We start from the raw sequence: 288,358 nt of genomic DNA, 5'->3' as shown, positions 1-288,358 counted from the left end.
ACGATTTTAGAGACTTTGGACATGCATTTGGCCAGGTGTTCCTTGAACATTAAAGGTTCACTTGGAATTGGCCAAGAGGGTATTTGGAAAACAGTAAGTGCTCACTAAGCCTTGCCCAAAGCAGGATGCTGAGAGCTGGGGAGGAAACGGGAACTGGGTGTGGCCCTTCCAGGAGCTTCCAGTCTAGGTAGCCAGGGAGTTGAGGGACCACATGTGGTCTCCTGGGAAATAGGAGACCAAAGACAGGCAGACAGTGCCAGATAAGCATATGATATGATAAGACAGTGCAGGTGGTGCCAGCTGGTGCATTCCAGAAGGCATCAGCTGCTGTTATCTTTGGACTTCGGCCTGGATGGAACTCTGGCAGCCAGACAGAAGAGGAGACCAGGGATTCAGCTGCAGAAGGGGGAACATCTGCCCATGGCCATGAGGTTCCTCGGGCCGCTTGGGCTGGAGCTTAATGAGGAGCCCCTTCTTTTGTTGAACCCCTGCACTGACACCCCTCTCTGCCCCCTCCCCGAGACTGAGGAAGGGACCCCAAATCAATGCGTGCATATTTCCTGAGGCACGGAGTTAGCACTGATGAGCCGGACCTTCAGCTGCAAAGCATCATGAAGCCATAGTGTCCTACAGCTGGGTGACCCACTCTCCATCCTCAACAGGGACAGTGACTCAGTAAAGTCGGTCCTGCTAGTTTCATTCTTTTTAAAGAAACACACAGAGAGAGACAGAGACACAGGCAGAAGGAGAAGCAGGCGCCCTGCAGGGAGCCTGATACGGGACTCGATCTCAGGACCCCGGGATCACACCCTGGGCCAAAGGCAGAGGCTCAACCACTGAGCCATCCAGGCGCCCCGCTCCCTCTAGTTCTTAATACTTATCAGCTGAATTGGCTTAGCTGCTCAGAAGCCGATTACTGAAACCTGCAGCATCAGCCCCTTTCCCCCCAGGCTGAGGACATCACACACGTTAGCGTCCGATGCTCCGGGGGCACGAGGTGAGGTGGCCGGCTGGAGGCAAGTAGAGAAGGAAGGGGGTTGGTCCGTGCCCGTGTGTCCACCCCAGGCAGGTGGCGATCCACCCAGATGAACACTGTTTACGCTGCGTGGACATGGAATTCCTTGTGTCACTGCTTTTATGAGAAGGATGGGCCAGGATCTTTCTGGGGAATGGCTGGGAGACTCCCGTGGGCTCCAAAGGTGGGTCCTTGTGGTTCTGCAACTTGGTGAGGGCAGAGGACGGAGAGAGTCTTTCCTGAGCCCTGGCATTTCTAGATGTGCTTCGGGGAAGGAAAGCAAGGAGGGTGGCAGTCCTGAGGAGAGCCAGTCCGCTTCCCCCAGGAGGCCGAATGTTGGTGCACAGAGGGGAGGACCAAGGGGTTGGCAGAAAGGACTTAGTGTGGCATTTGCCGAAGCAACTCTCGACTTCCTTCAGCAAGAAAGCCCCCATGTTATAATCTTGTGACTTCCGTCCCTTCCCCCCCACAACTTTGCACAAAGTACCCCCCGAAAATATGCTCACGGAAGCTTGTTCGCTTAGTCACGTCTTCCTTATGGGTGATGGCCTCCCTACTTCGTTTCACTCCCTTTGCTGACTCACAGGTTGCCTTGAAAGTTGCACTTTTGCACCTTGGAAGATAATTTTATAACACCACAGCTGCTCCCTGGCCTGTGTGCTGTGTGACTTAGTGTGTTATAAGTGTGATAACAATGTCTGAAACCAAAGTTCATGGCCCAGATTAGTGGATATTTAGGACGAAGTTCCTGGTTCCATTTCCATATCTCCCTCTCCCTCAACTGGGTATTTAGAAAATGTCTAAATAGCAATGCAATAATAATAATAGTAATAATAGGGATGCCTGGGTGGCTCAGTGGTTGAGGGTCTGCCTTCGGCCCAGGGCATGATCCTGGAGTCCTGGGATCAAGTCCCATATATGGCCCCCGGCATGGAGCCTGCTTCTCCCTCTACCTGTGTCTCTGCCTCTGTCTCTGTCTCTCATGAATAAATAAATAAAATCTTAAAAAAAATTAATAATAATAATAAGACTAACTTGATTTACTTCTGTTTCTACTACTTAAAAAAAAAAAAAAGAGAGAGAGAGAGAGATTTTCCAGGTTCCACATTTCAATAGCAATAAAGTAACACAATGAGTCCTGGAAGCAAGGGAGAGAGAGGGGGTAAGTGTTTCTAATATTTAATGACTATCTGTGATGTGTCAGGCACCATGAAGGCTTTGCATACATTTTAACCCTCACAGGAATGGGGTGTTAAAAAGTGTGATGGGTCCCATTTCACAGTTGAAGAAAGTAGGGCTCAGAAAGATTAAATGCTATGTACAAGTTCTCATGGCCAACAGAAGACGCAGCCAAGACCATGGTCTGCATCTGCATGGCCAGGCTCCTTCCCAGCACAACAGACTGTCCACAAAACCCAGCATGCCTTCCTCTGCCACTTGAGTCTCCCTTGACCATCTAGCTGTACGGGCAATGGCCACTGCCTTTCTTGTAGTGTCGATGTAACCTATCTCTATTCTTGTCTGTGGAAAGCAGAATTATCTACTTAATGATAAAAAACTTTTTAGATATAATGGTTCTATGATTTATAGACTTCTTGAATCCATGTGACTTACTTTTTAACCACAACCCTGTATGATAGGTATCATCGTTTGGGATTATGGTAAACACCTGTGGTATTTGACGGCTGGTGTCCTTTTTTTTTTTTTTCCTGGCATCACTCTTCTTTCACCAAAGTCCATGTGTTTTGTCTGAGGCTGCACCACCCACTGGTCTAGACCCCAACCTAGCCAGTGAGGGCACATCATCTCTGGTTGAGAGGTGAGCACATCAGATGAGCACACTGGGCCAATCAGAGCAAATGGGAGTCAGCTCTAGAACTTTGGTGAGGCCCATGCTCAAGTGGCACTCTTTTTGTGGTGGTGCCGCTGATTGTCTTTGCCTGATTTGGGAAAGCCTGGGCTGAGAATGGAACTGAGACAGGGGAAAATAGAGCTGAAGAAGAGGCAGGGAACAGGTTTTGATGACAGTATTTGGGCCCCCAGGTCCAGTGGTGCTCTAAGTCCCAGGAACCTGGACTTTTCAATGTATTATGCTGAGAAATTTGCTTTTGCTTAATCTACTTTGGATTGGATTGGTTTTCTTTTTTAAGATTTTATATATTTATTCATGAAAGACACACAGAGAGAGGCAGAGACACAGGCAGAGGGAGAAGCGGGCTCCCTTCAGGGAGCCCGATGTGGGACTCGATCACACACTGAAGGATCACACCCTGAGCTGAAGGCAGACACATAACTGCTGAGCCACCCACCCAGGTATCCCTGGATTGGGTTTTTATCATTTTATTATATATTATTCAAGCTCTTGTTCCCCATCATCAAAGGAGATTTGATTGAGGTCATTGTCTTCATCATCGTCAACCTTATTGACTGCTTGTTAATTGTGGAATCTGGGAACAAAAGCATCTAGCCTCAGAAATTTCATATCTGTTATGGGGTGACAGGGTGTGGAGAGGGAGTGGGTGCTGATAATAGCATAAGGTATTACGGACTACAGATTGCATTTAAATCCACCCTCCCATTATGCTGAGTGAAGTAAGTCAATTGGAGAAGGACAAACATTATATGGTCTCATTCACTCGGGGAATATAAAAAATAGTGAAAGGGATTAAAGGGGAAAGGAGAGAAAATGAGTGGGAAATATCAGAGAGGGTGACAGAACATGAGAGACTTCTAACTCTGGGAAATGAATAAAGGGTAGTGGAAGGGGAGGTGGGCCAGGGGATGGGGTGACTGGGTGACGGGCACTGAGGGGGGCATTTGATGGGATGAGCACTGGATGATATGCTATCTGTTGGCAAATTGAACTCCAATAAAAAAATATACCCCCGCCCCCCAAAAAAAGGAAGGGAGAAAAAAATAAATCCACCCTCCCTCTTTGCCTTCCTTCTCCTTGATCTCTCCCTCATTGGAAAGGATAAGAAGGAGCCCAGAGAACTGACAGAACAGGAGAAGTAGAAGGGAGAAGTGGTGTTTGGGGACATTGTTGAAAAGGAAATAGGACCTCCATGTGAAATGCACATTAGGCAATATCAGATGTAACACAAGATAGTCGGTGAGAGATCAGATATGAAAACACACCTTTCGGTGGCATGCACAGAGGTGAAAGATGTCCAAAGCCTATGCAAGGAAGGGAACGCAGGGCACTAGCACTGAGCCATAGAAAACACAATGAGTTAGCACCAGGGTCATTCAAGGGAAAGCTCCCATAGACAAGTTTACTTTAGAACACAGAGTAGGTGTGTCTTCAAATACATATATCGATTTTCAGAAAATGCAGACTCTTGCTAAGGTCATAAAATGTAGTATTTCCTGCATCACTCATTAATTTCTTTGGCAGCTGAAGAAAATGTGAGTATTTAGGACAAAATGCCTTCAGCAATTTTGAAAATAATTTCAGAATGTCAGAGAATTACTCTACTTTTCATATGTAATTTTGTATGGACTAAATTTGGAATGAAAACAAAACAAAATGCCCACTCAAGTGATAAGACTGTGGTATTATTGTAGAGCAGAGCCTCGTGTAAATCAAGAGTCTTTTAATTATTACTTAATTAGTTGATTATTTTGAGAAGTCTGTAGCCTTGAAAGTATTATCACATGAGAAGATAGTACACTGACTAGAACTGTTACTGGAAATTTGTATGTATGGATTTTGTTTTTTCCTGGTTTCATGGAGCCAACCCTTATTTATCTAGAAAAAGAGAAGAAACATGGGGGCATATCACATTCCTAAATTTATAAATTAATTTATTTAATTTATAAATTAAATGCTGGTCTCCTGGACAATTGTAGACCAAGAGTCATGTTTTCAAGGCCACTTGATTTTCACTGCATTTCCCTACTTTCCCCTGGGTAAGCGCCCTGCCTCTGCGTCACAGGCTCTCTGTACACATTTATTGAGGATGAGGCTGATGATGGCATTAGTCCTTTTCCAACAAAGTCCCCTGAAGATAAAACTCAGGTTGGCTGTGCAGAGTTCCAGCCCGGATCCGGAGCGGAGCACAACTCTGAGGGCTGGGACCCACACAGGAGTGCACTTGACATCTGAGATGCTACTTTTCTCATAGTGCAGAGCTGTCCCTTCACTGCAGGATGTTTAGCATCCCTGGCCCATTCACTAAATGCTGGCAATACTCCCCCACCCCCATCACTGTGACAACCCTATCACCACCCGCATTTCCAAGGGCCCTCCAAGAAGTACTATTCCTCTTTCTTAGTTGATAACTGCCAGGGGATCGCCTCTTTGGATCTGAAGATGTTAGTTCTGGGGAACTCAGAGGGTTAAGTGTTAAAAGATAAACTGAGGCATAGATCAAACATTTAAAGAGTTTACTTGAGCAAAAATTGATTTCGAAGAGGCAGCGCCAAACCAGAAGTTGTCAAAAGTGCTTCGAGGACAGGAACGGAGGGTATATGTACTTGGGGAGACTTATATAAAAAAGTAGAGGAGCAAAGATAGGAAATTACGTGATTGGCTGTAGCTTAAAGTCTAGTTGGCTGTTTGTGGTTGGTTGTCCTTAGGGTTTGATTTCATAACCTTGAGGCACTTTCAGGCTTAGATTTGGGTAGCTTTCCATAGGCTGTCATGGCATTAGAGCCTCCCCCCAGTCTAACGGCCTCCTCCTTTAATTAACCTCAGAGACCTATGTGCCTAACCCAACCTTAGGCCACCATCCATTTCTGCTATGGACATGTTCCTTTCATCTCTTTGGTTGTCAGGCAGAAATAGCAGGTACATTAGGATCTCATTCAAGACCACTGTCCATCTGACTTTCCTTCTACATTATATACAAATACTGTAGACCTTCTGCATTAGAATTAAGACTTTGGAGTTATTCCCCGAGATGGAAAAGTTCCAGAAATACAGAAGCCTAGGAAGTGGTATGGAGCTAAAAAGATATAGGGAGCAGCAGCCCTTTCTTGGAGCAACACACAGCTTATGAAACCCTTCTTGCAGTGGAGGTGTGCTGAGACGCACCCACTTTGCACTTGCCCTGACTCTGCACCTTTCCAGGCATGCTGCTTTATTTCCTGGTGATCCTGAGGTCTGGGGCCCGTAAAGTGCAGAAACTGTCATTAGCTATGCTATTGTATTACTGAGAAAAGACATTTGAAGGATTTTGGAGGGGCGGGTAACAGAACTTGGCTTTAGTGGTGGGATACATGGGATGTCCAGGTCTGCTATCCTAAGAGTATGAAGCTGTGGTTTCCACAATCTTTGCAAGGCCACATGGCTGGCCATCCCACTGTCAAGTATACTGGATCAAAATGCCAATCTGGGCAGTTGCTTTAAGGTGCCTTATAACTGTTTCCTTAGATATAATAATTTATCTTAAAAGATATAATAACTTATTTAGAATGGAGCAACCACTTGGCCCTCAGGAATATAATTATTTGGACCACCAAAAGCAACGTAGAGGATTGTTGATGGTCTCTAGAAACTTGGAGAATGTAATGCAATGATAAAGAGGAGAACAGTCATTGGCATTCTGGATTCAAGTTGTAGGTTTACCCTCCCGGCTGTGTGACCTTGGGAAAGTTATTTAACCTCTCCTATCCTACCATTCTCAGGTGTAAAATAGGAACGGTAATAATATAACGAGGATTAGGACAGGGCGTTGTTGAGAGGATTATGTGAAATAAAGTACATGAAGAATTTTGTCCATTCCTGGCATGTATTTATTACTCAGTACTTTGCAGTTATTATGATATTCCCTACAGAAAGAAGAATGGGCACTTGAGAAAGTAAAGCTTTTGTGGGAGAGAGAAAGTAAGGGGAAAAGGGAGGTGAGGCCAAAGAAGTAAAAACCCTTTCTTCATTACATTACATTACAAATGTATTTTATTAATGTTAACAAAATATTGTTACATTTTGTCATACAGTTTCAGAGAAAAATAGGAGCATAGGAAAAAAGTAAAAACTTGTGGTGACGTGTATGGAGTTATTCGAAGAACTAGCTTTAAGAAGCAAGAATTTGAAAGCCTTTGAGTTAAGATGCTAGTATTTATAGCAGGTCGCCTTGCCCACCAAGAAGCCCCATTAATCCAGATTCTTTAGAGATCTGAGGGATTTCTTACATTCCTCCAGGGGCGGCTGCATGAGCCCCACTTAAGGGCAGAGACTCCAAGGCCCCAGACTGCATCGAGGATAACAAAGCCACCTTCTGGACAACCACAAGGAGATCAGAGATTGTGTCTCTCAAAAAGTGGGAGATGGCTGCTCACGGGGCAGCGCTGTGTAGGGTTAATACCCAAAGAAATATATGTGGGCTGAACTTGATTTTAACTTGAAAAAAAGAAAAACCTGCTGACAGTTGTATTTCCGATTAGAAAGCCCTGTGGGAGGGTGGGTCTAAGGAGTTTCTAGGAATGAATGACAGACAGGAGATATGCCACATGTCTGGCAGTAAGGAGGGAAGGTCTCAGATTGCCACTTACCTACCATCCACTGAGACCCATTTCTCCTTCAGGGCCCTTGCCAGTCTCCTCTCTTCCGAGAAGCATTTATTAATGCTGCCCATACTGGAAATGATGATGAGAGCATATTAATAGTAACTAGTCATTACCATTCATTTCAAACCCACCAGGTGCTAGGCACCATGCTAGGAGCTTACCACATAATATCTATTTCTTAACAATCCAATCCTAGAAACAGTCTAACATGCTTTACACGTATCCTCTCTAATTCTTACAACAAGCAAAATAAGTTTATCATCTTTTGCAGACGAAGAGGTGTACGTAGAGAGGCTGTAGTATGCCTAGGGCCCCATGGCCTGCTGGAGCTGGAGCTGGCATGTGGACCCTGGCCTTCCCGAGGGCGAGGGTGTATTGTATCCACACAACATGACCCCATAGCCCATTGTTCTGCAGGAGATCCTCCGCAAATGTTGATTTATTAAATGATTCAAATTAATATTTGCCATCTATACCCAGGGATAGTACTCTATGACGTGCCTTTGTGTGTACATCCTGGGAGTGGCAAAAAGAAAGAATGTGGACGTGGTCTTTGAGAGTGCTCTGGGCACCAGCACCCATCTGCCCTGTGCTGCCAGCAGCCGACCCTCTCTCACATCTCAGAGGATGCCAGGATTTAGAGCTGGAACTCTCCTCACAGACTGTCTGGCCCTACTCTCTTCATTTTATAGATGTTGCCATCCATTAATCTATAGGTCTATGGCCTTTATGAGTGAGGCCCAGAGAGGCTGAGTGAGTCGACTAAGGTCACACAGCTAGTGAGTGGCCAGGAGGGACCATGAATGTAGGTCACCTCCCAGACCCACATCTAGGCCCTTTTCCATTATACAACAGCAAGATAGGGTGTGAGGGAACGTTAGAGCAGAAGGGGTCAGGTCTTTCTTAGCTGATGACAGTGAAGCTGTGTGGCCTGCCATGGAGCTGAGCTAGAGTAACACAGAGCACTTGCTTGCCCACCACGGTCTGCCCAGGAAGCACTTAGCAGCAGCCCAAGGTGCATCTTTGGGGCAAGGGGATGCCTGTCTGGACCATTTTGTCTGCCAAGAGTCAGGCCTCAGGCAAAGGTTTATTTTCTGAAAGTATAATTGTGCATGCTTTCCTAAAGACCCGTTGTGATGTTCACCCAAACAGGCTAGATTATTTCTGGCTTGCTTTGCTTATTTCAGCTTTCAACTATTATCCTCGTTTAAACGTTCCAGGACAAATCATAGCTGTGGACATCTAGGTTAATTATTTTATTTTTCAAATTAAAAAAAATTTTTATTGGAGTTTTATTTGCCAACATATAGCATAACACCCAGTGCTCATCCCGCCAAGTGCCCCCCTCAGTGCCTGTCACCCAATTACCCCTCCCCTTCCATTACCCCTTGTTTTGTTTCCCAGAGTTAAGTGTCCCTCATGTCCTGTCACCCTCTCTGATATTTCCCATTCATTTTCTCTCCTTTCCCCTTTAATCCCTTTCACTATTTTTTATATTCCCCCGAATGAATGAGACCATATAATGTTTGTCCTTCTCCGATTGAGTTGCTTCACTCAGCATAATACCCTCCAGTTCTATCCATGTCGAAGCAAATGGTGGGTATTTGTCTTTTCTAATGGCTGAGGAATATTCCATTGTGTATATAGACCACATCTTCTTTATATTCATTCATCTGTCGATGGACACCGAGGCTCCTTTCACAGTTTGGCTATTGTGGACATTGCTGCTATAAACACTGGGGTGCAGATGCTGTTTCACTGCATCTGTATCTTTGGGGTAAATCCCCAGCAGTGCAATTGCTGGGTCGTAGGGCAGATCTATTTTTAACTCTTTGAAGAACCTCCACACAGTTTTCCAGAGTGGCTGCACCAGTTCACATTCCCACCAACAGTGCAAGAGGGTTCCCCTTTCTCCACATCCTCTCCAACATTTGTTGTTTCCTGCCTTGTTAATGTTCCCCATTCTCACTGGTGTGAGGTGGTATCTCATTGTGGTTTTGATTTCTATTTCCCTGATGGCCAGTGATGCAGAGCATTTTCTCATGTGCTTGTTGGCCATGTCTAGGTCTTCCTCTGTGAAATTTCTGTTCATGTCTTCTGCCCATTTCATGTTGGATTGTTTGTTTCTTTGCTGTTAAGTTTAGTAAGTTCTTCACAGATCTTGGATACTAGCCCTTTATCTGCTACGTCATTTGCAAATATCTTCTCCCATTCTGTATGTTGCCTTTCACTTTTGTTGATGGTTTCTTTTGCTGTGCAGGAGCTTTTTATCTTGATTAAGTCCCAATAGTTAATTTTTGCTTTTGTTTCTCTTGCCTTCATAGATGTATCTTGCAAGAAGTTGCTGTGGCCCAGTTCCCAAAAAGGGTGTTGCCTGTGTTCTCCTCTAGGATTTTGATGGATTCTTGTCTCACAGTTAGATCTTTCATCCATTTTGATGAAAAGTTTATCTTTGAGTTTATCTTTGTGTATGCTGTAAGAGAATGGTCCAGTTTCATTCTTCTGCACCTGGCTGTCCAATTTTCCCAGCACCATATATTGAGGAGACTGTCCTTTTTCCAGTGGATAGGTTAATTATTTTAAAATATGAAACTGAAAATCATTTTATTGGACAAAGCGTCTTTTTCACAACCTGTACCAAGTTTCATGGCTTTTTCTTTCCAGAAGGAAATGGTCCTATACAATAGAAGATCAAAGATCAACACATTCGTGGCTGTGTGTTATTTGCAAGGCGTGTGGAAAACAGCTAAGGCTGTGAGAATGAGCTTCTGCCCTCAAGGGATGTACAGTTTAGTTGGGGAAAAATAACAGTGGCTGGCTGTATTGAATACTTCACAGGGGCCAAGTCCAGTGGGGACTGGGTCCCTCCTGGGGCAAATCATCTGTGACATTTAAAGCCATTTCCTAGCAAACTTTTTGTGTCTGGGCAGAGGGGCCTGATTAGCCTCCTCCCCTCTCCCCTTCCATTTGGTGCTTCCTTTTCCAAAAACACAAGGGTGCTACCTGTGTGAGTTGTCCAGGCTGCTCTGGGGAGAGAATCTGGCCAGAAAATCTGGAGCCTGGCTAGATCCCAACAACACCACACCCAGGTCTGGGCACCTTCCCCATTTCTCTGCATTGCTCGGGGAGGAGAGGTGAGCTTGCTTGATGTGACTCAGGCCAAGGAAGTGAAAGGCCCAGACACAGTGCTTCATCAGTTTCTCCCAGGTCTTAACCCATGCTTACTAACCTGGGAGCATGGACAGACTCTGAGACCTCGAGGCAGTGACTGGGAGTCTCTGGGGACCAGGAGCCTGAGACCCGTGGGTGACAAATATCACTTGATTTCATTTCAAGTGCCAGTACCTTTTTTTCTCTTCTTTTTCCTTCTTTTACTATTTAGGGAATTATGCAGTTAGGGTTATAAGAAACAGCACTCCTCGAGCTTATTCCCAAGCTTAGCTCTACCCAGGATGTTTCAACATCTTCCTGGTTCCCTGCCCTCTAATTATGTGCGATAAATAAATGCCATGGCCAAATATTATCACATTGTGGGAGCCGTGCCCCGGGTGGGCTCTGTAGAAACAGCATGTGAAGAGCCCCGTCCATCCTGTTCGGTTAGAGGGTCAGGGCAATGTGCAGTCTACCGCCCTGCCTTCTGCCCTGGAGCGCAGGCCCAGCTCCCCGCTTCTCCCCTGGAGATTGCCTCACCATTCTTACATAAGGGAGGAGTCCTGTGTCAGCTCGGGAGCCCCGCAGTGAAAGTTGACTCCTCCAGTGCCAGAGAAAAATGGGATGGCGCGACGCCCAACTGTTGCTCCTTAGTGGCTTCAGAAGGATAGAAAGTCAAAGAGATGTTCTCTTTCATGGGGTGGGGGAGTCTTTGAAGAGCCCCTTTCCACTGAGCTTCCCTGGGGTGATCTCTGCCTTGTTCAGCGTTTACTGAGAACCTATAAGTGTCATACCTGTGCCAGGCACCACAGAAAGAAGGATGAGGGTGCCACAGTTGTGTCCCCAGTGGCCCCAAGCCCTGTGGTTGCTGAGACTGATGTAATTACTAACCCAAGATGGTGGTAAGAGCCCACTTCGTCAGGGACTGCTTTTCTCCTGGATTTAGCCTTGATGGAATCCTAAAGGAGGCACTGTCTCTTGGATGTTCCCTCTTTCTAATGCTGCTCAGCCACCGTGGTTTAAGGGCGCTGATAAGCGTAGGAAGGAAGGAAGGAAGGAAGGAAGGAAGGAGAAAGGAAGGAGAAAGGAAGAAGGAAGGAAGGAAGGAAGGAAGGAAGGAAGGAAGGAAGGAAGGAAGGGAAGGAAGCACATTCAAAATGCATTGAGCGAGTAGGTTAATCTCCCCAGGCTGGGGATGTCCGGGACATGGTGTGGAGGTTGCCTGGCTTTGCCCCCCTCCCCCCCCCCCCCCCCGCATCCACAGGGCCAGGAGGCTGGGGAGGTGTGCCTGCCAATTCCCTCCATCACTGGTGGAGGGCACGAACTCCCAGCAAGTGTGGGCTGGCCTGCTGGGGGCCGAGCACCTCGCTGCAGACAGAGAATTCCCCGGGCAGAGTCACAGAGCACGCAGGCCCGAGGAAGGGGGGATGCAGCCGGGGGGGGGGGGGGGGGGCATCGCCATGGCCACCTCCTCCACCCAGGCCTGGGCCTGGGGACACTGCACAGAGACAAGGCGGAGGCAGAGAGGGAGGCCCGACATTCCAAGAACCAGAGGAATCCCAGCAGGTTGCGTGGGAATGGGACAGTGAATTCCCAGCCCCAGGAAGAGGAACGCGGCCCCCTGGTGTTGGCCTCTGGGCCTCTTCCCAGCAGGGGCAGGGGGTGCGGGCAGGGCTGCTGCTTCCTACAGCTCTCTCTCTCCATGAACGGGGAAGTGCTCAGGCAAATGGGCTCCAAGGAGCCTCACACATCCCTGGTGGTTTTCTCCGGGCACCAGTGGCCTGAGTACGAGCTCAGAGTGTCACCTGTGCACACCTTCTGCCAACTTAGCGCCCGGCTCTGGGGGCGCGGGTGCAGGGCTGGGCAGGAATGTGGGCGTGCTGCCTGCCTTTCATCATCGCGTAAGTGTTCTCGGAGACTGGGGCTGATCTTGGACCTTCTGGAAGCTGTCCCATATCTGAGTGTCAGGGAGGGCGCCTTGCTCATGCCCGTCTGTCAGGGGGAAGTGTCTGTGACTGAGGTATATGACTGCGGGGTGGCCCCGTGGCCCCCCTGAGCCAGCCGTCTGGGAGGAGCGGCCAGCCTTCCTGCCCTCTCAGGCCACCGCACTCCACGGGTGGCACCACCCTGACTCGGCCGGGGCCTGGCCTTGGCCCACAATCACTCCCGAAGTCACTCTGCCCGCCTCCAGGTGCCACGGAGCCTATTTGTGTTTAGGAGCTGCTCATTAGCGTTGAAGGCAAGAGCCCAAACCCTGGCGGGAAGGGAGGCCTGGGAGGGTGGCCGTCCCCTCCCAGGGCACCAGCTCTTGTTTGTCTCCAAGGCTGGGTCCGGGCCAGCCTCCTCCCAGGGCTGGGGTGCCCAGGCGGTGCCCCCACCCAGGTTCAGAATGCGGGAGAGGGAACCTGCAGGGCTGGGCCCCCTTCATCCTCACACTGAGGGTACATTGAAACCACCTGGTGTCTTTTCAACTCTTGTCTTCAATTGCATCACACCTGAGTTTTTTATTTTTTATTTTTATTTTATTATTATTTTTTTTTACACCTGAGTTTTTTAATCTGGTGCACTTACTGGGCAAAGGCAAGGTGGGTCTTCCCTGCGGAGCACGCCGTCCCCTGTGGCTGGGCCACCATTCCCGGGGCAGGTGGAGGAGCCCAGGGTCCTCTCTCGGCTCAGAGATCACTAGCGGTTACTTCCAGCCCGGCCTGCAGAGCCTGTGATGCTCCTACTTGCTCTTCATCAGGCCATCAGAGCCTCTTGGGTTGAGAAGGGAGTAGCCGCTGGCCGGGAGAAATGGTCCCTCTCTAAAGATCCTGGCTCAGGGGTGCCTGGGTGGCTCAGTCCGTTAAGCATCTACCTTGGGCCCAGGTCATAATCCTAGAGTCCTGGGATGGAGCCCTGCACCAGGCTCCCTGCTCAGTGGGGAGTCTGTCCCTCCCGCCGTTTGTGGGCTCTCTCTCTCAAATAAATAAAATCTTTTAAAAAAATTAAAAGATCCTGCCTGAGAGGAAAGCAGTCAGAGCTAGACCCTAAATTCTGTATCAGATCAAGGAGACCACTCCCAGCAGAGTCAAAGCTTTCTCCTCCTCTGCTGGGAATTCGGGCCCCTCTGGTGCTGTCTGGGCTGCCGGATAGTGGTCTATCTTTAAGGGGGCATAGGGGCCTTCTGACGAACTCATTCCAGGGAGACAGCCGGGCACAGTGAGCCACGCTGAGCAGAGCATCAGGTGTTCAGGGCCAGGCACACTTCTGACTTCAGCCTGCATCTGTCCTCAGCCTGACTCCTCAGTCACGTCACTGGGCCACAGGGAGAAGAAGAGCTTGGGAGTAAAACATACGTCTAAAATCACATTAAAAAAAAAAAAAATTCCAGCTCTGTCCCACCACTCACTGAGTGACTTTGGGTGGCTTTCAAGGCTGTTCCCCCTATCAAGTAGCCATCCATGTGTGGTTCCTAGCTCAGAGGGTTGCTATGAGGTCATGTGGGTTAATGTTTGGAAACCACTTAGAATATTAGAAGTGCAAAGCGTTGGTTAAATGAAACCCAGAGCACCTATAAGACTTAAGGACACAAGTGCATGACTCTGAGACCCTTTATGGGTGCTCCCCTTTCCGCAGACCACTCCCATCTCCAGGGCGTTAGAGAGCCGCACTTGTAACAGTAACTGCACATCCAGGCATACCCTCCCAGGGGAGCACCCTCAGCTACTTGGGACTCAGAGGTGGTTACTGGGAGAAAGCCCAGTAGGAGCAGGTGAGAGGGTACAAGTGGGTACACATTGGCCTCAGTTGGCCAATTGGCTCATTGGCCTCAACTACAACGGGTACGCAGGGAGGCTTGAGGAGCTGGGTCACAGGCAGAGGCCCTAGTGTGGCTCTGCCCAGAGCCAAAGTCAGTCCCTTAGCAGCTGGAGGATCAGAGAATGGGAAGGGCTGTTTCCTGAGAAGTGCCTCAGGCTCATAGGCTTTGCTTCTGTCCACCCAGATACTAATTTACTGTATTTAGTAAAACTCTTGGATTCTTTTCTATTTCTACTTCTGCAGGGCTGAAATCTAACTCTTAGAGTCCTCACTCAGAGAGCTGTGTTTCAGGTCCTCCGCCTTAATAGGGTAGTGGTTGTTAAAACCGACCAAGAAGATTTCTAGAGAAGGAAGGCATCATCAAAGGACGGGATGTTTGGAAGGCAGCTGGAATGGGAAGTTACATGGACAAGTGGAGGCCCCTGAGCGTTAGGAGCCCCTCATTCTATAGAAGGGCCAGACCACGACTGCCTGCAGCCTTCCCCCCACTCTGTTCTGCAATAGCAGCAGAGCCCCGGGAAGGGGGGGGGAAGAGGATGAATTCTGACCAGGTCAGTGGTCACAGGGGCAGGTGACTTCCTCCCCAGAGTGAGGTGGAGAGCTGGCTGTGCCCTACGATGGAGGGGGCCAGCTGAATGGAGCAGAATGTGGCAGGACTGGGAAAGTTCTTGGGGGGCACAAGTTATGTTCGTGTCGTTCGGAGGCACCCATGAAACTTTGAGGCCCAAACCCAGAGATGTCTGAAGGCAGGAGGCCTGTGGGAACTGCCTGGGCTGAGTGCTGAGAGGCTGCTCCGTAGTTGCTGGCAACAAGCCAACTGGCCAGGTGAGGCAAGACCCACCCAGGGGAGAGGTTAAGGGCGCAGGCTAATGCTGACCAGAGGAGCTACGACTGCCTCAGCCCCCCGACCCCTTCAGGGATTTCTCAGGGACAGAGGGAAGGTGAGATTTAAACTGGACCTGAGATTGGAATTTGACCCAGACTGGGCTGGATGGGCAAAGGTGGGGACTGGGGAAAGTGCACTTTATTATACCCGTTGCCCGCATAGTTGAGACTCCTCAAACTGGTTTTGCAGCCATGAGTTCTAGGAGCTTTATTTTTCCCCTTGAGATGCAAGATCTGGAGAAACCAGAAAATGAAGCAAGAGTCATTGTCTTTTTGAAGCAGAGTTTGAAGACTCTGGAACATTCCGTCAATACCCAGAGGGCTGTTTCTTGAATGGTTAATACGTAATTCGTTCCTTAGGGCCGCCGTAACGAATTACCACAGACTCGGCTTCTATGACGCCGCTTCATCATGTTACAGAGCCAGAGGCCGCAAGCCCAACATGGGTCTCGTGGGGCGAAAATCAGGATGTCCACAGGGTTACGCTGGGTCTTCCCAGTGCATCACTTCAACCTCCGGCCTTGCCTCCCTCTTCCCTGTTAAGCGCCCTTGGTATTTATGAGGCTCACCTGGAGAATCCAGGCTAAACTCCCAGTCTTAAGGCCAGTTGGTCGGCAACTTAATTTCATCTGGAATCTTGATTCCCCTTTGCCATGCAACCTAACATAGTCGCAGTTTAGGGGATGAGGACATGGACACCTTGGGGGTGGTGGGGGGTGGTGGAGGGATGATTCCCCTAACACACGTGGCTTGTATGTCATCAAATTCAATTTAATTAAACAAAAATGCATGTGATCCTCAGGATGCCCAAGCCAAGGTTCAGACTTGCCTCCCGGGGGTAGTGGGAGGCTTGCTGTGATTGGAGAGACGGTAGCCAAGAGACTGTTGGACTTGCATCATGTCTGGGAGGTCACATACAAGCCATCTGATCCCACTTAGGCCCCAAGCAGGGGCGACTGGAGGAACATGTGTCCCGCACTCACCCCCAGCGGTGAGGGGGTCCTGAATTCCCGAGCTGCCACTCGTGGGCACTCACTGCTCTGCTGACACCAGGACTTATTCTTTCCACTCATAGGCATCTTCTGCTGCAAAGGCCCAAATTTCAAAATCCCAGGCAGCTTTTCATGGTGCCTGAGATGCTGCTGACTTTGGGGACAAGGAAGGTGGTGAATGCTGTCACCAGCGTTCCTGAGCGCTGAGGCCCACCGTTCTCAGAGGGTGGAATTTTCTGGTTAAAAGTTTTCTTGTTAAAAGCTGCATTTGTACAGCTGCCACAGCCTGCGGACGGGGAGAGAGAGCTGGAGCCAACCCCTCCAGATCTGGAAGGGCTCCACAGAGATTGGGGTGCTTGTGGGGACGGGGAAGCATGCAGGATTTGCATAACATTTCTGTGTACCGTGACACTGGTGTCTCGTTCATCCTCCACCTCTCAGCTTGGGAGGCACCAGCAGTTCTTGTCCAGTCACTAGATACAGAAACAGGAATCGGCCCTGGGCTAGGACTAGGCTCCCGGGGCCCTGCAGTTGTCCTGGGGGTACAGAGAAGTGCGAGAAGGAAGGTGCAGCTTCACTTCCTCGCACTTGCCGGGTCCCTCGGGTACCTGCCCTCTCTAGGGGCCCCCACAGCTTAGGTGGGCCCTGGGGCAGGGGGGCAGGCGCAGGTCCAGCCATGCCCCTCGGACAGCAGAACATTTCCACCAGTGCTCTCTCCCCAGCCCTGTCCCATCCCATCTCTCGGCACTTTGAGGCCAGCAAACCTCCCTTCAGATCACCTCGGTGTCAGGGTGTCAGGGTCGGGTGAGCCCCTCTGCCTGGAGCGCTGCCCCCACCCCAGCTCTTGGGTACAATGACTCTTATTGTCTTCCGTCTCTTATGCAATAAGGCTTAACAGCTTGTTGGAAAGGACAGGATGGCCTGTTAAACTGAAAAATCAAGCGCTTAGGAACATAAAAACTTATTTACTCTGCTGGAGAGTGAAAAGAGCCCCGTCCTCTCTTAGAAACATAAAACCGCTGGGACCTTGACACACAGCTCTTTTCCAGGAGCGTTCATTCCTTTAAGATGAGGTCACTCTTTCTCAAGAAAGGACCAAAGCCTTTTCTTCACAAACACAAAAATCCACGAATTGACTCTCAAAACACATTTTCTGAGATGAGCATTATTACTCTCCTAATGGAAAAAATAATCACTCGTATTTCTGAATGTTTGAGTAGCAAGGCCTTGCAGATCGAAGCCACGGGCGACCACGTTTCCAGGTTGGTAGGAGCAGGTTCTCGTGTTTGGATGTGAAGCCCTAGCCTGACACAATGATTCTATCACAATTGTTTGCAGGATGAAAAAATAGGATATTTCTTACCCCGGAAAGAGCTCTGGGCGGAGTCCGAAGACCTGGTTGATGATTCCGGCTCTTTTGCTGACTTGAACTTGAGCCTCTATTTCTTTTGTCAGGAAAGGAAACCTGCCTGCCTGCCTGCCTGCCTGCCTGCGAGGAGCCAGGGCGATGGGCCGGCCAGGCCCGGCGGAGGTTCCACCTGCCAGGCATCAGCGCTAGGTGGCCTTGGAGAGGAAGTGGTGGCCAGTCCCTGCGATTTTGGTGATTCTATAGGCAAGGGTAGCAGAACGAGTCCTGCTTGAAACTCCTGCCATCCCCCAGCCCAGCGTGGGAAGGGCGCCTTCCGAAGGGAGTAAGACCGCAGCCACAGGGTGCCCGGGCGGCTCAGTGGCTGAGCACTTGCCTTGGGCCCAGGGCTTGATCCTGGGGTCCCAGGATCAAGTCCCGCATTGGGCTCCCTGCAGAGAACCTGCTTTTCCCTCTGCCCGTGTTGCCTCTCTCTCTGTGTCTCTCATGAATAAATAAATAAAATCTTAAAGGGGTGGGGGGCAGCAGCCAGTATGAGCCCTGAAGAAGCAGGGGCCAGGAGTGGGGACTGGCGGAGGTCAGATTTCCTGTAACTTCCTTTGTGGCATCCGTGGGAGAGCTGCCCACCTGGCAGTGAGGCCAGGAGGAGTGATTTAAGAAACCTCACTGCTTGAATTCTCCCCCTTCTCAGCATGTCCCCAGGCCCGTGGGAGACATGTTCCACTGCCAGCCACAGAAGCTGTCATACCCCTGCATTCTAGGACTTCCCCTCTAATCCTGCTCCTTAAATTAAAAAAAAAATTTTTTTTATTTTTTAGGTAATCTCTATAGCCAACTTGGGGCTTGAACTTACAACCCAAGATCAAGAGTCACATGCTCTACCAACTGAGCCAGCAGGTGCTCCCTAAGGCTGCTCCTTAAAGATGGGAAGTGTCTGTCTTTCCCCCTCTTCAGTAAGGTTTACTGGGGTCTGGGTGGCAGATTGTTGCTGTCCTAAAGAGCTGCTTTCTCTGGATTCTGTCTTAGTGTGTGACGTCGTAGGCTCCTGTGGAAAGTGCCAGGAGAAACCATTTGTGCCCACACACCTTTCTGCAACATAAGCACTTTCCTATATCAGAAAACATTTATCGAGAAGATAAAGTTGCAAATAACTGCTCACCACAGGAACTTCCTCCTCAAAACCATTTAAACATTTAAACAAATACTTGATGGTTCAATCGGTCAATAATTAACACCAAACAATTGTTTACTTCCCATGACTCCCTGCAACCTTCACCTCAGTGACAGCCCTCTCCTGTGTTCACCAGTCTTTATTATACTGTACGCCTTACTCAATTCTAATCAAGGGCCTGCAGAGAAAATCTTGCCTTATACTGGACCTCAAAACCCCCAAACCCCTCACCTACTGAGACTCTGTCAAGTTTGTGACCTCATTTATCATGATAAAGCTGGCAACTCAGTTTTCCCTTTCCAAAAAATAGTTTTGGAGGTATTTTTGGAGATCTAGTGTTTGACAAAGGATATGGTGAGACAAAGCATCCGTTGTCTGCATTGATTAGAAGGATATTCTTCGCCTTAGCAGAAAGACTTCTATTCGTTTACCTTGACCTAATTCATGGCATTATTATACGTTTTGTACACCATCTCCAGTGTGTGGAAGGAGGAAGGTATTTTTTTTAATTTTTTTTTTTTTTTCCTGAGAGAGAGAGGGATAGAGAGAGCATGGAGGTGGTAAGTGCTTGCACTTCCTGAAAAAAATGTTTCCACTGAATCTTTGTCTCAGTATCTGTTTCTGGGAGAGCCCAAACTAAAAGAGGTACAAGCAAACAAAAATGAATAGAAACCAATAAAGTGCCTGACATATTATAAATATTCAAATACATGTTGGTTATATTACAGAGACAACCACGGCACAAAGTATATTCTCAATGTCTAGCCCAGTAGACACATAGTAGATATTCAGCAAATGCTTGGAGAGGGAGAAAACAGCCTAGTCAAGCACAGGTTGGGTAATCACCTAGTGGGGATACCACTGAGGGGTTGAAGAATCATCAGGTAAAATAGCCTTTGAATATCCACAGATTCAGAGTTCTATGGGTGTGACTGTTGCCACAGTTATGGGGAGCCTTCTAGGTGCTAAGAGTGGGGGTTAGCCTGGGATTTTCACTTAACCTCTCATTTTCCATTGAATTTCCCACAAGATTTATCTTAAACAGCTTTGTTAAGGTGTAATTTATATATCATAATTTTTACCACCATCAGAGTTGTAGGACTATTACTACTACTCAGTTCCAGAATATTTTCATCACTAACCATTTCCTCAAAAACTTGTAGCATGAATCAGCACTTCATTCTTTTTGATTGCCAAATAGTATTCCATTGCGTGGATATACCATATTTTGTTATCCATTCCTTAGTTGATGAGTATTGGGCTATTTCCACTTCCTGGCTATTATGAATAATACTGCTAACAACAGTCATGTACATGTTTTTGTGCATTCAAATGTTTTCATACATGTATGTACACACACACACCCTAGGAGTAGAAATGCTAGATCATGTGGTAACTCTGTGTTGAACTTTTTGAACACTATTTTGCAATTTTGCATACCTACCAGTAAGGAAGGAGGGTTCCAATTTCTCCTTATCCTCACTATTCTTGTTATTACCTCTTTTTTTTTAAGACTTTATTTATTTATTCATGAGAGACACAGAGTGAGAGTGAGAGAGGCAGAGACACAGGCAGAGGGAGAAGCAGGCTCCATGCCGGGATCCTGATGTGGGACTAGATCTTGGTACTCCAGGATCATGCTGAGCTGAAGGTGAACATGCTTAACCACTGAGCCAACCCGGTATCCCCCCCCCCCTTTTTTTATAGCCATCCTAGTGAGTATAAAGTGGCATCTTATACTTTTGATTTATAATTTCGTAATGACCAATGATGTTGAACATATTTTCATGTGCTTATTAAACATTTGTATATCTTATTATGAGAAATGTTGATTCAAATCCTTTACCATTTTTAAATTGTGTTTTTTGGTCTTTATTTGGTATAGTTTAATATATTTTAATAGCAAACTTACAGTAACAGCACAGAAGACAGACAACATTAAAAACATGTACTTGCATGTAGGACAACTCAGAAAAGTATAAAGAATGTGTTGTCTCTTTATTCTTGGCTTGTTAAGTGATCTTTATATATTCTGGATATTGAACATGTATCAGATACATAATTTGCAAATGTTTTCTCCCATTCTGTGGCTTGTCTTTTTACTTTCTTCATAGAGTCTTTGAAGCACAAAAGTTTTCAATTTTGATGAAATCCAACCTGTATTTTGCCTTTGGTCACCTGTGCTTTTGGTGGCACAGGTAAGAAACTGTTGCCCGTCTAAAGGTCATGAAGATTAACACCTCTATTTTCTTCTAAGAGTTTTATAGTGTTAGTTCTTATATTTAGGTCTTTGGTCCATTTGAGTTAATTTTGGTACATGGTATGAGCTAATAGTCCAACTTCATTTTTTTGTTTCGTTTTGTTTTAAAGGTTTTATATATTTATTCATGAGAGAGAGAGAGACAGAGAGAGAGAGACAGAGAGAGAGGCAGAGACACAGGCAGAGGGAGAAGCAGGCTCCATGCAGGGAGCCTGACTTGGGACTCCATCCTGGAACTCCAGGATCTCACCCTGAGCTAAAGGCAGGCACTAAACTGCTGAGACACCCAGGGATCCCCCCACTTCATCCTTTTGTATGTGGATATCCACTTGTCCCAGAACCCTCTGTTACAAAGACTACTCTTTCCCTCATCAGATTGTCTGAATACCCTTGTCAAAATCAATTGACCATAAATGTAAGACTTTCTTTCTGCACTCTCAATTCTACTCTGCTTATCTATATATCTATCATTATCTCAGTGTTACAATGTTTTGATTACTACACTTTGCAATTTTGAAATCAGGGTGTATACGTCTTCTAACTTTATTCTTTTTCAATGTCGTTTTAGCTATTCTGGGTCCCTTGCATTTCTACATACATTTTAATATCAGTTGGTCAATTTCTGTAGAAAAAAACAGCCAGGATGTTGATAGGGATTGTGTGTGATCTGTGAACCAATTTAGGGAGTGTGGCTATCTTAAGAATATTAAGTCCTTCAGTCTACAAAAATGGGCTATCTCTCCATGTATTTTTTTTTCTTCGGTTGTCTACAATAATGTTTTTTAATTTTCAGTGTACCAGTATTGCACTTCTTTTGTTAAATTTGTTCTGAAATATTTTCTTCCTTTTGATGCTATTGCAAATGAAATTCTTAATTTCATTTTTGATTTTTCATGGGTAGTATATAAAAATGCAGTTTTATGATCCCACAAAATTGTAAAAATCTGTATCTTTCCTTTTAAAATCGAGAGTTGTCATTTCCAAGGAATATTTTGTCCATCTTAAGGCATGGGATTCTTTGAAGCCTGCCACGGAGCACCAAAAGCTGGCTGCTGTCCTTGAGAAATTCTTGGCATGGGGAAGTAAAGTGTGTGATTTATATAGTCCAGATAAGGCAGGTTTACACAGCCATGCACTTTAAGAAATGAGAAGTCCCTGAGCAAAGAACACAGATCTAGGGGTACTACAAACAGCTTACACAATGAATATTAAACTCAAAGAGCTGAAGTATGATGGGAATAGGAGAAGTGTCTCTTAAGAAAAAAACTCATGAGAACCCACCCAGGGAAAATAGGGTATGCATGCTAGTACCAACTTTGGACATTGGCTACAAAATTTAGAGCTTTAAGGGATCACGGGATCATCCAGGCTGCTCCCCTGAATTTACAGATGAGAACACTAGGTCTAGAAAGGGAAGTGGTAGGATGTGCTACACAGGAGAAAAAGCAAAGGATTTAAAAACAAATGCCTGGGTCATCACTACCAGGAGACTTTGGGAGAGGGTCCTTAGCTGCTGGCAGCCTCAGTTCTTTCTCTGTAAAAGGAGAAAAATGTTGTGTGCCTTGTAGGGTGGTCATTAAGGAATCAGTGATTCAATGAGTCACCAGTCTTTCCTGGCACCATGTGCCAGGCACTGTGCTCGGTCCTGGGGACAGAGTGGGGAACAAAAGAGACACAGTGCATGACCACAGAAGAGTGGATTTAGGGCGAAGCTTAAATGACACAGGCTCAACTCTGTGTTTCTCGGGCTCAATTTAAGTTTCAGTTAAATTTCCTGTGGGCAGGGACCTATTGCATTTACTTCTAAGCCTTGAGTGCCTGGCACATGCCTGGCACCTTTTAGATACTCAAAATAAGTCCATTGAACTAAACAAATGTTCTTTTCTTACCCCAAGACAAAGGAGCACTTTAGACCCTGAAGGGGAGAACAGGGTTTGTCCTGCAAGAATAGAACATTTCAGGAGGAGGTGATGACCAGCGTGGGACCTGGCAGGAGACCAGGTGTTGGGCCAAAGGAAAAGGCACATCATCAGTTGAGCTAGGATTTATTTTATTTTATTTTATTTTTAAAAGAAAGATGTCCTATGATAAATTTAAAACAAACAAACCTTTCTGGTCCCTTTTCCCTTCCAGTGACATCTACATATGAATGTATTTTCTCATTAAAGGAGTCAGTTATTCATAGCCATGTAAGCTATGTTTTAAAAGAAGTAAATGTAATGTGTGTCAGCATCACTCTGAGAAAAACGTAAAAGCAGATCTGTGCATATTCTCACAAGCTTGAGCCCATCCAAACTGGGATAATAAGAATTCTGAAGGTAACATGACTATGGCAAAAAGGGAATAACATCTGGGTCAGGGGTCCAGGCCTCTGTGAATCACTGTAGATTTCTTCATGGGCAGGACCCTCACCCTCCTTACTGGGTTCACAATAGCTTGAGGCAAGCAGTCCTGTTGGGAGGGTACAGAGGGAGCAAGAGCCAGGCTGGGAGCCCTGGACAGCAGATTACCAGGGGCCACATGGCAGGCATTACACAGCGCCAGCCAGGTTCCCTGGCCCTCCTGGCCTCATGAAATCAGCCCTCTGTAGACGTTATGAATGAGAGCAAAAAAGAGTGGATTTCGACAGCAATTCTCAGGTGAGAATCTAGATGCTTGGGTTCGAGGTCTGGCTGTTTCTCAGTGGCAGTGTGACCTTGATGGAGTCACTCCAATTCCCTGAGTATCAGCTCCCTCACTTGTAAGATGAGAAGCTGGAACTGGGTCAGACATAACAAACATCCAAGGGGCATGCCTGGCTCCTGTGTCTCGTCCACGGTGGACATCAGTAGTCTGTCATCCTTTGCTTCCATCCCACTTGGCTGCCCGAGGGACCCCTTTACACACTGGAGCCACATGGAGCCAGCACCAGGCACATGGGACAGGAGCCCAAGATACAACCTACCTGCCACCCTTTGCCAGTTTTCTAAAGCCTTTTTACCCTTACACGATGTGATTCTCAATCTGTTTCCGTATAGACTTGTCCGGGCTTCCTACAAAAGTTGTCATGAGGCAGAAAATGGATGATTCCATAGTCAAGAAATAGCCTGAGGTGGCTCAGTGTAAATAAATGCAAGCTGTATGATTATTAAGCAGAGGGTTCTCAGCACTGCTGTCACACAGTTAGGGCTTGCCCGGTGCTACAGGGAGAGAACCACCTGTTGGACTTGGTCAAAGATGGTGCATGGAGGTGGAGATTGAGTAGTCGGGCAGACATGGAGGAAGAATTTTGAAAGGTTTTTTGTTTTTCCTGCAGTATAAACTTCCAGTTCTGTGCTAGAATTAATTCCATTCCATGCCAGAACTGTTAGGGCAGGGTTGCTAGGAAATTAGTGGCTGTTAGTCTGGGTGAGTTTAGATAGGAATGTGTCATTCATACAATGCAGACAGGGAAGGGCTTTGAAGTGTATGAAACTGGTCTCTGTCCGGTGCTATTTAAGGAAGCACAGTGCAGGCCTTTTTTACTCAGAGCCAAGGTGGAGAGTCTTTCCCAAGGTGTTCTAATTCTCAGGGTTGGGTGGCGTGCAGCGCTGGCCAGTCTTGCATTTGTCTGGCCTGACATTGCCCTCGGCTGAGCCCAGCTGCTGCACGCTTGGGAGCAGAGTGTCGGCTGCCCTGGAAGGAAGGTGAGGTCTCTTTAGAAATGAGCCCCAGAAACCTAATTCACCTCCAAAGAATTCACCCCTTAGAACTGCGAATCGGCATCCTTAGGAACAGGCACCCATCTCCAGCCTCATCTTCCCCGCCTCATTTCTCTCCAGAGCACTCCCCACCAGTTCACCCCCAGCGCACCCCCCACCAGTTCACCCCCAGCGCACCCTGGTGATCGATCTGTTCGGAGTCTTTCTAGTCTCTCTAGCTAGTGTGGAAGCTCCACGAGGGCATGGGTTTTTGTCTGTCTTGTTCACAGCTGTTTCTCTGGTACCTAACACAGTCTCTGGAGCATAAGAGGCACCAACAAGTATTTGTTAAATGACCAAATCCATTTATCTCTTTGATATTCTGTTCCTCTGGACACCTGGGTTTGTCTCCTCTAAGACAACTTCTGCTGAGTAACTTCTGAAGGTCTGGCATTATTCCTGGGGTTGGGGTTTGGCACCTAGGAGGGAGGTTGAAAAGGAAAGGAAAGAGAGTTCCTACTGAGGGTTGAGGGGAAAGATGACATACCAGTAGTGTCCTTCATGTAGCACTTCTTAGCAGGCTGGGTGGGTGCTCCCTCCCTCACTGTTGATTTGTGCCCCAAATCAGCCTTTTTAAGTAAGTAAACTGAGCTGCGTTTTTCAGAGGAAGAGATGGAGGTTTATGGAAAGTCAGTAATTTGCCTGGAACCACATGGCTGGGAAGTGGTAGGCCTGGGCCTTTATGAGATACCAGTGCTGCCTTCAGCAGCCGGCTGCCCACCTTCTGTTTCCTCTTTCACCCTCTGTCGGACTAGCTGCTTTCCAGAAGATCAAAACTGTTTGACCCATCAGCATCTCACGGAAGTCCCATCAGAGAATAGGATAGCGTGCGGATGATGGCGAACTTGTGTGTTTGTTTAATCGGCCTTGGTTTGAGGTTGCTACCATTATGAGCTCTAAAAAGCAGAGTGATTTCATCATGACACTTACTCGTAGGATGAAAGCGTACGTATGGAAGAAGATTCAAGTTTGGAATCAGATTAAATAATAAAATTTTCTTCTAATCGAGTTTCTCTTCTATCTTATTCATCGTAGTTTTTCCCCCCTTTGCTCGTTAAGTTTGTGAAATAATTTTAAAACTTACAACGTTAATGTCCTTTGCCGGGCTCTCAGGCAAAAAACCACATCTGTTTTTAGAAAAGGCCTCGATGTTTGCTCACACTCTGATGAAACATGCTCCTCCTTAGATCTGATGGGAAGGTCAACAGCATGTTCTAAATACAGCCATGCCCCGGCATCCCGGCCTGGGACCCAAAACCCTGCAGGCCAGAAACTGACAGATGAAAAGATATCCCACGTCATCAGATTAGGAAAATGTGAATCAAGGCCGCAGCGAGGTATCATCTCACACACACTCAGATGGCTAAAACAAAAAAGATAACAGAATAACAAGTGCTGGTGAGGATGTGGAGAAATTGAAACTCTGAAACATGCCTGGTGGGAGTGTGACGTCGAATGAACAATGAATGTAGGACTTTGTCGATAACACAAAGAATTGCAAAATGACCAGCATGCATCTCAGTGCAATTTTAGCACAGCTGGACAGGAGCTCTTTATTTCTCGGGGAAACCCGCCCCTCTTCCTGTTTGCCAGGTCTCTTGTCCACGGAATGACATCCATCTAGTTGCTCAAGCCGAAACCCAGGGTCATCAAAGACTTCTCTCTGCCTTCATTCCATCCATGGGCAAGGCCTCGCACTCTCCCCCACTTGCACTGCGCCTGTCCTAGTCCAGCCCCCGGTGGCTGGGCCCTCATCCACCGTGACACCCTCCATGCCAGTCTCTCTGCTCCTTACAGCCCATGCTACACTCACTCCACAGCTAGGGTAAGTCCCATCCCATCGCTGCCCCGGCTGAGAATCTGCAGTGGCTTCCCAGTGCACTTAAAATGAATCCCAAAGTTTCATTGAATGAAACCCATGCTGGCAAGACTCAGCACAAGCGGCCCCTGCCCCCTCTCTGGCTCTGCCTCCTACACCGCTCTCCCTTTCACCGTGTCCCAGCCGCACCAGCCAGCCTACTTTCTGTCACCCGACAAGCCAAGCTCCTTCTATTTCGGGCCTTTGCACTGGCTGCTCCCTCTGCCTGGAATGCTCTTCCTCCAGAACATTGCATGGCTCCTCCTCTTCACTCTGGTTCAGTTCAGATAAAATGTCCTCAGTGAAGCCACAGCTCCTGTCCTGAGTTACCCTCTATTTATCTGTTCTACTTCCTTTATAGAACCTGCTACGATCTGAAACTGTCTTGTGTGTTTATTTACATGTCAAGTACTGTCCTTGTCCTCAGCTGGAACACAAGCTTCAGGAGGCCAGAGACTTTGGCTGGTCATCCACAGCTACTAATGCCTGACATGTCATTGGCTCGGAGTAAACATTTCTTACGTGAATGACACGATGTCAGTGCTCCAGCCCTGGTTTCCACTATGTTTGCCTTGTTCTAAGCACAATATAAGGAGGTTTATGAAACTGAAAATAATACAATTTATTGAATACCAGCCTTTAAAAAATGAGAATAGGATGCTTAGGTGAGTTCTTAGCTTTGCAGTACCCCAGAGCCCTGTTCTTGGGATACCTACCTCCTCTCCATCCACACTCACCCTGTGATCTTCCCTCCAGTGTCATGGTGCCAAGCACCCCCGGTTTGTTACGCCCAGCCCAGATATCTGCTTGAAAATCCAACTCGCTCATCCTCACTTGGTGTCTAGCCAGCCCCTCATCCTTAGTACGTCCGAATCTGCTATGCCCCTATTCTGCTACTGCATTCGAGGGTCGACTGTACACCCAAAATATAACCCATTCTTACCTGCCCCTGCTACTCAGGCCCCATCACCTCTGAACTCCTATAACTGTCTCCTAACTGGTCTCCAGGGTGTGCCTTTGTCTCCTCTGACCTCAGTTCATTAGCTAGAGTCACCCTTGAGAATCATGTTACTCCTCCACTCAGAACCCTCAGATGCTTTTCATCTTAGGCAGCACAGGATCTAAGCACACCAGAGCCCTCCCAGGCCTTCTTCTGGCTACTGTCCTCGTTCCTCCCTCACCACTCTGCGGCCATGCCGGCCCCCTTGCTGTTTCTTCAACGTGCCCAGTACACTTCTGCCTCAGGAATTTTGAATTAGCTGGTCCCTCTGTCTGGAATGTTCTTCCCCAGGGAGCCACATAGTCCACTCCCTCACCTCCTCAGGCTTTGCTCAAATGGCATCTTCTCAGAACGTTTTTCCCAGATGTCCACTCTATTTAAAATTCACCTCTCTCACCATCTTCCCCGTCCTTGATTTATTTTCTACTTTATTTTTTTCTAAAGATTTTGATTAGTCATTCATGATAGACCCAGAGAGAGAGGCAGAGACACAGGCAGAGGGAGAAGCAGGCTCCCTGTGGGGAGCCCAATATGGAACTCGATTCCAGGGCCCCAGGATCATATCCTGAGCCAAAGGCAGATGCTCAACCACTGAGCCACCCAGGCATCCCTATTTTCTACTTCTAATATAATATTACACATACGCATATATAATATTTATAATATTACATATATGTGTATGTATAGATAACTCTTTATAATACATATATAACATTGCTTATGCACATATGTAGTATTACATATACACATAGGCATGTGTAGGTAATTATATATATAATACATAGACAATATTACCAATATGCCTATGTCATTTGTTTACCAGGTACCCCCCACTAGAATATATGCTTCTTCATGGGAACGTCTGTCTAAGCTCAGGGTAGGATCTAGAAGAGCACTTGGCACGTAGTGGGCACTCAATAGCTTCCATTAAATTTATTAAAGTTGATGAAGCTAGGAATGAGGCAAGAACATGAAACACATGCTATGAGGTCTTTATAAGAGTTAGTACGGGGATCCCTGGGTGGCGCAGAGGTTTGGCGCCTGCCTTTGGCCCAGGGCGCGATCCTGGAGACCCGGGATCGAATCCCACATCAGGCTCCCGGTGCATGGAGCCTGCTTCTCCCTCTGCCTATGTCTCTGCTTCTCTCTCTCTCTCTCTCTCTCTCTCTCTGTATGACTATCATAAATAAATAATAAAAAAAAAATTAAAAAAAAAAAGAGTTAGTACAGGCCACCAACTTGCCTCTCAGCTTTCCAACAGTCAATACCACACATGGAAAAAAATGGTCTAGTTACATGTGGACCATTACAGTTGGAATGCTTGTCTCTCAGATCAAACTCTTCAGAAAAATCATCTTCCTGATACTAGGACCAGAGAGAAATTTCTCCCATGAGCCCTTCTGAAGAGGTTGTATATCGTGAGCAAGCTCCTCCACCAGAACGTTTAGAGAACTATGGTAAGGCTCATAATGTTTCTTATTACATTCTCCAGTGTGGTCGATGCCTTATGCCAGAGTGTAATTAAGTAAAAGCAAGTGCATGCAGAGTCAGAACAATGTGGTCCACAGTCACAGCTTTTTATTTACCTGGGTTGTTCCAGGAACAAACCTTCAGTGCCCAGGAGCAGACATACTTCATGGCTCTTGGGGTTGCTTATCTCAATCAAGCTTTAGTTGAACACCAAATAGCAGAGAGTTCAAGCACACATCTGCGGAGAAATTTGCAGGTAATCTATGAGACAAGGCTTTCCTGGAAAATTATGGAGGTTTACACCAAGATAGCTTTGGAGGTGCCATCATGGTCCACGTAAATAGCACATCTTGGAGCCTTGCAGTGCACAACCTGCACGACTGTATAAGGCATTCCTATTTATGAGGCTGGATAAGCGTAAAGACATAGGCTTTAACCAGTAACCAAAGCAGATATATTTATAAAGGTATAAAAAGTACACGTATTTATAAAAGTTCCAGTGCCAAAAAAGAACACATAATATTCACTTACTAGAGAAATGGGCTAAAAGGGGCAGCAGTGGGCAGGACCAAGATGCTCCATTAGAAATAACTTGAAGTCGTATCCAACACAGAGAATGGCCACAAGAATGGTTGTCTGAAGATTTTCAAAGCCGGTAAAACAAACTGTGTCCTTCCCCATATGCTAGCTATAAAATACCTCAGTGGAACTCCCATTGGTTCCCGTCGGGAGTGTGGTTTGCCTTTAAGTGCACAACTGTGAAGTAAACATTGAGGTAGATGACTGAGTTACAGTGGTCTTTGGGATGGCTAGCTATAAGCTGCTCAGATCGGGGCAGTTACCAAATCTAACAACTATGGTAAGTTTATCCACTAAAAAATTCAATTATATAAGATTTACAGTTAGTAGTATAGACATTCACCCCACTGGGCATCCGTCACCTCTTCCACCCAGAGGTTCTTATCTTGCATATTACAGGAAAATTGATACTTCCCTGTGTCTGTATGCGAGAAGCACATTTCTTGAATTTTTGTGATGAATCAAGGAATTAATTTTACACATCCTCCCTCCCCCAAAGATATGCAATTTTTGCCTTTCATCTATGGGAGGATATGAGGAAATTGCACTGTAATTAAGCTAAAAAATATGTAAGATGGTGATGACTAAGCAAACACCTCAGCTTTCATAATTGTGGCTAGCTCAAGTCTCCAGGAATGCATTCACAGGGGTAGGGGCAGGGAGTTCTCAAACCCTCCTGGAGAGCCTGCCGTGAGCCAAGCACTAAGCTAAGCACTAAGTTAAACACTTTGCTGAAGTTGAATTGAGATGGGGGTGGGGGTGGGGGTGGCGGGCTTGACCCTGGACAGCAAGGAGCTCCCAGCCTGGTGGTGCAAAGTTATCTGGCACTGTGAGGCAGTGCACGCTGAGCCCACTGGGAGGAGCTGACCACGTGTGATCCCTGTGGATGAGAGGGCTCCAGGGGCTCCAAGGGGGGTGGGCTCTGAGTTAGTTGATCTTGAAGAAGAACAGGATGTGGCAAGTTGAGGTCCCATAGAGGAGAGGGGCTCACCAACCTCCTACCTCTGACTATCTTATGACCTCCATTCGTAAGAGGGAAGTTAGACACGTTAAGGCCACTGTATCTGTGGGTCTCTTTGCTCTGGCAGCTTCACCTCTAGCCTAACTGATACACCTGTGGGGTTGTTCTTTGGCTTCTTTCTTCCTGACCCATCCAGCCTCGTATGACTCAGCAAGAAGGAAGGAAGGGAGCGGATGACAAGAGGATCCTTGTGATGAGCCAGGCATTATCCTAAACAAACAAACAGATAAACAACTGTAACTTCCCCCTGACTCTGCCAGGCAGGATGTATCATTCACATCTAGAGATAAAGATCCAGAGGTGCAAAGATTTTCCAGGATCACTCACAGCTAGTAAGCAGGAAAGACCAAGAACCCACATAGATCTGACTCTTCCTGTGACTTGTGTAATTGAGTGGAGACAGGTAGAGTGTCAGAGCACTATGTCAGGTGTCCCCTGGGTCTGTCTTCACTCCAGGAGGGCAAGAGGGAAAATCCTTGATGTTCTACTGAATTCACACAGGAGCAGGTGACCTGGGGAACATAGGGGCAGGCAGCATTCTTTTAGGACTAGATAGGCACTTGGAAATTTCTAGTTGAACCACTTCATCTTATGGATGAGAAAACTGATGATTGGAAAGGTGAAGCGGTTTGTCCAAAGCTCAATGGTGCCTAGATAGCTCATGGCTCTCTTCCGCGCAGCACGCTATGGACCTTATCTCCATGGCCATCATGGACAAAAGCAAATGAGACTGCGTGTTTCCTTGTAGACCTTTCTCCTGTGTCTCTGGGTTCAAGAAGCAGGTAATGAAGGAGGGTGCTGTATGTTGATGGAGAAGCCAAGGACAGAAATGTGCTTCAATTACTGACCATTGACCACGTATATTTATTTAGGCTGTCTCTCTGACTAACAATGGGAAACTTTGTCCTCATCAAAGAGACTCCAGGCCCAGGCAGTAAGTAGAGAGGGATTTGAGGGAAGGGGCAGGGGTTTGGGTGAGGATGGGAGGGAGGAGGGCCACCGGGACAATCTGAGATACGTAATAGGGAGGCCATCACCACAAGTTGTCTGGGATCCTGAGGATTACAACCAAGCTGGTTTGCATGTTGGAGCTCAGCACTGCCTTCCAGAAAAGATATTTCAGTGATGAAATAAGAGCTTTTGTATCTGTTTAGGGAGCTCACTACATTCCCTCAAGGCTCCTGACATGAGAAAGCTGAATCAGGAGCTGGCCCATTTGTTAAATAGATGCAGAGATTTATTGGTTTCTCAAGGCTTCATTAACCGATTCTGTATGGGCGTATTTCCCTTCCTTAAATGGATCATTAGGAAATATTGGACACAAATCAGGAATTCAATTTCTAAATAAACACATTTCCACCCACACAGATAACTTGACTCATTCTAATACAGGCAACTTCTAATAAATAAAAGATTTTTTTCACCTCAGAGGCTGACTTCTCACCGGAACCTAGGTGAGGATCTAGAGGGGTCTTTCCAGAGTCTGCATGGGCTATTGTAACCCGACATGTTAGAGATAAAAAGCACCATAGACCTGAAAGTTTTAAATCTTATATGTTTTCATTTGCTGGTCACTTGGGATGATATCTGTGGATCATATTATTCTTCCCACTTGATAGATAGGCAAACTGAGGCTTCAAGTGACCAAGGACTGGCCCAAATCCACACAGTGAGAAACCATCCCTTTTCAGTGCCTTTTCCCACTTTCCCACAGCACCTGCTTTCTTGGCAGGTAAGTGAAATACCACAAAATAAAAGACTGGATGAGGGATCCCTGGGTGGCTCGGCGGTTTGGCGCCTGCCTTCGGTCCAGAGCATGATCCTGGAGTCCCAGGATCGAGTCCCACGTCAGGCTCCCTGCATGGAGCCTGTTTCTCCCTCTGCCTGTGTCTCTGCCTTTCTCTCTGTGTCTCTCATGAATAAATAAATAAAATCTTAAAAAAAAAAAAAGACTGGATGATCCACCAAGGACACTTTATTCATTCATTTAAACAATTTTTACTGAGTGCCAACTGTGTGTCCGGTACCATTTGAGGTGGCAGGAATTCAGCAGTAAATAAAGCAGAGAAGAAACCCATGGCTGGCTATTCTGGTCCTTTGATTCCTGTCCCTTTCTAGCTGGTCACACCTGATGTTCATGTAGAGCTTACTGGTTGACAATATGCTTTCCTGTGTGTTGTCTCCTGGACCCCATGTCGCTGTCCTCAGAAAGGCTGGGTGTGTTGCCCACAGGCACATAGAGCTGTAGGCACATTCCTACTGAGCTTTCCTGACAGCGTCCTCTCTCGTGGCCCTGAGGCTCATTGGCACTTTCTCCACAACCAGCCAAAGGTCAGAGCTACTTGTGGGAGCACCCAAGAAGGAGCCCTTGGGGCTGTTCCACCACCACTCCCAGCCCCCCTGGCCCACACAGTTTGATGGTTTTCCTGAGAGCTGAGTGGTAGGGAAGAGGGTCCCCCCAGCAATGGTAAGTTCAAAACCATCAAAGCCAAAGGATGTGACCACAGGCAGAGAAAAGACACAGGTGGTGGTGCCCTTCTCTTGTGACCTGTGTGTCACTTGGAGAGAGATCAGGTTGGGCCAAGAGTACACAGGAGCTAGAGATACAGGCTATGCAGCGTTAGACTAGGGCCTGGGCACACCTGAGATTCATATGTATTTGTTCTAAAGGCAGCTTTGGCCTTCCCGCTGGCAGTGAGCTTCTGGGGTGGCAGGGTCCCTCTGAGACCAGGGTGGGTTCAGCCTGTAGGAGGCAGGGAGTGGGGAGTGAGCACCCCTGATGAGACAGGTACACTGGTAGATCCTGGGTCACCCATGAGAGCTGTGGGACCTTGGACAAGATACGTAACCCCCTGAGCCTTGGAATCTTCTAGATCTAGAAAACAGGGACACTAACACCCACCCTGGCCCCGTTGTAAGCACACACACGATACTTGAGATGCATATAAGGCAACTGCACACAGTAAGCCCTCTGTTTTGTGCTTTTAATTGTTATATGAGGGGCTTTTCCAAGTATGCTTTTCTCTTTTTCAATAAAGTTGTTTCCTGATCATGTAGAAAATTATGGCAATAGCTATTTTGGAAAACACAGAAAAACAAAAAGAAAAAAATTGCCTAAGTTTCCAGCACTCAGAAAGAACTACTGTTAACATGTTAACATCTTGGTACACTTTAGTATAACACATAGTGACACACACAGACATACATACATATGTCATATAATTTTGTGAGTGGGAAGGTATTCATTTTTTTCTTTCATTTTTACTTAACATATATTTTTTAAAGATTTTATTTTTTTATTCATGAGAGAGACAGAGAGGCAGAGACACAAGCAGAGAGAGAGAGAGGCAGAGAGAGGGAGAAGCAGGCTCCATGTGGAAACCTGACGTGGGACTTGATCCAGAATCTCCAGGATCATGCCCTGGGCTGAAGGCAGGCGCCAAACCGCTGAGCCACCCAGGTGTCCCTCACTTAACATATTTTGGGCATTTTTTCACATCATTAAAAATTCCTAGAAACATCATTTTCAAAAGTTTCAAAGTAATAGGTTTTTTCAATCATTAATATTGTACATAAATCTTTGTTTTTGATTATTTCATATTTTTCTGTTCATCTCCAATTTTGCAGATGGATTGATCAAAACACATGAACTTTTTTTTTAAAGAAAAGCTTAGTAAATTTGCTCAAAGGAAGCTTAAATGATACAGAACGGAAAATATTAGAAATCCATATACAATAAAAATTGAATATAGATTAACAGACCTCGCATTTCCAGTGAAGCATCATCATCATACAAATATATTCATTTTTTTTCTTTTCTATAGGGACCACACATACATACATGACCTCATGATTCTTGCAAAACAAAACAAACGACACTAAAAATATCCTCAACTTTTAAAAATTGTGTGAAATAAATTACAGCAACAGCATTATACCTGAATGTAAACCCCTGGTTTAATTTCATGATTTATCATGCCAGCAACATGGCTGGTTTTAATTTTATAAAACAGATATTGGTGTCATAATACATTGGCTTCCTAATAACGAAAGCATTTTGCATTCACGGTATCATGTAGACAAAAAAAATTTAATATTATTTGCTATGACATTTTTAAACTTTCAAAACCGTCTCAACATGAGAAAATCTCTGCACATGTTTCAGTGACTTCTGAAGCACAATCTTGAATCAGTCTTTGTGGTTCCTAGTAACACCCCGTCTTACTCTTTTTCAGACAGTTTAACTTACATTCTTATGCAATATGCAGTATGGTATTAAGACCCAGTGGTTCTTAAAACAACATTACCAAATAACCAAATGAATCAACCTCAAATGCCATAAAAGTAACCATCTTCATAGGGCACTTTCCCTTCATGGAATTTGAAGCTATCCCTTTTGGAAGTTTCTACTTCGATGTGAAATAGGCTGTTAAGATTTCATTAGTGACTTCTCTATGTAGCTTTTTTATACAAGAAAAAAAGATGGTTTTGATTTCTTCCATAGTTCAAAATTTTCAGTTAAGACATGTTTTTGGAAGTCATAGGATCCTGGGATGTTTCAAATAACAAAAATGAAGTCTCTGAGTGCAGCTGTAATACATCCTTAGCCATATGACCAGTATATCTTGAAACCAAAAGTAAAATGATTGTCTAGTTCCCATAATCTACTTAATTCTTGTTTAAAAATCTAAATATTTCTACCATTTATAATTTCTGGTTTGGATGATTATTCTGGCCACTACCTTTATGATGTTTGAAGCCAGGTTAAACCAATCATCACATATTTTTCTAATTTGCCTCTAAGTCGTGACTCTCCGAGAGGCAACAAGTCTACCCAGTAGTCCGGTGAGATGCTTTTTCTTTCCCATAAATTCTCAGTGAGTACAGGAAGGCTCCTATCCTCACCAAGCAAGCTGCAAGTTCACCTGTACTTCTCACTCTTTGGAAAGTTAAAGCTATATTCAATCCCAAATTCCTGCTGAGCTAAATTTGTTTCATTGTCTCACAGTTCTGAGGAACCTCAGGGGAAATCACTCACTATATTTTGATATTGAGCTTCCTGTCCCTGAAGAATCACTGGAATCAACGAAATCTGTTGGACTCTCATAGGGTAACTGTACAGGCAGGTGGCTGGCACAAGCCAGTTCCTCTTCTCGGCCTTGTCACAGCCCCCACATCTAGGAGACTGTTTTCCAGGACAAGGATTTGGAAAAGGATGAACTTTTTTTTTTTTTTCCTGCCGTAGATGACCTTATGTAGTTTATCTGGGCATTTTGTAGCTTGTCCTAACTGTTCTGTTTAGGTAAGCAGCTAACCATTTTGGAGATCTCTTAACTTTCATCATGTTCCTATTGGAGAGATTAGACATTGTTTTTTTGTTTCTGTTTCTGTTTTATTTTTTTTCGTAACATCAATGAAGCAATCCTCAGTATTACTGCAAAAATTTCAGTTTTTAACATTTTGGGTTCAGATGCCATAATTTCTTAAGTACTGGTGGTGCCTCGACCCAGTCCTGGAGCTGATGAACTCAGGAGCAATCCTTTGCTCCCAGTCAGGTCCCACTTCGGGGCAGCTAGCTGCAGGCAGGGACAGCCACTGGCTGGTAGAGGCCCCTCGGCTGGCCCTGCCCGTCTCAGGTAAAGGGGAAAAGCTAAAGCAGATGAATTTCTCTATGACTGTTTCCTTTGCTGTGCAGAAGTTTTTATCTTGATGACGTCCCAATAGTTCATTTTTGCCTTTGTCTCCCTGGCCTTTGGAGTAGTGTCTAGCAAGAAGTTGCTGTGGCTGAGGTCACAGAGGTTGCTGCCGGTGTTCTCCTCTAGGATTTTGATGGATTCCTTTATCACATTTAGGTCTTCATCCATTTTGAGTTTATCCCTGTATACAGTGTAAGAGAATGGCCTATTTCATTCTTCTGCATGTGGTTGTCCAATTTTCCCAACACTATTTATTGAAGAGATTGTTCTTTTTTCTTTCCTGCTTTGTTGAAGATTAGTTGACCATAGAGTTCTTGGTTCTCTATATTTTTTTAAAGATTTTATTTATTTATTCATGAGAGACACAGAGCGAGAGAGAGGCAGAGACACAAGCAGAGGGAGAAGCAGGCTCCAGCCTGATGTGGGACTCAATCCCAGGTCTCCAGGATCACAACCTGGGCCAAAGGCGGCGCTAAACTGTTGAGCCACCCAGGCTGCCCCTTGGTTCTCTATTCTGTTTCATTCATCTGTGTATCCGTTATTGTGCCAGTACCACATTGTCTTATGATCACAGCTTTGTAATACAGCTTGAAGTCAGACATTGTGATGTCCCCAGCTTTGGTTTTCTTTTTCAACATTCCTTTGGCTATTCTGGGGTCTTTTCTGGTTCCATACAAATTTTAGGATTATTTGTTCCAGCTCTGTGAAAAATATTGGTTGTATTTTGATAGGGATTGTATTGAATGTGTAGGTTGCTCTGGATAGCATAGATATTTTTACAATATTTATTCTTCCAGTCTATGAGCATAGAAGGTTTTTCCATTTCTTTGTGTCTTTCTCAATTTCCTAATACATATTCTGTAGTTTTTAGAGTAGATCCTTTACCTCTTTGGTTAGGTTTATTCCTAGGTATCTTACAGTTTTGGATGCAATTAAAAATGGTGTCAAATCCTTAATTCCTTTTTCTTCTGTCTCATTGTTAGTATACAGAAATGCAACTGATTTCCGTGCATTGATTTTATATCCTGCCACTTTGCTGAATTCCTGTATGAGTTCTAGCAATTTTGTGGTGGAGTTTTTTGGGTTTTCACATAAAGTATCATGTCCTCTGCAAAGAGTGAGAGTTTGACTTCTCCGTTGCCAACTTGAATGCCTTTTATTTCTTTTTGTTGTCAAAAATAAAAGACAACCTATGGAATGGGAGAAGGCATTGCAAATGACATATCAGATAAAAGGCTAGTATCCAATATCTATTAAGAACTTATCAAATTCAAAAAAAAGAACTTATCAAATTCAATAACCCAAAACAAGAAATCCAATCAAGAAATGGGCAGAAGATATGAACAGACATTTCTCCAAAGAAGACATACAAATGGCCAACAGACACATGAAAAAATGCTCCATATCCACTGGCATCAGGGAAATAGAAATCAAAACCACAATGAGATACTACCTCACACCTGTTAGAATGGCTTAAATTAACATGTCAGGAAATGACAAATGGCAAGAATGAGAAGAAAGGGGAGCCCTCTTACACTGCTGGTGGGAATGCAAGCTGGTGCAGCCACTCTGGAAAACAGTATGAAGTTTCCTCAAAAAGTTAAAAATGGAGCGACCCTACGACCCAGCAATTGCACTACTGGGTATTTACCTAGTGACTTTCTCATGCCTCTTATAGCGATTAACAGTATAGCCCATAAAAGACAAGAAGGTCTTTAAACGAGGTCAGAGAACCATGAAGGGGACATTGAGAAGTTGGTCTGAGTTTCAGGCTCTGGATAGTGACAGGAGGAAATTGATAAGTTAAAAGCTTTAAAAAAAATCTCAAGGGATAGAAGAAAGGTCGATGCGGGAAGGGCACCGATGGAGGTACTCCCGGTGTGGGTTTTCACTCCTGAACTACACAGAAGGCTCCCGGGGGCAGGGGGCAGCTCTGCGTCCCTTGCACCGATGTCTGAGTACAGCACTGGGCACACAGCAGGGCTCGCTCACAGGGACTGGGGGAGAATCTGAAAGTGGATTGAAATGTGGCCACTCGCCAGAGGAAGGGACAGGGGAATGCTGGGCCCCGGTCAGCTCCAGGCATAACTAGGAGCAAGGGTCAGGTGGGAAAGACCTAAATGCCTTCAGATAACCAGCTCTCAGCAACCTCGGACTCATTCTCCCAGAAAGGAGGGGATCATCCAGGCCTTTTGGGCCATGTGGCCTAATCAACTTTCCATCGAGCCATCAACAAGCTTTCCCCCAGCACCCATTTTAGGCCTAGCTCCTGGGCTGGGCCCTGCAGGGTGACAGATGAGGTGCAAGCTGTACATCTGCTTAGGAAGAACCTGTGGTGTTGGCAGGGAGGCCAGACCAGTGTGCCCAGGAGAGCACCACGGTCCACACCAGACTGTGGGATGTCAGACTATGCCCTGGGTGTGAGTTGGTGCAGTGCAACCCCAAAACAGGAGTCAGATGGATGGGTCGGGGGATGCAGCAGGAGAAGTGAGGCTCAGGCCTTGGAGATTTCAGGGTGGCCACCCCAGGTCCTCACTTCTGAGAGGGGTGAAGAACTGACCCTCTGAGAGGTGGGAAAGCCTCACCTGCCATATTCTGGGCTCCCTCTCCTCCCAATAGCCACCAGCTTCACACATCAGTGTTCCAGGGCTACTGGTGATGGGAAAAGGCAGACAGGAGTGAAGGGCATAGACACAGCTCCAGATCCAGCTCCTCAACCAGGCCAACTTTTGCCGTTGGCTCTCTGGCTGCAAAAGTGGATCTTCAGGCTCATTTGCCCCCGGCAGGGAGGGGCTGGGGACGCATCCAAGGATGTCTTCTGAGACTCCCCGAATCAGACAAAAACTCAAACAGCCGGCTCTGCTGCAAGGGTCTGTCAACATCCTCATAACTGGTTACACGAAGTGCAGCATATTTATCCTGCTTAATCACCGCCTCACCCCTCTGAGGAAAACTGATTTCAGGCACTTGAGGAGAGAGAAATAGCATTGACCTTTCTGTGGGCCTGATTATAACTGGTTCCTTATAAGGAGCAGACAAGAGCCTCATGCTCATGACCCAGGAATGTGTGTCTCTGTGTGTTCTTTCTAACATCACCTAGTGTTGGGCCTCCACACCTGAGCCCAGCATTTCCAGGGCGGCGGAATGAAGTGGCCTTTCCTTCTCCCCAAGCCAAGAGAGAATTGATCGCTGCTGGTAATCCTAACTGTAAAGTTTCCCAAACAGCACTGTAATTGGATTACATGTGAACAATGAGCTGTTAAAAGAGGGAAAAATGTTTCCTCTTATTTGAAAAACAAACTCACTGCACTATACACTCCTGCTTTACAGTGGATCGTTATATAACCCCTAAAAAAAAAAAAAAAAAAAAAAGAAGGGTCAAAATTCACAGTGGGATCAAAGCTGAACATCCCTCCAGGAGCTAACAGTGATAAGCCATCAGCGATCGCAGCTCTTCTTTACTTACAGTGCCTCCCCTGCATCTGACTCTGCACTTAGCGATCTGTTCAGTCCTGCAGTTACACAGTAATTATGCCCATTTGACAGATAAGGCTATTGAAGTTCAAGGAGAGGTGTAGTCCCTTGCCTGAGTTCACATAGCTAGCAAGCGGAAACAGAGATCTGAACCCAAGTATTTCTGACTCCAAAGCCCCAGAGTTCTTTCCGTGGGAGCCACAATCACCTGCATGACTTTCCTACTCCCACAGACGACCCGGATCGCTTCTGGGCCACTCAGGGTGACAAATAAATACAGCCGCTCAAACTTGTGCTATTCTTCATGAAGACTTTCAGACTTTCAAGAATAAAAGAATGTCGTGTTTCCTCCTAAACTGTTTTTCCTTCCACTCTCGTGCTGCTCGGAAAAACTTGGAACCAGAGAGACAAATGTCTGAGTGTCCTCCCTGCTCAACAGTGGAGGAGCTCAGCCAGCAGGGAAGCCTGAGGTCTTCTTACGAAATACTTCATGGCTGAGCTGCCCTGTGCCTGTCCCCTGGCTGCCTCTGCCACCCACCCAGGCTGTGTGCCTCTGGCTCCTGGAGCTAGTCATGTGGGTCAAACACTCCCCTGTACTCTGCGGCTGCCCAGTCTGATACCTCGATCCATTATTCATTCAAACAGATATTCATTCAAACAAATATTTTGTACTTATTATATGTGCAAGGCACAGTCCTAAGGTCTTGGGGATAAGACAGACAAGCCCTCTGGGAGCTGATATCCTGGACTGTGAAATAACTAACCAATCAATTAATTGCTTGACTGCATTAATGTAAGTCCTGCAAGGGTTGCTGAGTTGTTACGAGAGCGCAGAATTGGGGCAGGGATAGAGGTCCTGCTAGGATTGAAGGATCTTGCGAAATCTCCCCAGGAAGAAAACAAGATGGTTGGATGCACAGAAAGTGGGGTCAGTGGTACAGTGTGAGGCCATAGGGGTAAGCAAGGTCCCCTAATAGATCTGGACTTGATCTTTGAAACAGTGAGACTCCTTTGTAGGGTTTAGGTGGTGACTTATATGCATGTATAAATCAGGGAAGAAAAGAATGATGTCTATACCAACAAATTCTAGATCATGCTGAGAATTAACAACTGCCTTTTGGCTTTGGTCCTTCTGAATCAGCAAATTTGTAGTGACTTAAAGGCTGTCACTCAGAGGGTGTCAGAATAAAATGTTTGTTCTCGACAGTGGTGATTTAAGCTCAGGAAGTGAAGTGTTTCCCCCACCCCTGCCAGCAGTCTGAACCTGGAATGGTCTTCCCATGTAAGCCACACTCAGAGGTAGGCCCCTTGAGGCCCATTCACAGAGGTGGTTTTGGGGACAGAGAGTTGAGGCAAGGGGTAAGGCAAAGAGTAGAGTGGTGCTGGGACCTGGTCCCTTTTGTCAGGATGGTCTTGTCCCAGGCCCTGGGAAAGCATCAAGGGAACTCCAAACAGCATTCTCACGGTCTACCCTGACACATCTCCACCGAAGACTGAGACCTTTGGTTCTTGAGCCTTTTCCCATGGTGGCAATGAAGGCCCTGCCCCAGGGGATCCACTGAGTCCCCCTCTCACCTACTCTCCTGGGACCCAAGTGCTGAGAAGGAGGCATGCCTTCCCAACTGATTTCCTAGGAAGAATATTTATGGGGAACCTCAGAGCTAGCTGGGGCTTCACAAGGGGATGGAAAGGAAAAGCTGGGATATCAAAAAGGACATTTTGATCAATCACAGTGGGAAGGCAGTGGGAAGGCAGCAAGGTAAAAAAAACCTCTTATGAGTGCAGCATGGCCCCACCAAGGGACAGTCCTGTCCCTTTGAAAGCTTGGCTTGTCCAGAACTGAGGAGGAATGAAACGCACAGACACACTCTCCATACGCTTCTGACTTAGGAGAATGTTAATGTTTCTGTAAAGTGCTGTTCTTACGATCATATTGGGAGACCACAGTTCTTTTTTTAACTTGTGAGAATATGTCTCCACATCTTAATAAAATATGATTAAAAGAAAAAACTTCCTCCAAACATGACTAAATTCAGTGTCAGTGACCAAAACACATGCCAACTTGAAGCATTAGCAACCTAGCTGCAATGCGTGTTCCACCAAGCCCTTTTCCTAGTATTTTGTACATTATTGCACATCTGATAATTTTCCATGGAACTTATTGCCTCCAAAAAAGTGCTGGGAGTGAGTTCCCAGGCAGTGCTGCTCACATGAGAACACAGGCAGCATGCAGCACTGCTATCACGCGATGAAAAGAATGTGACAGAAAAGAGATAATGTCCGAAATGGCAAAAAAAAAAAAAAAAAAAAAAAAGTGGGAATCTAAATCAAATGTTGTCAGTTTTGCTTCGCAACATTCATGAATTGGTAACCAATTAGCAAAAGGCCAAATAGATGTGTGTGGCATTGCCTGGGCAGTGGCCAGATCCAAGAGTATCATGTCTCCAGACGGCCTCCTGCTCTGTGGCAAACAGGCCAAGCCATTGTAGTCTTTGCCCAGGGCTGGGGCTCCAATCCCAGCGGAGGAGGAAATGTTTCCATGCTCTCCAGCTTGATATACTGGCTTGTGCCTTGGCTAGAGTGTCAGGAAACTGTTCTAGAAGCAGCCAACTCTGCCTGTTATCTGTTGTGTGCTTTGGCCCAGTCTTCTATCCCTCGGAGTTTTGATTTCTGTATCTCCAAAATGACAGCGGCAGCTCAACAATGTTTGACTGAGGACAGACTGTGTTTTGGGCTAAAATGCATATGAGTTAGGGTCTTGCCATCCCTTCAATGACAGTGAGGTTATGGATAGAAGACATTGAGTAAGTACTGCATGTGAGGCGACCTGAATATGAGAGCAGCCCCATTTACCCAATGAGAGTTTAAGAGAGGATTTTGCTGGGGGTGCCTGGGTGGCTCAGTCAGTTAAGCATCTGCCATCAGCTCAGGTCATGATCCTGGGGTCCTGGGATGAAGCTCTGCTGAAGGATGGGGTCCTGAAGGATGAAGCCTTCAGCAGGGCTTCCTGCTCAGTGGAGAGTCAGCTCCTCCCTCTCTCTGCCTCTCCCCTCTGCTTGTGCACTCTCTCTCTCTCTCTCTCAAATAAATAAGTAAAATCTTAAAAAAAAAAAAAAAAAGGATTTGATTTGTTGATGTGAATATAAAAATGTATCAGGATAGAAATGAAAGAGACAAATATCTGCATATAATAATTAATATCTTTTAATTATTTATACATACTTAAAATCACATACACTGTTAATCTATAAACACTGATTAATACGTTAATAGTTCAAGGGATATATTTAAAAATCACATCATGTTTATAATGCAGACATACGGCTTTACCCATTCACAATGCAAAGCTTTTAATGGAATCTTTCCAATGTGCCTTATGCTTTTCAGAGCATCTCATCTGCAAATCCATCCAGGTTGCCTTCGACATTCAGCACTTTTTAAAACCTAGGTGTGATATTGTTGGAAAATTTACCCTAAGTTCAATAATCCTTTCTTTATTTGTGACTTCATAAGACAACCACTTATTTTTAAAAGACAGTGTGCAGTAGTATTGATTTTTAACATGATCTTTATATGATTTGTTCATGTGGCCTCCAACAGTTGAGGAGTCAGATTCCCAGAAGTAAGTACCAAATGTGTGTCAGATTTTTCTTACCCCTACATCCCTGTATTGCCAGAAATCTTCCATAGGATCCTACGTCAGCATTGCTTTAGATGGCTTAAGACTAATAGGTACTCATTTTGTTGTTCCAGATAAATTGATTGAAGAAGTACCCTGTAAAGTTCCCAACGTCGGATGACTCCGAGGTATAATTTCAGAGGGAAAAGTCATGATCACATCTGACAATTGCAACTAAAGTTAGAAGGTAATCAAAGTCCCAGCTGCAATCATCCTGACAAGACAATCACAAAATATCCTTGCCTTTCGTTCAGTTGAGACAGATTAGAGTCTTCCCAAGAACCAAAAGAAATGTAAGAACTAACTAAAGACACAGACTGTGGTTGCACAGCACCGCTGGGGTCTCAGTGTTACTGCTCCTTTCTGCATTCTGCAGACTGCAGGCATTTCCCTGTGCTTTTTGTAGCTTTGCTCCCCTCTACATCACCGTGGGATGAGGGTGGGTGGGGATGATAGTAGAAAGCCACCGCAATTTGGAGGAAGGCGAATGGAATGCAAACCCACATCTACCTCTCGCTGGCTTTAAGACTTAGGGTACATCGCTTCACCTGTCCGAGTGATGGTTTCCTCATCCATATAATGGACATAAATCTCTTAGAGAATCTCTGAAGATTCTCTCTGGAGATTAACTGGGATTACATATCCAAGATACCCAACCTGGGACCAGTCTGTGCTGAGGCAAGGGTTGTTGGACCTGTCGACAACTATCAAGTCCCTTCTGTTCCCTGTGTATTTCCCCGGGTGGACAGTGAATGCACAGGGGAGAGATGGCTCATTTCCCCTTTTCTAGGGACAGCATAGCAAGACAGTGCTCACAGGAACTACTCGGAACCACTCCATTACCTTTTTTCCAGTGAGGTTAAAGTTTTGTTCGATTTTTACTAAAAGAAATAGCTTCGTCATCAGTGACCTCAGGTTAGCTTCTTTGATGAGCATCTGATCTGGAAAGAGCACCCGCCACCACAGTCCAAAGTTATTCCTTGATCTTTGGAGATGAAGCAAGCATGTGATTCTTCCCACCTGCACAGAGAATGTTTTTCCCAGGCAGAGGAACGAGGAGGGCCTTGTCGGGCTACCTCTGCGTCCTGAGCCAGCCGCACACATTTCACAGGGCCTAACAAGGCTTAGTTTTTCCAGGGCCTAAAGAGAAGCAACATCCCTCCCCTTCTGTGGTCTACCTTCAGTCAGGCTCAGCAAAGCACAACAAAAAATCAGTTTAACTCTCTCCTAGAGGGGCCTCTCCCTTTTGAAGAACAGACCTTGATAAAAATCTAGAGATAGAAGGTGAGATCCTGAATCATGCCTTAGCTGAAGACAAGTACATCAAAAATTAAATTGATTTAATTAATAATTGAATCTTTCTGAATTAGTGTATAACAGAAACTTGGGGGGTGGGTGGAGGAGAGCAGAAAATGATGAGTTGCGGAGGGGTTGGCAAGAAAAGATGACAAGGCACACGGTTGGGAGGACAACAAACTGCCAAGAACAAGGCGGTCAGCTTGACCATCTACAATCATTTGCTCTGCGGTGATGTGACCCTGTCACAGCCTCCTCACTCCTCCAGGGAAACCTGTTTCACAGGCATTCACACAGATTTGGTGGAAATCCAAGGAAAGGGCCGAGCTCCATAAACGGGTTTCCCTGGCATGAAACTAGGCCAGCATCTACAGAACAGGAAGCAGAATTAGAAACTGAATTCAGGGGCCCCTGGGTGGCTCAGTGGTTGGGTGTCTGCCTGTGGCTGGGAGCATGATCCCAGGATCCGGGATTGAGTCTCACATCGGGCTCCTTGCAGGGAGCCTGCTTCTCACTGCCTGTGTCTCTGCCTCTCTCTCTCTGTGTCTCCCATGAATAAATAAATAAAAATCTTAAAAAAAAAAAAAAAAAGGAAAGAAACTGAATTCAGTAGAAATAGTAATTTAGAGCCAAGACTGACCACAAACAAGCCTCCTTAGTTTTGCAGATATCTGGAGGGGTGATTCGTATTCTTATGAGTCTGTGAATGGCCTTTGAGCCCAGCCTGGTGTGTCTCAAGGGACAAGGTGGGATTCTCTGGGTGTCATGTCCATGGCACATCCTGGACCAGCGCAGCCAGTTTGTCTCAGCGTCTTTGGAGCAGCCTTGCCAGGATCTCAGGGGTGTGTGCCCCTAAAGCAGTGGGCTCTGTATTGCATAATCTTGGACTTAACCACCATCTTCCTAGCCAGTCTCCTAGAGTAGATTCAGGATCAGCAGGCAGGATTCTTCAGGAATCCCTCCTTCCTTTGTTCTGGGTCCTCAGCCTTCATCAGGCTTACATCTATCCTGTCCCTCTGATAAGGAGGTGGGCAGGTGGTGGCCCTCACTGCCATCTGCAAGGGGTGCCCAGACACCTCCCTTCCCCTTCAAGATATATAGAAGGAGTCCCAGAGAGTTTAATTGTAGGACACAGCATTAGGAGGAGGCTCTTCCCATGAATCACAGCATCCTCCCCATCCCAACCCTGACTCCTGTGTTCCTGAGACAAACTAGCCAAAAGAAGCCTGTGGGACATCTTTTGGGTGTTTACTTCTCTCCTCTGCCAGGCTCAGCATTATCTGGTCTCTCTGTATCACCCAGATGTTTGATTCCTAGCCAGGGTCTCTCCCTTTCCCAGGCATTCTAGATGGGTTTGTAGAAGCTGCCATGTTGACCATGAACCCCTCAGCCTTAGACCTGACATTTCTTTCCCCTCCAACTTCTCATCCTTATCAACTGCTTCCTTGTGTAACATTTAATAGTGAAAATCCAGGGCCCCACAGGCCCACATTTCTCTTGTCTCCCCAAGCCTCAGCAGACTCCCTGGCTGATGGTTTGCCCTTATCAGGATCCTGCAAGATCTCTGCCACCTACATCTTCTGACCTGCCCGCCCTGTTCTTTCTGGGAACATTTCCCCATTTCCTGGCTCTCCCTGCCAGGATGCTTTGTGGCAGAACCAATGGCTTGAAGTGTTGCTGGACCTCTGGGAACATAAAGACAAACATATTGAGAAAACCCTACATTTTAACTTACCACTCTCCCCACCAACCAACCTGCTCCTTACTTGCCCAGGGCATTTGTAAAGTGTCCCCAGAGCTTGGTCATGGCCTCTGGTACATCTTTCTGCCCCTTAGGAAACTCCACCTTCCCATTACCTTTTAGACTCTGCAGAATTCACTGTGGTCTTCCTGTTTTGAATAATACGAGCTAAAATTTATTAAGCACTTTATATATGCTTATGTGCACTGTACTTATATGTGCACTGTACTAACAACCACTTTACATTAATTGTCCCATTCAGTTCTTACAGCAAGCTGTAGGATAAGAGCTATTATGACTCCCTCATCCTACAGAAGAGGGAATTGAGGCACTGAAAGGCTAGGTAACTTTCCCACATGCCCAGAAAGGGCCAGAATCATGGGTAACACACAGCTAACTCTACAGTCTGTGCTCTTTATGTCTATGTTATACAGCATCTTACTGGGCCTTATAATGTCTGTCAGTTATTTCCTTAAAGAGAAGAACTACCGACTTCCTGCCCACCCGGTGAGTATATGAGTATATGTGGCCAATTGTCCTTAGCCTGGCTCATGTAATGGGTATCAAGTAATGTTTGGTGGATGGGTGGATGGATGGATGGATGGGTTAGTTGATGATGGCTAGATGGTTGGATGGATGAGTGGGTGGATGATGGATAGATAGACAGGTGCATGGATGGGAAGACTGCCACGTGATCTAAGATCTTTTGGGCAGAAGAACATTTTGGAACACAAGAAATGCGGATAACCCAGAGCTGCACCTTCTCGGGGTGTTTTGTTGCTTTTTTTCTCCAAATCCTACATGCTGTTCTCTTTGCAGGAGGAAGGCTTTCTCCAGGTACCTAACCCCACAGAACAAATAGAGCAGCTGTATTCCTCCTAACAGTTATTTCCGCCTTGTATTTATTTTCTTAGATGCTTCATGCTAGCTTTGGAATTCAAAACAGATTTGCTCAAGGAGGCTCAGCTTTTAGTAGGGCTAGCTGTTCTCTGATCCTAGTGGGGGCCCGTGGCCCACGCCTGACTCAGGAGCTTCAGGCTGTGGGATATTTGTTTATGTCTGGAAGTCTAAGGCACCCCTGTTGTGCCGAAACTGGGAAATACACGTGTCCCGACACAGTGCTACAAAACAGAGGCTAGCACCGGGTATGGCCCTTCCTTTTAACCCAGAACAAGCCCATGGAAAAGGTGAGCCTGCAGGATGAGAACAACTTGCCTTCAGGCCCTCTTCCTCCTTCGCTTCCAGGTTCCCACCTATCTTCATTCCAATCTTCCTACAACATTCAGACCTCTCTTCTTGTTCTGTTGGTTCCACATGACAAACTCACTCTTGCTAATATATTAGTCAGTTACTACTTTCCTTTCCTGTTAGAAAGAAGCGCCTCAGTAAAAGCCAAGTTAAACTCAAAGGAACCATTGCTCACATTACCCCAAGAAGTGCTATCCACTGAGCTTGTCATTCAGGCTAGCCTATTCTTTTGAGATTTCGTTTTGTGTCTTCCCTTATTAACATGAAGTCAAATGGGTCTGGAGAACAACTCAAGACCATATCTTTCTTTCATTGATTCTGATTATCTCTAGAGAGGCTCCCCCTCCTACTCAGAACCAGGATTTGGGGCACAAATATGCTGATTGCTCTCACCAACCAGGACCCGCAGCCCATGTCTCACTGCCAGGTCTGTAGCTTCCCAGAATTGGGCTGCCCTGCCCCTTACCTGGGGCCTGTCTGCCCCTTCAGAGTGACCAACAGGCCCTGGCCATGAGGTCTGGGCTGCCAGGTGTCTCTGGCAGGACCTGATATTCATCTTCATATACTTGTGGTACAGAAAGGTAGAGTTACCTCCACAGGAAAGTTTTCAAGATATTGATATTACCTGCATTTTGGCCTGGGCATTAAAAAAAAAAAAAAAAAGGAAGATTGTATTTGCTCATCTTTCGTCTCACTCTAAAGCTTTTCAAAAAACCCGACGTGCCCAGCTCTAATCTTTTTGTCTGATTATGAGCTAAGATTATAAGTAAACCCTGTGAAGTCTCTGCAGGAAAAGTTTTATTTCTGAAAGAATAAATAAAGCAAGTTCTTTCCCAATGCTCCAAATTGTTTTTGTCATTGAAATGACAATGAGGGATTTAGCTGTCATATCCAATGTGAAATTTAATGTGAAAAGTGAGTTAAGTCTTTATGCCCCATGAGCTGTGAACAAACCTGCCCAGTATAGGTGTGTCCCAGTTCCTGGCAATCTTTCATGCTGGGGCCCCAAGCCTCTTTTTAATTGAGGTGGGAAAATGATTAGGAGGGAAGATGTACTCCTGGCAGGGAGAAACTCCTAAGTGCAGTGCCTATGTGAAGACTGGACAAAGGCATCCTGTCTTCTGGGAGGATACAGTGTCTCCTGGTCCCAGGGCTCAGCAAAGTAGAGGACAGGCTGGTATCAGCCTTGGACCATGGTGTGTGAAGCAGCCCCAGCCCTCGGCTGCTCAGTTTTGTGAGAGGGTTTCTGTCTTGCTCCAGAGAAGGTTATTAGTGTCTTAGCCCTTGAAATGCCTGATTTAGATTTGCCCACCAGAGACTGGAGGACACGAATGAGTCAGTGATGGAGCAATGAAGCGACTGGGTTCCCAGGCTGGCTGAAGGCTGCATCAACCCTGCTCATCCAGAGGCATTCATTGTCCATGTCCGTTCAGCAAAAAAGGGCATTGAATCTCAACCCATGCAAACTGAAGATCTCTCTGAAATCATCTACCAAGACAGCTCTTGGATATGTAAGGCATAATTGAAAGAATTTCAAAGCTGGACACATCTGTAAGAGGCTATCTGGGCACTCCTAGCCTTTAGGCAAAACCACCTCTATGTTACGCTAGCATTCCTGGTAGCTGATGGAAAGGTTGCTGGTTTGAGGCTTCCTTGGAAAAAGGTTTTGGCGATTCTCAGGACTTCCCGAATGCTTGTATTTATAATTTATAATTATACTTTGTAATAGAAGAAAAATTCTCCATAAAATCAAATATCCCCACTTCATCCTCATCCTCCTCTTCTTCCTCTCTGGTCTGTTTCCTGGGAGACCACTCTGAGAAAGTGGTCAACAAACAGCAAGATATTCGAGTGAGTGCTCAGCACCACATCTGTGAGGGAGTAAAGGAAGCATGACTGGGTAGGGGTAGAGGCTGCACTGCAGTGCCATTGTCACAGTGGCCACCATGGCCCCAGCTCAACCCAGCAGAACATGCTCCTTACTCCCAGCATCAAAGGAATCTGTCCCAGGAAAGGACGGATTGGAGCAGGTGCCTATGCCCACTCCTTGGTTCATTAAGTTTTGGCTGGAGGGGATGAGCAAATATGATTGGGCCAGCCCCTGGTCATATGGCCACCAATACCAGAGTGATGGGAAAGCTTGACAACAAAAATACCCACCACATGCCTCTAAGGCTATCTACCTCTGCAAATATGAGTGCCTAATAGAGTACCTAAAGGAGACACTCAATTGATGGTCATTATTTCCTCCATTGGCAACATCAGAACTAATACAAACTACCTTTTCCCTAAAGTCTTGGGGCAAATGGGTGCTGATAAAATCAACATCGGCTCAAACCTCAGCCCCAAATTTGAACTGAGCCTGAACTTCTCTGAAAAACTGAGAATGTTTAGCAAACATGTTCCTCCAACAAATTTGATCTTTGAGTGTCCTTATACTTTCTGAGCCAGAATGGGCCTGGATCCTGGGAAGCATCATGAGGATGCTTATCTCCCTAACAGCTTCAGTGATCTGAAATATTTCCCAAAAACAGACAGTCATCAATGTTTTTCTGACCTTTTCATAGAGCCAAAGCACTTGGATGAAGTGTAGAAAATTCCTGTCTCTGAACTGAGTATCAGCTTCTTGTAGGGTCTCATTCCTAAGAATGAGTCTTATATGTCTTTCCCCACCTCAAAACCTGATGCCTCTTCAGAACCTCATAAAAGAATTAGGGACAGAGAATTCTTGGCCCTCAGTGACAATCCTACCACTCTTATTTCCCTGCCCCAGCACTACCCTGTGGCCAACTGGGTGTCCAGATTTCCCTAAACTCCAGGCCCTCTGCCCTCTGCATCTATAACATGCTATCTGCTCTGCGGAGAACATTCTCTTTGTACTTCCCACCCACCCATCAAAAGTCCCATTCATTTTCAAGGTCTTCCTCAAAGCTCTCTCCTCCTGGAAGCTTTTCCTACCCTTTTAACCAGCTGTGGTCTTAGAATACCTTTTAATTTTTGTATGGAATATACATTGTGCCTTATGCCATGTTAGCTTGAATGATAAGCTTTATAATTCAACTCAAGGACATTTATCGAGAGCTTACTACGTGTTGGAGATAGAGATGCATGAGATAAAATTAACCCAAGCAACAGGGGGGCTGTTAGTAGATCTTACATATTTCAGTTGATAGATTTCCATTATTTAAAAAAATATTTACTTCTTCTAGCCCAGATAATTCTTTTGCTACCTGCTCAGAGCCTTGCTGTCCTCAACTACAAAATAAAAGCTTTGGGCTACATGGTCACTGATGATCCTTTCTCACTCAGCAGTGGGTCTTTCTTACATTCTATAGTCACCTTGTCAGTACTTCCAATGATCACTCTGTTCCTCTATCATCCAGTGATACAGTGTCCCTCTGAGCTTCAGAGAATTTGGGGCAGAAGTTTGAAATTAGTATGTAATCAGCATATCTATGTTTGCTGAACATGGTCTGCCTGGTGGTCAAGGCAGTGATAAGCCACTACCTCTATCTAGACCTCCATCACCTCATCTGTAAAATGGGATATTTGCAGTGGAGGCCACTATGGCCCCTTCCAACTCTGATGTTCCTTGATTGATTATAATTCTTTCTCTGTTCCCACAAAGAGCTCATTGTGTTCTATAAGGACATGTCTGCCAAGCATGGAAACATATACTGAACGACTCCCAACCTCACCGAGGGAGATGAGTTGACCTTTAAAGTGTCTGCAACTTGCTCTAGAAAACTTGAAATTTAGTCACGAGCCCCCATTCTCAGTACTTTGCTGTGGGAATGAGTGGATCAAATTTAACCTCTGGAGAGGAAAGAGCAGTAGCCAACACTACTGGATTGAAAATTTACCTTCTTTACTTCCTCTCCCACCTCCCTTTGTCCTGTTTGCTGCCTTTAGTCGTGGCCCTGTTTCTAAATGGGAATGAAGCACTGCCTGTGGCACCATGTTGACTCCTTACCAGACTCAGCAAGCTTGTTGGCCAGCTATCCATCACTCAAAAAACATGATGTTCAATGAAAAATTTGGTCAATTAATTCAAATTTTTCTGAGTAGAAAAGAATATTTTTTTAAAAAGTTTAAACTGACTTCCTTTTAGCCTACCATATTAACCATGTATTCCATCTTCCCGTAAACCATGCTTGTGGATGCCCCACACTAGAAGGCTGCACCATGCCCTTGGCTCCCACCAGCTGAGCTCTGTGCTTACTGAGAGTCAGGTGAGCTTGTCTCCCAACCTACTTAGAGTAGTCCTTGTCATGGTGGTAATGTAATTTACCTGAATGTTATATAAGTCAATTAAGTATGAGTGCAAAGAAGAGAGTTGTTTGTTATATAAAAACCAATGTAAAAAAAAAAAAAAAAAAGAGAGAGAAAAAAAAAAACAATGTAAATGCTCAGTAAGGACCAAAACTAAATTCCTAAAAAGATTTGCATTTGATTTTGCTGTATGGAATAAATGCTGGTGTTTGGTAACAAATAATAAAAATATAGAAACATTCTATACTCAGATTGTTGTGTACTGTCTATATCTTCTTGTTCCACTTTGAAGAAGCCATAATTAAAAATTATAGATGACATATTCTGACTCTAGTCTATATAAAAGAAACAGCACAATTGCCAATCAAAAGGACCCATACTCAAAAAAAAGAAAAGCCTTAGCCTGATATCAAACCTTTGGCTAACATAGTAGGTTTTAAAATACAATACATAAGATATGTTTGAATCAATTGTTGCTTTTCATGTATTAGATCTAAGAAGATTTCTTTTTTCTTTTTTAAGATTTTATTTATTTATTCGTGAGAGACAGAAAGAGGCAGAGCCCTAGGCCGAGGGGGAAGCAGGCTCCCTGTAGGACTTGATCCCAGGATCTTGGGATCACACCCTGAGCCAAAGGCAGACACTCAACCACTGAACCACCCAGGCATCCTTGATCTAAGAAGATTTCAACTGGTCATAGATTGACAGTGTTCTACAGCCTAGGACCCAAGTATTTTATGGAGTTTTTCTGTTCACAGTTTACATTAAGATCTTGGAGTGCCTCCATAATTTTTAGTATTATTATAAAAATTTCAAGCACATATAAAAGTCAAGAGAAAAGTAGAATGGGCATCCATATCTCATCATCTAAAATTGCCATCCATGTTTCATTTGTTTCTTTTTTTTCCTTTTTGATATATTTTAAAGCAAATTTCAGATACTATATCATTTTTATCCATACTTACTTTAGTAGATACCTCTAAAAACTATAAAAATAAACATTTTCTTATTTAACTGCAGCACATCATCATGCCTGACATAATTAGCAACAATCCCATGGTGTCAAAATATATGTTGTGCACACTCAGTTTCCTCCAAATGTCCCCCAAAATGTCTTTTTATTGTTGGTTGGTTCAAATCATGATACAAATACAATGTACACATTAGATTTGGTTATGTCTCTTTTGTATTTTTATTTTTTATTTTTATTTTGTTTTGAGAGAGAGAGTACATGCACACAAGTGGTGAGAAGGGGCAGAAGGAGAGAGAGAGAGAATCTTAAGCAGCTCCACCGTCAGCATAGAGCCCAACTCAGAACAATATTCCCTCATTTTTTTCTTTTTGCTATAGACTGTTGAAGAATTCTTACTTTTCTAAAGAGAGATATGAGTAGTTCCAAAGAATAGTAATTGACAAGGGGTTAATGGTAAGGAATCTCAGAAAATGTTGGAATGAACTCAAATTTTTTCAAGGTGGTCAGTGAGCTGATGTTCTCATGGCCCAGAGAAAAGTTTCTACTCTCTAAATGACAGAATTAGCAGGGATCTGGAGTCTGGATTGAAAGACGAAAGGTTTAAAGTTCTGAAATAGGTTTATTTTATCAAGAACAAAGGTTCAAGCCATCAAGGAAATGCAAATCAAGACCACAGTGAGATATAACTTCACACCCACTAGACTGGCGATAACACATATATAATATATAATAATATATAACCCACTAGATATGCAAACTGGTGCACTGAAATGGTGCATTGGAAAACGTTCTGGCAATTTCTCAAAAGGTTAAACACAGAGCTTACCACATGACCTAGCAGTTCCACTCCAAGTTTATACCCAACAGAACATATCCACACAAAAACTTGCACATAAATGTTCATAACAGATTATTTGTAATAGCTTAAAAGTGGAAACAACTCCAGCTCCCAGATGAATGGCTAAATTAACGTGTGACAACCATACGACGGAATATTACTCAACCTAAGGAGGAATGCAGTATGATAGATGCTACAACTTGGATGAACCCTAAAAGTAGACTAAGTGAAAGAAGACAGTCCCAAAGACACACATATGAGTCCATTCATGTGAAATGTTTAGAACTGCCAAGTCTGAGGGATCCCTGGGTGGCGCAGCGGTTTGGCGCCTGCCTTTGGCCCAGGGCGCGATCCTGGAGACCTGGGATCGAATCCCACATCGGGCTCCTGGTGCATGGAGCCTGCTTCTCCCTCTGCCTGTGTCTCTGCCTCTCTCTCTCTCTCTCTCTCTCTGTTACTCTCGTAAATAAAAAAAAAAAAAAAAAAAAAAAGAACTGCCAAGTCTGAGAGGCAGAAAGAAGACACGAGGTTGCCTAGAACAGGGAGACGGGGGAGTATTAGAAGCCGCGGTGGCTGAGGGGTGTGGGGTTTCTTCTAGGGGTGACGAAAATGTTTGGAATGGGTGGTGATAGTCGGATCCCCCTGTGACTATACCACAAGTCCTGGACTTACATACTATAAAGGGCGAAGCGTGTGGTATGACGTCTATCTCAGCAACTCGTTAGAGCATCTGCACACACACAAAGGTTCAGGAGTCCGTTTTCATTTTTTTTTTTTAATTTTTATTTATTTATGATAGTCACACAGAGAGAGAGAGAGAGAGAGGCAGAGACACAGGCAGAGGGAGAAGCAGGCTCCATGCACCGGGAGCCCGATGTGGGATTCGATCCTGGGTCTCCAGGATCGCGCCCTGGGCCAAAGGCAGGCGCCAAACCGCTGCGCCCCCCAGGGATCCCAGGAGTCCGTTTTCAGCCGTCTTTGAGCACGCAGAGGGACCCTGCCCAGGAGGGTCCACCTCCCCACGAGGCCTGCCTTGCTGTGTCTGGAAAGGATGAGTCAGCACCAGTGCGGGCCTCCAAGGCAGAGCACGTGGGCTCCTGCTCCCTCCAGCCTTCTGGAGCGGGTGGGTCCTGGGTTATGACCTATCCAACCTCTTGACCCAGGTTTCAGTACCGTGAAAGGAAACCCAACAGGGTCATAAAGGAAAATTCATTTTCGTTTTCGCCCACCTGATTCCCTGCCGGGCTGACCACACTTCCCCTCGGGCCCGCGCTAACCCTTGTTTCCTGCCTGCTTTTCTGGAAGCCGGTGCAGTGGAGGGCCAGAGGCCTCACTGTTAGGGAAGTGGGGGAGGCGGGCTGTTGGTCAGCCTCCTCGCCCCCTGAGCATGTGGGAAGCACCCAGAAGGGAGGCCGGAGGCGGGTTTTCGCAAGCAGAGGGTTAAGGTAAGACTGTTCCCACTTGGGTTCAGGCCGGGCTCTGCATGTCTGGTGGGCTTGTTGGGCAATTCTCAGCAGGAGATGCCAGCCGAGGAAGAGGGAGATGCTGGGGCAGACGCTGCCTTGCCTGATTTTGAAATCTTCTTCAGGCTGTTCAAACCGCTGCTCTTGTCAGAAATGGAATCTGCCCGGCCCACGCATCTCCAATTATCCCTCCGGCCGCAGGATCCTGTGTCCATTTGGCAGAGGCACAGGCCTCAGGAGAAGCATGTGGACCTGCTGAAGTGGCACAGCAAGTGGGTCTGCAAAGAGCCTCTGGGTCTGCTGTTATAGGGAAGGCTCCATTTACGGGAGGGTGCCTGTGGGTGGGCCAGGCTCCCATGAGGCTTTGAGGGCTCCCCTGGGAGGGCAGCAGGCCTTACAAGCTCCCTCCCTCCTTGCTCCCATTGCTCCCCTTCCTTGTCTCACTCAGAGGAAAAGTAGCCACAGGCCACAGCCCTTCCTCGTGGCTCCAAGGAAACAGGTAAATAAACAGAAGACAAACATCAGGAAGGAACAGGCCAACTTACAAAACACATGCATCCAGAGAGGAGAATGTGACGTGGTTGTTTGGAGCCCCCACTCTAGATGCTAAAGAAGTGCGCTCTCTAACCCCAGAGGAACTGCCACCCCATCCCCCTATTCTTGTCCCCTGCCCTGACCCCCATCCTGGGCACCTCGCCTTCTACATGTCCTCAGTCCCCTAACCTCACGTCTGTCCTTCCCACCAGCACCCAGGCCCTGCGGTCGGGCAGGTGGGAGTTAGAATCCTCGCTGGGTGACTGTGGGTGGGTCTCTTAGCCACATGCTTCCCATTTAGGCCCTGCCGGTCCCGGGAGTCCTAACAGGGCTCACCTCAAGGTGCTGTGGTGAGGGATAAATGAGAAGTGCGTGCGCCATGCCCATAGTTAAGTGCAGAAGGTTGTTGTTTTTTTTAACTCTCTTTTCTCTCTCGTTTTCCACTCTTTTCACCCTTTCCACAGTTTTTCCTTCCTTCTCCCAAAGTTAAACTTTGTCAGGCCCAAGCCTCCACCTCAGCTTCAGCTGTGAGCTGGGGGTGCCTCATTCCCAGCTGGCTTCCAGGGTGCTCTGTGACATCCCTCTGCCCCCCTCTGCCCAGCTCTGGAGTGCCCTCCACTGCTCCCTGGGCCCTGCCTCACACACGGGAAAGGGGTCCCAGCAAGGGTCGGCACATCGTCGATGGCAGCCCCACGCTGTGACTTGCAGTAATTCTGTGTACGATGACCTTCAACCCCAGGTCAGATGTGGAAACCAGGGGCTCTTAACTGTGGCCTTTGGAGGACCTGAGCATGGTCCTCCAGAGGCGGCAGGCTCCTTGGGGGAGCGCAGCTCCAGTTCGCTTCTTTTTTTGACTTTGTCAGCCCCTTGGTGCAAAAACACTGCACATGTGCTGTCACTGCTATCTGGACCCATTTCAGCCCCTCGGAAGCACCCAAGCAAGCAGGAAGGGGCTGAGGCTAGGGGGGTCTTTGGTCAGTTCTAGAACTCCATGAATAAGAATCCAACCTTTCACTCTGGGGCCCACATATCACACTGTCACATCCAAGCCTTGTAACTCCCTCCCTTCCAGTGGGAGCACAGTCCCTTGGGGCGGGGTTGATCAACCCCTCCCAGGTACCTAGAGAAACCTTAGGCTCTGGAAGGCAGCACTCACCAGGAAGGTTTTATGCCCTGAGACTCCTGTCTGTCACTGTGAGGTCTCCTGACTATATGGCAATATCTGTCCAGCTGCTGGGAGGCAGCCTGCCCTGCCCTGGCCTCACTCTTATAGCAAGTGCCTCTGTGGTTGACGGAGGTCACCAGTATTAGGGTTCTCCAGAGAAACAGAACCAACAGGATGGATAGAAAGGTGACAGAGACATAGATGAGGGAGAAGAACTTTCCTTCTACCCTTCTAAATTCTCAGCTGAGGTCTATATAACAAGACAGATTAACAAGAGAAAAATAAACAGCTTATTAACATGTACATTTCATGTATACATGGGAGAAATTTGGCGATGAGTAATTCAGAGACATGGCTAGAATTCAGGCTTAAATACCATCTTCAGCTAACCCAGAGGAAGAAGGGTGTGGGGAGGCCAGCTATGGGATGGCCAGGAAAAGGACAATGAACAAATGTAATTTGTTAGGCAGATTTAAGTTGGTGCTTTAACCTCTCTTTAGTCTCTACTGACTTAGTCACATTTCTCTTTCTGGTACAGAGAAGAGAACGAGACACTCTTAGAAATGAAGATCTCCATATTAAAAGGGTGACTTCTGTTTTCAGAGCTTCTCCTCTGTGCATTGTTTTTGAAAATTCCTAACCTCAAAAAATTCCTAACCTCAAAAAGGCATATTTTGGGGTGGCATATTCTGATCTCCAAAATATATCGAAAGAGATTTATTATAAGGAACTGGCTCATGAGATTATGAAGGCTGATAAATCCCAAGATCTGTAGAATGAGTTGACAAACTTGAGACCCAAGAGAACCAATGGTGTAGTTCCAGTCTGAAGGCCAACAGGCTCAGGACCTGAGAAGAGCTGATATTTCGATTCAAGTCTGAAGGCAAAGAGAAAGGCTGGTGGCCCAGTTTGAAGGCAGTGGCCCAGAAGGGAGCTGGGGGGATTAAAAACCCCACCTTGTCTTCCAGCCTTCCAGTCTCTTGTTAGAGCCTCTTTGGCAAACCCAACCAGAGGTCAGAGGACAAAGGAGCCTGTTGATATAAATCTTCAGCCTCCTGGGGCACAGAACATGGTGGGAAGAGAGGAAAATCCATTTGAAGGGGCAAGTGAAGAATATCCAGTGCACCAGCCCTTGGTTAAAAGTAAAAATCGTATTCTTTTATTTTTTTGAAGATTTCATTTAATTAATTAATTAATTAATTAATTTAGAGAACGAGAGTGGGGGGAGGGGGTGGGAAGGAGGGAGAAAGACCCTCAAGCTGACTCCACATTGAGTGTGGAACCTGATGTGGAACTTCATCTCATGATCCTGAAATCATGACTTGAGCCAAAATCAAGTTGGACACTTAACCAGCCAAGCCACCCAGGCATCCCCAGAATCACATTCTTTTATTTAATGTCTAAGTCACAGCAATTCTGAGCCCCTACCTCCCCAAACTTTGATCTGTTCTCCTCAACCTCTAAAGAGCGTATGTGCACCCAAGTTTTCCTGACAATAGTACAGTAACATGCCTGCTACTGGCTTTGGCATGATCCATGTTATTTTATTCTATTTGCTCTTTTTAAGTGCTAAGTCACATGGGCTAAGAGAGGTTAATTTAGAGATTCTAGAAACTTCCTGGGCACTTGACCTACAAAAGTCACAGATCTGGCTGTCTTCTAAAATAAAACTACCTCTAGGTCATGAGTATAATATACTAGATTTCTGGAGTTCTCTAGAAGAAAGAGCTGTTTCTGGGTCATTTTATTGGATATTAAATTAGGAAATATGTCTTTATCTTCTAGCCAGGGGGTGATGATGTATCAGATATCTACATTCTACATCAATTAAATATAAGGAAGATAAAAATTTTTGAAAGTTAGCAAAAAGTTTGATTCTAAGTCATGGGGAAAATTCTTTGCTTTCAAAATTTCATGATCATTTTGCAACATATCTTAATGCGAATGGTAATTGTCTATCCTTAAATGGAACTGATTTTGTGATTTTTGTGAGCTTTAGAGTCAGATTATTCACTTACATCTATTATTACTAATCTTGTTTTGAATTGGAATACATGCTATTGCAATGAACTTGTGAAATTCCCTGGCAACTTCCAGGCATCTCCAGACTGCAATAGATTGGTGCCTGGAAACATTTGGTATGCCAAAAATTATCATTCTTAAAGGCTTACTACCAACATTTCAAGTCTAGAGTCCCAAATCCTTCTTATAAGAATTCTAGTTATATAGACACTGGTGACAGTTCTTAGAACTACTTTGATAGTTTGCGAGTGTGTATCAATCAACTTCCACTTCTTTCACCTTCAATAGGGAGTAATGAAATTCTGTCTAATTTTTATTGTTACCCAGGATGCCTTTTTTTGAAGTTTTTTTTAAAAAAAATTAAATCCAGTTGATTTTTTTTTTAAAATAAGCTCTATGCTTAATGTGGGGCTTGAACTCACAACACCAAGATCAGCAGTCCCATGCTCTGCCAACTGAGCTAGGCAGGTGCCCTGCCAGCATGCCTTTTAGAATGTTTTCCCTGGAAGAGGAGATGCTAAATGTTTCCCACATCATCTAGTGTTGGTCAGAAACTTTTGGGGTGTGAAAACATTGGGGAATTGTATTAGGGTACTTTTGACTGCAAGGAACTGAAAGTCTCAGCTCAAAAAGCCTTATACAACAAGGAACACTTCTTATTTTACAAAACAAAAAACTCTCTGATAGAATAGAAATTAGTGACATCATCAAGAACCCAGCTTCTCTCCACTTTTCTGCAAATCTACTGGCTTGTCCTCAGGTTATCAATTTGTGGTTATAAAATGGCAGCCACGGCTGCAAGTATCACATTAAAACACAAAAATGTTAAATAAATATAAGAAATATCCCTTTGCCTCTTTTTCAGAAGGAATTAATCTTTCTCGGAACTCTCCAGCAGGATCCTCTCGTTTCTTATTGGTCAGAATTTAGTCACATGTTCAGGCTTTATTACTAGCAAAAGGATTGGGGTCACCTGGATTGGCTTAACCACATCAAGATCCACCCTCTGGAAGCTGGGGGTAGTCCTGGAAGCACAAAGGAGGGGATACTCAATTGAGTGTGGTATAGTTAAGAAGGAGAGTGGGCACCAGGTCCATGTCAGGAAACAACCTAACAGTGCCCACTGCAAAGAAAGCCACATGCCTGAGAAGGTGTTGAGGTTTGAAGGCCCAGGTAGGATGGAAGGTGATGGACAAGCCAGTAAACTCAGGGCACAATGTTTTCTCAAGGGAACTGCCCTCTGGTACTCATTCTGTACACAGGTAAGGAGAGCTCTGTTCTAGGAAATTGGGTGGAAAACAAAGACAAACCTAGTGGATGTCCTTTCACTGGATGCTTGCAAATGTAATTTTATATTTTTAACTGTATAAGTACCTTAAGGTACAGATCTAAAATGGATTAAAAAGATGGCGGGCGATGGGGGGTGAGAATTCTCAGTGTCAAACACTAGGGTACTCTCTAACTGTACTAATTTCCCCAGAAATAGTCGTCTAGTTACTCTGACTCATTAGACAACTATATGTCAGATCACGTATACCAATTCTTCACTGGGAACATATGGTTCTTGCACCTAAGACGAAACTAAAAGTTTTCAGGTAAAGTTTTCACATTGTCATAAACTGTCTACAGATGAGAGGAAATGTTTGCTTTTCTGGGGCACACCTAGTCTTTCATCTGCTGACGACTGGAGGACTGTTATTTCATAAAGTCTAGACTTGTTATCCTGCCCCAATCACGCACCTGTCTACGTGTGACTCAGCCACCAGAGAGCCAGCTGACAGCCACCTGGCCTCCCCTACAGCCTGCTCTTTGGAAGCCACTCACGGTCCCCTTTTTCTGATTCCTGTCCCTTCTACCACCTGAGGTAAAACTTATAAACCTTATGTTGAAAATTTGAGTGGGTTTTTATAGTATTTAGGTATAGCCTAGTAATTTTCCAGAAACATGTGGTTACTAAGACAAATGAGTCATTTCTCCAGCCAAGTTGCCAATTTTTTCATGAGTAAAGGCAACATTTTCTCAACCAAGGAGCTTTGGTTGGGCTCCAGAGGGCAGCAAGAAAATTCTACCCTGAAAGGGACAAAAATGAAATGTCTTCACTGCATCTAAAGTCACCAGTGGGGACATTATTGTTCATTGGCGGTCCTCATGACATCATTGTCAAATAAATGAATGTGTCCACCAAGAGCAAGTGTTCTGTCCACTGGTTGAGCACCTGGCCTATTGGGTTAAAGTCCTGCTTTAGGCAGTCTGTCCTTCCTTCTTTTTTTTTTTTTTAATTGAAATTCGATTTGCCAACATATAGCATAACACCCAGTGCTCATCCCATCAAGTGCCCCCCTCAGTGCCCGTACCCAGTCACTCCATCCCCTTGCCCGCCTCTTCTCCCACTACCCTTTGTTCATTTCCCAGAGTTAGAAGTCTCTCATGGTTTGTTTCCCTCTCTAATTTTTCCTACTCACTTTCCCTCCTTTCCCTTATAATCCTTTTCAGTATTTCTTATATTCCCCATATGAGTGAAACCATATGATGTTTGTCCTTCTCTGATTGACTTATTTCACTCAGCATAATACCCTCCAGTTCCATCCACATCGAAGCAAATGGTGAGTGTTGGTCCTTTCTAATGGCTGAGTAACATTCCATTGTATATGTATGTCCTTCCTTCAAGACCCTAACAGTTTCTATTCTTTTATAAACATTTCTTCCTACTGTCTCAGGAAGGCAGGACTGTGTAGAAGTTAAAGACTCCAAGCTAGAGTTCCTGTGTTCAAATTCTGGTTCTGCCACTTACCTTCTGTGGGATCTTAGGCAAGTTATCTCATGACTGCATGCATGTTTCCTCACCTGCCTGGTGGTATAAGGGTGCCTACTTCACATGTGTGTTGTGACTCTTACGTGTAAAGTAATTGGTATATAGCAAGTACTCAAGAAATGTTAACTATTATTATTTTTAAAAAATGTATGCCCTCGGGATCCCTGGGTGGCGCAGCGGTTTGGCGCCTGCCTTTGGCCCAGGGCGCGATCCTGGAGACCCGGGATCGAGTCCCACATCGGGCTCCCGGTGCATGGAGCCTGCTTCTCCCTCTGCCTGTGTCTCTGCCTCTCTCTCTCTCTCTCTCTGTGACTATCATAAATAAAGAAAAATAAAAAAAATAAAAAAAAAATGTATGCCCTCTAATCCAGACATTCTACTTCTAAGAATTCATTCTAGGAAAATTATCATGGGTATCAGGCTCCATGTTGGGCTCTGTGCTGAGCGTGGGGCCTCCTTGGGATTCTCTTTCCCTCTCCCTCTGCCCCCCCATGCTTGTGCTCTCTCTCTCTCTATGCTGCCAAAAAAAAAAAAAAAAAACAAAAACTAACTAACTAAAAGAAACAACAACAACAAAACCAAAAACCCAAAAACCTATTCCTTCAGCATTTTTCATAACACCAAAAACTGGGTATAGTCTGAGTGACCAAGAATAGGGAATTTGTGGAATAAATTATAATATACCCTCAAAATGAAACACTACTCAATAATTAAATACCAGTGTATCTCTAGATAAGACATGGAATGATATTAGTGAGTTAAGGTTAATAAGTGATCAAAACAAAAATGTAAAATAATATACAGAATGGATATAGTGTTTTATTTTTTATTATTTTTTTGGATATAGTGTTTTATAAGAAGGATAAGAATATGTATGTGCAAAGAAAAGGGTACACCCGATGTTAATAGTATCTAGGATTTTAGATTATTTTTCTTATCTATACTTTAAATTTTTCTGTCATTATAAATAATCCATGTAAAAATTCAGTGAATTCCAAACTGTCTTTTACTATTCATTTCCTGTAGTTGGCTCAGTGACTGACCCTGGGCCCTTCTCAAGGAACCAGAATAATATTGTTCTAAAAGTGGGTACCTGGTCAAGGACAGCTCACCCTTGGGTGGGCCCAATGGCCCATGAGATGTGGGGGGCTCTACCCTACAGGGGGATAGTGAACAGCAGGCTGAACAACTCTTTTGGAACCTGGACAAGGGAGTCGGGAATGGGGTGCACAACCGGCAGGTGAGGAGAACAAACCAGGTACCTTGGAGATGGGCCAGAAACTACCATAGACGGAAACGGTGGTGGCACTTTTCCCTGTGCTGCTTTCAGCTCCTGATGGCTTGCTCCTTTCTTGGGCCAGGTTTAACACGAGATATCCATAAAATCAATTTCTTTTCTATTTTTAAAAATGTATTTATTCATGAGAGACACAGAGAGAGGCAGAGACACAGGCAGAGAGACAAGCAGGCTCCCTGTGGGGAGCCCAATGCAGGATTCAATCCAAGGACCCCAGGATCATGCCCTGAGCTGAAGCAAGGAGCCACCCAGGCGTCCCTCAACTTCAATTTTTGAGAGCATTTTTGAGTGAGTCTTTGTGTCTTACAGCAAAAACAGCTGAACTACCAGTTGTCTTAGCACTATCAAATGGATTATGAATTTCTTCAGGGCAGGCAGATGCCTGCTTTACCCTGCACATGCAGCTCAAGGCTTGGCTTGAGCTGCATTTAATGCTTCACTCATTTATGCTTTCATTCAGCAAATATGTAATATGCATTTAGTGTGTACCAAGTATGCTTTTTAAGCACTGGGGCTACAACCATGAGAAAAAATAGACCAAAAAATCCTGACCCTATGGATTTGTAAAACATAATAAATAAAATGTATGGTATGTTAGCTCATGACAAATGCTAGTGAGAAAAATATATCAAGAAAGAGAGTACTGGGATGCCTGGGTGGCTCAGTGGTTAAGCATCTGCCTTTGGCTCAGGGCGTGATCCTGGAGTCCCAGGATTGAGTCCTGCCTCAGGCTCCCTGCATGGAACCTGCTTCTCCCTCTGCCTATGTCTCTGCCTCTCTCTCTCTCTGTCTCTCTTATGAATAAATAAAATCTTAAAAAGAGAGAGAGAGAGAACTAAGAGTTGGAGGGAGGGAAGGCAGAAGGAATTCAACTGTAGAGAGCATAGCCAGGGAAGACCTTGTAAGGAAGAAGTATTTGAGCAGAATCCTAAAGGAGATGAGGGGGCATGTTGTGCAATTATTTGGGGGAAGAGCATTCCAGGCAGAGAAAACAGCAAGTGCAAATGGCCTGGGGCATGGAGAGCAGAATGGGTTAGAGAAAGAGCAATGGCACCAAGATGACTGGAGGAGAGTGAGTGAAGGGGGAGAGCAAGGCTTGTGGAAAGTGGGGATATCAGGAAGCAGGCTTTTGCAATAACCAAGGAAAAGGTGATGGTTATGCTGCTGAATATGATAATGATAGCAGCGGGCAGAAGAGGCAAGAACGTATTCTAGATGTGATTTATTTATTTAGTTTTTAAAAGATTTTATTTATTTATTCATGATAGACAGAGAGAGAGAGAGAAGCAGAGACACAGGCAGAGGGAGAAGCAGGCTCCATGCAGGGAGCCTGATACGGGATTTGATCCTGGGACTCCAGGATCATGCCCTGGGCCAAAGGCAGGCACTAAACCACTGAGCCACCCAGGATCCCCTCTAGATGTGATTTAAAGGTGGAACACTGCAGCAGACATGATATCCTAGACAGATATGACCTCAAACATAGGCTCTGGCTTCACTTTCCAGTTTTATATTAAAGGCCAAGGCTACCCCTCAACATGCCCCTGCCCGGAGCAACCGTTGACCTTTCTTGTATAACATGACTCATGTTGGTTTTAAACAATAGGGAATTTCCCTGGGCCTCTGCCTGGATGAATATTCTTTCTCAAATTACTCCCACCTTTCCTCTTTTCTGACTGTTTACCAACTGCCTAAAATAATTGAATTGTCCTTTTTGTTATCTCCTTATCAAGTCTTTGGTAAGCTCAGATGAAATAGCAAAATTCCCTCTTAAAATTAATCCACATATTTTCTTTGACAACGAAAAAACAGACTCCCCACAGCCTTGGAAGGGAGTAGAATGAGGTGGAAGGGAAGGGAGACACTCAGGAATGCTCAAGTCCAGTGCTCTTGGAGTAAAGTTGCCCTTGGGTTGAAAGTTGGAAAAGTGATTAAGGTCCTTTTCTATGCCATGAATCACCGTTGAGGGCCATCAGCGGCATCATGTGACCTCCAAGACATAACGCTTCCAAATATAGCTAATAAGTTACTAGGGAGAAGCTTAGCCCCTTGGGAAACATCTCACTGAGGCGGAACAATGTGACTTCTGTGAAATCAATAACTAGCCCTCCTCCCCAACCTCCATCCCCAACCAACTGAACACTGTAAATCAAAGGATAACCAGACAGCTCTGAAAACATACATTGTCCCCATATTTCCAGCTATTATCAAAGCATTGAGATAAATTAATAATAGGGAAAAAATTATGCTCAAAAGCATGCCAGGAATGGGGCTGTCGAATTTCTGAGTCAACTAGAACTAGGGCTAATATCTGGCAAAATGTGTGGTTTAATTGCTCAAGGTCACTTTCAAGGAGCTGTGCAAGAGGCTGACAAACTTTGTTGGAATTATCGGAATTTTTGCAAGATTGGTCATGTTGGCCTACCTTATGTAGGAGTCAGATAAACCGTCAGATGTCTGACTACCCCAACTCCACGTCACATATTTTCTTCCTTGCCTGTGCTCGCTGGTTTTTCCTAAAGTCCACTGGTTCTGGGGTCAGATGATCTGGTTTTGAAATTTAACTTCACCACCAACTGGTTATATAATCTTTAACAAGAAGCTTAATATCATTCAACAAATCTTTGCTGAATGCCCGCTGTGTTCGGGTACTGTAAGCATTGATGAGTATACAGTTCTTAGAGCCTTGGTTTTCTCATAAACTGATTGATGAATATCCCTTGCCTTGACTGTTAACTTAGTGGGAAACAGGATTAGTGGGAGAATTGAGATGCCTCCTGAGCAACCAGCACATAATAAGTGCATAGTAAATGATATCCGTTATTGTAATTTTAAGAAAATATTTAGATTCTAAGAGGGGGTATGGAACATTTTCTCAATCTACCATCCTTTGAACTGGCAGGAAAGAAAACCTGGTTCTCTTCAAGAAGGTAAACCAAAGCTGACTCTAGAACTCTACAGTCTTTTGAGATGGTCTCTCACTGGTTCACACCTATGTGTCTGTGATGATTAATTTTATGTGTCAATTTGTGCCATAAAGTGCCCAGATACTTGGTCAAACATTATTCTGGGTGTTTCTCTGAGGGTGTTTTTCAATGAGGTTAACATTTAAATTGTTAAAGTGAGTAAAACAGATTGCCCTCCCTAGTGTGAGTGGGCCTCATCAATCAGTTGAAGCCCTGAATAGAACAAAAAGGCTAATCTTCTCCCAGGTAAGAGAGAATTCTTTCCTGCCTGAGTGCTTTTAGAATAGGACATCAGCTTTTATTCTTGCCTTCAATCGTGAACTGAAATATCAGCTCTTTCTGGGAACAGCCTTTGGATACAGACTACGCCACTAGTTCTCCTGGCTCTCCAGCCTTTGAACGCCGACTGAAAGTAAACTATTTACTCTACTGGGTCTTGCCAGCTCACTCAACACGTCTTGAGACTTGCTAGCCTCAAAATCACATGAGCCATTTCATATCCTAAATCTCTTTATATATATGTATATACATATATGTGTGTATGTATATCTCCAACCAAATATATACATATATACCCGCGGAGAGATAAACACATAAACCCTTACATCTTTATATATACAGATAGTGTATATATATCTATCCTATTTGTCTTTTTCTCTGGAAACAGGTTTCTAATACACTTCCTCAACTGATTTTCTACACTCCTGTAATCTATCCTGTACTCCAGCTGGGCTAAACCTATAAAGCTCCTTAGCCTACCATGCTCTCATATGTCTTTGTGCCTTTGCACAAATTTTTCCTTTGCCTTAAAGCTCTCCTCCACCTTAATCTTCAGGGCCAATTCCTACTTACTTGTCAAAACTCAATTTTAGTACTATTTAGCCTAGAATTAATCCTTTTGAATTGGGGCTTTCTCCCATAGCACCCACTACTTACTTCCCTCTGGCACCTGTAACCTGTCACATTTTGGTTGAGACACTAGGCACAAGGTAAAACCTGTGCCATTACCTGGCTCCAAAAATAGAAGGTGAACCTCTTGATGGCTGGGGTAGTGATCTATTATTCATAGTACCTAGCACTATTTTAGTTGCACAGGAGAAAGCCAATAAATGTTTGTTGCACAACTAAAGGAATAAATGAGCATGTAAATAAGAGCATCTCTTTCTTCTCTCTTTCTTCAATGAGATATAAAACGCAAAGGTTAAGAGAAGAGTCATTCTAGAATTATTGAACCAAATCAATGAATTCATATAGTCACTAGCCACTGGATTCAAAATCCTATTGAATGAGGGCCTCAAGTAAAACAGTTAGGGTTTTGTAGTAGACATTGAGGAGAGAATCATCTCTTTCAGAAGCCAAGATAGCCTATGGTCACATTTTCATTAGTTTTGACTGAGGTAATCTTTCTAGAGAGATTCAAGTTAAGTCCTTCTTCAGAATTTTTGAAATTGAAAAGAGTAACCATGGCCAACTTTTATGAGTGAAGGAGGTTCATAAGCCCCAATAAAAGAAAGTGATGCAACTTCAGATACTCCCCTGAACATGAGCTTTCTTCCACATTAGATGCCTACTACTATAACCAGCTCACCTGTAAATGCCCTTTTGCAATTCAAGATGAAAACTCCACCCTTCCACAGAAGCAGTCCTAGCTAGAAAGGGTAGAAGGCCAGGCCCATGAAAAGTGATACTAAGGGTTCGATGCTAATCAAACCTCCCATGGGCCACTGTTCTTTATCCTGAGGTCCAAAGGGAGATGTTGGCGGATTCAGATCATCTGTGATCCCTCAAGCTGAGATTCAGAGGGCAGCTACAGTCACTTCTCACCTCAGAAGCATCATAGGCAACCATGCTCTGTTGGCTCATAGAAGGGCTCAGTGAAACTAAGAAGCCAGAAGACAAGAGATGACAAAAGTTGCAAAGTTGAGAGGCAGGGGCAGGTACACTTCTCAATGGGTCAGAGACTTCTAGGACAAGGAGAAGAGAGTGCAGCAATCCTGGGCAGGTCAGGCTAGGCTAAGGAAGAGCCTAGGATGGAGAGAAGACTGCCTAGATATTTGGAGTTTCCATATCTTGTCCTAGTGTCTCCTAACCCAGAGAAGCTATCCTAGAGATGGGAGTTTCCACTTGACATCCAAGGGTCAGTACTGGGGAGAGCTGTGAGAGGGAGTTAATGTGCTATGGACACCAGACAAGTGGAAGACTAGAAGGAATCAGAATCCACATGGAGTATAAGGAGGTGAGTCTTGCATGTGATGGAGATTAAGCACCTGTTTCGTTTGGTTTGAAAATTCTCATACTGCCAGGATCTGGATCTCAGAGATGAAACTCCCCTGGCTACTCCCCTGAGTGGGTCACTTTTAGAGCTATTAAAACAGTATTGTTATAGCACTGCTCTAAGAGCTGTTGTGTATGATGTGGTCTAGACCACAAAAACAGTAAGAATTTAGTACTCTCTATTAACTAAAGGTTTCCTTTAAATTTTCTTCCAACTTACCATTTTCAGGATAAACTTAGCTTTTTAAAAAATGTATTTTCATCTCTTACTTTCCAGAAAGTGAATGAAAATATCTTACTATCCCAGGTTAAATAACTCTCCCACAGCCAAGCATGTGCTGAGGGCTCGCTTTATTTTAGCCTCCTCAAACACATCCACTCTTAAGCGTGTTGATTAAGCGTGGCACACAGAGTAGTTTAGTATATTCCAGCCATGGATTGCCCAGCCCTTTATCAGAGAAGTAAATAGCACTGCGATGACAAAACTCCACCAAAGATTTCACTGTACAGACTCCCTTTGCTCACATGACATTGCTTGTGCATCTCTGTGGACGATTCTGGGGTCTGTACATCCAGCCCTGGCCCCGTTTTCCTGGTGGCATCGAGGACACAGTTGTCCTTGCACTGCCCAGATTCGTTACCACTGAGAACAAGGGCAGTATCTTGCTTTCCTTCTCTTCAGCCACAGCTAAATCCACACGGTGCAGGCTCCTGTGGGAGGGGCGTCTCAGCTCAGAGGCAGAGGAAACAGAAGAGCCCCAAATGTGCTCCTGGAAACCCATCTGGATCCCAGGTGAGAAGAGACCCTCCTAAGATTTCCAAAGACCACCCTTGGCCCTGTCCTCAGACCAGAGGCCAGTCCCTGCTCCTAGCCCACGTTCAGGAGGACGAGACCTCTGCCAGTCCTGGAAGAAGGGTTGCTTATCTCCCTGGTAGGCTTTGAGAAATCCTGCCCCGAAGCCTGGGTGGCCCTCACCTAAGGGAACAAACCGTACCGGGAATCACCCTTCAGTGACCCTTGCTCATGGAGGAGGCATGATGTAAAAAGTCCCCAAATCCTCCCTCTTTGGCTTTATAATGCATTATCTTATTACTTCCAGATGCTTTTACTAATAATACTTGCTTGATCTAACATAAGAATGAGCCTGTGTTCCCTGAACACCCAGTGGATGTGGGGAAATAATCAAGAAGTGAGTGAGAAAACAGAATATTTTGGATTAAATATAGTTTTTGGTTTTTTATTTTTATTTTTTGCCTGAATGCTTCTCACAGTTGGTAATCCACCCATAATAACATTCAGATCAGAAAGGAACAAATAAGACTATCTTGATTTCCAGATAACAGTGAATAATGTAGAAAATTCTGAGGAATCTAAAAACAAACCAACAAAAACCTCTTAGTTTAGCTAGACTGCAGGATACAAGATCAACATTCAAAAATCAGTTGTAGTTATGTATAATATCAATGACCATGTGGAAATCAAAACTAAAAACAACACCATTTATAGGGCCCATTCTATACCATTCTACACCTTCCAAGGGAATGCAAGCTCTTTGAGACACAGTCTCCTTCGGACATATGCATGGCTGTATCCCCATCCCCTAGAGTAGTAGAGACTCAGAAAATATTAATGGAGTGAGTGACTGTTGATTAAACAAATAAGAAAAAGAAAAAAAGCAGAAACAATCTTGTATACAAGGAAAGAACGGGTCCAAGTTCCCTGTAAGAATGAGGCAACAATCTTTATGTGCGTGTGTCTTCTACAAGGCCCACCTAGCAAACCTTCATGGGCTACCCTGTGTGCGGACATTTCTCCTTCTTCAGAATTCCTACAAATAATGCAAAAAGGGGTTACTGTGTGGTACCCTCGGTTCAATTCTATTCCGAAGCGTTCACTGAGCCATACTATGCGCCTGGCCCTATGCGGGCAGTGGGGGTTCAGAGGTGAGCAAAGCCTGTTTCCTGCCTCGGAGAAGCTCCTGACATAGTTGGAGACAGACAGGCAAGAGGACGGTCCCATAGGTGAGCCCAGGGCACTAGGACAGTGAGTGAAGCAGAATCCCAGTGTAGCCCGGGGGTGAAGCATAAGGTCCCCCAGAGCCATTAGATGGGGAGATGGACACGCAGGCAGATAATGCCTCCTGAGTGTGGTCTCGGCCACACACCTGCTAAATGCTATTTAGGTCATCTCGGTGAGCCTTCTACTACCTTGAAAGGTTAGTTTATCCGTCCACTCACCTGAACCTGGGAGAACAAGTAGCATGAGGCAGGTTAGAGGAAGGGAAAAGCTGTCCCCAGGTTGAGAGAACATTCTGGGCAAAGGCCAGGGTGTGTGCTCTGCCAGCGATGTCTGGATAGTCCTCCGGCACAGACCATTCATTAGGGTTGACTTGACAGAGACCAAGGTGGGAAGGGACCCGGAATTAGTTCACAGGAGCCAGGCCCAGGTGGGCTTTGTTCACGGTGCCAGCGAATGCCAGTGACCTTCAGCCTGGGCTCTGTGGAAACCTGGCACTCAGAGCCAGACCACAGCACTGCAAGGATCTGGTTCAGATTTCATTCAAATGGTTGTGGAAGAATGTTGGTGCCTCGCCTATACCCCCTGCTCCTTAACGTGTCAGGGCACACCTGCACTTTCCAGGGTGCCAGCCCTTGGCGTTTCCTTAAGCTCTGTCTCTGAGGACCTGATGTCACTGTGCTGGTTGCCCACACCCCACAGCCCCCACCCTTCATTCCCCTGGGAAAAGAGTGTTAGCCATGTGCCCAGAGCTCCCCAGTGGGGCTGAGCTTACGGTGCAGTTTATTCCATCTCCCCCCTCGCTGGCCGGTCTCCCTTTCCAGCGTCCCCTCCCTGGCTCTTTCAGGGGTTTCGCAGGAGCTCCTCCCAGAGAAACAGCTGCATTTATTTATTTATTTAATTTTTTAACAGCTGCGTTTAAATCCTTGTATCAAGTCTGTTTCTGGGGTTAGCCCAAGCTAAGACACACGTGCAAACGCACATTCGCCCACACACCTGTACAGAATATCCGTAGGATTCAAAAAACAGAGCAGTGAAGGAAAACACTGTTGGGGATCAAGTGGAGGGAGCTTATCTGTAAACATTTTTCTTTACTTTTTGGCTTCTGGACTGTATCTGTGGATTTTCTATTTAAAAATGTCTTTTTGGGGACACCTGGGTGGCTCAGCGGTTGAGCCTCTGCCTTTGGCTCAGGGTATAATCCTGGGGTCTGGGGATCAAGTCTTGCATCAGGCTCCCTGCATGGAGCCTGCTTCTCTCTCTGTCTATGTCTCTGCCTCTCTTTGTGTGTCTTTCATGAATAAATAAAATCTTTAAAAAATACATATTTTTAAAGCTACCCAAAATATGTACCTTAAAGTCTTTTTTTAGGTGTATTTATTTATTTGAGAAAGGGAGAGAGAGAGAGAATGTGTGTGCACATGTGTGAGGGGGGAGAGGAGCAGAGGGAGAGACTCCTCTGACTCCCAGCTGAACAGCAGAGCCCTAGTGGGGCTCAATCTCATCACCCCTGAGGTCATTACCTGAGCAGAAAGCAAGGGTCAGATGCTAAAGCGACTGAGCCACCAGGTGCCCCCAAAATATGTACCTTAAATCATCAAAAAAAGCAACTGCAATTTTACATCAATATAATCACATGTGCTCTGTATCAAATGTCTACACGTTGGAGACCACCAATGCATTAATTCATGCTGCCAGACAAATGCTCTTTAATACACCCAGAAGAACTTATCTTTTATGCTAATTTGATTCATGATTTTGAATATTCAATAAAGTCATCAGTGAGTAGAAAGACTGTAGCTCTGTGGGGGTGATTTCTTAAAATTAAGGTCTGTGCACGCCCTCTCTCATTAATGCGTTGTCATGGTAAACTGAGTAATCAAAGGCAGGCTGACAAAACGTAGGTGGTCACCTTGACTCCCTTCCCCATAATTCCTTAGCTGTGCAGGTAAGAAAAACTGGCCCGAGCACCTGACCTAAACTTGAACTACTTTTTATGGGACTTTTTACCCTTAACACAAGCAATGAAAGCAGTTAGATACAGTTAATGATTCAGCATTAGACTCAATATTTTCTGCTCCACATTCAAGATCTTGGATCTGTTGAATTCAGAGCACCCCGAGATCTCAAGGCAAGCTGTGTGAAAGTAAAAAGTAAAGTAAAGCTGTTGCTAGTGTCATTGCTTATCTCTGTGAATCGAACTTCCTCAACACTGAGTGACAGAAACCAGTGCAGGAATAAATTGGATACCGAGACTGATCTGAAACGACAGATGCATCGCCGACCGTGAACGTGAAATGAGTGCCCGGCTTTATACGACGGATGTTATCAGCGTATGCCTATAAGGAACAGGTCTACCAAAAAAAAAAAAAAAAAAAAAAAAAAAAAAAAAAAATCCCTCCTCATTGGCTTTTTCTGTCGGTGTTCAATGTCATATGTTATTTGAAAAACAAGTTCCATTTCCCATTGTTTGGACCTGCGATGTGGAAGATGGTGAGCATGCAGGCCCCTACCGAGGCTGGAGCCGCGCGTGTCGCATGGGTGTGGGCCCCGCAGGCCACCCGGACAGGTGCGTGGGGAGGGGATGGCTCGGAGTCGGCTGCGTTTCTCTGTAGCCCGGGAACTAACTTTGGAAACTCAGGCTAGAGACAAAGATTGGGCATTGAAAGCTTACTAGGAGGTGGCTGTTGTTCTGGGTGTCGGTGCGAGAGTCCAGGGAACACATATAAAATAAGAGAAGGAGGGATCCCTGGGTGGCGCAGCGGATCGGCGCCTGCCTTTGGCCCAGGGCGTGATCCTGGAGACCCGGGATCGAATCCCACATCGGGCTCCCGGTGCATGGAGCCTGCTTCTCCCTCGGCCTGTGTCTCTGCCTCTCTCTCTCTCTCTCTGTGACTATCATACATAAATAAAAAAATTTTAAAAAAAATAATAAAATAAAAAAAAAATAAGAGAAGGAGCTCCAGAGAACAGCCCGAGGACCCGTGCCATTCTCACCAACACCCTTCCTACAGTCTTAAGGGTTAACTGCATAACCTGACCAAAAACTCCTTGAGGAGTCAGACTTTGGATTCAAGGGCCTTGAGTCCCTCCCCCACAGGGACCAAGAATAAAACCTTGCATACAGCAGGTGTGCTATAAAGGATTTTTTAAAAAAGATTTTATTTATTTATCCACAAGAGACACACAGAGAGAGGCAGAGACACAGGCAGAGGGAGAAGCAGGCTCCATGCAGGGGGGCCAATGCGGGACTTGATCCCGGGTTTCCAGGATCACACCTTGAGCCGAAGGCGGCACTAAACCACTGAGCCACCCGGGCTGCCCTATAAAGGATTTCTGGTTGACTGATTCATGCCAGAAGGTGAAGGATTGTATTACAAGAATGCCACTCGAACAAATTTATCAGAATTCCCACCTTACACCCAAACTAGTTTAAATTTTTTATTTTATTTATTTATGATAGGCACACAGTGAGAGAGAGAGGCAGAGACACAGGCAGAGGGAGAAGCAGGTTCCATGCACCGAGAGCCCGACGTGGGATTCGATCCCGGGTCTCCAGGATCGCACCCTGGGCCAAAGACAGGCGCTAAACCGCTGCGCCACCCAGGGATCCCCCCAAACTTGTTTAAATGTCTCCACTTCGACAGAGAAAGCAGCTAGCAACTTTTTTTTTCATTATGATTTTTTTTTTAATTGGAGAGAATGTACACACACTGGCTATTTTTAGATGGCATCCTTTCTTAAGAGCAAAAGAGAGGGAGAGAAAAGAGTGATCAAGAAAGGAGAGAGGGAGGAAGAGAAGAAACAAGAAAGAAGGGAAGAAAGGCAGGCATGCGAGGCCCCCAGCAGCCACATGGTGTAGAGGAAGGAAGGGCTGCTTCTCGGCGCGTCTTGGCTCCTGTCCGCGGCTGAGCTAGTAAGGCATGCTGCACAACCCCCGCCTTCTCTCTCCTGGCCTGCGGCCCTCCTGTCTGCCAACCCCTTCCAGGTTTCCAAAGCAGAGTCTGGACCCCCGAGGGTGGGGCCCACCCAGCAGCTCAAGAGGCCCACACTCCTGTTAGTGAGGCCAGCCCCTCCCCACCACCTCCTTCTCCCCCCCTCCACCCCCTCCCAGAAGGTCACAGCTCCTCCCCTCCTTTCAAGGTGTGTGCCTTGCCCTCCTAATCTCTCTTCCTGGATGGGAGCAGAACCACTGAAATCAGAGAAGTGCTCCCTTTGGAGAAATTATTCCTGTCTTTCCCTTCTGAGGAGGGACTTAGGTGCCTCCCCTCACTGTCGGGGTTGGTTGTCCCTGTGGGCTGGCCAGGCTGGGACACACTGTGGACTCAACTCCTCTCTGTTTCTACTTCTATCTGGGCAGCCCCCGGCTGAGATGGAAGTCCAGTAATTCTGGAACAGAAAGTCGCAGGAGGGCAGCACTGTAGGAGGGAAGGAAGGAGGGAAGGAGGGATGCTGCCTTGGGGTGAGTGGGGTACTCTGGGGCGATCCCAAACCCAGGCCCCAGATCCTCTGCTCCACCAGCAGGAAGCTATGGAAGCTCGGCTTCAGGGCCCCTTGCTTGCATTTCCAAAACCCTGGGCTTCAATTTCATATTTGTAATTTTATTTTTTTCTTAAAGAAGGGATCTTGAAACTACAAAGGCCTCAAGGAGCCCCAAACCCAAGCCAGCCCTTGCTACCAGCTGGTTTGGAGCCACTGTCCTCCTGGATTACCTGCAGGACTGCTCTGCACCGGCCCACGGGCCTTCCTAATTACCACTTCCCTGCCTCGCTGGCCTCCACTAGTCCCTATGCTTCCTGAACACACCGGCGGAGGCCAGGGCATCAGTCTTTGCCCCGGCTGCTCCCCGTGCCTAGAATGCTCCTCTCCGGACGCTCACCTGCTGTCATCGCAGGTGGGACCTTCCCGTGAGCCTGCCCTCACTCCCCGCCCATCCTGCTCGTGTCCACACCATTTATCATCTGCAACACACCTCACAGGCTAGTTATTGATTGCTTCTTGTCTGTCCCCTCCCCGCCCATGCAAGTTCCACGAAGAAAGGGAAATTCAAATTCTGTTTCGTTCACTACCGTCTTCCTAGTGTCTAATATATAGCGTATATTAGCCATTTGCTTAATATTTGTCTCATAAATGCATGAAGTTGCAGGACCTGAGGCAAGGGCCCTGGCTGCTGCTGTCTGAGGACAACTCTGACCCATGAGCTACCTACCAAGTGAGAGAAAAGAAAATTCTTTCTCAGGGGTGATTGGGCTTCTCAGGCTGGGCCGGGGCCCAGTGTGAGGCCGCGGGTGCCGGTGCATCCTGGCCCTGCCCGTCCGCGTCAGGCTGCATCCTTTGGGCCCTGGCCAGTGCTGCCACCCGAGAAGCACCCAGAAACGCTGAGCCTGTGATAGGAGTGGGGCTGGAGCCTACTGTCTGTGTCACTGGTGTCGGGGCTATGGGACTTCTCACGTATGTGTCCAATCCTAGAAAACCGTAACCAATTACTAATACGGCCAAGAGCAGAGATGTTTAGTCAGAGCTCGGGCTAATTTCCTGCCTTTGCACATCTGGCAGACAGACACCAGCTGGGCCGGCCTGGGGACGCGGTCGTGCAACTCCCTGCCATGAGGCCCTTGTGTCATTTTGGGGATACATCTCTGAGTGGGGTTCATCCTGGCGCCAGGAAGAGGGTGTGTGTCTATGAGGTGCAGGGTGTGGGTGACACCAAGATGTCCACGGGCACCCCCTTCCTGGAGCCAGTGATCCACAGTCAGCCGGTCTGGACGCCCCTCCCCAAACCCGCCCCGGCAGACAATGCCGATGACATCATGGCAATTCTGGGCTTTATCTTGTCATTTAGGGTCGCCAAAGCTCTTCGTCACTCGTCTTTCATTTTCTGGTCATCCAAACCTGCAAGGAAGACAGATCAGGAAATATCATCCCATTTTCCACAGGAAGAATGTGAGGCTGGAAGGCTAAAGGATGCACAGGGTCACAGAGACAGCACAAGTCAAGGCCAGACTGGCTTCTGCAGTCGCAGCCGCACCCTGTCCCGTGTGCTCAGTGACACAGGCCCTTGGCACCCCAGGTTTAACACTTGCCGCATCAAGCATTTCCTAGAAACCTCCAAGCCCCCAGTGACATCCCGGCACCAGGGCTGGATTAGAGTCCTCCCGAGGTGAGGCTGGCAGCAGAGAGACCCTGGCCCCAGTGCCCATGGCACACTTGGCTTGCTATGCGTAGGTGACACTGCTATTACCATCCAACCGATAGGGAAACCGAGGCCAAGAGTTTCATTCAATGCTTCGAATCTTACCACAGTTGGTGGAGCCAACTCAAATTTTGAGTCTCCGTGTTAACAGCCCAAGTTCTGAAACCCTGAACCGTACTGCTTCCCTCTCCCTGCCCCGTGCAAATGCAATCGCGCAGCCTGCGTGGACTCTTACACGTGTCCGAACCCACCTGCCTCTTAATTCATCCCCTGGTGCTCCATCCCCTTTCTCTGCTCCCATTCTCTTTCTCCCCCTTATCTCAGGGCCTCCTTCTCTTACCTTCTCTCTTTTGGGATGACCTGGAAACTCAAAATTCTTCTCTTTAAATCATGCAAACAGTCCATGTTGTGCAACAAGTGGTTTCGGGCGACTGGTGCTGAGCTCTGTACTAGATGCCGGGGAAGTGGCAGTGAATAAAACGTACGAGAACCCCTGACTTCATGACATGCTCATGCTAGCCAAGAAACAAACACAAACAAATGTCCAAGGTAAAGTCAGAAGGGATAAGGCTGTATGGAGGAGGGATGGGGGCTGCTCTTTGAGTTGTAGGATCAAGGAAGTCCTCCCTGAAGAAAAGGCTCCTGGGCAGAGACCAGAGTCCAGTGAGGAGTGAGGAGGGAGTCCTGCCCCTGTCCCACAGCAGAATGTCCCCGTGACAGGAGTGAGCTGGGCATTCTCACCAGGTTTAGCAAAAATGATAATATAAAGAAGTAAAAGAAAAATTGAGCACCTATTAAATTTAAATTTCAGATAAACAAGTAATTTGAGACATAGTTAGACTTAAAAAATCATTCATTGTGTACCTTTAAATTTGGTACACATTGTGTAAATTTAAATTTAACTGAGAATCCTGTATTTTTTTTTTCTGGCAACCTAGACACATGTGGTTAAGGAGCAGCAAGACCAACGTGGCCAAGGTGGAGGGGACAAGAAGAAGATTGGGTGACACAAGGATGGGGGAACTTGCAGAGGGAAGGGCTACTGACATCTCAGAAGCCATCTAGAATTGCTTCCAGTTCTCCCAGCAGAATTTTCTCTGGGCCGTCCAAGAAAGAAACATGTCCCATGAGTTGTGAACGAGGACGCACCACTGGAGGAATTCATCTAGTCTGGGTCATAAAGACGGTTGTGTCTGCGACATCTCTTCTCCAAACAAGGTGAAGCTCTAGGAAATCCCCTGGCATTGACTTGAACTTGGGTCTTTTATCCAGCAAAGGAGCTGGATCCCGAGCAGTCGGACTGATGGAGCCATTGTGGGATGTGAACTTCGAGCCCAGGGACTAAGCTGTAGAAGGTGGAGAGGTTGGGGGTGTGGGGGCATCTCCTCTCATGGTGGGGCAAGGTGGGTGGTAGAGCCAGAGATCAGCAAGGACTTTGGGCTCCAGGATTCCTGGCGACTGTGACCAGCTGGGGAGGCAATGGGATCAAGCATCTGCCATTGGCTGTGGTGGTTTATTTGGGTTTCTAAGCTGGAGGGAAACCATGGTGACTGATCTGAGCTGTAAGCACTAAGGTTGAAATAGAAATCACCCTTTGAGATGAAAATGTAAACAATCCACAGAGTCTCCTCCTGGCTGACTCTGGGATCTAGAGAAAAGCAAGAAAAACCAGAGGAGATATTTTAGGGAAACTTTCCACTATAACCCCAAACACCTACTTCATGGGTCACCTCAAGGATTAGAAGAGGAAATGTGTGGGAAGCACTGCGCCTGGTGCATAGGACTTATATGTTCAATGTTCCTTCTCCATTCTACCCTCCTCTTCCCAAGTCTTGGCACCTGGATGGACCTTGAGTGCCTCAGGGAAATAAAAAAGAAGCAATAATGTCAGATCCTGGGTAGCCTGAAGCTCAGCGCTGCAACCGGACCTCCTCCCTTTCTGTAAGTAGAGACCCCATGGGATTCAAGTGCCAGCGCCCAGCAGCGGGCCAATACGTGTTCCTGAGCGTGTTGCATGGAAGTAAGTGGCCTCATCCCCAGGGTTCTCCTGGAGTTTGATTTCTCACACTCAAACCAACAGAGAAAAGCAAGTTAGGGAAGCCTGAGTGGGGCTTCAGAGAATTAGGAACAAGCTCTTCCCTGCCCATCCCTGTCCCCGGCTGTTGCCTCATCGCCTACTGAAATGCAGGCCAGGGAAGCAGCCAGCGCCCAGTACAGCAGCTGCCTTATAAGGACATTCGCCAGGCCTGCCAGGTGTGTCATCCCTGGGCCCGCAAGGAGACCAGTGACGTCCCCCGTGAGTCAAGGCTGGGTGGGTGAAGTGGCCCCAGAAAGCCTCATGGGTGGCAAGTGAGAGTTTTCCCTCCCTCCTTCCATGTTTCCATATGTTTTAGATTATTATCTCATTTACCTTTGCAACTGGAGAAACAGAGAAAGGATTTTTTGATTACAAGAAGTACTCATAAGCTATTGCTTCGGGAACAAAAGAAAGTCTCGCTGCTGGGTTTTTGTTGTTGTTGTTTTTTGGCAAGAGTAGGGGGGAGAGGACACGAAGAAAATGTAGTTCTGCGGAGAGATCCCCTTGAGAATGAACACAGGGCAGCCCCTGCAAGGCAAAGTAGTACTGAGGGAGAGCCGGCCTCAACCGGGGGTTGGGGGGCTGCTGGGACCCCCCACTTCCTCCTGTTGCCTCCCAACAAAGACAAGCCAGGGATGGGCAGGGAGCCTTGGGGGGACAGTGGGCCTTCTGAATTATATGCAGGCAGAGGAAGAGGTTGTGGGCCTGCCCAGAGGTGGCGTGGAGTTGTACTTAAGACAGAAGGTTTTGAAATCATACAGATCTGGGTGTGAATCCTGACTGTGCTGCTTTCACTGGGTGAACCTGAGCAAGTTAATTAGTCTTTGTAAGTCTTGACTGCCCCCTGTGTGAAGTAGTTGTTCATTTAACAAATACCTACGTAGCACTTCCCAATGCTTTCCTTGCATCAACTCATTGAATTTTCATAACCAACCTAGAAAGCAGACTCTACTCTTCTCCCACTTTTATAGGTGAGGAAAGTGACTTGCCCACAGTCACGCAGCTGGTCATTGGCACAACCAAAATTCAACCCCAGATTTGACCACCACCAGGGCCCATGCCCCTAAGTGCTAAGCTTTGCTGCCGAGAGTTTATAATTGTGCACCCTTCACCTGCTAGGAGGATTAAGTGGCCCAGGGCACTAAAAGCTCTTACCATCATGCCCAGTGCGTGGTTAATGTTCAGTGAACATGACCTGTCATTACCCATTATCTAAGGGGTGAAAGATTACCTAGAAGCAGATCCTGAGATAAAGGTGCTAGTGCAAGTGATTAGAAAGGTCAGCCCTTGGAAGAAACTGGTGCGAGAGTGGGGGAAGCAAGCAGGGAGCTGGAGAGAGCCAAGGCTGCGAGATTTCAGAAGTGTCCCAAGGGCGGGACTTGTGAGCTTGTCTCTATTGAGGTGGTGCTGAGTGTTCCACTCACTAAGTCTGAGTCCTTGGCTAATGGGTACCCCGAGGAAATGGAAACAGCGAGGCCCTTCTGGGCTCTGGGTTTGTAGGCAAAACCATCTAATCATCGGCCCACAGCCTTCCAAAGGGAGTTGCAGGTATGGGACTATTCGAAGAAACACATCAGAAGGCAGGTGCCCCCACCATTGCAGCTGAGCCAGAGGCTGGATTGAATTTCACCATCTCCCTCCTCTCGTCTCCCACTCCGGATTCCCCTCCTCTCTGCCTGCACTTGTGCTGGTCTGGATGGCCTGCTTGCTGAGGTGACATAGACTTTTAACCCTGGAGGGTCTGGACCCCTGGTTACCAAGTCCTTATCAGGTGTGGTTGCTATCTTGCCCATCTACAACGAGAGCTGGGCACCGAGACATATCCCACAGGACCCCCTGAGTTCCAAACCTATTCCTCCCCATCCCCACGATGCAGCAGCAGTCCTGCCTCCTCATGATGACCAGAGGCAATCACTCTGCCTTGTTGGGTATATGCATTGTCCCCATTTCTGCCACCATGGCAACTCTATTCACAGACCCATGATGTCAGCACTGGGGTGATTGAGAGCAGGCCGCTCGATATCTAAGTGTCAAATCATCCTGTTTCCCTGGTTATTGAGTCTGATTCTCTAGTAGATTCTCTGCTGGGCACTCAGGTATAACAATTTCTACACTTCAGGCCCCCTCTGTGTACTCTTCTGTATCACCTCAACCCTGATCTTCTGGTCTTGCTCCTTCCAGAGCCTGACCAGGCAGCCAAACCACTTACCATAGCTCAGGACTCACAATATAGTTGTACCTAAAGCCATTTGTCTCTCTTCACAAACTGGATGACAAGGTACTCTTCTCCTGTGTCACCTCACCCCTGATCTTCTGGCCTTGTTCCTTCCAGGGCCCTGACCAGGCAGCCAAACCACTTACCACCTTCTCTTTGCAGAGTCCCCTGATTGGAGCTGTGACATTAATGCAGTCTAGTCTCGGCTCACACCAGGGTATCTGGTGAAGCCCTTCATGAACTGGGCCTGGATTTTCTGTTTCTCGTCTGCCAAGAGGCACCGATGCAGTGGGAAAAGGTGATATGTGAGTCTGGTCAAATTAATCAGTTGGCTCCCTCATACCCTCTGGACCTGCTCCCTCATACCCTCTGGACCTGCTCAGGTCCAGTCCTGATAAGGCTGGACCACCCCAACCTCATGTCGGCCTATGATACACAGCTCTAGATGCAAAGCTATTTGGTGACTTCTGACAAGATGTTCAGTCTCTCCCCATGTTCAGAAGCCTACCCAACACTTGCCTTTCAGAAAGTGCAGACTTTTTTGCTGCAGACAGCATGCCCCTGCTCCAGAACTCAGAGATCCACACTGCAACTGTCCAAATACAACTTGCCAGATACACATGGTACTCCTATTTGTCACAGATACCTCCTGCCCAGGGGATTTTTTTTCCAGTTTATGGAGCCCAAGTGGCAAGGCTACATGTGCCACAACCTGGACAAGAGCCCTCTCTCATTCTGGGACCAAGTCAAAATTGCCAGCTGTTTGAGTCCTCGGATAAATGGGATGGAGCTGCATTCCCAGCCCTAGCGGGACTTTGAGAGTTGAGAGCATCAGCCTGTTCTGAACACTAATATCTTGGAAATGGATGGCACTGCCTCTTGTTTTTTTTTTTTTTTTTTTTTTTTAATGGCACTGCCTCTTGTAATGTTAGAATGAGCAACAGAGCTGGCACAGAACCCTAGGGAAAATCAGGAGGGGGAGAGGGAGTGTGGGAGACTAAGAATCCTGGGACAGATGCCGCTCTCTACAGGCTCTGAGTTGTCACGGTGGTGAGTCAAAACCAATTTAAGACTCACTCTTCAGCTCACTTAGTGAACCAAACTCAACACTTTCCAGTATGGCCACTCAGTTTGCTATGCCAGTCTAAACTTGGGAGCGTGGGGAATCCAGTACTTCTGCTTCCCATGCCATGGCCCCAACCCAGGCAAATTGTGTTTCTGCGCACTCCAGTTCCTTATGGTCAGAGCAACCAGCCTCCACGTGTGTGGTGTCCCTGCCCCTGGGTTCACTCTGTGACTTTTGCACAATCCCAACTAGCCCTCTACTTCCCCTCGCTCTGTTTCTTCATCCTTTGCACAGCCCCAAGGGAGCATATTATGTAGAGGAAAAGAAAACACACCCTTTAAGTATTCACGCTTTCTTTGAAATGAGGCACATCTGCCAGCTGCCCAAGGTTTCTGGCGGGGGGTCAGGCAGGTTAGGCTTGTCTGATGACTGGTCCACCAGACAAGTGTGTTTGGCCCTCGCCTAACAGAGAAGTTATTTTCGGCAAACGTTAAGGGGGATTTACTCTCATCCAGGATGATCCATTTTCCCACTATTTCAGCTGCCTTCCCAAAGCCCTTCTACTCTGGTCCAAATCACACTCGGGGAAATTAACTGTTCACTGTCGTTATTATCAGTTGTGTCCCCAGTTATATTAGAGACTACCCAAGGAGGCCAGAGGCCGTGATGTTACTTCTCTTGGAGCCCCCGAGTGCCCGGGCCTGGGTTGCATCCTGGGAGGCCTTTGGTGAAGTGAAGTGAATCCAGGAATGCAGCACCCTGGGACCCGCACGCCTCCTCCTTACAAACAGGCCTCCTCCCACTACCCCCCCGCCCCGGTCCCCAGCAGCATGTCCAATCACCCAGCCCACTGATGGCAGAAATAGGATCATTGCACAAGGAAGTGAAGAGACACAGAACAGTGACTGGCCAAGGGCATGACCTTTGCCAGACCCCATGTGAACTTGAGCAAGCTACCATGCCTCTGTTTCCTTTTCTATAAGACAGATGGCTAGGGGGCCACGGCTCAGGGCTGATTAGAAGAACAAGTAGGTGGATGGATGGAAAGTTCATGGCACAAGGCCTGGAGTGGAATGAGTGCTCAGGAACATTTATCAAGAGGAGAAATTTAACTTCAAAAGAAAACCATAGAAACTCAATGAAGTGTTTGGCACTTCTAAGCATGTAGCACAGTTTTGTGAAATAGCTTGACATTTCCAATTTAACTCTACCCAGAATGCAGTCGGGAATGGGGTCTTTGGGCTCCCTGAGCACAAGACAGTTCCCCTCTGAGAGAAGGACCCACCAGGCTCTGAACCTTGTCTGAACACTGACACTGAAATGTGCCTCGGCCGCACAGTGACCTGCACCCAGCTGGCGGCCAGGAATGGAGACGTGCAGTTATGCAACCAGAGGCAGGATGGAGAAGTGGGCTTCACCACGTTGGGAAGGAAGGGCAGCAAAGTTCACAAGAGCAAAGCTTTTCCCTGTTGACAAACGCTGTCCTGCCGTGGCCTTGCTTGGTGCAGGTTGGTGGGAGGTGAGGGGCCTCGGCGCCCGGAGCCCTTCCCACACCCACACCTGGCCTGGGCTGTGTCCCCTCAGCTTCTCTGCTGAGTTCTTCATTATGTTTATGCCACCTCCATGCATTCTCGTCCTCATCCTCCTGCCCGTCATGGTGAGCTTCTCCTGTTTCCAGAACCTCAGCAACAGGCGCATCCTTATTCTCTTCTATCATCGTTGATGTTTTTATCATATAGGCTCCATGCACCTGTCTGTTCGTTTGTTGGGTGCTTTACGGTATGATTGCATTAACCCAGAGTTCGAGGTCTGCTCGGGGCTTGTATCTGGGTGGCACGCTGTGGGCAGCGGCCTAGCTGACGCTTCACATCCGAAGCACTTCACATGTATGAACTCCTATTTTATCTTTCAAACAACTTTAGCAGCTTGCATTCGATCATTATCCTCATGTCACAGCTGCAGAAAGCAGTGCGGAGAGGCGAAGTGGGCCGCCCAAGGATCCCCAGCTGGCAAGGAGCGGAGCTAAGATGTGAGAGAGCAGCTCCTGCCTCCAGCACCCATGTTCCTACCACGGCAGCACGCTGCCTTGGTGAAACAAAACAAAACACACACACAGAACATGGAAAATGATCGTTCCAGGAGGCAGCGCAGTAATTTAGTGATTACCTTTAGGGGTAGTTACTAGGTACTAGACAAGGGATAGAAATCGGAAAGGGACGGGGGCGGCGAGGGGTCCTAGGGTTCGGGCAGTGGTCCACTCACGACCTGGGTGGTGGTCACACGGGAGGTCATTGGCAGTTGGTTGAACTACAGGGGTCCCTCATGCAATGCCTATTATGGAGGAGTAGAGCGTGAGGGCACCAAGCCTTGTGACTGCGCCTACATTATTTAGGGGTTGACTTCTCAGCCTCCTCCGTTCCATAGTGCAGTGGGGTCCCCTGCTGCATGCTGTGGAGACTCCGCACCACGAAGCCTTCGGAGGGGAAATTACCTCCTGAGCCCTGAAGGAGCCAGAGTGCCTAAAAGGGCTCATGTTGTCTTGTCTAAGTAACTGCCATCCTGGGCTCCCTAATCCCTGGGGCCTGGCCCTGAAAGTAGGGGCAAGGGCTTCTTCTAAACTTCCACAGGGGAGCTGAGAGGTCCCTCGGAATTCTTCCAGAAAAATCTACCAGGAGGCCCAGGGCCGTGCCAGTCTGGGAGGAAAGGGCAGGGCCTCTAGTCCTCCATGCTCTCATCTTGTCTGACCTGTGACCTCCCAGTGCCTTGAACCTCACCTCCACACCATCTGAGGCCCAGACGGGGACAGCAACCTCAGATCTCTGCCTCCTCAGAGCCCTCTGACTGGTGACAAAAAGCCAGTGTCCACTTCTGCCCAGAATGCAGTTCTACATTTTTCATGGGATTTTCAAGTGGTAAAGCACGGGACTCAAGTCTGCAGTGGGTGGAATCCTACCACGTTACTGTGTTCTTTTCATTGCTCCTCACTCCTTGTGGGGGGCCCCCACGGTGTCATACCTCCTGGGAGGAATGACTTGTGGCTTTGGGGAGAGTCTGTCTCTACCACGCTTCAGGGTTCTGGCACTGGTATGCTGATGATGACTCCAGAATTCCCCTTCCCTCCCCGAAACAGCCTTTAAAGTCCAGCTTGCCTCCCAGCTCCCCCTCATGGTTCCATCCCTGTAAACTGAGCAGTCAGCAGAGTCCTGTCTCCTCCCCACCCCCTCACTCCCCAGCCAGCTCAGCCTCTCCCAGGACACTCACTCCCACATCAGCATCCCGCAGGCCTCCCTGCTGACCGTCTAACACTCCCCATCTTTCTAATACTCACTAGACACTAACATCTCCAGAGCATCTATGACACGGCAGACACAATGTCATTATCTCATTGAATTCCCATTAAATATAGCTCCTGGCACATGAGAGGGGTTCCTTAAGTGTTTCTGGACTGGATGCATCCTCACAACAATCTTTCGTGGGAGATTTTATTAATCTCTCATTGCATAGATGAGAAAAGTAAGGCTCAGGGATGTTAAATAACCAGCCCAAGTTTAGACACAAGTTAAACACAATGACAAGTTTAGAGCTGGGATTCCAAAGCAGATCTATTTCTAGAACTCATGTATTCACCCCATTGGTTTGTTGCAATTTATTGGTTCACTCAAAAAATATTAATCCAGTATCTTCTATGTGCCAGGAACTATTCTAGGTAGAGGGGGTACAGCAGAAAATAAAATAGACAAAACCTCTGCCTTCTAGAGCTTACATTCTAATGAGGGAGACAGGCAATAACTGTGATAAATAAGAAACATTTATCGTATGAGATTAACAGGGGTAAGAGCTAATGAAAAATAAAGAAGGGAAGGAAAGTGTAGGGGTATCATTTTAGATGGGGTGAGCAGGAAATCTTTACAGAGAAGGGGATAGGTGAATAAAGACCCAAAAGTAGTGAGGGAGACAAGTCCTCAGAAATGCAGAAGAACAGTAACACGTGCAAAGGCCCTGAGGCAGGAGGGTTCTGGGTGAGTTCTGGCAACACTGAGGAGGTCAACGGGGTTATAGCAGAGTCACTGAGGGAAAGAGGACTGGGAGCTCGGAGACTAGCAGGGCCAGTTCACACTGGGCCTTACGACATTGTACAGAGTGATATGACCACCGAGTGCCATGGAACTCACTGGAGGTTGTGAACAGAGGCATGCCATGTTCTGATATGGCTTTTAACAGTAATCTTCTTAGAAGATTACTCTCGCTATTGGTGGAGACTTGAGAAAAAGCAAGACAAACTCATCAGCAAAGAGACCAGCTAGAAGGCTGTGGCAAAAATCCAGATAAGATGTTACGGTGGCTTGGATTGGGCTGGTAGCAGTGGAGCTGGTAGGAGATGGTAGATTCGGGATATGGTTTTAAGATGGTGCCAACGGGATTCCAGACCCCTCTACCCAGCTGCAAGTCCCCTGGCACCTCAGACACATCATGCCTGAAACTGAACTCATTTTCCTCCCCCAGGAAATTTTCATCCCTCCCATACCCATCTAGATAGTTGCCCAAGCCAGGTACCTGTACATCGCCCTGATTCCTCTCTCTCGTCCACCTCCCACATCCAGTCGGCCACTTGTCCTGTCCAGTCTACTCTCTCCTTCTTCATCCCAGACTCCTCTGCCTTCACGCAGAACCACATCCCTCTGGCCTGGACTCTGTCAAGTTTCCATCTTCCCATGTGGTCTCAGCCAACTCCACACCGTACCAGATGGATCTTTATGGGAAGCAGACCACATCCATTTAAAACTCTCCAAACACTCTGTGTTGCCTGTTGAATAAAGTCCAAATCCACTGGGCCAAAGCTGTCTAAAGGAAATATAATGCAGGCCAGTTATGTAGCTTGGAATTTTCTAGTAGCCACGGCCTTAAAAGTAAAAAGGAACAGATGGCATTCATGATAAATATGTGAATCGTGCAATGCATTTAAAATACTATTTTAACATGTAATCAGCATACAAAATATTAATGAGGTATTTTATATTCTTTTTTCATGAAGTCTTTGAAATCCAATATGTAGTATATACGCACATCTCAACGCGGACCAGCCGCATGTCAAGGGCTCAGTGGCAATGAGTGCGCACCACGTTGGGCGATGCAGCTCTAGCTGGACAGCTGAAGCCCCTTTCTTCCTGGCTTTTCCTACCTGCCCTGCAGTCTCATCGCTGCCTGCCTTCCACCCCCCTACAACTTGATCCCCGTGCCGGCAGAGCTCGATTCCTTGGAGTGCCCAGGGCATGGCACACCTGACTCCTGCCCTTGCATGGAAGCTCAGCGGTGCTTGCATGGGCTCCACAGATCTGCCCTGCACATCTTCCCCACTCCTCATTCGGGGTCGCCCCATTGGGGCTTGACATTCTCCACGGTGGGAGAACCCACACCATGGAATCAAGGTTCTGGGGAGGGCTGGAGAACCGTTGGTTAAACAGGCATCGGCACATCACTGCTCCCAACACTCCCCTTACAGTGGTCCTTGCTCAACCCTGGTTCAGCCGTAACTTCTCCTCGTTCCTGGTCTGTGTCTGTGTGCACCCCTTCTAGACTTCCAGTTCAGGAAAATAGAGCCTACTTTTCTGCACGCAGTTCTTGGTGTATGATAGAATTCCTCCCTCCTCCTTTGGTTCCTGGTTCCCTGAACATCCTAACGTAATAGCTAGTGTACAGAAGAAGCCATAAAGAGAAAAAATTTAAAATATAAGCTTAGAAATGAGACCTTTCTGGGTTCGAATCGCACCTACTCTACTCACTGGTGGTATGGGCTCAGGCAACATGCCTAACCCTAATGAACACTGGTTTACCTTCCTGAAAACAGGTTGGAAAACATACTCAACCACCAGATTAGTGAGATGATGAAATCACATAACTTGTTTAGTCCAGGGAGTAGCATACACCAAAAACCCATAAAGCTTTGGATATTATTTCACCCTTCAGGATTTATTTATCATCTGTATAAAGTATTTGCTGAAAAAAAAACAAAAAAAAAACAAAAAACAAACAAACAAAAAAAAAAAAAGTATTTGCTGAAAACCTTTTTGTTAGAGTGAATGCTGAAGGAGATTTCAGAAGTTCGTCAATCCCCATTCACAGGGTGTATGAGTCAGAATTCCAGCTGGAGACAGGTGGCACACACACTCAGAGGGCTGACTAAGGAGACTTTATTGAAGGACAGTTTACAAAGGTCTGAGCAGGCTTATGCCTATTGCCGCCTCCAGGACTGATGGTGTGATGAAGAGGGCATCTCCCCGAACCCAGTGAGAACTGTGGCTGCAGGAAAGGTCACACAGTGGGAGCTGCATGTAGCCTTCTCTAAATGGATCTAGCAGCCTTCAAACCATTGTGGAGGAGGTTGGATGGATAACCCACCTCACTTTCCTTCAGTTCTTCTGGAGGACTTCCCACCACTGCTTCCTCTTAACCAAGCCCAACTGCAAGCCCAAGGGCCAGGAGCCTTTGGCAGCCTCTTGGACAATGAATCTGATGGAGAAGGTGTCAGATGGGCTGGAGGCCCAAAAGGAGACTTGAGAACAGAATCTTCGAGTGGCTCTGAACCACATCAACCTACAGGTGTCCAGGCTTGCTAACACACCAGAGATGATAATCATCCATATCGGGCAGCATTTCCTTGATTCGGGCCTTGAAGGATAACATCAGATAACAAGCATCTATACGGGCTGAGTTTGATTACTTTATCTACGAGTCTGTTCTCTCAAACATAAGAAAGCTGATTTCATCCCATAACCCTTCCACTTTGTTGGCATCCATTCATCCTTAGATGTGGGAAGTTCTTTCCGATAACCAACTTAAAAGATTCCCACAACAACAGAAATACTTTGTATCTTAACTAGCTGGATGGGACTGGAGGAGAAAGAGCAGTCATGGGAACAGGGAGTAGAGGCATTCTCTTCAGGGATATGAGCACAGCCTCATCAGAGCAGCTATGAGCAAATGAGACAGAAAAGAAAATTCAATGTGTGGAGCAGGAGAAGAACTGGTATATATGTAATCTTCATTAAGCCACTTCTGTAGTATTTTTACCTATATCACCAAGGTTCTTTTAATTTTTTTCCTATGGTCCTCTTCTTTAGCCTTCTAATCAGCCTCTAAAAATAACCTAACAAATATCCTACTGATCCTAGAACTGTTAAAATGCTGGATTGATCATTTTCCTGTTGGTGTATTCCTGGAAAAAAATTATGTTTTTCTTGGGAAAACCTGGAAGGAGGCTGTAATAATTTTCTGGCTTTATTCTGAAACCTATTTGTCGTCTCCATAAACCTCTTACTCTGGTAAGGATGGTTAGGACCAGGAGATCAGTTTCACTTTCCTATCTATCCTAAAGTATGCTGTTCTGAGTCTTCTGTCCCCCACTAACAATTTCTAGAAGTACTGGCTAGAGCCCATTCCACAGAAAAGAGGTGGGGAAGAGGAAAGGCAGGCAGCAAGGGATCTAGATCCAAGCAATATTTTGATTGGTCGAGTAGAGTGTAAGTCCCCGGGAGGGCAGGGACCACCCATGTCCCTGGTGTCTAGCCTGGCACCTGGTACAAAGCAAGTGCCCATTAAGAATGACTCAATGAATAAATGCACAGTGCATGCTAAACACTTTCAGGTAGGTGATAGTGGAGATCTGATTTTTCACACGGGAAAATGGAAAGCCCAATTATATTTATGTCAGCAGTGGGCAAGGCCTCAACCCCAGGACTTATGGCTTCTAGTGCAGTGCACCCACTAAGGTGTTGCCTCCTTCATGAAACCACTTTGCTTTGCCTTGGCTATCCCCTTCCCAAAGTTCAGCTTTTCAGTAATGAGCCTGGATTATAGGAGCTGGCATGATCAAGAGCCCCTCTTCCCAGAGTTAATTATGCTATGTGTGCTGCTGTCTCTCTCTTGTTGACCTTGCTCCATGGAGCTTCTCCCTCCTGATCTTAAAATCTGCAGCCATTTGGGGGCAATTTGGAGCATGCCCCAGAGACTGCTCTTGGAGTAAACTATTGTTGAGATATTAGAAACTTCGGCTGCTCCGGAGCCACCACCTACCAGCAGTGGTCTCTGTGACCCGGTGGCTTGGCAGTTCCTGGGGCATCCCTGGTCTGAGCGGAAGCCTGGTTAGTTTCCGGCTGCCCTAGGGTACCACGTCAAACTGTTACCTGCTTCCAAACAGTTTCCCTTTCCTCCCTCCAACTTGTCACCACGGGCCCCTAGACACCCCTGGCCTAAACGCCCTAGTGAATGGTGAGGACAGTGCCTTGTTTGAGTTGCCCTCCACCCCACTACCCCCAAGATCAGCGTTTCACTGTCCAGGCTTTCTCCCTCCTGGCAGCCAGACTGACCAGCTCTGGGACCTCTGCTGCCTCTGCTTGTTCTGGTTCCCTTCTCTGCGATAGAGGCAGCCCGGGGGCTGGCAAAGCTGAGAGGCAAACCCTCATCTTTCTGCAGGTCCTTCTCCCCCATTTATAGATGCCACTTTCACAAAGCCTTGACTCTTGTGTGTTGGCCTTGGGACAGTGCCACATTTAAGCACAGGACAATAGCCAAAATGTAATTTAAAAGAAATTTCATTCTCTGCTCGTCCCTTCCATAAGTCATCACAGAAGGGAGACATAGAGAGGGACTCTGAAACATAATGAATTTTCTTTTCTGTCTCATTTGCTCATAGCTGCTCTGTTGGGGCTGTGCCCATATCGCTGAAGAGAACTCCTCTGCTCCCTGTCCCCATGACTGCTCTTTCTCCTCCAGCCCCATTCTCCTCCTTCCTTATGGTTTTCTTGCACAGCTTACCTTGGCTTTCCTCCCAGCAGTAAGGAATCTTACTTCTTTGGAAGTGAGGTGGGGGGAGTTGTCAGGGGTACAGCAATTAAAGAGCTCTCTTTAGAGTACAGCGTTGGCGGGGGGGTTAGCAAACACACAGAAGTATCGGACCTATAGCCTAGACATTTTCTAGAATAGGCATAGCCTCATGATTTCATTATTAGATACCAACATTAGAAATACATTTCTAATTGATCCTTATGACATGTAAGGTGCCCCATCAACTGTTACCATCCCAGCTGGTAACTACCTCTGCAAGCCTCTGAAAAGCAACACCTCTGTGCTCAAGTGCAGATCAGGAACTGGGCTGAGATGAGTTCTAGTTGGACAACTTTATCTGGTAGAGGCAGGGAAGACTGAGACTACATAATGGCTCTACCTGGTGTGCAAGAGCCTATTTACCCATTCTTTCACTTGTTCACTCATTCATTCATTCACTCATTCATTCATTCATTCAACTAACCAACCAAGATTTTCTGTGTAGGCATTATTAGTCTAGCTCTCTACTAGATATGGAAGAGGAAGAGATGCATAAACCTCAGCCTTCACCTCCAAAGAACTCACTTTAAGTTGGAGAGACACATATGTGACCTCATCAGCTGTAACACAGCTGGGTGGTGTTACAGCAGACACAGAAATGGGAGACCGCGGGGCCACTGGAACAGAGTAACTATGTCTGACATGGGTCAGGATATCTCAGTCTAGGAAGGCTTCCCAGAGGCAATATTTGTGCCAGGTCAAAAAAGAAAAGCAGAAATGTTTCAGATGAAGAATGGAGCTCAGGCATTTTGAGCAGAAGGCACAGAATGTGGCAGCATGGTGGCATGAAACGGGATGCTACCTTGGGGAAGAATGAAAAGCTCAGAAGGCATGTGGCATAGTAGTAAGAGAGGATACTGGGAAATACATGAGGGCCAGAATGCAAAGGACCTTGGCCATTTAAATATTTTGGAAGAATACAGAAAAAGTTTAAATTTAGCATACTCCCCATCATTAATTAAAAGTTACAAAAGTAAGATATGATGGGAATTTCCTCTCTGCCCATCCAAAATAACCTCACTGAGGAAACCTCTGCCAAGACTAGAAATTGTTCCTTCTTTTTCCAAAATTTAAACAGGGATTTTTAAATAAATATTTATCACATTAAAAAAAAACTAAAGTATTCTAGAAGTAATTATCTGCAATTTTTTTTTCCAGTTAGTAACAGAGATATTTTTACAGGTCAATTTATACAGAACTATCTTGTTATTTTAAACAGGCAATGAGGAACTCACAAGGACTCTAAATTTGAAGGTGAGTGAATCAGATCTGTTTTATGTGGAGGCTGGACGAGAGAGAAGAGGCCAGGGAGTCAACTCAGGAGGGTAAGCGTAAGAACTCCATTGGAAAGGCCACAAGAATGAGATTTAAGAGCAATTTCTAGGTTAAAATCAGCAGTATTCAGGGACCAGTGATAGACATGCCAAGCAGAGGATCTGGTGAAGGTTCATTTTGTTGTGCGTAATAGAAGCTACTCAGAGCTCTCTTTAGAGTACAGCGTTGGGGGGGGGGGGGTTAGCAAATGTGTCTTCCCCTATATTTACCTGCGGTTCTGTAGCTACTCAGAGTAGCTACAGAAGAAACATTTGGAAGGAAAGATGGAAGAGTGGAACTACAATGTGGCCTGAGGATGTTTTAAATCAGAACTAGAAATCTCGGGATCCCTGGGTGGCGCAGCGGTTTGGCGCCTGCCTTTGGCCCAGGGCGCGATCCTGGAGACCCGGGATCGAATCCCACATCGGGCTCCCGGTGCATGGAGCCTGCTTCTCCCTCCGCCTGTGTCTCTGCCTCTCTCTCTCTCTCTGTGACTATCATAAATAAATAAATAAGTTTAAAAAAAAAAAAAAAGAACTAGAAATCTCTCAGGAGTCAAGATCACTGACTACTCTTTCTAGAGCTTTGGTCTTTCATTCCAACCTGTCTCTGAAGGCTCACCTCGTTGTCCTCTGTCTGCTTTGTGTACTGTGGCTCCTTTAGTTGTACTAGGAGGCTCTACAGAGCAGGCTCCAATATAGAGAGATCGTGTGTGTGTGTGTGTGTGTGTGTGTGTGTGTGTGTTCAAAATTCCCTGGGCAATTTCAACACAGAGCAAAGGTGAGAAACCTCTAGTTGGCATGTGTTCACTGTCTTGAGACACCATTCCCAAGTTCCCAGGAGAGGATGTGATTGGTCCAGACGGGTCAGGGGTTGCTCTGGTCCAGTCAGCTGCATGCATCGCGGAGCACTGTGCAGAACAAACTCGGTGGTAGCTCGGCCTCGAGGACGTGGTAGTGGAAGGGGAGGGAGGGAGTGGCCTGAGACAACAGGATTTTGTGGTTCCACACAGCACAGGCAAATCAGGTTTTGTGTTTACCTCTTGCTCTGTCCCCTAGAGACACAGCCCTGGCCTGAGTGAAAAAATGAGTACTCTGTGTCACTGGCAGGGGTCCCATCACACCCCTCTCTGCCTAAAAGGGCAAAGGGAGCTACTGAGTCCCTGGGCGTCCGTCGCAGGCCTGCCGGGTCCCTCCAGCACAGGGAGCCAGCACCCCCTGAAGCTGCCCCAGTCTCCAGCCACTTAAGCAAGGGGGGATGGCAAAAAGCACGCCTCCTGGGAAGTAGAAGCAGAGGCAAACAGCTGTAAAATGACACTTCATTGGAGTCAGCTTCTTGTTTGTCAGAATGAGTAAGTGGGAGTGAATTGTGCCTTCATAGTTCCACCGCGGTTTGGGGGAGGAAGAGGACCCAGAAAGAACTGACCAGAGGAATCTGATTCCTCCAGGAGGAGGCCACTTAATGTGTCTTCCCCTATATTTACCTGCCGTTGTTAGGCTTCTCCTCCCACTCACCTCAGACACTCTCCTTAAATGGAGAATTCCTCACATAGGGCTTCCACCAGAGGAAGGGAAGTTTGGCGACATTTGAAGGGACTTAGCCCAACCACAAGAGATTTCTGTTTCCTGTTCCTCCAACTCAAAGTCATATTATTCTGGGGAGAACGGCGGCCTTAATATAGCTGCAAACCTCAAGAACAGCCCAGTAGTGGGTTTGAAGCCAGCAACCTCTTTGTGTTTCTGTTTTGCTAGGGTCTTATCTTCCCTTTTAATATCCTACCACCCTTTCAACACTCTTTCCACGCTTCGCCCACTCCGTAATTTATGGATGTGTTTTTGAATGATTTTCTTCAGTTTTGTTTTCACACCTCTGGAAAAGATAAGGGAGTTCGTTGTTACGCCAAGACAGAAAATTTACTTCAGACTCAAAAGACCTTATGGCAAGTTCCAGATCTGCCACTTACTGGTTTTGTAAACCTCAGGCAAATGACTTGGGTTTCCTCCCCCATTCTCCTATGGCTGTGTTTATATTTCTGTTATTCTGTGTATCACATCTCTGTGTCCTAGGAGATTTTAAACTTCTTAAAGCTAAGCTTTTATCTGACTAACAACCACAACGCCTAGCATAGTGCCTGGCACATAGCAGATATCCAAAAAATATTAAAATTTAACCTCTCAGAGCATACCAAATCAAATAAGGCAATTCATGTGTTTTACAAACTGTAAAGAAAAATGAGTGTCTCAAAGCTGTCACGAAACCATTATAAAAATTTGTACAGTTTTTAAAAAATATATATGGTCTATTAAATTAATGTTACTTTGTATTTTGAAACGTTTAGGGTAAGGGATTTGAGGGGAAAGGCTAAGATTTCTCATTTGCAAGGATCTTACTAATCACATGACTTAATCTGTTTCTAGCCTAAGCCTCTGTTCTCCCCTGTGGTGTTTTTTCACTCAATCATATAGTTTAATGGTTGATATATTTGGTTCAAAGGATGATAGCTCTAAACCAGGGTTTCTAAACCTCTGTACTATTGACATTTTGAGCCAGATCCTTCTTTGTTGCGTGGGGTAGGGGGGCTGTCCTGCATATTGTAGGATATTTAGCAGCATCTCTTCCAGTCTCTACCCATTAGATGCCAATATCACTTCCTCCCAGTTGTAAGAATCCAAAATGTCTCTAGACATTGTCAAATATCGAATGGAATGAGGTAGGGGGCAAAATTGCTCTCCTTCCCTTCTCTGTGAGCACTACTTCTCTGAAGTTTTGACTTGGGCTTTTTTTCTCTTTCATCTGCTATTATTAAGTTTCTCAGTATTTTAAATGCATAAGCTCAGGTTACTTAAGCTCTGAGTCCTACTCAAAGCATTTTTTGCTGACTTGGGTTTGAAGATATGCAAGTCCTTCAACACATCTGATTAGTCAGAGAAAATTTCCCAGCTCTTGCCAGAGGAATTCCCTCTTTCTGCTTTACCCTTCCATTCTCAGGGTTGGTACTCCCTTAGTATCTATCCTTTACTCCAAGACTTCAAAGATCAAGCCTACAATTCTATCCTCATTTCTTCTATGGAGCAGGCAGGCTTCTCACCCTTCGGCCTCTGAAGGCCTGACTTCTCAGAGTTCCCCAAGTAGATGGCCCCTCTGTGAGCCTCACTGTACTTAGAGACCCTAGGTCTGTCACATATATACATTTTGGCATGGTCCTTTCATATTACGACAAGGCACAAGTCTCTCTTAAGTGAACTACACTTATCTTCCTTCTTACACTGGTACCTTTGCTCTTTCTCTCCTTTCCTCTGCATTTGGTATCTCCATGGATTTGCCCCAATTCACAGGCCATGACTTAACTTTGCTAACCCTTTGATAACTGGAGCCAATGACAATCCTCTCACTGCAGATGAGATGCCTACTTTCTGCCCCTTCTCCTGCTTACTTACCTTCCTTTGAAGAGCCCGGAAGTTCATGCTCTTGTTTGACATTTATTTTCTCCAACATGCAAAATCTGTTATTAATAGTCTCCACTTGTTTGCCTCTGAACTTGGAAAGCATGGATTTACCAAGTACAGATGCTACCCACTTCTGTGCACACCTGTGATTCTGGCCCTCCATAAATGCCTCTCTCCTTGCTAGAAAGGATACTGTCCCATCAATGGAAAAGGCCCCCTATCATGCACACTGCTTCCCTATCTCCTTGAGAAATCACATTTAGAATGGGACTTGCTGTCATCTGATTGCCTTATGGTCATGTGGGATGCTCAGTGTCTGATATGTAACACTTCTACTTGCTTTTGGAAAGACAGTTTGCTAACTCAAAATTGCTACCTTAATAGAGTAGTATGACTAGCTACTCTTTAAGTTAATATTATGGAAATATTGTGAGTTGACATGTTAGAAGACAAGAGAGTAGTTAATTAGGAGCCCATCTGAAGAGGACATTTGGAAAGGCTGTTTAATGTGTCCAAAATGTTTTAAAATAATTCTCTTCACATTGACAACCACCATCACCACCAGCACTTTGAGTCCCAACTTAGTGCCTACTATATATCATTTAAACCTTGGTGAGGTTTTATTGGAGATAAATATTAGTATACCTGTCTAACAAATGAGGAAAATGAAACTCAGAGGTGTTGTGTGAACTTGACCAAAGGCACACAGTAAAGTAGCAAATTTGAGATCCAGTCCAAAGCCAGATAAAGTGAGATGCTCAATATTACCATAAAGAGCAGAGATTTTGACAAAACTCTGAAGCACAGTAAGATCTTGTCCAATGCCAATAATTATGAAAAACACCTACAAGTATGAAAAACACCCACAAATATAAAAAACACCCACAAGATTAGGGATCAGAAGACCTGGATTTTAATCTGCACTGGACTACTTTCTAGCAGAATGACCATGGACAAACAAAATTACCATGGCTGAGCATCAATTTTCTCATCAAAAATAGAGATTAAGGGCTTTTGTAAATAATTATATTAACTGCTGTTTTACAAAATGGTAGTTTGACCATAAGCATTTCCCAGGAGTCTCATCATTCAATGGTGGGAAGAACCTGGCTTCACTACTCAAGTCGAGTTAGACAGCCATTGCCAAGGCTGTATGAAGGTAATGGTGTTCTCTTTCCCATATCATCAGCGATGACACAGGGAGAGTGACCATGTCAGGCCACGGGGGAGCCTCTCTAGTAGGCTGACCACATTTGGAACACAGACAGGGCCTCTTCTGAGTAACCACAAGGAAAGGACAAACAGACTCTGAGGCACTCCTCCAAGTGGCTGGCCAGCGCCCATGGGCTTCAGAGCACTGTGGTTAACCCTAGAGTCTGTCAGGAGGGAAAAGTCCCAGCTCTTCAGCTAGTTGCTTCCACAAAAGTAAACCAAAATGAGTCATATAAAGATGGAGAAACCAGCAGAGACAGCCTTCCATGTAAGGATCACCAGAAAGAATCAAAGCTGGAGACAGGAGAATTCAAAGGACCTGGGAGGCTGATGTTCCTTCTCAGTGAGTCACTGTATAAGACACATGGCAGGATGTGAGCTTGTGTGTGTGCATGTTCACGTTCATGTGCAATGAAGGAACTTTGTGTGTTCTTCTACCCTACCCCCCTTGGTTGGTTTGCCAGCTACTGTCCTACATCATTTTTGTGGATTGGAAACTTATACAATATTATTATTAGAGGGAGAACTTGGTTCTTTTTGATATTACAAAATTGCTCTTTGAAAAGTTTGGACCAATTCAATTTTCATTCTCACAAATAGAGTATAAGAGGATCGGTTTATTTCACCAATGCCAACTTTGTAATAGTATTATTTTCCCCACATATATGTTTTTTAAGATTTATTTTATCTATTTGACAGAGAGAGAGCACAGGGTGGGGGGAGGGAGAGGGAGAGAGAAACACAAGCAGACTCTGTGCAAAGTACGGAGCCCGAAGCAGTGCTCGATCCCATGACCCTGAGATCAGACCTGGGCCAAAACCAAGTGTCGGAAGCCATCCAGGCACCCCTCCATCTGTATTTTTAAAGTCACACCTACTTGTAGGTCTTACTTTAAATTACTTTCATATAGTGTATAACATTATAAAACATCTCCTTCTCCCCCTCCTTACCCTGTTCCACTTCCTATGGTAACCAACTTCAGCCAACCGGATTTTAGTGCTTCTGATGGTTGCCATAAAATACTAAATAATATGCTTATATCTCGGTTTCTTGATTTATCCACTTTCTACAGTATTCTTTGACTGCTGCACATGAGGATTTGTGCTAACTTATCCTCACTATGTAATTGAGGAAATTGTCCCTCTACCCTCTCCCCCTCACCCCTTCCCCCCCTCCACTTCCTTCACCTCCTGTCTTCTGTCATTACTGCCCCATTCCTTTTATATACTTATTAGGTTTGCAAGTCATATTATTTTCTTTTCTTTTTTAAAGATTTTATTTATTTATTCATGAGAAACAGAGAGATAGAGAGATAGAGACATAGGCAGAGGGAGAAGCAGGCTCTATTCAGGGAGCCGAACGTGGGACTCAATCCAGGATCAGGCCTTGGGTTGAAGGTGGTGCTAAACCTCTGAGCCACCCAGGCTGCCTAATAGTCATATTCTATTCTGAAACCAAAGTTAAGCCTTTCATACTTTTTCTAAAAATTTATTCTAAAATTTGAAAATCAATAAGCAGTTTTTATCACTGGATCAGGATTTTACTTCTGATTTTTGTTTTTTTCTGGTTTCTACTTGCTTTTCTTTTATAAACTAATTAACAGAAGAAACATATATCCTCAATACCATACCATTAAGAATATCCAGTTTCTTAAACATACCAATTTTGAATGGCCTAGTTTTATCTGATTGTCTTCTAGGTATGTTCTAGTTGCTCTCATGTGGATTTTTTTTTAATTTTAATTACACCCTTAAGTTATTTCTAATATTTCTTGGATCCCATGACTTTTTTTTCTTGGATTCCTCTTTCATCTTATTGGAGAACACACAAATAATCTTTCTTTCTTTTTTAAGATTTATTTATTTATTTTAGAGGGAGGAGGGGATGAGAGAGGGAAAGAGAATCTTGAGTGGACTCCATACTGAGCACGGAGCCTGACAAAGGGCTTAATCTCACGACCCTGAGATCATGACCTGAGCTGAAGGCAGACAGTGCATAAATGTTTGAATCTTTGTCTATAGACATTCTGAGAATTAAAAATCAATTGTGGGCAGCCCAGGTGGCTCAGCGGTTTAGCGCCGCCTTCAGCCCAGGTTGTGATCCTGGAGACCCAGGATCAAGTCCCACATCAGGTTTCCTGCGTGGAGCCTGCTTCTCCCTCTGCCTGTGTCTCTGCATTCTCTCTCTCTCTCTCTCTCTCTCTCTCTCTCTCTCTCTCTTTGTCTCTCATGAGTAAATAAATAAACTCTTAAAAATAAATTAATAAAAATCAATTGTTAGTTTTTGTAACATTGTAATTGTATAAATATTAACTGAAAGATTCAGTAGTATGGTTCTGAAAAACTCTTTATGTGCCCTGATATTTGGTAAAGTTCGGTTGAATTGATAATTCTAGATTTAAAAAATCACATTCCTTCAGTACTCAAAGGCATTGTTCCACTAGGTTACTCTTCTGGCATCCAAAGTTACTGACAGCAAGACCATGGACATGTTAATTCTTATTCTTTTATGGTACTCTATCTTTACTCCCTGGAAACACTGAAAATCTTCTCTTTGCATTTCATGTTCTAAATTTTATCACAACATGTATGGGTTCTTTTAAAATTTTTTGTTTGCTCAATCCTCAACAACTCCTTCTAATTTGAAAACTCTTTGTCTTTCTTTTAATAATTTTTCCCTTTGGGATGCCTGAGTGGCTCAGCAGTTGAGCATCTGCCTTTGGCTTAGGGTGTGATTCCGGAGTCCTGGGATTGAGTCCCACATCGGGCTCCCCGCAGGGGTCCTGCTTCTCCTTCTGCCTGTGTCTCTGCCTCTCTCTGTGTGTCTCATAAATAAATAAATTAAATTAAATTAAAAATAATAATTTTTCCCCTTCATGTTCTTTGTTCTTTCTGGAATTCCTACCAGATTAGTGTTAGACATCTTGACTTGATCCTACATATCTTTTAACTTATCCCTCATATTTTTCATCACTGTCTTTCTGGTCTATATTCTGGAATACTTCCTCAACTTTATTTTTTAGCCCTTCTATTGAAGTGTTTAGTTTTCATGAACTCTGGCTGTCTTTGGTATATCCATTCACATTTACAAGTATATGTTAAAAGGTAGAGCATATGGACTTGCATGGCTCACTGTAGATATAGGGGTAGAAATCAGGCTGACTGCATGCCCCCTCCTCAGGGCCAACACAAGGACAGCCTCACTCTGGAGGGGCCAGCCTCACTTAAGGAGCCCTAGACCTCCTCCCAGGCCAACTGTTAAATTCCCTTAAAGAGCGCAGTCATCTCTGAAGGTGACCAGTACACAGCCAGCTACTCTGCACCCATGGCAGGGAAGTGGTGGGAGTGAGGGTGGGCAACCGGCTCAGCTGCTGCACAAATCACCCTGCACATGGTCATCCTGAGAGCCAGCCCGCACTCCATTCCTATTTAACCAATCTGTCAACTCAGGGCTTGACATCCCTTCCAGATCCCCCAGGGAGACGGCTCTCCTTCCAGGAGTCCAACTCTTTCACAGTACCATCCTTTCAAGCATCCTGGCTTCCCCTTCTGTGGTTTATTTGAAAATTCAATCCCATTTGCTTTCCATCTTCTGGAAAACCATCAAAAACTCTTGACATGCCTACCTGCTGCACTGTGTACCACTGAATTTATTCCCTTGTACACATCTTTCAATAGGTGTCTGAGTGGGAGGGAAAGATCTAGATGGGCCCACTTCATTCGGAACTAAAACCTAGAGTAGTACTATTAAACACTGTAAACTTCATCTGGGAGGCAAATATATATATCATCTTCCACTTGCCTTTCTACAACTTGTAGTGGGATTGAGTTGTTCTCATATCTGATTGGTCATTTAAACTTGTTCTATGAAGAGCCTGTTTACACAATGAGTGGTTCTAGACATCATTCAGGCCCAGCAGATGTTCTGCTTCAGCTCCTTACCCGGACCCAACTTTAGGTTGCCAAGACACGCTGCTACGCTGCTCATGAGCCCTTAACCTTTGTGAGTAGTAATTCATTGTTCTTTATGAATTATTAATCCCCAAAGTAGAGTTATTAATTAAAAGAGCTGGACATTCTCCTTTCTCAATTTTTCTTCCTGTTCCTTTTTTCCTGACATTGTTGAGAAATTAAGGGCAAAGAGGAAAGGATGCACCACATCGTGATATTCTCTCTTGAAGGCAGGTTTCAATCTTGTCACCTCCCTGAATCCTGACTCTCTGTTCTCGGTGTTGTCCTATGAAGGACTTGTGGTTGGAGCCACTTCTGCTTGCCCATAAAAGTCCTCTGGAACATGCCAGGCTGGCACCCCTGTCCTGTATTCCACTTCCCAGCAGGACATCAGTGTGAGATGGAAGGCTCTGTGAGTGGCACCATTCCTGCAGCTGAGGTTCACAGTGACAGACACCAATGCCCATATTTGTCAGTAACCCAGCCCTCACCTTGGTTTATATCAGCTGAACTCTCTCTACCCCCTACAGCTCAGAATCATGATGGTATTTAATTTCAATAACTCTCTGAATGAAGTTCTTTATTTGGGGAAAAGCATCGAACCCCTTCTGAAAAGAAAAAGTCATGATAATCCTGAGAAAACTTGAAGTGATGGATGTGTCTCTTAGGAGTTGTATTTTTAAGTAAGACCAGGAATTTTAATACACTTATGCAGCATACTGGGAAGATCTGGGGACTTCAGAACCTACATTCTCCCTCCAAGCCTGGCAGGGGGCCGCAGGACTGTGAGTCTGTCTATGGCAGAAAGCCCGTACCTCAAGGCATTGAAAATGATCTTCCTCCCACTTACCTCATGGGTACACAAACTTCTGAATTTAGGAGAGAGAAAGAGGAGCCAGAGGGAATGGCCTTTAATGAAGGTCAAGTGGTAGTTTCTCTCAAAACTTCTAGCAAGGCCACAATTTTATCTTAAATCATACTGTCACGAGAAGAAATCCTACCTAAGGAGACTCAAAGAATGGGAGCCAGACAGGAAAAATCCTACTTCCTTCCAGGGATCCTCAGTTGCAACCCACAAAGGCAAAGGGCTTTGCACACAGTAGGTGTTTGTATCTGTCTACTGGGGCCACTGTAACAGAATCCACAGGCCAGGGGCGCTTAAACAGCAGACATGCATTTTCTCACAGCTCTCGAAGGCTCATGGGAGGCTCAGAGTCCAAGATCACGGTGCTGGCAGAGGTGGGTTTGGGTGAAGACCCTCTTTTTGGCTTACAGAACTTCGTCTTCCTCTTCTGTCTTTCTCTTCTTCTAAGGACACTAGTCCTCTCTGATTAGAACCTCACCTTCCTGACCTCTTTCCTATCTCCTAAAAGTCCTATCTCCAAATAAAGTCACACTGGGGGTTAGGACTTCAACATAGGGATTTGGGGAAGGATGCAATTTGGCCCGTGACAGTATTGAAGAAACACTAATGGTTAACTAATTAATAATGCGTTATCTAACTGCCTTCCTGGATATGTGGGGACTCTCATATACTCCACAGAGGCTGTAAGAAGAAGAAATGATCCTTGTCCACATCCTTTTTGTTCTTCCTCAAGATAATGCCACTGCCAATGTGATTGCACCACTAAGGTCATTGGGCAAGTCCTGATAATGTTTCTGGGAGATGGAAACATCCACATGTCCATGACCAGCCAATACCTCATCCCCATTCCACCCCCACATGGAGGCCTGGCCCCCTCTGTCTGTCTCTGTTCTTATGTCTCTCTAGCCCAGGGAGTGCAGAGAACCTGAGATCTGTATTTGTTACTAGGGTGAAATGGAGGCCCCACCTCAGTGGGGCAAGTTCTAATGATATGTTCTAGTTCAGTGTCTCCAACACTATGCTTTGGGGCCAGGGAGTGGGGGTAGGCAGGGGAGTAAGTGGGTACTGTGCACAGCCCCAGAAATAGCAGTACTGTGCTTCCTATTTGCTATCATGTGCTCTCTCTCACTCTCTCTCACACTCTCTCCTCTCAGAGAAGAGGTATCGTTGGCAAGGAGAACATGGGCATTCCAGGGCCTTAGCCAAAATGCCATCAAAATCTAGTCCATGTCTTCAATAAAGACTATGAGTTTATTCTTCCAGAAGTCTGCATGGTCTCCCTAATGAAGTGTCATGTGAACATAAGGAGACTCTGGTTCCAAACTAGAAATGTGTTTGCTCACTGCCCGAGCACCGAACTGAAGGACTGGTGTGCTACATGAGGAGCCAGAGCTATGCAGTGTGGTCCGCCCCAAGCACATGTGACCCAGACTGGTTTCTCAAGGGACTCATCTCCTCTCACTGGCCCATGGGCCATCCAGGCCGTCTGAGCTGTGTTCAGAACTGTCCTGGTACTCTCCGGACTCCTAGGGCATCACAGCTCCACCTTGTTCTCATTTCACTGTTCTGCCTCACATGTTTCTTTTCTCCCTAAATCCTTTGATTTTCAAAATTATCCCTAACACATTTACAGTCTGCAAAGTGTTTTCACATGTCATCATTTAATTCTCACAAGTACCATGTGTGGTGACAAGACTCATTCATTCATTCATTCACTCATCCACTCATTCAGCAAGCACTAATGGAGGGCTTAGCACTGTGCCAGGTACTGGGATACAGAGGGACTGAGGCATACTGCCCACACTTGAGGAGCTCAGAGACCCCTAAGGAAGAGACAATGTCACTGTCACCACACGGTATGATAGTTTCCATGAGAGGAGGAGGGAGCCTTGAGACAGCCTGTTTTGGTGGACTGGGGTGGTTTCTGGAGGAAGAATATGAATCTCAGTAGAGGCAGGGCAAAAATGGGGTCAAAGGAATACTAGGCAAGGGAGAAAACCATTCAAATTATAAAAGAGAAAGTCTTGCCCATTTGTGGCACTCTGAGTAGGTGAGCATGGTGAGAGGTAGAGCATGAAGTTGGGGAGGGAAAATGGGCAGGAAATGAGTCAAGAGAGGAACTAGGACTTGTGAAGGAGCTTAGATTTTTGCCCATTGGAAATAAATAGGTGATCACTAAGGGTGTTAAGTACAGAGGCCCAAGAGCTTGGCAATTCAGAAAGAGCAATCATGCAGGAGGACACGGGAGTGACGGGTGAGACAGACTCGGGCACTGCATCGGCCCCGGAGGGAGGCAGGGTGATTTCAACCCAGAGCAGTGGCAATGAGGATAGAGAGCAAGATTGGATTCCAGAAACATTTAAGAGGGCTGTATGGAGCTTGTGACTGAATGTGGGAGGTAAAGGAGAGGCTAGGGCAAACATCTAGCTTTGTTTTGGGGTGCAAGGGTAGATGACAGTGTCACTTACCTCAATGCAATCAGGAAGAGGAGCAGGTTTGGAAAGAAAGGTGAGCGTGTCATTGGGGCATGCTACACTCTGGAGGTCTGTGAATCCCAAATGGAGATATTTGGGGAATTTGGGTTTAGGGCTCAGGAGGGGACTGGCTTGGTGACTGGGATTTGGGAGACACTGTTGTATTAGCAGTAGATGCTGTAACAGCAGTGTGTGAGGTCACCCAGCAGGAAGATGCAGATGCCTGATGTCATCTGATGGCTGGGGAGATTGAGGCCAGCCCAAGCTCTCTCGGCTGGCACATGGCTGAGCTGGGCCTGGAGGCAAGTCATCTGCATGTAAGCACAGTACCTTTCTTGCCATTCCAAAGCCTTTGCAGGGATCCTGGAAATGAGCCCAGCCATACCCGGAGACCAGCAGGTTTTGCCTCTGTGGTTCTTCTGCTTCTCCAGTAGGCAGCCCCTGGAGAAGACTTTGCTGTGCTGTTCTTGGGGCTCTGGGAGGGTAATCCAAGTACCCATCCTAGAAACGCCCTTGAAAGGGATAAGGCACAAAATGCATGCTTTTGGGGCACCTGTATAGCTCAGTTGGTTAAGCAGTTAAGTGTCTGTCTTTGGCCCAGGTCATGATCCCAGGGTCCTGGGATTGAGCCCCAAATCAGGTTCTCTGCTCAGTGGGGAGCCTGCTTCTCCCTGTCCCTCTGCCTGCTATTATGCATTCTCTTTCTGTCAGATAAATAAATAAAATCTTAAAAAATATTGCACGTTTGCTGCCATATTCACACTTGCATTTGATCCTTACAGCTGTCACTCACTGCCCTGACCCCTTTTCTAGGCTCTGCCCACAACAGGTCCTTTGTGTCACCTCCCCTAGCCACCCAAATTTACCTGTGTTAGGTCCCATTCTATCTCCACTCTAGAATTTAGGTTCTCTGCTACACCCTGTGATAAAGCAATTCCTGCTTAGTACTAATAGGTTAATGAAAAATCCATCTTACAATATTTACTCCTTCAACCAGGATCCCTGGAGACGTGTAAGCAGCAGTGCTAAAGGCAAGAACTTGGCAGATTATTGAGGAAAGGATAGGAGTGTGAGCAGGAGAGGAAACAGAGAGAAAGTTGGGAACTAGATCTCCATGAGCATATTTCATATCACATTAAAGTGTTTGGATTTGAGTTTATTCAACGTAAGACAGGAGTCTGCTTGTCCACAAGCCCTTTTTTGTCATGACAGTTGACGTTCTATTTTTCCACCTGGCAAAACAATTGATGTGCCTGCCCTTGACTACACACATACCACAAACATCTCTAACTTCCTGGTCTGAAATACAACAAGGGTGCCTGGGTGGCTCAGTCAGTTAAGTGTCTGACTCTTGCTTTTGGCTCAGGTCATGTTCTCAGGGTCATGAGATCAAGCCCCACATCGGGCTTTGCGCCGGGTATGGAGCCACTTAAGATTCTCTCTCTCCCTCTGCCCCAGCACACTGTCTGTCTCCTTCTCTAAACAAAACAAAACAAAACAAAACAAAACAAAACAAAAAGTAAACCCCCTCCACAGACACACACACACACAAAATCAAGCATGAACTACAACAGAAGCAAAAACAACAGTTTTCAAATCAAGGCTGCAAGTTCCAAATCTACCTTCTCAAGTGCTGTGAGTGCTATTGGTAGATCCAGTGCTGGGCCAGCTTAGAAGCCCACTCAGAAACAGTGTTTACTAAGGAACAAGTTGAGAAGAAATCCTCTGCATGAGGCATTTTTTTTCTTTCTTGGCAAAATACGATTTGCTGTTTTCAAGTTAATGAAAAGAAGGCGGTGGGGACTGAAAGGTCTTTTAAAGGAAGTACAAACTTGGGCAGACTGAGAAATACTTACAAAACAGTCTGTCCTGCTCCAGTTTGTCCTGTTCTAGCCTTGCAGGACTCAAGCCACAGTGACCGGAGGGTCATGGTAAAAAAGAGCCCACAGGGGTTGGGGTTTGGAGAGTGTTATCTGGCACAAGATGCACAGAGCATCGGCTTATCTCAAGGGTCTAGGACTATATGAGGCCCTGGGGCATCTTGCCTTCCTGGGTAGCAGGCAGCTGGCAGCCCCAACTCCGAGGAGCCCTAGAGCACTAGACCAAGACCGCAGGTGGTGAGGCAAGCCCAACCGCCTCCCAACTGCAGACAGGAAATGCTGGAGCACTGGGAATCAGGGTAATGGAGTTCATGAAATCACATGCTTCCCGGCTGGAATGGAATTGTAAGGCTGTGCAGTCATACTCCCACCACTTGACATCTGAATTTCCTCCACAACATTCCCATCAAGTGGTCATTAAGCCAGAGCTTGAAAAGCTCCTATGACAGGACATGATTATCCTTCAAAGAAGGCCATTTTGTCTTTGCACAATTCCAGCTGGAGGGCCAGTCTTGCTAACACTGAGTCTGAGTGCCTCTCTAACCTCAGCTACCTGGTGCAAGATGATTTTCTGCAGACACATAGATGCAAAAAATCTTAACTAAAATTTAACAAATCAAAACTAACAACATATTACAAACAAAACAAAACAATTGACTATGACCAAATGGAGTCTAACACAGCTCTGCAGGATAGTTTAACATAATAATAATAATAATCAATGTAATTCTTCATATTAACAGACTACAAAAGAAAAATTACATGATCAACTCAATTAATACAGAAAAAGCATTTGACAAAACTCAACAACCATTCCTAATAAAAATTCACATCAAACCAGGAATGGTCTGGATCTTCCTCAGCTTGATATGGAGCATCTGTGAAAAACCTAAAGCCAACATCATACTAACTAGGTGAAAGGATGAATTCTTTCTAAGAGTGAAAACAGGAAGGATATCTGTTTTCATCACTCTTCCTTAACATAATATTGGAAATCCTAACCACAACACTAAAGAAAAAAGAAAAGCATATAGATTGGAAAGGAAGAAATAAAACTGTCTTTATTTGCAGATGATATGATTATCTACACAGAAGATCCCAACGAATTAACAAAAAATACCCCTTAAATTAAAAAAAATTTTTTTAAAGATTTTTAAAGTTTATTTGAGAGAGAGATGGAGACAGATCAAGAGCAGAGGGAGGAAGGCAGAGGGAGAAAGGAGAAGCAGACTCTACACTGAGCAGGGAGCCTTACTCCAGGCTCAATCCCAGGACCCTGAGATCATGACCTGAGCCAGAAGCAGATGCTTAACCAACTGAGCCCACCCATGCACCCTTACCTCTTATAATTTATAAGTGAGTTCATGAAGACAGGATACGAGATAAATACCAAAACAATCACATTTCTATGAACACCAAAATTAAAACCACAATATCATTTATAATCACTTTAAAGAAAATGAAATACTTACATATGCACTGAGCAAAACAATGTATAGTATATGTATGCTGAAAATTGCAAAATGCTAATGTAAGAAATTAAGGAAAACCTAAACAAATAGAAAGACAATCCTGTTCATGGATTAGAAGGCTCAACATAGTTACAGATATTACTTCTCTCCAAATTAATCTATAGGTTTAATATAATTTCTTCTTTTAATTTTAATCCCAGTATAATACCATATAGTGCTACATTAGCTTCAGGTCTACAATATAATGATTCAGCAATTCTGTACGTTACTCAGTGCTCATTAAGATAAGTGTTCTTTTAATCCTCTTCACCTATTTCACTCATTCCTGCCACTCACCTCCCCTCTGATAATCACCAGTTTGTTCTCTATAGTTAAGAGTCTGTTTTTTGGTTTGTCTCTTTTTTTCCTTATTCATTTGTTTTGTTTCTTAAATTGCACATATGAGTAAAATCATATGGTATTTGTCTTTCTCTGACTGACTTATTTCACTTAGCATTACACATAGAGCCATCCATGTTGTTGGAAGTGGCAAGATTTCATTCTTTTTATCATTGAGTAATATTTCATTGTACATATATGCCACCTCTTTACCCATTCGTTTGTCGATACTTGGGCTGTTTTCATAATTTGGCTGTTGTAAATAATGCTGCAATAAACATAGAAGTACGTATCTTTTTGAATTAGTGTTTTTGTATTTTTTGGGTAAATACCCAGTAGTGGAATTACTGGACCATATGGTAATTCCTCTTTTTAATTTTTTGAAGAAGTCCCATACTGTTTTCCACAGTGGCTACACCAGTTTGCATTTCCACCAACAGTACACAAGGATTTCTTTTGTTCCACATCCTCACTAACACTTGTTTCTTATGTTTTTGATTTTAGCTATTCTGGGAGATATGAGGTGATATCTCATTGTGGTTTTGATTTGCATTTCCCTGATAATGAGTCCTGTTGAGCATCTTTTTCTGCTCAACAGGACTGCTTTTGTTCTGTTGGTTATCTGGCTGTCTTTGGAGAAATGTCTGTTCATGTCTTCTGCCTATTTTTTAATTATTTGTTTTTTTTGGTGTTGAGTTGTATAAGTTCTTTATATGTTTTGCATATTAACCCCTTATCAGATATGTCATTTGCAAGTCTCTTCTCTCATTCAGTGGGTTCTCTTTTACTTTTGTTGATTGTTTCCTTTGCTGTGCAGAAGCCTTTTATTTTGATGTAGTCCCAATAGTTTATTTTTGCTTTTGTTTCATTTGCTTCAGGAGACATCTCTAGAAAAATGTTTCTATGGCCTAAGTCAGAGAAATTACTGCTTGTGCTCCCTTCCAGGATTTTTACGGTTTCAGGTCTTACATTTAGATCTTTAACCCATTTTGAGTTTGCTTTTGTGGATGGTATAAGAAAGTGGTCCAGTTTCACACTTTTGCATGCAGTTGTGCAGTTTTCCAACACCATTTGTTGAAGAGACTGTCTTTTTCCCACTGCATATTCTTGCCTCCTTTGCCAAAGATTACTTGACCATATATTCATGGGCATATTTCTGGGCTCTCTATTCTGTTCCATTGATCTATGTGTCTATTTCTGTGTCAGTGCCTTACTGTTTTGATTACTACAGATTTGTAGTATATCTTGAAATCTGGGATTTTAATACCTCCAGTTTTGTTATTTTTCAAGATTATTTTGGTTATTTAGGGTTTTTTGTTCCATTTAAATTCTAGGATTATTTGTTCTAATTCTATGAAAAATGCCATTGGTATTTTGATAGAGATTGCATTAAATATCTAGGTTGCATTGGGTAGTATAGACAGTTTAACAATATTTGTTCTTTCAATCCATGAGCATGGAATGCCTTTCCATTTGTTTGTGTTGTGGTCAATTCCTTTCATCAGTGTTTTATAGTTTTCAGAATACAGGTCTTTTACCTCCTTGATTAAGTTTATTTCCAGGTATTTAATTACTTTTGGTGCAATTGAAAATTCGATTGTTTTCTCAATTTCTCATTCTGCCATTTCATTATTAATGCAACAGATTTCTGTATACTGATGTTGCGTCCTGGGACCTTACTGAATTCAGTGATTGGTTCTAGTAGTTTTTCGGTAGAACTTTTGGGCTTTCTATATATAGTATCATGTCATCAGCAAATAGTGAAAGCTTTACTTCTTCCTTAGTAGTTTGAATGCCTTTTATTTCTTTTTGTTGTCTGACTGCTGTGACTAAGACTTCTAGTACTAAGTTGCATCAAAGTAGTAAGAGTGGACGTCCTTGCCTTGTACCTGACTCTGCCATTGAGTATGATATTAACTATGTGTTTTTCAAACATGACCTTTATGATGTTGAGGTAGGTTTAATGTAACTTCTATAAAAATCTTAGCAAAATTTTTTGTAGATATGTACAAGCTTATTTTAAAATTTATAAGGAAACGCAAACACTCTAGAATAGCTAAAATAATCCCAATAGACAAGTGGCAAGAATCACTTTGCCCAATATTAAGACCTACTATACATTTAAAGTAATCAAAACAGCATGGATTTCTGGCAGAAGAGTAGACACATAGAGGAATCAAACAGAACAGAGAACCAAGAAATAGATTCACACAATATGCCCAACTGATTTTTGACAATTGTCCAAAAGCAACTCAAAGGAAGATCACCTTTTCAACAAATATTGCTAGAGCGATTGGATATGCATAGGCAAAAAAAAATTTTTTTTTAATAAACCTTGATTTATACCTTAACCCTTACACAAAAATTAACTCAAAATAGATTATAAACTTAAATGTAAAAAATAAGACTATAAATTTTTTAGGAAAAAAAAAAAGAAGAAGAAAATCTCCTTTTAAAGCCAGACAAGGAGTCCTTAGATTTGACACCAGAAGTTAATCTATAAAAGACTGACAAATTGGGCTTTATCAAAATTAATTTTTTTTTTTTTTCTCTATCAAAGACTCAAGAGAACAATAAAGCAAGCTACAGGGTTAGAAAAACATTTACAAACCATATATCCAACAAAAGATTAGGGCTAACATTTAGAATATATATAAAAAAAAAAAAACTCAGAAAGCTCAACAATAAAAAAAAAGATCAATATAGGTAGAAGACAAAGAAATGAATTCACCAAAGAAGCTATCAATGGAAAGTAAGTACATCTGAAAGATATTCAAATTAAATGCTGTTAGAGAAATGCAAATTAAAACAACAATGAGATATCACCATACTCCTATCAGAATGGCTAAAATAAAAAATAAATACAATGCTAAATACTGGCAAGGATTTGGTAAAACTGGACCATACATTGCTGATGGGAATGTAAATTAGTGCAGCCAATCTGCAAAAACAGTTTGGAAGCATTTTATAAAATTAAACATGCAGCGGCATCTTGGTGGCTCAGTTGAGTGTCTAACTCATTCTTGGTTTCATCTCAGGTTCTGATCTCAGAGTCAGGGGATAAAACCTTGCATCAGGCTCCACACTCAGCAGGGAGTCTGCTTGAGGATTCCTTTCCCTCTGCCCCTCCCCCTGCTCATGCTTCCTCCTCTCTCTTGTTTTTTTCTCACAATTGCATGTTGCCTAGAGATAGAAGGCCAGGGGGTCAGGGCAAAAGGGAAAGGCAAGAGGTAGGGGTGACAAAGGAGCATGAGGAAAGTTTGGGAGGTTGATGGGTATGTTCACCATCTTGATTTTGATGATGGTTTCACAGGCATATGCATATGTTAAAACTTATCAAAATGTACGTTTAAATATGAATAGCTTATTGTATGCCAATTATACCTCAGTAAAGTTTTTAAAAGTATATATTTAAATATGTATTTTAAAAATATTTTTAATATAAACATGTATGTAAAATATGTAAGTATTTTATATACATAAAATATATTTTTTAAAAAATATAAAACATATACAGGGGCACCTGGGTGGCTGTATACTTTTATAAATACATTTTTAAGTATAAAAATAAATACAGTTTTGAAAAACATACAGGGGTACCAGTTAAGTGGCTGACTCTTGGTTTCAGCTCAGGTCATAATTTTGGGGTCATGATATGGAGTCCCATGTTGGCTCCATGCTGTGTGTGGAGCCTGCTTAGGATTCTCTCTCTCCCTCTCCTTCTGCCCCTCCCTCCACCCCATATATACATGCTCACTTGTGCTCTCTCTCTCAATAAATAAATCTTTAAAAATATGTATATATGTATTTGTATAAATATGTGTATATATATATATATATATATATATATATATATATATATATACACATGTGTGTATATAGATACAGACTTCTGTGGCCCAGAATCAGAATCTTCAGGGGTGAGACAGAGGAATGTACACTATAGCCCACCTAGAGGTGAAACCACCGAAACTCCATATGACATGAGATAAGCAACAAGAATGAAAAGGAATGGGTTAGGATGGAATGTGGTGTGATGTGATGGTATGGGCCTTGAAGCTCTTGACAAAAGCTTAAGATGACGAAATAGAAATACATACGACTTCTGAGAAGGGAAGTGACATGATTAAAACAAAGCTGCCACAACCTGAGGGTTGAAGAAGCTTCAGAAGTGGCAGCTCCTGTGTGTTCACAGAACAGTAATGACTGGTTGACTCTTCCAAAGTTTCAAGAATGCCAAAGGCTGGTCAGTGTTTTCATGGGTGACCTCATTAATAGATAACTTGATTACATCATATGATTCTACGACTCTAGATGGTGACTTTTCTCAGTGATTTTGTGCTAGAAGTTTTTTATCTTCATTAACATATTCCTGGTCTCGGCATTTTAAACACCCTACCTGCCACAGACTCAGACAAGGTTAGTGTTTTGACCTGTCATGATTTTTAAAGGGACTTCAGGTGGTGGCTGTCTAGCCCGTGACCCTTTGGCCTGAGAACTGCGCCTGCTCTGCCCAGCAGTGCACGCCTTTCAGCAGCTATTCTTGAGCTACGTAGATTATTGGCCCAGGTGGAACGGAGTCCCCAGGAAATTGGAATTAAGATAAAGAGACATGAACTGGCTTTGTTTGTGACCTATACACAGGCCATTTAGGTGCTGTGTGGTGGTTGAGCTGGTGATGGTCAACCTGCAGGGAGAGAGAAGACCACCGATTTGGGAGAAGCAGAAGCCAGGACTGAATGGAGCTCTTGGCATTCAGTGACTCTCAGTGACTCCCTGTCTTGGGTGAGTGCAGATGCCCCCATAATCTCACAATATGCCCTTTTTCCTGCCAAAGCTGCTTTGAAGTGGCATTCCGTCATGAGTCACTTCAGGAGATTTGATTTTGATGGTTAATACCATCACAAACCCCATTATACCTGTTATGTCCCATATACTGATTTTAAATTCACAAAGGAATTTTGTACAGCTATTTCCAAAGGTGAATTCATATCCAGGGCTTTTTGGTTTTCCCTTAAGCAACAGTGATGCTGACTTTTCTGTTCAAAGAGGAAACTGCTGACCAAGGAGGGACTGAGATGGCTTCCAGTAAGGGAGATGGAGGGAAGCATGTCTTCGCATTTCCAGGAAGTGACGCAGAGATCGAGGCTCAGAAACAAAACCATCCTGAAGATAAAACACATCCTGCTCTCTGCCTCTCTTTCCCCAATTGCATATTCTTTCTTCATATCTCCTCTATACCCTCCAGATCTTAACTTGAGCCTTTTTTGGAGGAGATCAGGAAACAGTTGTGGCCGGTGTCTCTCATGTACAGATGAGCTATCACTAGAGTGTGGACCAGCTCTTTCTCTAGGTTAACCAACCCCCTTCCCCTCAGCTGCACAACCTGCTGCCCCTCCCCGCTCAGTTCCCACAGTGGAGCTCAGATGTAGACAAATGGAGATCAGTCCTCTCTTTCTGCCTCCCAGAGTTTCTTTTAGTGTCTTCCCTTCCCTCCTTTCCATTCTCTCTGTGACTTCCAAAGTTCAGGCCTCATCAGCTCTTACCTGCATACATGACTAAGCCCTCTGCCCTGTCCTGTCTTCCTGCCGTTTACGTATTACCGCCCACAGACTCCCTCCTTGACCAAGGCATTCTTCCGAGGCGCCCTCACTGTGATCCTACCACTCCCTGGCTCGAAAGCCTTTCCTCTTCATGTGGAAGCAGGTGTTGACTCTGCAGTCGTGCATTCACTCCGTCCTCCATGAGCTGGCCCAACTGCTCTCCCACCAAACCCCCTTTGGTGCTTCCTGTGGTCCAGTCCAACATGCTGGGTACACGAGCTGATGCCATGAACCTGCACATGTTTTCTGGCTTCTACATACCCTCTGCCCAAATATTCCTGTCCTGTCTTGTCCATGCATGTTCTGCTTTGTCTCCAAAGCCTAGCTCCGTGTGCCTTCCTTTGCAATTCTCCCCAGACAGAATGAATTATTCTGTGCTACCCAGTCACATAGTTTATGTTTTTGCTTATAAAACTTTTTAATGTCTGGCTTATAGTCCTAGGACATGGACCTGTCCTTCCCGCTAGAAAGCCAATGCTTTGTGGACAAAGCTGGGCCCTACCGCTCCCAGTGAGTTCCAGGACCCTAACTGAATGCAGGGCACTGCAGTATATGATCTGGGCATATTGGTTGGATCAGGTTTTCGACAAGCTGTGTGCTCACAACAGTTTCCTCTGGTCAGCTGATTACTGTTTCAGAAGATGGATGAGGTCAAATGACTCAGCAAAAATTCTGCAGACCAAATGACAGGAAGTAAGAGCCTCAGAAGCCGACTCTATTAACACTGATCTAAAACACATGTGTCTGGAGCCCCAGTGCCAGTGTGGGAGGATTTTCCACAGCATATGCCAAGGGTCTGCAGCCTGATACCATGCCCCGGGAGGGACAAACCACAGGCTCCCTTCACCCCTGTGCTGTCTGACACCCCATCGAGGACACTTAGAGGTCTGCAGAGCCTTGAGCATGGCAGAGTTGTGCCTCCCCTCTCCAAGAAACCCACCTGTCTGGATTTTCCAGATAATGGAAACTTGCCCCTATAAAGCACTCAAACTTTTCAAAGTAAAATCCATTTTGATAAACAACTTCCAAAAGGAAGAACAGAATCCAACACTCTCCCATCCCCTCAAGCCATCGTGAACGTTATTTGACCATTTCTTGATAGCTCTGGGCTCACATCAGGTATACCAGTTGCTGTTTTACTCACAGGCTTCACTGCTTCTGTTGTATCTTCAAATTGTAATAATTACAGCAATGATAGCCAGCACTCATGAGCCCTTCCTATGTGCATAATTATTTCATTTTGGCTTCACAACGTCCCTAAAAGGTAGATGTTATTTTTTTCCAGTGTTTAGGTGTGAAACTGAGGAGCAGGGAGGGTAAGTGGAGCATGGTTACATGGCAAGTTAAATTGTGGAGAGTGGTCCTAACCCAGGCAATCAGCTTGAGCCCATATTGACAAATCCTTTACTCTGCTGGCTTCCCTCCACACTGAAATAAGGTGATCAAACTCATCCAGGGACTTTCCTGGGTTTAGCACTGACCACTCTGAGTCCAGGAAAAAGCATAATAGTTGATTACCCTAGCCTGAGAGCAAGAGAGCACTCACTGGAACGCTTGGCTTTTGTAAACCAGACGTGCTATTTCTGATCATCCACCCCTAGCCATTGAGGATAGTAAAGGAACCCAGTAACAGTCAGACCAGGAGGGCCAGACAGAGAAACAGGCCTCCTAAGATAGTCAATAATGTTGCTCTCCTTGAAAGCATATTTGTTCAACATGAGCACAGGTGAGAAACTTCTATGAATGAAAATTGTATACTTCTTTCTTCATAATTCAAAATGAGAAATGGCTACATATACTTATGGTGGGCAATTTTCTAAGCCAGACCATTTAGTGAGACATATTAATGGGTATATCATTTAGGTAATAAAAAAAAAGAAGAAGAAGAAGAACCGGGATACCTGGGTGACTCAGTGGTTGAACGTCTGCCTTTGGCTCAGGGCATGATCCCAGGGTCCTGGGATCCCCCCACAGGGAGCCTACTTCTCCCTCTGCCTGTGTCTCTGTTTCTCTCTGTGTGTCTCTCATGAATAAATAAAATCTAAAACAAGGAAAGAAAGAAAAGAAAGAAAGAAAGAAAGAAAGAAAGAAAGAAAGAAAGAAAGAAAGAAAGAAAGAAAGAAAGAAAGAACCCCCTCATTCCCAAGGAATAGCATCTTAGGTGCGTTACTCTGCTTCCCAGGTCAGCTGTCTGTGACCTCTCCCTGTAGACTCAGGTGGTGGGGAGACTGAGGTCCCCTACCATTGTGGCCCACCGCTTGCATGGAGACATCACAAAAAGGAAGGCTTCCCTGAGGAGAATGGCAATGGTGACGTTGGCATTAAGGATCCTCTGAGTTCCATAGGAACAGTTGGAAGTAAAACCCTTACTTAACTGACATCGCATTTCTAGTTTATTCCAGTGGAGTTTTAAAGCTTAAACCTTGCCTCCTCCTTAATCTGCCCAGCTCTCCGGCCCAAGGAGAGTAGATGGACTTTGGGACTGTCTTTTCCTCAAGGGCCTTTTCCAAAATCTTTTGTGACTGGGCACGCTCAGGTCAATGGCAGTCTGGCTCCCAGAATGGCAGGGTTGCTGTATTTGGAGGGTGTTGCTTCCACAGGATATTAAGTGCTCCTCTGAGAGTTCAAGATTAACCTCTAGGCAAAACAAGTGCGCTGGCTTTCTGCCTCACTTCTTGCTTCTGCACAAGCCCAGATATTACCTTGGCGGGAGGACTTAACATTTTAAGGAAAGAGGAGGAGGAAGAAAGCCGATCAGCCTAATGGCAAGGTAGATGCTGCTCTGTTTCCCAGAGAGTCCCCACGTTATCTTGCACTTGCTTTGCAGCAACTTCCAACAGGAACTGAACTCAGAGCCATGTCCTCGGGTCTGCCCTTAAGCTTCCCCAGAAGGTTCCCTAGCTCTGAGCAGCCAGTGGGTATTTGAGCAGCCAGCCATGTCAGTCTTCTATGAGTTAAATAACTTTTTTTTAGGAATCAGAAAACAAATAGTTTGAGGATACCAGAAAAGGTGATGAATTCGCTTTTCCTTAGCTGTACAAAAAAAGTATTCCATGAAAAAATCAGAAGGGCATTTTTAAAGGAATTTGGAACTCACTTTTCTGTTCATTTTACTTTTCATTTTCTTCTTAAATTTAGCTATTTCGGAAATTGCTTATTAAAACCAAAATGAGTGAATGAGTGAATGAATGAATGAATTAAATAAAATAAAACCAAAAGATCAAGGTATCTTCTCCTGTCAAGCCAAATCTGACTTTTCTTTCATGGGAAGCTCACGGCAGCTTCTGGGAGAGAAGTGATTGCCTCTCCTGGGAATGCCAGTACTATCTGGCTCAATCTCCATAAATACTATTTAGTTTGTACTTTTCCCAACTTTCAACTGCCTGGCCCAATCATGGGGTTTTGAGTCTTCCAGGGAACTTTTGAACGTTGCCACGGACTCAGTATTAAAAACCTACACAGGCAAACACCTTTGTACTACGGTGGGATTCTACTGGCTGTGAGCCACGGTAGAGGTAGACTCTGCAACACGGTCTCTCTCTGGAGGAGCCTGTCTTCCCCAAGAGTGTTAAATGAGTATGCCAACTTATTCTGTTCCATGACCTCGATGCCTGAATAGAAAAACTTCCTCAGACCATCCACTTTATGGGAATATAGGAAGAACATGTGGACCAAAGTGAAGAGACTCAGAAATGTCAAGCCATTTTTAAAGTAATAAAATCTGATTTCAAAACAAACTATATAATTCGAGTTGTTTGTGTAAGGCGTTAAGCCCCAAATAACGATATCTTAAAATATACAGAAGTTACAATCCCTTCCAAATAGATGTACAGAGAAAAAGCTATAAGATCCTTGTTTTTTGTTTTTGTTTTGTTTTTTAAGATTTCATTTATTTATTCATGAGAGACACACAGAGAGGAGCAGAGGCAGAGGCAGGGGGAGAAACAGGCTCCCCAAAGGGAACCTTATGTGGGACTCAATCCCAGGATCCTGGGATCACAACCTGAGCCGATGGCAGACAACCACTGAGCCACCCAGGCACCCCAGATCCTTGTTCTTTGGCTCTTTACATTCAGATTACAACAAGTTAGATCCACTCATCTTCATGATTCACAGATTCCATATCTGCAAAGGTGTCTACTGGCTGGAATATAACTGTTATCCCCAAGTCAATCCTCCCTGTCCTTCTGGGGTCATGAGAGACAGCAAAAAGTTGAAGTATTCAATGCACTCCTTTCTAGCTGAAGTCCAAGGAAGGCAGCTGAGTTCAAACAAAGGAGTGCTCTACCTTTTTGTTTCCATTCTTTCTACAAACATCCTTTCTTACAGTCTATTTTGTGTCATGTTTTCCATGTTTTAGTGACTTTTGTTGGTGATTTCCTGGTGTAAAGTGGCTCCAAGCATGTGCCGAAGTGCTGGCTAGTGCTCCTAAGCACAAAGCTGGAAGGGGCCTTAGGGGAGATTACACGTGTTATACAAGCTCCGTGTAGGCCTGAGTTACAGTGCTGTTGGCCATGAGTTCATTGTTGATGAATCAACAGTATATAATAAAGTGCCTTAAGCAGAAACATACATAAAACAAGGTTATGTATTGATGGGTGGAGGCAACTGTTGTGACCAGAGGTTGGCAGGAATCTAACCTCGTATTTCCACTAGGAGCAATGGTTCAGTGTTTACTAATTCAATGTTCACAGAAACTTTATAGAACACAACTACCATAAATAATTAGAACCAACTATTTCCTCAAGCTTATAACTGCCCTTTTAAGGTATTTTAACTCTTGTGGTCTCTCTTTGTTGCCAATTTCTGTTCACCCTCACTTATTAAGAATCAGTTGTGTGGGCAACACCATGATAATTCCTTAGAGGGTCCAGAGGTGACTAAAGCTAATATCCTTCCCCTGCAGAAGCTTCTGATCCAGCAGATGGGAGAAAAATTTGGATTGACAGAACCTAACAGCTTGAGGTAGGAATACTAATAATATCTTTTCAGGTGTTTACCATCACAGAATCATAAATTGCAAGACTTTGAAAACAACGGTGAGCTCACTGCCTCCTCCTTCGACATCTTTCTCACCTGGCTTCTGGGGCACCAAACCATCTCCCTGGTCTCGCCTTACGTGCCCATTTCCTTTATTACTAAATGTCGGGCTGCCCCAGAACTCAGTGCTTGGGTCACATTCTTTTCTATCTACACTCACTTCCTTAGTCATAGAATCTGCCTTTCTGATTTTAAATATTAACTAGACCCTAATGGTACTCCCTGACCTCGAAGTTCACATATCCACCTGCCTGCCTGATTTCTCCATATGAAAGTCCAAGGGGCATGTCAAAATTATCTCAAACTCCTGACATCAGCTTCTGATCTCACCCCACTCCAAACTTCTCAGTCTGTAGTTTTCTTCATGTCAGTAGATAGCTATTTCTTCTGTGGCAAATTTTATATTCCAAGAATCCCACAATAATATATCCACTCTCATGTGCTCTTGCCACTCTCCCATGAAGAAATGGAGTTTATTCCCTTTTCTTCAACTCTTGGCAGAAATGACTGCCTTGATGCAAAACATGTATCAGAAGTGACACAAGACTTCCATGATGATGTCAAAAGTTTGATACACAAAATACCAACAGCATTTTTCACAGAACTAGAACACATAATCTTAAAATTTGTATGGAACACAAAATATCCCAAATAGACAAATCAATCTTGAAAAAGAACAAAACTGGAGGTATTACATTCCCAGATTTCAAGATATACGAAAAAGCTCCAATAATCAAAACAATAAGGTAATGGTACAAAAATAGACACAGAGACCAATAGAACAGAATAAAGAGGCCAGAGATAACCCTACAACTCTATGGTCACTTAATCTTTGGCAAAGGAGGCAAGAATATACAATAGAAAGACAGTCTCTTCAATAAACAGTGTTGGAAAACTGCACAGCTACATGCAGAACAATGAAACTAGACCACTCTCTTACATCATACACAAAAGTAAATTTAAAATGGATGAAAGACCTAAGTGTGAGACCTGAAGCCATAATAATCCTGGAATAGAGCAGAAGCAGTAATCTCTCTGGCCATAGCAACATTTTTCTAGATATGCCTTGCAAAGCAAGGGATACAAAAGCAAAAATAAACTATTGGGACTATATCAAAATAAAAAACTTTCACACAACAAAGAAAATAATTAACAAAACTAGAAGACAACCTACTGAATGGGAGAACATATTTGCAAATGACATATCTAGTAAGGGGTTAGTATCCAAAATATGTAAAGAACTTACACAACTTAATGCCAAAAAAAAAAAAAAACAATTAAAAAATGGGCAGAAGACATGAACAGACATTTCTGCAAAGAAGACAGCCAGATGGCCAACAGACACATGAAAAGATGCTCAACAGGACTTAGTATCAGCAAATGCAAAGCAAAGCCACAAAGAGATCACTTCATACCTGTCAGAATGGCTAAAATAAATAATACAAAAAAACAACAAGTGTTGGCAAGGATGTGGAGCAAAAGAAACCCCTGTGTACTGTTGGTGGTAATGTAAACTGGTGCAGCCACTGTGGAAGACAGTATGGAGGTTCTTCAAAAAATTAAAAATAGGAATTGCCATACGATCCAGTAATTCCACTACTGGGTATTTACCCAAAGAATATAAAATACTAATTCAAAAAGATACATGCAGCCCTATGTTTAATTGCAACATTATTTACAATAGCCAAATTACAGAAGCAGCCCAAATGTCTATCATTAGATGAAGAAGATGTGGTATATATATATATATATATATATATATATATATATATATATATATATATAATGGAATATTATTCAACCATAAAAAGAATAAAATTTTGCCATTTGCAACAACATGGATGGATCTACAGGACATAATATTAACTGAAACAAGTCAGAGAAAGACAATGATTTGATTTCACTCCTACATAGAATTTAAGAAACAAAACAAAGAAAGAAAAAAGAGACGAACCAAAAAACCACACTCTTAACTATAGAGAACAAACTGGTGGTTAGCAGAGGGGAGGTGGGTGGGGATGGGTGAAATAGGTGATGGGAATTAAGAGAGTACACTTATCACGATGAGCGCCAAGGAACATAGAATTGTTGAATCACTATATTGTACATCTGAAACTAATATAATAGTGTATGTTAATTATAATGGAATTAAAATTTTAAAAATGCTTTTGGGGAAAAATAACTTGGTACAGGTTCTACCTAGCTCTCTCTCTCTCTGAAGCCACTCACAACTGGAACCTTGGAACCCAGCCATCATGGTGTGAGGAAGCCAAGCAGCCATATGGAAAGGCCACATGTAGATGGCCCAACCTTAGCCAACAATCAGCATCAACTCACATAAGCGAGTGGGCAAACTCCCAGATGAAGCTAGCCCCCAACATTGGAGCTGCCTTGACTGACATTGAGCAGAAGCAAGCTGTTCCCTCAGAGCCCTGCCCAAACTGCAGATTTGTGAGCAATGTTGCTGTTGTTTACAGCACTAAGTTGTGTGACTAGTGGTCCAATGGCTGTTTTTGCAGCCATAGCATTGTCAACACTGTTCAGGCCCAAACCATGGGGTCATCCTTGCCACCCCTCTTTCTCCCATATTCGTTCTTCCAATCCGTCAGGAAATGCTCACAAAACATATCAAAAATCTGAGCTCTTCTTGCACTCCATTGCTCCTAATCTTTCCAGTAGCTTCCCACCTACCTTCCCTGCTTCCATCCTTACCCCTCTTTGATCTGATTCTCAACGCAGCAGCCAAAGTGATCCTATTAAAAATAAGTCAGATCATGTTAACTCTAATCAAAAGCTCAAATGACTTCCCATATCACTACACAATTTCCTCCCACCTCTCATGAGCTTTCTGTCCTCATTTCTTACTATCTTCAGTCCCCAGATCCACTGACCACTGCTCCTCTGTTCCCACCTGGGCCTTCAGACATGGTTCACTCCCTTACTTCCCTCAAGTCTTTACTCAATGTCGCCTTTTGCATGGGGATGTCCCCAGCCATGGTATTCTCCTTCTCTGCTTCATCTTTCTTCCCAGCACTCCTTACCACTCACATCATTTTAATTATTTATCTGGTTTCTCACTTGCTACCCACCCCACCACCAGCCTTATATACACAAAGACCACAGAACACGTAATAGAATGTTAGCTACATGATGACAGGGGTTTCTATCTGTTTTACTCACTAATGCATCCCTAGCATCTTAAACAGTACCTGGTTGGCACATTGAAGACCAATTGATAAACATCTGTTGAATAAATGGATGAGATTAAATGCTCTGCAGGTTAGAGTCCTGTCATCTAAATAGCCTTGGGGAAATCTGAACCCAATCTTCTGCTCTAGCTTTTATTCCAAGTAAAATACCTTTTAGCTATAATAATAGAATAACCAAATAAATCCATGAAGAAAATGTACTATCTTATTAAATAAGACATCTTTGGAAGTGTTTCCAAAGTTGATTATTTCAGAAGCACAATGATGGTATCAAGGACCTAGGTGTTTTCTATCTTTTCTCTTTACCATCTTTACGTAATGTATGTCTCTTATGTTGAAACTAACCCCCAGTGCCATGGTACTTGGAAGTGAGACTTTTGGGAGGTTATTCGGATTAGATAAGGCGAGGCGATGAGGGTGAGGCCCTCATGATGTCATTATAAAAAGAGGAGGAGGGGGGGCGGGGAATCTTTCTTTCTGTGTGCACCTGTCAAGGAAAGACTACATGAAGATGACCAAAAAGTGGGCCCTCACCAAGAACTTGATCATTCTAGCACCCTGATTTTGGACCTCCAGCCTCCAGAATGTGAGAAATAAACATATGTTGTGTGAACCACCCAGGCTGTGGTATTTGTTACGGCGACTCCAGCAGACTAGGACAGTGTGGCAGATTATATTTCCCAAAGACGGCCACTCCTATATATTTCTTCTACAACACATGCTCTTCATACAATATGACTGACACTTCTCCTACCAAGAGGTGGGGTCTATGTTCTCTCCTCTCAAATCTAGGTAGGAGTTGTAGACTGTTGATCCCAATCGACAGAGTAAGGTGGAAGTAATGCTATGTGACGCCAGGTTACAAAAAAGGATATGGTTTCCACTTGGCTCTCTCTTACAGGATGCTTACCTGGGAACCCTGACCACACATTGTGAGGAAGCCTGTGCCACATGGAGCAGCTGACATGGAGAGAAATCGAGCCCTCCCTCTAGCAGGTAGTACCAATTTGCCAGCCATGTGAGTGAGCCTTCTTGGAAGTGGGTCCTCCAGCTGTAGTCAAACCTTCAGATAACTATACCTCCATCCAACATGTTCTTATTACCTCATGAGAAACTCCTAATCCAGAACCTGTCCCAAATTCCAAGATCACAGAAACCAGGGAAGACTTTTGTTATTTTAAGCCACTAAGTTTTGGGGTAATTTATTAGGGAGTATTTATGTGAACCAGATTGATGCCATCTTGGACAAATCTGCCATGATAACCCCTCAATGACCTGAAGCCTTTTTAAGCACACACACCCTACCCCTACCCCCAGCCCTACCATTCTTCCTTTTTGTTTAACCACACCCTTAAGTACACTCTTGGAGCATAACGTCCCTGATCTGTGCTGGAGATATGACTATCATTCTCAAACATTCTCCTTCTGGGTGGTCTCCCAGCCTTTAGGGCAATGAAAACAGGTCAAAACAGATTTTATAGGAGGTGAGGTTGCAAAAATCTTCTCTTGCCACCAGCCAAGACCTGTAAGTCCCTTTAATAAACCATTTCTTGCCAGGCTGTACTTGTCAGCCTTATTCTTCAGTCTTATAGCCCCTTCGGCCTTTGGAGGTCATTTTGTCTAATACCTCCCTTTCATGAAGCAGTATTGGATAATTAATACACTCAACATATTAGCTTTTATCCTTCATAGTTAAGGCATGGCTGCTACAGCTTCTGACATCGCATCATCATTTCAGAAAAGCATGATGATATTCTAGGAGCAGATTTCAATCAATCTTATAAACTTCCAGCAGCTATCTTTGGAATTCAATTCTGGGCGTAGGATTGCATCACTAAGAACTACAGGACTGCATAGTTTTTTTTATATTATTCTCAAGCAAGGGCAGGGAGCTACTCTAAAGTCTACACATCTTTACCACTAGTAATCTTACTAATGAAACTGCATTGGTAGCATCCATTATGCATGCTAATTGAAAAGCCACCAACTGCATCAACAGAAACCTATCTCTTTTTTTCTTTTTTTTTTTTTTAACAGAAACTTATTTCTAACATTAATTATGACAACTGGTAAAGCCTCTGCTGTTGATCAGAGATAAAGATCATGGAAGCCTTTGCAGTAGCTGTTTCTGGAGTACAGGTTGCCACCCTAGGATGTAAATTCTCAATTAGGACAAACAACAATATCTAGGCTATCACATAACTCTGAAATGCATACATGAGAACACACCACCTATGATGAAATATTTTAAGTATATTACAGACATTACAATCCTCAGAGTGGCTCTCTTGTCTCAAGCTCATTCCTACATCCCCTTTCACACATGCCCTTCAAGTCTTCCTATTAATTTCATTAGTTTCTGAGGAACCAAATCCACTCACACAGGGATGGATTTCTTTTCTGATGCTCCATTCAGAATGGGCTGCAGGTGCTCTGTTTTGGTTCTTTGATCATCTAAATGCATGCCCATTTCCCAAGGAAGGCAGTAATCCTCGTAGGCAGGTGAGTTCAAACCTATGTTCGAGAGATGTACACGGTACCTCTTTCACTGCCTCATCGCTTGCACCTAGAGTCAAGATTCTTCATGGTTGCAGTAGGGTTTGGTCCCTTGGTGCCTACTGGATTAAGGACTGTGTTACTCCTTAATGGTTGTCTTCTGGTTTTCACAGGAGAACCACTGAAATGATACAGATACCATTAAATTCCTACCGCATACCTATGTTCTCCTCACTCTCCACCTGAGGATGGACGGGAAATGACCTATTCATCTAGTGGCAGAGGTTAGCTAAGCTTTATCAAGCCATGTGGTTGCCCTGACACTAAGGAGAATGGAGAGGATAACCCAAGGGACAGCAGTGAATGTGAGGAGGAGAACTCGCAGAGCCTGGACTCCAGCCCTACTTCTGCCAACACAATGGTTTAGACCTGCTCCTCCACATTTTTTGCTCCTTCCATTTCCTCATCTCCAAAACATTAAGATCCTTCCTAGCTAGATTGGCCAGTTCTGGCTACATTGCTGTTACTTCTAGGCAAACCCAGCAGTACCACCTGCTTAGCTGTTCCCATATTTCCCTCTTCCCTACTTTTCCCTCCATTTCTTCTCTTCCTTTATGCTCCTATCCCTTCTCCTCTGTTTCTCCTTCCCACCCTACCCACATATATAGGGTACCTACTATGGCCTCAGAACATTCGCGGCCCTCAAGGAGTTCACCACTGAATAAAGGACATAATAATAATAATTACTATTATTTAAATGAGAATAAACACCAAAATGCTACTTGCTAATATTTACCACTCTCCGCCTATGTGCCACATAGCACGCCAAGAGTTTTTCATGCATCGGTTGATTTAATTCTGGCAGCATCTCTGGGTGGAAGGAAGTGTCCCAGTTTGTGTTTCAGAGAAGTCAAATGCTGCGCCTCAAATCTCACAGCTCCTACCTGACAGAGCTTCTTGGCCAAGCAAAAAATCACTGTGCCTTGTGACAAGTGCTACCACAGAGATAGGACCCAAAGCAGAAATGCTGACGAGGAAGAGAGGAAAAAGGATCTCTCCCCACATGAAGCTGGAAAGATCCTTTGAGAGGTAGCACTGAAAGATGAGAGGAGATTTACCTGATGGGGAAGAGTCTGTCACCTGGTTAAATGACCTCATAACTTAGAAAATGATAAGGAATTTAGAAAGTCGGTTCTCCTAAAAATATCAGAATGACAGAAATTACTTGGGTTTTCATGAGGCTATATATTAATGCAGATGCTGTATCTTTTTTTTTTTATTATTTTGTAAAAAAAAAAAAAAAAAAAAAACCACTTCATGATTTTAGTTCTTGCTACATTTCCTCCCTTATGCTAATACTGTCTGTGGCCAAAAGGACGTGAGCCTTCTCTCTCAGCCTCCTCCCTGCCCTTCCCCCAGCTTCCAGGCCATACGTTTGTTAATCATGTGGTTACTTTTCCAGAGCCCAGTGCTTGAGCATACTTTATCTTAGGAAATGTTCTAGAATAGGCTGGGGGAAACCCCACTTTCTAGGAACATTGGCAATTACGTGAAGACCTTAGGTGACTGATTCTTTATTTTAGGTTCTGGCTTTGACTTATACCCAATCACATTATTTCCAAGTCAGGAAGTGTGGAAATGTGAGGTTTTAGCTGCTCAGCGCTCACACGCTCCTCTAGAGATGACAGGAATCAGGTTTCCTTGAGGAATCACTTCTCCCCCAGTCTCAGTCCAAGGCCTTGAAAGTAGTTACCTCCCCCAAGCCTGGCCAATCAAGGTCACAGTCCTACCACATGGCCATGCTGGGCTAATGAGCAACAGCTTTGGAAATTTCATGGTCTTCTTGGGAAAAAGGAAACGTCTTTCTGTGATGGTAACAAAGCTGGTGGCATATGAACCTGGCACTCCAGCTGCTCTTCTTTGCCACCACTTGAGGCAAGCCTACCCAAAAATAAAGCTAACATAGTGTTTCTGCTCAGGCTTGGTATGCTCTTCATGGCTTTCTTCAGATCCACCCATAAGGTTCCTAGTGTCACTCCAGATGTGGGGACACAGTGACTGCTGATACTGCCTCTATTCAAAGGGTCAGTGCTGTCCCTCACCCTAGCTGAATTCCCCACATCCTGGCTGAGACCCATAACCTCTCCAGTTACTTAAAAATCTCTCTCTTGCTTAGTATGTTCCAACACTGTCCTTGTCCCTGGCCAAGACCTGCCAGCCCCTTCTTCATGTCACAGATAGTACATCCTAGCAATCAGCCTGGAGCTCTCTCAAAGCCATTACGGGCTCCTCCATCAGCAGGGTGACACTATTTTATGGCCAGAGAGACTTTGACTCTCCACTTTCCCCTGAGGCCCCAGAGTCTTCCTGATGAAGAACAAGGTGCCAAACAGAGAAAAGCAATCATCTAAAGACACAACAAAATGTTTCTGGAATATGTGTGTTTAAGTTTATTGGGAGGAGAAAATTGTACTTGTTTTATTTGGCAATCATAAACCTGTCCTAGACGTGTGTAGAGGATAACAAAATTCCTTCTCCATAACTTTTATTCCCACAGAGAGTGACTTCTCAAAGGCCACTAGACTGAGTTCAGGGACTAGAGGTTGGTAAATAGCAACCAGCTTGTCCTCCCTGGACCAAGCGCAGCTGTGGTCCAAACCCTAGTCCCAGGAACTTGAAACCATGTGCCAGGCCGTCACACCAGAGTCTGGGCCATCCTCATTGCTGTGGCCACTGGTGCCAAATGCTGAGAGGGCAGGTGGAGGTGGCTGGGCTTCCTCTCATTTTTAATTCTCCCATGAGGATAGAATACGCAGATGGGGACAGAGGAAAAGAAACATGATCAAGTGTTCTTGTTCAGCCCAGACTCTGGTTAGGAGACAGCAGCTCAATGCCCTTCATCCCCAGGAGACCTCCTGCTGTGTCTTCAGACATTTCTGGATTGGAAGGTTTACAGTCAGCCAACATGACTCCAGGCTCTTCCTCATTCTAGCTGTGTGACTTTGGATAAATGACTTTTCTCATTCATAAAATTAGGAATAATATAAATGCTACTACCACTTTGGGCTGACGATGAGCTACCATCTGTACGACATATCAGGGCACCATATCTGGCACGTAGACAGCAGGCCACAGTGGGAGTTAGCCTTCCAGAGGATATTACTTGGGGTTTACTTCTGTGAAACTGCAAAGCCTATACTTTCTTCCCCATGTTGAAGAAACTGCTTTTCCATTTAGGCCCAAAAGATCCAGAGACTTGACAATTTACAGGTTCAGCACAATGGTCAATAAGAGAATTCCAGCCTCTGCGTGAAGTGCCCTGCTCGACCCCGAAAACAAGCTTGCTTTGTTCTTTCCGTTCAAGAGCGAATGACATCACTGCTCCATTTTTTGAAAACCAAACGCCGAAGTCATAGAGGCAGCTTTGCAGAGTTTCCCCACACATTTCTAATAGATTTCCCGCAAGCTGGTATTGCAACCCCAAGCAAATCAAAAATTATGCAACACTTTTCTTAAATATCATCTACATAAAGAACATCAAGCTCTGGTTACAAAGCCTGAAGAGCTGGGAGAGGGAATTTCATAAAATACCCAGGGCTGGATATGAGGATGGAGGCGGGGTAGGTGGTAGATAGAGAACTGAGCAGGCAGGCAGACAAGCTCGGGTCCTGGACCCGGCCCCTCCACTTACTAACTGCATGGTCTCAGGCACAGCCATCAACGTGTCTGGGCACGTGTGCTCAAGTGTGCAATGCAGGGGGTGGGCTAAATCGTCCAGAAGGTACTTCGGGTCTGAGGTTCCAGATCTGGAGGAGAAAGGGGACATGGAGAGATGTGAGATGAATAACAGAGCAGCACCGCATCCCACATCCAGAGAAGGCCAGGCGAGAGCGAAGGGGTCATGGCTTGAGTAGGGAGGACAAATGCCTGCTTTTCCCAGTTAGGTTTAAGTGTTTCACATCCTTGACCTGTCCGTTTGCCTCAGCTGATTGGAAGGGATCTAGGAATGAGAATATTATGAGTCCTCTGAGTTTGTCAGGACGGAAACCTGAGCTGCTGGTGAGGAACCACTGCTCTGGAATGCGGAACTTCCCAGGAGCCTTAATAAGAATATGGGCTGCTGATCACTTCATGATGACAAAGGTGTTACAAAATGCTGAGCACACCTGGGTCAGAAAGGAAGCTTAGTTTCTACGTGGGAGCAAAAGGATCTCACAGATCTCACAGAAAGCCAGGCCTTTCACCTGTGGATAAAACCTTGCACTCCCACCCCCACCCTCACCCCGCCATGTCACTTCACAAGGAGAATCAGTGTCAGTATAAACAGACAGCTTTGAGGGAAAACAAGGCGGCTTGCTGTGTTGAGGAACAGGCTGAACTGAGGGTGTGCCTCTCTTGGGCCCGCTGCCCAGCGGTCCACCCTAAAGATAAGCCAGCCCCGACTGGCTAAGGCCTGGCTCCTCCACAAGCCAGCTGGGGGGCAAGTGTGCGTCCACTGTTCCAGCCCCTGTTTCCACAGAGGCTTCTGACATCTGGGAGGCCAGCCAAATTGCCCATCTGGCCCACCCACCTCTCCCAGGCCCGAGGCCCTTCACATCACTTCCCACCTCTGGTGGAAGAGCTTAGGCAAGAGGTCTCCCATTTCCCAAACCTGGAAAGACCTTGAAATGAATCATAAATATGGAAATACAGCAGTCTCTTGGGATCTCTGTTATAGGAAAGGGCTGGAAACAAGATATCTCATCTCCCCATTGGTGTCAGTGGCCCGGGAGTGTGGTTTTTCAGAAACATACATGGAAACCATTCCCATAGACACTGCAAGGGGAGAAAACCCATTATCCCCCAAAACAAACACCACCAAACACTGCTACCATGAGTAGGAACAAACAATAACCAGTAAGTCATACATGAACCCTGAGAAAACATGCAGGGATGGGTTCCAGACTAGCCAGGAATTCCCACACCTTCATGCCTTTCAACATCCTGTCCTCTCCACCTGGAACACCTTTTACCACCTAATTTGCTCTTGTGTCCAAGACACTCTGGAAATCCAAGGGCCGCTCTCCGAGTGCCTGGCCTGCCTCCCACAGCACACCTACAGCATGTCCTCGTTACTATTGTGTGCCAATGTCTTCATTCAGAGCAGCTTCTGTGTGGGCCCCACCTGCCCAGCTCAGTGTGTGACAAAGAAAGAGCTCAACCAAAGACCTTAGATGGATGAGTAGTGACCAAATGATGGCCTTCAAAGGGCTTCCACTCCAGGAGTTCCTTGAGATGTTTTATATCATTTTCCTTCATAACATGGTAGTACTTTTGTTTGGGGTATAAATTTATAATTTGTTTGGGTCTTGTCCATGATAACATCTTCCTTCCAATTAATTCATGGATGGGGAAGGAGAACAAGTTTGCCCTGGCAGCCAAGTACATAGCAGCCTGGAATCTCTCCTGGGACGGCAGCATTGACCAAGCAATGGCACTTTCCAACTCAGAGAGAGGTAGCCCATTCTTGAGAAAGTAGACATTGGTATTTCCATGTAACTGATTAGCAACTGAGGCAGAAAAGTCTCATGGCCAAGAGCCATGACTGTGCAGAATTGCTACAACAAAGCCAGCTGTCCATTCATTAATTCACCATTTATGTGGCAAGGATCTCCCCGGTGCCAGGCGCCTTGCTAAGCACCCAAGATGGTGAATACAACAGCCATGGTCTCCGTCATCACTGTGTGGGTGCGGGAGCACTGAGGTCAAACAAATAAACATATAATTGGATGCTGCAATTCATATCATGAAGGAAATGTACGGGATGCCAAGAGAGATTCTATGGGGGGGGGGAGCATGTGCTGATTGTCTGGCATTTGTTTATTAAGCACTTAGTGTGTGTCAGGGACTCTGTGACGCTCAGACAGGGCTCATTTGAGCACGACCCTCAAGGACGCACCCAGGGGAGACACTCAAGGTTCTCCCCTTGGGAGGTCCTCAGGGTTTTCCGCAGCCCCCATCTCCTCATCTGTCAGAGCAGAGATAAGAGCAACTTCTCCACTTGTTGCACATCTGGACGGGGAAGATCGATGCTGGAGCACTTTGTCTTTCAAAAATACTGGGTAAAATTAGTGTGGACTAAAAACTTGTATAGAAATAAGCCATTATGTCCTCGAGTTCAGATCTATATGTAATCCACAGATCTCATTTCTTCAACCAGCCCAACTCTAAATTTTTATATGGAAAGTGTTTTTTGCCATATTTTGTTTAAAAGACTATAGCCCCGGGAGAGGCAAAACCATGGGACTGAGATGCATGGTCTCCTCAGGAACCCGCCGGGGAAGGTTGCTTTTCCTCTGCTCCCCATTCCTTCTCCGAGGCCTGAGACCAGCCAGGGAGCCTTTGACCTCGTGTTTGCGTGAGTGACTCCTCCACCACAGTCTGGCTCACAAGGAGACAGCGTGAGACCCCAAAGAGAATGAGATAGAAACTGGGTCCTCCGGGTGTGAGGGAGAGGCAGCCCTTCCGCCCCCTTGGGTTCCTGTCTGCAGGCCCCTCCACCTGCAGGCTGGGCTTGAGGCCTCACCGCCAGGTGAGGCAGGGAGGCAGGGAGAAGCTGCCCAGCCCCTGGGCCCAGGTGATTAAAATGTGGCCTAGAATGACTTCTTGCTGGAAAGCAGAGCCTGGAGGCTCAGTGCGAGGCGCCAGGGCAGGCTGGAGTGGGGCTGCTGCTCTGGGGAGGCCTGGGGCCATGAAGCAGAGTCTGCCTTTGGCCTACATTGCCTCCCTCCCACCTGGGCCACCGGGGATTGGGCCTCTGCCCCGCTGCCCCCCACCCCCAGGGCAGAACGAGGAGATGCAGCCAGTGCCCTGTGGGCCCAGTGCAAGAGGCTGGGAGGATTTCCTGGGAGGATTTCCTCGGGAGGAGAAGCTGCAGGGAGTCTCAGAGCAGGAGGCCTGCGAGGTTCGCCCCTCTCTCCTCATGGGGGTGGTGGCGGTGCCCCTGCAGGGAGGCTCATGGGGCCCTTTTGCACCTGCAGCTGCATTTGAGATTCCAAAGGAAGGTGTGCACAGAGCCCTGGTACTCCTTTTTTCCCCTGCTCACCACAGGTGTAGCTTCCATCTGCCACCTTACAACGCTACTCCAGTAGCACCCACTATTCCCCATGCTGCGCCTTTCACCGGGAGTTCTGGGCTACTTTGGTTTGTAAACACGGGCTTTGTATATGGTAAACAGATTGAATTAAAGAACAACTATTTACACAGATTCTGAAAGTTAATACTTCTGTTAATTTCATTATTTAAAAAAATGTTTCTTATCAAGAGCAACATCTTTGAGGCTTCTCAAGAACTCTCATTTATTATCAACAAACATCGGAGTCCCATGAGAACATTTCCTTTTCATTTGTAAATATATCATCTTTGGAATCCGTCTGTGATTTATTTGGTTGTTATGACTCATAAGTTAGAAGAGATTACCTAAAACTTACTCAATCATAGAGTTTTACATTTGGAAGGGGCTATTCAGTCCAGCATCCCTCCCCAGGCAGGAATTCCTCCTATAACCTTGGTCAGTGCTCTGCTTGAATACCTCCTACACTGAAAAGCTCACTACCTCCCGTGAAAGCCTAGTTTGTTTTTTAAAGCTGCTCATCTTTAAGTTATATCCATCACAGAGGAAAGTTTTGTGTTACCCACATGTGCACTTCCAACCCCCAGCACAGAACTCAACACATCAAAAATGTTCAATAAATGCTTATTGCATGAGCAAGGAGAAGTCTGAATTCATTCACTGAATTCACATTCATTGAAGATGTCTTATATGGCAGGTGTTACAGCAGCGGACAAGAAAGACATGGTTCCTGGCCCAGGAGGTGTTCTCATTCCAGTTGGAATGAAGTGTCCCTCCGTATTTCCCTCTCCTACTTAAATCTCAGCATAAGGAAGGCAGCAGGGAGCAGTACCACTAGGATAGATGAGGAACAGTAGGGGTTTCTTGAATAATCCTAGAAATTACTCCGGAACCCTAGAGGAGGACAAGATTTCCTGTCAGGCTAGGCTGGTGGGCATTCTAAGTCAGTGTTGTTTGAACTTTTGAGAAATGTAAACTTATTTTATCCCTAAAGCAGGTGATGCAGGATATTCAGTATAGATATAAGGTGGAGAGGCTTCAGCACATACTTAACACTTTCCCACTCATCGACGTGTATATGTGTGTGTATATATACATATGTATATATGTGCACATTTATTTTATTCAAACATAAACACACACTCACATAAAAATGAGAGAATATTCACCAAATTTTAAAAAACAATTACCTCTCGGGACGCCTGGGTGGCTCAGTGGTTGAGCATCTGCCTTTGGCCCAGAGCATGATTCCAGAGTCCCAGAATCGAGTCCCACTTTGGGTTCCCTACGTGGGGCCTGATTCTCCCTCTGCCTGTGTGTCTCCGCCTCTCTCTCTCTCTCTGTGTCTCTCAAGAGTAAATAAATAAAATCTTTTTAAAAAATTACCTCTAGGCAGTAGGATTATAAACTTTTTTTTTGTTTTCTGTATTTGATACATTTTCTACAATAAACAAGCATTGCTTATGCAAAACAAATGACAAACAAAACCTAGCGGGTCTCATGAACTGGTGGTGCTGGTGGTGCCCTGGCGCTGCCTCCTCACTGGTGCCTCCCTGCGTCCTACCTCTGCCTCTCTGTACCTTCTTGGCCATGTGTCCCAGCTCAAACATCATCTCCCCTAAAAGTTTTCTTGATGCCCCCAGCCCCAGGGGCCATGCACCCTCCTTTCTTTGTGTGCCTACCAAACTTGGTGCGAACATTTATGATGACACCTATGACTCTGCATTGGGTCCTCCCCTGATTGTGAGCACTGGGTGACCTTGCTCCGTGCTGCTTGGTTCTGGACTCCAGGCCCCATCCTGGAGGTGCCTCACCCTCCACCAGCCTCCCAAGATGTGTGATGATGCTCATGCCTCACCTAGTTCACTGCTGCAGTTTGTTCCTGGCTTCTATTATTTGTTTGTTTGTTTTAAGATTTTACTTATTTATTAGAGAGAGAAAGAGAGCATAAGCAGGGACAGGAAGGAAGTGGTGAGGTAGAAGGGGTTAGGGAGGAGGGAGGGGAGGGGCAGAGGGACAAGCAGACTTCCTGCTGAATGGGAAACCCCACGTGCGACTTGATCCCAGGACCGTGAGATCATGACCTGAGCCAAAGTCAGATGCTCAAATGACTGTGCCACCCAGGTGCCCCTTGTTCCTGGTTTCTACTCTCTAGTTCAGGTCACACTGGCCCCTCTTCGATGGCTCCCTACTGTCTACCAAAAAAATGCAGTGCCTTAGGGAATCCAAGAGCCTCTACAATATGGCACCAACTCACCTTTCCAGCCCTATTTTTCTCCTTTGTATCCCCTCCCAGGACCACCCATCCTGCACCCAACAGGCCATGCTTTCCCAGCTGTGATCCTGCTGTTGTTTTAAACTGAAATTCTCTTCTCCATCTCCACCTTAGGAATTCCTAAAAATTTATCAAAAATTGGCATGCCTGGGTGGCTCAATCAGTTAAGCATCTGACTCTTGATTTCAGCTCAGGTCATGATCTTAGAGTCGTGAGATCGAGCACCACTTGGGGCTCCTCACTGAGCATGGAACCTGCTTAAGATTCTAAGATTCTCTTTTTCCCATGGCCCCTCCCCTCCACTTACATTCTCTCTAAGTAAAATGAAAACAAAAACAAAAATCAAAACAAAATTCACCAAAAATTAGGATAACACCAACAGCTACCCTTGAACTGTGATGGGGATGATACCAGGTGTGTGGAGCTCTTGGCACTGTGCTTTGCAACTGCTAAGTATATAATGAATAATAGCTGCTGTCATTATCATCATCACCAATGTGTGTCAAGCATCACCTTCCACTCTAAGGATAAGGAGTTAAAAAAATTTTTTTAAAGGTTCTTGCACCCATGCAGGTAAATAACTCACTATGCTACAATATGATAAGTACTATGACAGAGGCAGAAACAAAAAGCTGTGGGAGCAAAGGGTAGGGGGAGAGACATGGCGAGAGAGGGTATTTTTACTGAGCCTTAATAGGTAAGTGGGAATCTCCCCAGGAGGAAAGGAAAGAATAAGGGAAGGAGCTCCAGGCAGAAGCAATGTCAAAACAGCCTCGGCCTTCCTCTTTTCTAGCACACTGCAGAGAATTGCCTCCCACTGTCCAGAGGGCACAGCTAGGGGGCTGAGCTGATGGGAGGGAGTCTATAGGAAGGAGAGTGAGGAGTGTGAGGAGACCTGGCCCTCTCTGCTGTCACCTACCAAGTGAGGGGACAGGAGGCCCAATTCCAGAGTTACTAAGGTCGTAGCTGAGGGAGACGAGGGGCCACCCCCAGAGGCCTGAGCCACCCTTCCAGCAGAACCTAGGGGAAGCCATGGTCGGTGGCAACTGTGAGGAGACAGCCAAGGAGCTGAAGTGCAGCCAGCAGGCTGCTCGTGTGGCCTTCCCCGCAGCAATCACTGTTTACTTTGGATGCTGGCTGTCCACACAATCCACACACAAGATTTATCACCAGAAGCCAGTCACTCAGACTGGAACACTAACAAACTTCCCAAACATAAGCCTTTGCCCCCCAGGCGGGAAGTGGAGGACGTGAAAGGAGGAATAGTGCTCGTTCTGGGGACAATCTCCTCATGGATTTAGAGAAAGGAAGTTCTCAAGAAGTGTAAGGAGGTTATCTCCCTCTATATTCCACCACTTTGGTATCTCATCCCCACCACAGGGTAATATCCTAAACTTTAACACTATGCACATGCTCCCTGTATTTTCCTTCCCCTTATTTCAGTCAGGAAGCTGAGCCTTGTAATTTCTTGAGAAGGGATTTTAGCAAAACAGAAAGCTAATAGCAATGCTAGAGCAATAGAAGGTTCAATTCTTCTAGAGGTCAGGAGCAGGAAGACTGTCCTTGAGGAGCAGTAAGACAGGAAGTAGAGGTTCCTAAAAGTGGAAAGGAAATGACAAGACTCTGCAAAGGAATGGCTCAGTGGTTACAGACTCACCAAAAATTCCTGGAGCCCAGGCTCAGCCCTGTGGGACATACAGAGAATAGGCCAATGGGAGTAACTAGAGGCCACCTAGAACTGGAGGGGCCTCCCTCGTGCCCCAATACCTAAAACCCTGGGACAAGCCTGAGTCTTTAAAATGACTAGGTTGAAAATTTTTGCTAGTTAAGTAAAATGGGGACTCAAAAGAATCTTGTTTGCTGGGAGAAACAGCCCTCCCACCGCCATCGGCAACTGCCCGAGGAAGCTGTGAAGCCTTCCCTGAGGGAGTTGCCCTCGATCCTCCTCAGGACCCACCTCCATCACCCCTCTTTGCTTCCAGGCCAATAACTAGACTAAGTCCCAGCAGGCCCCAAAAATGAGGAACAAAACGCCTCCATGAGGAGGCGTACTATACTGCAAAACAAGTACATGATTTTTCCAGATTTCCAGACAGAAATCTGGGGAAATCGTATGGGAATGGATACTAAAGGTGTGAGGTAATGGCGGAAGGAATGTAAAGTTGGATCAGGCCAAATTGGTTGGTAGGGGCCTGCTAAGCAGAGATTCTGAATTTGATGCTATAGCTTGAGGGATTAGCAAGGGCTCCAACAGTTAGGTTGGTTGGCTGAAGCGTGGGCCAGAGTCGTCTCCTTGAAATGAAGTTGAAATAGCAGAATTGTCTTGGTGTACTGGAGAAGGAATCCAAAGTCTTAGGCCAATTAGCATGTTACAGCAGATTTGTCATGGAAGACCTGCTCACTCACCCTAGGAAGGTCCAGAGGACACACCTTCCACTGTGACTACGATAAATTACTTTCCAAGGGAGCCCTCGCATTCTGCAAGAACTCTGTGGTCACTCTTCTCTGAGGTCAGTAACCTCCATGGTAACTGTTATCACTGAACTGCAGTCCTTAGATGCAATGAGGATAATTCGATCCTGGGGTAGCAGCGGCCAAGTGGTGACACTTAATTGCCAAAGACAAGGTAGATGTGGTTACCATACTGGACAGCAGTAATCCGAATGGTAGGACATATAGAGACCTTGACTAGTTGGTTGTGGTGTCTCTAGAACACAAGACACAGACAGGCAGTTTATTAAATTCTTACTTATCTATATAAGAGTCCAAAGCCATGTGAACTAAAGTCTAACTTGAATCATGAAAATAGAGATCCATCACCCCTCAATTCCTGGACTTGAGCTGGTTTACCGACCCAGAACCTTAAATGAAGAGAAGCCTGGACTTCACTATACTGCCAAAGATTTATACTGTTAATACACTTTCTAAGGTAAAGGATAAACTGTTGTATCTGGCCCCTCCTACCACCAAAATTGGGACTCTCGATTTTGAAGGAATGTATTTCTCATTTGGGTGTACTACTCTAGCCCATTTACTGAGTAAAAGCTACTAGCTTTGAGTGGGTCCCAGAATAAGAGAAGGCTCTGCAGCAGATCTAGGCTACCGTGCAAGCTACTATGCTACGTGGGCCATACAGCCCAGCAGATCCAAGACTGCTTAAAGTGTTAGCGGTGGGTAGAGATGCTGTTTGGAGCCTCTGTCAGGCCCCTATAGGTACATCATGGCTCAAGCCCTTAGAAGCAAAGCCCTGCCATCTTCTGTAGATAAATACTTTCCTCTTGAGCAACTGCTCTTGTCAGTTACTGGGTCTTAGTAGAGACTGAACACTTGACTGTGAATCACCACGTTACCATTAGACCTGAGATGCCCATCATGAACTGGGTGTTGTTTCACCCATCAAGGCATAAAGTTGGGCATGCACAGCGGCACTCTGTCATCAGATGCAAGTGGCATATACAGTCAGGCCTGAGTAGACCTGAAAGGCACAAGCAAATTACATGAAAAAGTGGCCCAAATGCCCTTTACCCATGGTCCCCACATCTGGTCTCCATGTTACTTTCTCTCTCCCTGCCTATGTCTGTGGCCTCAGGGGGCATTGCCTACAACCAGCTGCCTGAAGAAAACTCAGGTCTGGTTCACAGATGGCTCCACAACATATGCAGGCATCCCATGAAAGCAGATGGCTGTAGCACTTATAGCCCTTTTCTGAGACATCCCTGAAGGTCGGGTGGTGAAGAGAACTCTTCCCTGTAGGCAGAACTTCAAGCAAAATACCTGCTTGTCCATTTTATATGGAAGAAGAAATGGCCAGTTGTGTGATTGTAGACTGATTCATGGACTATGGCCAATGGTTTGGCTGGGTGGTCAGGGACTTGGAAGGAACATGATTGGAAAATTGGTAACAAGGAAATTTGGGGAAGAAGTATGTGTATACAATAGCCAAACTATGGAAAGAGCTCAGACGTCCAACAACAGATGAATGGATAAGGAAGATGTGGTGGATATACACAACAGAATATTACTCTGCCAGCAAAAAATAAAATCTTATCATTTGCAACAATGTGCATGGAACTAGAAGGTATTATGCTAATTGAAATAAGTCAATCAGAAGAAGACAATTATCATATGATCTCACTTATATGTGGAGTTTAAGAAACAAAACAGAGGGCAGCCTGGGTGGCTCAGCAGTTTAGCACCGCCTTCAGCCGAGGGCGTGATCCTGGAGTCCCAGGATCGAGTCCCACGTCGGGCTCCCTGCATGGAGCTTGCTTCTCCCTCTGCCTGTGTCTCTGCCTCTCTCTTTCTCTCTCTCTCTGTGTCTCTCATGAATAAATAAATAAAATCTTTAAAAAAAAAAAAAGAAAACAAAGGATCATACGGGATGGGAGGGAAAAATAAAACAAGATGAAATCAGAGAGGGAGACAAACCGTAAGAGACTTTTAACCACAGGAAACAAACTGAGGGTCACTGGAGGGGAGAGGGGAGGGGGATGACACAACTGGATGATGGGCATTAAGGAGGGCATGTGATGTAATGAGCACTGGGTGTTATATGCAGCTGATGGATCACTGCCCTCTACCTCTGAAACTAATAATACACTATATGTTAATTAATTGATTTTTAAAAAAATAAAAATTGTTTAAAAGACATATGTGTAAAGACTGAATGGGTGAAAAACATGAAAACATTTCTGTTACATGTGAATGTTCACCAGAGGGTAACCTCAGCAGAAAATTTTAATAATCAAGTGGAAAAGATGATTCTTTTTGTAAATGCCAATCAGCTTCTTTCTGCAGCCACCCCTGTTGCTGCCAATTTGGTTCATGAACAAAATATCCATGGTGACAGGAATGGAGGTTATACATGGGGTTAGCAACTTAGACTCCTACTCACCAAGGTCAGCCTAGCTGAGTGCCTAATCTGCCAGCAGCAGAGACTAACACAGAGTCCTCAATATACCACCATTCCCCAGAGTGATCAGCAGGCTACCTGGTGACAGACTGATTACATTGGACTTCTTCCATGATAGAAGGGACAGTGTTTTGTTCTTACTGAAATGGATACTCTAAGCTATGGATTTGCAGTCCCTGCACACAATGCTTCTGCCAAAACTACCACCTGTGGACTTGAAGAGTACTTTATCTATCATCGTGGTATTCCACACAACATTTTTTTTTTTTTAACCAAAGAACTCACTTCACAGCAAATGAAGTGCAGCCATGGGCCCATGCTCATTGAATTAACTGGTCTTACCATGTTGTCCGCTATATTGAAACAGCTGGCTTGGCCTTTTAAGAACTCAGTTACAGCACCAGCTAGGTAACAATACCTATCAGGGCTGAGATAAGGTTCTCCAGAAAGCTCTATATGCTCTGAAACAGTGTCCAATATATGGTACTGTTTCTCCCATAGCCAAGATCCACAGATCCCAGAATCAAGAGGTAGAAACGGGAATGACACCACTATTACTCTTAGTGATCTACCAGCAAAATTTTGGGTTCTTTCACCCATAGCCTAATTCTCTGCTGCTCTAGATATCTTGGCTCCAAGAGGGGAAATGCTTTCACTAGGAAACACAGAAATGATTTTGCCACCCTGTCACTTTGCTCTCCTCATGACTGTGAATCAATAGGCAAAGAAAGGAGTTACTATACTGGTAAGGGTGAATTACCCTGATTATCAATGGAAAATTGGAGTGTTAACATACGGTGGAAGTAAGGAAGAGTATTTCTGGTAATCCAGAAGATTATTTACAGCATATCTTGGTACTTACTATCACTTCCTTATGCTTAAAGTCAATGGAAAGTTATAACAAGCCAATTCAAGTAGTATTACCATATAGAAATTTAAATTTATTTAATTTATTCCAACAAAACATAATCTATATGAAATGGATAAGTTACAAAACAAAACAAAAAACAAAAACCCTCCATGAATTATCAAAATTGACTCAAGAAAAAGAAGAAAATCAATAGACCAATATCAAGAACATGGAATTAGTCATTAAAAATCTTTCCACAAGGAAGAGCCCAGGCCTGATGGCTTTCACTGTTGATTTCTATCAAACGTTTAAGGAAGAAACACTGTCAATCCTACAAATCCTTTAAAAAAATAGAGGATGAGGGAATACCTCAATTTTATTTTAGTAGCCCAGTATTAGCCTGATAGAAAAGCCAGGCAAAGAAGTGACATGGAAAGGAAACTATAGTTTAATACCCCTCATAAATTCAGATGCAAACTCCTTAACAAAAAAAAATGTCAAACCAAATCTAGCAACAATAACAAAAAAATCACCATCACCAAGTGGAATTCACTCCAGGAATACGAGATTGGCTCAATATACAAAACTCAATACATGTAATGCAACATAACAAAAGAATAAAAGACAAGTCCCTAAGATCATCTCCACAAATACAGAAAAATCATTTGGCAAAACCTAATATTTGTTTTAAAAACTCGACAAACTAGGAATAGAAGTAAACTTTCGCCACCTGAAAGGGGCATCTATGGAAGACCTAAAGCTAACCACATAATTAATGGTAAAGACTACATGCTTTCCTGCTAAAACTAGCAGGAATAAAGCAACGATGGCTGTTCCTACCACTTCTATTCAACATTGTACTGCAGGTTCTAGCCACGGCAATAAGGGAATGGAAAGAAATTAAAGGCATACATATTGAAAAGGAAGAAGCAAGATTGTCTTTATGTGCAGATAACATAATCTTGTAGATAGAAAATTTTTGAAATCTACAAAAAAATTAGACCTAATAAATTAGACAAAGCCACAAGATAAAAGAGTCTGTGTTGTAGAAATTAACAAGCTATTTCTAAAATGTATGTGAAAATTTGAGGGATGTAGGATAATGAAGAAAAAGAAAAAAACTGAACAAGAATCACATTGGAGGACTTACTATAAAGCTCTGGTAATCAAGACAGCGTGCTGCTGGGGTAAGGAACAACATATAGATCAATAAAGCAGAGCAGAGAGTACGGAAATAAACCTTCATATTTAGGGTGAGTTTTAAAAAGGTACCAAGGCAATTCATTAAGGGAAAGGATAGCTCTTCAACAAATGGTACTAGATAGAACATTCTGATATCTACATGCAAAAACAAAACAAACCAGAAAATGAACTTAGACCTTGACCCTACACTGTATACACCATGCATAATTTTAACTAGATCATAGACCAAAATATAAATTCTAAGCCTATAAAATTGCTAGAAAAAAAATAGAAGAAAATCTTTGTGACCTCGGGTTAAGCAAACATTTATAAGAGAGAATTCCAAAAGTAAGATCTATAAAAGAAAAGAAATGTTAAATTGGACTCATCAAGATTTTATTTTTCAGAAGATACCATGCAGGGGTGCCTGGCTGGCTCAGTTGGAAGAGGGAATCTCTTGATCTTGGGGTCATGAGATTGAGCCCCATGTCGGATCCAGAGATTACTTAAATAAATAAATATTTGTTTAAAAAGATACCATTAAAAATAGTAATAATAAAAATAAAAAGATACCATTAAGAAAATGAAAAGACCGATAGTAGTTATACTTGGTGGTTAGAGCAGCATAACATATGGAGAAGTTGAATCACTATGTTGTACACCTGGAACTAATGTAATGTTGTGTGTTAGCTATTCTTAAAAAAAAAAAAGCTTTTTATTTAAAAGACACACCACAAACTGGGAGAGAAGACTTGCAAATCATATATGTGATGAAAGTCTTGTAAGTGAAACATATAAAGAGATCTTAGAATTCAATAATATGACAACCAAATAAAAAATGGGCAAAAAAATTCAAATAAATATTTTACCAAAAAACAAACCCAACTTGTCCACATGGCTAATTTGCACGTGAAAAGATTCTTGACATTGGTAGTCATTAAGGAAATGCAAACCAATACCTCAATAAAATACTTAACCCCTAAAACAAATAAAAGACTGACCATACCAAGTCATATAGTATTGGTGAAAAAATAAAATGGTACAGCAGCTTTGGAAACACATTCTCAGTTTCTCAAAATGTTAAACATACCCTTCCCACCTGACTCAGCAATTGCACTCTGAAGTATCGATCTGTGAGAAATGAAATCGTACGTCCACACAAAAACTTGCAGGTAAGTGCTGGTAACATTACTGATGATAACCCCAAACTGGAAACCACCTAAATGTTCATCAAATAGTGAATGGAGAAACCTGCTGTGCTCTATCCATACACTAGTGTGCTGCTGGGCAGTGGGAAAGAACAACTACCGACAGGTACAACAACACAGATGAGACTCGAAACATCATGTAAGTGAAAGACACCAGACGAAGCCTCCATATTGCCTGATTCTATTTACGTGAAATTCCTAGAAAAGACAAAATTATGGGGACAGGAAGCAGTTCAGCGGTTGCTGGCGGGGCTGAGGGTAGGAGTCTGGACTGACTAGAAACAAGCAGAAAGGAATTTGGGGGGATGATAGAAGGGCCCAAAGGCTGAGTTGTAACCTGTAACAATTGTAACAGTGGTAGCAAGTCTACATAAATTTACTGAAAATCCTCAAACTACGCAGTTGCAGTGGATGAGCTGTACAGTATGTAAGTTATACCTCGATAAAGCTCTTCTAGAAAACTGAACTGTCTTACACACTTGAGTTTGTAGATACAAATTTATTCCTATTTCATCAGCTTTAATTTTCCCCAAACAGAAATCATTCCTTTTACTATGAGAATCTATTTAAACAAAAGCTGGCTACCCACCTTCATCATTCTGTAATTTATTTCTATGACTTCGATTCCTTCTCCTTCCAGATATTTGCCGCTTTGCAATTATTCCACTTGGGAAGGGCTCAGTCATTGGGTCAGAACAAAGAATGCAGAGTAATCACCAGTCCCAGGTTCAGTTGCAACCGTTTATGTACCATCTCTCTTCCCAATTTATAGCAATGATTGCTTAGAGCCAAGATGACAGCATTTCAACGACGGAGAAAATCATCTGGAAAATTTAAATTTCTCATCATATTAAATCTTACTTCCCTTAACATAGAGGAGAAATTAATTATGGAGTCACTATACTGAGCTTGTTCTAAGACTTCCAGATCCAGTGCCATCCGGGATGTGAGTTCTGAGATCTTGGATACCCTGGATAAACTTCAGCAGCCTGTTTGGCCACACTTTGCAAATCTTTCATAGTTGGCAAGTTCTGTGAGTGGTTTAAAAGGTTTTTAAAACTTTCACAAGACAGAACTCAAATCAAATCACATTTACGATCATTCTAAACCTATAAATTTCAACTTAATTGAATGCTCGATGAAATCATCACTCCAAATAATACAGCTACATGAGATCCAAACCAAACTATACCTACCAGTTTGGACAATAAACACACACACACAGCGAAATCCAACCCTAGAATGACTTGCCCAAATCTAGTAGCAGAAAAACCATGGCTCTATTCACAAATGATAGGTTTTAAATGAAATGTACCTTTTATGTCAAGATGATGGTGATTTCGCCAGTGGAAATAATAATGGTTATATCTTTAAATTTGTTTTTCCTTTAGAGGTCACCTAATTCTTCCCGACCACCATCAGCACTGCTTCCCCAGAATGGAGTGTTTCTGTCACTAGCTCTCGTTCAAAAGATTAATTTGGTCAAACATCTCTGAGATTCTAGATGGCTGAAAAAATGTCTCCCAGAAGAACTCATCAGACCTAGCAGAGTAAAAAGTCATGGAATGATATCATCTCAGAGGTGAAGGAGACCACTCACCTGACTCAGGAATCATCTCTGTAATTTCCCTGGTATTCATCTATGTAATTCTAGAAAACCATGACTCTCAAAGCTTGGAATTCCACATTCTAGTCATTTTCCTGTGTTTTGATTAGCCATTTGTATACATCAAACAGAGTAGGGAATTGGTTCTGGCTGTATTTGAATTAGATGATGAGACTTCTAAAACTGGGGAGAATCACACCAAAAATAAAAGGTGAATGTCATGAATTTAAACACAGGAGAGAAAATGTTTCCCTTCTCTTCCCAGGATCATCCCATTCATGACCCATCCTTCATTTTGACTTCATGTTTTATCCACAGACACCACCTCTGCCTAACAGTGGGTGGAGGAGCATGCAGAGGTCTGCAGTTTCTGTTCCTGATTTACAGTTTATATTTTTGTGAGACAATGATAGAGAGAAATACTTCCTCTACCCAACTTTGTACGTTTAGGTTGTGAGTCATTATACAGGAAGTAAAAGTAATTCCCAAGGCCCTATACATATATCCTTTGGGTTTTTTTTTTTTTTTTTATTAAATGAGGTTTCAACATATCACAAAATAACACGTACAAATTGTGTAAAAAAAAACAATTTGTAAGCCTGCCAAAGAGGGACTCTAGACTGATTATCTGGCATAAGCAACATCTTGCCAAATAGTTATTACTCATGTGCCTGGGGTGCCTTACATTCTTTCTAAAAATGGATCTTTCCATGAAAAGTCACAATATGTTGGTGCTATATGAGGTAAAACTACAAAAGAAGTTATTTTTATCCTCCAGGCAGTTAACATTAGATTCTAAATGGAGCCAATCAAATAGTTTACAAAAGAAGAAGAAGAAGAAAAGGCACGGAGGCTCCTGGAAACATTCTGTTTTCCTTTTCTTGCAGTTTACATTTCTGTAATACTTTTTCCTATGACATAAAACCATATTCTCTAAACAATTATGTCTGTTAATGAATGTCTCCAGCTTATAGAAGGCAGTAACAGTAAATTCTAACTACAAAAATGAAAGGAAATAGAATGCAATCCATCATTGGAAGAATAAGCAGCTGACTCTAAAACACACTTTCTTTTTCTACCATTTCTATACTAGGCTCTGCATTGAAAGGTAGTGCTAGGGAAGAGTTTGATCTGTAATTAGAAAGATGTAATTGCAAAGAGGGGTGCCTGGGTACCTCAGTTGATTAAGCATCGGACTTTGGTTCAGTTCATACATGATCTCAGGGTCCTGGGATCAAGCCCCACATCAGGCTCCCTGCTCAGCAGGGAACCTGCTTCTTCTTCTGCCCCCCCGCCCCCCGCTGTGTGCTCTCTCTTCTCTTTCTCTCAAACAAATAATTAAAATCTTTTTTTAAAAAAGAAAGATGTAATTGCAAAGATCTGTGTGGGAACAGTAGTGCCATGCCTTACAAAAGGATCTGGAGCAAGATACTTCATCACTAGCACAGTTTCCTATCTACAAAGTGGGGCTACTGGGTAACAGCGCCTCCCTCATCAAGAGCAGGAGTAAATGAGATGGGAGGAAAGACCATTAGCACATTGCCGGTCACACATCAGGCACCATGGGGATGAGCAAGTAGGATCCTCACTCTTACACGTACACAGAATTTTGAGGAAGGAACAATTCGGACCAGTGAGCAGAAAAAAGAAAAGATAAGCAGTAGAAGGACGAGGACAGAAGAGGGGAATTTGCCTGGTGACCTGCACAGATATTGAGGTCCCAGAAGTATCACAGCATTCGAGAACCACATCTTTCCATGTTGGTCATTCTGAAGTCATGCACCAGCTATTTTTCCATTCAATGGATTTGTAAGGTAACTAGTCATAAGCTCCCGCTTTTCACGGATTGAACTGAAATACTGAAATGTTGGAGGCCCAGGGGCAAAGCCAGAAAGGAAATCCCCAACTTACTGCGGTCATTCAGCTGCTCTGTCCATAAGCAACAAAAAATGGATCTGATTGTCATTTTGTTAAAAAATTGCTTATGCATGAATACACATGCATGAAAATATAAAATATTGAGGATATTATAAATAGATTCTATCACAAGAACTAGAAGAGCATATGGACAAATAAAAACAATTTTATTTTAGGATAAAATTACATGCGATATTTCTGTTAGATTTCCATTATTTAAAATCTTCAGAATAAAAACTACACTATGCATCCATAGATCTTAACACCTTTCTTTCTTTCTTTCTTTCTTTCTTTCTTTCTTTCTTTCTTTCTTTCTTTCTTTCTTTCTTTCTTCTTTTCTTCCTTTCTTTCTTTCTTTCTTTCTTTCTTTCTTTCTTTCTTTCTTTCTTTCTTTCTTTCTTTCCTTCTCTAAACACTAAAATTAGAAACCACTGGATGATCAGTGAGCCTTTAGCATGCCTACCTACCTGGAAGGCTCCCTCCCATCAAGTTCCAAGACACATGGCTAGTCCCAAGAGCTAATTTTAGTAACTGTGGTGCATTCCTCCTAGCACAATTACTTACCATAGACTAAAGGAAAATCAAGAAGAAGGAAAACCACTGAGAACTAGTTCCAAAGCACAGAGTTTTTAAATCTTAAAGGCAGATTCTGGGGACCAGCAGTTTGAGCACCACCACACTGAATGTTTGCCTTACCTTAAAGGCACTGCAGTCCTGAGTGACTAGATAGTCCAGAGCTGGAGTGGGCCTCTCGAATCGCTTCCTGAGGGATGTTAACCATTGACATCAAACCCAAGAAATGGCAGTGGCTTTCTCCCACCCTCATGCAAAGCAACATGGAATTATTGAGCGGTCATCATCCCTCAATGAAACACATGAAATCTCCCCCCTCGTGAAACACATGAAAGAGAAGGAGAGAGAACAAAGAGAAGGTGCGTGAGGGCCATGAAGGTAAAGAGAAGGGAACACACAGAACTTCTGCATTCCTGAGTCCAAGAAGCCCTTTTGTCAGTGGAGGCAACTGCATGAAGAAAAGCCACGCTGTGCTTTGAGCAGGGATGCTGTGTGCCATGAACCTGGTGCCTGGGAGACTGTAGACTGCCCACCCTGGAACAATCCATCCTTCCCTTTGAGAGAGGCAACAAAGCTCCTATTTCTGGGCAAGATCCACAATCTCATAATCCCTAAGATGGCCACTGAGAAGTTCCCAGCATTGCATTCCTATTCCTGGAGGAAACAGTGCCCTACAACCAGTTTTCAGATGGCAAATAGGTTATTTTTTTTATTTCTTAGATTGCCGATGGAGCACAATCATATAATAAAGAGTTGGCTTTGGGCCAGTTTTATTTCACAAGAAACTTGAGGACTTCCAAAATGCATGATATATGAGCCTTGTTTAGAGTCTTAAAAAATTGTATACCAAAATGTACATCCACACGTAGCGTGCAAATGCTTCATAAGCGTCATGTTTTTCTAACCATCTTGGTCTGCTGTTCCACTTCCTGCCTTCGTGAACAGGATGTGACCCAACAGGATGTAGCTCTCCCTTGTTTTCCAGTTTTCAGCTCTAAAAACCTCATGTCTGGGTTTGATGACTTGATCATTGACCTCTGGTAACCATGGCTGACAAGAGGAAAATCTGTGCTCCAATAATCTGAGCCTCTAAGACTGTTGGATTTTCTGTTCTTTCCCTTGGTGCCTGGTAGCTCCCCTCCCTAAAAAGGTGAAGAGCAGGTAAAGACTGAACTGCTGATTCATCATCTGGTTGCACAACAGTTCTGCTACATCTCTGCCGGGGGCTGTGCTTTCCCGAGGGTGGAAATTTTATACCGTAGATGAAGATGGTGGGACCCAAGTCAGCTCACAGCTCACCCCCTTGTGGACATTGCCCTCCGTCATCTGAGATCTTGCACACTTGCGCAGGTGGATGTGTACAGGCACCTGAACTGGCCATCAGAGCTGGCCCCTTCTAATGGGTTGTCATCCATCCAGTTTTTATAGATGAGTTAACTGAGGCACAGAAAGGTGAAGTAAGTTGCTCAAGGACAAAGCTTTTCCTGCTCCAGCACACTTCTCAAGGGAGCAGGAGTAGAGGAACCTGGAGACTTGAGGAGTGCCATGTATGGCCAGGTAGCAGACTAGAGACAGATGCCGTGAGAGGTATGAATGACTCCTTTTGATTTCAACCCCCCACTCCTCCTAGTCACCTGCTATTCACCAATTTCTGGAACACTTTTGGAATCCATTTGTATCTCTCATTCATGCCAGCCATCAAGCTGATACTCTTTGCCGACTTACTACTCTGCTGTCTTTGCTTCCCTGGGACAGCCTTGGGACCAGAGGCTGGTCCTAGTGGCCTTCTGAGAGCTTCCTGTGAGTGTCCCTCCTCTCCTGAAGACCTCTCCATGTACACCAGATAAGCAAAAACAGGAAGGGGGGGTGGGGCAGTTGTCCCAGGCTGACCTTCCTGGGTTTTCAGAGCTCGGATGGTGATATCAGCACCTCCAGCCAGTACTTGGGCCCTGAGACTCCCCAGGCTGCTCTGGGCCAGTGAGGAAACAGCATCAGAGATGAAAAGTAACCTCTGACTTACTGCGAAGCACACAATTGTCCACTGTGCCACAAACAGAGGAGGGAACGTGGCTTGAGGAAGAGGCAAGGAGCAGCAAAGAGCTCTACTGGGGAGACATGTTGAATCTGGGGTTCCAGAGGATCATCTAGGTTGACGGTCCAGTAGGCAGTTGGAATTCTCTATTGGATGGAAGCCTGGTATAGTAAATAGCACGTTGGCTCTCTCACCATGTGGCTCTATTCATGAGAATCTACACTATCTCCCATGAGTTTCCTTGGCACAATTCACTACTAAATCAGGCTTAAATAAGCATAACTGTGATTTGTGCAGCCAACAGCTCATAAGCTAAAATTACAACCCTACTTTCCTCATACTTAAGATGGAATTAAGTCACACCTTCAGATAACTACAATATTTTAAAAATATGTCATGTTTAATGGGCAAACAACTGGGACGCCTGGGTGGCTCAGTGGTTGAACGTCTGCCTTTGGCTCAGGGTGTGATCCCGGAGTTCAGGGGTCGAGTGCCACGTCAGACTTCCTGTAGGGAGTCTGCTTCTCCCTCTGCCTGGGTCTCTGCCTCTCTCTCTCTGTGTCTCTCATGAATAAATAAATAAAATCTTTAAAAATAAATAAATAAATAAATAGGGATCCCTGGGTGGCTCAGCGGTTTAGCACCTGCCTTTGGCCCAGGGCGTGATCATGGAGTCCCCGGACATCCCACGTCAGGATCCTGGCATGGAGCCTGCTTCTCCCTCCTCCTGTGTCTCTGCCTCTCTCTCTCTCTCTATGTCTATCATAAATAAATCAATAAATCAATAAATCAGTAAATCAATAAATAAAATGGGGGAAACAATTACTCAAATCCAGCTAAGAGAGTTTTTAAATTTTCTTGTTACTTCTCGCTATACATAATAAAAATTGTCAAAAATGAACTATCTTATGAGAATATTGGGCATGTGATTTTTTTAATTGTCTTATTTCTAAATTCATATGATTATGAAATTATCTCTTTCTGGTGTTTTAGTTACTTGCACATAAAGGTTAGAGTGCCTATTACATGATGAGCTGCTGGCTCATCTTCTAATCCAACAGGTCTGGCACTGTGCTTTGCACACAGTAGGCTTGCAAAAAATATTAGTGGTCTTTCATTTCATTAATATTAACATGCTTACTAGAACTCTTGCAAGTAACACATGCTTAATAGTCAGAACTCTTACAATTAAAAATAGAAAAAAAGAAGAACTCTTATAATTGAAGCAAACCTTTTAGAAAGCTAATAATATTTATTTCTTTAAATGTGTGTCAAATAAATTTTAGAATGAGTATCAAATTGAAAGGGACATCCAAACCAATGCAGTTTTATGAAGTAACAACATAGGTATGTTGCGAATAATACCATCACATAAATCTCTCGTTTACTATCACCATCTACTGCATTTGTTCTCAGCCTTGGCCACAAATTTGGATACCTGGGCCCAATCTCTAGAAATTATTTGATCTAGCACTTAATGAAAGGATAGGCTTTTTAAAAATTCTGTTGTGCAGTAGAAGTTGAGAAGCAGTGAACTGTTTTTAACTCTTTCTAAAAATAAGATTTTCCAAAATGCTTGACCTCTCCAGTAATTAAAAAAAAAAAAATGAGATAGAAGCAATAACTTGTCACTATTTCAGATTATCATAGAGGCAAATACTAAAGAGAATATTAATATTGAAGCATTGATATAGTGTGCTTTCAGACTGTGAGTTACTATCCATTTGTGGATCACATAGTTAATCAGTGGACCATATCTGGCATTTAAGAAAATTCTGAAAAGGAAAGGAAGGGGAAAGGAGAGGAAAAGATCTTTGTATCTAGTCAGGAAAATAGTAGACTTTGTTTAAAGTGTGTATACCAAACCATTATGTAAGATGTATTTCTTACAGTAAGTCAAGCTTGAAAAACACTCTCGAATATAGAGGAAAACACTTTTCTGCGGCTCGGGGGCGGGGGGGGGGGATGTAAATGGGCACAGCTCTTCTTGATAGCCTTTTGGCAACAGGCTCTTAAAGCCTTGGAAATCTTCACTTTGACCCAAATGTATTATCTAAGAATTTATGCTAATTAAATAATCTCTCAAATGCACATCTGTGTATAAGGATGTACATTCCATTGCTGTTTAGAACAGCAAACATTTTTAAATATCCAGCCATATGGATTATGGATAAATACATTATGAGAGGGTTTCCTGGGTGGCTCCATCAATTAAGATGTGACTTGGGCTCAGGTCATGATCCCAGAGTTCAGGAATTAAGCCCACATGTGAGGCTCCCTGCTCAGTGGGGAACCTGCTTGTCCCTTTGCCCTCCCCACCCTCTCACTAATAAATAAAATCTTTAAAAAATTACTTTATGAGACACCATGAGATAAAATACAATGCGTGTATTAAAAATACTGAAGTAGATTGATTCTCCATTGACTGGAATGATGTTCAGATACATTAAAAAGAAAAAAGAGTTTACAAGAAGACATTAGATGCAGTATAATTCCACTCTGGTGTTATACTTATATTGAATAAATATATTTTATATGTGATTCAAAATTATATAAAAAAATATATATTTACATAAATATATATAATTCATATATAAATATAAATATGGAGAGAAAGGTTAAGTGCATAGACTAGGAGCCAGAATGTTTGAGTTTCACATCCTGGCTCTGCCTCCCACACCCTACCCCCACCCCAGCTGCATGGTCTTAGACAAGAAGCTGAATCTCAGCAATGCAGTGGAGATAATGGTTGTATCCACCCCAAAAGGTTGCTGTGAGAATAAATTTAGTTATTCCATGTAAAACTCTCCAAGCATCGCCAAGCACTTGGTAATTACTCAAGGAGTGTTAGCACCATGTCTCTATTAAAGAGAGAATGAGAAATTTCACATCAGCAGTCCTAACTAACAGTGGTCATTGTCTGGATGCTGCGTTCACTAATGAATTGCATTCATTAATTTATAGATTTTGTATATTTAACATTTATAATCAGAGAAGACAATACACAGCATAAAGTATATAACTCTCTTTGAGTCCTAAAACGTCTTTAATGACATCAGGCTAAAAAATAAATAATACTAAAACAGGAATAACAGCAAAACACGTTTTAATTGGATTTTGCTTACCTCTAAGAGATAAGGTTTGGAGGAATTTTTTTTTCCCCCTATCAGGCAATGAATTCTGCTCTGGAATTCCATTTCCCTGATTTTGGAATTTCTGTAACCTCCGTGACTGGTACAAAGACTCTGCCTCCCCATCCCCTTCTCTAAAGGTACTCTGCTCTCTCTCATGTTATCAGTCCAAGCAAGGCTGCTGACAGAAATCTGTATTAAATTGCCCAGTACCTAGGCCTCAAAGCTACACCCTGTCTCAATATCATAACTTAGGTGATTGAATTTCTCATAATAATGATGACATCCTGCCCAAAGAAAACAGTTCAATCTGAGCTGTCCTTTGTTTATCTGCGAGTTACAAACAGAGTCCTTAAATGGCATTGTGTGTGGGTGGGGAATTCAGTATTCAAGAAAACTGGGAATTACAGAGGCACGTGGAAAAAGGATTTGAAATTCACCCATTGTTTCTCCACTCAAAAATTCATTAACATGTTAGTATATTTCCTTCCAGTCTCTTTCTTTATAGATCATCGTAGGTGATGGTAGTCATATTACAGACATGATTAAGTCATGCTACCATATAATTTCAAAAACATTATTTCAATGACTGAATAAAATTTTCTTGCATGAGTAATTCTTTTAAAAGAACTTCATCGTGTTTTGCAAGTGTTAGCTGTGATAGAACTATGAAAAAAAACTACAAGTGAGCTTTTCGTGTACATAAAACTGTTTCAGTTTTTTTCATGTGTTGAGTCAAAAACTTGAAATTACTATGCCAAAAAAAAAACAAAAAAAGAAAAAAGAAATTACTATGCCAAAGGTAGTGAGCAGTTTATGGCTTAGGATAGATGTTTTCATATTACAACCAACCTTGTTGTCTACTTCATCACCTACATTGGACTTTCTATCATACGTTGGGAAAACTCTTTAAGAAGGCACTGGCAAGGGGGGGCCTGGGTGGCTCAGTGGTTGAGCATCTGCCTTTGGCTCAGGTCCTGATCCTGGGGTCCTGGGATCAAGTCCCACACTAGGCTCCCTGCAGGGAGCCTGCTTCTCTCTCTGTCTCTCATGAATAAATAAATAAAATCTTTTTAAAAAGGAAGGCAATATGGATTATTCATTTATATGCAAGCTAGCTCCAAAAAATTTTGAAGCAGTTTACAAAAGTGAGCACAGCTGAATACATATTTTTGAAGTGGGAAAGTTAAAGTGAAGAGGAAAAATAAGAAAAGTAACAATAGTATTTATTGAATACTTATTGTGTATCAGGCATTGTGTTAAGACTAGCATATCTAATTTCATTTAATTCCTACAACAAAGAGGTAGGTATTATTTTGCCTATTTTACAGATAAGAAAGCCAAGGCCTGAAAAGTTAGTAACTTGTCCAATTCCACAAAACTAGTAAGGGACAGAGTAGATATTCAAGCTCCAAAAGTTGAACCTTTAATTATTGTTTTAAAGGATTTATTATTTATTTTGAGAGATAGAGAGACTGAGCAGGAGTAAAAGGAGCAGAGGAAAGGAGAGAGAGAATCCTAAGTAGACTCCACACTGAGCACAGAGTCCGCCTCAGGGCTCAATCTAACGATCTGAGCTGAACTCAAGAGTCTGACGCTTAACCAACTATGCCACCTAGGGACCCCTTGAGCCCTTATTATTATTCATTAGTTAATATTATTATGCTGTATTTCATCCGGGGCTCCACTGAGTTACCTTTGTTAGGGGTAACCAGAGCCAAAATAAGAAAGCAAAACTGGAAAAGTGGGTCTACTATCTGTGGAAACGTAAAAGCAAAAACAAAAACAAACCCCAGAAAAGCCAACTTATAGATGTGAAGAACAGATTGGTGCTTGCCCAAGGTGGGGGTCGGGGGGAGCAGTGAAATGGGTGGAGAGAATCAAAAGGTACAAACTTCCAGCTATAAAAGAAATAAGTCCTGGAGTGTAATGTACAGCATGCTGACTATAGTTAATAATAGTGTGTTGCATATTCGGAAGTTGCTAAGAAAATAAATGTTAAAAGTTCTCATCTCAAAAAAAAAATTTGGGGGGATGCCTGGGTGGCTCAGTAGTTGAGCATCTGCCTTTGGCTCAGATTGTGATCCTGGGGTCCTGGGATTGAGTCCTGCATCAGGCTCCCTGCAGGAGCCTGCTTATGTCTCTGTGTCTCTCATGAATAAATAAATAACATCTTTTAAAAAGAAAGAGAAAAAAAATTCTGTAACTCTAAGTGGTGGTGGATGTTAACTAGAATTACTGGGGTGATCATTTTCCAATGTATCCACATACTAAATCATATTGTACACCTGAATATAATGTCAATTAAATCTGGCTCCTTGTGGGGCCAAATAAGATAGAAGAGGACATGAGAGACAAAGTGACAGGGAGAAGGGCCAGGAGAGGGACAGAGGCATCAGACATAGAGAGGACTGGGCCAATGAGCCTGCCCACCGCCATCCCACACAAGATGTTCCCAGTCATTCTCAAGATGGTCCCATAGTACAGTGATTTCTGTCCCTAGTAATGACCCTATGTCTTTAAGAAAGATAAGGCACACATACCCCCCCATTTGGAACAGCCACACTATTCTGTCTCATTATAGTGCCATTTGTCTCTGAATTAGTACCACCCCAAAAGTAAATAGATAGGCCGGCCTGTACAGGAAGCAGCAATTTATGCTTTCCCATGCTCCAAGGGCCGCTGTAAGCTCTGTCATCAGGACAGTTGTGTCCTCTGGTGGCGAGTATTAACTCACATCTGTAAATACTCTTCCCCACCGAGCTCTCCACTGCCCCATCCTGAGCTGATGTTCAGCACTGTGTGGGGTTTACTCCACTGTGGCTTTGTCCTTTGTCATTTAACTGTGTCCTAGAAAACAATTTTGACCAAGAACAGTAGACCAAGTGTACAGAAGAAATAGTGTGCTAAGTCTGCCACCAAAGATACACATTTGTATGAGTGTGCATGTGTGTGTGTGTGTGTGTGTGTGTGTGTGTGTGTAGATGCAGATTATATATGTAAATCTTTTGGCACCATAGGTTACACTCAAGGCAATCATTTAAGGAAGAATAAAGTTAAGTTCAGCAGGCAACTTGATATTTTTATTTTTTTTTAAATTTTTTTATTTATTTATGATAGTCACACACAGAGAGAGAGAGGCAGAGACACAGGCGGAGGAAGAAGCAGGCTCCATGCACCGGGAGCCCGATGTGGGATTCGATCCTGGGTCTCCAGGATCGCACCCTGGGCCAAAGGCAGGCGCCAAACCGCTGCGCCACCCAGGGATCCCCAGGCAACTTGATATTTTGAGGGGGCATCATAGATATAATCAGAGCCTTGACAGTCTAACCAACAATTACTTGACTGGCAGTTGGAAGAACAGATACCCCAACACAAGTCATGATGGAGGGGATCGGATGGTGCTGGGAGGCCCTCTTCCCAGAAACCTTGCAATGTGGGGCGAGCCGGTCCAGCTGGCTCTCCCAGCTCCAAATATCATGTGCTCTAGTCCTTGTGTTCTGCATACTGAGAAACAGCCTGTGCCTGGGACATGGGAAGCCATCACCAAATACTTGTAGAAGAAATAATTTTCATCAAAAATGTCAAAATAGTGGAGACATTTAAAAAGTTAGACATCAGTTATCTAAAACCCTCACCAGCTTAGAATTCTCATTTTCTAACTCTATCATTGGCATCACCATCATATCAGCCCCGTTCATTTTTTTAAAGAGAATTTTTTAAAAGATTTTATTTATTTATTTGACAGAGAGAGAGAGCATAAGCAGGGGGAGCAGCAGAGGGAGAGGGCAAAGCAGGCTCCCCGAGGAGCAGGGAATCTGACTCGGGGTGGGACCCTGGGATCATGAGCTGAGTCGAAGGCAGACAACTGACTGAGCTACCCAGACAGTCCAGCCTCATTCATTTTTAACTTTTTTAATTGAGATAAAATTGACATATGATATTGGGTAAGTTTAAGGTGCACAACGTGTATGATATGATGCGTGTATATGTTGCAACATCCTCATCATTGTAGGGTTAGCTAACATCGCCATCACGTCACAGAATTACCATTTCTGCTTTGGACTTGAGAACATTTAAGATGGTGCCTCTTAGCAGCTATGAAGTACAAAGGCAGAATTGTTGATGATAATCTCTATGCTGTGCATGAGATCTCTGGACCTTATTCCTCTTGCAGGTTCAAGACCCGTTCACAGGGGTAGTAGAAACCCCTGCAGAGGTAGCTGGCCAGTGACACATGAGCAACATAAGGCGAAGCAGATCAGCAGGAACCAGAGCAGTTCTTTAGTTTTGTGTTTCCACTGCCCAATAAGCAAATTAAAAATCACCATTGTCATTCAGATACAGGACTCCAGAAGTTAAGCTAAGTTAATAGGATCCCAACACTAGTCTGAGCAGAGTTGCCATATTTTTGTGTCCTTATACAAACAACATGGAGAACTTGTTTTAAAGAACATTTTGCACCCCACCTCCAGAGATTTTAATTTAGCAGGTCTGGGTGGGCCCGGGGAATCTACCTGTTTAACAAACATCCTAGAAGATTCTGCTCAGGAACCAACCTGTTGGAGATGGTAAAGCAGCGCCTTCTGGGCTGCGTGCCAAACAAGGGCTCAGCTATCTACAGCTCCAAGTCAATCAGCTGGCTCATTGACTAGCACAAGTGTACTCTCCCTGTTTGTCATAAATTAACAGGGATCTGTTTCACCTTCTTTTGCTAACCTAAGCTTTTAAAAATTATCCAACACTAGCTGGAGTTCCTGGAAACTGCTGTAAACCCATATATGGTAGGCATACAATTGACAATATTCTGAATTAGCGATTGTCTCACCATTTTAAAGATAAGGAAACTGAGGCTTATGGAGGATAAAAAGGTTACCCAAGATCACCAGCTGATAAGTGTCCTAGCCTGGTTCCAAACCCGAGTCTTTCCAACCCCAAATCTACAGTGATTCCCTGACAACTAAAGAGTACATCACTTTTTTTTTTAAGATTTATTTATTTATTTGAGGGGAAGGGGCACAGGAGGAGGGAGAGAGAGTCTTAAGCAGACTCCAAACTGAGCAGGAGCCCTATGCAAGGCTCGATCTCACAACCCTGAGATCATACCTGAATGGAAACCAAGAGTCAGGTGCTTTATTAACCGACTGCAACACCCAGGCACCCCGAGTATCTCACTTTTAATTCTTCAGTAAGGGCTTATGTTCAGTGATTTTGAACATTATCCACAGGTAATCAATGCATTCCAGGTAGTGCTAAGACCCATAGCATATCGGCTTGCCCTCTGTTCTAAGACAATGTTAAAATTCGGTAAGAAGAAACACCCATTTAGTCACAGTTTTCAAAGAGCATAAAATCCTACAGCAAATCTATATATTGAGTGTAAGATACCTCACAACTTTGGAAATGTAAGAATGCAAACATAAATAGTAAAGATAAAGGAAAAGATCCTAGAACCAATAGGGAAAACACTACAATTTACAGCCGGTCGGATACACAGCCCCTGGCTTACCATGCCACCTGCTGTAAGAAAGTGGCAACTACATTAACCCTCAATGACCGGGTTCTGTAGAACACTGGTCTGAGGATTTTTTCAACCCCCAGGAGTCAAGCAGAGCAAATGCAAATATCAGCTATGATGTGGGGATACAGAATGAAGGCAAAATAAGAATAAAGACAAAATATAAGAAGCGGGAAAACGAAGGAGGACGGAAGTGAAAAAAACAAAGTGGAAAGGGGTGTCACACCACGGATCCCTGTGTGCTTAATATTTATCTCTTGTTACATGCTGGGTATTTTGCATATTTTGTCTCCAATCTATTTTATTGATTTGTCTTCCAGAGTCTTGCCTTTTTTTCAGAGGTCTTTTCAAAGAATAAGGTTTGGTTTGGTTTTTGTTGATCATCTCTCTTATATGGTCACTTCTATATTTGTTCATCTCTGTCATTTGCTTCTTTTACTTACTCTGGGTTTTTGGTCTCCATACCTATATCATATAAATGTTAAATTATGGAATTTCCAGGTTCAAAAAAATATATGGAAGAAGCTGGCTCTCCTCCCTCATGTTGGGAAGAGGCCCAGAGAGAGAGAGGAGCTTTGTCCGATTTCCTATAGCTGTGTTGAGCTCCCACACTCTGGACTTTCTGTTCTTTCTCCCTCAATACCAACATGTGTCCCCTTTCCTTCTTGTCTCTCTCTTGCCTTTCCTCTTTGCCCACCCAGAAAAGAAAAAAGATAAGATTGCTGGATGGATAGAATTCAGAAGAAATAGACACACTTGCCCCTCAAAAGGTTTGCATGTAAGAATTTTTAAGACAATACACATTTGTGTTGGTGGTTAGTTGTTTTTACAACACTACACATTTAATCCAAATGGATGGGCTACTCGTTGAATGAGAAGAGGAAAAAAGTCACAGGCAATCAAATACAACAAATTATTAGGAAAAAAAATCAATGTGCCTTCTAGATGTTTCTATCTGTATTTATTAAAAATTCAGATATTTATATCAGATATTTAGCAAGAAGCAAAAATAGATGATATCTTTTTGTATCAATTATTGGTGTCAAAATGGAAATGTAGTCCTACAATTCCGATTAAGCAGATGAGCACTTCCAGTCATGAAGTATTAAGCTGAGCAATAAAAAGCACTGGTCCTGAAGAGTTTTGACTTTTGGGCTTCTGTCTGGCCCTTGCACGCCACCCCTTGGTCTTCAGAAGCCCTGGTGGCCTCGACGTCTTGGTATCCTCTGCTCTCTATCAAGACCTGTGATAAGAGAAGAATCTGGTATAATCATTCTTGTCTTAGTATGAAGTTCTTATTCAAATGCCCTCTCCCAAGGCCATTTGTATTTTGTTTTCCTTCAGTGTGGACTAAAAGGCTTTTGTCTTTAGAAATCTGAGGTAGCACTGACCTCAGTGCTGGATCAGCGAGGCATGGGAAGAAGGGCTTTTCGGGGGTTTTGGACATCATTCCACTCACACTATTGAAGACCCTGCAAATATCATCCCGTTAAGTTGACCGTGTCCTCGACAAGTGTACAATCCTTAACAGTGCTTCTCAAAACAGTACTAATAGTTGTTCACACACACACACACACACACACACACACACACACACACACACACTGTGGGCCAGTCTGCAATATACTGATGAACAGTGAGATCCTCTGAGAGGGGTATAGAGAGCACTATATGTCTAAAACATAGCTAACCACAGGATATTTTCTTCCAGCAGCATCTGCAGGTCTGTAGTGGGCTAAATAATGCCTCTTTGCCCCCCAAAAGGTGCATCTACTGGAACCTCAGAATGTGACTTTAGGGGCGCCTGGGTGGCTGAGTCGGTTAAGCGTCTGCCTTCGGCTCAGGTCATGATCCCGGGGTCCTGGGATGGAGCCCCGCATGGGTTCCTTGCTCAGCAGGGAGTCTGCTTCACCCTCTCTCTGCAGCTCACCCTGCTCATGCTCACACTTGCTCTCTCTCTCTCTGTCAAATAAATAAATAAATTCTTTTTAAAAATGTGACTTTAATTGAAATAAAGGTAGTTAAAGTAAGGATCTTAATGGGAATCATTCCAGACTAACTAGGGTAGGCTCTAAGCCCAGTGTAAGGGTGTCCTTATAGAAGACAAAAGAGAAGGCACATGGTGGCCCAGGAAAGATGGTCATGTGAAGACAGGGGCAGAGATTGAAATGATGCAGCCCCAAGCCAAGGGGCACTCGGAGCCAAGGGGCACTCGGAGCCAGCTGAAAAGAAAGATCCTCCTTTTCTAGAGTCTTCAGAGGAAGTGCGACCCTGCCAGCACCTTGATTTCAGACTTCTAGCCTCCAGAGCTATGAAAAAAAACACATTTCTGCTGTGTTAGGCCATCAGATTTGTGGTGGTTTATTGCAGCAGCCCCAGGAAACTAACGCAAGGCCCAGTGTCCCTCAGAACACACAAGAGGGATCCGGGCACACTTCCGATCAGTCTCCAGTCCAGCAAAGAATTCTTCTAAGAGCTTTCTGATGGCTTTGTTCTTAGAACTGTCATCATTCATTGAAAAACCTAGCAAGAGAAAAACCCTTTCTGCAGACTGGGGTGGACAAAGTGGCCTAGAGACAGCTACAAACATTTGGCAAGGAAAGTACGAGGTATTTTGAGGTTGTTCATTGCAGGGCTCACGCTGCACAAATACAGACACCAAGGAAATCAGAGAGCTGATTAATACCAAAAAACATTGATATCTGACTACATGGAAATGGTGGGGCAAAGGAAAACAGATTAGATGGAACAGAATTTGAAGGCTCAGAAATTTGCTTATTCTGCTTTGTATGGTCAACAGGCCTGTGGTTAAATTGGGTAAGTCTATGAAGGACCAGCCTCGATTTTGAAACCAAACATGAAAAAAACAATGTTGAGTGAAAAAAGGTTCTGACAACAGTAGGCCATATACCTCCAGTTTTTATAAGATCCTTTTAGAGCGCAAACGAAGCTATACCATATAAGGTTTAGGGTAACGTGAGCTAAGTATGTTTAGGCAAGGGATGGGTAAACCAAATGCAGAACAGCAGCAGTTACCTCTGAGACTGAAGGTTTGACAGGGGTTGCATTTGAGGAGGGACCTCGGTAATGTTCTAGTTCTTACATTGCGTGGGAGGTTCAGGAGCATTCGTGCTATCATGTCTTATAACTTGGATATGTTACATTTATGACATACGTGTATAGAACACAGTTTTATCATGGAACATGTGATATATATACAAAAGAATATATGAGCCTAAATAATGTAATGTAATCTATATAACCTTTTGTAATAAAAACAATTTTTTAACCAAACTGACCTTGGGGCTGGAAGAGAGCTGTTCCAAGGATCACATTTAGGAAGAGAGCCTGGTGGCAGTACTGCCCCTGTGTCTCATTTTCCCAAGAGAGTTTTCTCATTTGGTTCTCGATGTCCCCACCATGCCCAGCCCCAAACTGTCGCCCCTGCTCTTAGGTCCTCTGCAGGACCAAGAGGACACAAGCCTGTCTCCTTCCAGTCCTTTGAGCACAACCAGGGCAGGGTAGCGGTCTCCAAAAGCTGTTCTACAAAGTGATAGCAAATGGGAAAGATATAAGCACAGAAAGACAAGCAGAAACGTGGTGTGGCACGCTGGCCCCTAAGTGGCTGACGCTCTCTGCCCTCAGACTCATCATACCCTCTCGCCTTCCCTTCCCTCGCTCATGTTCACCCTCCAGCAATACCCTGTTGCTTGGGGTTCTCTGTGCACTTCTGTACGTCCAGGCATTCATCTGTGCTGTTTCTTCTGCCTAGAATGCCCTCCCCACCTTTCTCTGCCTCATCATCTCTTGCCCCTTACCACTCAGCTCAGACACCCTTCCCCACGAAGACTTCTGAGGACCATCACACTGGGCAGACCCACCACACTTGGCTCGTCGCCAGCCCCGAGGTGAGCATGACCTCCACGAAGGGGCAAATATTCCTACTTGGCGTCTGTGTCCACTGAGTAGACTCAAGTCCTGGCACAAAGCCAATGCTCAGCCAACCCTGGTAGGATGGAGATAGGCCAAAGATAAAGTTCCAAAGACCAGATTTCTGCTCCAAAGATTTCAAGGAGAAAAGTAAGACTTTTCTGAGTCTCCAACCTCCTCACCCTGAAATTACCCCATCCCAGATCCAAAGGGCAGGGACTCTTTTGCACACACACCTTGCTTGGCTAACCACTGGTCCCTCCCTTATTCATAGCCAAATGGCTCCTCACATCCCTCTTCTCTGTCCAATGCATCTTTGGCTATTCCTGGATCAATCAAAGTTCAAACCCAAGACCCCTTATATCCTCTATCTCATTTCTGGCTTCCAATCTGAAGGATGGGTCTTCCTGGCTGAGAGGAAAGATCAGATGATAAAAGATCTGAAACCTCAGGCCTGAGGTGATTGTCCTGCCTCCCCTGGAGACCTAACCCAAAGGGGTATAGTGGTCACACACTTGGAAACAAAGTGAGCAAACAGAGTGGTTCTAAAAATAATTTTTTAAAATCTATTAATGAAAGACACAGAGAGAGAGGCAGAGACAGAGGCAGAGGGAGAAGCAGGCCCCTGTGGGGACCCTGATACCGGACTCGATCCCGGGACCCCAGGATCATGACCTGAGCCAAAGACAGACGCTCAACTGCTAAGCCATCCAGGCGCCCCAACCCAAGTGGCTCTAGCTGCATCTCCATCTGGCCAGATGGCGACAGGAGCACAAGCCCAGCACCTGCAGAAAGCAGCTAGAAGTTAAGGAAGTGCCGAAGCCTTTGAAGAGGCGCAGATATGAGCACAGGACAGACAGGACAGACAGGCGTGGGAACCACGAGGGACTTAGGGGTAGAGGCGGAAGAGGCGGCATGAAGAAGGGAGCATCTTCGACTCCTGTACAGAGGCGAAGACGTTCTGGCCCAGGTCTAGAGGAGCACCTGCGACCCAGAGGGGGTTGCAGAGACATCAAGGGGGACCAAAACTGTGAGAGCGTGGCACCCTGGCGAGGCCGACAGAGCTGCAGACACGACCATCCCAAAGCCAAGCAGGGGGGCTGGGTCTTGAATAAAGGCACGAGGTCAGGCTGAGCGCTCCGGTTGAGGGGTAGGGAGTGAAGAAGGAGAACAGGCGAGTATGCTCAACACCAGGGGCCTGCATACAGTCAGCGTCAGAGGCTCCCGGGGGGCGCCAGAGCCCACAGGTGTCACGGTGGACTCTCTGGGTGTGAGATTGTGTGTAACGCTTCAAACACACACAAGTAGAGAAAATAATGTAATGAACCACCATGTATACTTCAGCAATTATCAGTTGATGGTCAATCTTGTTTCCCCCCACACCTCTGCCCATTGCCCTTTGCCCTGGATTTTTAAAAATATTTTTAAATTTAAATTCAATTAATTAACATACAGTGTATTATTAGTTCCAGAGGCAGAGGTCAGTGATTCACCAGTCTTATCTAACACCCAGTGCTCATCACATCACGTGCCCTCCTCAATGCCCATCACCCAGTTACCCCATCCCCCCACCCTCTCCCCTCTGGCGACCCTCAGTTTGTTTCCTATGATTAACAGTCTATTATGGTTTGTCTCCTCCCTGATTTCGTCTTGTTCTATTTTTTCCTCTCTTCCCCTATGATCCTCTGTTTTGTTTAAATCCCACATATGAGTGAGATCATATGACAATTGTCTTTCTGTGGTTGACTTATTTCATTTAGTGTAATATCCTCTAGTTCCATCCATGTCATTGCAAACAACAAGATTCCGGATTTCTTTGATGGCTGAGTAATATTCCATTGTATGCATATGCCACGTCTTCTTCATCCATTCATCCATCCATCAATGGACATCTGGGCTCTTTCCATAGTTTGGCTATTGTGGACATTGCTGCTATAAACATTAGGGTGCAGGTGCCCCTTCAGATCACTACATTTCTATCTTTGGGGTAGATACCCAGTAGTGCAATTGTTGGGTCATAGGGAAGCTCTATTTTCAACTTTTTGAGGAACCTCCATACTATTTTCCAGAGTGGCTGCACCAGCTTGCATTCCCACCAACAGTGTATGAGGGTTCCCATTTCTCCGCATCCTCACCAACATCTGATTCCTGACTTGTTCATTTTAGACATTCTGACTGGTGTGAGGTGTATCCCATTGTAGTTTTGATTTGTATTTTCCTAATGCCGAGTCACGTTGAGCATTTTTTCATGTGTCTGTTGGCCATTTGTTTGTCTTCTTTAGAGAAATGTCTGTTCATTTCTTCTGCCCATTTCTTAACTGGATTATTTTTTCTTTTGGTGTTGAGTTGGTTAAGTTCTTTATAGATCTTGGATACTAGCCCTTTATCTGATAAGACATTTGCAAATATCTTCTACCATCCTGTAGGTTGTCTTTTGGTTTTGTCAACCACTTCCCTTACTGTGCAGAAGCTTTTTATCTTCATGAAATCCCAATAGTTCGTTTTTGCCTTTGTTTCCTTTGCCTTTGGAGACGTGTCTAATGGAAAGTTGCTGTGGTCAAAGAGGTTGATGCCTATGGTCTTCTCTAGGATTTTGATGGACTCCGGTCTCACATTAGGTCTTTCATCCATTTTGAGTCTATTTTTGTGTATGGTGTAAGAAAATGATTGCCCTGGATTTTGTGAAGCAAACCCAGACAGCTGGCTATTTTGTAGAAGTTTCAGTATGCGAATCTAAATGATAATGACTCTCCTTAAATTTGACACTAATGATATCAGACCCTCAAATTCCTTAATATAAACTACTTCAAATTATCAAATATCCAATCAGTCCTCTCAAAGGTCTTTCCTTTTATTTTTTCCAGAGCTAACCAATGTCTTCTGTTATGTGTTAAAATACCTCCCAAGTCTCTTTTAATTTATAGGTTTCTCCTCTGTCTTTTTTTCCCATATAACCTTTTTGCTGCTGCTACTGTTGTGGATGATTTTAAAACTAGGTCATGTGTCTGGGACTCTCCCAATCTTGGTTTTGCTGATGGGATCCCTGTGGTATCATTTGACTTGTTCCTCTGTTTCCTGTATTTCTTATAAATTGGTAGATTCATGTAGACTTTGCAGGTTGAGTACCTTACAAGTGGCAATGTGCATTCCACGGATGGAAGACTGATGTCTGATTGTCCCTTTGTTGTCGTGTTTGGCAGACTATGATATCCTAAATTCTATAATTCCTTCTGCACTTATATAAGCCAGAATATTTCTATGAAGAGAAATCTTCCTTATCAGTTATGTGATTACCCTAAAGTATAGTTCATACAGGAGAGGCAGGATATGTGCTTCTTTTCCTTTCCTTAACCAGTTTTCAAAAATAATGAGTCTGACCCCTAGACACTTCTAAAGGCAATCAATGAGGCTTTATTATTTATTATTTATTTGTACTATCATACATTTATTAATAGAAGCATGTTTGATGTGTTTCAAGGTGAGATATTTATAGATTTTTTCAGGGTCTACCATAGACCCTGCATCCTTTAATGTATACAGGCTAATTGGCTTGGGCAACTTGGTTATGCAATAGTTGAGGATTGCTGGACAGGCAAGGGGAGGGTTCCAAGTGAGTCTTGAAGGGCGCAGTCATGTGATAAGTGAGTTGATGATCGGTGGGTCAGAGTAGGAACTGTTATCTTGATGAGAACTAGTTGGGTAGTTGGTCCATTGCTCCAATAAATGGATTTTTAGGAAATTCCTAAAACAAACGAAAAAGATATTTGGAGATATATATTTGCCATGAGATCCGTTCATGCAGTCTGAGGCTTATTTACTTCTTTCAACCTTGAAATTTATCACCATTAGGTCTTCAAATATTTCCCCGTCTCCATCTTTATATCACTGCTTTTCTGTCCTAGCTCTATCCTTGTTATTAATTAGGAAATTTAAAATAAGCTGCCTTATTTCCTTTTTTTTTTTCCAACCCTTTCCTGCTGCCTCTGGAGAGTTGCTGAAACTGCTCTTCCCATCACCAATTCGTCTTCAGCTGTACCTGTTCTACTACCTTCACCCCACGTTGTTAGTAAATAGCACCAATGAACATTCATTCCAATCATCATATTGTTCATGCTCTGATATTTCTCCTTAGTTGCATGCTGTCTTTCCTGACCCATGCTGCTCCAGCAACCCCCCCCCCCCCCCCACACACACACACACACACACACGGCCGCGTTGGCAAGGAACCACTTTGAAAGGGCCTGGGTTTAACTCCGAGCTCTACAGCTCACTGGCTGTGTCTCATCGGGCGTGTCCATCACGGCTGCCCCGTGCCTCAGTTTCCCTCACGGCTGCGCGGATAGCAATGCCTTCAGCCTTGTTGCGGGCCGGGGTCCGGCGCTACCTGCCCGCGGCTGCAGGTCACCGGCACTGCGCGGGGTGGGGCTGGCGGAGACCGTGCGCCGCGCGGGCCGCAGTGGGGCTGGTTCACCGGGTCGCGGCGGGGTCGGGCTGCGCTTGGGGGGCGGGGGGGGGGGGGGACCCGGGCCTCCCCGGAGCGGGCGGGCGGAGCCAGGGCCGCACCCGCGGGGCAGCGACGGTCGGCGGCTCCGCGAGGCGGCGCTGCGCCCCTTCCCGGCCCGGCTCCCCCCGCGGGGCCCGCGTCCGCGCCAGTCCCGGCCCGGCCCAGCGCAGGATGCAGCGCCCCGGCGCCCCGGCCCCGGTGAGCGACCGCCCGCGGGGAGGGGGGCCGGGGGGGGGGCCCGGGGGACGCTTCGGGCGACCTCCTGGCACGCCGCCGCCTTCCCCCGCGCGCGGCTAAAGCCCCCGCCCCGGCGCCCCCGAGTCCCGGGGCGCACCTGGCGGCGGGGGGGGGGGTAGCGGGGACCCCACCCGGTGCCGGGGCGGAGGCTGGCTGCGCCGCGCAGGTGCACCTGCAGGTGAGGACTGCGCGCGGGGTACCCCCCCCCCCCGGCCGCTGCGCACGGAGCAGGGGCTTCAGAGGCTCCGTGGAAAGCTTCGGGGAGCCACGCTCAAAAAAATAATTAATAAATAAATAAATAAATGGAGAAAGAAAAGTTACTTTGAGCAGCCTTCAGTATGTTTGGATTCGGGTTGGGGCCCATATGATTATTTATCCTCTTTCCTCAACTCCCCACGTCCCCCACTCCCCCCCCCCCTTTTTCTTTTTGGTCTGGAAGGCTTCTGCAGAGAGAACCCCCCGGCCAAGAGAGTGGAGACCTCAGCTCTATAGGAAGTGCACGGATACGACCTGGCTGTTCCTGTTCTTCCTCTTCTGGACTGGTCTGGTGAGTGCGGGTGCCTAGAGGGAAGAGAGCCTGCGTGTGTCCCGAAGTGACTGTGCCCAAGTGGGACTCGCGATCGTGGGGAGGCCCGGGCTGCAGGTGGTGCAGGGGCCCCGGGCTGTGCTACCGGGAGACGCGCCAGCCGATCCTCCGGAGCAAACCTCGGTCCTGGGTTGTGCCTACCAGGGGACTTGGCTAAACTGGAGGGGCTGCCTACTGCTGCAGGCCCCGTTCTAGGGCGGCCTCCAGGAGGAAGTGGGAACCCCGGGGCAGGATTGTGTGGTCATCTGGGCTCACTGCCTGCAAGTTCGCTGGCCATCTCAGCCCCCAAACAAGATATTCGTCAACTGTTTGCTGTTCTTCTAATACAGGAAAATCTAGAGTGAGCCTAGAAATAAACTGCTCTCCCTTTAGCTGAACACATATGCACACTGTCGGTGGCTGTATGTAGCAGCTGACAAGGAAACAAGCCTTGGGTGTAAACTCTCGAGTTAGACAGGTAATGATTTTTTCCCCCATTCTAGTTTCCAGCTGTGCGGGATTGCTGGTAGACCTCATCAGGCTGTGTCATTTTAGTCCTGTCCCTTTAGTCTCTTGGCAGCTAAATCTTGACACTTTGATACTTATTTTAGAGCTGTAGGTAACAGCAGAAGGAGCCCCACTCAGCTTCTTTAAAGATCAGATTCGTGCAGTCATCCGGTCTAGATTGAGGCATGCTATTTGCTGCAAGGTTAATGATTAATTTATAAAGCAGCATAATAGCTGCCTCATAGTAATTAGCTTTGTTGCAAAGATTTCAATTTAAATAGACTCTAAAACACCATGTTTGTTCCTCTTTCCAAGTCCCTGTTTCTTTCGAAAGGCCTGAATTCACTTGTTCACTTTACCTACTGGTTTCTCATGGCAGACATGGTTACAGGTACGGGGGAAGGTTGGGTCTTAAAGGTGAACTGAATGTTGTGCATTGTCATACCCTGGTCCTCTGAGAGAGTGTGTGTGTACCTTCACCACCTCCTCCCTAAATGCCCACAGGTGGCTGCTGTTGCTCTCCCGGCCTCCTGTTGTGCAAATGCAGGGAGCAGCGGTCCTGCAGGCACCGGGCAGCGTGGACCTCAGGCTGTTCATGTTCTTCAGGGATCTCCCCTGGCCCTTCCAGGCTTCAGACCTAGTACATCACGACCAAACCCTCAGCCCAACAGCCACGGGGGTGGGGGGGGGGGAGATTTGTTGATGGCCCATCAAAGTCTGAAGAATTATGAACCATCTGAGAGATGGCACAGAGCTGGAAGCTGCTTTCTTTCTTTTTTTTTTTATAAATTTATTTTTTATTGGTGTTCAATTTGCCAACATATAGAATAACACCCAGTGCTCAGCCTGTCAAGTGCCCACCTCAGTGCCCGTCACCCAGTCACCCCCACCGCCCACCCACCTCCCCTTCCACCACCCCTAGTTCGTTTCTCAGAGTAGGAATCTTTCACGTTCTGTCTCCCTTTCTGATATTTCCCACTCATTTTTCTCCTTTTCCCTTTATTCCCTTTCACTATTTTTTATATTCCCCAAATGAATGAGACCATATAATGTTTGTCCTTCTCCGATTGACTTATTTCACTCAGCATAATACCCTCCAGTTCCATCCACGTCGAAGCAAATGGTGGGTATTTGTCGTTTCTAATGGCTGAGTAATATTCCATTGTATACATAGACCACATCTTCTTTATCCATTCATCTTTCGATGGACACCGAGGCTCCTTCCACAGGTTGGCTATTGTGGACATTGGAAGCTGCTTTCAAATTACATGTCATTGCAGAATAATTTTGAAGGCTTCAGTGTGCCCGCCTTCTCTTTACTGTATTGCATTTGAGTAGCGAGAGTCCTTCAAGCTGACTGGCTTTTCCTATCTTCTGCAACATTTTTTAACCACAGATACTTCAGGGAGTATTTTCTGCCTCTGCTGCTCAGCTTCCTGGTCTTCTGACATCCTGACCTGTAACCAGGCACATGCTAGACGCGGTTGTTGATGGTGCTGCCCTGACTTGGGGTTGGACAAAGGAGGTTTAGGGTTTAGGGTGAGGGGCCAGAATTATGGGCAAGTGCAGGCTACTGCAAAGACAAAGGGTGCCAGCCTTTGTTTATATCTGCCTAAGACACGCAGAACAGAATCTCTCAACTTCTGGACCATGTCTGGCTCTACTTACCTCTGCAGTGTCCTTCCCTACCTGCCATCTCTCGTTCCTTTGTAAGACTTTTCTGGATCTTCCCTGGCACAGTTGATAGTGACCTCCTTGGTAGCCTCACCACACCTGGTATCCACTCCTGTGTCACCCATCATATGGAATTGTAATTGTGTGTATGAAATCAGAACAGAGTTTGATGGTTTCAGGTAGTAGTAGTACGGCAGGGACTCAGTGTGAACCAAACCCCTCCTGCCCTAAAACTTCCACTCCTCCCACAAGCTTCCCAAGGGAGATAGTAACATAAAGAATGCTGATAAACAGAAAATGCCCCTTCATTATTAGCTCTCTGGTGAGCGGGCGGCAGCACAGGATCCCTTCCCTCCTAGTCCAGACTCAGGCAGGATCTTCCCACATGACAAGCTGAGAGGGCAGGTCAGCGGCCTGCCAGCCATGTGGGTGCGCAGCCACCCGCCCCCCAAGTACGGGGTGAGTGAAGTGCCCACCAGCAAAGGTGACACTCTCGTCCTAAAATCTGACCATAAGCCTGAGGAGGTGCTGGGGAGGGACAGGGATAGAGAGCCTGCCCATCTTCTGCGCTGAGTTCCTTGAAGTCAAGCACTGGGTCTAGTTCATTTTTACCCACAGTAACAGTCTCTGGTACACACCGGGCATTTCAAGACTGTTATTTTGGTTCCTAAATTAGTAGTGAATGAGGAATATCTGCAACATATTGACTTTGGGACAACGTACCTTTGGAACATGGGGTGTCATAACTATATTTTACTGAGTGGTGTTCCCTATCCTCACTCCTGGAATGATCCTGTCCTGTCGGTACTAATCATTAAATGCTATGTGTTGTAAGCTGGGAAACTTGCATTGCGGGAAGGTGCAGTCCCAGGGGAGGGCCCATTAGCACATATAGTGCAACGGTCATCTGAGCTGAAATTTCAACAATTCCATATTCATGATGAAATTGGATAAAGGTGACTATAGGTGGCAAGGTATTGTTGTCCAGAATTCCAGAGTTTCTTTATTTGTGCATCTGAAGCCCTTACCCCCAAATACTGTTTTCTCACTTGTTACGAGCAGTATTTCGGTTCACATCAACTGTGTTACCTCTGCCTCTGAGGGTCCAAGTCCCCTAAATATAAGACAAAAAGGAAAGAGGAAGAAGGGGAGGGGGAGGAGGAGAAAGGGACAGAGGGAGGGAGGAAAGGAGGGAAGGAAGGAAACTCAGGTAAAGAAGTAGCATAACCCTGGTGCCCTTAGATAAAGCAAGACCTTAGGGGGTGGGTGGGAGTGGGGTGAAGGGGAGTGGGGGCATGGGGGTGGAGGTTGGGGTGGGGGGATCTGAGTTGCCCTGGTGAAGTTAGGCCCAGAAGAAAAAAAATGGCACTCTCGAGAAAGAGGGTAAGAAGTACGTGGAGGTAAGAACATGGCCAGAAATCTGGTCAACCCGTTAGAATGATGCTGCTACCTAACCCATTAAAACAAGTATGAAGGTAACGCATCCTGCCTGATGGGACTTACTGGCATTGTCGCCGAAGGAGAGCAATACCGTGATGCTGGGGAGATTTGCTTTCTACCTGGCTCGGCTTTACAGCAACCTCTCCAGGGATGCGGGGCCCATGTCTTCAGCCCGCTGGCCAGGCCCTCATGTGCCACTTGGGTTTTGCCAGATGTTCATCACCGGCTACTCGGTGGCAGCGGGAGCCACGGCAAGACTTCTCTTTGGCTACGACAGCTTTGGGAACGTGTGTGGCAAGAAGAACTCCCCAGTAGAAGGGGCCCCTCTTTCGGGGCAGGACATGACCCTCAAAAAGTAAGTGTTCAAGTAAGTCCCCAACCTAGGGGGGCTATGCTGTATTTCAGAACTGTATAAATTAGCCATTTTGAGCCTAGCAACTGTTTTTCCGTTTAAAACTATCAGCCCATTTCATAAAGAGGGAGGCACGTGTGGGGTAGTAAAGACACAGGTTTTTATATCAGCCAGTCCTAAGTTCAAGTTTGGCCTGTGCTACTTTTCAGCTGTATGAGGATGGGCAGCATATTAACCTCTCTAAGTCAAGTTTTCATCTTTTCAACTGGTTATGACACCCACCTCACAAGGTTGGTTTAAGGATCCACTGAGAGGCTACATGAACTAAGGCTTAATATATGTTAGTCGCTACTATCGTTCTCTATACTGTATCCGGATCATGTTGCCAGTTGTATGTTACCGATTGCACGCCCACCCACAGTACTTTATCTATGTGGAAATACCCGAATCCCAACTGGGATTTCTGGGGACCTGTGTCCCACTCCATCCCCAGTCTACACTCTCAACTATATGGCCCTGTGGTGTCACCACCCCCTACAACTCCAACATGGAAACAGAAAGGGGAGAAAAGAGATGGAAATCTCCTGAGGCGTGAGAGATCCTTGGCCATGATTTATCTAAGGTGGTGACTGCCTTTTAATAATTTTTGAGACTTGATGATTACAAGCACACCCTAGGAGAGAAAACATGTGGATCTAAATAGGTCCTGAATATGAATTTGAAGTCACCAAATACAAATCTCAGACCAGTCCTCTTCTACCCCTGAATGTTATTCCTGAGGAGAGGGGCTTTGCCTTGCTGGACATGGACAGCCTGGAGGCATTTCCTCCTGCACTTGGGGGTCACTTACAAAGAAGACAGAAGGAAGAAGAGAGGCTGCCCAAATGTAGCCATGCATGCAATCTTTGGGATTGTAAAGTATAGATTTTATTCTCAGTAACCAACAGGTAGAAGCAACCAGGTGTCCCATCAGCAGATGGATGGATAGACATGATGTTGTATATATATATAGCGGGAACTTATTCAGCTTTAAAAAGGAAGGACATTCTGACACAGGCTCCAGCATGAGTTAATCTTGAGGATATTATGCTAAGTGATATAAGCCAGTCGCAAGGAAGAAAAATATTTTATGATTTCACTCTCTATACCTAGAGTAGTCATATTCACAAAGACAGCAGAATGGCAGTAGCCAGGGGCAGGGAAGTTGTTGCTTATAGGTATAGAGTTTGGGTTTTGCAAGGTGAAAAGAGCTCTGTGGGTGGGTGGTAGTGATGGTCCCACAGCAGTCGGAATATACTTAATGCCACTGCACTCTACACCTAAAATGGTTAAGGTGGTAAGAATGTTATAAATATTTTACCATAATTTTAAGAAATTAAATAGTGTGAATTTATCATATGTTGAAGAGAGCTGTCGTCCCATCTCCTATTACACCACCTCCATCTCTCCCAACTCTCCAGGTCCCTCCCTTAGAGGACTGCCTACCTGGCAGCCTCCAGGGCTCTTCTGGGTTCCCCTAATCTCAGGAGCCTGGAGAGGTGTTGGGCATGGTCTGGGAGCCCCCACTGCTTGCCTAGTTCATGACCCCATTAATGGCAACAACCAGCTTTGTTCTCTCGCCCATCTAGCCAATGGCGGAACAGCTAGAGTGAGAAAGTCTCCTGAGTTTCCTGGCTCTCAACCTGAGAAGCAGGGGGAGGGGCAGGCTATTAATTCCCTACCTCAGCTCCCGCCTTTCCACTTCTCACTTCCCTGAGTTCAACTCTTGTCCGAAGTAGAGCTGAACACTTAGGTGCAGAGATGTCTTCCATGGACTTCATTGAGTAGTTTATGCACTGGCCTGAGCTAGCATTCCCTGGGGGTTGAATCAATCCCTTCTCTTCCTCAGTGACTTCCTCAGATCACTGCTTAGTGTTCTCTCCTAGGAAGTGCCAAATCTGGAAAAAGAGACATTTTATGAGATCTGAGCATGGTTCCTACACTGCACCATTTCCATAGATAACCCCCAGTAGGCATAATACATGGTAAATTATGCTGAGGCATTTGGTTATAAGAGTTTGCCTTAATTATTCCCACATTTGATAACATGGATTTTTTTAAGGCCCATAATTAAACCCAATGAGAGGAAATGGTCTAAGATATTCTTGTGTTTCATCGGTTTCCTAGACACGTGTTCTTTATGAATGCCTGCAACCTGGAAGTCAAGGATGTGAGGCTCAGTTCCACCATCCTCTGCGTGTCCAGCTGTCCTGAAGAGCAGCTTGATACCCTGGAAGAGGTCCAGCTCTTTGCAGACAACAATGGTAGGCACCAAGGGACGGGGCCTCGCTCTTCCCCCTCAGGCTGGGAACCACAGTGGGGTAACTGGTGCAGACCTAGATGAGACAACTTACCCACACACTGATTTCTCTGCAAAGCTGGAAATTGTCCTTCCTTGTGGATACCTCTTCTTGCATGGAAAAGGCCATAAATGTTTTCTCCTGGGCTTGTGCACTTTCATTCAGACTTATCTGGAGTTTATCTGAAACCCTAGCTGTTCTCTGCTCACTGCCAGGGAATGGTCTTTCATACAGAGCCTAGTGTAGACTGACATCTAGGGCCCAAAGGCAGGGTCACACAGAGGTCAGAGAGCTCTGCGCACACAGGCACATCCAGTCCTAGAGAAGGGCTGCCGGCTGTGGGCTGAAGTGCCAACAAGTATGTTCTTTCATGAAAATGTTGGGGCCCATGGATAATTGCAGTAATCATTAGTGTAACTGAAGTACCTTGCTCTGAACCCCCTGTTGAGATTTACCTTATAAGGAGTAAACAAGCAGAGCAAAGTAAAAGGAATTCGAGGCAACCCAAGGCAAATTTTATCTGCCTATGAAATGGTGTGCCAGATTTTGAAAAAATTATTGGCAAGGCTGTGTTAAAAATATCAAGCCTATGCAAAAAATCATCTTCAAAGACCTTCGAATGATTTTTTTGTGCCAATCACATGACTTTTAGTTTTGAATTGAGATTTAAGGGACAGAGAGAGAAAAAAAGGGACCTAATTTGACCTCAAATTGTACGCTTATTATGCTTTTTGCCTTTAGGTCACCGATAGACCTGTTTTCTAAATCTGAGTGATTTATTCCTTTTACTTCCCGGTTTGGGAAAAGAACTATGGTTTTCTTACTGGCTCCCTACAAAAATGAGCACAATGTAGGAAGATGGTACAGTTTGTGTGTCGTCTTCTTCCAGGGTCCTTCCTGTGTGTTTATAGTTTGGATTCCATCAACTACACCCAGAACCCAAATGCAGACTCATTGTGCCCCAGCCTACCAGTTCCTCCAAGGTAAAAAGCTTTCATATTTTTTTCTTGTCCATCAACAAAAGTCATGGGGTATTTGATGTGCATCTGTTGCTCCTGCAGGTATGGTTGGAAGCACAAAGGAGGTATCTGGTAGAGCCCACAGTCTAGAAAAGGCCAGGAATAAACAAGGAGGGACTCTCTGCAACATATATAATCGACAATGGATTAGGAATCAGGCTACAGAGGGAGAAAAGTCAACAATGAAGATACGTATAGTCATAAAAGGACGACACTTGAGCTAGCAGAATTGACATGTGAATTATTACCAATTGAGTGGATTTATAAAGTAGTTGGTATGTATTTTTTTCTACTCCAACTATTTATTACAAAGTAGAAATTGTTTACTTTTGTTCTTTTATTACAACCAGACATTGTTAGTCTTTATAACTCTAGATATCTCCATAAGAAACAGAGTCATATGGGCAAAACCAAGTGGCCACCACACACATATCTTCCCAATGAGGACCGAAAACATGTCCTTCTCAAGGATTCTACTTGTGAACTCCTTCTAGCGTCCGCCGTTCCTATCAACTAGTGTAGTACCTGGCACATAGGAGGCACCTCACAAATATCTGTAGAATAAAGCTATAATGATGAAGCAGGAATTGTATGGCCATAGGAAGTGGCTCACATTTGACCCATTGAGAACATAACCAGGAAAATACAACTGCTAATCATTGCCACTCTCAGGATGCTGAGATGTACTGCAGGAGGACTTGGATTTATTTTGCATTACCATTCTTTAAAGTTTGTAAATATGTTTACAATGAATGAGACCTCTGCAAAATCCCTGACAAGTAATGATAATTCAAGTAGAATAAGGTATTATGTCAGCTGTCTCATATAGTGTTTATCAAACTCTTCTTGGTTGGATCCACAGTAAGAACTGTATTGCATCACCTCCCAGTGCTGTGTACGTATACCTTCATACCTACTTAGGAGTATAAAACAGAAATAGAAATGTCACACAACAAGATTTCTCCTTACTGCATCTGATTTGTACTAATAGTTCCAACTCTATTTCACTTTTTTTTTAAAACAGTAATTTATTTCATAAGCTAATGCATTTGTAAGTATAGCTTGAAAAATGCTGATCTAGCAGGTGCTTAAAACAAAACACTCGGGTAGATTGTAGTTACACAGGAGGGAGGAAAAACAGAGTTAACCATTCTCCTGGCATTCTTTTCTAAAATAAATACTTTGTGTGACAAGTAACTGAAAGAGGAGAGAAGTCATTTGCATAGGAGAGTACCCATTGTATATTTACCCATTGTATCTTATTTTTTAAATTCTGACTTTTGTCAGATATCCTAAACATAAGTTCAATGAAACATAACTAAATCCAAAATAAATAAACTATAGTGTTGTAGTAAGTTAAAGGAAAATTATTTGAAGAGAATAGGTTTGAATAAGTTTGAAGAGAAGGGTTTTTTTAAAGGAAAATTATTTGAGGAGAATAGGTTTGAAGGAAAATTATTTGAAGAGAATAGGTTTGAATAAGTTTGAAGAGAAGGGTTTTTTAAAAAACCTTCTACCATTTGACCATCTTCCTATTCCCCCTCCCCCAGACCCTGGCCACCACCATTCTCTCTGCATCTGTGAAATTGACTCTTTTAGATTCCACATACAAGTGGGGTCATACAGTATTTGTCTTTTGAGAAGGATTTTTTTAAGGAACACAATTCATAACTGTGCCTGCAGAGGGAATTGAAAGAGAATGGGATTTTTTTCAGGTTGTAACTTAACCAGAGGTAGATAAATTCTTCCTACTATAAGTGGATTGGCTGCTGTAATTCCCTGGAAAGCTTATATCTTGATGTTGCTGATGATAATGGCGAACATTTATTGAGTCTTTTGGTACTTGCAGGTACTTTTTGAAGCTCTTGACATATATTCATTTATCTGTACATCACAAATCCACTGTGCTCTAGGCATTGTTTTCATCCCAGTTTTGTAGTAGAAAGAACTGATGCAGGGACAGGTTAAGATGACACAAGCAGCCTGTGGAAGAGTTGGCATGCAAACCTGAACAGTGTCCATGTTAGTTTCTGTAATCCAAAATCAACAGTCAAGGCTTCGTTGGTTTTATTTTGCCTGGCAAATGGCCTCCTTGGGCTCACACCAAAATAGGGGTGCAGGGAGCCCTGTAGCATGTGTCCTAGGGTCCCCATCTTTCTACCTGTCACGCCTGCCCTAGGTCTTTCACCCCCGAAATGCAGACTTTTTTCACGGAAAGTCAAGCCTGTTGACTGGCCTTTCTTGGACAGAGTGAGGGAGAAAGAAATAGCCTTGAGGGCTCCATTTCCTTTCCCTACACAAGCAAGAGTTTGTTTTAAGATGGAAATTATCATATTTATCATGGAAGAGCAGTGCCAAGAGTAAAAGCTTGAAATCATGAGAAGTGTGGCCATAGGGCCAAAGAACATTTTCTAAATACTCCTATTGACTAAACCAATTGTTTGTTCTCCCTCTGTCGATCACGTGAGGTGTAACGTACCCTTTTAGAGCAGTGGTTGGATATCAAGAAAGTTTGTGTCCCAAGGTATGAGCTTTTAACAGTAGTGAAAAAATACTGCAGAAGATAACAAGCAAGCATATCTTTTTCCCTTTGGGGTTCAACATAATATTGTATTTTGAGTTCCCAATGTATTTAAAATCTAAAAGGCTTAGTTTTTTCCATCCAGTAAGTTCTAGTCCTAGCCTCCCTAATGGGTGCCCATGCATGTCACCGCATTGTTTGCTCAAATGAATGAATTCCAACAGCGCCATCTAAATATACAGTCAGCTCTTCGAATTACTTCCTGCAAATGTGAGTGGCTTCACTGCTGGGGAGAGAAAAAGCAGAAGTGGGGAGGAAACCACAATCTGTGGCCCAAAGTCCTATCTCCTGCCCCAACTAATGAAGTGCTCAATGGGCAACTAGTCAACCACATACCAGGGATGACCCACATTTGACATGCTTCTTTGTGTCACCCTCAGGGCTGAGATGGGCCATACTTTACCAACAGAGGGTTGTAAAATGCCTGAAAAGCATCATCTTAACAATGTTGACAAAATTAAGGTCTTATGGCGAATTGTGTTTGGGGAAAAACAAAATGATGTTAAGTTTATATCTGACCAGTATTTTTCAGAAATTCTAATTGAAAGCTCAAAAAACATTTGCTCTAGCAACAATTCAGATTCACTGGTGTGAAGACTATTTTGTAATAGAAGAGAAAAAGAAACTAGAGGTTTAAAACTTGCAGAGCAGGAGGTAAAAATTACCACTCTACAGGTGGTAAGAAAATTAACTGAAAAACTATAAATGACAAGAGAACTTACTTATGTGGCAGGAAACACAATTAATATACTGAAATCTGCAACATTAATACATTTTTAAAGACAGCTTTTACCACAGTGAGAAAAAATACAGACAAAAACGAAGTAGGTACTTGAGTGCCTAGAGACAAATTTAATAAGAAATGTACAAGAACCATAAAAAGAACACTTTAATATGTTCCTGAGCTACAAGGAAAACTTAGAAAGACAGTGTTGTTGACAGTATGACTCAACATTATAAAGATGTCATTTCTCCCTAAATTGAGCTATAAATTTATCAAGATTACAAACAAAACAGAATTTTTTTTCAGTAACCAGATTAGCTGATTTTAAAATTTGTAAAGAATTTTTTTAAAAAGCCAAAAAAATCGAAATGAGAAAAACAACATAGATTGCCTTTCAATTTTTAAAACATATTATATTATAAAGTTTAATAATTAAAATACTGAATAATTAAAATAACTGAACTAATGTGAGCTCACTCCTTGGTGAGTCACAGATAGAAACTACACCAGGTGAGTTGTTGCACAAAGGAAATGTTATTTGACACAAATAAGGAGATCACGGAGAATAGATTCCAAAGCCCTGACTCCCCGAACAAGGGTGAATGGGTTCCTTTTACTTACAGTTAGGATCAATATTTAGAAAGGTTAGCTTCGTCCCCATATGTAGAGGCAGGCATGAGGTGGCACATGTGTCTTGAGGAAATGTGCCTGTACACACATTGTATATTATGTAAATGAAGCTTATGCTTCTCTTTGAGTGGAGATTTTAGTATTACAATTAGGTAAATGCAACAGTCCCTCCATGGGTCACTCTGTGGTTCATCTGCACAGGTATGAGTTGGGGTTAAGCTCAAACAGGTCTGAGTGGCCTGAGTCAGGGCGGTATTATTGCTTGAGGGGCACTTTTGGTTTCCATCAGAAGATGCTGATGCCCCTCAGGTCTTTTGCCTGAGTTAAGAGATAGGCTGGAAAGAGTTTAAGGGAAAATGTGGTACAAAACTCATTGGGTGCAAGAAGGCTGGCACTATAGGTCACATCTTGGGGTCTAGCTGGTGATAGCACTAGTTCATGCATAGAAAGATCAATGGAAGAGGGATCCCTGGGTGGCCCAGTGGTTTAGCCCCTGCCTTTGGCCCAGGGCGCGATCCTGGAGACCCGGGATCGAATCCCACATCGGGCTCCCGGTGCATGGAGCCTGTTTCTCCCTCTGCCTGTGTCTCTGCCTCTCTCTCTCTCTCTGTGATTATCATACATAAATAAATAAAAAAAAAAAGAAAGAAAGATCAATGGAAGATACTAGATAATCCAGGAATAGACCCAGATGCTTTCAGAAATTTAGCACATGATAAAAGTGGCATTTCAAATCAGTGACAAAATGATAGGCTATTGAACAAGTAGTGTTGGGACAACTGGACAGACATCGAAGGGAACAGCTGGATCTATGCCTCATGCTTTAAATTAATAAATTCCAAATGGATGAAAGATTTTATTTTTTAAATTAATTAATTTTTTTAGAGGAGGAGGGCAGGGAGAGGGAGAGAGAATCTCAAACAAGCCATACCCAGTAAAGCTCGACACAGGGTTCAATCCCACAACCCTGAGATCATGACCTGAGCCGAAATCAAGAGTTGGATGCTTAACCGACTAAGCCACCCAGGAACCCCAAATGGATTAAAGATTTTAATGTATAAAGTGAAACTAGAAAGTATTAGAAGCCATGGGAAAATTTTTTCCATAACCTGAAAGTAAGGAAAACTTCTATGACTTAAGACTCAGAAGACATAAAATAAAAAATTGATAAATTTGGCCACATTAGAAATAAACATTTCTGCCTGACAAAACACTAGAAGCAAAATTAACAGGCAAATATTGCAATTCATAAAAAAGGATTAGTTTCTCTAATTTATAAAATGTCTTGCTAATCCACCTTTTAAAAGACCAGTAATATCTCAGTTTAAAAATGAGATTAAAATATAAATAGATGCTTTAAAGAAAAAGCACAGTGTTGTTTAAACATATTAAAAGAGGCCAGACTTCCCTTAGGGGAAATTCTTTTTTTTTTTTTTTAAGATTTTATTTATTCATGAGAGACACACACAGAGAGAGAGGCAGAGACACAGGCAGAGGGAGAAGCAGGCACCCTGCAGGAAGCCGGATGCAGGACTCGATCCCAGGACCCCGGATCACAACCTGAGCTAAAGGTAGATGCTCAGCCACTGAGCCACTTGGGCATCCCGATAGGGGAAATTCTGTATAAGAATTTGTTTTCACACTTTCGATGCTTAGATGACAGCATCTAAAGTTGGATAATGTTTTGTACTGGCAAAGGTGTAGCGAAGTAGACACTTTCATACATTTCTGAGGCTGGGATCTAAGGAGGGCAATGCATCAGTATTCATCAGTGATCAATGTATGTACCTTTAAATCAAGCATCTCTACTTCTAAAAAAAAGTTTTTTAAGTTTATTATTTAACTAATCTCAACACTCAATGTAGGGCTCAAACTCATGACTCAGATCGGGAGTTGTGTGCCTTTCCAACTGAGTCAGACAGGCACTTCTAATCTACAGGTACACTTGTACTGCTATGAAGTGACATTTGTGCAGAATTTTTCACTGCAATGTTTGTAATAGCAGAAGAGTGAAAACCATCTATAAGGCTTGTCGGTAGCAGGTTGCTTACATAAAGTAATACTTTTTAGCTATCCACTTAATAAGAGACGATTAAGCTAGAAATTACAGAGAATGTTCTCAGTCTGAGAAAGAGCATCTCTAATAAATCTACAATTAATGTTATACTTAATGGTGAACTACTGAATGCTTTCCCACCTAAGATTAGAACAAAGCAGGGGTATCTGCTCTGAGCACTTGCATTCAGCATTTTAAAGGAGGTCCTAGGAATTGCAAAAGAAAGGAAGGAAAAGAAATAGAAAAGAAGAAATAGAAAAGAAGTGAAATCATCTGCATTTACACATGACCTAATTGCTTGTATAGAAAATCCAAAGGAATCTACAAAGTAACTACTAAGTGAATTTAGCAAAATTGGGAGATACATAGTCAAATTGCATTTCTATGCATTTGCAACAGTTAGGAAATAACTGTTAAAGTCCATCTTTAACAACATCAAAAAGTATAAAATAACTAGGAATAAATTTAATGGAAGATTTCAACTGAAAACTTTAAGACCTTTCTGAAATTAAAGAACTCCAAAATAAGTGGAGAGATAACCTTATTCATAAATTGGAAGTTTTAATATTGTTAGGATGTCATTTCTCCCCAAATTGTCTTACAGATTCAGTGTAGTGCCAACATTTTTTTTTTTTTTTTTAGAAATTGAGAAGTTCATTCAAAAAAAAAAAAAAAAGAAAAACAAAACAAAACAAAACACAGAAAAGCAAAATCTGGAGTCGCATACATACAAACTTCTTGAAGAACAAAGTCGGAGGGCTCATACCACCTGGTTTTAATAGTTACTAAGAAAGAGTAGTTAAGACAATGTGGTATTGGGATCCCTGGGTGGTGCAGCGGTTTGGCGCCTGCCTTTGGCCCAGGGCGCGATCCTGGAGACCCTGGATCAAGTCCCACGTCAGGCTCCCGGTGCATGGAGCCTGCTTCTCCCTCTGCCTGTGTCTCTGCCTCTCTCTCTCTCTCATTCTCTGACTATCATGAATAAATAATAATAAAAAAAAGACAATGTGGTATTAAAAAACAAAGTTCAACGGAATACATTTGAAGATCTAGTTGGCCTTATTGAAAGACTCCTGAATCAGACAGCATTCGCCCCGCAGGTAAGGGAGAGCCCTGGGACGGTGTATAAACTGGGAGGTTTTTATAGGAAGGAAGGGATAAGAAAGTAATTAGAAGAGGGAAAGACTTGTTCTAGGCAAGATGACTTTCCCTTAGGGGAAAAGCGAGGGGTCTTATCATGCAGATGACCTCATCCACGTGGTGCTAATTGAAAAATTCCTAGCTGACTGCTTAAGACTACATTTCTGGGAGAGGTTGAAAGAGCAATTAGATTAGGTATTAAGCCCTGGTTTGGGAACTTGGTGGAAGTGACACCAATTGGGGCCTGTGGTACAATTACCCCATTTTGATCAGACTTTCCAAGTAACTGAGAGACGTGATCAGATTTTAAGGCATTAGTGCCATTCTCAGCCACCGCTCTGAAGTTCATGTGGTTTTTGTTTTTCCTTTGTGTTGTATCTATAGGTCATGACATTTTTGCCTGACCTCTGTGATATTCACTGGTCATGGTTTCAGATGTACATTCTTTAATTGGGTCATTTTCTTTGTTTCTTAAACATTCCAGTTTTAGGGAGATCATTGGCTTGGTGTTTAGTGGCTGAGATCATGGATGTAAAGCTTTTGAGAGAATACAACACCCTGGAGACATTGTTATGATGACTATAAACAGGATCATTCCCAGAGTTTGGAGTGTACTTTAGAGCCATGGCCCCAAGACCCTATGGAAAGAGTACCTTTTTTAAGCCAGCTGATTTGTTCTGGGATTTTATGTAATTGAGTTTCAATTTCGTCAGAAGTGTTAATCCAGGCACAGCAGAGACATCTCCTTGCTCAGCTAAAAGAGAATCAAGAGCTATTCTAATATCAAGGACAACTTTGGCTAGAGTCTAAGGCTATTTGTTGGTCTGCTAATGTTTTAATAGCAGATTTTGCAATAATTTTAAGAATTAAGGGAAAGTTTTCAATCATAGCCTCAGGTACATGTATCCCTAACCAAGGAAGCAGGGATCTGCCCTAAGGAGTGAAAACTGAATCATGAAACCCTCCCTGGTGGGTCAATGTAAATGAACTGTAAATGTAATTTAAGGTGAGCCAACCAATTAGATGTCTTATTTTATTTGTGAAATGTTAGGGGCACAGTTAGGTTTTCTCCTAGCCTGAAGTAAGTGGCTACCCCCACTTAATAATGATCAGGGAGGTAGAGATAAAGATGTTATCTTTCTAGGCCAGTGCCAGAGTAAAAGAAAGGAAAAGAAGGAAAGGGAGTTTTATGTTTAGATAAAGTATGAAGTCTAAATCTGGTGTCTCACACGGAAGCGGTCCACCTCGAGGTCAGCTATGTCCCATCCTCATCAGCTGGATTTAGAGGTATCCGGTGTGTACACAAGATCAGTGTCAGGTGGAGCCTCTGTTAGCCATGAGTTGTGTCCCCAAGGCTCTGTGTCTTTCAGTTTTATAACCGTGTCAGTGGCCAGGAGCACTTGGTAAGGTCCCTTCCCACGGGGCTCAAGAGCTTTCTTTTTAACAATGATGTTTCCAAAACATCCAGTCATCAGGTTCCAGGCTGGGACCAACAGGATCCTTTGAACTTGAGGTCAAGGAAAGCATGTTGAACCTGTCCATGGTAGGCTTTAGCATAAGACTTACAGTAGCTCCTCAGACTAGCATGGGACAGGGTCAGGAGAAAGTGGTTTTCTGATAGAATTCCACAGCATTTGCAAGGTTTTGTTAAGGTTTATATGATTGGCTCAGTGCTGCGGTGCTTTGATCCCTGGAGACCAGGAAAGATATACCCCAAGTGGGAAACATTCTTCCTAACAAGTTCTTTGCTTTGGGTGGGGGGCGGCATCAGCCCTGCAGCAGGAGAAAGCTTCAGCCCATCTGGAAAACACACCTACAGTTGAGGAACATACTGATAACCCTACTAGGTAGCGGTGAATGAAGTCCAGCTGGAGATGTTCAAAGGATCCCGAGGGAGGGGCTTTGAGGAACTCTGGGAGAAAAACGAAATAAAAAAGTTTTTCTTTTTTTAAAGATTTTTTTGTTTATTTATTCATGAGAGACAGAGAGAGAGAGAGAGAGAGAGAGAGGCAGAGACACAGGCAGAGGGAGAAGCAGGCTCCATGCAGGGAGCCCAACATGGGATTCATGGGATTCGATCCTGGGTCTCCAGGATCACGCCCTGGGCCCAAGGCAGCGCTAAACCAATGAGCCACCTGGGCTGCCCTAAAAATTTTCCAAAACTGTAGACCAAACAGGTCAGACATTGATGGTAAATGGTTTTCATAATCCTAGAGAAGTTTCCCCAACCAATGTGTATTTATAATATGATTCATCCGAAACACACCGTGGTGGGTGAAGGAATGCAAAAATTGAAAAATGGGGTTTGTCAGGGAGTCAGGAAGAACCAAGTTACAGTCTTGGGTTTTCCATAGCCCCAAGTATACAATTTATACCTACTGTTGACTCATCTTAATTTCTCCAACTTAAGAGCAGACCCTTGTCATGTTACAAGGACATTTATCCTCGTATAGACTTAAGCAGAAAAGTCTTTATCCACAGGTGACACAATCTTACAATATTAAGGAGGCAAAAAAAAAATATATATTAAGGAGGCTTAGTATTACTTATTTGACAATTTCTCTCCTGTAACTTACGTATCAAACCTAACTAATTTAACAGATTTTTGGAATATTCTAGGTCAAAGACTTTATTTAGAATTTGATTTGGGGAAGTTTGTCAAAAATATCAAAGAAAGGGGACGCCTGGGTGGCTCAGCAGTTGAGCGTCTATCTGCCTTTGGCCGAGGGTGTGATCTTGGAGTCCTGGGATCAAGTCCTACCCACATCGGGCTCCCTGCATGGAGCCTGCTTCTTCCTCTGCCTGTGTCTCCGCCTCTCTCTCTCTCAATCTCTCTCTCATGAATAAATAAATAAAAACTTAAAAAAAAAATCAAAAAGTTTTGAAGCACTTGCCTAAATAGGATCATAGATCATTATGAAACTTAATATTTAAAACATAAAGAAATTTTCACAGTTTGATCAAAGCAGACCAGAAGTCCAAGAAAATTTTGTTTTTTTAACAGATAGAAACAAATTCTAATTTTGCACGAGCTTACTTGATATTAAAACTTATTTTTTAAAATAAATTCATTTTATATCTGAAACTAATGATACACTGTATGTTAGCTAATTGAATTTATTTTTATTTTATTTTTTTAGCTAATTGAATTTAAATAAAATAAGAAAAAATTTCATTTTAATTTTAACCAGCTTGACTACAAATCAGAATTCCTCCTCAGAGATTCGTTTTCCACAAAGGTTCTACAACTTATCTACATTCTGATTTTGTCCCGTTTTTCTTCTTTAAACAACTACCCTCATTTTAGGACAAAATTACTTTTTTTCCCCCTTAACAAAAAATACATCTCCACTTCTCACACCTTTTTCCCCCACTGAAAATACATTTACTTTCTGGCATATGGAGATATTTCTCTTTTTATTTTTAGTAGTTTTAATTGCATATATTAATTAGAATTCTTAACCCCTAGAAACCATAATTTCTCATGAAAACTAGGAAGTAAGCAACTGTGAATGGTCTGTCATACTAGCGTCTTTTAAAATTGCAAATTTTTGAATAACATTTCAAAAGCAAAAAAAAAATGTCCTACAAGCATATGCCTTTTGAAATTTTCCCATGTAGCATTAACATATCCAAATATTTTTTTAATTTCTCTGTAATGAGAAGCTAAAAGTAGATAAATCTATGTTTAGCAATTAGTATATTAGTATTTTGTCTTATTTGGAAATGATCTAGGTATTTAATGAATTTAACTTACCATTTAACCTAACTCAGCAAAACTTTAAGGTTTTAGGTTACAAAAAAAAAAATTGAGAAGACTATTTAAATAGACCTATATATTGCCAAAAAGTTAATTTATAAACGTCTGTCTTGCTTACATCTATTTACTTGTCCTTAATAATTATGTTAGATTACCTACAAAAACTTCATTAAACATTAGACAAAGTCAGTCATTATCCTAAGCTATTTTTTTTGACAGCTTTCACAAGCATTGACATGAGTTTATTAGGCTAATAAACTCAGGTAGAGTAAGAGTCTTATATTTAATCTTGAGGTCTGTTTTAGTTAAACCATCAAACTTAAATTAGCTTTCATATCAAATATTTTTCCAGATCACATGAACTTGAAAAATATTTGGGTTTCTAGTCTCTGTTTCAGAATGGCCAAACCTTACAAGCACTTGCCTTCAAGCTATATAAATAGAGCTCTTTTACAGATTCATTTCAGCAATGCCATCTGGAGGGGGAAAATACCATGTAACTACAACATAAGTATATATGCGTATGTATGTAGCCGGGCCACAGGGGTGCAGGAGCACCTGGCTCCAGGGGGCCAAGCCGACCAGGGTGAGCCACTCCCTGCCAACAGACCAGTGGTGGTGAAACAAGAAAAGAATTTCTTTCAGTGAGGTCCACACCTGGAAGGCAGTGGTTGAGTGTCCCAGTCTGTCTCCAAAGTACTAAAAATACTTCCTGGTTTTAAAGAAGGAAAATATGGGCCAAAGGTCGGTGGGTAGGTGCAGGTGGGCAACAAAGGTCAAGCCTGTCACTGCTTCGGGGACAGTCACACCAGTTCTTGCAGGCCCTGGGCAGTCCTTACTGCTTGAGGGGTAGTTTCAGTTCCATCTGGCAAATCTTGCCCGTGGGGTCATTTGCCTGAGTTCAGAGATAAACTGGAAAGAACTTAATCTGTTGAAAAATACAGACTGAAGTCACAAAACAAGGCAGTTGAAGTCCTCTTTCACTTGACACACATGAACATTCAGAGACACAGAAAACTTAAATTTCTATTGTAAAATTGCCTGCCATGAAATAGGTACAAAATTAACTAGTTATAAAAGTTGGATCTGAGTTTGTTTTTCCGGTAGGTGGGATAAGTTAAGCTGAACAGTCTAGATGACTGAAGCTTTTAAGAATGTATTTGTGGAGGGTCACCTGGGTGGCTCAGTGGTTGAGCATCTGCCTTTGGCTCAGGTGGTGATCCCAGGTCCTGGGGTCAAGTCTGTGCCTATGTCTCTGCTTCTCTCTCTGTGTGTGTCTCTCATGAATAAATAAATAAATCTGCTGTCGGGGGTGGGGGGGTGGAATATATTTGTGGAGAAGACACTGAAGAGGAGTTATTTGTCCTTGGCAAGTCAAGTTCCAAATGACCTTTTCCCCTTTTGATTTTTCTCGATAAGAATACCTCCCTGAAAGCCGCACTCTAGAGAGCTGGGCTGCACAAGCCCTGGAGAACACGGACAGAGCACAGAACAAGTGCAGGAGAACAGCACATGCGCCCTCTAGCATGACTTGGGTCCCCTTACTGCCAGAGTTTTACACTTACCAGCCTTTGGAGATAAACAGGGGAGGTTTGGGGATTGGTAAAAAGGATTGGTGGTCTTTGAATTGTTTCTGGAGCCACACTCCTGGTCCTATAAAGACTAGATTTGTTAAACCAGGAGAGCTGTTTTCAATCCCTCAGAGAATTGGGCTCCACCTGACTGATATCAGGGACTGACACACCTCTCCACCTGTGGGAATATCTTCTTTCCCTCTGGATACCTTTAGTTTGGAGGGAGAAGACCTAAAAAAAAAAAAAAAAAAAAAAAAAAAATTCCTCTTAGGGTCTAAATATCAACTTCCAGTGTGACCAAATTTCTGATTCTGGAGTTATTAAGTCCTTTCAAATATCTTGTCTGGTTCCAGCCAGGACAAACAGTGAATATTTTTGGCGGTTTTAGAGATCCTCATGGACCCAACAGTTATCCTTGAGGAGGGTTTTATAAAAGATTGCATCTTTGCAAGATCTAGAGTCATTGTCGAAGATAGCTAAAGAAAGAAGCAACCACCTGCACGTCCCAGACAGAAAGAAAGCCAAGCCTCATTCTTAAGACACAAAAGGAAACTATCAAGGAGATAGTTATTCCCAGGACAGAAAGACTCAATAACCCAAGCTCTGTATGTGGAAAGGAAGGGACAATGAATTTTTATTCCCCTCTCTGGACTGGGTTCAAGAGTTAATCTCCTTATAATCACTCTTGAGGATCCTCCCAGGGCTTAAGAAATGCTTTAACGACAGCCCTTAGTTCGACCTTTAAGCCAGGAGTGAGAGATACCTGAAGAGGATCGCCAGTAGCCTGGAATGGTCCTATTGCGAGAGGTCACAATTAAGTTAATAGTCTCCTCAGAACAGAGTGGCAGGTCAGCCTGGGGCTCACCAGGATTAGTACTCGGATCAAGGGTAGAGCTGAGCAGTACGAGCTACAGTAGTCTTACGGTCTCACTTTTAGTACCTTTTCTCTTTTTTCATTAGATTTTTATAGTAAATCTTCCAATGAAACTGTTTTGGAATTTGGAAACCTTTTGGAGGCTTCTGCATGCCAATTAAAACAGGTATCCCATTCTATTTAATTTGGGAGCTCCTGCTTCTAAGGGCACTTCTTAAATGAGTGGATCTTGTGGAATTGGAACATTCCCCATAACGGCCATTGCAGTTCTATGTTATTTTTGGTAAAAATTTTTTTCTCTTGCTGGACACTTGCAACTTCTGGAACTGTAGTTCTTAGGCATGATGAGATAAGCAGGTGTGCAGCACCCAAAGATGGCAGGTTCGGCTATCTGGATGCAAAGCATCCCGTTCCCTTTAGTTAGGCCTTTGGGTTTCCCAGAGCCAGACTAATACCTATGAGGGACTTGCTACTGGCTTGGGGATTGTGGTTTATAGTGTGCCTCGTTGCACAGAAGTTTTCTTGAGGTTGGCAGGGTGACCTAGTGTCAGTCTCACCTGTTCCATGACCGGGCACCCTGACTCAGAAGTTTTTGAGTTATACGACAAGTGCTCTAACAGTTCTTAAATGCTCCACCCATGCCCACCGATTTTTGTGCCATTTTGGCCTCCATGATCCCCGCTAGCAAAAGCCTATATTTATATAAAACGAGATACACAAACATGTACCTCAACAGACCAGCAGTAACCAAAACATGGCACTGCAGACTGGCCAAGAGAAGGTTGTGCATACCAGCAGCCATCCCCCGTGTGGACTGACCCCGCAGACTGCATTCAGGGAGACTGTGGGCGGGAACCGAGAAGGGATGCCAACTCGGAATTGCAGACTGTACCAGGAGGTACAGAGACTGTAAGGCCTGGTGCCCTGTCAGAGCCTCCTGTTAGTCCAGACAGACCTGTTCACCCTGGACTGGAAAGCCAGTTAGATCAGTAGCTTGAACACAATGAGCACAGCTAAACCTGGGGGGGACTCACCAATGGCCCTCGGAAATGGGAAGAAAAACAGAGAAATCAGAAGGCCTTGTAGGGTGCCACAGCTGTTTCCCTTCCCCAAAGGCAGTCAGAAGTTAGCTTCGAACCCCTATGCTGCCACCAAATCTGTGAAAAAGCAATTTCACCGAGTCAATTGGAAGATGTAATTGGCTTTGTTTAATGATTCATGAACCAGACAGCACCCCACCCAGCAAGTACAGGGGAGCTCTGGGGAGTTGGACAAATGGAAGAGAGGGCAGGGCAAGAAAGTTAATAGCCAAAGGAAAGGTTGCTTTCCCTTGGGGGCAGAGCAGCTATCATGCAGATTATCTCTTCTTCTGGGGGAGGGAGAGGGCCCATGTGGCAGGTTCATTGGCACCCATCAGGCTCTTCGTGGGGAGCTTTTCACCCTCTGCCTATGTCTCTGCCTCTCTCTGTGCGTCTCTCCTGAATAAATAAATAAAATCTTCTTTTAAAAAAGACGCCACTAAGAAAATGAAAAGAAAAAAGATTAACAGACTGGAAGAAAATATTCACAATACATATATATGACAAATGCTTAAATCCAGAATAGATAAGAAGTTCCTTTAAATCAGGGTCTACGATCTTTTTCTATAAAAAGGTCATATAGGGCAGCCCTGGTGGCTTAGCGGTTTAGTGCCACCTTGAGCCCAGGGCGTGATCCTGGAGACCCAGGATCAAGTCCCACGTTGGGTTCCCTGTATGGAGCCTGCTTCTCCCTCTGCCTGTGTCTCTGCCTCTCTCTCTCTCTCTCTCTCTCTCTCTCTCTCTCTTCCCCTGTGTCTGTCATGAATAAATAAATAAAATATTTTTAAAAATTAAAAGGTCATATAGTAACTATTTTAGGCTTTGTGGATGGTATCATCTCAGTGGCAACTACTTAACTTTGCCAGTCTAGAGCAAAAGCAGCCACAGAAAATACATCAACAGATGAATTATGCTGTGTTCCTATAAGGCGTCATGTACCAACACAAATGGTGGGCCAAATTTTGCCAACCCTTGCTTCAAATCAATAACAAAAAGACAAGCAGTCCAATAAAACCAGGCAAAAGACTTGAACAGGGACTTCTCAAAAGATCTACGGAAAGCCAGTATGTACATGAAAAGATAGTTAACATCACTGGCCATCAAGAAAAGGCAAATTAAAACCATAATGAGATATCACCGTGCTCTTACTGGAAGGGCTACCATTTTAAAACGGAGCATCACCAAATGCTAGTGAGAATGTGGGACAACTCCAACTCTCATACAGCCACTTTGGGAAAAGTTTCATGTTTCTTACAAAGCTAAGCACACATTTACCATACAACCTAGCAATTCTCCTTTTAGGTATTTACTTGAAAAAATTGAAAATGTGCATCAATAAAAAGACATATAGAAATTTTGATAGCAGCTTTTCTTTTAATAGCCCCAAACTGGAAACAACTTGGGTAGCAATCAACAAAAGAGCAAATGACGGGATCCCTGGGTGGCACAGCGGTTTAGCGCCTGCCTTTGGCCCAGGGCGCGATCCTGGAGACCCGGGATCGAATCCCACGTCGGGCTCCCGGTGCATGGAGCCTGCTTCTCCCTCTCCCTGTGTCTCTGCCTCTCTCTCTCTCTCTCTCTCTCTCTCTGTGTGTGACTATCATAAATAAAAATTAAAAAAAATATTTTAAAAAAAGAGCAAATGACAATACAGTCATACAGTGGAATAGTACTCAGCAATTAAAAGGAATAATCTAATGAAAAAAGGGGAAAAAAAGGAATGATCTAGTGATACACATCACAGCGAAGAGGAGGAAAAGAGTAAATGGGAATATACAACAGTCAAAAGTAGTTTATAGTTCTAGAAATCAGGTTAATAGTGGAGACTGATCAGATGGGGCTTAAGGATACTTGTCTTTCTCTGTATTTCACTTGGCATAATAACCTCTAGGTCCATCCGTGTTGTCACAAATGGCAAGATGTCATCCTTTTTATGGTTGAGTAATATTCCGTTGTTTAAATACACCACCTCTTCTTTATCCATCTATTGATGGATGCTTGGGTTGCTTCCATATTTGGCTATTGTAAATAATGCTGCAAAAACATAGGGGTGTATGTATCTTTTCAAATTAGCATTTTAAAAAAAATTAGCATTTTTGTTTTTTGAGGCACAAATATCCAATAGTGGAATTACTGGATTATATGGTAATTCTATGTTTAATTTTGTGAGGGATCTCCATACTGTCTCTCACAGTAGCCGTACCTAATTTGCATTCCTACCAACAGTGCACAAGGGGTTCTTTTCCTCCATATCCTCACCAACATCTGTTATTTCTTGTCTTTTGATTCTAACCATTCTGAAAGGGGTAAGTTAATATTTCACTGTGGTTTTGCTTTGCATTTCTTTGATGATTAGTGACGTTGAACATCTTTTCCTGTGTCTTGGCCATCTGTATGTTTTCTTTAGAAAACTGCTCAGGTCTTCTGCCCATGTTTTAATTTGATTACTTGGCTTTTTGGTGTTGAATAAGTTCTTTATATATTTTGGATACTAACCCCTTATCAGATATGTTATTTGCAAATATTCTCCCATTCAGTAGGTTACCTTTTTGTTTTGTTGGTGACTTCCTTCACTATGCAGAAGCTTTTTATTTTGGTGTAGTCCCAATTGCTGATGTTTGCTTTGTTTCCCTTACCTAAGGAAACATATCTAGAAAAATGTTGTTAAGGCCATGGTCAAAGAAATTCTGTCTTTTTCTTTCAGTAGTTTTATGGCTTTATGTCTCACAATTAGGTCTTTAATCCATTTTGAGTTTACTTTTATGTGTGGTGTTAGAAAGTGGTCCAGTTTCATTCTTTTGCTTATAGCTGTTCAGTTTTCCCAGCACCATTTATCGAGACACTGCCTTTCTTCTGTTGTATATTCTTCCCTCTTTAGTCATAGATTAATTAACCACAAAAGTATGGATTTATTTCAGGGCTCTCTGTTCTCTTGATCTGTGTGTCTATTTTTGTGCTAATACTGTACTGTTTGGATTACTACACATTTGTAGTATTTCTTGAAATCTAGGATTGTGATACCTCCTGCTTTGTTCTTCTTTCTCAAGATTGCTTTGGCAATTCAAGGTCCTTTGTGGTTCTATACACACTTTAGGATTATTTGCTTTAGCTCTGTGACAAATGCTATTGGTATTTTGATAGGGATTACACTGAATCTATAGATTGGGTAGTGTGGACATTTTAACAATATTAACTCTTCTGGTCCATGAGCATGGAATATCTTTCAATTTGTGTTGTCTTCAACTCTTTCATCAATACTTTATACTTTTCAAAGATTAGATCTTTTACTTCCTTGGTTAATTTCTAGATATTTTATTCTTTTTGGTGGAGTTGTAAATGAGATTGTTTTCTTAATTTCTCTTTCTCTTACTTTCTTTCTGTCTCTTTAAATTTATTCAGTGGGGCTAGTTTTGTTTTTTTGTTTTTTTCTGTTCCTGAATGAAAACACAGTTCCCAAGACTGCTCTGGTTAGTTTTAAGTAATAATTATGCTGTCACTTTAAGTTATAAGAGATACTTTCCATTCAGTAATTAAAATGTTCAGCCCAATATTATAGACTTCAGATTTGACTGCCAGTTGAAACTTTTCCTTCCCCCGGGTTTGGCCAGGAACACATGGGAAGGGGACTGCAATCCTCTCCTCCTCCTCCTCATCCTCCTCCTCCTCCTCCTCCTCCTCCTCCTCCTCCCCACCTTTTCCTCTCACAGTCTACTAAAATAGGCTTCTGACTCTCAGGTTGGCACAGCAAAAGTGAAGAGGAATAAGAGGGAATAGGAGCACTTTTATTTGACTGATACTAGTACCAGTTTGCTGGGTGTGGGAGATGTTCCAGCCAGCTTTCTCCCATGGACACATTTTGGGTTCTTTGGAGACTCCCCATCGCTCTGGCTCTCTCAGCTCCAGTGTTCTTCATGTGGTCAAATGCATCTCTGCTCTGGCTGGTCGTTTGCTAAGTTCTCTGGACCTGGGACATTAAGCAGCCACTTCTATCCTCTTTCTGCTAAGGGCCCCACAGTTTTCCATGTAGCTCTCTTGAACATTAAGGACACTAGCCTCCACTTCTCAGGGCTCAGACCTTAACCACCCATGGGGTCATCTAAGCCCTCTGAGTTTTCTAGGAAACACTTCTCAAGTGACTCAGGAGTGGTAACCCTCACCCTCTCTCCCTTGGGAACAGGAATGGATTCACATGAAAATTCTCTCTCAAAAAACAAAAACAAAACAAATGAAAAGCTTTTTAGAACTGTTCTTTGACATGATTCAGTGTACCTATCAATACCTGTACAGAGTCAACTTTACTGTATCCAAATAAAAAATAAAATCAGCCAAGGTATCAAGAATGCAGACTTGACAAATGAATTTAACTTAATACAAATGTGTGACATAACCTCTCACTGGAGGGAGATGAGAGAAAAGGAGCTGACCTAAGTAACTTTGGAAAACAGCTTTGTGACTAAATACTGTGAATGAAAAGCAAAAATAACTGTACATAAGCACCATGCTCTAGTTGGTAATTTTGTTTCTCACAGGGGTACTAATTAGCATTCTGACAGTACTTAGCAGGGTTGATTATAAGGGGACTTAGGATCAGTGACACCTCAGTTGCAATGAGCATACCTAGTACCCAGATATTGGTTTCTAAATACCATTTTCTGAGAGTTCCTTGGAGAAATGACTGATTTTAGGGCTTGGATAAGGAAAATACAAGATAAACATGGCATAATCTTGCAGAACCAAAAAGGATGTGCCCACAGAAACAAAAAAAGGTGGGGCATGTCAAATTACCCAGGGACCAACCTGAAAGACCTCCTAGTGTCCAAAGCTGGAACGATTGGAGCAATAGAATAAATAACAATCATTTAACCTAAATCATATAACCTAAAGAATAAAGTAAATATCCATGATTGGATAAATAAATGGGAGAAGGGCACAGCACAGAGGGATAAATCTTTACAGAAAGACTTACTACAAATAGTGTATGTAGATACTTGCCACTTAATTTGCATCCCCCTGAGAGTGAGCTGGGCTTAGTGACTCACTCCCCAAAAATATAGAAAGATAATGACAGTGGAGAAACCTGGTAGATATCAATCACCTTAACAAATGATCAAGTTTAACTTCACCAGTGATGTCATGTTGCTGTCATGTTCCCCAATATTCTATGGAAAGAGAACTTCATCTCTGTGGTGTTCTTCCCCAAACCCATAACTGCAATCTAATTATGAGTAAACATTAGAGACAACTTATCAAATACCAGACCATGAATCTTCAAAAGTGTCAAGGTCATGGGAAACAAAAACTAAGAAATTGTCACAGACCAAAGGAGACCCGACAACTAAGGGCAGCATGGCATCCTGGATTGTATTCTGGAAGAGAAGTAAAAGGACATCTGTGAAAAGTGGTAAAATCCAAGTACAGTACCAATGCTAATTTCCTCATTTTCACAAAAGTACTGTGGTTATGTTATATAAGATGTTAGGGAAGGTGAGTGAGATATACAAAGGAACTCTCCATAGCATCTTTGCAAGTTTTCTGTAGCTCAAAAATTACTTCAAAATTAGAATTTTTTTCTAAAATGTCCTAATCTCCAACTCCCAACCCTTTTATATTCTCAGTGTGGGTCAGGGGTTTGTGAATAATCTAACCAATTTTCTAACTTTTCTTTTTCTTTTTGGCAAGCCCAGCAAGGTAGGGTCCTACATCTCATTTTAGGGTATAATTTCTATTGTCTTTGAGCTTCAGATGCAAACTTTTGTTTACATTTCCTATTACATTCACATATGTTTTTAAAATTCTCTAAAATGATATTATGCAGAGGGGCACCTGGCTGGCTCAGTAGGTAGAACATGAGACTCTTGATCTCAGGATTGTGAATTTGAGCCCCACGTTGGGCATAGAGTTTACTTTAAAAAAAACAATTAGGGTCTTCTGGGTGGCTCGGTTGGTTAAGTGGCCAACTCTTGATTTTGGCTCAGGTCCTGATCTCAGGGTCCTGGGATCGAGCCCAGTCTTGGGCTCCATGCTTAGCAGGGAATCTGCTTCAAGATTCTCTCTCTCCACTCCCCCCACCCCTTCACCCTGCTTATTCACACATGAGCACTCTCTCTGCCTAAATAAATCTTTAAAAAAGAGAGAAAGAATAGAATGATGTATTAGATATCCAAACAATGGCTGCCTGAGAAAAATGTATTTTTCTTCAAAGAGAAAAAACACTGCTATTTCCCACAGTTTATTTGTTCTATTGTACCTTTTGGGATTTGGGCCATGTGAATATATTACACTTTCAAATTGATTAATTAGGAAAAAGCTGCTTATTTGTATTACCCTTCTCTTGAATCACTATCCAGTGACTCAGGAACTATTTCTGTAATGTGACTTCCTGGGAAAGATTCTTCCCTATGTTCTATGTTGTATTCATTGAAAGTTCAGAAGCCATTTTTACTTCATGGACAATACAGTATTGTTTGCATTTGGGGTCTCCCATGTTTCATCTTCACACATTTCAAAAAGTGGTTGGTTTTTGCAATTTGTCAGATAATTTGGCACTTCTTGAGCTGGGATTATTTGTACTGATGGGACCCACAGAAGGAAAAAAAGGCCGGATCCACAGAAGGAAAGAAAGAAAGTGTTTGTGGCCTCATTAAGAGTCATTAAGATGAACATCCCTGAGCATTTTTTATATTTCAGGAAGGGGCCCCAAAAGGTCAGCTTTTTCTTCTACCCAAGGCAGTTATCAATCACAGCTTTATTCATACATTCATCCCTCACAAGTACGCATTCTGTTTGGAGCAAGCCTCTCAAGCCTCATCCGTCTCCTTAGAGTAAAGCTGGTTGTTTCATCCACGCAGCTTCCGATGGAGCCAGCCCTTGTGTCTAACAGCTCCTTAAAGACATGCTGCAGTGCTCCAGTAGGAGTTGGTAGTTGGCATGTGAGAAGGGCCAAGACAGGGGAGTCCCAAGTGTCACTCTCCAAGTGCAGATTTCTGCTTTCTCCGGGTCCCCATCATCACTCCCACCCAGAGCATCAGCTGCTTCCTGGCGCAGAGCACAGTTGCCCCCTTTCCAGAGTGTACTTTGCAAACAGGATGCTAAACAACTTCTTATTTCTGCAGATCGAAGGTTTTCTTGGTTGTTGAGAATTTTAAATACATTTGGCTTTTTTTTTTTTTTTTTGAGTTAGCTTAGTAAACATCTTTGCCTTCTGTTCTTTCGTAGCAAGTCTTTTCCTTTGTTTAACCGATGTGTCCCTCGGACCCCTGAGTGCTATTCCTCATTTGCGTCTGTTTTGATAAACGATGTCGACATCCTCCATCGAATCCTAAGTGGGATCATGTCCGGAAGGGACACAATCCTCGGCCTGTGTATCCTCGCCTTAGGTAATTTTCAATTAATTTTCTTGTAAATTTTCTTGCAGTGTCTGCCACAGTTTCTAGCGCTTACATATTTGTACAATGAAAATTAGCCTCTGACTTAAAGATAAAACTTCACGTATTTTCTTCATAAATATTTTCAATGTTTTTAGGCTCAGATGGGAGAGGGGACAATAGAATTAGGGAAACACCAGCTGGCGCTCTGCCAAGAGGCCTCACCGAGTGTGGAGGGCCTGAATATAGCAGCCGTGTTCAGAGCCTGGTCCTCAGTTCTGTGTAAGGGTGGATGTGCAAAGCAGTTCGCAAGCTGGCCATGAAAAGTTCAACTGTCAGGGGAACCAGAAATGCACATCTTCTGGCCAGAATGCCCTGTCCCCACAGGCAAGCCAGATCAGAGGGCTGCTTGGTGAGCAAGGGAAGGAGGCATGTGCATCCGTGTTAAGTAACATCACACAGCAATGGCCTGATGCAGCCAACTGCCCGCATTGGGTTGTAGGCAGGTCAAGGCCTCAAGCCGGGACATGCCTCTTCCTGGCATTTCTGGAAGCAGCTACCCCAACTCTTGACCCCTTAACTTCCTATTTGCTCTCTTTCAACATGATGAGCCCCTTTAAGAGTCAACTTTGTCAGGATCTCTGGGTGGCTCAGCAGTTTAGCACCTGCCTTTGGCCCAGGGTGTGATCCTGGAGTCCCAGGATCGAGTCCCACGTCAGGTTCCCTGCATGGAGCCTGCTTCTCCCTCTGCCTGTGTCTCTGCCTCTCTCTGTGTGTCTCTCATGAATAAATAAATAAAGTCTTAAAAAGAAAAAAAGAGTCAACTTTGTCTTTGAACAAGTTAGCACATTCTGCCAATGTGGGCTGTAGTAATGGCCTACCACCTACCCTGTCTCCAGTGGCTGCTCCCCAGCCTTTTGGTTGAAAAATTCTTTGGTCAGCCATGATTCTGTCAATTTACAGGCTGAATTTTCCACAATTTCATAACCAAAGGGTCACTACTTTCTGAATGCTTGGGGATGCCTAACTCTTCACCATTATGTAACTTCCCTATTTCTTTCGACCCAAATGTGCCAGGCATCGTGCTTTCTCTTAACTCATTAACACCTCATCAGAATTCTATCACCATTTGTAGGAGGGGGAAACAGGCTTACAGAGGTTAAGTGACTTGACTGAAGTCAGGTGATGACTAGAGGAGGTGGCATGGCTGAGACTGAAACCCAAATGTATTTTGCTCCTCAAATCCATGTTCTTAACCACAACACCAAACTATTCATATGTAATCCTGATTTGTTGTTTAGCAAAAAAGTAAAACCATATATAAATTCACTGACATGCTTAACATAAATTAATAAGCTTAAAACCCCAAGAACTGGAAAGTAATGTGCAGATTTTTTACATATTCAGCTTACCGAAAAATTAGAACCCTAAATTTTTCATTTCTAAAGGCATTGATTTTTCATATTTAGTAAAGATACATGAGCATGAGAACATTTAAAGTTAAAACTTTACATAATCCCAACAAGAAGTCAAAAGAGTTAAGTATGGCAAAAAAAATTTTTTTAATGGTTCATGTGGACTTAAAAAAACATTTGGGGGGCCCTTGGGTGGGTGGCTTGGTCAGTTAAGCGTCTGACTTAGGCTCAGGTCGTGTTCTGGAATTGGGCTCCGTGCTTAGTGGGGAGTCTGCTTGTCCTTCTTCTTCTCCCTCTGTCCCTCCCCCTGCTCATGCTCTCCCTTTCTCCCTCTCTCAAATTAATTCATTAAAAAAATAATATTGGATATTTGAAAATAAGACCTGATTAACAAAAGAAATCTTTTCTTTTTAATTCCAGAAGAATGCTAGGGCTTTAGATACTGGCTTACTGTAGCAGATTGAACTTGTATATGCCTCAGAGAGTGCCCTGGGTGTGTCTTGTTATTTTTGTTTAGTCGATGTTTAAGATATTCAGAAATTGAAGGAAATCCTTAGCACTCCCTCTTCTGGACATCATGATAGCTCTGGCATCATTACCCTCACACCTTGATTGCTGTTGGGGTTTATATGTTTTGCTTAATTTTTCAGCCTTGTCTTTGGGCATGATGTTCACCTTCCGATTCATCACCACCCTTCTGGTTCAGATTTTCATTGCACTGATTATTTCCGGACTGTTGCGTAAGTATTTCCACTTGATTGATTTCCTTTTGATTAAGTGAAAAGCCTTTCCACTAGGTATGGAACTTAAAAAGTTGGCATTTTTGAGCTAAATAAGTCTCAGAGAGTCTCTCATCCAACCCCATCATTTCACATATGGGAAAACTGAGTCAGAGAGGACAGACGGAGTTGCTTATGTCATGCACATAATAGGAAAGTTGATGCTAGTCTATTGTCACTGCTGTACTCTGCTGCTGCTGAGATGGGCCTGCCAGTCCAGCAATCCTAGTGGCCATGCCTTTCACAGACGTCTCCAAGACTTGTTGGAAAGAATGCCTTCTTTTAAAAATGTCTTTTGAACTTTCATATTGGCCATGGATCCATGGGTCCCCACAGCTGTCACGCAAAGGCTCCCACCAGTCTAAAAAGATTCAGGTCCTAAGCTGGGGCTTAGGTCCCAAAGACCCTCTCCTGTGCCCACTGGTTCCCCTTTTGTCACTGGAATGTGGGTGGGTCCATACAGGGTTTGTCAGGAAAGGGGGCCTGAGAGGTGGGGCACCCAGGAGGTTTGAAGGAGCATCAATTTACCAGCTGACATGGGATGCTTGAACTTATAATAATTGGTATGACTGTAGGGTTTCTTTCCCCTGAGTGATCAGCTCTGCCCTCAGCGACTTAGGGCCATACAGCTCATAATTGCACAGCGTGCCATGCTGGAGGACAGACACAGCAGCTATGACACTTTCCCACCTAGGCCAAGTTAAGACAAATGTGACCTCTGTAGTCACCATGGTGGTGGTGTAGGTGGCATGCGTGCTTAAACGGAGGGCATTTGCAATGTCAGGGTATCCACCTAGTGTTGTGAGTGCCGCGCTGATGTCCAGGCTCCCGCAGGGGTCATCACCAGTGGAGCTCGTTGGGCAGTTCTAGACTTTGGACTTAAATGTTGTTCCCCTCACTGCCCTGCCCATGCACTTTCTTCCCCAGTCTATAGGCTGGGCTGACGGGATGCACCTGTGTTCTGGAATCACTTCCCTGTGCTTCCCAAAGACAAGCAGCCACTGCAGGTCCGGGTGGTTTGGAGAGGCTACCCTGGCCCTGGCCAGCTCCTCCAGAGGGTCAGTGGTTCCACATAAAGCCCTGGGCCTGTGGGACCCACTATCCGAGCCAGGCCACCCCGTGCGTGGCCCACATGCTGGGGGTGGGGGGCGGTTACCCCATGCCTGTATGCTGAGCTGCCCTGGTGTTTTGCTTTCTAGTTGTCTGTGGTGTCTTATGGTGGCTGTATTACGACTATACCCATGACCTCAGCATAGAATTGGACACAGAAAGGGAAAATATGAAGTGTTTGCTGGGGTTTGCTATTGTATCTACAGTAATCACGGTAAGAAATGCCCTTCCAGCAGGAGGTCAAGGAGCCTGCTAGGACTCTGAAATCCGAATAATTAGAGTTTAACCCAAAACAACTAGAATTTGTTTTTGTTTTTTTTTGACCTCAGAGTATGCATACATAATAGTAGGGTGAATGGACATACATGTTCAGTGTGTTCTCTTTTTGATTCGCAGTACCTCCGTAGAATAAATCAAAGCCTTTAAAAAACAGGGAAAAAAAAGGCCTACCTTCTTCCCAAGTCATTTCTGCCATCACTCAGAGGTTGATTTGTTACTTGTGCTGATTCATTTCCCTTGAATACAGTAGAACCATTTTTACCCTCAAGCGGCCATAAGGTGGACACTGTGGGGTCGGGGGAGGGGGCCGACTTACCACAGTTCCTGTTTCCTGTTTGCGAGGAGCCTCCCCCTCCAGCCAGTGGATGCTCCGGGTGTGACAGCTTCTACTGCCCTTGAACACAGAGAACCCTTTATTTCCAGACCTGCTGGCCACTGGATTATTTTGGTTCTCAGAGAACCTACCACCTGCCCCCATCACCCCCTGCCAGAACTCCCCAGTTAAAAACTGGCAAACAGACTATTGAGGCAGCAGATCCGGGTTGTTGCAGGAGGGAGGAGAGGGAGGTTGGCAGCCCAAAATCATTGGGGTCACTCCCCAGGGGGGCATTAAAAGCACTAGAATCCCAAGGTCCCGGAGGGGGGCTGGAGTTGATTTTAGGCGATCATGGCCATTCCTGCCGGCGTGTTGCTTGTTCACAGTCTGTGGATGCGCAGCGGCCAGGGTTCCCACAGGCCCTTTCGCTCTTCCAGCAAAGCAGACTCTCACCAGCCCACTTCTCTTCCCAGGAGAGCCTTCATTCCCATATTTGGTAGTCTCCACATTTTCTCCTTTCTAGTGAGGTTTCAGGTTTGTGTTCTTCACATCCAAGGCATCTCAGGGAACAAGTGTATGATTAAGGAAAGTTCCCGATTTGTCCTGCCCCAAACAGGGACCAGGCCCACAGCCACTCCAGGGCCTGTGAATGAGGCTGGAGGAAAAAGGACCCCCTCTGTACCCCAGGCTGACACTGGAGCTGTTGGGCAGTGGGGAGGGGTGGGGGGCAGGGCTCCGAGCTGGGGGGAGAGCCAGCCTTCTCCCTGAGTCCTCCACAGGGCTTCCTTTGTCTCCACACACTGAACCTTTAATGGCACCAGACTCCAGAGTCAGGGGTGGCTTCTCCTCCTCACTGAGTGTAAAGTTAGCAAGAGGGAAGGCTGTGAAGGCAGAGAGGCTGTTGTCACCTTGTCTGTGAGGACTGTTCAGGTGCTGGGACAGAGGGTAGAAGCAAACGGCAGCTCATGCACCATTCACATGGCACATTGGTCACCACTCCTTACCCTGACACTCCCATGTAGTGAAGATCTCCCAGGGAGATCCTAGTCTGCTACCAGGACACCTGGGTGGGATATGTTCCCATCTCCTGAGTCCATAGAAGCTACCTAACAAATCAACTTGAAGACATTGTTCTGGGGAGATGGGGGCTGCCTGTGAATATTATATAAATAGTTTCACCAAAAGCCTTAGCAGTGATGAGGAGGGTGAGTGGCATTAAATGCACACCTCAGGGCATCAGCCTAGGAGTACAGGCTGAAGGGCAGCTCCCTTAGACCCCAGAAGAGTGAAGTCAAGACGTGGCCACCATGGTGAGTCAGTCCTGCCCCCCAGCCCAGCCTCGCCCACACCCCCCATTAGGTCCTGCTGATCCCCGTTGGGACTGGGGAGAGTGACAGATTAGAGACTCTGCACTTGTAATGAACATCCTGCAGTGTACTCGGGAGTGTGAGAGGGAATATTTTATGCATATATATAACTTGCAAAACACACATGCATTTAAATACGCACATGTTAGCTTTCCACTTGGGAGCTAGAAGCCAAGTGTATTTGCCTAGAGATCATATTATTTTGCTTCATGAAAATTTTAAGTAAGACCAAAAAAAAAAAAAAGTTGCTTTTTCTTATTGATAGTAGTAGGCATTGAAAATGCAGAGTTGGAAATTCCTACCTAGCCTTTACAGCTTCAGGGTATCCAGGCCTCTTCCCTGGCTCCCCCTGACATGCTGCAGCTGGGTCAGGAGGCTCTGGTCCCAGCTCTGCGAGCAGATTGGGTCATCCCTCCTTCCCTTGACTCTCCTCTACTGGACTGTAAGATCCTGTGGGCCAGGAATGCCCCAGCCCAGCTGGGAGATAAAGGGTATTCTAAGCTAAAGGAATGGCACATGTGGGGTCACATGGACATGAGTGGGACCTGTGGGATGTTCCCCTGGCAGAAGCCCGAGAGCCCGTACAAAGAAGGACCATCCATGCCAGGAAGGTCCTGATCTGTGATGATAATGACTTTGATCTTTATCCAGAAGCACGGGTAACTGTTGAGGGATTTTGAGCTGGGAGATGACATCATTGATTCTGTCCTTTACAAAGATCACTTTAGCTTTGGGTTAGAGGAGGGAAAAGAACAGGAGTTGGGAGCCAAGGGAGATGAAAAGCAGAGGCTCGAGGATGTTTTTGGGGTACAGATGATTGAGGATAATAAGACTTGAGCTGTGATCAACTGTGGGAATAGAGACAGATCTGGGAAGCCGAACGCAGGCAACTGGGATTGTGCTGTGCACTGGGCACTGGGCCGTCCTTGATGTTAAAGGATGGCTCTGCTCTCAGGGAGCTTAATCTAATGGGAAATTCAGATGAGTAAACATTTGCAGTAGAAAATGCTGAGAGCTACAACTGGTAAGTTTGGGATGATATGGAAACGCACAGGAGAGGAAACTTATTCTTGGACAGTCCAGAAAAATTAGGGCCACTGGAATAGGGATTCTAGAAGAAAGAGGAGATTTTTATGTGAAGATAATGAATTTGGTTCAGGACGAGTTGAATTTGAGAGACTATTGGATGTTCACAGCCTGGCCAGGAACTGACATGCTTACTCATCCAGCACCTAGAGAAGGGTGAGGCTGGAGGTTCTTTTTTTTTTTTTTTCTTTTTTTAAGATTTTATTTATTTATTTGAGAGAGCACAAGCCTGAGTGAGGGGGCAAAGGGAGAGGGAGAAGCAGACTCCCCGCTGATCAGGGAGCCTGATGCTGGGCTCCATCCCAGGACCCTGAGCCAAAGGCAGATTCTTAACCAACTGAGCCACCCAGGCGCCCCGAGGCTAGAGGTTCTTATTTGAAATAAGGTTATCAGCCTCTAGGAAGGATGCTAAGACCACAAAGGAACAGGAGATAGCCCCCAAAGACTCTGAGAAACAACAGCGGAAGGAGTAGGAGAGCCAGAAGAAAGAGCATTCACAAAAGTCAAGGGAGGAGACAGTTTCAAGGAAAGAGGAGTGGACAGAGATCCGGGTGCCAGGCTCTAGGGAGGGTGCGAGGGTGGATGGCAGGTGGAGACTAGTCCGTGCGGAGCCTGCCTGTGAAAGGTGTGAGGAGGTGCAGGCAGTGGGGCTTGGGTGCCAGGGTGAATTTAACATATAATCTCCATGGAGGGGGGCCAGAGCCGATAGAAAAAGGCACAGAAGGTCGCTTTGAGGCACGATCACTGTCCTTTCCCCTCCTCCTTGCATTCCTTGCCTTTTGCAGTCCTTGAGCATTCTCTGAGTCTCTCGGATATTGTGGTGAGGAGGCGAGGGTTAGAAGATGGTTCTCTGACCCTACAGGACCTTGTTTGCATTTTCTCTTGTTCTCTGCATGTTCCCTTAGGTGAGGGATTGTGTCTTGTTCACTGGTACAGCTGCAGGGTAAGCATAGGGACCAGCACATAGTAGATGCTCAATTAGGACTTGAAAATTTTTCTGGGGACACCTGGGTGGCTCAGCGGTTGAGCATCAGCCTTCAGCTCTGGGTGTGACCCTGGGTTCGCCGGATCAAGTCCTGCATCAGGCTCCCCACAAGGGAGCCTGCTTCTCCCTCTGCCTCTGTCCCTGCTTCTCTTTCTCTGTCTTTTATGAATAAATAAATAAAATATTTTTTAAAAATTAAAAAAATATATTTTTCTGTTCCATTATAATAAAAGTAGTGAGTAGCTATCTCAAAGAGCTGTTTGCTGAGATATCAGTGAAATATTAAGATTTGCGTTAAGCTCTTCTTGGATGTTCATTATTTTGAGTAATTTAGTCTAACCTCTTTCTCACCAGGCAGTTGTGCTCAGCTTGATTTTTGTCTTCAGAAAGAGAATAAAATTGACAATTGAACTTTTCCAAGTCATAAATAAAGCCATCGGCAGCTCTCCTTTCTTGCTGTTCCAACCACTGTGGACTTTTGCCATCCTCATCTTCTTCTGGGTCCTCTGGGTGGCTGTGCTGCTGAGCCTGGGAACTGCAGGTAAGCGCAGTGGGTCCTTCATCTCAGAGCTGTGCACTTTAGAGCCATTGGCCTGTTTATGTAGGGACCGGATCTCCTGTGCGGTGAGAGGCGTCTGATGACAGCGGGGATGGTGCCAGGGGCTCTGTCATGGGGGGAAGCAGGAAAATCCTTTCCCTCTTTTATACTGGCTTTAAAGAAACTGGGTTTGTTTCACAAGAGGAATAAATTCAGTAAGGACTGGAAGAGCTTTCGGAAAAACTACAATATGAACAAAAGCCTCTAGAAGGAAGGATTTAGATTTTATCTGAGGCAATTTGCCAACTCCTCTCAAATTAGGTGATCAAGAAGAATGTCCTATTAAAGTCTGTTAATAGGACTGCTCAGTAGAGCCGCATAAGTTTGAAGCGAGTGCATATGGAAGTTCACATCGCCTAGGTCCTGAGAAGGACCTGACGGTCCTGAGTCGCCCACCCTCCTGTTGTCTCTCTTCAGTGGTTTTCTACCAGAGGATTCCTCAGAGTCAGCTAAGGGGCTTTATTATTAAAATACACTGGCCTGGGCCCCATCCTCAGAGATCTTTTTTTTAAAAAATATTTTATTTATTTATTTGAGAAAGAGAGCATAAGTGGGGGGGCGGGGTGGCCGAGGGAGAGGGAGAAGCAGGCTTCCTGCTTAGCGGGGAGCCCAATGCCGGGCTTTAGCCCAGGACCCCAAGATCATGACCTGAACCGAAGGTAGACACTTCACCAGCTGAGCCACCCAGGTGCCTCCATCCTCAGAGATCTTGATTCACTTGGCTTGAGGTGGGGCAGACTATATTTTGTTGAGGCCCCATAACAGGGCAAAGAAGTGGTATTTAAAGTACTGTCTGAAATGAGATAATGAGCTTCTGTCAGGATATATATTACTCCTTTATTGAGAAATCTTGCAATGGGGGGGAAATATCAGAATGAAGTAGTGGGCTTCGTCAAGCAGCTGGTCTATGTGCGGGCACAAGCTCCTCATCTCACTGCGGGCTAGGAACAAGCAGAGTGAGGACAGGCAGCCAGGCTGTAGACACACCTTGAGTGGCCCCGTTGTCCGTCTGCTCTAACTCCTCTGGCTGATTTGGTTAAGAACCACATTCACACTCGGATGGGAGTACCAAAGAGTAAGTTGCCTTCTGAGCCTGTCACCAGATGGATAAGAACCACGGCGGATGTCAAATCAGCAAAGCTACTGTAATTCCTTACTCTTCCATCAAGTTTATTTTGTCCCCTATTGGCTCTGGTCAAAAATGTAAGAACAACTGCTCTGTAGTAGATTCTTAGTAAACTGGGGTCTCTTCCCTCTCCTCTGGAGAAAACTGACCCATCGGAGCTTGCTCAAGATCGTCAGGAGGCCCCCTGGAAGGTACAGCCCATACTCCCAGCTCGGAAGACACTGCCAGAGCACTCTTTTCTTTTGTTCTCTGGAAGCTTTCTGAAGATCTGCAGGGAACTCAGACTAATCATCCAGGAAGAAACCTTGGTTGAGCGGACGGGACTGTAATCAATCAGGATGAGGTTTGTCTGGGAGTAACAGAAGGCTCAAACAATCAGTGGCTTAAATAAGATATTAGGTAATTTCTCTTACGTAAAGGAAGTCCACAAGGAAGAGCCCCATGCCAACGTGGTCCTCTAGAGATGGAGGCCGTAGGTGCTTGCATTCTGCTTCAGCTCAGCGCCTTGTGGCTGACATCCTGTACCACTTGCTTCCACCCGGTGACTGAAATGGACACTCAGGCTCCAGCCATATCCTTCTCCAGCCATTAGGAAGGTGGTGGGGACAAAGGTGAGCCGCCCTTCCCTCTCTCATCCCTTCTAGAAGCCGTGACAGCACTGACACTTCCACCCCACTGGCCAGATCCTAGTTACACAGCAACACCTTCCTGCGGGGGAGGAAAGGAGATGCAGTTGCATCGGGGGCAGCCACGCACAGTTAAAAAAAAAAATTAGAGGTTCAATTGCCGAGAAAAGGCAAAGAACAGATATTAGGGGACAATTAGAAGTCTCAGCTAGGGTGACACTGAACGGTTCTATTTTGCTCCTTTGAAGGAGTCTCGGTCCCGCTCAGAAAGGAGGGCAGTGGCCTTGGTACAAGCAGGCAAGCAAACATTTGTTGGACAGGATCCGAACTCCAGGCTCGGCGTTAGGAGCTTTCTTAGGTTGTCTGCTTTCAGCATTGCAGTCCCCTTTTGTCATATATGTTGTTATGCTCAAGTTCTGGGCAAGAGAATTGAGGCTCTGAGTACTCGGTTCGTGGAAGGTCACACAGCTAGGAAGTGCGAGGCTCTCTGGCTCCAGAGCCCTAGGCTGGGACCCGTGCACCCTCCACCATCTCACGTTTCCCGTGTCTGGGATAAAAGGTGGGCCTCCTCAGTTTTGTGTCAAGTCAAAGCAGTGCTGGTGGATGTGGCCTGTGCCCATAATGTTGTTTGGGGTCTGTGGTTACAGGACAGCATGGCAGGGCCAGAGGTTGAAGCCAGGGTGGGCTGGGAGTGATGGGTAGCAGCGGGCGGCAGTGCATGACACCCGGGGTAGTGGACTGTGGTATCTGGACCCTGGCCCTAAAGAATCACCAGAGAAAGGGTGAGGTCATGGAAATAGGACTCAGGACCAGGGAAGGACCTTCCTTCCTCCTCCAGCCTCTGGGGCACGGCCACCCTCTCCCCCACACCGTCCCCTGGGCTGTGAGTCTGGCTGAGGGAGATTGTCCCTGTGGTTAACCCACAGTACTCTGGAGCAGGGCACGTTCATTTGTTCTGGCCTTTTAATTCACAAGTGTTAGGGGAGCCGGTGGGGCCGAGGGCCTGGGCCGGGCGCTGGGGAGGAAGGGTGGTTCCTCACAGCACTGAGAGTCGAGCAGGACGGACAGTTAAACGTGCTCATGGTGCAGGTTGATGAATGTCACCATAAGAGGGATTTGGGGAGCTCCGAGAGCACCGAACCCAGGCTCGACCCCACAGGGTGAGTCAGGGAAGGCTTCGCACAGGATGGGCTAGAAATTGCCAGATCAGAAAATACAGAAGGAAGCCAAAGGGGATTCCATAGGGGTCACAAGCAAACACCAGGAGAGAGCCTGGCCACAGAAGACAGGAGAGAGCCAGTCCTGGAGTGAGGGGTGCAGTCGGAGAGGACCAGGTCCCAGGGCCACCTCACAGGTGGGCTGCCAGCATGCTGTCCCTTCAGTTCCCCGTCAGGCCCAGGTTGGGCTCAGGGCTGAGGGGCAGGAGAGGCAGGGAGCCAGGTAAGCGACTCCGCGGGGCCGAAGGTCGCCCCGGAGGTCACGTACTCCAGTGTGGCCATCCTTGTCAGTGGACGGAGGGAACCAGCAAGAGGGTGAGGAGCAGAGGGGCAGGAGACAAAACCAAAGCCGGGTGCCTGGGACCCGAGGGAGGCCCGCTGCTAGCTGCCCTTCTGCTTTCCAGGAGAGCAGGTGTCCCACCGAGCCACAGTGTCCCTCCTCCCCGGGCTCAGGCATCCTGAGAGCCAGACTGGCTGTCCCCTCTGGCCACCTGACTCTCCTTGCCATTCTCCTGTGGGCCGCGCCAGGCGCACAGAACTCCTTTGTTCTCAAAGGCCTTTTCACTCAGCGCCAGAGCCACCACTCAGGGGCTGGGCAGGTCACTTCGTTGCTTCATGTCATTTTGACCATCGAGAGACGCCCCAGCTGCGCTTATGGGAGGCTGGGAGCTGCCGTGGGAGCTTGTGCAAAGAAGCCAGGTGACGTGGGGGTCAGAGAGGCCAGCACAGCACCTGGTCGTCTCACTCCATGCCCCTTAGGCAGCTATAAAACCCTCCAGTTGTCCAGTCCGTGCCCCATGGGCCGGGAAGGCAGGGCAGGGGGGTCCTCAGCGGGTAGGAGTTAGGAGCTTTTTATCATGTCAGGTGGTTGAACGAACTAACATTTTAATGTGTAAAAAAAGAAAGAGATACAGAACAAGTGAACTTGTTTTTGCCCCGACGAGCTGCTTCTCTAGTGACTATAAACCAGTATCTGAGCTAGTTGACAAGTTCTGGCTTGTTTGGGGATTGTTTCAGCAGACCATATCCAGGCCCTCCAGCCAGGACATTTATTAGCCTCTGGGGAACTGTCTGCTACCAGCACGTGACAATGACTACAAAAATCCAATGAGGGAAAAGTGAACCCTGTAATGACCTTGGGATCCCGGCAGGTACAGGTGGCAGGGTGGAAGGAGCCCATGTGGCCTCATTAGGCCCAGTTGTCGATAAGGTTGACCCCGAAAGCCCCAGAGTCAACAGTGGCTGAAGCCCCTCTTAGGGTGGCACTTCCCCTCCCCAGGTGCTGCGGTTAGAAAGGTAATCGCAGGGATGTGTTCAGGTGCTTGGGACAGGCAAAGGGCCACGCTTGGGAAGGAGGCAGTAGGGACGGGCAGGCTTCCCATCAAGGGACCCAGCATCCAGGCTGGCTCTGGCCTTCCTTGTATGATAATATTCTGTGCTTCCCTTTTCCCATTTTTCACAATGGAAAAGTGACGCTTTCCCCAGCTGCTGCACAGGGATGTGAGGAGGATGAAATGAGGCCAGAGCTTTGCTTTGCAAATGAGGGACCGTGTATGTCTCTTATGTTGGGAATTCCCATTGATTAAGGAGTATCTGGTACTAGCTTCAGCTTTAGTCTCTGCTCTGCCTGGCATATTTGAGAACATAGTCTAAAATAAAATTGTCTTCTTTTTTAAATTCTGAGAATTTGAGAAGATAAAGCCTCCTAGCAGCCCAGACCTGTCCTAGGGACGGGCAGAGGGAGCTTGCACAAAAGAGATCTGAAACAGCTCCTGCTTTGTTGAAGTTTATGGTCGCCTTTGGGAAAGTGCAAAGGAAAACCATCTCCATGGACATCTTTGTGCCTTTGCACCTGCTGTGACCTTCACCTGGAAACACCTCTCTTCATGAACTGCACCCTAGCTCTCTACCCCAAACTGCCTGGGGAGCTAGTCATTCTCCAGGAATTGTTTGGAGCATTGTTTCTTAGACAATCTATAAATTCTCCAGGCATACTTTTTATTGCTTCTTCATTTTCCTGGCATTTTTTTATATTCTTCATTCTTTCAATAGCTCTTCACTGCGTGCTTACTATCGCTGGCCTGGAAACTAGAAGTACAGCCATGAGCAGGACAGTGAGTGGGGAGAGAGGGAATAAGTAAGTAAATATAGTATGTGTCTGATGGTGACGAGTCCTACCAAGAACAGTATTGCAAGATACTGACTCATGCGTTACCATCCCACTAGCATACGGACATCTTGAGGGCAAGGGCCATGCCTTTTCTTTCTGTGTCTCTCAACTCAGCCTGCAGCCCCCAAATGACTTCAGGAAGCATGCCCTGAATCAGTGAGTGAATTCGCATTAGTGCTGTATTAAATGGGATGTATACACAGAAAGAACTTGGTAAATCCCAGACTCTATGTCAGTGAGATTTTCTTCTCTTCTTCCCTAATCTGCATGCTGTCAGAGCAGAAGCTGAGCCAGTGGGAGACACAGGCAGGAGGGATGTCAGTGGGACACCTGAGCCAATTTGCTGGAAGAGGCCAAAGTGTAGAATGTACTAGAAAGTTGAGTCCTTCCAAGTTGGACCTGCTTCCTTTGGGAAATTATCCCAACCGGCTGGTCTGCCTTCCTCGAGAAACTGCCATTTATATGTTCATGAGTATCACCTTAATCTTTCGAAATGCTTTGAAGCTTGTATATAATATCTGGACTTATAACTAGCTTCATGATGACTTTCCTCCAGTTGATATTGATGATATCCAGAAAATGGTCTCAGATCTCTATAGTAAGATTATTAGGGATATAAGATATATTGGATTTATTTATGTATACATAGGATATATTGAGGAAAGTTGATTCATTCATTTATTTGTTCATTCAATAAATATTTATTGAACATTTACTGTATCAGACCCTGTTATAGAAAAATACAGCTTTCCTTCTAGTTTGGAAGCTAGGGAGGATGGGTGTTAAATAAAATAAGTGAATTTTATAGTACATTAAGAGTTAATAAGTGGTATGGAGAGAAAGCAGAGAGGAGGAATGAGAAATGCTTAAGGGGGAGAGTAATTTTAAATGTGGTGAGTGAGGAGGACTTCTTTGGGGTGACGTGAACAAAGATTTGAAGGAGGTAAGGGCAGAGCCATGAGGCCATATAAGAGAAGGGACAGTGTTCTTGGCAAAGGGAACAGCAAGGGTACTGGGGAAACAGCGAGCAGACCCCTTCCGCTGGAGTGGGATGGTTAAGGGAGAGCATGGGTCAACAGGGGGTCAGAGAGGGCATGGGGTCAGATCCTTGAGCCTTGTAGCCTTAATAGGAACTCTGGTTCTGATCTGACGTGGGAAGTCATTACAGTTTTAAGCAGAATAGTGACGTGATCTGATGTACATTCTAACAGCCATCCGGGGAGGAGATGATGCTGGCATAATAATGGATGAGGTGTGACATATCAGATTCTGAGTCTATTCTGAAGGATTTCCTGATATATTAGTGGAGAGGTGTGGAGGAGAGATCTAGAGGTGACACTGAGCAACTGGAGGATGGGACTGCCATCAGCTGAGAGGGGGCAAGACTCTGACCGGAGCATTTTATGGGAGATTATATAGGTTTTGATCATGTTAACTGAGACATCTTCTTGGCAGCCAGATGGAGATGTCAAGCGGGGTATGAGCAGTTTGAAGCTGAGGTTTCTGGAGCCATCCGAGCTAGAGATCTACATTTGGGAATTGGGGAGCATATAAATGGTATTTCAAACCACGGGAGTAGAAGGAGGGCAGAGAGAGGAGAGAGCCAATCCGAGGACTTGTTTCGGGGACCTTCAGTGGAAGAGATTCTGGAGCTGAGGAGGAACAGAAACTGAGGCCGGCCAGGAGCAGCCCCAGGGCAGGAGGATGGAAAGTGCCCTGGAGTTCGGGTGAAGGATGCCAGGGACATGTTAGTGGCGTCCGATGTGTCAAATGCTACTGCTAAGCGAGGTAAGACCTGAGGACTGACCACTGAATTCAGCCACGAAACGGCGTCAGTGAAATCTGAGGGGAGTGGATCACGATCCGAGTGGCTTGAAGAGGGAGAAAAGGATTGAGGTGTATGTAGACACAATCCTGAGCAGTTTGGCCACAAAAGAGGAGCAAAGGGGCACCTGGCCGGCTCACTCAGAGGAGCGTGGAATGCTAGGTCTTGGGGTCATGAGTTCTAGCCCCACATTGGGGGTAGAGATTATATTAAAATAAATAAGTATATAACCTTAAAAAATGTTTTTAAGGAGGAAGAGAGAAATGGCAAGGAAGTGAGAGGAGGAGAGTCAAGAGTAGGGTTTGTTTTTCTTTCAAAGACGAGAGATGGTTAAAAATGATTCCATTAAGAGGAATACTTAGGTGAAGGAAGCAGGAGGCGAGCGTTGCTGAAGAGCTGTCATCAGAAGATGGAGGGGGGGATCCAGTGGAGGATTACGGACAGTTTATCACATTAAGTGGGGGTCAGGCTACGGCTCATGCTGACCAGGTAGGCTGTTGGGGGTAGACACCCGCAGAAGCTTGCCAATTGCTCCCTTTTCTCCTAGAAACTAGAAGTAGGTCTCCATCGACAGGGAGTGGCAATGGGGAGAAACCTTTAGAAGTTGAAGGGGAGATGGAGAGACTGGTCAAGCACCATGTGAGTTCCTGATAGTCACTCAGATGGGGTCTTCTTTCTGATTCTTTATTTCCTTCTTTCATGTTCCCCCCTTAATGGCTAACGTCCAGCATCATTCCAACATGCAGTAGATGCTTAATAAATATTTGTTAACTCCAGGTGCACCTGGGGAGCTCAGTCAGTTAAGGGCTGCCTTCGGCTCAGGTAAGGATCCCAGGGTCCTAGGATCGAGTCCCACGTCGGGCTCCCTGCTCAGCGGGGAGCCTGCTTCTGCCTCTCCAGCTCCCACTCCCCCTGCTTATCCTCTCTTTCTGTGTCAAATAAATACATAAAGTCTTTTTAAAAAATTTTTGCTAACTCCAGAGCTGGAATTCTCTTTACCTGTATTTCAGTTATAGCTACCCCTGTATTGGGTACTCACTCTTCCAAGTGTCTTACCCACTTTATCCCATAGCAGCTGCGGGTGTGGTACTCAGAGTCACAAGAGTGGACGGGGTCACCAAGCGTGCAAGGAGCGGGTATTAGTGTCTTCACATTACAAGTGATGGAACAGAGGTGTTCCAAGGTCCCATGACCTGCCTGAGGCTGGTCGGCCATTAGGGGATGGTGCAGAGATATGAATCTCAGCCTGTGGGACTCAAGCCCAAGCCTGTAACCACTGCCTCAGGGTTCATCTTGTCCACCATCTTCTCCTTGACAATGAGAGGACAAAGGCCCAGGTTGCTTATCACATGTGTCAAAACTGAGAGTGGGACCAAGTCCTCTCCCAATTCAGTGCCCTTTGCACCATCATCCCTGGGAGCTATCCTATCTTGAAGTCCAGTTCCTGTTATCGCGTGTTGGCTACGTCTAGTAGGTAGCTAGAGTGAAACAGTCTAGCAACGAAGGGGCTGGTCCTCTGAGGGCTCTCGCTTGCACGGACACCGTCCTCCAGGAGAGGGCAGTCTTGTGCGCATGACCACTCCTGCCCCACCCACAGGCTGCAACCACCCCTTTCCAGGCTTTCCCTCTGAGGCCACAAGGCCTGATTCTTCAGAGAATGTTTGCCTAAAGCAGAGGTTTTGGAGCAGTAGGTTTGTCCCCCAGGTGGCATTTGGCAATGTCTTATGAACCTTTTGGTTCATAACTGGAGGTGGGGAGGAAAGTTGCTCCTGGCATCTAGTGGGTAGAGGCCAGGATTAATGCTAAACATCCTGCAGTGTGCAGGGTAGCCTCCCACCCCCAACGAAGGATTATCTGCACCAAAATGTCAGTTGGTTTGTTGAGAAGTTGTGAAACCCTAATCTCAAGGAAAGTCTGTAAACAGCCTGCTATAACCGAACCAGAGGAACAAATAGAAGGTGGCTTAGACAAAGAGACTCTAAAACAGCAATGACCAGGGATGCCAGGGTGGCTCAGCGGTTGAGCATCTGCCTTTGACTCAGGGGCGTGATCCCAGGGTCGGGCTCCCTGCATGGAGCCTGCTTCTCCCTCTGCCTGTGTCTCTGCCTCTCTCATGAATAAATAAATAAAATATTTTAAAAAAATAAAAATAAAATAAAATAAAACAGCAATGACCAGAGTAACTTACAAGCTTACTGCTGCTTGGCTTCTGCTTCTTTGGGGAATGCCAAGGGCTTGAAGGCTGGTATGAACCTTGGCTTATCACTTTAGCCACTCTCCAGTCACTAGGGCCATCAGTGTGCCAAGCTGGAATATATGTGAGTGTGCCCCTGACAGTGCAGGGCAGCCAAGAAGAGAGACCATTCCCCTTTAGCATCCGGGGCCTCTGTATTTACCTTTCATCTGTCAAAGAAAGCATTCCTCTTGTTCTGTGGGAACATTTTCCACCCCCAAACTATTTGTTTTGTTGTAGACGTGTTTTTGCAAAACTGTAGTCTATCCCCAGGACTTGACCTGGCAGGAAGTAACAGCGTGCTTGTTGACTGGCCCTGGTCACTTCTGATATTTGATGAAGTGATTCTCCAAGTCTCCACTGACCCGATCTACCTAAACTGTGTTAGTGGTGAGGGGTCAGCTCCGATAGCCCTGGGAATGCTTTCCTGAAACACACCCATTTTGGAAAAGCATAAATGTTTATCAGTGCCGTACCTGAAACAGAGATTGCTTCCAAGCCAGAAAGAGCCCAGTGCTCAATAAATATTAACTAATCTGTAAATCAAGCCTCTCCACTGTTTCTCACAATGTGACTCTTGTTCAGCAGAACACAGAGCCTAAGGAACTAAGGCTAGCCATGGTCCATGGAATCAGATTGCTCTACAGCATGATTATCTTCTCCCACTTCCTCTGCAGGGACCCTATTGTGAATGTCTATAGACACCTGAATTATGAACCTAAAACCAATTTATAGCTATAAAGGAAAATATGAAACTACCTTTAAATGTTGTTCAAGTTGTAGGCTTTGCTAAAAACTGAAGTGCCTGTCTTCTTACATAACAGTGGTTTATTCTAAACACATAATGGAGAACATCTAGAAATCAAACATAGCCACAGAGCTGGGATTTGGATTTACTAAATCCAACCTGAACTGAATTGAATTGAGAGCTAATTCAGGGGCTTCTTTAGCTGAGGGCAAATAAAAGAGGGTATAGCCATGTCAAAGGTAGAGCACTGTCGGGATGCCCCTGCTGGCCTGGTTTAACACAGTATTGAGCTCCTGAAACTTCATGCAATCATTATCATTTATGGAATGAAATTTTTATGGACCAGGCCCCATATTAAGCATTTACCATGTAATCTCATTCCAACTACCAGCAGGAAATGGACATTATACTTAAGGAGACTAAATATCTTGCCTTGGGCTAACCAGGAAAGGCTCAAGCTGAGATATGAACTAGAAAGTTACCACTGAGACCCAATAGGTACTTTAAATGTGCTAGAAGAGTTTGCCCTTGCAGTGAAATCTGAAATGAACCCCTTTGAAAAAATTAAGCTTCTTGGGTCTTTTATAAACTCTAAATTTTTGGTGAAGCAGAGTTCTAGGCTATAGTCCCAATGGCTTTGTGTGATTTCACCCACATAACAAGTTTTGTTTGTATCATAAAGAAGTGCGGTAGAAAAACTATAAATTTTAGAATCTGGCATATTAGGATTTATATTCTCTTTTCACTGATCATGAGCAGTGAGAGGTTATCAAAAGTTTCTTGACTCAGGACACCTGGGTGGCTCGGTGGTTGAGCATCTGCCTTTGGCTCACATCGTAATCTCAGGGTCCAGGGATTGAGTCCCGCATCAGGCTCAGGAGCCTGCTTCTCCCTTTGCCTGTGTCTCTGCCTCTCTCTGTGTCTCTCATGAATAAATACATACAATCTTAAAAAAAAAAAAAAAAGTTTCCTGACTCTCCCAAACCTCAGTTTTCCTATCTACAAAGTGGGATGAGCATTAGAGTTTGTATAGTTCAAGTGTCTCACAAATTACCTACCCATCAGTCATCATGAATATTGTTATTGATATTACTCATAAGTTAAAAGTGTGTTCTCATTTTTCAATTTTTGATATGAAGATATCAAATTTGGGTGGATGCTTCCAACTTTACTTTGGCATCTGTGAGTCTACATAATGCTAACGGCCAGCTACAAGGAAGTATGGCCCATTGAATCATCTCCCATGGTTGGGCAAACATTGAGGTAAAGCATGTTTGTGTTTTAAACTTTAGGAGCTGCACAGGTTATTGAAGGTGGCCAAGTGGAATATCAGCCTCTTGTAGGCATTCGGTATATGTGGTGGTACCATTTAATTGGCCTCATCTGGACCAGCGAATTCATCCTCACATGCCAGCAGATGACTATAGCTGGGGCACTGGTCACTTGCTACTTCAACAGGTAGGTCTTGCATGTTACTGCTCTTGATTTGTCTACATCCTTCATGTCAAGTATCATGAAAGATACTTTGGAGTTTTAAAAGGGGTTGACAGGAGTAAAACCTAAGGTAAAAATCAAAGCAGGATGCTCCTTTGGAAGTGAAAAGAAATATTATACCTTAAATTTGTCACATTTCCAAGCTCTTTTGCCTTAAGCTAGAAAATGCATAGGAAAGCAAAACAGGGGTATAATCCAACTGTTTAGAGTTGAAAGACGTTGGAAAGGAAAGGTTGACTTCTGTAAGTATCCATTCTTTTTTACTTCAAACTTAAAAAAAATACTGGTCTATTTGGAACACACTTCAGTAAGTTCTGTGAGCATTATTTATCTTGTGTAAAATGAGGAAAATGTTTTCTTGGGAAATAATTTTAAATCCTAAGGAAATTGTATATAGCAATAAAATATAGTTTGTGTTCATATCCTTAAGTACTAGTGAATTAATTACTTCTTTGTTCACCCTGATACTTAGTTAAGTGTTCTCACCCCATTACCTCATCAAAATAATTGAGGACACACACACCCCCGAACTTTTTACCTCATTTGTGTGTGTGACTCTCCATGGGGCAAGGATAAAACCACAGGCAAGTAGAGCAGGCCAGGACAATGACAGGGTTGGACTGAGGACAGGAAGTTTATTTCATGATAGGGCTGATCCTCCTCTAATCTCCCAGACCAAATGAGCAGATAAGCATGAATATTCGTGGGGGTAAGAAAGTCAACCAGGGATGATTCATCCCAATGAGCAATTACCTCCCGACAATAAGGAGCACTGTGGGTTTTAATACAGGGGTGTTGTTTGAGAGTTTTCATCATCAGAGACTCTGTAGGATGCACACAGAGCTTATAGTCCTTGGCCTTGAGAACCTCAGAGCCACTGGAGGTGGGTGGCGTTGTGCTGCTTGCTCCTGAGTAGGGGAGCAAAGATTATTCTAACCACGTTGCACCAGCAGCTAACATCTGTCTGACCATAGTGATTTTGTGTTATCTTAGAATCACAAAACCAAACCATTTTCAATGGAGGCTTTTGGTTTGGACTTCCAGTGAAGCATGTATCTGTATCTCTAACCCTTCCTCCTACCCCAAGTCCTCTCCCTCTACAAATCATGAAAGAACGAATGAAAGAAGCATAAACACACAAGAACAATAGAAAAGGAAATGACGGAGAAAAGAAATATCAACCAAATGTTGAAAGCTGCAGAGAGGATGGATGAGTAGCTACTGAGCTGACGAAGACAAACCTAGCAAGGCCCATCTGTGGGGAGGGCAGGAGGGGAAAGGAGGTGAAAATAATATAGAGGCTGATTTGAGCCACAAACACCTAGAGAGGCCCAGGAATTCAAGTGTAAAATGTATTTCTGAAGGTTAGTTACAGGACTGCCTAAGGAACAGTTAGGCTCCAGGGCCCCTTTTCCAAGCCAACAGAAGACAGGAGCTTTGCTTTCTGGACAGGTAAACCAGGAAGGGTCCAGACCTTGGGCACCATCTGAAGCTGGAGGTAAGGCTCTGTACTGAAAGAAGGGCAAATAAGTAAAAGTCTAAATACTGAATAGTGAGGACCCCCACTGCCACCAACATGCATTCCATGGCTCAGCTCCTAGGATGCTGACAGCCAGGTTGATATTCCCCTGGCAAGAGATTAGAGGATTCTTCTTTGGAGAAATTACCAACCCAAAGTAAAGACCTGCAGATAATGCCATATGGTGGGGGAGGGGGTCCCCAGTGAAATGATTCCCTGACTGAACCAGACAACTGTCACGCCTCATACAGAGCTTCCAATTCACTCTTTAGTGCCTCAGTCTTAGATATAAATTGGTAGCCAGTGATGATTCAGCATTCACAGAAAAATATCTAGTGAAAGAAAAAGATCAAAATGAACAAAACAAAGGGAATTTAAGGGAAATAGAGACAATGCAAGCAGAAGAAAATGACCAAAAAAGAACTCCACAAAAACCCTATAATATCCTCAGAAAGAATAAAGAAATACTGCATCCATAAAATAAGTACCAAGAAAAAAAATGAAAGGCATCTTAGTGATTAAAAATATGATTGCATCTGTAAAACTGTGTGGAGGTTCCTCAAAGAGTTAAAAATAGATCTGCCCTACGACCCAGCAGTTGCACTGCTGGGGATTTACCCCAAAGATACAGATGCAATGAAATGCCGGGACACCTGCACCCCGATGTTTATAGCAGCAATGTCCACAGTAGCCAAACTGTGGAAGGAGCCTCGGTGTCCATCGACAGATGAATGGATAAAGAAGATGTGGTCTATATACACAATGGAATATTCCTCAGCCATTAGAAACGACAAATACCCACCATTTGCTTCGAGGTGGATGGAACTGGAGGGTATTATGCTGAGTGAAATAAGTCAATCGGCGAAGGACAAACATTATATGGTCTCATTCATTTGGGGAATATAAAAAATAGTGAAAGGGAATAAAGGGGAAAGGAGAAAAAAATGAGTGGAAATATCAGAAAGGGAGACAGAACATGAGAGACTCCTACTCTGGGAAATGAACTAGGGGTGGTAGAAGGGGAAGTGGGTGGGCGGTGGGGGTGACTGGGTGACGGACACTGAGGTGGGCACTTGACGGGCTGAGCACTGGGTGTTATTCTATATGCTGACAAATTGAACACCAATAAAAAATAAATTTACAAAAAATATGATTGCAAAAGTGAAAATTTTCTTCCGAAGAATTAAAATATAAAATTGAAAAATCGTTGTAGAAGGTAGAGCAAAAAGACAAAGAGATGGAAAATAAAGGATGGATAAAAAGTTAGAGGATACATTTTGGAGACTCAACATCTGACTAATACAAGTTCCAAAAATAGAGAACAAAGGAAAGAGAAAGAAAGAAGTTATCAAAGAAAATTTCCCAGAGTTGGAGGACGTGAGTAAAGGGAAGATCCCAGAAGCTTCTAAGGGGAAAAATAGATCACAGGCAAAGGATCAAGAACTAGAATGGAGTCTGATGTTCAACAGCAACTCTGAATGAGGAAGACGATGGAGCAAACTTGTCAAAATTCTAAGAAGAGATTATTTCCAAAACTAGAATTCTATAAGTATTCATACTGTCAATCAAAGGTAAAGAAAATAAAGTCATGTTCAGGACTGCAACATCCCAGAAGATTTTTTTCTCCATCTTCTTTCCTGGGAAGGGTGTTCTCCTCTGAAAGGAGTGAGTAAGCCAGGGAGAAAAATAGGAGTTTCAGGAAATGGGCTCCAACACAGTAAAGAAGAACAGGGAATTCCCAGAAGGGTAGCTATATAGCAGTTATAAAAAATATCCAGGGGATCCCTGGGTGGCGCAGCGGTTTGGCGCCTGCCTTTGGCCCAGGGCGCGATCCTGGGGACCCGGGATCGAATCCCACATCAGGCTCCCGGTGCATGGAGCCTGCTTCTCCCTCTGCCTGTGTCTCTGCCTGTGTCTCTGGCTCTGTCTCTCCTTCTATCTCTCAAGAATAAATAAAAAATAAAAAAAATAGGGATCCCTGGGTGGCGCAGCGGTTTGGCGCCTGCCTTTGGCCCAGGGCGCGATCCTGGAGACCCGGGATCGAATCCCACATCGGGCTCCCAGTGCATGGAGCCTGCTTCTCCCTCTGCCTGTGTCTCTGCCTCTCTCTCTCTCTCTCTCTCTCTCTCTGTGACTATCATAAATAAATAAAAATTTAAAAAAAATTAAAAAAAAAATAAAAATAAAAATAAAAAATATCCAGGCCAAGGAGGAGCAGGAGAGCAGTGGGCTCCAGGAGGCATGTCTCCAAGGGAAGGGAGAGGTAGGGAAAGAAAACTAAGAGAATACCAGATGTGTTTAAACAAGTAAAGATTTACACTTTGATAAAGCATTTGGTAAAGCCCATGGGAAACCAAGCAAATGTAAAATGTGAAACAATTATTAACTTCAGGAAAACCCAAACGTTGTATAGGAAAGGAACTAGCATCAGAATACACTACTTGGTTTATATTTCAATAAAAATAAATAAATACACAATTTTTAAAAAGAATACACTACTTGGATCAGTTGTGATTGTTATTTAGGTACTGATAACATAAACACTAAACACTGACTAAAACATACTCAATGGTCAAAGGTTGAAAGTTTTTCCTCTAAGATCAGAAGCAAGAGAAGAGGGCCCACTCTCACCACTCCTATTCGGTATAGTACTGGAAGTCCTAGCCAGAGCAAGAAAAAGAAAGAAACGGTATCCAAATCAGACAGAAAGAAGTAAAATTGTCTTTGTTTGCAGACGATATGATCTTCTATCTAGAAAAATCCTAAAAACTCCACTAAAAAATATTAGAACTAATCAATGGATTCAGTAAAGTTGCAGGATACAAAATCAACATGCAGAAAATAGTTGCATTTCTGTAACAACAAAATATCTGAAAAATAAAGCAATCCCATTTGCAATAGCATCAAGAACAATAAAATATTTAGGAATAAAATTTCCCATTACATAGATTGCCTCTCATTTTTGTTGTTGTTGTTGTTGTTGTTTGTTTGTTTTACTGTGCAAAGATTTCTAATTTGATGTAGTCTTACTTACTAATTTTTGCTTTCATTGCTGTGCTTTTGTGTCATATGCAAAAAATCACTGCCAAGACCAATGCCGAGCTCTTTCCCTATGTTTTCTTTAGTTTTATGGTTTCAGTTCCTATGGTTAAGTCTTTAAACCATTTCAAATTAGTTTTTGTGAGTAGTGTAAGATAGGGGTTAATTTCATTCTTCAATATGTAGTTATCCAGTTTTCCCAACACCATTTATAAAAGGGACCATCCTTTTCCCTTTCTGAGCTCTTAATTCTGTTCCACTGATCTGTCATTTTTATGCCTGTGCCACACTGTTTTGATTGCTATAGTTTTGTAGCATAATTTGAAATTAGGAAGTGTGATGCCTCCAAGTTTGTTCGTCTTTCTCACGACTGCTTTGGCCATTTAGGATCTTTTGTAATACCACACAAATTTTAGAACTGCTTTTTTTTTTCTCCTGTGAAAAATGTCACTGGAATTTTGATAGTCAATGCATTGAATCTATATGGGCTTTGGATAGTATGGATATTTTAACTATCTGAATTCTTCTGATCCATGAACATGAAATATCTATTTGTGTGTGTCTTCTTAAATTTCTTTCATTAAAATCTTGTAGTTTTCAGGATATAGATTGTTCACCTTCTCTGCACAGTAAAAACCAACGAAATGAAAGGCAACCTATGAAAACAGAAAAAAATATTTGCACATCGTATATCCCGTAAAGAGTTAATATCCAAAATATATAAAGAAGTCATATAATCCAATAACAATAAAAGAATCCAGTTAAGGGGCACTTGGTGGCTCAGTTGATTAAGTGTCTGACTCTTGATTTTGGCCTAGGTCATGATCTCAGGATCATGAGATCAAGTCCACATTGGACTCCACACTTGCAAAGCCTACTTAAGATTTTCTTTCTCCCTCTCCTACTGCTCCTCCCCACAATACCCCACTCACATGTGCTCTTTTTCTCTCTCTCTAAAAAATAAATGACTAGGTGTGCCTGTGGCTCAGTTAAGCATCTGACTTCAGATCAGGTCATGATCTCAGTGTCCTGGGATCAAGGCAAGCTCCATATAGGGCTTTCTGCTCAGTGAGAAGTCTGCTTGTCCCTCTGCCCCTATCCCCACTCATGCTCTCACTCTCTCTCAAATAAATGAATAAAATCTTTAAAAATAAAAATAAAGGGGCGCCTGTGTGGTTCAGTCAAGTATCTGACTCTTGGTTTTGGCTTAGGTTATGATCTCAGGTTCCTATGGAGCCCTGCCTCGGTTCCTTACTCAGCATAGCGTCAGCTTAAGATTCTCTGCCTCTTCTTCTCCCTCTGCCCCTCCCCCAATTTGTGCCTGTGTTTTCTCTAAAATAAATTTAATAAAATTATAAATAAAGGTCACCTCTTAAGAAAAAAATCCAGTTAAAAAATAGGCAGAGGAACTGAATAGGTATCTTTCCAAAGAAGACATGCAAATGACTAACAGGTACATGAAATGTATTCAACATCACTCATCATCAGGGAAGTGCAAATCAAAACCACAAGGAGATATCATCTCACACCTGTTAGAATGGATGTCATCAGAAGATAAGAGATAAAAAATGTTGGCAAGGATGTGAAGAAAAGGGAACCCCTGTGCACTGTTGGTGGGAATGCAAACTGGTGCAGCCACTATGGAAAACAGTTTGGAGGTTCCTCAAAAAATTGAAACTAGAACTACCATATGATCCAGCAATCCTGCTTCTGGGTATTTATCCAAAGGAAATGGAAATAGGATCTCAAAGAGGTATTTGCACTCCCACGTTTATTGCAGCATTATTCACAGTGCCAAGCTATGGAAACAACCCAAATGTTAATCAAATATTAACAGATAGCTAGATAAAGATGTGATGCTCTCTCTCTCTCTCTCTCTCTCTCTCTCTCTCTCTCACACACACACACACACACACACACACACACACACAGGAATTTTATTCAGCCACGAGAAAGAAGAAAATCTTGTCATTTGTGAAAGTGTGGATAGATCTTGAGAGTATCGTGCTAATAAGCAAAATAAGCCCAACAAAGATAAATACTGTATGGGCTCACTTAAATGTAGAATGTAACAAGAGCCAAAACAGTAGAAACTTAGCAACAGTAGAGTGGTGACTAACGGGTGTCCAGGGTACAGCTGGGGGAAATGGGCAGATGTTGGTTAAAGGGTACAAACTTCAAGTTAGGATGAATAAGTTCTAGGGATTCAATGTCCAGCATGGTGATTATGGTTAATAAGACTGTATAATATACCTGACAGTTGCTAAGAGAGTAGAATTTAAAAGCTCTAACCACAATAAAGAAATGTAATTATATGACGTATTGCGGGTGTTAGCTACTGCTGTGGTGGTACGTCAGTATCAGATCAACACCTCATCCACCTGAAAGTTACACAATGTCCTATGTCAGTGATATTTCAAAAAAAGGTGAGAAAAAACTCTAAAAACTTCAACATAATTACACTGAGAAGAACGAGACAATGGGCAAATGTTTAGGTTGTATGAGAGAAACAATCAACAAACATGTTTCAAAGTGAGAAGTCAGGGGTGCCTCGGTGGCTCAGGCAGTTGAGTCCAACTCTTGGTTTTGGTTCAGGTCCAGGTAGTGATCTCAGGGTCATGAGATGGAGCTCTGCATCAGGCTGCATGCTGCTTGTGGAGCCTGTTTGGGATTCTTTCTCTCCCTTTCCTTCTGCCCTTCCCCCTCCTCAACCTCTCTCCCCCGCTCTCTTAAAAAAAAAAACAATGTGAGAAGTCAGTAGACAATATTAGAGACTGAAAAAATATATGCAGAGAGAATATGCTATTTGGAAGTGTGGGGTAAGTTATAGAAGAAATAGCTAACATATGACCTCTAGGGGAAGAAAATTAGCAGCGAGGAAAGCAAACTGCTCTCTTTGCTGGTTAGCCTCTTGCTATTTGACTTAAGATATTTACACATTACTCTGATAAAAATAAAATACAATGCATGTCGACTTAGAGCACTACTTCTTTTTTATTATTTATTTATTCATGAGAGACACGGAAAGAGGCAGAGACACAGGCAGAGAGAGAAGCAGGCTCCCTGCAGGGAGCCCGATGGGAGATTCGATCCCAGGTCTCCAGGATCTGTCTCTGAGCCTAAGGCAGACGCTCAAGCACTGAGCCACCCAGGTGCCCCTAGAGCACTATTTCTTTCTTTCTTTCTTTCTTTCAAGATTTATTTATTCATGAGAGACAGAGAGAGAGAGAGAGAGAGAGAGGCAAAGACACAGGCAGAGGGAGAAGCAGGCCCCCTGCAGGGAGCCCGATGCGGGATTCGATCCCAGGACCTCAGGATCACACCCTGGGCCGAAGGCAGACGCTCAAGCACTGAGCCCCCCAGGTGCCCTGCAGCGCTATTGCTTAATTAAAGAGCTCCGCTTTCTTTTCTTCATGGGGCCTCATTTTGAAACCTTAAGGTTTTCCGCCCTCCCGGGGTTCGCAGCATCTCCCGCTGCTCGGGCCTGCCCTCCGGAGAGGGTTAGCCAGTGCGGTCCTCTCCGTCATTCACGTGCGCGTTAAGACACCCGAGGAGGGGGGATCCCTGGGTGGCTCAGCGGTTCGGCGCCTGCCTTTGGCCCAGGGCGTGATCCTGGAGACCCGGGATCGAGTCCCACGTCGGGCTCCCTGCATGGAGCCTGCCTCTCCCTCTGGCTGTGCCTCTGCCTCTCTCTCTCTCTCTCTCTCTCTATCATAAATAAATAATAAAAAAAATTTTTAAAAAAGACACCCGAGGAGTTCACGCGGAGACCGTCAAGTGCCAGGCTAGGGCAGCCCGTAAAATTTCTCTTTTACAACCATTCGCTTGAAGAGGGGTCCACAGAGAGCCGTAGGATGTGGCTGGGGGTGCGATGGGAAGGAACTAGAACCGTTCAACTTGCAGAGGGGCCGCCTGAGGCATGACCTCATCGTTGCTTTCACACGTAGCAGAGACGGTTTCCAGCTGCCCCTGCCCTGGCAGCGGGGGGCGGCTGCGGGCCTCGGGTGGGAGGCGGCGGGGCCGACCCTGGCAGAGCCGCCCAGGCCAGCTACAGAGTCGTGTCCTTTGTAACAAAGACAATTTCCTTTCTCCTGGAGGACGGGAAAGATGAAGCGCACAGCGATGTTGCTGAAAGAAACGTCGGGAAAGGATGGTCTCCTCGGGGGCCACACGGCCTGTAGCTCCCCGATGACATCCAGAGATAAGGAGTATCTTAAGCTTCCTCGGATATAATCAGTGCGTCCTCCTGAGGGCAGGTTGTGCAGGGTGTGAGGAGACCGAGATGAAGGTCTGGCCACCAACACAGCAGGGCGGCATGGCAGGGCGACCTTACCTTGGAACATGGAGAAAGGTCTAAGAAGGGAAGGTGGAGACCTCAGACACTCCACTTATTTAACCCTTTTCTGTAGGGTGGTGTCTAGTGGGGGGGCAGGTATCGAACTCGGGCTCCACGAGCTGGCCTGAGTTTAAAGGGCCTGCTTTTGAAGGTGTCTCTCTCGTCCCGGGATAACCCAGCTTCTGGAACTCATGCACCTTCTTCCACCCAAGCCCTGGAGAGCCTCGGACTCACAGCCAGAATGTGTCGTGGCCCACGACCGTCACTCCGCTGCCTGACATGGTTAATCCCATCCCAGCAGAACCTTTCTCTGAAAGATGATGCTCAAGGCCAGACTTCAAAACCTGAAGGACCGGACTCCAAAGGCCCCTTCACAGTGGCCTGTGAATCACTTGTTTCCCTACCAGATGGAAAGCAGGTGTTGTCCACTCTTCCTTGCGTCCTCTCGAGCACTGTAATAAGTCCTAAGGCACATAAATCTCCTAAATGGAAAAGTCAACATTCTTCCTTTAAAAAAAAAAAAAAAAAGCTGAGGAAAGGGAAAAACTGTGTCAGATTTTCCTGGCCTGTACTACTCTTCTGGTTTATCAGGCCAACATGAATTCGTATCACCAATAGTTTCCCTGGTATTTCCTATTTTCAAGACTATTGAGTTGGAACACACATCGCCCTTTTGTGGGACAACTGGATCACGGCTACTCCGCTCCCAATAGGACTTTCGTGTTCTCCTTTCCTTCCTGGATGATTTCAGTTACAGCAAAATAGAGCCCTTGCCAACTCTTGAGACATTTCTGGCCGCGTTCCTTTTTCTCCCTCAAAACCTAGGCTCTTGTCAAAACCTTGATTCATAGTGACTTATTAGCAACCAGAGCGAGTTGTAGAATAATCCATTATGAAGAAACCGAGCTTCAGTTGGAATCAGTGAGGTGGCTTCTCAGAAAGGGCCTCATTTTCTAGAACTGGCACCAGCAGGAAATTCAGAGGGTCAGGGGAGGGGTTGCTCAGCCCTCCCTCCTTTGTTTTATCTTTCAGGTTTCGGGTAGGGTGAAGGCTGTGCCCCTTCTGTTCTTTCTCTCTTTTTGTTTTCCCCCTGCTTGTGAAACGGGCCCTCGCATTCTTGATTGCTGTGTCACGACAAGTTGCACAAATGATTCACACTGAAGTGACCTTTAAAGAGCAGAGTAGAAATCAGCTGGATTTTCGGAGCCTTGAGCCTTGTGGAAGAACTTTCTGTTCCCGCACATTAAGCCGGAGCTCGCTGCTGTGTCCGTGGCTGCCCTTCTGGTCGTGTGATTGGGTGGTGATTTTAATCACCAAGCTAATACTGGCAATATTTACATATGGCATGTAAACCTTGGAAATTATTATATAATTAAATTTCTGAAAGTGAAAATGAGATTGGAGATCCTCGGGTGGCTCAGCGGTTAAGCGCCTGCCTTCGGACCAGGGTGTGATCCTGGAGTCCCAGGATCGAGTCCCACGTCAGGCTCCCAGCATGGAGCCTGCTTCTTCCTCTGCCTGTGTCTCTGCCTCTGTCTCTCTCTCTGTGTCTCTCATGAATAAATAAAATCTTTAAAAAAAAAAAAAAAAAGAAAATGAGATTAATAGAAAACTTACAGGATTGGTGGAGGTAAAGAGGGAAACTTGCTTAATTCATCAGCATTTTTTTAATGTTCTGTTTGTAGCATTGAGTGCCATGAAAAGGAGTTAGTCCAAGAAATAATTTAACCTTAGCTACCAATGAGTATCAAAGTTTTGCCAAACATTTGTCGCATGACTGCTTTGTAAGTGTTGGTACCGTTGATGATTTGAACCTGAGAGAGAAGTTTTAAGTGGTGGTTTTTAAATGCTGTCTTTTTTTTCCCCCAATTCCCAGAAATAAAAATGACCCTCCTGATCGCCCAATCCTTTGGTCTCTCTCCATTCTTTTCTGCTACCATCAAGGAACAGCCATAAAAGGGTCATTTTTAATGACTGTGACGAGGATTCCAAGAACCATTCTCATGTACCTTCACAACGCTCTGAAAGACAAGGTAAGGCAGCTTGTTAGTGCTCGGTGCAGAGCTGAGTGGCGGAAATGGCAGTCACCAGACAGTTTCAGCAGGCGCCAGGCCAGGACTGTGGCCCTGTGGCAGTGGCCATTCCAAAGGCCCCAGTGTCCTTCAGATCCCATCCCCTACTCCTGCCCCCAGCAATCTTCTGGTCTCCAGACTCTGTTTTATGGCTTTGTTTGTTGAAGAATTTTGTTATTATTATTATTATTATTATTATTATTATTATTATTTTACCCACAAGGTGGTGGAGGTGAGGGTGGGGAGGGAGTAGTTCTGAGTTAGCTGGTTTTTCATTTGCTGAACAAATGGGAAGAATTTTTCAAATTTTGAAAAGTTTTCATGGACATTTATCATACTTTTTCTTTGAAAATAAAATATACTACAAGACAGGAATAATGTTTGTTTCTGTTTTAATGCTAAAATATTCCTTTTCTATTTCCTAGAGGGTGCCATGGGAGGTGACTGGTGTATGTGAGGGAGGGAGTTTTAATAAGTGAGTGGGAGAGAAAGAATGTGTGTGTGTGAGTGTGTGCGTCTGCCTATGTGAGAGAGTACGTGTGTGTGTGTGTGAATGTTCATGTGGGTGTGTGAGTGTGGTGTGTGTGTGAGAGAGAGAGAGTCAGGGACAGCGAGAGAAGACCTGCTTAAGACTGAGAGATGGACAAGCTGACCTAAATCTCAGCTCAAAAGACAGAACACTGTGGGGCTTTTGTGCCTGGGGGATTTTCGCCTCCCTGGTTTTTATTTCCATGCACATTTGGTTATGAATGCCAGTGGAAACCAGAACACCAGGAAAACAGCTGTTCTCATGGTATTTCTGGCCTGCCAAACAAGGGAGGTTGGAATTTTCCCAACTTTTCTGTTCTCACACAATGTTCATCCCTCCCCCACCCCCACCTCAGTGCCTGTGACTTGATCAGAGTGTCACAAGTTTACCTAATTCTAACCTTTTATTTATTTTTATTTTTTCAAAGATTTTATTTATTCATGAGAGACACAGAGAGAAAGGCAAAAACATAGGCAGAGGGAGAAGCGGACTCCCCACGGGGACCCTGATGCGGGACATGATCCCAGGACCCCGAGATTATCTGAGCCAAAGGCAGACGCTGAACCACTGAGCCGCCCAGGTGCCCCTATTCTAACCTTTTAGATGTAGGGATGTGTCCATAGTAACTTGGGGAAGTTTTACACACAGATTTTTTTTTTAAAGATTTTATTCAGTTATTCATGAGAGATAAGAGAGAGAGAGAGGCAGAGAGACAGGCAGAGAGGCAGAAGCAGGCCCCATGCAGGGAGCCCGACGTGGGACTCAATCCCAGGTCTCCAGGATCACGCCCTGGGCTGAAGGCAGTGCTAAACCGCTGAGCCACCCAGGGATCCCCACCACCTAGATTTATTACTATATTTTAAATTGTTTGAAAGATTGCATTGTAGATACTAATTATGTACCCATATTAAAAAATAATCAAAGTTTGACTTTTTTGAGAAATAAATTCTATAGTGACATTTTTCAGGGATAAATTTCAAGTGGTAAAAAAAAATATATGTATTTTGGTGACTCAGAGGCATTCCAATTCTAAGCCAAATCTAGTTTTTCTTGGCTCCTGCATTTTGCAATTGATCCTTCAATTTCAAGAAGGATTTTTTGTAAAGCAGGCAGGTTTTTTTTATTTTTAATATATTCAGTATATGCATTAGCAATAGGTAATCACAAAGTAATGAGCAGTAGGGGACCTTGCCATCCTTCTAGAACTAGGCACTTAAAACTCTGGACCAGAAGCCTTTCATAAATCTAAAAGAAAAGTCGGTGGGTTGGTCTCTCTGGTAGAGGTCTAAAGGGTTATTTATCACTCATTAGATCCCAAAAGAATCAAGGGGCCAAAGTCCCCTTTACTGATCTCACTACTGAAGAAATGTGTCCTTCCATTAAAAAGACATGATTTTCCTCGGCAATACAGCCTCACACTGTGTCTACAATTTAAACACTTCTCATGGCCACTGTGTGATCTTTCCTACATGCAATGGCTCATTGACAACCACGGCCAGGCTGGAAAGTATCCAGATAAAGTTTCATCCAATTGAGTTAACATAAGGACAAGAAAATGTCCATATAAGGCTGAGTTACTCCTGGGGTCCCCAGGGAGAACTATTTCAGGATTGTTTACAGGATTTTGTTTTTTTAAACTCTGGGCAGTGAGTGGGACACATTCAACCCTCCTCTAAGAGTTTCATTAAATTCTTCACTCTTGAGCTATGCATATGTCCAAATCATCTTTCAAAGGGCTAATTTGTCCCTTGAAATTTAGCCCTGAATATCTCAGTATGGGATTTTTTTTTTTTTTTTTTTTGCAAAAAATGTTAAACTTGATTCCTTTTTTTCTATGGGCGCATAATTAGTATCTACAAGGCATTATTTGTTTTACAGTCTTTGGGATATGCATCTTTCATGAATACAAACTGGTTTGGAAAAGCAAAGTTTATAATTGATGACACTTAGGGGAAGATGGAAAAGAATTTTTTTTTTTTTTTTTAGCTAGAACCAGAGAGCCTAGTCTACCTTTGCTAGTGAATATGGACTAGACATTTCCCTTTCTGCTGAGGCCAACAGCAATCATAACAAGGTAAGCCCACAGGAGACAAACTTTCCTCATCAGTGATAATAATGGTAATAATTAGTAGCAGCAGGTGCAGATAGAAGGACCTCGCCCCCACTGAGGGAGAAGTGCTGCACTGCTTCCCCAGGTGGATAAATCTCCCACTAGAAACGTAGTGTGTCTGCAGAAACTGCCTGCTTCCTTCCTTCTCATGTTTCTGACTCTGTTCGTTTGGTTCTGATCCTGACCCAGCAGCACGGTGCATGGTCCAGGTGCATGTTCAGATGCTGCTTCTGCTGTTTCTGGTGTCTTGACAAATGCCTGCGCCAACTCACCCAGGTACGTCTCCTACCACGGTCCCCGCGGACACACAGAGGGGCGCTCCAGTGGACTCCATCTCTTAGGTCAGGGGTTGGCTGATTTCTCTGTGAAAGGCCAGACTGTATGAATGTTTTAGGCTTTTTTCAATCTCAGTTGTAACAACTCTATCGTGGTAGTAGGAAGGCGGCCACAGGCAAAATGCAAATGAATGGGCACAACTGCTTTCCAAAAACCTTTATTTATGGACACTGAAATGTGAATTCATATAATTTTCACCTGTCAAGAGATGTTTTTCTTCTTTTGATTTTTTTTTCAACAGCTTAAAAATGTGAAAGTTATTCTTAGCTTTGACCAGAGGATAGCAGGCTATCTGATGGATCTGGCCTCTGGGCTGGAGATTATACAGGTCATTAAGGCCATTCTTCTAATTCTGAAAGAAATGTGTTTTCCCTCTCAGAAATAAAAAGGGGAGGAGTCTTTAGAAATTCCAGCATAATGAGTATGTGTCAACTGAGAGCTAATTGTCAATGTCTTCCTCAAGAACTATAATTTTCCTGAAATGGGAGAAGAATTGCCTCTCTGATTTTTCTGTATTTCACCAGCTTTTCCCTTTCAAGCTATAAATATTCCTTTAAAAATCAGAAAAATTATATACTGCAATTGTTTGAATTTCAGATTTTTTCCTCGAGTCTTTCAAACTGATGGACACTTAAATACATGTTACGTTTTTCTGTAGATAATTTAGGAAATTAATAGCCCTTAGTCAAATTTACACAAAGCAGTATTTTTCTAAGCCAGCAAGCTGTTTTAGAATTTAGAAATCCACAGAAATCTCGCTTAGCAGAGTATTTCTTATTATTGCCCTTCTTCCTAATAAATATACCAGCCAAAGTAAAGGGACTAAGTAGACCATCCATGTTTAATGTCTTATGATAAGTGGTATTAAGAATACCTTTCATTTTTCAGGGGAAAGTATAGTTTTACAGTAAAAAGCTCTATTTTTAGCTCCTAAAAATCTTGGAGTTCATTTTAGAGTGTATTTCGTTTTCATTCCGTTTGCATTAAGCCAGCATGTGTAAAGCACAGTAAAATGCCATAGCACCTTTCAGAATGCTGAGTGGTATCCCAAGTGAAACCAAACCCTATGAATGCCTTGTCATGGATGTGATAGGCCCGCTTCTCTCTTCCTAGAACTGTGTGCACATATCCAGACACCAACTTACTCTTCAAAGATTTTGAGACCCATTACAAAAAAAGAATAACAGTGATAAAATATATATGAAAATCAAGGCTAAGAAACATAGATCAACTCCACAGGGTCCCATAAGGCCGTGAAGTTGATTTGCCATCCGCTCTCGCTAAATATGTAAATTCACCTTCTTTCTGTCTCCTTCGTTCATGGAAACCCAGGGGCTCCTTGTAGACGCTGCAGGAACCACTACTTCAGGAGAGGAGGGTGGGTGGCGAGGTGAGCAGGGGGTGGGGAGGCGGAAGCGTGGCCTCTGGCCCCCTACCTCTACCACCTTACCCTGCCTTCCGAACAGAGCGGTTCCACTCTGATCTGGGCTAGGAGTGGGAATCCGCCCAAGGTTTCATTTGAAGACAAATTTGCTGTTTATGCTTGTTTATGTTTATGCTATGTTTATGTTTATGTTATGCTTGCTTATGTTAAACGTAAAACATACGTTTATGCTTGTTTCCTTGTTATCCTAAGGGACATATTTTCTGCATTCTGAAATTTCACCACCTCATGTTAACCCAGTACCTTTCCCTTGGGAGTTCAAAGTGTTTCCAAGATCATAAGGAGCATGGTTTTAGCCACACCTTAATTACCATTACACAGGCAAGGGACCCTATAACAGATGTACAATGAGAGCAATTTTCCCTGAATCGCAACAAGGTTCAGCTAGCCTGGATCCCGCACGTGGTCCGTCAGTGTTGCAAAAGGGGCTTGCTTGGTCTTTCAGGTTCTGATCAGGGTGCTGCTGCAGAAGGCCTCGGCCTAAACCAGCTGTCAGAGCATCTTCCACTTGGGGGCTCCTCCAGGACCAGGCAGTACCAGCTAACATTGGGCACTGCTGGGAGGCCTGAGGGTTAGGGCAAGGGAGGAAGAGGGGGAAGCATGGAGAAGGAAAAAAAGAGTTGATGTGAATACTACTAGGGAGGAAACAGCCCTCTCTAGTCCAAATCAACTAGTGGAAAGCAGAGTGGAAAGCAGAAATCTTAAAGATTTTAAGAATAAAGATAATTACTCTATAATGGTAGTCAAAGCTGTTGTTGGTCTCATTTGGCAGAAGACAAAGGGAAGGGAGCCTCAAGTGAGAAGGAATTTAGATTAGCCTTTTGAAAAATCTCCTGGCACTGTCATGAGTTACTGGGGGAAGATTTCTCTGGAAGTCTGATTTAAAAGAGGCAGGCGAGGCCTATTTTATTGGCCTTGTTTGGTGCAATCGGAGCTGGGAAATGATAAAAGAGAACGGGGCCCATTTGTTACCATCAGAACCCAGATGCTCTTATTTACTTAACATCAAGGAGCTGGTTGTGTTTCCGCACTGCTGCTTAAAAGCCCGAGCCACCTACCCCAGCCCCGGGAGGGCGGCAGGTGGCAGTTGCCCTGTTTTATAGGCACCCCGCCTAAGGCTGTGCAGTGATTCACTTGCAGACTGGGAGACCAAACCCCGCGTGTCCTCATTTCTCATTGCTTGTCTCTACATCATAAATACCAAATATGTGTATACCTGGAAAAAAATGATCTGGGTACATGTCACACATTTATTTATCCAACAACTACTGTGTTGATTATGCTGTATTCAAACCATTTGAGCCCGGGCATGAAAGAAAAGGGGACTATGGTGACAGAGCCAAGACACAGCAAAGCCAGGCCTTCAAGGAGCTGACAAGCTAGTTTGGGGAACGATGTGGGGGGCAGGAGGAGGCATTCACAGGAGACATTATAAAACGGTGCAGAGAGGCGCATTCTCAGGGCAGGAATCGGGACTGCAGGAGCTCAGGAAGGGGAACCTTGGTACTTAGGAGAGGTTTCATGGAAGACATCGCGTATGTCATAGAGCATAGAGCACCCACTGGAGGTCACGGCAGCAGTAGCCGTGGGCTTTCAGCGCTCGCCGTGCAGCCAGCCGCATGCTGAGCATTTTCCCTGCCTTTGTATCAGTTGTTCATCTTTCCCACAGTCCTCTGAGATAGTATCTCCAATTTACCGATGAGGCTTGAGAGGCCACTAGGATTTAATAAATCGATATCTGTTTTGCCTCCAAGCCCCAAGGCCGTAACCAGTCAAGGGTTAAACTAGGGGAGAAGGAGTCACAAGAACTGTCTGTAGCTCTCGGGCGCCTGGCCAAGCCTGAGTCCAAACCCATCAGCTTGCTGACAGCTGAGCAAAGCTTTTATGGGGCAGAGTTTTGTGGAGGAGGACGAGAAAGGTGTAGGGGCACTGAAAAGGGTGAAGGATGAATCATGCAATTATAGATTCAGAAAAGACTTGTCAGGGGCTCAGGACCCACCCTGCCCCTCAGGCAAGTCAGTGTCGAAGTTTCTAGGAGGCTGGGCTGGCTGTTCTCAGACATCTTCAGTCAAGGAGATCCTTCCTGTAGCCTCCCCCTCCCTCCCAGCACTTTTCGGGAGCCTGACTGAGAAGTTCCCCTCCCTGGCTCTGCAGGCTCACCCAATGGCAGGAACGGCCCAGCTCTTATTTCTTACAGGGTCCACACAGTTCCTCGTGGAAATACCTCCCTAAGCGCACATCTCTCATCCATCGATGACACAGATGCCTATCCTAACCATGATGTTCGTTTTAGATCAGTGTTCCTCTAAATTTGAAACCCACTGGTGAGCCACAAGACTCTTTCCAATGGTTCCAAACTGACTTGAACATTCTAGAATGTTCTTTCTTCAATTCTTGTAGGCAAAAAGCAGAATTGTATAGGTTTTCATTTTTGCATACAACAGAGAGCTATTAACCAATCAGTCAAGTACGTAGCGTGTTCCTAAAGCTTCCTAAAATGTGCTACTTATGAACTAAAATTGGTGTTTTACTTCATTTCCTGAGGACTCAAATTCATTACTCGGTCAAGACGTCAGGCTGCCAAGGCTAGGCCGGGCAACCATGCAAAGCTTGTGAATGTGCTCACGCACAGTTGGGATTAGCAAACTGGGGAAAGAACACTTTGCTGTGGGTGTACCACCAGAGCTATCTGGGGTTGGCTTTTTTGCTCAATTGCAGTTATTTTTGTCTTAATTAGCATTTTACTTCTGTTGACTATTTGGCTCCTGTTTAATTCATTGTCTCTCTATCATGTTGAGCAGTGCATTCCTCTTCAATCCTTCGTTCTTGCAGCAGAAGTAGGAATGGATTTGGGAAGAGAGCTGTGGGCTGAGGGCAAACAATTTGAGAATGACTATTTCCACTCTAGTCCCCTGGGAGGAGCTCCTAGGTGAGGCAGGCAGTTGGCTTCTACCTACTTTGTGGCCCTGGGGTGAATCCTTCCACCTTCCTGGGCTTCTGCAGAATGAGAATGTAGCTTTCTGACCCTTGTGGTGCCCAGCCGAGGGGTGGGCCACACGGTGGTCACACTGCCGCATCGCAGAAGGGGCAAAGTGTGAACTGTGTGTCTCTCAGGTTCCAAATGACAAGCTGTTTTTTTCACATCATACTTCTTATCCATGCTGAAGACTTGCCCTGGGATCACAAAGAGCCACAAGTGATGGTTTATGTTGCCCAGATCTCCAGCCTCTGAATTCTGTGGGTACACTGAGCATGTGAGGGGCCATCTAGCTGCATCCCCTCACAGCAGCTCCCCCAGTATTGCTGTCACACAGTGATAGGAGCAAACACATAAAATGATTGGTGACCAGATGCTGGTGAGACGCCAGTCACCTCAGTCAGCTTCGTGAGTAGAGAGCCCTGTAACGTCTGGCAGCTTCATGTCCCATGCACCTCTGCTGCATGCCCTGGTCAGCCACTTGAGGAGAAGACAAGACGACTCATGTCTGCCTTCATGCGGGCCATAAAACTACCAGCCTACTGTCCTTTGGCATCTGTTGGGTATGTGACACTAAGTTGATCAGAAATGCCCATGGCTTCCTGTCTTCTTGACAGATAGACAGGTCAGAAAGGCCCCAGATGATGTTATCTAGTCCAGCACAGAGAAAAACTCACTGCCGCTTGAAAAACACGCATCCCTCGCCTCCCTACTTCGTGGCCCACTCCTACAACCCACACAGCCTGCCACTCCCTTTTTTTCAGTGCACATAATGTTGGTCTCTGTCTTCCAAGCCTTTGTGGCAGGCCTGATTTTGTAATATCTGAAAGCCTTCTCTCCCCACTGCAGGCTTTCCTTGCAGTTAACTCAGTTTCAATGATCCTCTTTCTCATAGTCCCGTCAATAGCAAAGGCACTCGGTGACCTGTCTCTGTCAGGTTTTGGTTCATCCCAAGCCAACTGGCAGATCTCCAGTGACGACTCCTCTCTCCCCAGGGCAGCACGTACAAATCAACAGGAGAAAAAAAAAAGGAATGGATATTGTGCAACTTCTCTCACTAGATTATGAAAATGATGCAAAGTTTCTTAAGAGGATACGGTGCTTTCGGTAGCTGACGTCACCATGATAGGTGGCCTCCTCACAGAATGTCCAGGAGGCCATTCTCTCAATGACAGCAGTGGCTCTGGATCCTGCCACTCCCCAGCTATTCTGGGGGCAGCCAGCTGATGGGGAGGGCCTTGGAGAGGTGTGTCCAAGTGTGCATGTTTTAGGAAAAAGCTAACATGTGTGTCAATATGATAGTTTGCATTAAGGCCCATTTATAGACGATGTTAATCCTCACAGCCCAGCTGTTTGGTGGCAAATGCTACTACCCTGGCTTTAGATAGAAAGGAATTGAGACACCTATTTGTCAGGGGACCCAGACTGTCTGCAGGCAAACTAACTGTATCCTCAGGTTTCCTGGCACGTGGCTTTGAACCTGCTGTGCTTAGGGCCGTGGCTTTATGTGCCTTCTTGGGAGCAGCCTCTCTGGAGCCCAGCTCCCACCTGCTGTGGGCGTATTACAAGGGTCAGGGATCAGGAGGGTGAGGCCCTAAAGCCATCTTCCCCATGTGGGCTCTAGCAGCCTCTCCTCCTTTTGGGGTAAGGCCCAGTGAACAGCTGCCATCTTAAGATGGTTGGACTCTGACGTCCTTCCTCACTTGAAATGTTTCTGCCCTCTCAGAGAGGCAATTAATGTCTGTTGAGTGAATGACTGTGTCACCATGGGGAAGGGAGGGTAAGTTGTGCATGCAGCCCTTAGCTAATCAGAAAACCCTCCTGAGAGGCAACCGAGTATTAGGCGTTAGTTACTCTGACTGTCCATGGCATGTAACTCCTGAAGACAAGAATACCTCCACTTACTGGGCACTTGCATGTGCCAAGCACCGTGCTAGCTACATGTATTGACCATCTGCATCCTTGCAAATAGTCCTGTGAACATGATATGATTATTATCCTTTTTCTTTTCTTTTCTTTTCTTTTCTTTTCTTTTCTTTTCTTTTCTTTTCTTTTCTTTTCTTTTCTTTTCTTTTCTGTAAGATGATGTACTTAGATTCAGAGAAGTTAAGTAACAGCCTGCTCTGGGGCAGGGGGAAAGTAACAGAGCTAAATGTTGAAGTTTTGCAGATCTAATAAATCATTCCTTTTTCCTTGTTCAAGTTCTGAACAACCAAGAGACACAAGAGTCAAACAGATAAAGATTAAACCTTGAGGGGCACCTGTGTGGCTCAGAAGGTGGAACATGTGACTCTTGATCTCAGAATTGTGAGTTTGAGCCCTATGTTAGGTGCAGAGATTAGTTAAAAATGAAGTCTTTAAAAAAATGTGTTAAGGGTTGCCTGGGTGGCTTAGTAGGTTGAGCATCCGATTCTTGGTTTGGGCTGTCTTGATCTCAGGGTCCTGGGATTGAGCCTCATGTCAGGCTCTGTGCTCAGCTCAGAGTCTGCATGTCCCTCTCTCTCCTCCTCTGCCTCTCCCCCTGCTCACACACACAAACTCTCTTTCTCTCTCAAATAAATATAAATAAATAAAATATTTTTTAAAATGAAAATTAAAAAATTCAAAATATGTTAAAACATTTTTAAAAACCACCTTGAGTGCCTAGGGAATGTGTCAGAAAATGCATTGTAGGAACAGCTTATTAATGTTTCATTCCTGAAACAGAGAGACCAGCTCACTCTCTCCCAGGACCCGCCAACAGTGTAGACCTGCCTTTGGGGTCTCTCCTGCAAGCTTACCACCACAAGCTGAGAAGGTGCACTCTTAGTGATAGGAGGCTACCAAAGAGAATGACAAAGGGCTGAGCCAGCCTGAGCTCTGCTCCTCCCCCCACACTCACCAGTCCCTTAAGTCATATTCCCCCCTCTGGGAGCAAATGAGAATTGTTACCCTAAAGGAGGTCCCTGGCCATGGAAACACAAATAGAGGTACCCGACACCAGGATTCAAACCCAGGTCTTCCTCAGTCCACTAGGGCACTCCTTCCGTAGGGCAGAAACTCAGACCCTGCAACTATAGAGATCATGGGGCACCCTTCCCTCATTACAGCAGAATCTGGGGTCCAGAAGGCTTGAAACCCTCAACCAGGGTCACGCAGTAGGCAGTGCCTTTTCTCCTCTACTCTACCTTGTGTTCTTCTCTCCCTCTGCCCTCACAAGCATCACTGAGACACTGGAGACAGACAAATACACCACATTACACGATGTGAGCTGCCCTGGCTTAGCTTTTAAACACAACTATAGGGATATCTATCCCGTTCCTTATACAACATGGAAGTCAGTTTCATGCTTCTAGGGCAAAAGGCTGGGGAACATTTGGATCCTGGGAAGGATGGGATCTCCCCTCTTATTAATGGTTCTGAGCCCTCAGCTTCCTTCTCCAAGATTCTTCTCTTCTTCTTACACTTTAGCTCTCCCTTTTTTCTGAAAGACCTTTATCCACCTTGTTTTTTTAAGATTTATTAATTTATTTGTGAGGGAGAGAGAGCGTGCACTTGTGAGCAGAGGGAGGAGCAGAGGGGGCAGAGGGAGACAAGCAGACTTGCCACTGAGCAGGGAGCCTGATACAGGTCTCAGTCCCAGGACCCTGAGATCATGACCCGAGGTGAAATCAAGAGTTGATCGCTTAACCAGCTGAGCCACCCAGGTGCCCAAACATTTATCCACATCTTACAAGAACTCCTTCTTCCTCCCCTCTCCCCTCTCCTTGGATCTGGACCATATACCCATTTCCTAGTAGTTTGATAAAGTGGGAAGAAGGCAGACAGGTCTGGGCTTGAATTATAGCTCTCCCACTTACTGTGTGACATTGGACAAACCCCATATTTAAAGCAAAATTCTTAAACCCACCTCATAGGCAGTGAGAAGGCCAACTAAGTCAGTACATAGATTGTAGCATGCTGTCTGGCTCAGCATATGTTCTATAAGTGTCAGTTTCTTTTGTGAGGGGAAGGAGAGGGTTTAGTGACTTTCATTTATTCATTCATTCATTCACCAAATATTGGAAATCTGCCATGTGCCAGACAACTTGGGTACAACAACACCTATCTCCTAGGATTATTAGAGATAATTAATAGGTAATGTTTGCAAAACTGTTAGTTTCATGCCTGGCATGTAGAGAGGTATGTACTGAATAAATGAAACTCATTTTCATGATCACCAGCCCACTAAGTGATGGGCTCTGATTCTTTCCTATGCACTTAGAGTAGTGCGGAGCTCCTGGGGTTATTCACGAAGGCTGCTCAGTTTGAAGTGTAACAGCATCCATAGGGAAGTCCCGAAATATACCTTTCTCTTCCCAGGACCATTGCATTAATGACTTGTTTGGAGCGGTTGAATTGCTAAGAGTGGCCCAGGCTTCCCCCTCATGAAGGGTGATAGTGAGGGAAAGTCAGCATTCCAGTCCAAACCCATGACCAGCAGATAAGAAATGATGTGGCCTGAGGTTGAAGAAACACACCTTGCGCAGCAATCCATTCGGCCCCTTCTCTTCTGCATCTAGCGCTCATTTTCTTCTTCACTCCCATTTTTCAGCAGTCCCGGGCCATTGTGTCATTGCCTGTCAAGGGCAATTAGGACCTTTTCCAGCCACACTGGTTCATAGGTCATCTGTTGCAAGAAATCATCACTTGCTTTACTATACGATGGTGTTCACAAGCCTGAGCATCCTGTACAAGATCAAGCAACCCCTAAAGCTCTTTGGGCCTTCTCACCGTGGCATGCTCTAGCTACCCTGCAAGTATTCTGAGGGAGGTTGCATGTGTTTTTAACTCTGGTCTATGGAAACTACTTTTGAGGTTAGCAAAATCCAATTTCCTCACAAATAAGGAAGCAGGTAACACATGAAAACACCGCTCTGGTGAACAGTATTCGATGTGGGGCTGTGGCAGCTGCAGAGGGACTCCTGTGTCCTTCCCATCTGCTCATGTCTGCTGTGGGCACCATGCTGGCCGGGCCACTGAGGCTGGACCCGCCATCATCTGGGATTCCCAGCTGGGGTGGGGGCCGGGTTGGGGAGGTGGTTCAGAATAAAAGGAACTTTCACAGTTCAAGTGCTCAGCAGTACCCTAAGTGCTTGAGAAATGTAAGCGTTATTTAACCCGTCCCCCCAGAGGTGATGGGGATTAAGGAGCGCACTTGTGATGAACGCTGGCCATTGTATAGCAGTGTTGAATCACTGTATTGTACACCCCAAGCCAATGATACACTGCATGTTAACTGGAGTTTAAGTAAAAACTTAAAAAATTGTAAAGATTATAGATTAGCTTCAACATTTCCCAAATTCATTTAGTGTGGGAAATGAAATTAAACCATTAAGTAGCTCGTATCCCAAATCTAATCTTCCCATGATGGAAAGTTTCCTGATGTCATTTTTCTCCATCTGGGACTGCCCCTGGAATAGTTACTGTCAGAGGACTCAGAATGCCCACCTCTGAACCCATGCCTTCCCCTCCTCTCTTCCATTCCTTTCTAAGCAAGACAGTAACAGGGAGGACAATCCTGTACTATCATCCTCCAGTTGTCCTTGTTCTAGAGATTCAGACTGGTTGGGAGGAAGAAGTGATTGTTGCCCGGGGACTAAAGGATGCCTTCATAGAGAAAAACCTGAAAGGTGTGAGTCCCAGTGGTTGAGGAAATAAAAGCCACTTCAGTGCCCCAGTGACTAATTCACATTCTGCTACAAGCTGGAATCTGACGGTGCTCTGGCTACTGGCCTCTGCCTATCGTCTTTGATTGACTCCCACATGGCTGTGACTCTCAGTCACACAATCAGATGTGCAGGAAATACTGTATCATGTGTCTTAACCTAATTTCTAATCTTGAGCTCTCATTACACTGGATTGACAGTAAATATCAGCTGGTATTCTTGGGCTCTCCCGGCATGGGCTTATAGGAAATTTCAGGTATCCCCAAGCATTAGTACACATGAGTTGCCCTTGAGACATTCCCCTTTTCTGTCCATAGCATCCCATCTTTAGGCTTTACTTGGGAAGCAGCATCTTTTGCAAGGCCCCTCACAGTCTTGTCTGCCTGGCTATGTAGTGGTTAGTTAACCAATCCTCCCACTTTGTCTGGAATGCTCTGGTTTTAGCACTGAAAGCCCTATGTCTCTGGAGCCCCCTCCCCCCTGGCAAACCCAGACCCTAGGAGTGGGCACTTCCCTTCAGAGTCTTGCCATCTCTCCACGCTCTGCTAGAGAGAGAGAGAGAGAGAGAGAGAGAGAGAGAGAGACCTGGACTCCTGGTCAGGCTTACAGATCTCTTTTCCCTCCTTTCAGCCCAGGGGAGTCTCCTTTTCTAATCTAGGGTTGGAAGAAATACTGCATGCTTACCTGCACTCTGAGACATTTCGTTCAAACTGAGAATCCTCTTCCTTCACCTTCTCCATTGGTAGGTAAGAGCTTAAAGAGCTTAAAATTTTGGAAAACAAAAGCTAATAAGAGTTGCAGACTGGGTGTCTTCGTGCCCCCACCCCTCAAGAGCCTCCTAACCTCACCTAAGGGAATGAGCACAGAGCCTGAGTGGGGCATGTGATGAAGAGGAAAAGGAGAAAGTACACGGGGAAAAGAAACAGGGGTCAAGAGAACAGAGGAAGCCATCGCACATATACTTGGGGTAGCTGGACACTCCTTCCTTTAAAAAAAATTATTTATTTATTCATGAGAGACACAGAGACATGGGCAGAGGGAGAAGCAGCCTCCCTGTGGGGAGGTGGATGTGGGACTGGATCCCAGGACCCCAGGATCATGGCCTGAGCTGAAGGCAGACGCTCAACCACTGAGCCACCCAGGTGTCCCCCCCACACCCCCAGACACTCCTTCCACTCGCAGTCCCATCTCAAGAGATGACTGAGAAACAAGGGCTGTGAAAACTAGCAAGAGAAGCAATTCAGGGAATTTAGTTCAATTTGTTTCCTGATCTAGGTGGGGCTAGGCAGTTCCTAAGAGTCTTGGCAAGCGGATCCAGGCTTTGACAGTTCTTCAAGTGGGTTCATCTTCCCCCGCCTTTGCCTTTTACAGAATGCCTCAGTTGGCGTCTGGGCGGAGCAGGGAGGAGCATTTGCTAGACTTGCATTCATTTAGGCTGTGAGACAGCTGAGGCCAGATGCTTTGGTCAAGACGTCAGGACGCAGAGCAGTGGGGGCGGGGAAGGGCGCCCTCCGCCTGTCTGCCAGGCCCACGTCCCGCCTCCATCAAGGTGGCAACCCAGAAACTTGGTGAGGTCCCAAGAACAACAGGCTGCTGACCTGGCTGGGTGCCCTGTCCCCAGCCCTAACCTTGTCCGTGGATGGAAAGATGATGGAAGAGGAGGCCCTGAACTTTCTCAGCACCATCCCTGGCTTCTGCTAAGAGTAGCAGGGAGGGACTAAAGGAAACAGAAATACAAGCTGGCAAGAGCTACCCGTTCTCACTAGGACTGTGCTACCACCACCTTGACCGACTTCCAGGGAAACTGCTTTCCGAGAAGTGCCCTTGGACAGAGGAGGCTAAAGGGGAAGGTCGGATAGTCTTCTGAAGCTTCAGGAAGAAAGGATCTGTTATTATAGTGTCTTTAAGCAAATGCATTTTGCTTATGAGTTTTTTGCTGCAAACCGGACCAGGTTATGGTACAAACCAACAATCATTCTCTGCAACCAGTGACCTTCCCGTCGACGACCTGGCCCTCTGTCAGCAGGCCTTTCTCATACAGGTCAGGCTTTGCCTCACCAGCCCTGTGTCCCCCAAAAACGTGTTCAGGGAAGGACAGACATGTGACTTAAAACTATCTCCCAAAACCACAGGGTATATGAAAACATGTACACTTGCCCATTTCTGTGCTCCATCTCCTCTCTACAGCTCGACAGTCCTGAGCTTCAGATCAGAGAAGCGTGACATTTTCTTATGGTGCTAAAGAACCCGCCTCCTAAAGTCTATAAATAACAGCCATCTCTTGTGCTTTTACAGTACGCAGGGCACCCCCTAAACATTTGACATACACAGCCTGGGTTTATCCTCTCGGGGATGCTGTGTATCAGGTCGTATTTCCCCCTTTGTACAAGCGAGGAAACAGGCCCAGCGCTTCCCGAGGAGGGTTAGCTCCATCGGACTGCAAATCGGGGGCCTTAGTGGCTTCACTGTGCTGTCTGGAGTTTCTTGTCAAAGAGAAGGGTGAGGGGGACAGGAAACCCGTGGTCTTCACTAACCCGGGACGGCCCATCTATTTAATCTTCTATCTGATAAAGCCTGAAGTCAAAACAACAGAGCAGGCATTTCCCATGTCACAGATGTGCAAGCTCCATCCGGCCCCCTGGAAGATCCAGCCTCCCTTCTGCCTGGGTCAGTCCCTGCACTGACGGTGCACGGGTCAATGAGCTGAATGGATGCGAGAGCCCCCTGCGATGGTGAAGGGTGTCTTGGACCAAGGCAGCATTTCCTTCACAGCCCTGCATCCTGCACGTCATTCTTACTCTGTGATTCTGGTGGGTTTTCATGGCAGGGTGCAGAGCCTTGCTCACACACCAAATGGACAGGTCAGGCTCAGCAAGATGCAGTTGCCTGGTTTGGCTTTTTCTGGATTTGTGTGAAGAAGGGGCGCTGGCCAGGAACACCTAATCCATGTTCCATTTTTGTCACCTTTGCCTGGTCACCTAGCATGTTGAGATTTCCTTTTCCTCATCGGTAAAATGAGAGGATTTTCCTGGGTGATGTGGGGAGGGGGGTGCCTTTTAATCCTAACTTTCTGCCAAAAGAACAAATGTACCGATAGAGTGACTTTGGGTTTTGTATGAAGAAATATTATTTGGAAGCATTCTTGGGTTTGCCAAAAGCATCTTTCATCATTCAACAAATATCAGCTTCACAGAGAGAGCAGGGGGCTCTGTGAGAGCGTCTTGGCTGAAGGAACACGATTTGCAGCAGAGGGATCATGAGGGACCCCGCAGACACTGTGAGGTGCGGGTTAATAATGAAACTCACTAAAATCAGGAGGTGGGACAAAGTGTGAAGGGGACTCTCACCTCCTCTAACCTCCTCCTGCTTTTTTCCTTATTTTTTAGAAATTACTCACTAGGGAGACAAAATTGCCTTTAAGTCTCTATCTTAATTCTTTTTTTTTTTTTTTGAAAAATAATTACTGAAGTCGGGTTGGCACACAGTATTACATTAGTTTCGAGGGTGCAACGTAGTGATTTAACAACTGTATGCTATGCTTTGCTTCGCCACAGCGTGGCTCCCATCTGTCCCCATACAACACTGATGCAATAAATACCGTTGGCTCTATTCCCTATGCTGTGCCCTACAGCCCCCGACCTATTTACTCCCTAACTGGAAGTCTGTATCTCCCACTCTCCCTCAGCCATGTTACCTCCCTCTCCCTCTGGCAACCATCAGTTGTCTGTATTTGAGGGTCTGTTTCTGCTTTTTGTTTGTTTTGTTTTTTAGATTCCGTGTGTAAGTGAAATCATACATATTCGTCTTTCTCTGATTTATTTCACTTAGCATAATACCCTCTAGGTCCGTCCATGTTGTTACAAGGGGCAAGACCTGATGATTTTTGATAGCTGGGTAATAATCTCCTTTATCCATTGGTGGACACTTGGATTGCTTCCATATCTTGGCACTTATAAATAATGCTGCAATAAACATAGGGGTGCATATATCTTTTTTAATTAGTGAGGTTTTTAAAAGATTTTTTATTTATTTGAGAGACACAGCACAAGTAGGGGAGGAAGGTGGGAGAGGGAGAGGGAGGGGTAGACTCCCCACTGAGCGGTGTGCCCGATGCGGGACTGGATCCCAGGACTCCAGGACCATGACCTGAGCTTTAAAGGCAGATGCTTAACCTACTGAGCCACCCAGGAGCCCCTAATGCTTTCATTTTCTTTAGGAAAATAAATACCTAATAGTGCAATTACTGGATAATGACATTACTATTTTTAATTTTGGGGGGAACCTCTATACTGTTTTCCACAGCAGCTGCAGCAGTTTATATTCCCACCAAGAGCACACAAGTGTTTCTTTTTCTTTACATCCTTGCCAATGCTTGTTTCTTGTCTTTTTGATCCCTGCCATTCTGACAGGTGTGAGACCTCATTGTGATTTTGACTTGCATTTCCTTGGTGATGAGTGATGCTGAGCATCTTTTCATGCGTCTGTTGGCCATCTGTATGTCTTTGGGAAAATGTCTATTCAGGTCCTCTGATCATTTTTTAATTGAATGATTTGATTTTTTAGTGTTGAGTTGTAAAAGTTCTTTAGTATTTTGGATACTAACCCTCTATTAGATATGTCATTTGCAAAAATCTCCCTTTCAGTAAGTTCCCTTTTTTGTTGTTGTTGATTACTCCCTTAACTGTACAAAAGCTTTTTATTTTGGTGTAATCCCAATAGTTTATTTTTGCTTTTGCTTCCCTTGCTTCAGGAGACATATCTAGAAACACGTTGCTAAGGCCAATGTCAAAGAGATTACTGCCTATGTTTTCTGCTAGGAATTTTATGGTTTTATGTCTCACATATAAGCCTTTAATCCATTTTATTTTATTTTTGTGTATGATGTAAGCAAGTGGTTCAGTTTCATTCTTTTGTATATAGCTCTCTAGTTTTCCCAGCATCATTTATTGAAGAGACTGTCTTTCCCCCCAATTAAATTTTCTTGCCTCATTTGTTGTCGATTAATTGACCATGTAAGTGTGGGTTATGTCTGGGCTCTCTATTCCATTGTCTGTTTTTGTGCTAGTACCATACTGATTTGATTATTATAGTTTTCTAGTATATCTTGAATGCTAAAATTGTGATACCTCCAGCTTTGTCCTTTCTCAAGATTGCTTTAGCTCTTTGGGATCTTTTGTGGTTCCATAAACATTTTTGTATAATTTGTCTTAGTTCTGTGAAAAATACTTTTCCTTATGGAAATACCAATAGTATTTTCTCCAGTTTTTTCTTATAATTGATTTCTAATTTCATAGTGTTGTGGTTCAAAAAGATGTATGATATGATTTCAGTCTTCTTAAATCTGTTGAGACTGGTTTGGTGGTCTAATGTGTACACTTGATTATGTATTCTGTTGGTTTTGAATAGAATGTTCTGTATATACCTCTTAAGTCCATCTGGTCTAATGTGTCATTCAAAGATTGTTTCCTTAAGGATTTTCTGCCTGGAAATTTATCCATCAATGTAGGTGTGTATTAAAGTCTCTACTATTATTTTACTAATGTGAGTTTCTCCTTTTATGTCTATTAATATCTGCTTTGTGTATCTAGGTGCTCTTACATTGAGTACATACATAGATATTCACAACTTTTAAATCCTCTTGTTGGATTGATCCTTTTATCATTATCCAATACCCTTTTTTTTATCTAGTGTTACAATCTTTGTTTTAAAGTCTGTTTTATCTGATACAAGTATTGCTATTTTTTTCCCCTCACTTCCATGTGCATGGAGTATCTTTATCCTTTCACTTTGAGTCTGTATTTATCTTTAGGTCTGAAGGGAGTTTATTCTAGGCAGCATATAGATGGGTCTTAGTTTTTAATCCATTGTGCCACCCTGTGTCTTTTGATTGGAACATTTAGAACATTTATATGTAAAGTTATTATGGATAGATGTGTACTTATTGTCATTGTTAATTGACTTCTAGTTGTTCTCGTAGTTGTTCTCTGGTTCTTTTTCTCCTGCCCTCTTTCTTTGCAATTGGTGACTTTTGTTACTGTTATGTTTGGCTTTCTTTTACTTTATTTTGTGTGTATCTATTATAGGGTTTTGTGGTCACCACGTGGTTCATATTATAACATCCTAAGTATAAGGCAGTCTATATTAAATTGATAGTCACTTAAGTTCACACATATTCTAAAATAACTTCTTCTTTACCCTCTCTAATCTTTTATATATATATATACGTTGTTATATTTTACATCTTTTTATTTTGAGTCCCCTTAGCTAATTTTTTAGATATAATTGAGTTTACTACTTTTGTCTTTTACCCTTCATATTAACTTTATAAGTAATTATTTTACTGCCTTTACTGTATGTTTGCTTTTACCAGTGAAATTTTTTCCTTTCATAACTTTCTGCTAACTATGGTCTTTCATTCTCCACTTAAAGAAGTTACTTTAATGCTTCTTGTCAGACCAGTTTTGTGGTGATGAACTCACTTAACTTTTCTTTGTCTCAGAAACTCCCAATTTCTCCTTCAATTCTGAATGATAACCTTGCAGGGTAGAGTATTCTTGATTGTAAGTTTTTCCCTTTCAGCACTTTGAATATACCATGCCACTTTCTTCTGGCTAGCAAGGTTTCTGTCGAAAAATCAATTGATAGTCTTATGAGGTCTCCCTTTGTATGTTACTAGTTGCTTCTCTTTTGCTGCTTTTAAAATTCTCTCTTTATCCTTAATCTTTGACAATAAATTATGTGTCATGGTGTGGATCTTCTTGGGTACATCTTGTTGGGCACTCTCCGTACTTCCTGAACTTGGATGTTTGTTTCCTTCCTCAGATTAGGAAAGCATTCAGCCATTATTTCTTCAAATAAATTTTGTTGTTGTTATTTTGTTTAAGGAGGGCTGGAAGAGCAGAGGGGAAAGGAAAGAGAGAATCTTAAGTAGGTTCCATGTCCAGTGTGGAGACCAGCATGGGACTCAATGTCACAACCCTGAGATCATGACCTGAGCCGAAATCAAGAGTTGGACACTTACCAACTGAGCCACCCAGGTGCCCTTCAAATAAGTTTTGTTTTGTTCTGTTTTTTGCCCCTTTCTCTCTCTTCTCCTTCTAGAACCCCTGTAATGTTTGTTTACTTGATGCTATTGAAGAGATCCCTTGACCTATCCTCATTTTTAATTTTTTAAGATTTTATTTATTTATTTATGAGAGATACACAGAGAGAGGCAGAGACACAGGCGGAGGGAGAAGCAGGCTCCATGCAGGGAGCCTGATGTGGGACTCAATTCCTAGACCTGGGATCACACCCTGGGCTGAAGGCAGATCCTCAACCACTGAGCCACCCAGGCACCCTATCCTCATTTTTTAAATGTTTTTTTCTTTTTGCTGTTCAGCTTGGGTGTTTTCCACTACCCTGTCTTCCAGGTCACTGACCATTTTTTCTGCATCTTCTACTCTCTGTTGATACCCTCTATTGTGTTTTTTGTTTCAATTATTGTATTCTTCAACTCTGATTGGTTCTTTTTTTTAATTTTTTTTTATTTTTTTTTAATTTTTTTTTTGGTTCTTTTTTTTTTAAAGATTTTATTTATTTATTCATGATAGTCACACACAGAGAGAGAGAGAGAGAGGCAGAGACATAGGCAGAGGGAGAAGCAGGCTCCCATGCAGGGAGCCCAATGTGGGATTCGATCCCGGGTCTCCAGGATCGCACCCTGGGCCAAAGGCAGGCGCTAAACCGCTGCACCACCCAGGGATCCCTGATTGGTTCTTTTTTATATTTTCCATCTCTTTGTTCAAGTTTTTACTGAGTTTTTCTACTCTTCTCTCCAGGCTGGTGAGCATCTCTATGACCATTACCTTGAACTCTTTATCAGGTAAATTGCTTATTATCATTTCATTTAGTTCTTTTTCTGAGGTTTTGTCTTTTTCTTTCATTTGGAGCATATTCCTCTCTCTCCTCATTTTGCTTGACATTCTTGTTTTTCTGAATTAGGCAGAAGAGTTACTTCTAAGCTTGAAGGAATGCTCTTGTGTATGGTCATCCCCTGGGGTCATCCTCCTCATCTTTCACCACCCATGCTGCCTAATTTGAGACATGGTGTTAAAAAAAAAAAAAAAGCAATCTCTTAACATTTTTAATAATGATTTTAGAAATAATTTGCTAATTTGTGAAGATAGATTTGCCTGAAATTCAAATATTCCTTCACTTTCAGTTTAGTTTCACTTTTTTCTGTTAAGGTCAAATTAACACTAGCATTTATATTTAAAATAACATATAGAGGGATGCATAGTTGGGTCAGTTGGTGGAACATGCAACCCTTGATCTCAGGGTTGCGAGTTTGAGCCCCAAATTGGATGTAGGAATTAGTTTAAAATCTTTAAAAATAAATAAAACAACTTATAGAGTATGTTTCATTTTGTAACTTATGCTTGTCCATCCATTCTTCCCTCTGCCTGCTATATTTGCAGAGAAATGCTGGGGTATGATCCACATGATGTTAGGAAATGATTATCTCCTAGGAGTGAGATCAGAGTGATTTCTTTGCTTTTTTCTTTGTTTCTTTCTATGTTCTTGATTTCTTTTTTTTTTTTTTTTTGTTCTTGATTTTCTTATACTGGGCATAATATTAATAAAGCCACTATTCTAAAAATGAGCAAAAAGGGGAAAAAAGAGGGAAGCAAACCATAGGAGACTCTAAACTATAGAGAGCAAACCAAGGGGTGTAGGAGGGAAGATGATTGGGAGGATGGGTTAAACGGGTGATAGGCAATAAGGAAGGCCCTTGTGAAGAGCACTAGGTGTTACATGTAAGTGATGAATCACTAAATTCTACTCCTGAAATCAATATTACACACTGCATGCTAGCTAACTAGAACTTAAATAAAAAATTGGGGAAAAAAGCAAATAAAATTTTAAAAAGCAACAAGGCTGCAATGCCATGGCTTTATAGGCAGCAGCAGATCTCATGAAAGGCACATTCCTTCTTCCATCCACCTCCCACCTGGCCCCAACCCTGGAGGGGACTGGCAAATTTCCCTGACTCACCATCTCATTGGACTTTTGCAACTAGTGACTAGTGAACTCCTGAACAACTCTGAAGGGTGAATGCAAGGTCCTGGAAGGCCCAGGGGCTGTTTGTATATGCTTCACTGGGCATGTGTTTATGATAAAAACAGAACTCAAGATGAAACTGGCTTGGGGTGGTTCCTGCAATTTTTACTGCAATCCAAAGAAAGGATGCTTAGATGTATGGGGATGTATCTGGGCTCAGATTTCACTGTATGTCCTTTAGTTTTGAGGGAAGCCGGAATGCCAGGGTTATTTATTCATCATCCCGTTTCTCAAGTTTGTTTTCATAGTTCTTGTTGTATCTTTCAGTTAATAAATATCAGGACTTTATTAGGAAGGCATTCCAGAAATAAAGCTGGCTATTCATGGCATGGTTTTTGGCACATGCCTTCCTGCCTATATGGAGGGAAACTCTGTTTACCTTTTTGAAGAGTCAATAGAACTTCAGGTTCACAGTTTGTCCACCAAAAGAAGGAACCACTTCAGTTTAGGGGGAGGACAAACAGCTGCCCTTAGCTAATGAAGGACACAGGGCTGAACTGTGCTGGCTTCAGTTTTAACTGAAGGAGCCAAAATGTTCTTTCTGTGTCAGAGGTGCGATTAATGCCCTTGGACAATTCTCAAAGTAAATTACAGACATAATCCAGCTTTTCTGTTGCTTAAAACTATACTTTCATCTTTTTCATTTTTCTTCAGTGATTAGAATTTTCTGTAAAATGGGAACAATAATACCCCCAGTGATTATTTCACTGAACTGTGATAAGAAACAGATGAGATTATATAATATGATAAGAGGAGGGGGCCTGGTCCACTACAAAAAAGAGCGCATGCATAAAGCATCTTTGGTGCAGAACTTTTGAGCAGGCAGGCACATTTTACAAGCTGTGGGATGGGACAACCGAGAAGTGACATTCCTCAGTGGAGGCCACATAGCCAGGTATGGAGGCAACGTGCTTGGAACCCCACCTCTTCCTGCTGGGCCATCCTGCCATATCCTTAGCCCTTTTTAATGACACATGTCATGAGAACAGCACTTTAGTATTTTGAACCTTTTAGAAGGAAAAGCACAGAGCACAGCTCCAAGTAGATGTTTTCCTGCAGATGGCCTGAATGAGTCAGAGATCTACTTCTTGTAAGTGATGCAACGCAGGTTGTATATGTGCACCCAGGGGTATGCGACCTTACTAACTTCTCTGTACTTCCCTTTCCTCACCAGCTTATCATCCGGTTGGGGGTTGCAGATGATTGAGTGAACGCATTCAGGGGGATATAGAATAAGAATAGGGCATGGCAGGGGATCCCTGGGTGGCTCAGCGGTTTAGCACCTGCCTTCAGCCCAGGGTGTGATCCTGGAGTCCTGGGATCAAGTCCCACGTCAGGCTCCCTACATGGAGCCTGCTTCTCCCTCTGCCTGTGTCTCTGCCTCTCTCTCTCTCTATGTTTGTGTCGCTCATGAATAAATTAACAAAATCTTAAAAAAAAAAAAAAAGGCAGGGGGAGGGCATGGCACGTAGTGTGTGCTCCATGAATGCTTGCCATTATTCTTTATTATCGTTAATTTACACACAGAAGCTTCACACTTGCCTACAGATGGGGAAAAGAAAGGAAGAAGAAAAAAGAGGAAAAAGGAGAAAGGCTATGAAACAAATTCAGATGAAGACTACTGTGAACCACCCTAGGACATGTCGCTAGGGCATGTCCTGAAGTGGGGTGGAGGGAAGCAGAGTACCTGGAAAGAGTACTTACAAGTATTACAATTCCTAATACTCTTATTTGCTCCCCAGAGAAGGGCTCATTTTCTTTGGGCCTGACCCCTGGCTTATGACTGCTAATGGCAGCCACGTGCTCAGTGGATGGATGACTGCACCACGTTTATGCATAACTTATGCAGGGCCCACTAGGCATGATGGAGGTGCTTGGGGCTCCCCAAATGCATAGGTGAGAGGAGGTACAGGCTTTGTGGTTAAACAGGAGATAGTGATGAGGGGAGATCTGCCCTGAGAGAGCACAGGGCAGCCTGGGAGAGCTCTAGAAGCAAGGGCTGAAAATGACATGAATCCTGAAACTTCCAGTCTGCCCCCTTGCTCCACAGCAGGGCATTTCAAGGCCCACCAAGGTCTGGCTCACAGCTCCGCTTGGCCCATATCCTACTACACTCCTCTTCTGGGCCCTTTGGTCTCATTCACAGCCTCTTGCTGCTGCCTCAGCCCCCCACCCCCAACCCTACAGGGACCAGCCAGCTGCCACTTCTCTGAAGTCTTCCTCACCACTCCCCTCCCCACACTCCTTCCTTCCCATCACCCCCAGCCTGTGCTCCTCCTCCATGTTGCTTTCACGTCTGTGCATGAGTCACAGCTCACTGTTCACCAGTCCTCACCACCAGGCAGGCCCTTCCTTGTTTGTGTCCTTTCCCCCTCCCTCCCCTTCTGCTTGTGACAGTCCATGAAAGGAAAACTAATCAAACCACACCTCGAGGAGGGAGTCTTCAACCTCAGGCCAGGGAATGAGAATGGAGATAAAATATTGAGGCGCTACCACTGTCAAGTTGGGAATCTTTCTCTTCCATTTGGTTTCCAGACATGGAAATATCCACTTGTTTGGGGACACTATTGAAACATGCCCACCCAATATTTCTGGTAATAAATTAAGAGGCTGAAACCACTACCTCTTTTCTTGCTTCAAGATTAGCTTTTAGGACCTCCTGACTAACTTTCACAACCAACACAACAACGTGTTACCCACTCACTATATGCAGTCCTTTCCCCCTACTGTTAGGGTCTGCAAATTAGCTTAGCATGTTCACCTCGAGTTCGGACAGCCCAGACGAATGCTCCAAGCAAGAATTTACCGCACTGAACATTTAGAGCAATCCATTTCCCGGATGCCTGACAAGGAAGCAGCTTCTATTGAGAATAAGTATAAATTAGCTAATGCTGAAACTGCAGAAATTTTCAATCCATATCCTGTGTCTCGAGTGATACTTCCCTCCTCCGGCTATTCATTCTGACATTAATTCTAGGTCTCTCTGTTGCACTCAGGGTTGAACCTTGTGGTAAAATACTAGTGGTGTAGTAACTGCAGGAAGGCATATATAATTTCCCCGTCAGAGTGGTTTTAAGGCCCTCTTTCAGTGGGCATGATACATTAGAGAAAAGATAAATGGTTATGGGCCCCAAAAAATCTGCGGAGTCAACACATGTGTGAGAAATTACCATTTTAACCTTTAATCATTTTAGCCAAGAAGCAAAATCTATTTTTATTGCTTATGAACAGTAGTGCTAAATTGGCCATGAGGCACTGATTGGCAGGAAAAGGCCTCGCAAAAACTGTATTCCCCCATATAAGTTGGGAAGTACACTAAGAAGCCCAGTTTAAAGGTGGGAAGTGGGTGGCAGGTTGGGGACAGAGCCTAAAAGCAAAGAAAGCCACAGAGTAGCACGGGGTTGAGCTGCTGTAAAGAAAGACCGTGCTGGGCCCTGGAATGTGGTCTGAGAAGCAAGTCCCCCCCTTCCTGGATCCCTGAGAGTGCAAGGGATCAAAGCCTACAGATAAAGAAACCATGGGTCCTTTCCACACCTCCTCAGTGCTGAGAGTGGCCTGTGTTTCCCATCTGTAAATGAGGTCATCCTTGCTGAGGCCTGGATGATAATAGGTCCCTGGTTTACTACATGTTTTCTGTGTGCCACGCGCTTTGATAACTGCTTTATAGGGAATATGTTCTTTAATCCTCCCAACTCCCCCTTGCAGTACGTGCTATAACTCACTTTATGAATGAGGAAATTGAAGTCGGAAAGTGGTAAAACCCATTTGCCCAAGACTGACAGCCAGCTTGGTGGCAAAACCGGGATTTGAACCCAGAGACTGGCTATGGAGCCTGTGCTTACCTTCACTACCACGCTTTTCAACAGCATTGCTTTTCAATAGCGTTTTGTCCCAGTGAAAATTGATAGTGTAATGTCCAGAAAGTTAGAATGAAAAAAAGTCTCTCAGATTACCAGGGAATCTGGAGAAATGCCCTTGATCCTGGCCTCTATAAAAGAATGATAATGCTATTCTTTACCCACCCTACAAATGTATTATCAGGATAATGAATTGGTCATCAGGGCTCTTAGAATCTTAGATGATTGAGGATGTTTAGTTAAATAATGAGCAAATCAGTTTTCATATCCCTACTCAAGACTGAAGTCCCCAAACTGGGGTCAGCTCTCTTCAACAACCAGTTTGGGGTTTTAAAAGTAAAATTCACATGCGTTCCATCTAAGTCAGAAGCCAGAAATTCTTTGTCGAATATCATGAAGGCATTTCTGCAGGGAATTCATCTGACATCTGACAGGATACCCCCTGTCAAGCAAGTAGGGTACCCTGTGGGGGGAGCTGGGTACCCAGCTTTTGTCTTTGAGAACCAAACTTTGCTCTCTAGTTGGCCTTGGTGAAGAGGGAGTTTGGTAAATCAGTTCTACCCCTTTTTCTCTGTCTCCTCCATCACTTTCTTGGATTAAGACCTGCAGCACTGAGAGGTGGGTTAACTGCAATAGATTCCAAAATGGTTTCCTTACTATGCTTTTGAGCAGGTATAGGAAAGGATTAATTTGTAGATCATGAGATAAAAAACTGTCATCCTTTTCCTAAGCAGAAAGAAATGACAAAACTCAAGAAGGTAGCATTATAATCTATTTTTCCCCCCGGGAAGTTATAAATTCTGTGCTATAAACTGCAGTGCAAATAGCATTTTTAAAGATGTCAAGAGAAATATAAGAAATAGATGGTTTTAAAAAAAAAAGAAATCGATAGTTTTGAAATTATATACTCGTAAAAAGAAGATATTTTGGAAAAATGATCCAAGAAATCCTCTCAAATGAACATAAACATACACAAATATATACACGTGTTCCTTTTTGACTTCATCATCCCATTTCTGGAAATTTATCTTTAAGAAATTATCCAAAAACCAGAAATTAAGATGTCTATTGCATAGTTGTTGTTGTTTTTTTTAAGATTTATTTATTTTAGAAAGAGAGTGTGTGTTAGTGGGGGGAGACGCAGAGGGGGAGAGAGAATCTCAAGCGGATGCCACACTGAGTGCGGAGCCCTGATGCAGGGCTGGATCCTACAGACCATGAGATCATGACCTGAGCCAAAATCCAGAGTTGGATGCTTAACCCACTGTGCCACCCCAGTGCCCCTGCATAGTTTTTATATAGCAAAATATAGCAAAATATTTGAAATAGTCTATGTGCTACAGACACACCTGATAGAATATGTATTTATTAAAATTAAAAGTATAAAACCATCAAGCAACATGAAAATGCTTATTTTATATAAAGGAAAAAAGCCAAGTATATAATAATGACACTGTGCCACTTAAACTATATATTTTTTCATTTCTAGAATTCCTATTTAGTTTGCTTTTGACTTTGCCTCTTCACTTCTTTTTTTTTTTTTAATTTTATTCATTTATTGGAGAGAGATAGTGAGAGAGAAATCACGAGCCGTGGGGGATGGATAGAGGGAGAAGCCAACTCCCCAGTGAGCAGGCAGCCCAATGTGGGGCTCAATCCCAGGAGCCAGGGATCATGACCTGAGCCAAAGGCAGACCCTTAACCGACTGAGCCACCCAGGAGCCCCTGCCTCTTCACTTTTCATACCAAGCTGTTCATTCTTATGGTCACTATTCTTTCCATTGTCTTAGCATCTTTATTTTTTTTTTAAGATTTTATTTTTAAGTAATCTCTACACCTAATGCGGGGCTCAAACTTACAACCCTAAGCCAGCCTTCATTGTCCTAGCATTTAAACATACTTTCTTGAATATTTTATTTCAGATTGTTCTCAGGGTACAAATTCTCTTTTTTGTTGTGACGTTCTTTTCCTTGGGCCATCTGACATTTTCTTATGACATTACTTCATTGTCTTCAAGGGTGGTTGTCTATGGGACTCCCCCACTCCCAGGCTTACGAGGATGTGGTTTTGCCTTGCCCTTGTCCAGACTCTAGTAATTTCAGTGGCCCCAGGCAGACTGTGTATTTCTGTACCACTTTTCTAGGATGGTTGGTTGAGTCTGAATTTGTGCCACGACGAGTTCAGTTCCTCACCAAGGCCTGAATGTTGTTTCTTATCCTAAGGGGTTAAGTCCTGCCCATTGCGCCTGTGGATTCAGCTCTCATTAATTGCTAAGGTTAATGTTTGTAGCACCTGAACTTCCTTTCTCTCCCTTCAAACTCTGTTGTGCATTAAAAAAAAGTTTACTAGTGCTCACTTTGGCAGCACATATACTAAAATTGGAATGATACAGAGAAGATTAGCATGGCCCTTGTGCAAGGATGATGTGCAAATTCGTGAAGCATTCCATATTTAAAAAAAAAAAGTTTACTCTTCACCTATCATTTCTATGTGTTTGTAGTGGGATGTCCCATCTACCACAATGACCAGAAATACTTGGTTATTTTTTCCATTTACTGCAACTATATGAAAATGTATGTGTACATAACCAGAGACCGGAAGGGGACTTTGCAAATGAAAAGATTTTTAGAGGTAGAGATGGTGGGTGTAACCATTTTTCTTTATTTTGCAAATATTCTGCATTGTCATTTTATTATCTTTAAAACAATATAATGATCCTCATTTTTTTTTCCACCATTGTCTTTTGTTTCAGAATGCATACACTGCAACTGCCATTAACGGGACCGATTTTTGTACATCAGCACAAGATGTGCTCAAACTCTCATCCAAGAATTCAAATCATTTTACGTCTGTTAACTGCTTTGGAGACTTCATAATTTTTCTAGGAAAGGTGAGATGTCTTCACTAAAATACTAAATAAAGGAACTTGGGATCCCAACATCAAACCATACAGCAAGGTTTTGAAAGAACAAAACCTTGAAGTTATCTTGAGTGCTAACTCCATGGTGGGTGGTGTCCCTCATCCTTAATCCTCTGAGGTATCTTATTTGGCAGATGAGAATACTAAGGCTTAGTAACCTGTCTGGGATCTCCCAATGGAGTCAGGATTTGAATCAAACCCTTAGCTCTTAGCTATACTCAATTCTCTCTACCATTCTGAGTCCCACTTTTTCACATCTAAAATGAAAATGTTGGGATGCCTGGGTGGCTCAGCGATTGCACATCTGCCTTCAACCCAGGGCATGATCTTGGAGGCCTGGGATCGAGTCCCACATCGGGCTGCCTTCATGGAGCCTGCTTCTCCCTCTGCCTATGTCTCTGCCTCTCTCTCTCTCTCTCTCTCTCTAGTGTTTCTCATGAATAATAGAATCAAAGAAAAGAAAAAAGAAAAGAAAAGAGAAGAAAAGTAAAGAAAAAAAAGAAAAGAAAAGAAAAGAAAGAGAAGAAAAGGAAAGAAAAGAAAAGAAAAGAAAAGAAAAGAAAGAAAAGAAAAGAAAGAAAAGAAAAGAAAAAAGAAAAGAAAAGAAAAGAAAAGAAAAGAAAAGAAAAGAAAAAAAAGGAAAAGACTGCTAGCCTTGTAAAATGGGTGTATTTTCTGGGGATTTTGTCATAAAATATATGGAAGTAGTATTGGGACCTAATAAAAAGTCTATCACTTAAGGGCAATCAGTACATAAATATAAAGACAGATTGTTAACGTCCCAGGTAGAGCTGGAGGTACATTTCTGCTGTCAACTGAGTAGTGCTTTTCAGGAAATTATAGGTAGTCTTGTATGCAGCACAGTGAACAAGCATCACAGAGATCATCTCGTGGTATAAAGGACAAGCCCTGAACTTGGGGTCTTTAACAACTTCGAGCCTTAGTCTTCATATCGGAACCAAAGAGAACACATGGCCTTTCTAGGTTGTAGGGAAGAGTAACTAAAATATTGATGAAAGTGGTAGGATAGCCCCTCATTGACCATGCTTCAAGTTGAGGGTTCTTTACACTGTGCCACATGATGTGTCCCTTTCCATGTGACTGTCACCCACCAGGCCTAATCCTGCACACCTGTTTGCCTGATTCCACTTCCACTTGATTGCCTGCCCTTCAAATTCTTGACCACAGACCTCCTGACCTTCCTACCACATCTTCACTATTCCAAGCTTAGACACACTAGCTTCTTCCAACCATTCATCCTCAAAGACATGAATGCTGAGGCCTTCAGTGGTGCCCCAAAGTGAACAAGAGCTTGGTCTCCAGTTGTAACCTGGCCAAAGTCAAATGAGGACTCATGGCTCATTTAGCATTTTGTGCCTCTGTGGCCTTTGGTAAAGGTCTCTAGTGCATATCAGAGTTAACTGTCAGTAACAAGTTATAACATGCATGGATTTCACAGGGGTATGTTAGTTGCACATATATTTTAAGGTTCAGCTGGGCCCCAGAGACTTTTTTCATGCAACAGCTCTAGAAGTACAAACTGATAAATGCCTTTCTAAACAGCCTAAATAATCTTTGTATTTAAATGGATAATACTGTTTATGTTAGTTCGGTAAGACTGTGGGTCATATGTTGTCTAATAACTACTTCCAAAGAATCTTTGTCTTTATAAAAGACTTTTATTTTAGGCAGTAATTCATTTTCCTGTATTTCTTGAATGAAGTAGCATTCAGACATTCATGTCCGTCATTGAGGATATCCAAGGGCAATGGGGATTCCAGACGGACCTCATTTTATCTGTTAAAGAATTAGGTACATCATAGGTCTGTAATTATGTTCCTGGAAATTATTATATATGGCAAAAGCCTGGATTAATCGTATTATCTCCCCACACCAGCACTGAAACACCTTTCCACTTTAATCCCCAGGGTAAAGCAAATCACATGCTAAACTACAGTATATTCACTTGGTGGGTTGTTGCACCATTATTTTAAAATGACGCTTATTAAGAAGCTTTTAAATGAAGATGCTTACAGGAGTATCCAGTGAAAAAACTAAAAGTTTTGGACTATCATTCCGTCTATATAAATACAAAAACCAGGCACAGCAAACATGTAAATGCATCTGCCCTCTTCTCCCTCCTCCAAAGGGCCCTTTTGGTATCATGGCTCTTTTTCTCTTACTTTCATTGTGCCATATTTTCTGACAAGCATTTTTTTGTAACAGGGCACACTTATGCACACACACACACACACACACACACGCATGTATATAAACTTACCTGTAACTAACAAAAATAATTTCTAAAATATTCCAGCCAACCAATTTATATTTTCAACAAACTCTTGTTTTGACAGGTGTTGGTGGTGTGTTTCACTGTTTTTGGAGGACTGATGGCATTTAACTACAACCGTGCCCTCCAGGTGTGGGCAATCCCTCTGCTGCTGGTGGCATTTTTTGCCTACTTGGTAGCCCATTGTTTTTTATCTGTGTTTGAAACTGTGCTGGATGCACTCCTCCTGTGTTTTGCTGTTGATATGGAAACAAATGATGGATCATCAGAAAAGCCCTACTTTATGGACCAGGAGTTTTTGGTAAGCAAACATTTCACTTCCTGTTGCCATCTCAACCCTCAAAATCTCCAAAGTGTAGAAGATTCACACATAAAGGAGGCTCATAGCCTCATTTTCTCTTCTGGAGGGCTCTGTGGGCTTCTACCACAGGCCTAAATGTCTGGAGATTCAGGTTCTGTTTCCTGAGACTGAACCCACTTCCTTCATTGAACCCTTCTCCCTGGAGAAAAGTGAAGCTGAACAATTAATACAGACTACATGACCTTGGGCAGGTATTCTGGACACAGCAGTCCAAGACCCTTTGGTGCCATAGGCTTGGTTTGGCCTTTTGGGTGGTCTGGAGGCTTTAACAGTTGATCTCTCTCTAAAGCTTTCTTGCCTCCTCAAGCATCACGTCAGACCCTCTGGGCTTCAGGGGGCACGTGTGGCCTCTGCCAGTATCCACAGATCTGCAGTTCTCAGGCCTCTTACTAACCGAGGCCCACCGATGCAGGGAAAGCCACACCCTGTCAAGTCCATACTGCTTCTATCTGGAAATAGCAGGCAGCTGTTGCCAACACAGTCGTTGCTTATTTGCCTTATCAGGTGTAGACAGGGATATTCTAACAACTGAATGAAGTCTCCATGTTGTCTAAGTCAAGTGACGTTTATACTAAATTTTCCTTCATACTGTTGCCATAAAAGTTAGGTGTTAAAAGCTCTTTAAGATTTCATTTTTAAGTAATCGCTATACCCACCGTGGGGCTCAAACCCACAACCCCAAGATCAAGAGTCGCATGCTCTGCCGACTGAGCCAGCCAGGGGCCCCAAAGCCCTCTGGTTTTGAAACGCATTCAGAGCACTCCTCGGTTCAGCCAGGCACTTAAGTTCAATATGCACTTCTATTATTTTAAAATTAAACATATTCTCAACCTCTTCCACATAAAACATAGACATACAATAGCACTTTATTTGTATGTACCCTAAGGAAATTATTTCTGATGGTGATAGGAAGCTAACAAAGGCTTCTTTCCCCAACTTGCACTTTTCTGATTAAAAATCCACTTGGAAATCTATCCCCTAAAATATTTTAATTCAACAGGGAAAACTTTAAGGATTGAATTCCCCTAAATGATATGGTCAAGTAAGTGGTTGCCAAAAAGTGTGCCAAAAGGTCTCACTCATTCTTTTGTGTTTCAGAGTTTTGTCAAAAGGATCAACAAATTAAATGCAGCAAGGGCACAGGGAGAGGAGAGTTCATTAAGGAACGAAGAGGGAACAGAACTCCAGGCTGTTGTGTGATCGGTGCCCATTAGTTATTTGTCCCTGGAAAGGGGTCTTCTTCTCAGAGCCATTCACAGAATAAATGGTAAGGTTGATGGACCCTATTCTTCTTCATTTTTGTCCTTATTGTTTGACCATCATTAGGCCAGAACCATAATAGTAGATCCTGTTCCTAATTCAGTGGTTCCTTATTAATATTTATACACTTAGGATATGAATATAAAATACTGCTACTTTCGGCCCAGGGCGCGATCCTGAAGACCCGGGATCGAATCCCACGTCGGGCTCCCGGTGCATGGAGCCTGCTTCTCCCTCTGCCTGTGTCTCTGCCTCTCTCTCGCTCTCTCTCTCTCTCTCTCTGTGTGACTATCATAAATAAATTTTAAAAAAAATTAAAAAAAAATACTGCTACCCTGTCCTCACCAATGGTCCTCAGAATGATTTTAAGATTATTCCAAGTTGGATTTGGGTTGAGTTTGAGGCATTTGAGTCTCAATGGAATAAGCAAGGGTCACATGATGCTCAAAAAATAGTTTGAATTTCGGCTGTCATTTACTGTGTACCGTGGGCAGATCCCTTCAGTTTGCTAAGCCTCGGTCTCAAACATAGGCTGTGACGTTGTATGGATTAAGTAAAGCAACGAGGGAATGTCTCAGAACAGTACCTGGAGAGGGGGGAACCTTTTAAAACTCTGCCTTCACCTGTCTGGACGTCATCCAGAAAATAATCAGCCTGTGGCTCATATGAACGTTCAAAAAAAAATATTTATTTATAAAAAATACAATGGGATAAGTTTATGCTGAGAAACGCAGCAATAAATACAGTTGAAGAGAACAGAGCAACTCTACATTGATACATTGGCACAAACAGGAAGCAAACGCACCACCCAGACCCAACTGTCTGCAGGCCGACTTTGTACACGCTCCTTTAGAAACCCCACTCGGGAAAGCTCTGGTCAGTTCAGGTAAGAGAATGAGTACACATATAATCACAAATGCACACGGATCAGGACTTTATTTAAAGATTAGCAAACAATACTGTGGAGACATCGGTATGTAAATCTCTTAAACCGCTGCGTCTTAAATTTAGTCGGCAAAGACCACATTTAGCTAAAAGCATGAGTTTAGTCCTCCACGTAGAAACCAGATATGGGACTGCAAAAAAAAAAAAAAAAAAAAAAGAAAAAGAAAGAAAGAAAGAAAAAGAAAAAAAGAACAAGCTTCCTATTGTCTGAAAATCCCAGTTTATTAAGTAGATCGTAAAAATGCATAGGTCTTGGATGAGAGAACTGGCTGCACGAAGGTACTCCCCTTTCACAGTGTTCCTTTTAACTTCATATGAGAGTTATTGCTTCTGCTGTGGGACTGGACTGTTACGGCACTAAAGGCAGCTATTGGGGGAAGAGGCAGGGAAAGGAAGAGGGAATGTATGTAAGGCAGTATTTCCTTCAGGTACAATAAGCATAATAGTGTTTTAGGAAGACAAGATAAAAATCACTCAAGGCTAGCTTGGTTCTCACTGAATAAAAACAACAGGCTAAATACTGAGCTCCTGGTGGGACCTAGTAATCGATGCCTTGGTCGCCGTATTGGTAATCCCGGGGGTAGTCGTCTGGGTACTCGCCGGGGTACTCCTCTGGGTACTCCGCCTGATAATCGCTATCACTGATCTCAGACCCGTTCGTTCCTGTTCCTTGGCTTCCGTTGTGAATGACGGGTTCTGTGGGAGCGGCGCAGTACTTGGGGTCGTATACTTGCCGCCCCAGCCCGTACACGCTCATTCCTTTCTGGGAGGCCACTTTGTTGGTTCCCATCTGTAGAGAAATTGTCGAGTTGTCCACTGGCTGCAGTGTGAGCTTCTGATCGTAGATGTCTCTTCTGGTACCTGGTGCTAACATCCCCGCCTGGGATTAGAACACAGGACAGAAGTTGAGGCCGCAGCTAAAGCCTGTTCTTGCGAACATCCCATCAACTAGGGCAGTCGCAGTGAGTGGGAACATGCAGAGGGGGACGTGTTTTCTGGGGCAAAGCGAGCTTACCCAACAGTCCTGATGCTGAATCCTTCCTAAGAATCCCTATTCGCCGGCTCTCAGGCCAGATCAGCCCTTCCCTTCAAGTCCTTGCTCTGCTGTCAAACTGCCTCAAAACGAGCTAACCGACTTTAAGTTTCTCATCTGCAAGTGTGGAAAAATCCCACCCACTTCGGATTTAGGAGAGGATTAGATAGAACGTAAAGACACAGCATAACGTGGGGCAGCCTGGGAAGGTACGGTGAGTCCCTACTATGACCACATACATTCTCCAGTCCCCCCCCATTCCAGAAGCTCGTCACACGGCCACCAGAAATGACACTGAGCAGCCCTCAAAGACCTGAATCTCAAAGAGCCAGCTGTGAGTACGGTACCTCATACCGCGTTTCTGCATTTCTGCTAAGCAGACACTTCCAGATTTAATTGGTAAAAAAAAAAAAAAAAAGCAGACTCGAATGGCAGCTATGAGAGACAATGCCACGTGGCGGGACGCGTTCCAGAAAGGGCAAATAATAAATCTCATCTTGAGGTCATCAGGGAAGAGCTTCTTCAAACCTTATCCCCACTCTTGTTGGATGGGAGACCTGCCTGTGCTCCAGTGGTTGAGGGAACCTCCTTGGGAGGTGCTGCTGATCTATTTTTAACAAGGAAATACTTCATCTTGCAGGGTGTTAGAGTACTGGCCTTCTCACCACCCTGCAGTTCGACCTACATATGTTCACACATTTAATAGGAATGCTAGCTAAGTACTTCTTAGAGCACCAGATAGTTTTACCTCCCAAGTTAATTAAGGGATCCTATAAAAATTAAAAGTCCAAGGTATAGCAATTTACTTGGATTTGGATCAAGAAATAAACTTGCTATAATAAACTTATCTTTTTTCTTCTGGTTAGGTGGAAAGGTGGCTCTTCTACTTCTAACTGCCAGAAAAAGCCATGAATCACACCATACTTGTATTACTATAGAAAGAGTCCTCTGATTTTTTTTTTTTTTTTTTTTTTTTTGCTTTCTCAGCAAAACCTACTTTCCTGAAGGAATGTACTCTAAATATACCATAGGACCAAAAAAATAAAAAATAAAAAAAAAATAAATCGAAAACCACCCTTTGAACTTAGTTAATAAAGAATGAAGTAAATGCTAATTTACATAACCCTTCTGTACTCTTTGCTACAAGCACAAAAAGGCATTGCTTACCTGGCTGGCTCCTTTGTTGGTGCCCATCTGCAGACTAATTGTGGTCTGGTCAAAAGGCTTGTCAGTTTGCATTTTGGGATCATAAAGATGCCTCCTGGTCCCATAGGCTGTCATACCCGCCTGGCTGGCACATTTGTTGGTTCCCATCTTTTAAGATAAAAATAAAATTAGTACTGATTATCAGAAGTCAACAACAACATGTATGACCAGCCAAACTCTCCGTTCTACTAAAAAAAAAAGATAGAGGGGCACAATTGACAAGTCCCTTTTTGTGCTGAGGCTAGCTAGATACAAAATCGCCATGCTTTCCCAAATTTCAGGGTGCTCACTTTAAAAAGAAAAATTTAAACAAGTTTTTAAGAGGGCAGAATTATGAATGATTATTTTCCTCTGCTCCTCTTCTCCCTACTGTTCATAGCACAGATAACCAAATTAAGAGGTACCTGCTTCAGCCATATAAAGGGACAGGAGCACTCTCTGGGTAGGCACTAGGCTTTTCTACTACAGATGTTTGTATAGAGTGTGACTGCAAATGCCAGGTGTCTTCTCTGGCAGCTCAACAAGGATTTCTTTAAAGTTTCACCAAAATCACCAACATCTTCATGGGAAAAGAGCCACATAAAAAGAATGAGGAATGTGAAGCTCAGAGGAACAATAATTCTCTTCTCCACTGAGTATATGGCTTTAAGACCAACCAGTATACCCAATCATTCTACTGGTTGGGGACCCATTTCTGTTGATCTTTTTTCTTGAAAAGGAAGGGAAGAGGACAAATCACTGCAGTCCTACCACCCAGACTTATCTTATGTATCTGTGTATGTATAAATACACATGCATACAAACAGATAAACACACAAAAATATGCAGGTGCATCTTTAAAATTGTGAGGACACTGACCATAGTGTTTTAGAACCTGATTTGTTTTCCTTAATCTTTGAATGCTTGTCTATCATTTTTACCTTGCTCTAGAGTTCCTTTTTGTTAAGTTATAAGTTAACCAACTGAGTACGGTTTTGAATTTCAGGTTTCCAGTTTCTTACCAGATACAATTTTGTACTGTACAAAAATAAATCCACCTCATATACATTCAGTCAACAGAGGGGCACTGCATCAAGCAGGTATCAGATGTAGTAAAGCCCTTAGCATACTGGACATTTAGCAGTGGTGGTTTTGTGACACTCTCCAGGGGAACAATGTGAAGGGGGGTAAAAAAACAAAAAAACACTTAGTTCAGGTTGGCTTTTTTTTGTTTTTGTTTTTAATAGCGCTTGGCTACTGTATCATGTAGATAAATGGCTTTAGCATTAAGGCTTTGTAAAACTGCCTCATTTGGTCAATAACGTTTAGTAATTTACAAAGTACATTTTCTTAAAGACAATGTAACTGTGGGGGGAAATCATTTTCTAGAGCAACAACTGTCATGTCCGATGGCATGCCTGAGGTTTCTTTTAAAGCCATCATCAGTGTCCCCTAGGCTTTAAGCGTACATAAATTATATGAACTACATATCCATCCCCCAAACCTACATTATGATTCATCTTATCCATTTCATACTTATAATAGACACACTTCACGTTGTGAGAATTAATGATCCTGAAGAAGTGACTGATCAAGTAATAACACATTACTTACCTGCAAACCAATTACACTTTGGCCAGCTTTTAATTTTCCTTCATCAAAACGTCTTGTTTGTTTTTCAGCATACTTAACTCCAATGTCAATGGTTGTGTGGAATCCTTTTGTTTTAGCCTAGACAGAAATTTACACACTTACTAAAAAGAGACACGAAAATGTGGAGGTTCCGCCAAGAGTTTTTTTTTTTTTTACAGAAGGAACAACAAAGAAATGACATTGTCCACAGATGAAGGCCTCATTAGATAATACTCAACCCAGGGATGAAAAACTTATTTAAGGCCATTCAGTAATACAGGTAGCTCTGAAATGTAAGTATTCTAATTAAGCTCTCTTAGGAGGCAGCTGATGTCAGCAGCCTTTCCACAAAACTAATAATTATGGAGGAGACAGAGGCCCCTCCCTGCCTCGTCTGAACTCCCACGGGAGAGAGGAGTCGCGCTTCATCACTAACACAGGGGTCCTTCTAAAAATCCACCATTAAAGACATATACGTACCAGGCCTGCCAGAGCCACCAGTGTAGTCTGAACCTGGGTCATGTTTCCATTCTCAAAAAGATCATTGGCTTCAAATATGTCATGTGGCTTCATGCCATAAGCCTGAATAGCTTTAATAAAGTTGCCAATATTCTCCAGCTATAAAGGAAAAGAACCATGTAACTTGGGGCGCTAAATACTGACGTTCACGTTATCTAAGAATTCTAAGTCTTCGTGACTAGTAGTAAGGTGCCAGGCAGAAAGCTGCTTGGCAAGACTTCTTGGCCAATAACACACTAAGCACAACTCCCTCTGGAAAAGGAAAGAGTAGAGAGTATTTCATAATGGGTCACATAATGGTCTTTTTAATATTTTTATGCAGTCATTTTTTTTTTTCAGTTCTTCGAAGCCAAGATCGCCCTCAGATTTTTAAGAGTTCTATGATTCTGTCAGAGTTAGCCAGGGCTAAAATTTTGTCAAACAGTATATAATTACTCATATTAATAAGTTACATTTTGACGTCAATTTAAACATAAATTTGTGGTTACTAAATGCTTTTTTCCTTATTATCTCAAAACACATACTCAAAATATCTAAGCTTGCTTCATCAGACCCATTCATGAACTAAGACTGCTTAATACAGTGTTACTCTATAGTCAACCATTAGTGGTTATGTTAAGCCCCTTGCTTTTCCCCCTCATTTATCCTTACGGTCTGGGTTGTATTTCTATTTCTCCACACCTAAGTGGTGCTGAATCCTCCCTCAGAGTAGACAGACTAAGCTCAGCATCTAACAATCACAGAACTACACAAAATACAGCCACGTATACAAATTTCTGCTAAAATGTCTACTGTAAAACGAAACAAGTCTTTGCTGCATACAGAATAACTGGAGGCTGCTGGTTTGGCTATTACCTGAGGCCAGTTTAACGAGGACTCATTAACCTTCTTCACTGAGCCCGGCTGTAGCTTGTTTATGAGCCTGAAAAGAAAAGCGTAGGTGACATTTATTGTTCACACAAGAACAAGGACTGGAGTGTAAAGCTGGTTCCTTTCACATCAGTGAAGGAAGCATCGAGAACATGTGTGAAACTTCAAGGTCTGACACCCTGGATTGGGAAGCAGGACGACACAGAAGTCCGTGGAAAGGGCCAGAAGAACAGAAATGGCCACAACTTACTCGCAGAGGATGATGCCATCTTTTAAGCCCAGCTGAAAGTTGGTGCCAATGCTCATGCCTGTCACTTCTTCTATCCAGTTTCGAAGATCTTCTTCTGCTTGATGATCATACTTGGAAGCAATCTGAAAGACAAGTTAACCAGCTTTGGAAGGATTTTCACTAAAGCATCAAAAACTGTTGACTTCAACTGGCTCTTTTATTATCCATTAAGACCACAACTGTGACAGGCAGTAAATTACACTCATTGGAGTTCGCTGGCAAATCTAACCAATGATTACAGCTTCAGTGACTAATAAAAAAAAATCTTGGTGAAGGCAAATGTTAACACAGAATTTGAATAGTACGTGGAAAGAAGCTGGGATAGAGAAGGAGACACGATGGATCAAGACAAGACAGATTTCCACTCATAACACACAGGAAGCACAAGAGTTAATAGCATGTTACAAAATGGCACCAGCTAGATTAAATTTTAAAGATTAACTAATTAATTACCACCCACCCCCCCAAAAAAGGGGGATAGTAGGATTCTGACACATGCAACTATTTTACATAGTATCTTCATTGGCCAAGACCTTTCAGGCCAATAGTTTTGTTGCCTGCAAAATTCTGCTGTTTGTATCCCTCTGTTCAGCCAAATGCACACTGTGTGTGAGCGCGCACATGCACTCCTCGGCACTAATTATTGTACTTCCAGTATGATATTGAAGCTCTGTTTGTCGTCTATACCCTATGGGCTCCTCCCAGAAGTCACTTCTGGACTGTTAGGATCTAGCACTGTACCTGACATACATTTAATAAAACGGAAAGAAAATTTAACTCTTTGCTTACAGAATTCTACAATAATGGCAACTATGCAACACAGATGCTCTTCTATTATATGTGCTAAACCCTACTACACACAGGTTTTCAAAGATTTCTTCATACTTAGACCAGAAACCTCAATTAAGAAAAAATAAAATCTACACAAAATATTGTTATAAACCACATGCCCAACTTCCCAAGCTTTTCCTTGTCCTGGGAATATTAAAGAGGCTGGTCTACTAATTAAGAAGAACACAGCTGGAAAGAAGAGAAGATTATGTGTCATTTTCCTTCTCATTACACAGGTGAAAATGCCAACAACACACAGATAATGCCCAGGGAGATGGAGATCATGATGAGCTTGTAAGTGACTATTGCAGCATCCATGGAAATGGAAATGAACGGAGGAACATTTGCTTCCATAAAACATGGTTAAGTTTCATTACTGAAATATAGTCTGATGGCATTTTTGTTATGGAGAGGGCCTTCAAGTTCTAGTTCCACAGAGGAGCCCTCTCCCAGCCCCTCACCACCAAGAGGCGCGGGTGGGGTTTCTGCTTCACCTTAGAGGGTCATTTAGAGAGACAGCAGCCCTTGACCTGCATTTTCCCCCCAAGTTAGAGAAATGGCACTAGGCCTCTGACCAAATAATGGATATTTAAGCTGTAGATTTACTTAGCCAGAGTTACAAACAGAAATTCAATGAGTTTACATTTTCATAAGTAAGATAACCAACACTGTGCAATGTACCATGGATCAAATTCTGGCCTGGAGGTTAGTTTATAAAAGACAGGTCAGGTACAATGTAAAGCTAGTACACAACAAGTGTTAATTGTCTACCCTCTAGTAACTTCCATCGCCTAAAAACACACACACACATTTATTCTGATTTCCTGCCAGTCGTGGTTACATAGGATCTGGATGTGGGAATAGGAAACAAGAAGTTAGTGATGCTGGGAAGGTGTTGCCAAAGGGACAGACACCTCACCTCTGGTAAGCAGGAAGGTGCCACTACTCCTATTATACCTCAGATACGCATTCTTAGATAATGAGTATCCCCCTGCCCATGTCCCACTCCAGCATATCAGTCATCTCTATCTATATAATGGCATCTTTAGGAAATAGAATAAATAATTTGGCAGAAAAAAATCTTAAAACAACTATATTTTCATCCTGGATTCTTGTTCTAAGTGACTAGAACAAAACCTATCAATGCAGGTGGCTAGGAGGGGTTGTGGTATGGATAGAACAGGAAAGGCAAAGAAAAAAACCAAGTACTCCTTAAGCATTAGCTGTGGAAAGCAATCTGGAGTTAATTTTTTTTCAGATGCAAAGCACTCTCAATTAGGAGTTGCATTTCACAAATCTAAAGACAAACAGGGTGTGCTAAGGTAGAGAGGTTCTATCTTGGCTGAGAGTTGGCTCTACACCTTGCTATGGGGCACATTTCATTCATCTTACTTCTGACCCAGTTCTTGTCCATACAACAAGAAGGCTGAATTCAAGGAGTATACTAGGTGTCTTCCCATTCTATGTTGTCTGAACCATTTGTCAACCGGCAAAAATTATAAAGAAATTCACTCTTTTTATTTTTTCAAATGTAGAAAATGGAAGTTATGTTAGAAGAAACATATTTCTTCTATTTTTTGAGGGGATGAGACCAAATGAGACCAATCAGTATTCAACAACAACAAAAAAACCCATAAAAGCATATTTTTCATTTACTCAAATGTGTCTGACAGATTCAATGTTATGCCCCAAACCACAAAGTGATTACAGATCTAACTTTAAATATCCTAGTTGAAGAGCCAGAGAGAAATTTATCTTCTCTGTTGACTGCTCTCACCAAGGGAGTGATGAGAGAAAAATCAAGGACTGCAATCGGCTGGACCTGGGTTCAAATGCTGACTCTACCACCAACTAGTTGCAAGATGGGGCTCTGGACAGTGGACTCTCTAGTCTTAATGTAATAGCACATGCACAGGAAAAATTCATAAGCACATACATGCCAAGCTCAAGATCCCAAGTGATAAACTAAAACTGCAAAGTCAGGGGGATCCCTGGGTGGCGCAGCAGTTTGGCGCCTGCCTTTGGCCCAGGGCGCGATCCTGGAGACCCGGGATCGAATCCCACATCAGGCTCCCGGTGCATGGAGCCTGCTTCTCCCTCTGCCTGTATCTCTGCCTCTCTCTGTGTGTGTGTGTGACTATCATAAATAATAAAAAAAAAAAAAAAATTAAAAAATAAAATAAAATAAAACTGCAAAGTCAGTATGCATCCACATTCTGTAACTTTGGTTCTGGCTTAGAGTTTTCCTTTATGTGAAGGAGCAACAAGGATTTTTTCTATCTAAAGACTGCTAATATATTTTTTTAAGATTTTATTTGTTTATTCATGAGAGACACACAGAGAGAGAGGAACAGACACAGGCAGAGGGAGAAGCAGGCTCCATGCAGGGAGCCCAACGTGGGACTCGATCCAGGGTTTCCAGGATCACACCCTGGGCTGAAGGTGGCGCTAAACCGCTGAGCCACCTGGGATGCCCGCTAATATTTTTTTAAATAAGTGAGCTTTCTGTAGACAGGCCAGCTAAACAATTCAAATTTTAGGAGTATGTACTCGTTTGAAGAAAAAAAAGTTTAAAATGAAAAAAAAAAAAATCCTATGAAATCACCTAGGGAAAAAAAAATGTTTCAAATCATCTTTTAGCTCCCGGCCTGCAGCACTGTTCCATACGACACAGAAATTGGAAGTGCTTCCTTTAAAAGTGTATCAGAACAAAACCCAAGCAAATGTGGTTATATTCTTTAACTACAGAGGTTATTTTTTTAATTATTTGATATATACAACTTTTAAAATTGAGGGCCCAAGAGCAATTAAAAAGCTTTGGCTGATAAAATTCATTCACCATTTCTATCTAAAAAGCTTTAATTTCTGAACATCAGGCAGAAAAAAGACACTTTCTTCCTTGAAACAAGAAAATTAGCTTAGAAAATTACTTCGTTAATACATCATGGGACTTCCACTCTGATTTGTTTAAAAGATCACTCTTCCACGTTATTTATAAACATCATTTTCTTTACTCTTCTTCAAGATTGATTTTTATCTGATATTCCCAAACCACCTTCTCAGAGTTTCCGCCTGGCTCTTTAGAGCGCACAGGGGCCCCCTTGGTGGCCAGGCCTTCTTTCCCAAACACCCCTTTCCCAGAGCCGGGCCTCCTGACCGTTCTCATGGGGAGGCACACTTCCAGGTAACTTTCGTACCCCCACTGGGAACACCCACTGCAGGCTCCTCACTAATATTCACCAACATCCCCCTTGCCAAATACAATCAAAAGATGAAGAAAATGAAGACAGGAATAGGCCTCTGGGGCATCTGGGCTGGGTAACCAGCCCCCTGCCCGTCCTGCTCCCACCCCGCTGACATCTGCAAGTGCCCCCCCTTCCTCCTGTGCCTGCCCTCAGGACCAGTGTGGCTTCAACCTGCTGCCCCCCCCTTCGCTCCTCAGAAATAAGAGCACCAGTGTGGAGTCGCCCTCTGGATCCAGGGCAGCTGAACCTTTCTAGCTCCAGGACTGTTCTTTTGGATTTCTAAAATAACAGTTGTTTTAAAAAAAAAAAAAAAACAGTAAATAATAATAAATAATAATACATAAGTATGTAAAGCCTGCATTTTCAACGGGATATTATAATACTGCCCCCCCCCAAAAGGGTGAAAACGGGTTGAAAACTACCATAGACATTACAATAATCTATGCCCCTCCCCAACAAACTCTATCCCTTTGTACTAAATTGGGTGGGAGACAGGAGGCAATTAGGAAAAACATCTACAAACTTTCTCTGGGAAAGCAATGATGGAAGCAAGGCTGAGAAACAATGAGGCAGTGAAAACGCACAGCTCTCTCCTCAGCGCCCCCTCCCAACCCTACTCCTTTCAGAGAGGTAAGCACCTGTCTGTCTGCTACTTCTTCCACATGCACACATATATTAGGGTGCATCCAGTACAAAATAGCACTAGAATCAGACCCCGTTCACAAGCACAAGCGCGGAGGGCCTCCGCTGTGTAACAATAAAGGGATCAGATGAAAGCCTGCTGGTTGCCCACAGCCATCCCTTCCAGGTACTGGAATCTGAGAAGTTTCCCCACCAGAATTCCTAAAAGGGGATACAGAGCAGAGAGGGACACCGAGCTTCAAAAACACCTCACCAAGTGATCCCAGAGTACAGTTCCTGCACTGTTTTATGGTGCTTCTTGGCATTTGTGGGGAGCATTCAGCCAAAGTGAAATTTTATAAAAAGGTGGGGGTGTATCCAGCACGAGGGACAGTGAATGAATATATATACTTACATAACACATATACCTATGTATACACACACACACACACACGTATATATAACATACAAGAGATGTCTGAGGGCCCTGTTTATGCCCAGGAATGTTCTAGAATCTACAAAGAAGAAGATGGATCTTTCCTATATACTCCTCACAATGTATTCTTATCACAGTGCTTGATAAAACCTGGAAGTAGACAATTCCAGATCACTAGGCTCCTTGTTGCATGCATGTCACCAAGATAATCCAGCATTACCCTAAACCCTCTAAGCACAATCATATTCAACGCAGTTCCCCTCTTTCTCAAGTGTTTCTGTGTTACAGATTTTATCTACTTATCTGAGAAAGAGCACAGGAGGGGAGAGGGACAGAGGGAAAGAGATAAGCAGACTCCCCCCTCAGCAGGGAGCCTGTTGCAGAGGCCCAATCCCACGACCCCGAGATCATGACCTGAGCTGAAGTCAGATGCTTAACTGATTGAGCCACCAGGCAAGACCCCCTCCCCCCCCACACACACTTTCAAAAAGATTCTAGTTATTTATTTTAGAAAAAAAGCACGGGGCAGAGGAGAGGGAGAGTCTTAAGCAGACTCCATGCTCAATCCCACCACCCTGTGATCATGACCTGAGCTGAAACCAAGAGTTGGAGGCCTAACCAACTGAGCCATCCTGCTGCCCCATGGTCTTCCTTCAATGTCTTTCTTCATTACTCCTTCTTTTTCTATCTTTCAAGCAGTTACTGCATACCAGTTAGCTTCAAAGGCAAAGTCTCTGCCCTGAAAAGCTTACATGCTAGTGGAAAGCAATAAACACCTATTAAAGATTTTGAGAGAGAACGAGTGAGCACATGCAAGCACACAAGTGCATAAGCAGAGGGAGGTTGAGGAACAAGCAGACTCCACACTGCGAGTGGAGCCCCATGCAGGACTTGATCCCACAACTCTATGATCATGCCCAACCAAGCCGCCCAAGCGCCCCAACAAATACCTATTACATAAGGTTAAGACATTTGCAAAATAATAATAACAGAATATTGAAAATAAAGGATACAGGGGTAAAAAAAAATAAAGGATACAGGGGAGCCTAGTTGGCTTAGTCGGTAGAGCATGTGACTCTTGATTTCAGGGTTGTGGGTTAGAGCCCCACACTGGGTATAGAGAGGACTTAAAAATAAAGCCTTAAAATAAAATACAGAACAGAATCCACTGGTACTACCACTGTCTTAATATAAGGACCAAATAGATTTTCATCTGAAAAACTATGATGCCTCTTCCCTTCTTTATTACCTGCCATTCTTGAAAGCTCACACAAGCATGAAAATGCATTGGCTTTAACATTTTCTTACCTACCTTAACCCCCCACATACCTTTGCAAATTTTTAAAGTATGCATTCACATTGTAGATACAACAAACTAAAGATCACCGGCCCGGTAATCAAACTTTAAAAACTACCCAAAACTGTGTTCCCAATTCTAGTGTGACCTAAGTAAGCAACTTAATCCTGATGACCCCATTTCTCACAGTCATCTTCCTTCCAGGACCACTGTGAGCATGAAGCCTGTTCCACGGGTATAGACGGGCGCGTCTCAATGCCTGACACATCCGAGTTCATGCTCTCCTTTTATATTGGCTTGAGTACAGAGGCACAAAGCTTTCTATTAACCAATCCCCACTGCAACCTGTTCACTTTGTTGTCTACAGTTCAAAAGGTTCCACTGGGACTCATCTGGGATACTGCCCATCACCACTCATCTCAAAGCTCATTCCTGTCTTTGCATCCCAAATTCTCATTCTTTTTCAGATTATTGATGAAAAGGATGAAGTGCATACTTTTTAAAAAGCAGAAATCCTTTCTGATGGGGGACTCTGGGAGGTGGGAATTCTACTGAAAATCCTTTTACATTTGGGCTAAGAAGGTCAAGACAGACTGCATGCCTTCCTCAAGGTCACTATAGAATCCGAGCCCCATTCTAAGAACTGTGCTAAAGATCTGATGAGAAATGATCATATATTCCAGAGCGATGGAAAACTCTATTTGCCTCAAGTAAACAGGAAGGACACCTAAGAGCTTTTTCTCTTTCCCATCATTTTTGTTTACAACTGAAACTCTGGGAACTCAAAGTCAACATCCTTGCTGGTGAGCTTCTTACAGATACCAGAAAAAGCTTCAACTTTGTGCTCCATGTTGCTCTGCTGGGCTTTATTCAAATGAACCTCTGTGAGCTGACTGCCATCCAGCATCACGTGGATCCTCTTGCGTACGATTTTGCTTGGGAAAACCAAGTCCTCCAGGACCGCGTCATGCACGGCTGTCAAAGTGTGGATCCTGGGACGCTTGTGTTCATTCTTTGTATGGCTTTTCTCAAGTTGGCTAAGGCAGAGTTCTCTGAGCAATAAAGACAACAAGCTTCCCACTGAACTTTTTCTCCGATTCACAGACTAGCTGGATTTGGATTTTCTGGAAAGAGTTTAGTTCCAGAATAGGAACAAAGGTGATAAGAACCTTCCAACCACCGCCAACTTCAATTTCCTTGGCTGCTGTTGCATTCAGCTCCCTCAGGTGGGCCCTGGGGTCCCAGTTCCTCTCCAGCTCATGGAGAGCCTGGTAGATGCCGGACTTGAACTTATCTAACCTCTTGCCATGGGGCTTCATGATCTTCGGGCTCAAACTGAACATGGCCTTCTCCTGGGTGAGAGCCTATGGGCGTTTTAAAGTTGGGTCCTTCTCTCGGAGGGACAGCTGGACCTTCAGACCAATGTATCAGCATATGGCACCAGCTCAGTTTTTTTCTCTCCAAATATGTATACTCAAATAAATGCAAAGACATTATGACTCAATGGACCAATACTATGACACTGACAAAGTTTTAAAATAATGTAAGAGGAGTTGGGCCATTGCCTAAAGCAAACAGCTTATAATAAATGTTAAGAAATTGCAGAAAAAATAGAAAGTCAATTTTGTCTTATCTACCTAGAAATGGACCTTCAGACTATATAGTTTAGAATATACATAGTTCAAGGTTGAACTTTGAACCCAAAAAACAAATAATCCCATAAAAAATGGACCAAAGACATGAACAGACATTTCTCCAAAGAAGATATCCAAAGTCCAACAGACACATCAAAAGATGCTCAACATCAGTCATCATGAGTGAAACACTAATTGAAGCGACAATGAGACACCACCCTCACACCTATCAGAAGGGCAAAAATAAAAAACACAAGAAACAGGAAGTGCTGGTGAGGATGTGGAGAAAGGAAACCTCTTGTATTGTTGGTGGGAATGCAAACTGGTGCAGCCACTGAGGAAAACCGTATGGAAGTTCCTCAAAAGTTAAAAACAGAAGTATGCAGGGACACTGGCTCAGCGGTTGAGCACCTGCCTTCGGCTCAGGGTGTGATCCCAGGGTCTGGGGATCGAGTCCCACATCGGGCTCCCTGTGAGAAGCCTGCTTCTCCCTCTGCCTGTGTCTCTGCCTCTCTCTGTATCTCTCATGAATAAATAAATAAAATCTTAAGAAAAAAAACAAAAACAGAACTACCCTATGATCCAGTAATCCTACTACTAGGTATTTACCCAGAGAATATAAAAACATTAATTCAAAGAGATACATGCACCCGCATATTTATAGCAGCCTTATTTACCATAGACAAGTTATGGAAGCAGCCCAAGTGTACATCGATAGATGAAGAATGAAATCTTGCATTTGCAATGATACAGATGGAGCTAGAGAATATTGTGCTAAGTGAAATAAGCCAGTCAGAGAAAGACAAATACTATATAACTTCACCATATGAAAAAAAAAAAAAAAAGCAAAAAATGAGCAAAGGAGTAAAAATAAATAAATAAAAGTGAGCAGCGACACAATCCAAAAAACAGACTCTTAACTATAGAGAACTGATAGTTACCGAGGGCAGGCAGGGGAGGGATGCTGAATCACTATATTGCACATCTTAAACTAATATGACACTGTACACTATCCTGGAATTAAAATTATAAAAAACAATAAAAAGATAACATCTAAAAAACCCAAAAAGTTGGACTTTGAAATTTTAAATCTCAACAGGTTAGGAGCAAGCCTAGAGGCTGGATTTCCAGAAGAATCTAGACTCTGAAAGAATGATGAACAAAGATGCACATATTAAACAGCTCAGTGTGTGAGAAACCTCAACAAACAAAAGTAACAGGAACCTAGATGTGGGCCCACTGCTTCCTGACTCCCACCCAGAAGGCGAGGACCTCTCTACTACAGGCTCAAGAGCCTGCTGTCATGCTAGAGTGGACTCCTGGAAAGAGGGCCTATGGTGACCACCTCCCTCGGCACCCCCCAACCCTCCTGCCCCCTGCCCAGGTACTTGCACCCATGGCAAGCCACATCCAACGTGCCTACGTCCTCTCCTTGGGGGCGGGGCAGGCTTTAGTTCTCTCGTACCCCAAACTGCATGCCGGGTGCATCTGGCCCATAAGTGGGTAAACAATAAATGATTTTTCATCCACAGACAGTAGCACCCAACCAGAGAAATGTCACAGATTTAAAGATCTTGTTTCGAAAAGGCATCTGCATTTGAATGCTGCTGGGTTTTATAGGCGCCACATCTCCTCCATCTACCAATCTAGTAATCTTAGATGGATCACTGGGGACATATTTGTTTTACTTTCTCATAAAAGTCCCTATGTCCATGGTGCTCCTTATGTCCAGTTTAGTAACTCTAGAAGTAGAGCCGGGGCAGAAGCAACAACCACGCCCTCTGTGCTGATCTCTGTCAAGGCAGGAGGAGCTCCCAGTGATATGTGCCTTGAGGCTTAGATTTACATCTGTTCCCTTATGGGGTTTTTAAATATATATTTTTTAAAGATTCATTTATTTGAGAGAGAGAGAGCATAAGCGGGAGAGGGAAAATCTCAAGCACGCTCTGAACTGAGCACAGGGCCCGACATGGGGCTCGATTTCAAGACCCTGAGATCAGGACCTGAGAGCTGAAACAGAGTCGGACACACTACCAACTGCACCACCCAGGCACCCCTGTTCTCCTCTGTTTTGATGACAAATTAACAACTGACAACCTGGAAACTGTTGGGCATACTTATTAAACTTACAGAAAATTAAATCAGGAGCAGCTCAAAGAAACCATAGCTTAATAAATTATTCCAGCTATATATAAAATCTGGTATTAGTACCAGATTAGTTAGTTCTAGAACTAGTCACACATACTCAATAAGCTAAACAACTCTGTCCGAAAAAGCTACTGCAGTCTTGGTCTGCACAGGTATACACAATTCTTTATAAAATGCTAATGCTTGTCTCATGTGCTTGGTAACTACAGCTCTATAAGGTAGCCAGGGAGAGGATTATTTAAATGAAACAGGTGTGAGAGGAGTGTGTGAACTAGAAAACCTTATGCAATCATCACCCTTACTTTATAAAGAGGGAAAACCAACTTGCCAAAGCAAGGCCTAGAATCCTTTGACATGAAGATGCCTCCTCTACCTCATTACAGCGATCAAAACAGAATGAGTCAGTGCTTTGTAGTCAAACAAAGGAGTTAGGTAATAATCCCACTGGACCCTAGTAGGTTAAACCATATCCGTGGCATTACTGTGATCAATTCTGATCACACTCTAAGGGGACGCTGACAATCTGACGTCAGTTTCTAGAAGAGGCAAATGGAATGGAGAAAAGATCAGAAAAGTCATACACAGCCTCTAAAGGAAGACTGGTTAGCCAGGGGTGGCTATCTATAACCTGGAAGGGACTTGGGGGGCACGAGAAGAAACAGGCTAGCACCATCTACCTAGATGAAAGGCATAGAGGGGCGGCCTGGCCGGCTCAGTCAGTAGAGCTTGCAGCTATTGATCTCAGGGTTACGAGTTCAAGCCCCACATTTGGGTGTGGAGATTACTTAAAAATCTTTTAAAAAAATTAAGTCATATAGAAGAGGAAGTCCATCTATTCTGAATGGCACACTGCGGGCAGACCCAAAGCAAGTATGTAGACATTCTAGGCAGACATACTAGAAGCATGTGGGAGTGGAGACAGCACATAGGAGCCAGCGAAGCACAGGTGGGAGAAGACCCATGAGCACGCCTGCTGGAGAACATTCTCTTGCTACAGGAGGAGGCCGGCTGGGTGTTGAATTTGAGGTTGCTGCAGAAATCCTGCTGAACGGCACCGTCACTGAGGCCCCACGGGCAAAATAGATGGAAGCAGAGATGCTCTTCAGAGTTCTCCAGCTGTTCTTCTGCGGCTCATCAGACTTGCAAGCCTCTGGTATTTCACTGCCGTCTACATCTTTAGGCACTTGTGTCCTGGGCAGGTGCTTCCGATACAACCTTCAGGCACGTGGACTGTGCTGAAAAGTTGTCCTCTGTTTCTATAATCCCAAGGGACATCATGACAACGAACTTTCTGTAGCTTTGTTTTTTTTTGTTTTCTTTTTTTTTATTTATGATAGTCACAGAGAGAGAGAGAGAGGCAGAGACATAGGCAGAGGGAGAAGCAGGCTCCATGCACCGGGAGCCCGATGTGGGATTCGATCCTGGGTCTCCAGGATCGCGCCCTGGGCCAAAGGCAGGCGCCAAACCGCTGCGCCACCCAGGGATCCCTAAATTTTTATTTATTTATTTATTTTTTCTTTCTGTAGCTTTGGAACATCCGCTCACTCCTCATCAGTTATATAGCAAAGGGGCCTCCTTAGGATGGGTCTTGTGACCCGAGGAGGCAGGAGACCCATCTCCGAGGCCCCAAGCGTACACTGACTGTATTTACAAAGGAACTCCCCTCTACTGAGGCAGGAAACGCTCTCTGCTCCCAGATCACTGACCACATTCATCCAAGTACTCCCAGCTGCCCACCCCAAAGGTGAGTCGAGACATAGGCCACCCCCTTACTCTGAGCTACTGGATGGGCCATGGGTGGAAAGGAGGCCAAGGAGAAGCAGGGCCCCAGCCTTTCACACGGCCTGCACAGAGCTCCTTTTGGGGGCCCAGCTCTAGATCTCAGATCATGAATGCCTCTTCTATAATCGAGGCTATCCCTTTGAGAGAGCTGGTTTTACACAACCAGCAGAGAACAGAGCTCACATACCTCGCTAGAAAACACAGGCTAGATGCCGGCGAGTGAGATTCCACAGCAGTCTCACAGATACATCGCCGTGCACGATGCCAGGGCCTCGTCCTCCCCAGTGAAAATTAGATATGAAATTTCCATTCAAAAGCAGGATGGAATTTCACATTTCCTCTTTTTATTTTTATTTATTTTTAAAATATTTATTCATTCATGAGAGACACACAGAGAGAGGCAGAGACACAGGCAGAGGGAGAAGCAGGCACAGGGAGCCTGACGCGGGACTTGATCCGGGGACCCCGGGATCACACCCTGAGCCAAAGGCAGATGCTCAACCGTGGAGCCACCCAGGTGTCCCTACATTTCCTCTTTTTAAAAATTTAATAATTTACATCATGAGATTGCATATGAAGATAGAAGGACACTCAACTTGTTGAGACCCTAACTACCTAGAAAGGGTTTTGGTCTACTTTAGTGGGGAGCGTGAAGACAAAGCAAGTCCAAAGTAAGGTTCAAGCACCTCATGTCACCAGAGTCCTACACAACTGCCACCAGGCACAGGACAGTTACACACTAGGGTCCAAGCTTCCTAAACACTGAAACAAAAAAGGAAATAGTCATGAGGTTGACAGAGTTCCTAAAAAAAAAAAAAAAAAAAATAGGCAAAGCTTGAACATGGTTTCCTTCTGCAGTCCTGACCCTCGCGGCCGGGGGGGCCATGAGGAGGTCACACAGCCCCCGCCACCCGCGGCCAACAGAGGAAGGCCCAGCCGAGCTGGGTGTGAGGCAGCCTGAGGGCAGGGAGAAAGAAATCCCTTCCCGCCAGGCCTGCGCCCCCCAGAGCCGGCCCTGTGGCCCGCAGGCTCGCAGACAACGGCTGGGCACAGGCCGCACACGGGCCCAGCTGGGCGTCCTGGGCAGCCGAGGCCTTATATATATATTTACTCATGTATAAGTAAATATATATATACGTATATATGTGTATATATATGTAAAAATTTAAATAGTCTCTGTACCCAACGTGGAGCTCGAACTCATGACCCCAAGATCAAGGGTTGCACACTCTTCCGACTGAGCCAGCCAGGTGCCCCCAACAGGTACATCTTTGACTAAAACTGCTGCCAGCTTCAAACGCTGTCCTGTTTCTCTTTCATTTCATGACCAACCTCTCCGTTTAGTGCTTCTTCCTAATGCCTCTGGGAATTTGCTCTAGCGGAGACGATCTCTCAAAAGGTCACCAGCGACTGCTCAGGAGCCAAATCCAGTGGCGTGTTTCTGCAGCACTCCAGAAAGCCCCTCCACCCCTCTTCCTGTGGCTTCGTTCTTGGTAAAGGACATCATCCCCGGGCTTCCCTCTCTGGCCTGCCTTCTCCTCTTCCCCTTGAGAGCTGCCAATTCTCCCTGAGTTCTGGCTTCTAATTAAAACAGTGAAGAGCATGGGCTCAGCAAGCTGAATGCTCGAGCTGGAGTCCCAGCTGCACTGTGCCTCAGTTTCCTCACTTGTAAACCAGAGATCATTAACAGCACTTCCATCAGAGAGTTGCTGGAAAGAATCAATGACTTAGTTCATGTAAACCATGAAGAAATCAATAAATGTCAACCCTTATCCTTCTATCTGTGCTTTGCTGGTCATTCTCGTCTGGGTATCAAAAAGATTTCCTCCGTTAAATTCAATATATTATATGGAACAATTACTTGATATTATTAGATAGCCATTTTGCTAAGAAATCATTAAGATGCTGCCTAGGCTTTCTATTTTAAAAACTACTTATTATCTGGGGCACCTGGGTGGCTCAGCTGGTTAAGCATCTGCCTTCAGCTCAGGTCATGATCCTGGGGTGCTGGGATCGAGCCCCACACTGGGCTCCCTGCTCAGTGGGGAGACTGCTTCTCCCTCTCCTCGTCCCCTCATGTTCTCTTCTCAAATAGATAAATTAAATCTTAAAAAAAAAAAAAAAACCCTCCTTGTCAAATAATCTGTAAAAGAGATGCCCCTACTTCACTCTGTTGCCAACTGTCACCTGAGGGGTGGGGTGGTAGAGAGAGTAGGAGTTACAAATGTCAGTGACTCGTGACTTGATAATAATGAACAAAAGCAAGTGACCTGGATTTTGACAAGGCCGCTCTGATATAGTTTTGTTGTTTTCTTTTTAGCATCAAGAGGGGAGCCACCTTCCCTTTCATAACTTTGGTGGGAAGTATAAATGGATTTTTTTAGGGGGCCATTTGGTACTACCTATAACACTTTTAAATGTTAAGTTCAAAAGTTGTGCACTTTTCTACATGAGTGAACAACGGGGATCCATATCACAGACTCTAATTCAGTTCTAAAATGGTCGAGTGATATTTGAAGTCACCCAAGTGGTGGGGTAGGGGTCAGGGATACAGGACACTGGCACTCCTCTACTATCCTGCGGCCCGGGAGCTGCGGTGCCTGCTAGGGGACGATTAGCCAGCAGCCTTAGACTGTGGCTTCAAATAAAGTCCTTTCAATTCGAGGAGAAAAGTGCATCCTAAAGCCACTTCCACCACCATCACAGTATCAGACTGATGCACCATGAATATGCTGCAGAGTTCGAGAAAACATTGATTCAAAGCAGCCCATGGGGGAATCTGCAGTCCCAAAGGGCGTTGCTGGTACGGTTCAAAAGTTCATAGGATAGTTGGCAGGGATGTCTCAGACGAAAAACACTTTAACTCCTCCACTGGCCCCTATAAAAAGAGCCTCCTACGACATGCGTGTTTTAGAAGGTGCCGTAAGGCAGAACGCTGGAAGGGGTGTCAACAGCGGAGCAGTCACTGAAAAGAGGGAAAGAAGAAAATTAAAAAAAAAAAAAAATCAAGCCCAGAGAGGAAGAAAATTCAAAATGAAAGCCTGGCTGGCAAAGCTCACGCCTGTGCGTGTGTGTGGCCGAGATCAGGTGGGGCTGAGGGATTCAGACAACATACAGGTCTCTCAAGAAGGGGAAGGAAAAAGTAGAGACAAATGCCCTCCAGTCCTCAGAGCAGAGAATGGGCCCATTCAGGGGCGGGGGGCAGCCGTCTGTGAACCCTGGAGAAAGGCCCCGGAGCTCCAGCTTCGCCGCTGAGGGCCAAGGACGCTGACCAGCTCACAGTGCGACGGTTAACCTAAGTGCAGTTTCTATCCTCGACTGGAGCTATGATTGCTCTGGCTATTTTTGCATTCCAAGTCGAATCACATGTTTGAATTAGGAGAGACTGACTACACATGGTATTGATTATTTTCTCTCCTATTTCCTCCCATGTGAAACAAAAGGAGGGACAGAAAACTGTTCTAAGGGAGCACACGAGCTCGCTCTCGCTCTCGCTCTCTCTCCCTCTCTCCCCCTCCCCGTGTGCAGAGCCTCGTGCACTACTAATAAGCAGGCTGAGGGGCTTGGGACAATGAGGACAGGCCTGGGTCCAAACATTCGGGCAGGGGACAGAAACAACCATGAAATCCCAGGCTGCTCTGTCGAGCCGCCCCACAACTAGGATCCCCTGGAGACTTGTGAGGGAGGACCAGAAAATGGCCAGGGATGCTTAGGTTACGTCCCGCCCAGAAGAGTCCCTGCAAGCCCCAGGGCCTCCTCTTTTTTCTGCACCCCTGCCTCCGCGTCCCTGGCCTGCCCGCCGCGGACTGGGGGTGGCACTCACCTGAAGCTTCCCATCGGAAGGAAGAGGGTGAAGAAGTTCCCTCCCTACCTCATGGAGGAAAACTAGGCCTACGCCTAAGTGAGGCCTGCTCTCACTTCACACAGGTCTAGGTGGAGCCTGCACAGGACCATTCAAAACTGAAGTCCTCCAGCTCGGCCAAGATCTACACCCAGAGGCAGGTGGGCCCGCTGCCTCAGTCGGGAGCTGTGGCCCTCAGCCTCAGCGCTGGGAGTTCCAGCCCCACGCTGGGTGTACAGATGACTTAAAAAAAATAAAATCTTGGGCGGCCCAGGTTGACCGGTTTAGTGCCGCCTTCAGCCCAGGGCCTGTCCTGGACACCTGGGATCGAGTCCCACGTCGGGCTCCCTGCATGGAGCCTGCTTCTCCCTCTGCCTGTGTCTCTCATTAGTAAATAAAAATCTTAAAATAAAATAAAATAAAATAAAATCTTAAAAAAAGAAAGAAAGAAACATGAAGAGGTAGATATGTTTGTCAGTCCCCTGTGGAGGAACAGGAGGCCGATCTGAAACCAAGCAATGAAAGAGCTTTCTGATCTCCACAAAAATCAATCTCTAAAGAAGAAGAAAAAGCCAAATAGTAACATGGGCAGAAGGTGAAGCCCCTAGCTCCACACAGAAGTCCCTGGCTCTGAGGGCAATGTGGACAGAATGAGATCAGGGTTAGAGGCCCCGGGATTTCACGGATGAGGTGCAGGCCACCAGGGGCAGGAGTCTTGGATAAGGACTCCAGAGGCAGGTCCTATTCCTGACACAGCAGCGAAATCCAGAGAGACCGCTTGGCATCTTGGTCCCCTATCTGCCAGAAGTCTCATTCGGATACAGATTCCCCAATGAGTGTCCAAGTCCTGGAGATAATCTCAATATCTAGAAGGTAAGAGAAACTCCGAACACAGGACTGAGCCTAACCGGCGGAGAACCAGCCAGGGAACCAGCCAGCAAAGCGAAAAAAATGGCTAACATTTACATAATGGGCACATTGGGTTCTAGGCATGATTCTACACACTTGACATGGATTGTCTACCTTACTTATTTTTCCCAACAGCCCTATAAAGGTAGGTATTTCCACATCCTTATTTTACAGATGAGACACAGGTACTTGCCCAAAGTCACTGAGTAAGAGGTAGAACCAAGATTCCAACCCAGACAGTCCCCACAGTCCATGTTCGTAGCCACTAGGTTCTACTGTCTCTACTTTAAGGAGACGATTAATAGGTATCTAAGTCCACAAGGATTCCCATGGTCATCTGTTTTCATAAAATTTGCAAGGTATTCTTGTATTTTGTAGAATGATTGACATCTCCTCTCCCTTCCCAAACTGCCTAAGCTTCAGGCCCCCCAACCAACCAGGATCTACTCTGGGCTCAAGGAATCCTCAACAAAAACATGAGCACAGGTACATACGAGTATCAGCTAAGAACCCTCTGTGGCTAGGAATTTAGAGTTAAGAAGAACCAATGCACGTGGAATATATGCAGTAGGAGTCTGATGCCTAGAATAAAGTGAAACTTGCTAAAAAACTCTAATGACAGGGGCCCCCTCCCCTGAGGGGGAGAGCAAAGCATCTTCTCATTCTCCTGCGTATAATGGTAACTGGCTGAAAAACCAAAACCATCCAATGGTGCTTCATTTTTTTAAATGTCACAGATAATAATCATCATGGTTCACAATACACTTTTAAGTGAAAACACTCACTAACCCCCACGATCCCAACCTGGAAGGGAAATGGTATGGGGAGAAAGGATGTGCCTCTAGTGAATGACCGTAGCAGCACAGTCTTCCTCATCAAGCTTATTTTTTTAAGCAAGCTCTACACCCAAGGGGGCTCCAGCTCACGACCCCGAGAGTCACATGCTCTACCGACTAAGCCAGCCAGGAGCACCATCAGGCTTATCCTTGAAATCTAAAAGAGTGGACAGAGGCAGACAAATAGTACAATTTCCACAAAGGAAAGAGTGTAAAAAAGCTGAGGGTTAGGGCACCTGGGCGGCGCAGTCAGTGGGCATCTGACTTTGCTTTCGGCTCAGGTCATGATCTCAGAGTTGTGAGACCCAGCCATGGGATGGCTCTGCACTCAGCAGGGAGTCTACTTGAAATTCCCTCCCCCTCTCTCTCTGTCCCTCTGCCAAATGCTCTTTAAAAAAAAAAAAAAAAAAAAAAAAAAAAAAAAAGCTGTAGGTCACCGGATAGTGAGCTTGATAATGATCTTCACTAAAATTCCAGAGTAAAGAAGTCTCAGCATTTTAAAGAGGAAAGCATAGTACCCCTTTATCAAGGTAGCACATGTATTTTAACTGTTATGGTCAAGACAGAGGGGGGGGGAAAGTCAGGTAAAGCACAAGGGCATGTCTGACCCAGGTCCACTCAATTACCACTCTGTAGGTAGTCTTTGGGAGATTCAGGCATCCCACAGAGTCTTACAGAGGGGACTTCTATTGTTCCTCCCTAATTTGGGAGTCTAAGAAAGAGCCTTAGCAACAACAAAGGAATTATCTAGGTAATAATTTCTCCTACAATATGAGCTGAAGAAAAACAAGCTGTAAAAATCAACACATCCTTCCAAAATATCACACTGCACTACAGAATTCTTTCACAAAAAATACTCCAAGGGAGTTAATTTCCAATTTTTAAAGATAATAAAATCTACTCCTGATGGATAAATTCATTAAATCCAGAAATACTGCGCACTATGTGCCAAATTATATTCTAAAATATAGATATTGATATAGCTCATCAATGAGTAAGACCAGAACTCTTGTGGCTGGTGGAATGAGACAACAGACAGAAGTTCTGAACTAAAAACCTTTTCTGGGGGAGCCTGGATGGCCCAGTAAGTACAGCATGGATTCTTGATCCCAGGGTCATGAGTTCAAGCCCCACACTGGGTGTGGAGCAGAGTGGGGGTGGGGAAGCGAAAGCTAAACTCATCTACATAGTCACCATGATCCTGGTCTCTATTAGCAAAACAAGGCAGACCACCTTAGGATACTCAACCGCAGGAGTCCACAATCTCCCTGGGGTTAAACTTTGATTAGGAACTTGGAGCAACTACTTGTCCAAAGGCAGACAGGCGGACAGGACTCATGGGACATCTGGTCCTATTGAATTATTACTATATGGTTGTTTCACTTACTCTTCAGTGATTTACAGTTTTAGTAATAATTCTCCCAACATGGTTTTTAGCTGTCAAGAGCTACCATTTTGTAACCAAGAAGATTCTGTGAGAAGCTACTTTGCTCAAATGATGATGTATTTCATCTGAGCAGGAAACTGTGAGAACATTCGAATCCCATTCTTCTAAATAGTTCAGATAAACTCCCCCCCCAAAAAACATCCTGAGGTAAGAGAATTTCAGCTCTATGCACTCCCCCCCCTCCACCCCCCACCACACAGCTGATTTCCTCCACTTTTCTTGAGATCACTAAGCTCCCTACACCACTTGCTGTAAGACTGGTGAGGGCGTGCTGCCTCGCATCCTCAGCCCTGGCTCCAACATCCTGTTCAGAGCCAAGCATCAGGAGATACTGTGCTTTCCTTGAGGCTCTGTCGTGTTTTCTCAAAGCTTAAAAGGCACAGAGGTGTTTTCCTTTTCAATTTGGTCCCCACCACACCGTCAAGGGTCTGCCTCCCCCTGTAGACTACGTGTAAGACCTTCCTAGTTGAGGAGTGCCCACCTACCCCAGCTTCTGTACTGGCCCTGACCCTGCTACTCTATTATGATCTTTGTAGATTGCCAAGTTGTTGCCTCTTGTTTAAAGATGTTGTTCGTAGACCATACTGAAGGAATCTACCTTTCTAGGCTGCTTTCAACCTTCTTGCCCATTAAAAATAAGTTTGATGCTTTACCACGTATTATCATGTTGTCAAATAAGTATCTTAAATTGACAGATTTTTCCCTGAAATTTTACTAATTACAAGTCCTTAAGGTCAAAGACTTCTTCAATTCATTGATGAACTACTTTCACAGCTGGAATATAAAAAGACCAAAGGCTTATTTAATAGAAATGGAATACTTACAGAGGCAGTGACAAGTCTAAGAAATAGATCACCAGTTGTCTATCACTAAGAACTAATAGCTACAACATGTCACCGAGTACGTCCTACAAACACACATCTCAATGCAATGCTGAGGGGGTGGTAACGATCATTCCCCCCATTGTACTGATGAGGAAAGTAGAACAGAGATACCCGTTAATTTGCCCATCATTTGAGGCATAAGTGGCAGAGGGAGGACCAGAAGCCATGTCTGCTCAACTCCGAGGTCCATCCCACACTGCTTCCCGAGGATCTTTATATTCTTTCCACTTTGTTAAATGAAGTTTTAAAAGGGGGGGGGGGGGAGAGAACACTTTATATTTAAGCAGCATATCAGGGATGCAATTCATAAAGAAAAAGCAGGAAGAACTTGAAAGGCATCCACACCAAGCAATGTCAAAGTTCACGTTCCATACACCCACTCCGCCGACCTCAGCTGAAATGCAATATCTCACACAAAAGCCCTAGCAAACGTGGATATTTGGTTTCCGAGCCCGGAACAGATGACAACAGCGTTGCATGAATAATCACAATGTCAAGAAGGGACAGGTGGACAGCAAAAGTGGGGAGGGTGGGGTGGACAGTGGTGACTTCGCTAAGAATATCCCTAAGTACTTCCCAAAGATACCACTTTTAGAGTTAAAATTCTTAGAATAGTCCGACTCTCTTCTGTGATCTTGAGCAAATCACACCCCTTCGGAGCTTCAGCGTCCTGACCTGTCACGGATGCTGGGCAGCCCCAGCCAACCCTCCCACCTCAGGGGGCTGCTGCTGTTCACATCAAGACTTCCTATGAGAGGGTGCTGTACGCAGGGCCCATATACATGCAGGGGCTTGTTAAAATTCGGCTTCGGTGCTTAAAGGAGGAAACCCACAGTCACAGAAACCCAAAGCCGTAACTAACTTTCCAAAGGCTCTGAAAACTGAGGTTTTACTGTTTTTAAAAATGTCTGATAATTACGGCGAGCTAGCCTCAGTCTCTGCATTTCCTTCGACGGTCTGCTCAATAAAAAGCAGGGAAAGGGCGGAAGCTGCTTCATTAGTCAGCAAAAAGAAAATTAATACGGGTATTAACATCCAAGAAAAATAAGTCCCTTGAAGGACTGCCAGAGTTGTCAGGGCCTCATTTACAATGCAAAAGGTGGGGAGACTCGACTGCTGCGGGCCAAGAATCACAAGGACGGATTAAAATTAATGTGCACAGGCCAGGCCGGGGCATCCCATCCAACACTTTGGACCTGCCGGTTCCTCGGAAGATTCCTAAAGCTCCGTGCTAAGGCTTGGAAAGGGCCGCACCATCCGTGCCCACTGGACAAGGGAAAGGGCCTCCACGCCCCAGGCTGGGCTCCGTGGGCTAAACCCAAGGCTCGCCCTCACCGACCGTTCAGAATTTATGGACCAGTGGACCAGGGTGCCGGGGCCCCGCAGGGGGGAGGCGGCTCTGGGGGGGGCAGCGGGGCGCTCGCCGCCGACCCCGCGGAGGCCGCGACCCCGACGCGCCCCGGCTCCCGGGGGGGGGGGAAGGACCCCCCGGCCGCCCCCCTTTGTGGCGCTTCGGCCGGCGCCGCAGAAGGGAGACAATGAGCGTCTGTGCGCAGTTCCGCGCCGATTGGCTGCGCTCCCCCCCCAGAAGCCCCTGATGTCACGGGCCTGGAATGCGGGGAGGGCGGGAGCGCGGAAGGAAGGAGAGGATTCGGGGAGGGGAGCCTCTCAGCTCGTTCCCAGACCGAGTCCCCGCGACGAACCCGCCGCATTCTTAGGCTAAAGGCAGCGGCGCGGCGGGGAGCGCGGGGAGCGCGGGGGAGCGCGGGGAGCCCGGGAGCGCGGGAAGCGCGGGGGAGCGCGGGGAGCCCGGGAGCGCGGGAAGCGCGGGGGAGCGCGGGGAGCCCGGGAGCGCGGGGAGCCCGGGAGCGCGGGGAGCGCGGGGAGCGCGGGGAGCCCGGGAGCGCGGGGAGCGCGGGAGTCCGGGGAGCGCGGGGGAGCGCGGGGAGCCACCAGCCGCCGGCGAGGACGCCCCACACAAAAGCGACCCACGGAGACGTCCTTGATGTCGTTAAGAGTCTAACGGGCCACAAACTTTTTTTTTGCTTTTTTTTTCTTTAAATCTCAACTCTACGGCAGACGCCACTCGGCAAGCGGCGCGCTCAGGCTTTGTCTGCGGCGGCGGCGGCCTCAAGCCCGGGCGGGGTGCGGGGTCCGGGGTCCGGGGTCCCGGGGGTGCGCGGGCCGCCCCGCGGTCACCCCCCGCCCCGGGAAGCAGCGAGGCACGGGGGGGCCAGTCGGCCGCGGACTGGCTGAGTGCGGCGGGGGGGGCCAGGCTGCAGCCCGGGCGGGCGGCGGGGGGTGCGCGCCGGGGCCCCGCTCGCCGACGGGCCCCACCTAGGGGCGGCGACCGTGCAGGAGCGCCCCCTTCCCGCAGGGGCGCGACCCGCGGCCACCGACCGGCTCCGGGAGCCGCACCCCCGGGGGTCGCCGCCCGCCCCGGCCCGGCCGCCGGCGAACAAAGCCGGGGAGGACCCCGCGCCCCCGACGCCCCCGACGCCCCCGCCCCCGGGCGCCCCTGCCCCCGCCCCCGCCCCCGGCCCCCGGGCGCCCCTGCCCCCGCCCCCGCCCTCGCCCCCCGCGCCCGCGCCCACCTTGTTCTTGACTTCGGCCGAGAGCCCGTAGGAAGGGCCCTTGTTGAAGTGGGTCATGGCGGCGCGCGGCGGGCAGGGGCTGCGCTCGGCGATCCCGCTCGGCTTCCCCGCTGCGGCCCCGAGCAGTGGCCGCGGCGCAGACCTCGGAGCTCGCTCCCCGGCGGCGCGGAGACGCCCAGACGGCGGCGGGCGCGGGCGGTGCCTCGGCGGCTCGCTCCGACTGTCCCCGGGGCCGCCCGCCCGCCCGCGCCCCGTCCCCGCCGGCCGCCCCCGGCCCGCCCCGCCCCGCCCCGCGCCTGCAGGGATTGGCCGCCGGGCCGCGGGCGCCGCGCTCCCCCCGCCCTGCCCTGCCCGCCGCGAGGCCCCCTCCAGCCGGGAGGGGCGGGGGCGGGAGGCGGGGGCGCAGCCGGGCGGGGCGGGGCCGGGGGGCTGCAGCCGGGCGGGGGGCGGGGGGCAGGATTGGGGCCGGGTGGGCGGGGCAGGGGCGGGGCGAGGGGATGCAGCCGGGCGGGGGGCGGGGCCGGGGGGCTGCAGCCGGGCGGGGGGCGGGGCGGGAGGTTGCAGCGGGGCGGAGGCGGGGCAGGGGGCGGGGGGCTGCAGCGGGGCTGGGCGGGGGGCAGGATTGGGGCGGGGTGGGCGGGGCAGGGGCGGGGCAAGGGGATGCAGCCGGTGGGGGGCGGGGCGGGAGGTTGCAGCCGGGCGGGGGGCTGCAGCGGGGCGGAGGCGGGGCAGGGGGCGGGGGGCAGGATTGGGGCGGGGTGGGCAGGGGGCAGGGGCGGGGCGAGGGGATGCAGCCGGGTGGGGGACGCGGCGGGAGGTTGCAGCCGGGCGGGGGGCTGCCCCGGGGCGGAGGCAGGGCAGGGGGCGGGGGGCTGCAGCGGGCGGGGGCGGGGCCGGAGGGGCGGGCTGCAGCGGGCCGTGCCCGGCGTCTGCGCCCGGGGGCTGCCCCCGCCCAGACCGCGCGTCCCGGTCCGGGCCCCCGCCGCGGCGCCCGGGGCAGGCGGAGGGAGGGGCCCCCGGGTCCGCGCCCCGGCCCCGGGCGCAGCGCCTGCAGGGCGCGGGGGTCCCCCCGCGGGGAACACCACGAGCGGCCTCGGAGCCCCGGGGCCCGAGGCAAGGGGCCCCCACCGACACCTGCTCCTCCCCGCACCTCGCAGCCCCCG

General features: G+C 44.6%; 3 protein-coding genes, 1 long non-coding RNA gene, 2 other non-coding genes and 1 pseudogene across 12 annotated transcripts; 4 read left to right on the top strand and 3 right to left on the bottom strand.

The window, feature by feature from the left end:
• Window positions 1-35,318: 35,318 nt before the first annotated feature.
• On the bottom strand, window positions 35,319-36,254 carry LOC121487144 (annotated as a pseudogene).
• A 60,897-nt stretch (window positions 36,255-97,151) lies between these two features.
• Window positions 97,152-122,433, top strand: LOC121486120. Of its 2 annotated transcripts, XR_005986535.1 has the most exons (4): window positions 97,152-97,313; window positions 112,634-112,774; window positions 118,499-118,557; window positions 120,854-122,433. It is a non-coding gene; the product is annotated as an uncharacterized LOC121486120 (long non-coding RNA). The 2 variants fall into 2 exon arrangements; XR_005986534.1 differs by lacking the exon at window positions 97,152-97,313 and having other exon boundaries at window positions 112,435-112,774.
• A 42,473-nt stretch (window positions 122,434-164,906) lies between these two features.
• On the top strand, window positions 164,907-258,384 carry SLC44A3 (solute carrier family 44 member 3). 6 transcript variants are annotated; one of them, XR_005986814.1, is made up of 16 exons: window positions 164,911-165,284; window positions 165,763-165,870; window positions 169,722-169,864; window positions 172,028-172,164; window positions 173,090-173,183; window positions 194,853-195,013; window positions 197,067-197,156; window positions 198,395-198,519; window positions 202,693-202,879; window positions 214,174-214,339; window positions 225,146-225,302; window positions 228,170-228,256; window positions 254,136-254,273; window positions 256,661-256,897; window positions 258,056-258,224; window positions 258,350-258,384. XR_005986814.1 is itself a non-coding variant. In XM_041748789.1 (15 exons), exons 1-14 carry the CDS (start codon window positions 164,928-164,930, stop codon window positions 254,257-254,259), a joined length of 1,980 nt encoding a protein of 659 aa, XP_041604723.1. In that variant the 5' UTR covers window positions 164,907-164,927; the 3' UTR covers window positions 254,260-254,273; window positions 256,661-256,797. The 6 variants fall into 6 exon arrangements, 5 of the variants coding, with proteins under 5 accessions (XP_041604723.1, XP_041604724.1, XP_041604721.1 ...); XM_041748789.1 differs by lacking the exons at window positions 258,056-258,224; window positions 258,350-258,384 and adding an exon at window positions 246,245-246,288 and having other exon boundaries at window positions 164,907-165,284; window positions 256,661-256,797; XM_041748790.1 differs by lacking the exons at window positions 258,056-258,224; window positions 258,350-258,384 and adding an exon at window positions 246,245-246,288 and having other exon boundaries at window positions 164,908-165,284; window positions 228,173-228,256; window positions 256,661-256,797.
• LOC121488441 lies at window positions 253,732-253,838 on the top strand. The gene has a single exon (XR_005987070.1). It is a non-coding gene; the product is annotated as a U6 spliceosomal RNA (small nuclear RNA).
• A 501-nt stretch (window positions 258,385-258,885) lies between the features above and the next one.
• On the bottom strand, window positions 258,886-287,443 carry CNN3 (calponin 3). Its single transcript, XM_041748792.1, has 7 exons — window positions 287,196-287,443; window positions 264,652-264,773; window positions 264,387-264,453; window positions 263,493-263,630; window positions 262,995-263,111; window positions 261,363-261,509; window positions 258,886-260,042 (listed from the first exon to the last, which is right to left on the bottom strand). Exons 1-7 carry the CDS (start codon window positions 287,250-287,252, stop codon window positions 259,701-259,703), a joined length of 990 nt encoding a protein of 329 aa, XP_041604726.1. The 5' UTR covers window positions 287,253-287,443; the 3' UTR covers window positions 258,886-259,700.
• On the top strand, window positions 270,868-270,940 carry TRNAK-CUU. Its single transcript has one exon. It is a non-coding gene; the product is annotated as a tRNA-Lys (tRNA).
• Window positions 271,606-273,070, bottom strand: LOC121487269 (40S ribosomal protein S7-like). The gene is given in 2 exon segments (XM_041748793.1): window positions 271,606-272,150; window positions 272,152-273,070. Coding segments are annotated over 2 exon segments (582 nt in total). The 5' UTR covers window positions 272,464-273,070; the 3' UTR covers window positions 271,606-271,880.
• Window positions 287,444-288,358: the final 915 nt, after the last annotated feature.

Source organism: Vulpes lagopus, chromosome 3, assembly GCF_018345385.1.
Source record: "Vulpes lagopus strain Blue_001 chromosome 3, ASM1834538v1, whole genome shotgun sequence".
Lineage (NCBI taxonomy): Eukaryota > Metazoa > Chordata > Mammalia > Carnivora > Canidae > Vulpes > Vulpes lagopus.
Note: the sequence above shows the minus strand (reverse complement) of the source record. Positions and strands in the feature narration are given on the sequence as shown.

Coding starts and splice junctions, on each gene's coding strand:
- CNN3 (XM_041748792.1), bottom strand. CDS start 287,252: ATGACCCACTTCAACAAGGGCCCTTCCTACGGGCTCTCGGCCGAAGTC. Junction 263,112..263,492: donor TGGTGGCTCTGGCAGGCCTG/GTACGTATATGT, acceptor ATTTCTGTCTAG/GCTAAAACAAAAGGATTCCA. Junction 261,510..262,994: donor AAAGTGTAATTGGTTTGCAG/GTAAGTAATGTG, acceptor TTATCTTAAAAG/ATGGGAACCAACAAATGTGC.
- SLC44A3 (XM_041748787.1), top strand. CDS start 164,928: ATGCCTTCAGCCTTGTTGCGGGCCGGGGTCCGGCGCTACCTGCCCGCG. Junction 173,184..194,852: donor AGCCTACCAGTTCCTCCAAG/GTAAAAAGCTTT, acceptor GTTCTTTCGTAG/CAAGTCTTTTCCTTTGTTTA. Junction 254,274..256,660: donor TCATAATTTTTCTAGGAAAG/GTGAGATGTCTT, acceptor TTGTTTTGACAG/GTGTTGGTGGTGTGTTTCAC.